Source organism: Sus scrofa, chromosome 1 (assembly GCF_054392235.1).
Source record: "Sus scrofa isolate SSC_HxYL_T2T_F1_AM1 chromosome 1, Sscrofa_HxYL_maternal_Yorkshire_Landrace_v2.0, whole genome shotgun sequence".
Classification (NCBI taxonomy): Eukaryota; Metazoa; Chordata; class Mammalia; order Artiodactyla; family Suidae; genus Sus; species Sus scrofa.
In genome coordinates this window covers 218,389,084-218,622,810 of record NC_139383.1, presented here as the reverse complement: position 1 = coordinate 218,622,810, position 233,727 = coordinate 218,389,084, and the positions used below count along the sequence as shown (strand labels likewise).

The 233,727-nt window shown below is 38.6% G+C and overlaps 2 protein-coding genes across 26 annotated transcripts; both read right to left on the bottom strand.

The window, feature by feature from the left end:
* Window positions 1–13,855: 13,855 nt before the first annotated feature.
* On the bottom strand, window positions 13,856–17,567 carry CER1 (cerberus 1, DAN family BMP antagonist). The gene is made up of 2 exons (XM_021063603.2): window positions 16,901–17,567; window positions 13,856–15,168 (listed from the first exon to the last, which is right to left on the bottom strand). The coding sequence occupies exons 1-2, from the start codon at window positions 17,405–17,407 to the stop codon at window positions 14,854–14,856; spliced, it is 822 nt and encodes a 273-aa protein (XP_020919262.1). The 5' UTR covers window positions 17,408–17,567; the 3' UTR covers window positions 13,856–14,853.
* Window positions 17,568–31,146: 13,579 nt separating this feature from the next.
* Window positions 31,147–216,326, bottom strand: FREM1 (FRAS1 related extracellular matrix 1). Of its 25 annotated transcripts, XM_084985018.1 has the most exons (39): window positions 216,078–216,326; window positions 215,835–215,931; window positions 201,850–202,003; window positions 194,154–194,661; window positions 188,127–188,221; window positions 185,100–185,401; window positions 183,556–183,752; window positions 179,113–179,436; window positions 175,785–175,893; window positions 158,716–158,847; window positions 156,619–156,963; window positions 149,195–149,337; window positions 142,295–142,491; window positions 140,966–141,056; window positions 139,229–139,396; window positions 135,889–136,097; window positions 131,589–131,682; window positions 127,505–127,757; window positions 122,648–122,842; window positions 121,119–121,304; window positions 114,984–115,180; window positions 110,892–111,114; window positions 104,496–104,640; window positions 99,534–99,675; window positions 96,642–96,837; window positions 92,642–92,906; window positions 84,109–84,523; window positions 77,432–77,633; window positions 76,607–76,751; window positions 59,089–59,218; window positions 55,803–55,875; window positions 49,529–49,678; window positions 47,821–48,059; window positions 46,504–46,551; window positions 46,068–46,232; window positions 45,767–45,895; window positions 45,218–45,333; window positions 36,041–36,126; window positions 31,147–34,001 (listed from the first exon to the last, which is right to left on the bottom strand). In XM_084985018.1, exons 4-39 carry the CDS (start codon window positions 194,391–194,393, stop codon window positions 33,802–33,804), a joined length of 6,546 nt encoding a protein of 2,181 aa, XP_084841144.1. In that variant the 5' UTR covers window positions 194,394–194,661; window positions 201,850–202,003; window positions 215,835–215,931; window positions 216,078–216,326; the 3' UTR covers window positions 31,147–33,801. The 25 variants fall into 25 exon arrangements, 14 of the variants coding, with proteins under 14 accessions (XP_084841144.1, XP_020919176.2, XP_084841169.1 ...); XM_021063517.2 differs by lacking the exon at window positions 201,850–202,003; XM_084985043.1 differs by lacking the exon at window positions 201,850–202,003 and having other exon boundaries at window positions 179,113–179,432.
* Between the last annotated feature and the right edge of the window lie 17,401 nt (window positions 216,327–233,727).

The following is a 233,727-nucleotide window of genomic DNA, read 5'->3' as shown; positions in this document are numbered from 1 at the left end:
AGAGATATATTAAAACCTTCCCTCTTCCCCCTCACCTCAGCGTACTTTGAGGTTAAAATGTTTACAGTACTATGGAGCTAGATCTTTGTGCCTGCATGCCATAGGAGGAATGATATGTGGATGGGAGAAAGATCACCTGCTGCATAAAACCTGAACTCGTTATGGAAAGGCATTGAAAGCTCTTAAACTAACTTTATGCTTCTACCCATCCTAGAATGCCTTCCGTTTTCCTCTCTGATGATCTTTACTCGGACTTGAGAGTCAGCTCAAATCCTACCAGCCCAAGAGTTTTCTCTCACCACTGGACTTATATCACACACGCTGTAGCTTATTTGGACCCTTGTGCGTCTCAGCATTTTGAAACGTGTTATGCCCTAACTTCCGAATTAATTACAAGCACCTTGCAACCTCAAAGTCCTACATCAGTGGTTTTCAAGATGTTCCCACACCAGAATCATCAGAATCACCTAGAAACTTGTGAGAAATCCATATTCTCCAGCTCCCCTCAGATATACTGGAGTAGAAACTTTGGAGTGAAGTCCGGCAATCTGTGTTTTAAGAAGGCTTTTAGATGATACTGTGCATGGTCAAGTTTTAAAATTACTGACTTAGAATATTATCTGTGAATCCCAAAGGAACTCAGTGCTGGGGATTGATTTGACTATATGCAAGTTTTAATGCTTTTCAGATTGAGAACCAAGTTCTTTCACAAATAGCCAAGTTTGAAGGGTGTCACACTTGCTTTTGGAAGAATTGCCATTGACTTTCATAATGATTTTGACATAGTAGGATTTTTATAACCGGGTTTGTTTGAAAGAAAAAAATGATAGAGATAACCAGTCATTTTGGCCGAAAAGGAAATGTGTGTTTTACCTTCTAAACCAAGGTACCTGAATTGCACATTACTTTGCTCTCTCTTATCATATCCTTGTGAGAGAGAATAATTTGTGGCAAGTGATCTCAACAAATGCCAAAATGAGAATTAGTTGATGGCCATGTGAATGCACATGACAATTGGAAGAGTACATATTTTTCATGCCTTTTTTTTCCCCCTTTTTTTTTAGGGCCGCACTTGTGGCATATGGAGGTTCCCAGACTAGGGGCCCAATGAGAGCTACAGCTGCCGCCCTGTGCCACAGTCACAGCAACGTGGGATATGAGCCGCGTCTGTGATCTACACCACAGCTCACGGCAATGCTGGATCCTTAACCCACTGAGCAAGGCCAGGGATCGAACCCGCAACCTCACTGTCCCTAGTTGGATTCGTTTCTGCTGTGCCATGACAGGAACACCTCATGCCTTTTTTTAAAATGAGGTAAGCTGCCTCTTATTAGTGAAATCAATTCCATGGAGAATTTTCTAAGAAAAATGTGGAAGGAAAGAAATGTCAGGAAAACATTCTCAAAATAATGAGTCTTTTCTCATTATTAGAAGTATAATCAAGGGCCAATCTATTGCTTACACTGAAGGTCACAGTTCTGTCATTCATGCTAAATATTGTCTGTGTTGTGTTGCAACTCATATACCTGATGTGTGTTATAGTGAGAGAATGGGAAGGTAAGACATTATGTAATCTTTCTGATGGGCCTTTCTATTACTCTAAGAACAGAGAGAAGATTGTGTCATGCACTTTTTTTTTCCCTCCAGAATGTCAGTCTTCATGATGCCTGTGACTGAGTGAAACATGATTATTAATCAAACTAATATTTATCTGGGAATAGAAAAAGTAGACAAGGACAAGTAGCATTGCTGCCACTGCCAATTTGGCTTCTCAACAAAGGCACAGTCAGGGCATTTATGTGGATAAACTCAGCCAACTACTGTGCTTCTGTACCGTGACTGGGGAGGACAGGATTTTACTGAAATTTCCTAAAGTCAGTGCAAGTGCAGTCCAGAGTTTAATCAGTACTGGCTAATAGCCCTTGGCAGCTTTGGGTGGATAGCGTTCTCCACCTGCGCAGCTGGGTACCATGCCCTAAGCACCCACATTTGATGCACATTCATGATTTCCTGGTTGCTTATAGTCATCTCCCCCATCTGTTTGAGTGGCAGAGTGCCCATTCCACAACAGTATAATATTCTAATAGCTGTTCTTAAGCTCTTTGGGGCTACACATCTCGTTGAGCATCTGATGAAAACTGTGGACCCACTTCCCAACAAATTACACATAAACATATACACAATTATATAAACATGTACATATATATTTATATAAATTTTCACAAGATGTTTCACCTTCCCACACCGCCAGAGAACCATACTGAAGTTATGAACTGCAGGTTAAGGACTTCCCCTAGAACATAGAGAGTAGGTAAAATAAACATTTCCCCCACCACTAAATATTAAGGATAACCCCCCAAACACTGCATTCTTAGGAGACAGAAGAAAAGCAATGCTAACCAGAGATACAAACAAAGTGCTATGGAAGTGCTAAAAAAGCAGCTAGTCAAATCGACAGGATGATCCAGGAGCGGCTTCATGGTCTTGCATCAGACAAGTGACAATAAGATTTGGATTGGGACAGAGGATCCCTTCAGGATGAGGGGAAGTGTGAGCAAAGGCATGGAGATGTGGAAGTCCCAGGGTCCATCTGGTGTGGCTCAAATGTAAAACTCATGGAAAGATGGAGAGGAGAATGGAAAGGTGGAAGAGAGCTGAATCATGGTGATTTTCAGATACAATGAGATTTATGATGAGGAGCCATTAAGCTTTCAGAGTGGGGTAATAGACCCACTCTAACCTGGAAAGACTACTTATGAGGGTGTTGGCATCATCAAAGGCAGAGTGGAGGGGCATATAACAAAGTTCTAAATATCCTAAATTGAAACCTATGAGTGAAGCCACATACCTTTGCCTCAACTTTGTACAGTGGCTTGATGCATGCTCTAGAGGGTTCTTTTTAGTTAGATCAAGATGAACCAGAATTCTTACAATTGGTTAGGTGGGAATATGTATCCTAGTGAATGATCAGATGATTTGAGAATCTGTGATGGTGAAAGAGTTAAAAGCTATTTGAAATTAAAAGAATGGAAATCAACTTGGACTGAAAAGAGGAGAAAAAGCTCTGCCACTAATCAGGCTGGGAGAACAGACACAGATGAAGGCAGCTGCAAAGCTAATAGAAAACACTGTTTCTGCCAAGGTCATGCAGCAGTTAGAAATTACCATGGTGACCCTCTCTGTGAGTGATTACTAACCAGTGATGCCCCGGACCACTTGATGTTTTCATTTCTTACTAGGGATACCCAATTGCTCTGCCATCTTGACAACTTCACTTCATGGCAACACCCAATTCCTAGTTAATTCGCTCTTTTTCGAATCACACCGCAAGACAACAATCAATGCAAAATGAATCCCTTCTTCCTTTAGACCATATTCAAAGTCTTTCACAAAAGATGCCTACCTCCTCTTACTTGTCTATTGGCACTCCTCCAAAATGCCCTCCCTCCTTCCAAAGCAATAAATATGGTTTTGTCATGCTACAAACTTGTTCCTGGTAGTCTTTGACTGATTAACTTTTAACAACCCATTTGATAACAAAAATTGCCAAACCTATTGTCAGGACTCAAATGCAGATTTTTTAAGAGAGAACTCTCCCTTTCTTTGTCAAAGGCACAGCAATGTAGCTGCCATTCCTAGCAATGAAACTCACAGTTTCATACATGGACTCTTACAACACAGGAGGAAGTGATGCTTTGGGCAGATCCCCCTGATTCCCTATCCTTTGGTGAAATGTGGATTGAGGTAGAAGGCAGAAGGGGAAGATGATTTTTGAAATGATGTTTATGAGTGGTGGTTTTAGAAAACAGCTTAAGTCCGTGGAATTAATAGAATTCCAATAAAATAAAATGGATCTAGAAAGGTGATGGGAAGTTTTGCCCTGATTCAATGCAAAGAACCTATTAAATATGGGCATTTTTAAAGATGCCAACCTCTTTGCATGATGGAGAAAGACTGAGATTTTCATTGAGAGATTGCATTATAAAGAAAATAGCAGGAAGAAAGAGGCAAAACCTGGGTTTAGCTCCAAGAGAAGACCATAAAAATAGAGAAGAGGATGACAAAGTAGAACTCGGAGCTCAAGTAAAGTGTGAAGCGGGAGCATCAGTAGAATCAAGAGTCCAAATAAGAGGCTTATATTTGCTAAAGAAGAAGCTCAGTTCTCAAAGTGGGAGATTTTGAAGGAGAGAGAAGGGAAGATAAGAGTTAAAATTCAATGTCTTCCATCTTTGTGTAGACAGAAGAACAGGAGGTACTGGGCTCTCTGAAAGAGAGAGAAAAATTGGGGAACGTTCAGCACCAGGAAAAGAGATGAAGAGGCTGGATGAGACAGTCACTGTGGCTGATGTGAAGAAAATATTGACTAGGAGAGTAAAATAATTTGAGATCTTCAAGGAAAACCCAAGTGCCAGAGGTAATAAAAATAGTACTTTCTATTACTTTTTATGGCTCTAAAACACTTTGGAGAATTCATATGGGGGGGTTCCAAATATATTAATTCAACAGACCTGCCTTATATTCATGAATCCATACCTAATAGGTGAAAAACTTTCGACCAACTGACATTTCCTTTTTTTTTTTTTTGGTCTTTTGAGGGTCACACCTGTGGCATATGGAGGTTCCCAGGATAGGGGTCCAATTGGAGCTGCAGCTGCTGGCCTACACCCTAGCCACAGCAGGATCAGAGCCAAGTCTGCTACCTACACCAGAGCTCATGGCAACACCAGATCCTTAACCCACTGAGTGAGGCCAGGGATCGAACCTACATCCTTATGGATCCTCGTCAGGTTTGTTACCACTGAGCCATGACAGGAACTTCCATGTCACCTTTTGACACTCTGCAGTGCTACAGCCAGCAGCCACAGCCTTCCATAGCAAGGCATGCTCAGGGTGTCACAGTGGGGAAGAGCATGAGGCAAGCAATGCATAACTGAGGAATTTAGTGCAAGCAATGGTGAAAGATTGATGAACTACTTAGAATGCACTGACCACATCTTAGTTTTATTAAATTGCTTGGGCTGCTTTGGAGAGTGACATCTCCCAAACTCACTGACATGCACACCACACACACACACACACACACACACACACGCTTCTATTGATATCTTTGTTCCCTGCTCTCTTAGTCAAGGAGTAACTTTCTTTGTAACTGCATGACAAAAACAAAAAGTCCGTCCCAGCTCATACCTGTAGTAGCAAGCCACCCCCTTATTCACTCCACCTTTTCCTAGTCTACTTTGGCTGTTTGGGGAGAACCTGGAGATATGATCCTACAGAACTATGTAGGCAAAAATGAAATGGGGTCAACCTTAGGTTTAGAAAATCCTACACCCAGGAATCATCCTCAGGTCTGGATTTATGAATTCCAGCATTCTGAGAGACTCTTTACTGAAGCCATCTGATCACGGGTTGGGCTGTCATTTATTAACTGCCACGGAAATTATCAACTGTCATCACTGAAGTCTTTTACAGGCATGCTGTAAATATTAAAAGAGCATGTTAAAATTATACTGTGTGCAGGAGCAGCTGATGCTGTTTTATGAAGATGATAGCAGAGAGGGCGTCAAAATATCACACCACACCTCCCATCAATCCTTGTTCCTTACAGCCCTCCTGCAGCGTGATGCTGGGCCATAATTTTAACTCTTTAATCACAGCAGAGAATCTTGCAACTGATCATTTTCACTGAAGCAAATCTTATCCCTGAAATGAGGTGTGTAGTTAATGACTGTAGATGCCTTTTTGTACACTCACCAGTCAACTTTCTATTGTAAACTTGAGGGCAGGAGGATTTTCTTTGAAGTTTCCCAGGGTGAGAAAGAACATCTCACCTTTCTTAGAGTTCAAGCCACTATGTGGGAGTGCATCCTAGGAGTAGTAGGACCTGTCTCATTTCTCTTGGGCTTTGTATCAAGTAGAATGGGCCTTCTGGTTAGATGGGAGATTGGTCTGTCCTGACCTGTGAAATCTACTCAGAGCTAATTCAAGAATTATTTGGGTTGTCTTATAAGTCCTTCTTGCTCTGCTAAGATCTCTTGCATTGGCTCACCATCATGTCTGAAATTTCCACCTCTGTACTTGGGAAGAGGAGACCTAGATCCAGAAGGTGTCTGTTAAAATGAAAACATCTCCATGACCTTTTAGAAATATTGCTAATTTTCTTAGGGATATCGTGATCCTTATCATGTAGGAAAATATCCTCACTTTTTAGGAGATGGATGCTGGAATATTAAGGATGAAATGTCATATCTGCAACTTACTTTTAAGTGGTTCCACGGTATAAAAATATACAGTGAATACACATACATACATTCATACAAACTGAGAGATAAAGGAAATATAGCAAAATGTTAACAATTACTGAATTAAGGTGGAGGCTATGGAGGCTTTTTTGGATCTATTTTTTTCAACTTTTTTTGTGTGTTTGAAAGTCTTTATAATGAAAAAGTGGGAAAAAAATGCAGATTCCTGAACTTATCTCAAACCCAGTGAATCAAATTCCCTGGGTATGGAACCAAAAATCATGACTTGTGAGCACTAGAAGTAAGTTTTAGGTACAGTAAAATATAAGAGCTACTGTATTATAGCACTAAGTACTAATGGAGGAATAAGTGCAATGGGTATATGAAAAAAAGAAGACATTATTCTGGGGAGAAAAATCAACTCAACTAAATACCTCTATTTCCTACAGGCGGGAAAAAAAAGTGTGCAACTTAGTTAATTGGGTAAGAGTAATGTTACTCAGAAATAGCATGAAAAAGAAATTTGGGGAACTTAGAGTTTCATTAGAAAACAACAGGAGGATCAAGAAGGACTAGGAGAACAGCATTCTCTTCTTGTTCTAGAAGAAATCTGAGCTAGTGTTCAGAATTCCTGTGGCCAGAATTCTTGAGTGCCTCCCACCGTCTCTTCACTGGCCTGGTGCAAATCATCTATGGAGCTTTAAAAATACATTGACTATTGCCTGCTGTCCCCAACCCCTACCTCCCACTATTAGAACAGAATTTCTGTATTTTAAATGCTCATGGATAATGCTGACACACAGCCAAGTTTAAGAAGTAGTAACCTGGACCATGCAACACAAACTCTCTAGTCAATAATGCCATGTCCTCTAGACCAGGAAGCTATCACAGCCATCTTGGTACTCCGGTGTTTCAGCTCTGTGCCTCACAATTAATCCATTCGAAATAGATGTTAACTGGATGAATAGATGTTAACACTGATGAGCTCGATGATGAAGGGACATGAATTAGGAGCCCTGTGCAACTGGAGATAATTTGAATATCCTGAAATCAAGGTGAGAGAGGGAAGAGAGCTTAAGGGTGAGATTTTAGGCAGAAAGGAGGAAACATAGGCACCAAAGAAAATCCCATCTGCTTTTCAACTTTCCTTAGAGCTATGCCAGGATGCATGATCTCCTTTGGGGACAAGTAGGAAGATGGGGGCATAAAGCCTCCTTTTTCAGTATCTGAACATGGGGAGCCCCTTCAAGAATAATTTCACACTGTGTTCTTATAATCTTGAAAAGCTGCAGCTCCAGGGCTTTTGTTTTGTTTTGTTTTGTTTTGTTTTTGGAGGTTCCCAGGTTAGGGGTCTGTCTAGTCAGAGCTACAGCTGCCGGCCACAGCCACAGCCACAGCCACACCAGATATGAGCTGTGTCTGTGACCTATGCCACAGCTCATGGCAATGCTAGATCCTTAACCCAGTGAGCGAGGCCAGGGATGGAACCGGCGACCTCATGGTTTCTAGTTAGATTTGTTTCCCCTGCACCATGACGGGAACTCCAGGTTTTTTTTTTTTTTTTTTTTTTTTTTAAATATTCAAAGACTACTCAATCCCATGAATCCCAGTAAGACATGAAATCTGTGTATACATTTAAAAATTTCCCTCTTTCTTGCCTGAGGTTTGGGTGGGATGCAGGTTTCCTTTAGTAATGGAATTATGACTTATAAAGCAGTGTGGACTGGAAACTCTTGTTCTTTGGTTCCTGGGCATAAATAGGTGTGTTTCTTTTAGCTGGTAGACAAGAGGAAGTTGTGATAATTTCCCTGAGAAACATTAACCCAGTCCCCACCCAGAGATGGGTCACTGCTGATTGTTTCTTTTGAAGGAAAGGAGAAGGGCCAAAACAAAATAGGAAGGAGGAAGGCAATAAAATGAAAATCTGAGCTCTCTCCCAGAGATGTGGGTGGATACGTAGGGCCTGACTTTGGAAAACTAGTATGACAGGAAAGTCCATTCCTTCACCCAAGGTATTATTAGTCACCCATTTCATCACTGCCAACTCTTGACTGTGAACATTAGATTAAATAAAGTGAAGAGGACCCACTGGTGGACATTTAAAACTCGTCCTCTGTTCCTGAAATGGAAACCTGACTTTCTTGGGTTTCAGCGAAAAGAGTTTTGTGCCCATGATTTCTGAACTTTCTTCCTGCTCTTCTGGCCTCCATGTTTTCTCTCCATTCCAACTGACCAGCCCCCACTCTGAGTTTTTGGCTCATGGAAATCTTTGAGAAGCTCATCAGAACATTCTCCCCAGAAATATACCCATACCCACAACATGTGTACACACTTCAGAAAGTGTCATGAGACCCTCTGAAACTACTGTTATAAACCCATACCATCCAATCTGCTCAAAAATTTTTAAAAACTCCCCATGGTCTCCAAATACAGTTTTAAGATCTGTTGACTGCTATTCAAAGGTCTTCATACCATGCACACTACCTATCCTTTCAAGAGCAACTCCCCAAATTCATTCATTTAACCTTACAGGTATTAAGCATTTATTCCTCACAAAATATTAAAATTATACATTTTAGGCATATGTGTATGTTCATGTATATATGGAAATATATAAATCTCAAAATATATAAACACATATTCTAGTATATAAAGAGATATTTTATGTATTTAATAATATATTAAAATAATATAATACATTAAACATATTAGAATAACAAAGATGCATAAGATTTGCTGTTAAGGAGTTTACACTCTAGAATGAAAGACAAGCTAGGTAAATAAAAAGCAACATAAATTAAAAAAGGGCAATCTCTGTGTCAGACATTGTTGCTTGCCTACTCAACAGCCATTTTCTCTTTCCTTCTTGCTGTCAGAGCAAAGATTTTTGTTCTATTATTTAATTATCCTCAACTGATTTTATACAGCTCCATAAAAGGAACACAAGAGGGAAAGAATCCCTTTTTTCTACTCTGGGCATTGGTATGCAAATGGTGAAACAAAATATCTGGAACAGCAGCAGCCATGTTGAGGCTGAAGGGAGTTTTAGCTATGGACACACTGACAGTGACAGAGCAAAAAGGTGGAAGGAACCCAAATCCTTGATAAAATGATAGAACTTCTGACGTGACCAACCAGGGAACTAGCTGCCTTCCAGACTTGTTAGTGAAATAGCAATTGTTAAATCCCCTTATAATTTAATATATTCTCAGTTGTGTTTTCTGGAACTTGAATTGAAAGCATCCGGACATAAAGACCTTAAGAGCTGCATGGTTAATGGGTTCTGGGAACCAGAGAAGGAATAGAGTAGTGAATGAATCGGGGTCTAACTCTGATTATGATATGTATATGTTTGTATATATTTATAAATAAACTTTATGTATATACATTTACATGTCGCATATGCGATCTTGAGGCAATGTGGCACAGGGAGAAAGATCTGGGAGGAGTCATTAAGCTTCTGCTACTTCCTAGCAGTGATACTTTGAAAAGGTTATTTTATTTATATGAGCCTCAGCATCCTCAACTATAAAGTAATACAGTAATTCCTACCTCATAGGGCTCTGTGAGAGTTAAATGATGTATGTAATGTGCTTGGCACAGTGCCTGACACATGATATGGTTTCAACATATGATATCTATTGGTATTCTTTCTTTCAGGATGACCAAATATTATTGAGTGTCTACCATATTCTGGACATATTCCTAGGCATTGATTATAATAGAGAAGATACGGACCCCTGTTGTCATGGAGCCAAGAATTTGACTAATGATGCTACAAGTAAAGGGATAATAATTAAATGAGATAAGTGCTATGAAACGAAGTATACAGAGCCATGAAATCATGTAAGAAGTGAACCTGATCTTGCCTGGTGGTCACTGGAAAAGTGACATTTGAGTGTGGAATTGGGGGCAGAATGGAGGAAATCATAATTCCAGCTTTACAGAAGCAAATATATTTAGTTAACTGCTCCTGGACTGTAAGCATTGCTAAACTGAGAATTATATGCAGATAATCATATATTCATTCATTTGTATACTCTGTATCCAGCATAGTGACCAAGCCCATCACAGACACTCATAAATATTTGTGGACTGAATAAATGAACCCCATGACTCTCTTTATCAAAAATAGGATAAAAGTCTACTTTTAGGAGATAAGGAATGTAGCACTTGAACACATAGTAAGGGCTCAATAATTAATAGCTCATATTATTATTGCTTCATAATTTGCATATGTTATATCTTATACTATATTATAAGCTCCAAGGTGGGGGAAAATATGTTTTACCTATCTTTGGTTATCCAAGGTTTCTCAGAACAGTATCTTCCATAGAATACATTATCAGTAAAAATTCAGAGAATACATGTCATTTTTTTAAATTTTAAGTTATTTTTATTTTTTCCATTATAGCCAGTTTATAGTGTTCTGTCATTTTTCTACTGTTCAGCAAAGTGACCCAGTCACATAATACATATATACATTCTTTTTCTCACATTACCCTCCATCATGCTCTACCGTAAGTGATTAGATATAGATCCCACTGCTGTACAGTAGGATCTCATTGCTTAGGGATTAAATTAATAGGTTAAGGAGACTGTGTACACTGAAAAACTAATCCAAGCTAAGTTAATCACTCTCTGTAAAGAATACTTAATGGCAACTCCTGAGAATACAGATGAAATATACTGGAAAAAAAAAGACCCTCTAAAAACTGTCATAAAAATAAGCCAGAATACTGTGTGGACAAAAAAGTAAGCAGAGTGCAATTTATATAAAACATGCTTATTATTAAAACCTCACAGCTTTATTGTCATCCTTTCAGGGATGACACAATCTAAGGTAACTAATCTCGAGCATACTCCTCTACTTTAATTCTTTGCACGTCACTTATAACCAGCTGATATGTTTCCTTTTCAGCTGATTGATTGATGGATTGATTTTCACATTGCTTGTCTCATCCCACCAGAATGCAAGCTCTGTAGGACCAGGGACCTTGTCTGACTTGTTTCCATGCTACAGATACAGCTGTACACCTAGAGCTATATCTTCACATAGCTGGTGGACAAATAAATACCTACTGAGTAAAGAAATACATACACAAAAGTAATACTATGTATTATTTGTGGATTGTGTGTACATTTGCAAAAATATAAAAGGGTGTTGGTAGCATAAAGAAGTATCTTTGGGGTGGGGCAAATATTGAGGGGTCAGGGTCTTGGGGGGATAGTTAGAGGATACCTAACTTCTATGTGAAATGGTTTATTTCTTTAAAAAATAGACAAGAGTTCTTGTATGGCATAGCTGGTTAAGGATCAGGTGCTGTCACTGCAATGGTACAGATTCAATCCCTGGCATGTGAACTTCCATATGCTCCATGCCACAAGAAAAAGTACAAGATGACAAAACATTAAATATTCTGGTGGTGAGAATCTGAGTGTCTGTTACATTGCTTTTTATACTTTTCTATGCCTTTTAAATTTCTCATAACAATTTTTTTTTTTAAAGTCTGAATGGAGGGAGTTCCCTTCGTGGCTCAGCAGTTAATGAACCCAACTAGGATCATGAGGATGTGGGTTCAATCCCTGGACTTGCTCAGTGGGTTAAGGATCCAGCATTGTCATGAACTGTGGTGTAGGTCGCAGATGCGACTAGGAGCCTGCCTTGCTGTCACTGTGGCTTAGGCCGGCAGTTGTAGCTCCAATTCAACCCTTAGCCTGGAACTTCCATATGCCGCAAGTGTGGCCTTAAAAAGCCAAAAAAAAAAAAAAAAAAAAAAGAAAAAGAAAAAAAAAGTCTGAATGGGAAAGAGTAAATTTATCCCCTGTATCTTTATAGAAGCTAAAGCTCTCTAATGTACTGTTACCTACACTTGATCAGCACAGTAATTTTGAAGTAATTATTACCAGTCTTATTTTAGGAGGAAAATGAGACCAAGATTGATGAGGGGCTTTCCATGACCACCCCTCTAGTCAAGCTGCTACGTGGCTGAGAACCTGACCCAAGGGTGATTCCTCCTTCAAGAGATAATAACATCAATGTCTTTCAAACATCATGGCTAGACCATGGGTGAAAAGAAATTAGCTTTGAGGCCTAAAGGCAAGAGACCTAGAAGACTTAAATCTAAATTGACCAACAAGAGGGCAAATGTTTTAATACAAATAGAAAATACGCTTCACATGACCTTAGGCAAATTGCTTAAAATTTTAAGGCGTATTTTCCTCTCCTATAAACTAGGGTATTTACTCACCTCATCTGATTCTTGTGGACACTGTATAATTTATGTATTACTCAAATTATGGAATTTATATAAAAGACCCAGCACAGTATCTGGCACTGAATAGATAATCCAGTATTTGTGCGTTTCCTCTCAATTTCTTCCGCTGCCATGTATTATGTGGAACCATTGGAAATTGCCTTTTTTGTAAGTGAAAATCATTGAATATGGGCAATTTCATGAGGTTCATGTTGTCACTTTATGAGTGTGACCTCTAATACCAGAATCATCTATCTCATCTTGAATTCACATGTGAGGGAAGGGCAGAGCCGAGTTTGAAGAACATGAATAACACTGATGACTGTATGGGGCTTGGGCTGAGGAGTCTATTTGCAAGGATAGATAAAAGAGATTTGCAAGGATATAAGGAGGAGAAGCATAGTCCAATTGGCAGAGATAGGTTTACATAATCAGGGTTAGGCAACTGCAAACCAGACAGCTGCTCAATAGCTTTTGGCACCAAAATATATTGACCAGCTGGGATATCATTAATGCTTAACAGTTTTATCCTTATGACCATATCTTGGCCAATTAGTTTGTCTTTTACCATCAAAGGGTATAAAATATTCTGATGTAAATGCCACATGTATATCTGTGTAGCACATATTCTATTAAGCTGATGTGTAGAATATACTAAATATAAATGCATTTGCTTCTTGAGGACACCAAATAAATGGTGTGATTACAGAGGAATAGAATTTAAATAGGCATTAATTTATTTAAAAATTATTATTCTGGGAAATAGTTTTTGTGTATACTGAAATGAAAAGAATTCAAATAATCAAAATGATTTTTAAGATGAATTTCTTTTTTTTTTTTTTTTTGCTTTTTAGGGCCACACCTACAGCATATGGAAATTCCCAGGCTAGAAGTCGAATCAGGAGCTGTAGCTGCTGGCCTACGCCATAGCCACAAGCAATGTCAGATCTGAGCCACCACAACTCACGGAAATCTGTATCCTCAACCCACTGAGAAAGGCCAGGGATCAAACCTGAGTCCTCATGGATACTAATTGAGCCACAATGGGAACTCCTAAGATGAATTTTTAAAGGAAGATTTTAGGAAAAGAAATATGGCTAAGGAAAGCCATTTCTGCAATTTTTTTTCATACAAATAAATACAAACAGGAGAAATGTAATGACTAAAAGACAGTTATTGAAGGGCCTTAACAGAAAGCTAGTTACAATGCTACTTTGACCAGTGTCAACAGCCTAGGAGACCATTTCAGAAATGTTTTTGCTAGATAATCTCCCCATAGTGCCTTTAAATTATGGGACAGACAAAGCAAATAAGGACAGAATGTAAGACAACTGAATGCCGCAACACTTCCCAAAATGCTTTATACACTGAAATTTAATATGCTGATATTCAGAATATTTTCTGAATTTGCAATTTAAAATAAAATTTGTAATACGAAGCTTTTATACAATAGCAAAACCACAGTCATTCAAACAAAGAACCCTTACCAAACTACCTAATGCCAAACACACGGGGATAAAGCGTTTTACCTGTAAATTGGTTTTTTAAATCATTTTTAATTAGTTGCAGTTCATTTAATTTGACTTCTACTAGAATTCCTTGGTCACTTGCATTAGCATCTCTGGGTTAAACTTTAAACCTGGTACTGGCCATATATTTTTCCTTCCCCATAACATAGGTACTAGTTTAGCTAACGAAGATTGCTCCTCATCCATATGTAAACCACTAAATGTAACATCACCACTCCTTCTTCAAAGCTAGAGACCTGACATTAAGGGTTTTATATGGGGAGTTTCAAAAATAAGGAGGCAACCAAACAAGTTGTTTCTTATCTATGGAACTACTTAATCATCTGACAGAAGTCAAATAAAACACAGCCTAAGATGCAAAAGCAGCTAAAAGTATGAGGAATCCTTTCTATAAATACCATATATGTATGCATATATATAAAAATTTTTTTGCTAATGCTTTGACAAGCTGTTAATGAAATCCATTCTTATGGTCTAGTTTATTTCTTTTACTCCTTCAGATGAGGGCTTTTACTAAAACTTGCAGACAACAGATCATATAATATTAGTAATGGAAAGGACCTTAGCAATCATCTAGTTCAAATCCGTCACTCGCAGATGAAAAACTTAAGGTGGAGAAAGCTTCCACAACTTATTAATATCCTTCAGCCAGTTTGCGGCAGAGCCAAGACTAGATCCCAAATGTGTACCAATAACAAGATGAATACCATAACTTCTAAATCGTTCTTACTTTGCAAACCACCTTTCCCTTAATATATTCTGTACCCACTTAACATTTCAGGCTGAATGATTAGCAACGTTGCTGATGATAATGGGATAGCTTTTTTAAGTTGAAAGTCCTGGGATGAAGGGATCCTGGACATGAAATTCTGCTGGGAAGCCACTCTGTTGGGGGTGTCCATGCTGGTGCTCTGTCTTCACCTGGCACTGACACTCCTCCACCAGCATCACCACCTTGACCACGGGGGACAGTCCAGTGCAATTCAGCTGCAAGTGCATAGTGGTGAACTTGGCAGGCAAGCAGTGGGAGCAGAAGGTGTGGGGGTGCTGCGGAGTTCCAGGAAAATGAACAGACCCACATTTTCCGAAGCAAAGATTGTTCTGTATAACTGCTTTCTCGCAATCTTCGTGGGTAATTGTCTAAAAGGCAAACACATCTCTGCTATATTATCTTGAGTCATTTCTTTAACACATTTAATGCAGAAGCTATAGACTGTAAATCTGAGGATAACTTAGACTAAAATGTTTAAATCTTTCCAATTTTGAATACATTTTGCAATAGCCAAGTGTTATAGCTTAAAAGCATGGAGCTACCTCAGCTCAATTTCTTTTATTGGGTAAATTAATAAATTAGCCTTTAGGAAATCCCTAAGGTGATATGAAAATATTTTACTCTGCACTTCAATACCAAACTTTAAAAAATTTTGTCTCATTGGATATGTCTGAAAAATTCTAATGGTTAGCTTCTTATAAATAGCGTGCCTTACATTTTCTACTCCTCATAGTGCATTGTGTGCAATAGCTTCTCAATACAAGTTTGTTTAATTGCTTGGAGAATAGATCACAACATCACAAATTTAATTTTGTCCTATTTGGCAGGCTTATAGTACATTGACTGCTATTAAGTTGCGTGGAGCAAAATTGCAACACATATGCCTCCAAATCATCATGCATGATGTCATATTTGCCACTCCCGTAACCCCATACACCTAGCTTCATGTGCCCTTCAAAATGTATAAGAGCCAAACACCTTACTTTTAATTTAATGAGCAATAGAATTCAAAATAAAAGTTCAAAGGAAATTTGATTTTCTGGTCCTTAGGAGCAATTTTCTAATTATACATGGACCAACAAAGCAGTCATTATTATTTTCTAATTGACTTGTTGCTACATATCCCTGCCTTTTCAGAATACTTAACTGCCCTGCACAGTCAATTACCTTATAATACTGCCTGTTTAATTGCGTAGCATTACTGGACTGTAAAATTTTACTCTCCCTTGCACTGCTTTTGGTTCAATATCTTCGCATTTAAGGACCTAATACAATTTCTCAATTTTAATTTAACATTTGGAGTGTGGGCTTTGCCAGGACTGCCTGGAGGAAGTAGATAGTAGAAGATTCCTTTGTCTTAAAAGTGTGGAATCCATCAATAATAACCACAAATCAGTCAACACATAGTGAACTGGGAGACAGTGTTTTTAAGGGGGAGAGGGGGAATGTCATTTCACAACCAGATTATTTTTTGAAAGCCGATGAGAAAACAAGTTAAATTAAATCATTGTGCTATAGTTATAATGGCAATAATATAGCAGCTTCTGCCTGATGACCTCAGCATGTACTATAGACCCATGAAGTAGCTACATGTGAAACAAAGGGATTAAAACCATTTGTTGTGCATGTTTGGGGAGGAGTCCAATGTATCCTCTCTCATCTACAGATGGAACCAACCCGCTTATTCATATTCTTCATCCATATCCTAATAGAGTTTAGAGATTTAGCTATAGAGACATTCTGGTGTTTGCTCTAAATTCCCACTTTCCAAAATGAAGGGAAAATCTTAATTATCTCTCCAGAAAGACCACTCCCCATGTAAAAAGAAAATCCTGTAAAACAAAGCTCTCTGCCCTCAAGAGGCATGATTACTAATACAGGCAGTTCCATTATCCCATTTTTGCAGCATTTTCAGAATGCCTAGAAACAAGAGAAAGGCTAGAAGGAAGTTTAGGGAGTGTGATCATACTTTGTCACACCCCCCAGGGAAGGCCGGAAGGACCAAATCTGGGAGTGAGGTGAGACGCAGGCTCCTGGCATGCTCCAGCTGCCCACCCCCTCCTGCAAACTCTGATCCCTTCCCCCACCCAGAGCAAATACCTGGCTGAAGGGCACTGTTCTACAGGTCTCCCGATGTACTTCATGGCTTTTGATGGGCAGGATGATCCCCTGAGAGGCTGGGCTCATTCTGAACATGAAGTGGTGCCAGAATTTCTTGGCTTCTTCCCGAAGAGGAGATTTCTCCCCTGGCATCCCATCCTTCAGCCGAGTGAGGCCCTGGGTCTTGGGTAGGACTTGCTCCCTGACTGAGCCCTGGGGTGGGTTCAGCTCTCTCTCAGGCTTCTTCCAGAATCTGCCAAACCTGGACAGCATCTTTTCTCGCTGCCTCTGGACTTCCTCTGCAGTGCTGGCACCTATCAGGTGTGGCACTGCCACAAACAGATCTGGCCTCTCCTCAGTTTCCTCGTGGTTGCCTACAGTGAGCTCTCTGCGCTGCCTTTCTAGGAGCACAAGAGAAAAAGGACTCAGACTTTGGTGGCCATCCCGGTGCCGGGAGGCCTTCCCTAGAGGCAGGAGCAGCAGGAGCTGAAGGAAGAGGAGATGCATGTTGTTGGGGTGGGGGGCGCCCAAGCTTCTTTCAGATTCACAGATGGTGAGGCCCAAAGAGAGGTGCACTCTCTGCAGGACTGTGAACAGGGAAATGCTATATATAGATACCTGCCTTGTGGGACGGGAAGGCAGGTGGTCAGTAGCCAGCAGAGTAAACACATTTATTGTTTGCTTGAATTATGTAGTGCTAATGGTGTCCTGCCTTCATTTGGGTTTTGTGTATTTTAGAAGGCCCCAGTGAAAGCCTGGGAACCCAGGGGGTAATTAACTGACACTTGATCGTCTGAGATTTAAAGAGCAGTATTAGTGAAAACAACACATTCTTTGCTGGGATTTCTCATCACTGGTATTCGAAGAGAGAGAGTCAGCTAACGTTTGCGGCGCATCTGCTTTGTGCTGGGATAGAATAGTGTTTTTAAGAGAGAAGTATATCAGGTAAAAAATTAACGCATATACTTCACCAAAAGTCAGGCCATTGGGCACATCACATGCACGCACACACACATGAGCAGCTAAAGAAGTATATAAAAGTTGTAAGAAGGATGTGAATTTTGTGAGCAGAGGACTTTCCCTGTTTACTTAGATGTGGTTGGGGTTGGGGAGTTTCGCATGGTAACAGTTAAGGCAACATATTGTTCTTTTTTACACAGGGAAACTCACAGGTCCCCAGTAATCCCCTCACTTTAAGAATCAAATACTCAGTGCTAAATTTCACAACGGGTCAATCATCAGGTAAACTTTTCCAATTGTTCACAAATTTCTCAACAGGATCCTAAGTAATAGACTGTCAGCTCATTAGCCCTCAGAGAGGATGGGGAAGTGACTTTCCTTCTAGCCACCCTACTGACTTTTTTTCTTTCTCTAAACAAAGAGCCAGACTTGAGAAAGTGGATTCTAAAAACCTGGTTTGATAGCTCTGGGCATGAAGCTGGCTGGTCTATCCTTTATTTTATAGAATCCACGCCATCTTCCTTATTTTATAGTAATTGACAACCAGGTTAAATAAAGGTGGAGGCAAACAAGAGTCTTCAGGGATCAAAGGAATATTTGTTAGATGACTATCATTCAAAAATGTCTTAAATCAGGAGTTCCCGTCGTGGAGCAGTGGTTAACGAATCCGACTAGGAACCATGAGGTTGCGCGTTCGATCCCTGCCCTTGCTCAGTGGGTTAACAATCCGGCGTTGCCGTGAGCTGTGGTGTAGGTTGCAGACGTGGCTCGGATCCCGAGTTGCTGTGGCTCTGGCATAGGCTGGCGGCTACAGCTCCGATTAGACCCCTAGCCTGGGAACCTCCATATGCCGCGGGAGCGGCCCAAGAAATAGCAAAAAGACAAAAAAAAAAAAAAAAAAAGTCTTAAATCAGTCAAGGGAATGAGAAAGAAATATATCCACAAAACTAAAACCCCAGAATTGAGTCCAACTGATATATATGCCCTCCTTTTTTTCAGTGCTGATTAATTTTTCTTTCCAAAAAATAAGGCATTGAAATCTTTTTTTCCAGATCTTGTGTTCTTCTTAATAGTCGTGCCTGATTTCTGCTAGACCAAAACCTCAAGGAAGTCATTATTAACTTACAATAATGAATTACTATTTTTTTTTACATTTTTAAAATAGTTATTTCCCCAATACATTTTTTTTTCTACTGTACAGCATGGTGACCCAGTGCCACATTCAGGTACACATTCTATTTTTGCACATTATCATGCTCCATCATAAATGACTAGACATAGTTCCCAGGGCTACACAGCAGGATCTCATTGCTAATGTGAATTACTTTTAATTAAACTACTTTTAAACTGTCATTTTCCAGAAATCTATCTGAAGAGATATATTTTACTTGTACCAAATACCCATAGAACCTGTGCTAGTATTAAGGTACAGGTTATCCGTACTAAATGAACATTAGCACTTGCCATTTCTTTTAAAGTATTTTTTAAAAATTGCCTAATGTTTGAATTTCTTAATTTCCCTCAGCAATAGGCCTTCCAGAGCCGGCCACTCTAATGATAAATTATAATTATGTAATTATCTAATTTATACAAATATATATAATTTATATCACCTAATTATAAGTATGGTACAGAAGCTAACTATGATAGGTTTGCTGATTCCTTTTCAACTCCTCAGTGCCTGAAGTTCACCTGCTCTCAATCACAGTTTCCAGCATTTTCCCAGCCTGAAGACCGTTCCAGAAATCTCACTCAGGGTCTCAGGTTACTCGTCTCTGAACACAGGATACAATTCAAATAATTTCTTTTAAATTAAAATTGGTAGAAGACTCACTTTGTGGGCCAAGCAGCATATCAGATACTAGAAGATGAGAGAAAATGATGAAAACTTTGTTCCTATCCGCCCACAAGCAGTCTTGTGGAGTTTCACATTTTCTAACTTTATTTTAATAGCTGCAGGGTTGTCAGTTATCCATACTTGACCTTTCTTTAGCCCTAAACCTGTCTTCTTCTGATACCAATTTTGGTGTTTATAAATATCATTTAAAAATTCCTCATGGAGAATTTCCTTTTGCTGTTCTGCCATTCCTGTGGAAAAAATGGGCAGATATCTTGAAGGGTGAAGCTAGACAAATAAAGCCTTCTGTGATGAGTATGGTGGTCTGTAAGTCAGCCTTCATGCCCTGACTTTTTTCTACAGCTCAGGGCAGAAGACATCCACCTCTCACCATTGTGTCCTTTCACCATTTCAAAAGCTGTGTATGTAATATGTCATAGTTTCACTCTTCAAAACATTTTGGGAGTTCCTGTTGTAGAGTAGCAGAAATGAATCTGACTAGTATTCATGAGGATGTGCGTTTGACCCCTGGCCTCACTCAGTGGGTTAAGAATCCAGCATTGCTGTGAGCTGTGTTGTAGGTCACAGATGAGGCTCGGATCTGGAGTTGCTGTGGCTGTGGCGTAGGCTGGCAGCTGCAGCTCCAATTCGACCCCTAGCTGGAAAATTTCCATATGCCATGGGTGAGGCTCTATAAAGCAAAAACAAACAAACAAACAAACAAACAAAAACCGAAAAAGCCCACACATTTTGAAGCTTTTAACAAAGATACGCTGCCTCTGGTGGGCTTCAGTGATAACAAGCATAGAGTTGATCCCCAGTTTGGAAGGAGCCAAATGGGAGGGGGCCTCCAGACACAGCAGGGAGTTACTGGGTGAAGAGGGCACCACAAATTGCTGGTGTCCTTTGTACCAAATGCCACATCAGAAGGTAGGCCTGAGTCTTCATGACCCCAAGCCTGCCTCAGGCCTGCGTGAAAGCTGCAGAGTCCAAGCTCATCATTCATTCTTTCCGATTTACAACACACGCTCAGCATGATCTGAACTCTCTGAGGTCACCTTGACCTGGTTCCCTGGGCACTAGGACGTCTGCAGAATTGGGATGAGCTCACAGCATTCCCGAGAGAGGACAGTGACAGCCACATTTTCTGTCCTTTTCACACAGTCTCAGAAAGGAACTAAATAGCCATCTAAGTGCCCTCTGAGGGGGAAGGGAAAGATTACATTCTTACCTAAAAAAAACCCCAGACCTAAATTAAAAAAAGGTGAGAGGCAGCCTTGTAGTAGGAGGTAGGCATTTGAGTTAAATTGAGAGAAAGGGGAACTTGGGTGGATGGATTTGTGGAAGAAATCTGTTTAGGGAAATGCCATTGCCTCATAAGTGCTGCTCTCCTCAAGCTACAGAATAGCAATGGGGCAGTTTCGATTATTTAAAAGGGACCCAAAATAAGGCAGAATCTTTCTCTTCTTTCCCAAAGGACAGAGGAAGACATCAAATTAGGGTAATTGCTTTCTCTTTATCATGATTTAGTTTCGTAAGTTATTTAAAACATACCACTCTTTCCCTTGCACCGCCCCCTCCTGGCCACTTTCTCAGGAAAGAACCCTCCATTCCCAAGGCCATTTCATTTATCAGGCTCACATTCACTCAGCATTTATCTGAAAGTCAATGTTATGTTAGGTCCTGGGGATAAAATGGTGAGGGTGTCCTTGTCCAGGCCTAGAGAAGGTTGTAATCAAGGGAGAGTCTTGTTTATTCAAAATATGACTTACACATGGAGGTCTCTGGTGGCTCAGCAGGTTAAAGATCCAGCTCTGTCATTGCTATGGGTTCAATCCCTGGCCTGGGAACTTCCACATACTGTGAGCATGCCAAAAAAAACCCAAAAACCAAAAAACAAAAAAACAAAACAAAACAGAGTTACACAAGGAAAATATAGGCAGATACCTCTCCTGTAGTAATCAGGGACTTTCAGGTAGATCCAAATGCCAAAGGCACAGTGGACTGTCACACAGGGTTTCTGCTAATTTTTATTTAATAAATATTTATTGAGCACAGGATGTGCAGTAGATGTCATGAAAATTTTTTCTTTTCTTTTTGATTAGGTTATAAATGAGTGCAGTAAAAAAAATTGAGATTATACCAAAAAATTGTATGCTAAAATCTGAGACCTTCCCCAGGCTTTCTGTCCTGCCATGAAGTCAATCACTACTATCAACTTATTTATATTTAATCTTTCAAAATGGTTACCTGGTATGGGTTAAATTATGTCCCCCCTCAAATGCGTATTTTGAAGGTTGTAACTCCCAGTACCTCTGAGTGTGACCCTATTTGAAGATAGGGCCTTTAAAGAGGTAATTAAATTAAAATGAGGCTGGTATAGTGGTCTCTAATCCACAAGACCGGTATCCTCATTAAAAAAAAAAAAAAAAAAAAAAAAAAAAAAAAAGAGAGAGAGATTGAGATAAAGACACACGTGGAGGAAAGACCACATGGAGACATAAGGATTATTGTTTGCTGTTTCAGTGACCTTATTGCTCTCTGTCCAAAACACTCCCAACCCTAAAGAAGCATCTTATTTTTTTGCAATTAGGGCTGTATCATTACGGTTCACAAGTCATGGGCAATATCTAAATATGACTAATCGATGACTTACCAAGATTGCAGAGAATTAGGGAGAATTCTCTACAAATCTGAGAATTAGGCCAAGGCAGTTGAGGCAACTTCACCCTATGCCCCACCATCCACATCCATCCATCCATCTACCCACCTGGACAGCCTCTATTTATAGTCAGCAGGATGCCTCTGTTTTGCTTCTTCTTTATTATTCTTCAAATTTGCCTTTATCGATTTTCAGAAAGCTGCTCTCAGAGACAGTAATGTAAATGGGAGTAACTCTGGCCATGAAACTGAAAAAATTTTTATCTGATTCTTGGCTCTGCCTTATAGTTTATAAGCTACATAATCTCAGGTACTTAACTTCATGTCCCCAAATCCTGCCAGAAATAACACTACCTGCCCTGCCTTCCTCATCTGGATCATTATCTTTCTTTTCACCCCAAATTCATTACCCTGAGTAACTTTGGGGTCCATAGGGATGGGTCTAACCTATAACACGCTATCAGAATTACATGATGTCCTTTTCAATACCCTGGTTTAAATCTAAAGACTTCTACTCCAATAGGTTTCCCATCCCTTTTACATTCTAACCTCTGTTATTCCCAAGAATTATTCCACCTCTTAACTGTGAATTTCATTCCACTCTCACAACAACCTTCTGTTGTTTCTGTTCTCTCAGTTGTTTCCACAGCATCTGTTTTCTGCTTTATCCTTATTATAGTGCTACCACAAATGCAGTTAAATAATTAATTGTGTGAACATTTGTTTAACATTTGTCTCCACTTTAGATTTTTAAAGTCCATGAAAGTAGGAGCTCTGCCTGTCTTAGTCACCATGTCAGGCTCTAAAACAATTCTTTCTGGGTAGTAGATACTCAAAAATGTTGGTTTAAAATTAATGAATGAATGCATGAACAAGTGAATATCTCTAAATTCTCTGGTCTTCCTTCTTCATCCAGCTTAGATTTGTGGCCCATCACTTCAAATGACTCTGATATATCCAACTTCCTCGCCCATTTTTCTTTCTCTTGCACTGGTCCAGTAAAATTCCAACCCTGGACACACCCAGCTGTCCATCTTCCATGAGCCACTCTTAGGGTGTGAAATCTGGCATAGAGAGTGACAAAATGACAGAAACTGATTCTATACAAATTAACTAGCTCTCATCTTAAGAGAACTTTCAATTCTGCCCAGCCATCTTTCATATTACTCTAGTCCATACTCTCTTCATTTTCCACATAGATTATTTTAAAATCTTCCCTAATTATCTCAAACTTTGACTGCTCTGCCTCTTTCAACATTTTCAGCAAATCACCTCACACCTTCTTCCACAGATAAAGATAGAAACCATCAGATGGGAGACTGTCCTGACCATTAAGTCACAATTCATTTCTCCTTTCCACTCTGGTCTTAGAATTCCACCCTTTCCAACCTTCTTTATTCATAGTCCCCTCCTCCAATATCATTAAACTACCTTCACTCCACTGGTTATCTCCCATCCACATATGTAAAATGCTTGCTTGTTTTGAAGCTTTTAAAACTGTCTCTTTGAGCACATAAATATTTTCAGGTCTGTTCTTCAGTGTTGGCGTCTGCCTTCCCAGGTAAATTTTGGAAAGAACTGTCCAAACTCAGTCTCCACTTTCTCATCTCCACTAACGTAACAACCTACTGAAGTCTATCCTTTTGCTCCAGCACACCTTTAAATCTTTCTTCCCAGGATCACCTTGCCTCTGTGTAGTTACTAGAACTCTGCCATATTTAACTCATTCCTCATGAATTTGGTCCTAATAAATAGAAAAAGAAAGACAGGTAGTATGGGCAAATGAGCCATGAAAAACCTAAAGTTTTAGCCTAGACGAACAGACCTGCCATCCAGCCAGCTCCCTGGGTAGCAAAGGATTTACAGGGAGTCATCTCACCAATAACATGGGGATTTATTTGGGGCTCTGGAAACCAGTTACCGCCTTTACCCTGCCATTTAGTGATTCCTCAATGTTGGCTTAATTTGGATGCACGTGTGTCTTCCTATTTAGGGAGAGATGATTCCTCAGCGGCAAGGTCTGTATTTGCTGGAGACTGCAATATCAGCAACTTTGAGAACGGGGATTTTACTTAATGCATTTTTCTGTTTCTTTCCCATTCCTGGCTCCTCTCTCTACACTTAATGAATGTTTGCTTTTACATCCCAAATCCAATAAAAATTCCGTACAGAAACTTCTGACATGGGTCCTTGTTGGGCTTTACTTTCGAAGAGGTATCTCTTTGTCCTGGAGAACTTATCCTTAATTCTCTGGGTTTAGATCCCATCTTAAAACCACATTTCCACTAAATCTGGGAAGATTCAGAATAAAACTTTTATTTCCCAGCCTGGCCACCATCTCAGAGTAGGCCTTTGAACTTTGTCGTACCAGCCACGGTTCCCAGACCAATCTCTCCTGAAGGATAATTACAGTCCTAGGAAAAGCAACTCAGGCCAGTGGACTCTGTGTTAGGTAATTTTATGCAGCTTGTAAATTGTTTTCCTCCAGTTGGAAGATGGGGGTGGTGTATCACCAACAGAAATGATTGTAGGGGGCATCTGTCTGAAAACTGTTCCCCCAGTGGCCATCTTGCCAATTTCTGCTTATACAATGCAGGCAGATTGGGGGGACCATATTGTTCCTATAATCTCATAACACATGGACACATGATTAAAAACACATGGAAAACAGCTCCACAGCTAAGCGAAAATTCAGATGGGAATGGAAAATCAACTTGCAAAGCTTTCAACTGTCTCGGGGCCAAGTACAGGACAGAATGCAAGGAAAAGTTGCCAAAGAGAGGGAAGTTGGGGAAAAAAGCGAAAGGTTTTAGGATAGGAAACCTAAAACAATGACACCTTGTACTGACAACACTTCTCTAAACCCCTCCAAGACTAGGTACCAAAATCAACTCTGGAAATATTAAGACCTTCATTTCATGAAAGACTTTAGACAGATTTATATTCTCTACCCTCTATAAATAAAGGCTGGGTTTGCTATCTTGGCAACACCTATGGAGAAACATAATGTTAAGTATCTGAAACATAAATATTAAAATATTAAACATTTTTCCCTCCACGGTGTGGGAATTAAGTAACAAGGTGGCATGAGACAAACTGAAAAATCAGGACAATAAAATGCAAAAGCAAAGCAGAACTTTCCAGTAATGCTTGCCTTCTGTTGTGTACCTGACCCTGAGCCCAAGTTTGCTATACATAGTTGTGCAGGACTTAGTCACATAAGAAAAAGTTCTCCTTTTGATTTAAGTCTGAAACTCTTGGAAGCCTGTTATTTGCGGCTAGTCTCTAAAATAACCCCAGGCTTCGGCTGGGTGGGAAATCTGTAGGCAAGAAGGTAATTTACTGGGAGCCCATCTCAGGTGGCTTCTGTCCTGCAGCTTCTAACGTGAATCTATACTGATTCTCACACTCCCCAAACCAACTTTTTCACCATTTGGCATATTTACATGTTCATTCAGGGGCCTGATGAATCCTCAAGACCTGCAGCAAGTGTGTTACTTACTGAATGTAAAAGGAAATGTTGAAAATATGGCTCCACTGAGGAGCCATTCTTAGAAAATAACTACCACTCAAGTCCTTAGCAACAAACAGTACTTTAGCAAAACAAACAATCTTTTCAGTCAGGGGAAAAATTATCCCCTAACTTGTCTCTATAATGAGATTTGTGTATCCTAGATCAGTTCTGAAAGGAGGAAAGAAATCAGTCTTCTGGATATTTCCCAAAACTGGAAACATAATCTATGTTTAACAAATTCGCTAAAACACGAGCAAATTCTCACTGGTAATATGGAACTTTAAACCCCAGCTGCACCCTCCCCCAACTCCTCCTTCCCTGCTTACTGGTGGGGACAATGCTGTCTGAAGTTGTCACCCTTTTCCAAGTACTGTGCACGTATCTTTCATTGAATGCCTACTACGTCCCAGGCACATTCTTCCTAGTTTCACATTTAAGTCACACAAAAACTTTTTCTAGGAAGCTGTTATTATCTTCATTTTCTAGATGAGAAACCCGAGTTTAATTTACATAGCTAGCAAGTGGTGAGATTGAGATAACTCATGCTTCTCTCCCTTGTTAGTTTGCCTATTGCAATGCAGTTATTAAGCTTGCACATATGTTATTTTAAATTAATATTATGGGATAGAATTATTATTTTAATGGAGGTAATATTCCATTAAGCAGTCTTCTGTCATTGGATATTTGAATCATATAATTTTGCTCCAACTGTTTATTGCCCCAAAAGAAAGATATCTTCATGCATATAGCTTTCATTTTCTTTTGAAAATATTCCACTATGTTGCAGAGATTATGTCAATGTTTCTTTAAACAGCTTTGAAGTATAAATGACATACAACAAACAAGATGTATTTAAAGTGTACAATTGAATAGATTTAGACATGTATATGCATATATGTATATACGGGCATACCTGTGAAACTATCAAAATATCACAATAGTGAAAATACCCATCCCTCCCAAAATCTTCCCTGTGTCCTTTTGCAATTCCTTCTTCTGCCCTTTCTGTCCTTCTCTTCCATTCCCAGGTAACACCTGATTTGCTTTTTGTCAACATAGATTAGTTGGCACATTCTCAAATCTTCTGTAAATGGAGTACATATACACTACATATTCTCTTTTAGTCAGTCTTCTTTCATTCAGTGTATTTTAAAATCTTCCATGTCGTTATAGAAATATCTCATTTGTTTTTATTCCTGAATCATTGTAGCAATATGCTACAATTTATCTATTCATTCATATAATGGTATTTGGTTGTTGACAGTTTGGGCTGTTATAAATAAAGCTGCTATGAACATTTATGTACAAGTCTTTGAATGGAGATATGCATTCTTTTCTCTTGGGTAAATACCTAGGAGTGGAATGGCTCGATCATATGTCATATGCTTAACTTTTTAAGAAACCACCACATTGTTTTCCAAAGTGGATGGGCTATTTTCTATTTCTACCAGCAGTATATAAGAGCCCCGATTCCTTCACATCTTCACTAACGTTTACTACAGTCAGTTTTAATTTTAGCTATTCTCGTAATACTCTCATTGTGGCTTTAGTTTACTATTCCCTAATGACCGATGAATAAGACAGCATATTTTCATGTATTTATTTTCCATCCATATATCCTCTTTGGTGAAGTATCTCTTCAAGTCTTCTGCCCACTAAAAAAATTATTAATGATTTCTTAGGAATATAATAATATTTCTATATGCTTATATATTGGGGTTTTTGGCCACACCCATGGCATAACAGAAGTTCCCACTGCCACAGCAGTGGTCCAAGCTGCTACAGTGACAATGCCAGATCCTTAACCTGCTGCACCACAAGAGAACTCCTATTGGGGTTTTTTAAAGATACAATTTGGACACAAGTCTTTTATCATATATACGCATAATATTTTCTCCCAGTCTATAGCTTGTAATTCTCTTAATAGTGTCTTGGTCAAGATGTATTATCCTTTTGTATCGATTGTTGGATTTTAATTGGTAAAATTTTGTTCAGAATTTTTCCATCTATATCATGAGAGATATTGGTCTATAGTTTTCTCATTTTTATATGGTTTGCTATCAGAGTAATACTGACCTTAGGAAATAAGAAAGTATCTCTTTCTCTGTGATGAAAAGATTTGGTACTATTTCTTTCTTAAATATTTGTAGAATTCAACAGTGAAGCTCTCTGAGACTGGAATATTCTTTGTAAGAAAAATGTATACTACAAATTCAACTTCTGTAATATTTTTAGGTTTTTTCAGATTACCTTTTTTCTTTACTGGTAGTTTGTCTCTTTTAAGGAATCTGATCATTGAAGATACCTACTGATACAAGTTGTTTATGATATTCACTTATTTTCCTTTGGTAGTTGGAGAATATACAGTGCTGTCACCCGATGTCACTTCTCATTTCTGATATTAGCGATCCGTGTCTTTCTTATCTTTTCCTGATGAGTCTGGTTAGAGATTTACCAATTTTATTGATACTCTCAAAGAACTAGATTTTGGTTTCATTGATTTTCCTTATTAATTTTCTGTGTTCTATTTTTTGGCATCTATTCTGATATTTTTAATTTCCCTGTGTCTTCTTTTTCTATTTTCTTAAGGTAGAAACTGAGGGTACTGCCTTTTTTTCTTTCTAACATAAGAACTCAGTGCTATAAAATTCCCCGTAACAACTGCTCTAATGGTATCCTATAAACTTTGATATGTTTCATTTTTATTCTGTCCCCCATACTTTTAAATTTCCCCTTTGATTTCTTCTTTAATACATGTGTTAAAGAAATCTACAATTTAGTTTCCAAACACCTAAGGATTTTCCAGAGACATTTCTGTGACTGATTTCTAATTCACTTCCATTGTGGTCAGTGGACCTATTTTGTATGACTTGAATTTTTTTATATTTATTGAGACATTTTTTATCCCAGAATATCATCTGCCTGCTAAACATTCTGTGTACACTTAAAAAGACTGTACATTCTGGTGTTCCCTTATGGCTCAGTGGGTTAAAGATCTGGTATTGTCACTGCTGTGGCGCTAGTTATAGCTGTAGATCCCTGGCCTGGGTAACTTCTGCATGCCGTGGGTGCAGCTTTAAAAAGAAAGAATATATATTCTGCTGTTTGGGGGTGTTATGCTCTATAAATGTCTATTAGGTTAATTTGGCTGACAGTGTCCATACTTCTATATCCTTACTTATTTTCTGTCAACTTGTTCTATCAATCATTGAGAGGGAGGTATGAACATTATTGACTGTAGTTAAAGATTTGTCTATTTTTCCTCGCAGTTCTATCAGTTTTTGATTCACGCATTTTTAAACTTTGTTATTAGACACATAAATATATAGGATTATTATGTCTTCTTGATGTATTAACTTCTTTAAATTATAAAACAGCCTTCTTTATCCTTGGTAATATTCACCACTCTAAAAATTTACTCTGATACCCACATAGCCACTCCAGCTTTCTTTTGACTAGCTTTAGGATGGTGTAGTTTTTTCCATTTTTCTTCAGTAGGGTAAGTTGGAATTGATTGCCTTTGGGAAGCAAAAATACAGATGGAGATAGAAGTGAAAGGTAAACTCATACTTCATTGCTTGGAAAAAGTTTTGCAGGTTACCTTAAGGCCTTTAATGGAAGTGTCGGTTGATTTTTGTTCCTTTCTGTCTTAAGATAAACTAAATTTTATTGCCTAGCAGAATATAAGACCTATAAAAACTGTTCAAAATGAACAGTTATATGTGTAAGTTATGAGGATACTATATTCATTTCCTGCATGATCCTGTTCTAAAGACTTATAAAATTAATTTTAAGAAAATCATGGCATCTGGGTATTACAGACATCCAGACACACTCCACCATTGGTAAGAGTTCTCCCATGATTAATGGGGGGAAAGAGAAGGAAGATCAATAAAGCAGTACTGTAAATTTAAAAATGCCTCGAATCAGCATTTTCATTCCCTCAACCAACTATATTAGCAAATAAACAAAAACCAGAGAGAGACTTGGAGCAAAGATTGGAAAAAGTATCTTGGATGAACCACATAAATACACAGCTAATACATCAATCCATTTATAGCTTTCTAAAATACATTTTTATGTGGTGATTTTTAATAGAATTTTTATTGAGATATACTTCCTACTACATACAATTCACCATTTAAAGCATGCACTTCAGTGGTCTTTAGTATATTCACTGTGTTGTGCAACCATCACCAGTGTCTAAGTCCAAAACATTTCCCTTCCCTGGAACCCTGTACCTACAAGCAATTAGTTCCAATTGCCCTTCCACCGACCCCCAGCAACCACTAATCTACTTTCTAACTTCATCTTTATAGATTTGCCTAATCTGGGCATTTCATATAAATGGAATCACTCAATATGTAGCCTTTTGTGTCCATTTTCTTTCACTTAAAATAATGTTTTCAAGTATATGGTGAACTTCATCATACTCATCACTGAAAGATATTTTACCTGAAGATAATAAAAACCATTTGCTCTGAGTGGTAATAAGTACATGGAATAATTAGAAGAGATCCAGCCTCCAATCTGGAAGACCCTTGGTCCATGGCTGACTTCTTCCTGCTGTAACTTCTGAGGACTTCAGTTCCCTCGGCTCTACAACAGGGATGTTAGATGAGATGACATCAAAGCTCTCTCCTTTATTCCTGTTACTCTTGGAAACTCAAAGACACAGAGACACACACTGCTTATCTTTTTGAGTAAAATAACTGTTACAAAATTACTTATCTAGATTTGAATATTTTAGCTCCTTATATGACCTGGATATAGGAGATTTGAGAGAGCCGCTATACATACCACCTTGACCTGATTATAAATTCAGGAAGTTAGCACCAATTGAGAAAAAAAAAAAAAGGCAGTATGAGCTATTTGCATCAGCGTGGGTTTCCTCCAATTTTGAAAATGGACAATGTAATCAATTATGCCCATTGTGACTTCCTCCCTGATATTAAAAAAGAAGCTCCATGCCTCAAAAAAAAATTTTTTTTAGGAAGTTGTATATACGCACTCTGCTTTTATACTTTTATTTGTCCATCTCATTCACCACATATCTCCAGTATCTAGAACAATACCAGGTGCTGGGTTGGCACTTCATATTCAATATTTGTTGAATGGATGGCAGATGGATGGATGGGTAGATAAATGGAAGCTGTATAATTAAAGGCTGATCTAAACAGTAAAGATGAAAAAAATACATGTTGGGTTTTCTTTTCCATTTCTTCCTACAATGGACAGAATGAATATAAATTTTAAACACTAAAGGAACGGTGATCCAGAACTAGAAATATGTTTATTTTATTAATTTGTATACAGCAATAGATACAGTACATTTAATATGCTGCTTTGTTACAGAAATTATTCAGCAGCAGTTTATGGCTTAAATTACATAAACCATAGTGTCAATGCAAATAAATGTCACCTGGCTCATTTTTACTACTCATTGGAGGGAGATGAAATAATTCTATGTTTTTTAAGTTTACATTGAGCAAATATATGCTATGGACCTATGTTTTTGTTAAAGACCAACAGTCACAAGATTCAGAAAAGCTACATGCTGTGGAGCTGGGTTAATGCCCTTGGATTAAGTGGGACTTTTCCTGAGTTGGTATTCAAGTCTAGGGAGAAGAGTTCAGGGGCATTCAGGTCCTTCTTTCTGATTTTCCCTTTCTTAGCCACCAATCAATCCCCATCTCTTCCTACTCAACCCTTCTCTCCACTCTCCCCTATATTCTCCTTTCCCATAATCTCCCCATTCCCATTCTATCATTACCCCATTTCCTTCCTCGTGTTCCCACTAGAACCTAAAGGATGATGGTAACCAATCAAGGTAGAGAGAACCATGACAATCACTTACTTCTACTCCCCCATCAGTCAAAGACCAATCAGGAAAAGGAGATGAAAGTCATGGTGAATACTGTTCAGCACCCCAATGTGCCTGAATTTTTATTTGTTACCTTCTTTTAATTACTTGGATCTTTACAACTTCATTAATATTTTCACAATCAGGAATATTTTAAACACTCTTCTAGTATCTCTAGATGCTATGAAAATCAAAGCATTCTCTCTTTGGCTAACATTTGCAATTGCATTTACATATCCTTGTCATTGCAGAAAAGTACAATAAAATCTACCATGGTGACCAGGTTCTACATAGTTGTTATGGTTCTGGATTTCCAGTTTTAAATAGTAAATTTAAATTCTAGGAATTCTGTATTCCTTGAACTTTTACTTTCCCTTGGAGGATTTATCCCTTTAGGTGAACAACTCTGCATTTCTTTATCCAGCAGGCATTCACATTACAGAAGCCAGTGTATCAGAAGGGATTTGAACTGATATAGAGAATGGGTTTTACATCTTTTGGTTAAACACCACCAACTGCTGTGTCATTCAGAAGACCTGTATCTTATAGCTTAATAGTAATATACCCAAGGTAAGTAGCCTCCTTACTTCACAATGATGCTGGAATTTAACAAAAGGTAGAACATCTCAATCTCATTCCAACCCCTTTTTGTAAATATTTCCATTAGCCAAAATCTTGATAAATGTGCACAGATAAAAGGAGCTTGTCATGTTTTTCATCTAGAAACAGGACTGAGTTTCTTCAGTCCTTTTCAGTTTCATCAAGGTATTATTATAATAAAACCTACACCAAAACTTTGGTCTACTTGGTAACTACGTTTTAATTCTGAAGATACACTGGTGCTCACATGGCAACTAACATTTGGCACAACCATCTTTTTCAGTGATTATGAAAAAAAGGACAATTTTGAATAAATGTTTCAGAATAAATTTCTCATTTTCTGTAATTAAATCTTGATTTCTGAAGGGAGTTCTTGCAAGGCTGTGGCATGCTTCACTGTTAGAAAAGTGGTTCACTCAGCTGCCATTATAAATTAATAAGGTACCTTTACATTAGAGAATCAGGTTAACATGTCATTTCTACAAATATTAAATATTTAAGGGCTCAAAATTTTATCCAAATCCGTTCTGAGAATATAGCTTTCAAGGGCTCTGTTTTCAGTATTATTTTTCCTTGTTCATCAGCATAGTTCACTCAGATACACTGGAGGAAGCCATATTTTTCTTCCATATGTTAACCATAATTCATATATCCTCTTTATTCCAAATGTCCTTGAGAAATGCTAGTCAGGACAATAAACAGGAATGAAGATAGAGGCTCATGTTACTTCAAATTTCTCATGACTCTGTAAAGCCAGGGAAACCCAATCATTCACTTTGGAATGGCACCATGCCAACATTCTCATTGGAAAAGGAGATCTGTCTCATGAGTGGTGATGTGTAGACCTGAAGGACAGGTAGCCCCCTGAAGTCTTACCTGAACTAGAGTTCTGCAGATGAACTTCCATCTGCAAGATTCTTCCATCTAGAGCCTTCCTTTTTTACCACAGAGAATTCTCATTTTTATCCACAGCCTTTTACCACAGCCTCCACATTTAAAAGGGTTCCAAAGGGACAAAGCAACCCTTTGCAGTTCAACCTTGATTTAAGGTTGGGCATGGGGCATTTCACTCAGACTGAAGTGGTAGAAGCACCTGTAATATAGATTTCAGAATGAACTCATTTGAGACACTGGGACCAAAAAACCCAAGGATCATGAAATTTGTGTTGATTGAAATATAAAGTGAGGTCTCCAGAATAATAAAATTGTGTACCACATAATATTTCAGGGATTTATACTGAAATGCAAAAACTTTACCTCTTCCTATAAGAAATATTCATTTGTCAATCTTCCTGGAACTATTTATGTGCGTGTCTTTTTTACTAGATAGAACCACTCATACACTATGATTTTTAAAAATATACCAAATCAGCCATGACACCTTGTTTTCTATTGAACAATATGCATAAATCCCGGAAATAAACAGGTGAGAAATCATAAGTGGGCACCGGCAGGGCCAGTTGCATTCAGAGTTTCTTGGAGCATACATAATTGTGAGATTTGCCCTTCCTACAGCCCTTTGTTTGCCATTTTCCTTGTCTCTGAACCAAAACACAGTTCTTGTCAGCCTTTGAATGTTTAGGGGGACTTCTCCTCCAGTTGGTGAAGGTCACAGGTTCACCACCAATCCACTCCCAGTGGCCAGCACGCACTCGGTCATTCAAACCTAATGTGAACCAAAAAATTATGCCAAATGATTTTATTACATTTATAATTGGATATCATATCAGCCTATTGTTCTAAGCTCAGTAATCATATGCAAATATGGGCATATGTTCTAAAACATAGAATAGGACCTGGGAATCCTGTAAGACACATTCGAGAACATAAAGCAATTCAGAATCCAAATCCTAGCTCCACCACTTGGTTGAACATCTTTGGGCAGGTTATTTAACATCTGTGAGTTCTCTGAGTTTTAGTCTTTCCATACAATAAGAAATGTATATCTAGGCTTGTTTTGAGGATTAAAGATGATGCATATAAAGCTCATGACATGTAAGTGTTTAATAAATCATAATTATTATTCATATTATCCTACAGTTAGAGCTCCTATCACAGGGAAACAGATACACTCTTATCTATTGTTCTTCTTCATGGTTTAAATGTCTTGGGGAGTTCCCACTGATTCACAGAGGGTTAAGAATCTGACTGCAGCAGCTTGGGTTGCTGTGGAGGTGTGGGTTTGATCCCTGGCCCAGTGCAGTGGGTTAAAGGATCTGGCATTGCCACAGCTGTGATGTAGGTGGCAGCTGTGGTTCAGATTCAATCTCCTGCCTGAGAACTTCCATATGCTACAGGTGTGACCATAAAAAAATAAAAATAAATGTCTTGGGTTTCCTATTGGAAAGTAGTTTACTATTTTTAGTCTGGTTCTTAAGGTTTTTTTTTCAATCTACTACAATTTCAACAAAAAGCAGATTTTTCTCAACTCGCTTCACTACTCCTACTGGCAATTTTGGAAAATTATACTTCAATATTGTAAAGCTCTGATAATTTTTCCTAAAGAAGTATTCCTCATCCTTACTCTCTTCCATAAAAGAAATAAAAATAATAGAATTATAAAAGAATCCCCTGCAACAGAATGGCCTGCCTCACCCAACACAAATCTGATGGTGAAAACAGACTTAGTTACACAGTATGTAACCTTTTCTCCATCAGTTCTCAGTTGATACTTTAGGGTAGAATAAAATAAAGTACTTTTAGTTGGGAATAACTTGTCTCCTTCAGGATTGTTTCCTTGAATTATTATTTATCAGGTGATGTTATGCCTTAGTACTTTATGGGGATAGAGCCTTGACACCAGTTGTTGTGGACGTAGAAAGAACTTGTCTTCCAGCCTTAGTTAAATCTTTCGGAAGACTCAGAATTAAAGACTCACTGAGTATTACAGAGATTTTTGAGAAGCCAAGAGTGGGTTTATTATAATTCCTTGAAATACAACACCTATAAGAAGAGATAAGAACACTGACTTTAGTGTACCCTAGAATTCTATTTCTAAAGTGGCTTGAAAAGATTTGTATTATTGTTAAAATTGTAGAAAATATTAAAACTTCAGAAAACAAAGGATAAAATTAAGATCATCTATAATTCTCAACCAAGTATAAAAACATTTCTTACTCTTTGGCATATTCTTTTTATGTATAAACATAAATGTTTATATTATATGTGTACATATATCACATGTATATACATATATGATATATATTATATGATATTTCCTCATTCTAAATTATTTCATGCTTCATATGACTGCAGACTGTATTTTTTTACTCAGCGCTTCACCACAAATGCAATACATTACATATTTTATATAACATGCACCCAACATTGAATGAATTCATAAACATAAGGCATTTTGTCGTGTCTTTAATATTTAATGCCTTACGGAGGCCTTAAGTATTAAAGATTCTTTCATATGGCCTTACTATAATTTATGTAACCACCCCCTATCTACTGTTTCTATTTTTTTTTACTTTTAGAAATGACATTTTAAAAATTACTTATAAATGGGACCACATTCCAAATTCTTTGAGAGAGATGTATAAAAAGGAAGATATTATGTCATCGAGATGAGTTTTAAAAGATAGACTCTCCAACTGTCTAATCATTGCTTATTCTTGCAAACCACAGTTCTTCAGCCCCTGGAAGAGGGATGTTCTCTTCGTGTGTTTTTGCTTTTCTCCTCAGGGCAGCTCAGATACTTGCCTATCCAAAAGGGCTTTCTTCCACTGAGGTCCCAAAGCCACTGCATATGCTGCCTGGAGAGCACACTTACAAGGCTGCCCAGATGCCTATGTGCAAACAAACAAAAGTGAGAGCGTCAGTGACAAAGAGTTCAACATTTCTGCTGATACGAAATGCACAATGGAAATCAAGGTTAGTTTAAAATAGAGAAAAAGTAAATATGTAGAAAGAACTGTCCAAGATTGTAATACTCTATGCTTTTGAATTAATGAGTATTTGCAGGGTGGATAAGTGACAGCACAGAAAGTGATGATTTTTTTTTTAATTTTTTTGTCTTTTGTCTTTTTAGGGCTGTACTTGCGGCATATGGAAGTTCCCAGGATAGGGATTGAATCAGAGCTGCAGCTGCTGCCCCACACCTCAGCCACAGCAACATGATCCGAGCCACATCTGTGAACTACACCACAGCTCACGGCAACACCATATCCCGAACCCACTGAACAAGGCCTGGGATTGAACCTGTGTCCTCATGAATGCTAGTCAGAGTCACTTTTGCTGAGCCACAATGGGAACTCCAGTGATAGTTTATTTTAATACCTGGGCTTTAAAGCGCAAATTCAATGGGTTTTAAACACCTTTTTAGAAGATCAGCTGCTGCTTCCTTATATAGATTAATTACTTAAGCCAAAAAAGTATTCCTCTTTTGGGAAGTTTATCTCTAAATGTCATAAATTTGGCTATTATCCAGTTAATTTGATCACTAAGGTCACCCAAACTATTCAGATAAAATTCTTTGAGGCCTACATTTTGAGCTTGGTGTGTTTAGTCAAGTGATTCAGTAACTGTGACTCTTCCATCATCAGGGAAATGAGCTTGGCCTTACTGTCAAACCTTCATATGTTGTATAGAAGTAAATGCACCTTGCATAAATATATGCAAATATTTTCCCCAAACTATAATGCCATTTTTTAAAGTTTAAGATATACAGCATACTGCCCTGACTTATATATATTGTGAAATTTGATTACCACAATAAGTTTAGTTAACAACAGTCATTTCAAGTAACAAAAAAAAAAGAAAAAAGGAAACATCTTTTTTTTTCCTTATAATGAGAACTCTTAGGATTTACTCTAACAACTTTAATTTTTTGTTTGTTCATTTTTAATGCCATACCTGCAGCATACGGAGGTTCCCAGGCCAGTGGTCTTATCAGAGCTGTAGCCGCTGGCCTACACCACAGCCACAGCAACACAGGATCCAAGCCTTGTTTGTGACCCACATCACAGCTCATGGCAATGCCAGATACTTAACCCACTGAGCAAGGCCAGGGACTGAACCTGCATCCTCATGGATACTAGTCAGATTTGTTTCTGCTGAGCCACATTGGGAACTCCCTAGTTTTTTTTTTTTTTTTTTTTGACAACTTTCAAATCTACCACACAGCAGTGTTAACTATAGTCACCATGTTAGACATTATACCCCCAGTAATTATTTATCTTATCACTGGAAGTTTGTTTTTTGACTACCTTCATCCAACTCCCTCACCCCCACATTCCTCACCTCTGTTAATAAATCTGATCTCTTTTTCTATAAATAAGCTTGGTTTTGTTTTTAGATTCCACATATAATTGAGATCATATAGTATTTGTCTTTCTCTGACTTATTTCACTTGGCATAATGCCTTCAAGGTCCACTCATGTTGTCCCAAAAGGCAGGAGGTCCTTCTTCTTATGGCTGAATTATCCCAGTGTGCGTGTGTGTGTGTGCGTGTGTGTGTGTATGTGTGTGGGTGCGTGCTTGTGTGTGTGTGTACACTACAACTTCTTTGGTCATTTGTTGATAAACTTGTTGTTTCCATGTCTTAGGTATTGTAAAAAATTGCTGTTATAAACATGGGGGTGCAGATACCTCTTTGACATAGTATTTTTATTTCCTTTAGAAATGGAATATTCCCAGAAATGGAATTGCTAGATCATATAGTAGTTGTAATTTTTGAAGGTTCTCAATACTGTTTTTCATAATGGCTGTCCAATTTTACAATCCTACCAACAGTGCACAGGGGTTTCCTTTTCTCTACATCCTTGCCTGCAGATACTCTAATGGGCATGAGAATTTCTTATGATATACTTTAATTAAAATTTTAAAAAACAATTCTTTATTATTTTTGTAGCTAGCTGAATTATTCCTATAAGCAATATTTGATTGTATTTAATTCCCCAGCAATGTTCATTAAAAGCTCTTTAGAAGGCTTTAAGAAAAACGCCAGAAGGTAATTATTTTTTTCTTTTCTTCCTTTTCTAATACAGAAAGTTTCAAAAAAAAAGAAACAAGGTCACCATGATCTTCTTGCCTGGTTAATGTCTACTGATATTTTTAAAAGCAGGAAATATGACTAGTAATACATATTTGGATATGTTCAGACAACTGTTGAATTTTTTTCATATATCTTTCCACACTTTAGATTAATTTCTCTACTTTTCCAGATCACATATGGTGAGCATAAGTTAATCTGCCTCATAAAGATTTTTTCCCCTACTAATCAAGTACTTTAGTGTTGTATAATGCAGTGGTGACTTCTAGGCTTTCTGACATACTAGGTCTGAATGCTCTCAGGCTGCTGGATTTGGGTTGTGTGACTTATTTCTGGTATTATTATTTACTGTCAGCTCCTGTCTGACAGTTATAGCAGATAGGACAGTGAGTCTTCTCTCCTCCCCCTTCCATTCAACATGGTAATTCTGATGTGCTGAGGGTTTAGAATACAGGGTATTAAATATATGTAATCAGGGTATTAAATATACGTCAAGGGACAGCTTGAGGGGCTGCTTCAGTCAATGTGGCAGTTAGAGTGTGAGAGACCTGGGTTCCACTTCCTGCTCTGCTCCCAATTTCCTTGTGGATGTAATTGCAGTCTCAATGTCTGCATCAGGAAGGAATGGGTTTTCTTCAGGGATATTTAAGATCTCCTCCTGCTTTAAGATCCTTGAAACTATCTTTAAAACAGACTTTGTAAAATCCATTTTAGTTGGTCAAGTACAAGTTTGATTTCCTTTTTGACTCTCCCAGAGGCAAAAAGTCCCATAAGAGCAAAAGGGGAAAATAGCTATGTTTAGAATAGGTAGAATGTTAGACCACTCATTTCAGATATATATATATATATATAAATATATATACACACACACATGCATTTGTATTTTTATTATTTTATAAAAATACCCTTCCTTTACTCTTATGCCCATACACAAATAAAATACAGAGAACATTATCTATTTAGCTATGTGTAGACTATAAACAAAGAAAAGTAAAATATAGTGACACACACAAAAATATTTTGACAACTTTGAAATCTGAAGGCATTCAAAGTGGAGTATTAAAAACAGAAACCTAAATTTTTCTAGTTACAGAAATAAACTTCTACTTCTTTGAAACTTTTTGATTAAATATAGATATATTTCAGAGTAACTCTTTAAGGATAGGTCAGCAGGGGTTCCAGACACTGCTGTGGGAAAACAAAATGGCTTTATAGATAATGATCTATAATAATAGAATTACCAAATGTACAATGACTGCCTAAGGAAATGAGCAGATGAGATTACAATATGTAAATTTAAGAAATACCTAATCTAGGAGTCTGTCTCCTCTGGGCTCGAAAAATAATAAAACACCAACAGGGAGGAAAGGAGCCTGGAGATAAAGATTGTGTTGAGTTAGCGATTTGATTAGGGACAAAGGATAAAGTAAAATTTGCTGTTCCTGAAATGGGGGTGCTGTAAATGACCATCTGTAAAGGACCTTCAGGTAGCCAGGAAGCCTGAGGAAACAGTACCTGGAACTGAAAAATGGTCCCTGAGACCAAACACAAACATACTAGATGCACCTTAATTTCAATTATAGAAGCTAAAACCATCTCCTAAAAATGTTCATGAGAAGGTAAACAGCCAGGCTGTAAAGTGTTGAAACTACGAATCTACATCACGGAAAGAATCAATAATTCCCAGAGGAATATTCATTTTTCAAGGCAGAGTGGATAGAGTAAAAGAGGAGTAAATGAACCTGAAAAGCAATGGATGAAGGGGAGCAGAGAGGCTCAGAGAATGAATGAAAACATGCTGAATGGAGGGGAGGTCTTAGGATTCAGAGGAAAATTAAACCAAGGCCTTGGTTTCACCATCCCACAATGTTCCTCTTAGAATAACTGATGCAAAGGAATGTGGAGATCTTTGATTTTTCTTTTAGTTTGCCGTTAATTTGCTAGGCATTTTCTGGAAAGCCTCTAACCAACATTAACTCTTCTTGGGGTAATCACTCTTGTCCATTTAAGATAAAATGCATATTGAAGTATCACACAAATGTCATCAGGTCAAATATTCATACTCATTCTTCAATTTAAATTTTAAAATTGGAAGCTTTTATGGTATTTTAAAAATCTCACACCAAATACATTTTCTTTACCTTGTATACACCCTGATATATCATCAGAAATGGTATTTAACAGATGCTTTAATGTTGGACCAATATGTAAATAGATAACATGTAATTTGAAATAGCGTATATTACTGAGAGATATATCAGTCATTTTCTTAATGGAAAACCTCCAATTGCCCCCTAAAAACTTTCTCTTGTTCTGAAAGTTTTCTCAGTTTTACATCAAAAAAGAAAAAAAAAAAGGTAACATTTCTAGAGCTTAAAACAGTCCCCTGAAACCAGAGTTTATGAAATTAACTTCACAATGATATGAGCAAATTAGTTCTGAAACTGCGTATACCATCATGTTTGATGTGCTAGGTATGGTCACTAATCCCCTTGAATTAATAAGGAAGGTGGAAAATTTCTGTCACTTTTATAGTAATTTACCTCAGGACAAAGTATTTATTTATGCTATTTCTGAATACCATTATTCTGAGATTATGATCTTATATATTTTTAGTGTCAAAATCATTTCTTATGAAATAACAGCAATTTAAGGTAATGTTTTTGATGTCTTTATCCTTATAACCCTACATGAGCCCCTCAACATTTTTAACTTTTATTGATCCATCTAATTGCCCAAATATGCTATATTTCTATACACTAAGAACAAAATAGCAGAAAGAGAAATTACGGACACAATCCCATTTACAATTTTATCAAAAAGAATAAAATACCTAAGAATAAACCTCCCTAATGATGCAAAAAGAACTGTACTCTGAAAATTATAAGATGCTAATAAAAGAAATTGAAAATGACATAAACATATGGAAATATATACCATGCTCTTGGATTGGAAGAATTAATATTGCTAAAATGACCATACTACCCAAGTTAATCTACAAATTCAATGTAATCTCTAACAAATTACCAATGGCATTTTTCATAGAACTAGAACAGACACTTTAAAAATTTGTATGGAAACACAAAAGATACTGATTAGCCAAAACAATCTTGAAAAGGAAGAAGAGAGTTAGAGGAATCACATTCCCTGGCTTCAGACTATACTATAAAGCTACAATAATCAAAACAGCATGGTACTGGTACAAAAACAAACATACAGATCAATGGAACAGGAGAGAAGTCCAAGAAATAAGCCCATGAGCTTATTTATTAATCTATGACAAAGGAGGCAAGAATATACAATGGAGAAAAGATTGTCTCTTCAATAAATGGTGCTGGGAAAACTGGACAGCTACACATAAAAGAATGAACTTAGAGGATTCTTTAATACTACAAACAAAAATAAACTCAAAACGGATAAAAGGTCTCAATGAAAGATCAGATACTATAAAACTCCTAAAGAAAAATATAGGCAGAAAATTCTTTGACTTAAATTGTAGCAATATTTTATTATCCATCTTCTAGAGTAATGGAAAAAAAGCAAAAATAAACAAATGGTACCCAATTAAACTTAAAAGCTTTTGCACAACAAAAGAAACCATAAATAAAATGAAAATACCACCTAAAGAATGGGAGAAAATACTTGCAATCAGTGTGACCAACAAGAGATTAATTCCCGAAATATATAAACAGTTTATATAGCTCAGTATCAAAAAAACAAACAACCCAAACAAAAAAACAAAAAATGGACAGAGGACCTAAACAGACATTTGTCCAATGAAACCACAGAGATGGCCCACAGGCACATTCAACATTGCTAACTATAAGAGAAATGCAAATCAAAACTGCAATGAGGTACCACCTCCCATTGGTCAGAATGGCTATCATTAATAGGTCTATGAATAATAAATGCTGGAGAGGGTGTGGAGAAAAGGGAACCCTCCTATACCATTATTGTGAATGTAAGTTGGCACAGTCACTATGGAGAACAATGTGGAGTTTCCTTAAGAAATCAAGAGTAGGGAGTTCCCGTCGTGGCGCAGTGGTTAACGAATCCAACTAGAAACCATGAGGTTGCGGGTTCGGTCCCTGCCCTTGCTCAGCGGGTTAACGATCCGGCGTTGCCGTGAGCTGTGGTGTAGGTTGCAGACGCAGCTCGGATCCCGCGTTGCTGTGGCTCTGGCGTAGGCCGGTGGCTCCAGCTCCGATTCGACCCCTAGCCTGGGAACCTCCACATGCCGCGGGAGCGGCCCAAGAAATAGCAACAACAACAACAACAACAAAAAGACAAAAGACAAAAAAAAAAAAAAAAAAAAAGAAATCAAGAGTAGAGTTACCATTATGACCCAGTGATCCCACTCCTGGGCATATAGCTGGAAAAGATGAAAATTTTAATTCAAAAGATACATGAACCCCCATGTTCATAGCCACACTATTTGTAATAGCTAGGACATGGACACAACCTAAATGTCCATCAACAAATGAATGAATAAAGAAGATGTGGTCTAAATGTACATGGAATATTATTTAGTCATAAAAATTAAATAATGCCATGTGCAGCATCATGGATGACCCTAGAGACTAAGTGTAATTAGACAAAGACAAATATCATATGATATGCCTTATATGTGGAATCAAAAAAATGATACAAATGAACTTATTTATAAAACGGATTCACAGACATAGAAAACAAACTTATGATTACCAAAAGGAAAAGGGGGGAGTTATAAATTAGGAATTTGGGACAAACAGATATGCACTATTGCATATAATATAGATAACTAACAAGGAACCCACTGTATAGCACAGGAAACTATATTCAATGTCTTGTAATAACCTATAATGGAAAAGAATCTGAAAAAGAATACATTATTTTTCAGATTCTTTTTGCTGTATACCTGAAACATTGTAATCAACTATACCTCATTGAATAAAAATAATATTTCTCCAAAAAATTAATTTATCAAAAGAAAATTTCTCTATTCCCTTTTAGATGGAGAAAATATGAACTCCTATAAACAAGAAGATAAACGACTTAAACTACTGTTATTAAAAAGTTGATAAAGAAATTCTTTTGAATGTCTTTTTTCAACATATAGTTTTACTTCTCTTTGGTAAATACCCAGGAGTAGAATTGTTAAGTCATGGGGTAGATGCATGTAACTTTATAAGAAACTCCCAGACAGTTCTACAAAGTGGCCATACCGCTTTACAGATTCCACCAACAATAAATGGGATTTCCATTTGCTCTACAACATCTGTAGTCTTTATGATCCCAACTGTTCTAGTGAGTGTGAACTGGTATTTCATAGCAGTTTTAATTTGCATTTCTCTAATGTCCAATGGGGGGGGCACATTTTCATATACTTACTGACAAACTGTATATCCTGTAAAGACAACTGCTATTTCTTTAATCTAGCTAGTATTTTTGTTATTTATTTGTAACAATTGTTTGTATTTTCTGGATTTGAGACTTTTATCAGATACATAGTTTGAGATGAGTTTTTCTCAAACATGGTTTGCCCTTTCATTTTCTTAATAGTCTTTGGATGAACTTAACTTTTTGAATTTGATGAAGTTGAGATCTGACTGATATCCATCAGGGATTTATCTAGTCTCAATTTCTAACTATGGAGCATATTAGTCTAATTGCATTGTTTTGGGTAATATTCAGGTAGACAAAAATGAGGGCCAGGGAGAGTTACATGTGCATTTTTAAAATCCATCTGGATAAGATAAATTTTGTTGTCATTATTTGACCACAAGTCATTCTTCACTGAGTGTCCTATTATCCAATAACCCTTTGTCCAACTTGTCTGGTTACATAATCATCAATGCCTTACATTTCCTTAGGTCTGATGTTATAAGAACTTTCATTGCTATATATTTTCAAATCAGTGGGTAAGAATTCCTATTCAGTAAATAAAGGATAGAGCAATGGTGCTGACCTAGGGAAGCTCCTTCTGACTTTTTCCAAAAGTTTCAGATAGAGATGCTAAAAAATAGAACTATGGTAATGTTACAATTTTATCATAAAAGAGATAAATCAAAATACATTATTAAGGTCATCTCAAATCCATTCTGAACCATAGAACTCCCTCCAAGCTCTTAAAACAAAGCCAGGTAGCAATCCTACTCCTGGTCATATACCTGAAGAAAACTATAATTCAAAAAGACACATGCACCCTGGTATTCATTGCAGCCTTATTTACAACAGCTAAGACAAGGAATCAAACTCAATGTCCATAAACAGATGAATGGATAAAGAAGACATGGTACATATATACAATGGAATATTACTTGGCCGTAAAGAAGAATGAAATAATGTCATTTGTAGCAAGATGAACGCTACTAGAGATTCTCATACTAAATAAAGTCAGAAAGAGAAAGACAAACACTGCATAATATCACTTATATGTAGAATCTAAAATATGACAGAAATGAACTTATCTACAAAATAGAAATAGATGCACAGACATAGAGAACAGACTGTGGTTACCAATGGGGAGGGGAGGTAGGTGAGGGAGGGACTGGAATTTTGGGATTAGCAGATGCAAATCATTATATACAGAATGGATAAAAAACCAGGTCCTATATTACAGCATCGGGAACTATATTCAATATCTTGTGATAAACCATAATGGAAAAGAATATGAAAAAGAATACAAGAATATATATATCTGAGTCACTTTGCTGTGTAGTAGAAATTAACACAACAGTGTAAATCAACTATAATTCAATAAAATAAATTAAAAAAACAAATAAGCAAAGCCAGGTAGATATTAGACACTCAAGACTTGAATGAATGAAGCAACTCTACAGTTCTATAAGAAAACAGAGAAATGCTAGAAAAGAAACATCAATCAAATGTGGTACAGAGTTCCTTACTGTTCTCTGCAAACTCGGGCTGCTGTGCTCCAGGTATGCTTGTGCTCTGTGATCAAGGAGTGGCAGTAGCCTGAGTGATGGTGCCACCCAGCTGGGCAGGATTTATCTTCGACCTCCTGAAAAATAGTTAGCCATGTGTTCACATCATAATAGTCTCTACAATCTCGAGTCTGTTCTCAGCTTTCAGAGTTCCATGAGTCCCCTAACAGAAATGGTATTGTCACCAGAAAGGAGGTCAGCCCTGATTCCAATTCTCCACTTTAAGAAATGCAATGGCTTCCTACAGGAAACACTGCCCAAGGCAGCAATGTTTTAATTTGACACCTTTGACAGCATGATAATTCAGTAAATAAACATCTTCTTAAATTATATTGCTTAACTAATGTGTTGTGTGATTTTTAAAACACCACCTGGCCATCTCTTCCTCTTCACCTTCAAAGTGTAACAGGGTAAGTGGAGGCAGCCTGGGTGGGCAGAGCATCCTCTCCATGAGCCTGTCATAGGCCCTGATGCAAGTTAGGGCTCCTGGCTGCTTGGCCTGTGTCTCACCTTGGTGTGTGGGCTCCAAGATTTCCAAGCAATTCCATTGCACTTATACAGCTTTTGAAGACCTTCTTCAAAGTGGAAGAGTCCCTTTAATTCCAGTGTGCAGTTTTTTGGAAATGAAGGTAATTGGTCCTATGGGAAGGAAGACAATTTAGGTTTGACTTAATGTAAGTTCATCAACACTCTTTTTTAGGTCATTGTTTTTTGGGGTAGCATTTGTGTTGAATAAACTATAAGGCTTGAAGGCTGTTTTATGGCCCAGAACACAGCTTGTTGTAAGGTTAATAGGAAGTGATTTTCATACCTGTCTGGGGAAGTGTGAGCTGGTTGTGGATTCCACCTTATCTGCTTGAGGCAGTTCTGCAGCTTTGGTTGTCTTTTGGGGCTGACTAATAACGGATACTTGGGCCTTCCTTTTGCGAGTTAGGGAACTGTCATCCTCCAGTTTCAGGGAAACCATCCCATGATACTTGAGGAAATCAACAAACAACAATAAAGAAAATACAAATACCAAGAGAGCAAACAAAAACATTTGTTGTACAAATGAGCAATCGAAAAATTGGATCCATGTAAAAAGATAAAAGCTCTTTTTTTTCCCTGACCATTCAAGCCTCTAAAACAAATTACAAAACAGGTTTTTGAGAGAAATACATAAATATAAAAGTTATGAAAGTAGTTTTGCTAAATATTTTGTATCCATAAATATAAGAAATTTAGTAATTTTCTTAGACTATGCTTACATTATAGATGATGTCTGTTCCATTTCTATAAACAGAGGATGGATGAACCTGAAATCAACAGAGAACAAAATATGAACAAAATTGGCTTGAATAATAATTAGTAGTAGGGTAAAACTCTTCCGGTAAGATCTTTTTAATGTCTGAAAATTTTTTTTTTTTTTTTTTTGCCTTTTTTGCTATTTCTTTGGGCCGCTCCCGCGGCATATGGAGCTTCCCAGGCTAGGGGTCTAATCGGAGCTGTAGCCACCAGCCTACGCCAGAGCCACAGCAACGCGGGATCTGAGCCACGTCTGCAACCTACACCACAGCTCACGGCAACGCCGGATCGTTAACCCACTGAGCAAGGGCAGGGACCGAACCTGCAACCTCATGGTTCCTAGTCGGATTCGTTAACCACTGCGCCACGACGGGAACTCCTGTCTGAAAATTTTTAAAATGTGTATTTAAAAAAATATTTCATGCCCAAATCACCAGAATTTAAAAGATCACTCGTCCTGGAGTTCCCATTGTGGTGCAGTGGAAATGAATCCAGCTAGGAACCATGAGGTTGTGGGTTTGATCCCTGGCCCTGCTCAGTGGGTTAAGGATCCGGTGTTGCCATGAGCTGTGGTGTAGGTCGCAGACATGGCTCAGATCTGGCATGGCTGTGGTTATGGCTGGCAGCTGTAGCTCCAATTAGATGCCTAGCCTTGGAACCTCCATATGCAGTGGGTGCGGCCTAAAAAGACAGAAAGTCCAAAAACAAAAAAACAAAAAACAAACAAACAAACAAACAAACAAACAAAAAACCTCCAAAAAAAAAAATCACTGGACCTAATTACAACTTAGGGATGTTGATTCATCTGTTCTTAGTCCCAGTTAGGGAGAAATGACATCCGTATTTTTTTGGCCCATCTATCTTACACAGAGGTCCAAGGAAACACACACATATTCCTGAGTGTGTGTCTGGTTAGAATGCTATGCTAATAATGTCAAAGCCATGGTTTCCACACCCAAGCAGATCACTTAACTTTCTTCTATTTCAGGGTCCCTGGTCATGCCCTGTCTTGAAAACAAAAGGAACCAAAGCACACATGGCATGAATGAGTCCGAATATCTATTACCTCAGTTAGTACAATTAATGAAGTAGGGCAGCATTATGACATACGTACACAAACAGGGCTGCATGAGGGTGCAAGGAACCATGAGAATCACTATGTCTCCACTTACTGGGAGAACCAAAACAGCTTCCTCAGTGTTTAAGAATATTTATTAAGATCTTCTGATTCTTTTAATATATACTCCATGCATCAAATCCCAGGAAGTCCCCATCCTTACTGTTTTGCCATTGCCTCTGGTCCTAAGCTTCATTCGAGAAAGATCTTCAGAATCATAGTCCCGCAGGGTGTCTCCCCTGGCGACTGCTAGCCGCGTGGAAGATGGAAGGGGTCTTCTTTCCAGATGAAAGGAGCCAGAAGTGGTGGGTAAGGAAGCCCCTGGGGAGAGCCGGCGCCAAATGCCCTTCTCCCTTGCATGGGGTGTGTTTGGGTTGAAGGCATACGAAGGATGGCACTGTCCTAGAGGCACGCAAAATGGCAGGTCAGTTCATTTCACACACACAGATAAGCAGGCACATCGACAAAGCCCCTGGAGCAGCTTGTCATTAAACTCAGATGGATGATTTTCCCACCAGATGTTGCCTTTCTGCCATTTGCCAGAAACTCCTTTCCTCTTCATCAGTTTCCATCCAGGAAAGCTGTGCCCTTCTGCACATCTACAGGGTGATTATAAGTCATGAAATTGAATTTCACAAACCACAGATGAAAACCATTGTTGTGATTTTATAATCATTCCACATACTTGGGAAACAGCCTCACTTTCATACCATAGAATCCTCCATATGATCAGGTTTATTCACTGCTCAACTGTCATTCCACAAACACTTTAAATGTTCATCCTTTCCCCAGTATCCTAGAGGTGGAAACTGGAATTGTTTTGAAGATGTCAGTGAAATCAAGTCACAGTTATCAAAAATGTGCATTCAACGGTTACAGGACAAAGATCCAGTAATCTTAATGGAGCAACTCCAATTAGAAATATCTCCGGTCATATGAAAAAAAGTCTACACCAGAAGCCTCAAGTAGATCCTTTATACCTCAAGTATTTATGTACTTAATGTGACCAGAAAATTCTCCTGAAAAATAAATTAATTTGGTGAGGAAAGTGATGAGGAGCAATATTACAGAAACAGGAGTGTAGAAAAGGAAAGAAGATAGTGTCTATTTTTACTATAAGAAGGGAAAGAGAAGAAGAGATGATAAAGTTCAGGTAAGAAAAACATAAGGCCAATAAGTCATGACAGGTGTAAAAATAGGAGTGTAAGACCGAGCATGGTAACTGGACACTTGTCTAATGCTAAAGAGATGAATAAGTAGAAGGAATTTGGCAGAAAAAAAATCAGAGCCCCAAAGACTTTGGCTGGTCTTTATTTTATTTAGTTCACAGGTTGTTCTTTAGCATAAACTATTCAGGACCTATTTGGCTCTGCAACCCCAGGTTTTCATTAATATTCTCCAGCTGTTCCTGAAGCCCCAAGCCAGCTGCATCTTCCACATCTATTTTTCTCCAATTCCTTCCCCTCTTAGAATTTTCCAGGTCACACTACAGTAGGGGCTCAGATTTTCAGCATAAAGAGCTCTCTTTAACAGAGGAAGATAATTATAGCCCTACAAACTCTGGGGGAAAATAATTGTCGATAGATTCTCACCAACATTGTTTCCCCCTTGGTGAGAACAACAAACGGGTAGGGGAAAAAAAACAACTAGGCACTGACTTGTTGCTTTTCTCAAACGATCGTTCTTAGCGGGAGGAAAACCACATGAAGCAGCAACCAGAATAAAGAGCCTACATGAAGACTGAGGTTGCTTTCTTGACAAGAAATTAAGCATTTTGATTTGAAGGCGTTATCAAGCACACTGGCTGTTGAAAGCAAGTGGCTACAGTGCCAGGACTGCTCCTGATTTCAAGATGAGGATCAAAAGAATACCTCCTTTTGAGTCCAAAATTTTCACTGCAGCTTTTGTCTTTGTGCCAAGAACTGCATTCACCGGGGAGTTCAGAATTACTTCAAAGACCTCATCATCTTCCTCTAATCCGTCATAGGTAATTGCTATATTCCACATCTTAGTTGACATTCCTACAAGAAGTAAACATTTTAATTACTCTTTAATTGCTATTTCAATCACCTAGGTGTCAGAGAAATATATTAATTAACGTGTCGACAGCGAGACTGCAGTAGCCTGGGTGAGCTATTGTACTGCTAGCAACTCACTGAAGTCGTGCTGTTCTCCCAAACAATATTAAAAGACCACATTTGTTCCTGGACAATGATGATTCCCGTTAAATGCAAACACTGTAACCAAAAAGTAAGCCACATCGGGCAAGGGATGAACAAGAATGGGCTAGTGCTTGAGATCCAAGACTGAATATTTGCCTGACCTGCCCCTTCTCCTCTTAGGAACAAACAAGTACTGCCATCTTTAAATCTTAATCGTTTCAAAATTCTGAAGATGTTGATTCACAGAGTCAGAAGTGATTACTAGAGGGTACTTCATGCTATTCAAGGAACCCTTGAAATGATTGATTTCTAATGACAGCTGCTTCCATTGGCTGTGCGGCTTCCTGAGATCCTTCGAACTCTCAAATGCTTATTCTGATGATGCCATCGTCAGTAGTTTGATATCCTCCCACAGAGACTTTATGGGCTGGGGAGTGGGGGGTGGGTGGGAGAGGTGCGGAGGTAATAGAAAGAGACTGAGCCAGTTTTTTGCTTTTTTTTTTTTCCTCTTTCTATCTGCCTCTGTTCATGGAGTTACCATCAAGCTTGGTTCACAGTAATTTTGTGAACGTAATACAAAAGAGTGTGGATATTACAAACGTATCCCCAGCCATCCTGTCACCCCTCGAGATGGGAAAGAGCAACCCCAGAAACACAAGATATTAAAGCTGGAAGAAACTTCTGAGACTGTCAAATCCTGACCAGTTTCCATGACAGGCATTACAGGACATCCCCCCAGGCATTTACTGAGAAGAAAAAGAGTTGGCAGGAAGAAAAGTACTGTTTAGTGGAGAAAGAAGGCTCAATTTTAAGGGGAAAAAATAAACTTACGGTTTAACCTTCTAGGACTAAGTTTTGAAAACATCGCTCTGTCATTTACTCATTGGCTATTTGTGTGTTTTTATTCCCATAAACCCCTCTATATAAGCCATTAGACTTTTTTTTCCTAGGCGTCTCTTCTGAATCTGGAATCTTTTCTCCTGGCAGGTTGTGTTCTACAGATGCATGGCTCTCATTTGTGCCATCTAGATGACGGCCTTCTTCTTGAAGGTATGTTGCCTATAGATCCCATGATGGAAGCAAACTCATCTGTCCCCAGCAGAATCCAGTGGAATGAGAAAATGGTTCACCTAACCTATTCTTGGCTGCATTGAGAAAAATTAAGTGTCTTTAGAAGAATTTTATTTTAAAAAGTGGGCTGACAGCTAATTTGTTAAGATTTCAGAACCAACCAATAACTTTCATAGTCTTGGCAAAGATAAGATTTGAAGTATTTAATATAAACTATCTAATTCCCACTTCATGGATGGATGAATCAGCCCATCAAAATATATATTTTGTATCCATTATGTACTTGCCTTTGGTGGATGCCACAGAGAATTCCAGAGGCATAACAGAAGCAAGCCCTGGCATAAAGGAACTGAAAAACCTTCTTGAAGAGACAAGCTGGAAAAGTCAAGCATTCAAGGTTAGGTATAACGGCTGCCAAAAGATACAGGATAGGTGGTAAATATTACAAGTTTATGGGCTCCAGAGTTGGAAGGATCTGGATGTAGGAAATGGGACAACAACATAAGCAAAGTCAGGAAGATGGTGAAGGAAGACTGAGCAGATGAGGTGGCTGGAGTAGGAGGTCATGGAAGGGGTGGGGTGAGAGGGCTACTGTGGCAGTCTGTAGCCAGAATGCAGAGGGCCCTGGACGCTAGGTCAGCAGATTTAGACTCCAAACCACAGGCAACAGAGGAGGGTCTTGAAAATGGATATCTTAGAAATAGGAACCTGAAAAGTGTCATGTGGGAAGATTTAGGGACCCAAGCAAAGAAGCAGAGAGGTTAGAAGTTGGGAGACCACGTAGGCAGCTGTGTAATAAACTGGCTTGAAGTGTGAAGAGGCCAGACAAAGAAGAAAGTACATGAGTATTAAGGTTTTTAATATTCAGAGAATTGTTTGGACTCTCAAAGCCCATAAAGTTAAGCATTACTCAAATGAAAAGCCAATACAAAAATATTTTCAAGCCCCAACCACTTGCCTTCTTAAGAATTGTTTTTTAAAATTATAGCACCCCTTCCCCACCCCCCAAAAATCTTTCAAGTTTTTGTAAAACCTTATGGAATAGAACCAGATGGTTAGAGAAAACCTATTCCAAGTGTAAGTACTTCTGATTTGTTTGCCTGCATTTCACCTTTGTTTCCATGTCTACCAGGTGTGCACATAGGATCCACTTTCTTAGGTTAATGAGATTAGAAATAACGACTTTCTTAGTTTTTCTTTTTCCTTCCTCTCCCACCCTCAAGGTGCAAAGTATTTGTGAAACCACTGAGATTATAAACAATTTCGGAAGGCTTGAACTGGCCCCCTGTTCCCATAAAACAAAAGGTGCTGAAGGGGAGAGAGAGGTGTCATGTTATGCAGACATAACTCACTTTACAGAGTGAGTTATTTCCTGGATATTTTCCTGCAAAACAGATTTCACCACTGAAAGACATCTTCCCAAGGTTTTTTAGCAAATGCCACATCAGAGAGCTGTTCCTTTGGAAAACATTTTGACTCTCAGGCACTGTGAAGTCTCGATTAGGAATGCCTCAAACCTTTCAAGAGCACATATTTTAAAGGAAAACAGTCATTTTCTTAAGAATGATCGCAGTTCCACTCAAGATGAATCACGGTGGCTGAATGCAAAGTAGTCAGGGTTAGCTTTGGGTTTGTACAAAGCCTCAAGGCAAGTTTACTTGAGTACAGCTCACTAGACAGGAAAGCTGCTTGGTTTCTTTTCAGCTCCCTCCAGGAGCTCAAATCTTATACTATTCTGTGGTCTTTGATCTTTTTACTCTGTTTCTCTGCCAGTCATGTTTCTAAAGAAATGAACAGATCGCTTTGGGTAAAAGGACTAGGAATGGGGATGAGGACACCAAATCTGAAAGAGACAAGGACAGCCAGTATGGGAATCAATAAGTATTTATAGGATCTGAGGACAGGGGGAGTTTTCACATTCTCTAAAAAAAGACGTCAGTTTATGAAACAGATCCTGGCACCTAAGTTTCAAAACAATGAACAGCTGAGTGTTACTCCTTTTTCATTGATAAGCTGTATTTTTTTATTTTCTTAAATGTCTAAATAATCTCCAAAATTATAACTACTTAGAGCCCCCAGATGTCTTTAGTACCTACTTGAAACAGCATGGAAACTCTTCTTGACAAATGGGTGTTTCTCTCATCCAGGGAAACCTCCCAGAGGTGGCTTTCAGAGACTCCCCCTGGTATGATAGGCTTTAGTTCCTATCAATGCAAACAGAGCACCTGGCTGGTGGCTCAAAATCTATGGAAAGCCCAAATCACCCCCGATCTTGTAACAAACAGACCTCAAATAATAAAGACAACATATGACAAAGATCTTACTTCTCAAAAAGTGGAAAGCCTGGGGAAAAAAAAAACAACAACACTAATTTAAACCATGGACTTCAGCGATAATATGTCACTGCAGGTTAATCACTTGTAACAAATGTATTGCGTGGGTGGGAGATGTTAAGAGCTGGGATGGTTGTACATATGAAGAGGCAGGGGATATAAGGGAAATCAATTTTACTGTGGTGAGTTACCATTGTGGTTCAGCATGTAACAAACATGGCTAGTAACCATGAGGATGCGGGCTCAATCCATGGCCTCACTCAGTGGGTTAAGTATCCAGTATTGCTGTGTGCTGTGAAGGTTGCAGATGTGGCTGGGATCCTGCTTTGCTGTGGCTGTGGTATAGGCCGGCAGCTATAGCTCCGATTTGACCCCTCGCCTGTGAACTTCTGTGTGCCACATGCGCGGCCCTTAAAAAAAAAAAAAAAAAAAAAATTGCTCTGAACCCAGACACTAAAAAAATAGTCTTTTTTTTTTTTTTTTTTTTTTAATGGAAGGAAAAAAGTAGAAAGGTTGGAACTGTCTTAAAGTGAAGTATAGAGGAGTTCCCGTCATGGCGCAGTGGTTAATGAACCCGACTAAGAACCATGAGGCTGCAGGTTCGATCCATGCCCTTACTCAGTGGGTTAACGATCCGGCATTGCCGTGAGCTGTGGTGTAGGTCGCAGACGTGGCTCGGATCTGGAATTGCTGTGGCTCTGGCATAGGACGGTGGCTACAGCTCCGATTCAACCCTAGCCTGGGAACCTCCATATGCCATGGGAGTGGCCCAAGAAATGGCAAAAAGACAAAAAAAAAAATTTTTTAAAATTTTAAAAAAGTGAAGTACAGAAAGGGCACAGTTCAAGTGAGCCACCTGCTTTCGTCTTAGGGTTGACCCAAACAAGAGCCTGCAGCAACTCAAAGGTAAACCTCATGTACCCAATGGGAAGAGTTCTTCTCACCAAGGGTGGTCAGTCTGAGGAACAAACTGATGCCAGTCAGGAACTTAACTATCACAGCAAGGAGGCCAATTCTACTAGGGTTGTTGCATGTTGAATGTAAGGCTCTTTGTTATGGGTTGAACAGTGTCACTCAAAAATCCTAACTCTCACTACCTCAGAATGTGAGCTTATTTGGAAATAAGGTCATTACATGTGGAATTAAGATGAAGTCACACTAGAGCAAAGTGGGCCCCAAGGCTTTTCTGACTAGTGTCTTTATAAAAAAGGGAAAGTTGGACACAGATGGGGATGAAGCAGTGATTCAGTGGTGCAGCAGAAGCCCAGGAAGGCCAGAGATTTCAGCAAAGCAGCGGAGCATGGATGAGAGGTCTGCAACAGATTCCTTCACATAGCCCTCAGGAGGAATCAACCCCACAGACACTTGATCTTGAACTTCTAGCCTCCAGAACTGGAGAAAAGAAATTTCTGTTTTCAGCTACCCAGTCTGTGATACTTTGTTAGGGCAGCCCCAAGAAACTAATACGGTCATCAAACTTCACACAACTTGTGGTGAACTGCAGAAAGGCATTTCTCTCCCACATTTAATATGAAGGTTGTCAACTTTGCAGTGGGGATGGTATTTAGGCCATTTTGTTTTGCCTTTGCCCAAAACATCATGTGCTAGTGCAGACAACAGCAAAATTTTGACGTGGTGGTGATGTTCTCAGAGTAGAGAACACCTCCTCTGCAGGAGAGCTCAAAGCCACAAGCCCTGGCTGCTTCTCAAAGCCTTTTGCATTTGCCTCCAAGTAGCTGATTGAGGTCCATCCCGCAACAGCGGGAAAGAGAGAACCTTGCAATGCCATAAGGGAGAGCCATCTGCCCCATCCACAGAAACTAGGGAAAGAGGGCATGTTTCCCATCTTGGTGCTTTAGGTACTATTAGGAAAAGTACACCTGTCCTTCAGTCCAAGTCCCCTTCTTCTGCTGCCTGCTTAGAATACCATCTCCTCTAGGAAGTCTTCCAGGATTTTCCTTACCCAGAATAATGGCGCAGCCTTGGGATTTCCAATGTACTCTATCAGTGAGTTGTTTGCATGTCTGTATTACCCACAGGGTAGAACTTCCATGCGAGCAGGCCCCTTGCTTCTGTGTTCCCTTTTGCACTTAGTAAAAATTTTCCAAAGGCTTAAAACAAAATAGGTGCTATCTAATTAAATAATAATTTCCCCTAGAATTTGCTTGTATCAACCTATTCCAAGAGATAATCCAGAAATGTCCTTTAGAAATCCATATGACTATAACATTCTGAAAATTTCCAACAAAGTGTGAGGAAATTCTATTATTTCAGCTTTGTATCTGACCTTAATAATTTTTTAAAGACTTTTTTTTTCCTGGATTTTTGGATGTTTGCTTTAATATTTTATATATTTTATTTGTTATGATTTTTCTTCTTATTTTAAATAAATCTCACTGGTAATAAAATCAAATATGAGGGGCAGAACCTCAAATCCAAACTGATCTCTCTTGGAATGGAGCAATACTGTTCCCTGAGGAGTTTCTAGTTGGCTGAAGTTGCATAAAATCCTGTCTTTTCCACTATCTCCTGACTTTCTTACAAAAACATGAAACAAAGTATAGACGCAAAACATGTACCTGGGTCAAATTGAATCAGTTTAGACGGAGTCATGGTGAAATCCTTTCCAACTGTAGCTGACACTTGGTTGACCTTAAGAGGGGAAAAAAAAATGTCATTTTTTTAAATAAAAATAAATATTCTGTAATAAACATCTAGTCTAATCTCATAATAAACTCATGCTCTTAAATCTGTTTTGAACATAAAATTTTTTTATTAAAATAATTTCTGATCCATCTTCCTTAAAAACTAACTTTTTTCCTAGACTGATATCAGTCAAAGTAAAAGCAACCTTTTTATTTTTATTGTTATGCTTCTTTATAAATGAGTCAGTTATCAGAGAAAGTAACATGAATTTTAGATGTTATTTTTCTTTTTTTTTTACAAATACCATTTTATTTCATTGCCTTCCCTCTACCCCAATCTGGTCCTAAAATAGTGCTTTGCTAATAGTACAAAGGATCTGCTATTTATCCTACTTATTAACAATCATAAATAAGCAAGCCTTTAACAGCCACTAGTCTCTCAGGGAGCTATCACTAAATCAAAGACCTTCAAACTTTTTCAGTCACAGTAATGTCATTTTGAAAAATTATGTAACACTTCACACATTTTAAAGTTGATATCTAAAAGTGTTCATCTCAATTTAAATAATTGCAAACAAGGTAACTTTTATATGATTATTTTAGGTGGATCCAAATAAATAAAAATATCCTGATTTGAAAAGTAAAATAAGATAGTGCCTTGGAAGAAAGGGAAGAGGGCAGTGAAGAGACGGAAAGGCAGATATTTCCAACGAGGGGGTGCTAATCTGTCAGCCAGCTTGGAGGTATCCTGCGAGCTCAGGGCACTGAAAGCCTTTAGACCAAATGAACTAACAGAAGTCTGATCCATTCTCCTGTCTGGATGGGTGAAACCATTCCTCTGGAGGATGACAGACCCGGGGAACAGCCACTCAAAGGGCACCCACACCCAGAACCCAGGGCTTTGGAATCTCCTTCAAGGAGTTCCCACTGTTGTGCAGTGGGTTAAGGACCCTCTGTTGCAGCAGCTGTGGTGTAGGTCACATATATGGCTCAGTTTCAATCCCTAGCCAAGAAACTTCCAAATGCTGTGGGTGTGTCAGAAAAAGAAGGAAAAAAAAAAAAACTCCTTCAAGTAAGTTGTTAAAAAAAAACAATCGTTCTAGTCTACTGAGACTATTGACTGATCCCCTGTTCCCCACCTCCAGCCACACCTTAGCCCCCATGATTTAAGGGCTCTAAAGTCTAAAGTCATGCCCTTAACCTCTCCCAAAGGGGCCTAAATATGTGTGAAGAGTGAAGAGTAGTATCCTTGGCTGGTCTGAAAAAGAGGCCATGGAATGAGATGTTTGGGGAAACTGGGTTATTCTATTTCTTCACTTTCTTACAAAGTCATGAAGTGAACACACAATTAAAAACTTACAAATTCCTATTTCTATGACCTTAGACATTATCTCCATTTCTAATCAAAGGCCCTAACATCTGCCAGGAGTCTGCAGTAGAAACATCCTGCTCAAGAAGGGTACTGCCTCCTAAGCTCCCATTTGCCCCTTGCTCACGATGCCAAGGCTCCCCCCAGACAACTTTCCACTGTAGAAAGGCAGCCCATCGCACACCTGCCCTCACCATATGCCGGGAGTGACATTTCCCCATATGGTTCCTGCATGTGCAATTACCTAGTATTTACCACCACTGAGTTTACAGAAACCTCCGTGGGAAAAGAAACCATCTGAGGCAAGGTGGCAGCTGAAGTTGGACCAGTGAAGGTGCATGATTCCAAGCAGGGCAAACAGCATGGGGTCAAAGTGTTTTCTTCTCCTCCTTCCCAGCTGAGTAGCCAACGAGCTCCAGTCTAAGGTGACAGGCAGGCTATGCTGCAGGCAGAGAGGTCCCTGAAGGACTTGGGCTGATTGAGGAAGGCTTGCACACCCACTTGGCAGCTTTACTGTGGGCCCTCAGCTTAAGCAGACAAAAGGACCCCTGTCATACCACGTCTGTCCTTTCTACCTGGCAAGGTGAATGGTTCTGTGGCCCAAAACTTCAGGCTAGAGCATGTGGTGTTTTCTGTGAGGATCAGAAGATGATTAGAAATCCATCCAGGCAGATTCTTTCTTTTCCCATAAGCAATCTGCTGGGAAATTATAGGGGTTACCAAGTTATCTGATGCTTTAAAAGCAACAAAGCCCTCACAGATCCAGGAAAAAGAGCCTGTGCCCCCAGGAAAGATAAATCCCTAGTCTGGATGTGGTAGAATTTATGTGCACAAGATTCTGAAGGTGATTTGAATTTATTTTTGTAATTGAGACTTAACTGAGACACCATTTCTTTTCCATAAGCTTTTTCCCATCAGTGCTTTTTTTCATTAGACTGGGGAGAGGTGTCTTTAAGGCTCACTCTCCAGCATTAGCGTACAGCGACTTTTCATGCTCTCATTCTCTTAAAGTACAATTTTATAGTGACTCCTAAAAATCCTTCAATTCTAGAAGCCACAGGCTATGCTCCATGGTCCATTATAATGGAAAGAAATAGCAAGATATTTAGTCCCAAAGTGATCACTGGAAATTGCCTTTATTAATATATGGTCTCTTGATTTTGAATGACTTGGGTGACTCTTAGATAGGTATGTTCCCTGATTTTTCTCATCCATTGAGACTGCAGGAAATAAACCTGGTACATACTAAGAGAAAACCATTTAAGGACTGAAATTTGCATGCAGCTTTCCAATAGCAGAGTTTAGCTCAAGTTCACTAAGTTGGATATATCTTTCTGTGAAATCAAACTTTAAGAGTTAAAGACCAGGGAGTTCCTGTCATGGCTCAGTGGTGATGAACCCAACTATTACCCATGAAGACGCAGGTTCCATCCCTGGCCTTGCTCAGGGCATTAAGGATCTGGCATTGCCGTGAGCTGTGGTGTAGGCTGCAGAGACAGCTTTGGATCTAGTGTTCCTGTGGCTGTGGCACAGTTCAGCAGCTGCAGCTCCAATTCAACCCCTAGCCTGGGAACATCCATATGCCACACATGCGGCTCTAAAAGGCAAAAAAAAGAAAAAAACAGATTTAAACACTAAAAATGGGTTAGAAGTATCATAGCTAGAAGCTAACAAGCCTAGATAAAAGATGGAGGAACAAGGAGATTTTGTACTCAGAATCTCCAGAGCAGGATCACATTCCTGTCATTTGAAATTTCCTTTGTTAACTCTGAATTTTTCCAAGGAAATCTTCAAAGGCACCCACTGGCAACTTAAGTTTTGGCCTAAAAGCTGATAGGTTAGAGTTGTTACCTTTACACTCACAAAGGCTGAGTCCATGGAATATCCCCTTCTGGTAATTTCCAAGGGTAACACGCCCACATTCTCACAGACCTCATATTCAGTCCGTGACCACTCAACATGAGACCACTTCAGTTCCAAACTATACACAGAAGGAAAAGAAAAAAGAAAACCATGAGAAATGCATAATGGAGGTCCCTGATGATCCTCTGCTGTGAGGAGGATGAGCCACTGGTCCAAGCTGAGGGACAAAGGCAAGGGTGGTTCATCAACCTACACCAATGCTACAAGCTCCTTACACGTGTTTGGTACATTTTGGTTCACAAGGAACTTTCACTAACATTCTTTCTTTCTCTCTCCTTCCTTCCCTCCCTCCCTCCTTCCTTCCTTCCTTTGTCTTTTTGCCATTTTAGGGCCGCACCCACAGAGATTCCCAGGCTAGGGGTGGAATCGGAGCTATAGCTGCCAGCCTACACCAGAGCCACAGCAACACAAGATCTGAGTCGCGTCTGCGACCTACACCACAGCTCACGGCAACGCCAGATCTTTAATCCACTGAGCAAGGCCAGGGATCGAACCCAAGTCCTCATGGATACTAGTCGGATTCATCAACCATTGAGCCACCACGATGGGAACTCCACAAACATTAGTTCATCTGATGCACTCAACAATCCTGAGCAGTATTAGAATTTCATTGTACGAATGCAGAAATAAAGTTGGAAATCCATCAGAGGTCCCACAGTTACAAATGACAGAAAAGGGACTCATGGAAGAGAAAGGAGCAGGTGTTAAGTTCAAGGAGATGTTCATCTTTCAAAAGGGCACTGATAGGAAACTTCCTCTCCTATCTTTTGGCCGCCTTCATCAGTACAAAAAGATCATTTCCAGGCACAGATCTTCCCTGAACTTGGGTTCAGTTTAATAACAATATATCTTTGAGGATGTGCCTGGGAATTAAAATGTGTGCATGGAGTTCCCATCATGGCTCAGCAGAAAGGAATCTGACTAGGATTTATGAGGAGACAGTTTCAATTCCTGGCCTCACTGAGTGGTTCAGGATCCAGTGTTGCCATGAACTCTGGTGTAGGTCACAGGCACAGCTCAGATCTGCTGTTGCGATGGCTGTGGCATAGGCCAGAGTTTACAGCTCCTATTCAACCCCTAGTCCGGGAATTTCGACATGCCAAGGGGCAGCCCTAAAAATACAAAAAAAAAAAAATGTACATGGGTTTTATAACTGTTATCTGTCCTTTCCTCTTTGCATAGAAAAGGCTATACTAATATATAGCTTAGGTGCAGCTGCACAACTGAATAAAGAGATTGTGGCCTTTTTTTCTCACGCTATATTTAATGAGCCCAACATTTGATGGAAACTGACTTCTTTAATCCTCATCATAAAGAGAATTTTTTTCCTTTTACTTTTTTTCAGAAAAGAACACTGTGCTTGGACAGATTGAATAACTAGCCCCCAAACAAAAAGTTAAGACAAGGCTAAGAGCAGAGATGGAATTCTAGCATAAATCTAAAACCAAATGCTCTATTCCTTCTCTACCATTCTTCTTCCCAACTCAAGTTCTTCACAACTCTTGTCTGAATTCAAGCAGAGGACTACAATTTTATTTTCACCATGAAGTAGTTCCCTTTTTGAGGTGAGAAAACTTGAAATGTTTCACCTGAACATTTCAACTATTTTCTTACCTTTTCTGCCTTTTTAGGGCCGCACCTGCGGCACATGGAAGTTCCCTTGCTAGGGGTAGAATCAGAGCAGCAGCTGCCAGCCTAGCCACAGCCACACGGGATCCAAGTTGCATATGTGACCTATGCTGCAGCTTGCAGCAGCACTGGATCCTTAACCCACTGAATGAGGCCAGGGATCGAACCTGCATCCTCATGGATACTAGCTGGGTTCTCAACCAGGTGAGCCACAACAGGAACTCCCTATTCTTACATATTTTTATCTCCTGTAACCTTAATATAAAAGGCATGAGCCATCTCCTCTCTGATCATTTAACACACTCCTGTTGCTTTTGCTTTATTTGTTTCCCTTTCATTCTACATTTACAAAACCCTCAGTGGTTACTTTATTCTCAAACTTCTTTTTTAAAAATTTAATTTTATTGGATATAGTTGACTTACACTGTTATATTAGTTTCAGGTGTACAGTAAAGTGAGTCAGTAATACATATCCATATATCCATTTTTTCCCACATAGGTTATTACAATCTATTGAGTAGATTTCCTGTGCTATATAGGAGGTTCTCATTAATCATCTGTTTCATACAGTAGTGTGTATTGAATTCAAGGCCTTCCCTCTAGACTTTTAAATTACTTTTTACATTTTTTTTTCCTTGCAGAACCAGAAATTCTGGGTGCTGCTATGGAGAGCATGGAGTTCACAAATCTCATAGGGTTCTCCAGACCTTCCTGGAGATCATTCATATTACAAAGTAAGTTTATCCTCTAATAATCACTTTATGCCCTTGCACCAGTCACGTGTCATGGTCACATCCTTCAGTTTAAGTTCACAAGCAAAACAAACTCAGCAGCACTGCCACCAACCAGGGTCCAGTGGAGTGTGGGAATATGGAATTTCAGGAATCCATGTGAACATACACGTTCATTCAATCAATAGATATAAAATTTACTGTTATTGGCATGCTGGGCTTCATCAGATTTTGACATGAAAACAAGATCCTGATACTAAGTGATATTGGGACCCTTATGGATCTTTGATGCAATTGATTTCAAATCTGGCATGAGACAGATCAAGAAATAACGAAAAAATGACTTTGCTTAAAAAAATCACATGATAACAAGCAACTGGGATATTATAAATGCCAACAGAAATAACATCTTGTAAAGAATTCCTAAAGGACCCAGCTAGATGAGAAAGAAAAAAAAATCAGCAAGAGGGGTTGGAGGAAAAGAAAGATAGAAGAAAAAGGGAGCAGTGGGAAGGAGTGAAAGAGATAAACATGAATGGATTTCAGGTAAGTCTTAGCAAGGTTCAAATACATTTCAATGTTCAATTTTCTAAGAATTCATTCATAGCTCATGCTAACCATGACCAGCAAAAATCCATCAGTGTCACTCTGCAGGTCCAGGTGACCTTGAGGCCTAAGGTGAAATTGATTGGATTGCTATTTAGATCCATAAGGGGTCCATGTGGAGTACTGTTCAGCTTCAGAGCATTAAGGGTCTTGGTTGGGAAAGTGCATGCCTATCTCTGATGCACCATTAGAATGCTGCATAGTGCTTAGAGGTTAAGGATGTCATTACCCAACATTCTGTTTTATTTTCTGAACATGACTTCCTACAAATAATAAAGATGTACTGAAAAGCCATGAAGTTTAAGATAGGCTATATATTTTCTAGAAAAATATTTAAATTGTGAAGCACTTGTGTGTCCCCTATAGAATACATGCAATGCGTGTTTTGAATGTGTTTTCTGTTTTTGCAGCATCGTATTTGAGAAGATCTTTCTACACTGGATTGAGATGGCTTAAACTCTACACAAACACCTGCAAGGAAAGTATGAATGGAGTCCATCCTGTAGGACTTCTCTCTGCAAGAAGCCACCCAGCTCCATCCTGTAGGCTTTCTCTTTGCAAGAAGCCACTCAGCTATATGCTGGGTATTATCAGGTAACCAGATGCCACAGCCCCTGAGAGAAAGGTGTAAAGCTTTGGATGGGAAAGTGTCATGCAGATTGGTTCAAATCTTCATATTATAATGATCCCTCCCTTCTATTCTCATGAAGTAAAACTCATTCTAAAATCAGAAATGACATACTTTCTGTGAAATCCACATGTCAATCATTTCAAGTCACTTAACAGGAGCTGAGACTTCCTTAAGCTCCAAAGTCAGGGTTTCTCGCCTTGACATTATTGACACTTGGAACCAGGTCCTTCTTTGTGGTGGGAAGCTGTCTTGTGTATTGTAAGATGCTGAGCAGCATCCCTGGCCTCTGCTAAGGAGATCCACCAGATGCAGCTAGACCACTCTCCTCCAGTTACAACATGCAAAACCCTTTCCAGGCACTTCTAAAAGTCCCTCCTGGGGAAATTCATCCCCAATTGAGAAACTTAGTGATTGTGGGCACTCATCACAGTAGAAAATTTTATGTCGTGGATAAACCAAATGTTGATTCTCAACAACTACCATGAATGAAAGGCAGAGAATGGAGTAGTAGAAAGTAAATGGGGGTGGCTGGCAAGATGGTGGAAGAATAAGCGGACATGCTCATCCTCTCCCACAAACACATCAAAAAACACATCTACACATAAAATGATTTGCACAGAACAGCAACTGAATGCTGGTAGAAGAACTTAAACCTCCAAAAAGGGCAAAAAATTCTTGACAGAATTGTGTAGAATAAAAGAAAAAATAGAGAGAGAGAGAGAAAAGGAATCAGGATGGGTCTAACACTCCCATGAGGGAGTTGTGAAGGAGAAAGGGAACCTACATCGTGGGAAGCCACCTAAAGAATGGAAAGATCAGCTGAGTTGGAGGGAACTCCAAGAAGCTGAGAAAAGCATAGCAGCAGGTCTGAGATCCAAAAAGCAGAGTGAGAGACGCACAGACCATCTGAACCACTGGCAGAGACACCACAGACTGAGATACTCGGTGGGGGCTGGGAGCTGAGACTTAGGCTCCGGAGGTCAGTCTGGGGAGTGGGCTGGGGTTGGTGGTATGGAGACAGCTTAAGGGACTAGGGAGCAGTGTGCTGTTGGCAGAGGGAGTGGTACACTAAGGGCTGGGGAATGGAAAGCCACAGCAGAGGGAACCCTGGGAGAAGGTCTGGACCCACAGGAGAGGCAAGGCACCACTGTTGGGAAGGGGACAGGAGGAGGAGCAGGCTGCCATAAAAAACTCCTTGGGCCCCAGTGTGCATGCTTGCCAACTGGATTGCAGAGAGCTGAGCACCCCTTCCTGGCATCTGTGCCCCACCCAGGTGGATCTGGCCCTGCAGCACCCTTGCCCACTCCTGGCACCCATGCCCAGCCCACACGGATCCGGCCCTGCTAGCACCCTTGCTCACTCCCGGCACCCATGCCCATCCTGCATGGATCCCATCCGCCGGCACTTTCATGCACTCCCAGCGCCCACACCCTGCCTTCATGTAGCCAGCCTGGCCAGACCACCCCAGACTGAGCCAAACTATTATTTGGCTTCCCCAGATTCACAGAAAAAGAAAGACACAAGCACAATGAAGAAGCTCAGAAACCATTCCTAGTTAAAGCAACAGGAGATTTTACCTAAGGCAGTCAACAATGAAACAGACCTCCGCAGTCTGACAGACATTGAGTTCAAAAGGGAGATAGTGCAAATACTGAAGGAATTAAGAGAGAATATAAACAGTAATGCAGATTCCCTCAGAAAGGAGCTAGAAAATATAAGAAGGAGACAAGATAAACTAGAAAATTCATTTGCAGAGATAACAAACTAAGCTAAAGGCAATAAAGACCAGAATGCATAATGCAGAGGAATGAATTAGTGACGTGGAAGATAGAATAATGGAAATCACTCAAACAGGACAGCAGACACAAAACCAAATGAAAAAACATGAAAGCAATATAAGAGACCTATAAGATAATATAAAGCAGGCCAATCTACACATAATAGGAATTCCAGAAGGAGAAGAAAAATAAAGGGGATTGAAAATATATTTGAAGAAATTATGGCTGAAAACTTTCCAGATCTAAAGGATACTGATTTCAAGATACAGGAAGCACAGAAGGCCCCAAACAAGTTGAACCCAAACAGGCCCACACCAAGAAATATTATAATAAAAATGGTAAAAGTTAAAGATAAAGAAAGGATTCTATAGGCAGCAAGACAAAGGCAAAGTGTTAATTATAAGGGAAACCCCATAAGACTATAAGCTGATTTCTCTACAGAAACACTATAGGCCAGAAGGGAGTGGAAAGATACATTTAAAGTGCTGAAAGGAAAAAACATGAACCTAGAATACTCTATCCAGCAAGAATATCATTTAAAATAGAAGGGGAAATAAAGAATTTCTCCAACAAACTAAAGCTAAAAGAGTACAGCAAGATAAAATCCATTCTAAAAGAAATACTGAAAGGGTTTCTCAAATTAAAAAAAAAAAAAAGGAAGAACTAGGATGGAGGAAACCATAATTGGAAAGCAGTCACTTAAATAAGCTAGCATACCAATCCAAACATGAAGATATTAATAATAATAATAATAAAAAGACATAAAAATCATTCAATGTGGGTAAGGGAAGTAAGAAAAAATAGATTCTTTGTTTTATCCTAATGATGTGTTTGAGCCTATTATGACTATCAGGGTAAAGTAAGCAGATATAGGAAGGTGTTAACATACTTAAAAAACAGGGCAACCACAAATCAAAGCCAAACATTACATTCACAAAAACTGAAAAGAAAAATACTCAAGTATGAAATAAATGGAAACCATCCAACCAAAAAAAGAAAAGAAGAAAAGAGAAACATAGAGTCAGCTGGAAAACAAGGCTTAAAATGGCAATAAATAAATATCTATCAATAATCACCTTAAATGTCAATGGACTGAATGCTCCAATCAAAAGACACAGAGTGGTGGATTGGATAAAAAAGCAAAAACCTTCAATATGCTGCCTACAAGAAACTCACCTTAGAGCAAAGGATACATATAGATTGAAAGTGAGGGGATGGGAAAAGATATTTCATGACAAGACAGGAAATCAGGAGTAGCAACACTTATATCAGACAAAATAGACCTTAAAACAAAGGCCATAAAGAAAGACAAAGAACGTCACTATTTAATGGTTAAAGGATCCATTCAAGAAGAGGATATTACAATCACCAATATATATGCCCCTAATATAGGAGCACCCAGATACATACAAGTATTAACAGACATAAAAGGAGAAATTGACGGGAATATAATCATAGTAGGAGATTTTAACACCCCACTCACATCAATGGACAGATCCTCAGACAGAAAACCAATAAAGCAACAGAGATCCTAAAGGAAACAATAGAAAAGTTAGACTTAATTGACATTTTCAGGACATTACATCCAAAAAAATCAGAATACACATTCTTCTATAGTGCACAAGGAACATTCTCAAGAATTGATCACATATTAGGGCACAAAGCTAACCTCAACAAATTTAAGAGTATAGAAATTATTTCAAGTATATTCTCTGACTATAATGGCATGAAACTAGAAATCAACCTCAGGGAAAGAAATGAGAAAAAACCTACTACATGGAGACTAAAAGACAGGCTAGTAAAAAATCAATGGGTCAATGAGGAAATCAAGAAGGAAATTAAAAAAATACCTCGAGACAAATGATAGTGAAGACACAACCACTCAAAATCTATGGGACACTGCAAAAGCAGTGCTCAGAGGGAAGTTCATAGCAATACAGGCCTTCCTAAAGAGAAGAAAAATCTCAAATCCACAACTTAACCCACCACCTAAATGAATTAGAAAAAGAACAAAAAAACCCTAAAATCAGCAGAAGGAAGGAAATTATAAAGATCAAAGAGGAAATCAATAAAATAGAGATTCAAAAAACAATAGACAAAATCAATAAAACCAAGAGCTGGTTCTTTGAAAAGGTAAACAAAATTGACACACCTATGGCCAGACTCACCAAGAAGAGGATAGAAAAACCCAAATAAAATAAGAAATGTAAAAGGAGAAATCACAACGGATACTACAGAAATACAAAAAAAACATATGAGAATACTATAAACAATTATATGCCAACAAATTTGACAACCTAGAAGAAATGGACAACTTTCTAGAGACTTACAGCCTGCCAAAACTGAATCAAGAAGAAATAGATCAACTGAACAGACCAATCACTAGAAATGAAATTGAATATGTCATAAAAACACTCCCAACAAATAAAAGTCCAGGACCAGATGGCTTCACAGACAAATTCTACCAAACATCCAAAGAGGAATTTATACCCATCCTCCTTAAACTTTTTCAAAAGGTTGAAGAAGAAGGAACACTCCCAAAGACATCACCATAATTCCAAAATCAGATAAATATACTACCAAAAAAGAAAACTATCGGCCAATATCTTTGATGAATATAGATGCAAAAATTCTCAACAAAATTTTAGCTAACTGAATCCAACAATATATCAAAAAGATCATACACCACGACCAGGTGGGATTCATCCCAGGTTCACAATGATGGTTCAACATAGGCAAGCCAATCAATGTCATACACCACATTAACAAAAGAAAAATCAAAAACCACATGATCACCTCAACAGATTCAGAAAAAGCATATGACAAAGTCCAACATCCCTTCATGATAAAAACTCTTGCCAAAGTGGGTATAGAGGGAACATTCCTTAACATAATTAAAGCCACTTATGACAAACCTACAGCAAATACAATACTCAATGGAGAAAAATTAAAAGCCTTCCCACTAAAATCTGGAGTAAGACAGGGATTCCCCGTTATCACCACTGTTATTCAACATAGTATTGGAAGTCCTAGCCACAGCCATCAGACAAACAAAAGAAATAAAAAGCATCCAAATAGGAAGAGAAAAGAGAAAACTGTCACTGTATGCAGATGACATGATACTATATATAGAAAACCCTAAGGAATCAACCCAAAAACTACTTGCACTGATCCGCAAATTCAGCAAAGTAGCAGGATATAAGATTAACATTCAGAAATCAGTTGCATTTCTGTATACTAACAATGAAATATTAGAAAAGGAATACAAAAATACAATACTTTTTATAATTGCACCCTAAAAAATTCAAATACCTTGGAATAAACCTGAACAAGGAGGTAAAAGACTTATATGCCGAGAACTATAAAACATTAATCAAGGAAATTAAAGAAGATATAAAGGAATGGAAAGATATTCAATGCTCCTGGGTTGGAAAAATTAATGTTGTAAAATGGCCATACTACCCAAAACAATTACAGATTCAATGCAATCCCTATCAAATTACCCTGGACATTTTTCACAGAACTAGAAAAAATGATCCAAAAATTTATAAGGAACCACAAAAGACCCAGAATTGCCAAAGAAGTTCTGAGAAACAAAAACCAAGCAGGAAGTTCCCATCATGACTCAGTGGTTAACGAACCCGACTAGGAACCATGAGGTTGTGGGTTCGATCCCTGGCCGCACTCAGTGGGTTAAGGATCTGGCATTGCTGTGAGCTGTGGTGTAGGTCACAGACACGGCTTGGATCCTATGTTGCTGTGGCTCTGGCATAGGCCAGCAGCTACAGCTCCAATTTGACCCCTAGCCTGGGAACCTCCATATGCCGTGGGAGCAGCCCAAGAAATGGCAAAAAGACAAAAAAAAAAAAACCCAAAAAACAAGCAGGAGACATAACTCTCCCAGACTTCAGGCAATATTACAAAGCCACGGTCACCAAGACAGTGTGGTACTGGTACCAAAACAGACAGACAGACCAATGGAACAGAATAGAGAACCCAGAAATAAACCCTGACACCTATGGTCAATTAAATTTTGACAAAGGAGGCAAGAACATAAAACGGGAAAAAGACTTTTCAGCAAGTATTGCTGGGAAACCTAGACACCTGCATGCGAATCAATGAAACTAGAACACACCCTCACACCATGCACAAAAATAAACTCAAAATGGCTGAAAGTTGTAAATATAAGACAAGACACCATCAAACTCCTAGAAGAGAACAGAGGCAAAACACTCTCTGACATCAACATCATGAATATTTTCTCAGGTCAGTCTCCCAAAGCAACAGAAATAAGAGCAAAAATAAACCCATGGGACCTCATCAAACTGAAAAGCTTTTGCACAGCAAAGGAAACCCAAAAGAACACAAAAAAACAACTTACAGAATGGGAGAAAATAGTTTCAAACGATGCAAGGGACAGGGGCTTAATCTCTAGAATATACAAGCAGCTTATACAACTCAACAGCAAAAAAGCCAACCACCCAATGGAAAAATGGGCAAAAGACTGAATAGACATTTTTACAAGGAAGATGTACAGATGGCCAACAAGCACATGAAAAAACGCTCAATATCACTGATTATTAGAGAAATGCAAATCAAAACTACCACAAGATACCACCTCATACCACTCAGAATGGCCATTATTAATAAGCCCACAAATAACAAATGCTGGAGAGAGTGTGGAGAAAAGGGAACCCTCCTGCACTGTTGGTGGGAACGTAAACTGGTACAACCACCATGGAGAACGGTATGGAGGTACCTTAGAAAACTATACATAGAACTACCATATGTCCCAGCAATCCCACTCTTGGGCATCTATCTGGACAAAACTCTACTTAAAAGAGACACATGCACCCGCATGTTCATTGCAGAACTATTCACAATAGCCAAGACATGGAAACAACCCAAATGTCCATGACAGATGATTGGATTCGGAAGATGTGGTATATATACACAATGGAATACTACTCAGCCATAAAAAGGAACGACATAATGCCATTTGCAGCAACATGGATGGAACTAGAGACTCTCATCCTGAGTGAAGTAAGTCAGAAAGAGAAAGACAAATACCATATGATATCACTTATATCTACAATCTAATATAGGACACAAATGAACCTTTCCACAGAAAAGAAAATCATTCACTTGGAAAATAGACTTGTGGTTGCCAAGGGGGAGGGGGTGGGAGTGGGGTGGATTGGGAGTTTGGGGTTAATAGATGCAGACTATTGCCTTTGGAATGGATTAGTAATGAGAGCCTGCTATGTAGCACTGGGAACTATATCTAATCACTTATGATGGAGCATGATAATGAGAGAAAATAGAATGTGTACATGTATATGTAACTGGGTTACCATGCTGTACAGTACAAAAAAATTGTATTGGGGAAATAATTTTTAAAAAATAAAATAAATTTTTAAAAAGGAAAGTAAATGGGATGAGACTTGTGAACAGGGGTTTTGGGTTCACTGATGTATTACTTAGTCCCTCGTAGAGTGACTAGGATGCAGTAAATGTTCAAGAAATATTTGTTAAAGTAACGAATGAACCTTGCTTAGCCCATAGTTAGCAAAGAAAAGTTGACTACTGAAACTGTCTTTCTCCCAGTCTCTATTAATATATTTCACATAATTTGAAAAAAACAAAACACAAAGCTCAATGATACAGGTTTTTGTTTGTTTTGTTTTGTTTTTCTTTATAGCCCTGACTTAACCTAGATTCTTTAGCTTTTAGGGACTGTATTAGCTAGAAGAAAGATGGCACCAGAGTTCTTGTCATGGCTCAGTGGTTAGCAAATCTGACTAGCATTCATGAGGATGTGGGTTCAATCCCTTGCCTTGCTCAGTGGTTTAAGGATCCAGCATTGCTGTGATCTGTGGCATAGGTCACAGACATGGCTCAGATCCCACATTGCTGTAGCTCTGGCATAGGCAGCAGCTATAGTTCTGATTGGACCCCAGCCTGGAAACCTCCATATGCTGCTGGTGTGGCCCTAAGAAGACAAAAAGACCAAAAAAAAAATGTGTGTGTGTGTGTGTGTGTGTGTATGGCATTGATGAAGAGCATTCTATCATAAAGCATGATTTCTTAATACATATATATATACACACACACACACACACACACATATATATATATACTATTTTCTAAGGCATGTGTATGCTTCTCAACATTTGGCTACGTCTAGAGACACTCTGATTGTCACAACTGGGAGGCAGGTGACACTGGCATTTAATGGGTAGAGGCCAGGGGTTCTGCTAAACATCCAGCAATGTACAGGATCCCGACTCACCCTCTACCCCTACCCCACAACAAAGAATTGTCTGGACAAAACAGTCAATAGTGTTGAAGCAGAGTAAAAAATACATACCTTCTGATATTTTGTTTTATGGCTAACCAGTTCATTTATATGAAGCAACAAAGAACCGAAAGGGACATTTGGGATTAAGACTCTATTTGGGGATTTAGGACATTAATCTAGGTTAACGAGAATGTGTGTAAAAGGCACTGCTGCTCTGTGCCTCCATTTCCTCACTTCCTCAAGCATAATAATAATGAAGCTGTACTTCGAAGGGGTTAAATGAACCTCAATGAATACACATCAAGTACTTGGAGCTTCTCACTAAAAGGTTTTATAGAAGCTAAAATTGTGATTAATTTATTGTTATAACTAGGTCCTCACTTGTAATCAAGTAGCATATGACTTTAGAAAATCAAAATGTTAAAAAATATTTTTTCCAAGTATTCAATCTAAGACATCAATTCAAAGAGGATGTGAGTAAGCTCCAAAGCTTAATGCTATGGACACCTGTGTTTTCATTTCTGTCTTTCTCTCATGATAATGAGGAGAGTGTTTAGCCAGGAAGCAGCATAGTGAAGGCCCAAAGCAAGTGCTTTGCAGTCAGATACATCTCGCAACCATTTATTGTCTTGCGAGATTATGGTTAGTTACTCAGTCTCCTCGGACCTCCATTTCCATTATCTTTAAAATGAGGAGAATCATAATCACGCCAAATGATGAAAATTAAAATTTGTTACTATGTATAAAGCACTTGTACACAGTGGGTGCTTAATAAGGGTGATTTCCCTTCCTCTCCTCTGTGGTTTCTTAGGTCAGGTCTGAAGAAAAACACTTTATAAATTCTGGCTTGCAGGTAACATGAAAGCTTGACTTCACCAATAGTTTCAACCTCTTCCCCTACAATGTGTTTCATAAAAGTTTCTAAAGCGTTGCCAAGTTCACCTGCTAGAAATTCTTTTAAGTCTTCTCTTTTAAGGCTAAGGGAATAACAGAACAGCTAGAACAAGGGACACCAAAGGGAGGAGAAGAAGCAAAGCTTGGAATCATGCAGCAGCTGGAGAAGCAGTCACTGAGTTATGAACAGCTTTAGATGGGTCAACTTTTCTTTTGAAGTTCACCTTTTCCTTCAGTGGGCACAAGAAAGAGGTCAGCATAGAAGGGCCGTTAAGAAACTGCCTTGCTTAGAAGTCAGCTACATTCTGTGGTCTGCAAGGTGCTTTTGATGAATGCTGTGGGTCCTCTGTAACTGAGTTTGGGTCAGACCATCTTGAGATTCACACTGGACTTGAGGACAGACGTGGGCATGTGAGCGAGTCACGCCAATAAGACGAGTGCTCAACAGGGCCCTGCTGTATAGCACAGGGAACTCTACTCAACATTCTGCGATAATCTATGTGGGGAAAAAACTGAAAAAGAATGTTTTGTGTATATGTATAACTGAGTCACTTTGTTGCACAGCAGAAATGATTACATTGTAAATCAACTCTACTTTCAGCAAAACTTTTTTTTTTAATTGATATGAATGAATTTATTTACAAACTAGAAACAGACTCACAGACTTAGGAAACAAACTGAGGGTTAGCAAAGGGAACGGTGAGGGGGAGGGATGGACTGGGAATTTGGGAGTGGCATATGAACACTCTTGTATATGGAATGGATGGTTAACAGGAATCTGCTATATAGCACAGGGAACTCTACTCCATAATCTGTGAAAATCTATATGGGGAAAAAATCTGGAAAAGAATAGATGTGTGCATATGTATAACTGAATCACTTGGTTGTATAGCAGAAATTGTCACAACATTGTAAATCAACTATATACCTCAATAAAACTTAAAAAAAAAAAAGATGAGCGCTTACGTTGAGGTCAGGAGGTCAGGGTGCATTTTGGGCTCCACCACTCATTCACTTAGTGACTTCTGGTCACTTACTTAAATGCTTTGAGCCTGATTTCCTTATTGTTCTCAGAGGATTGTGTTTTGAGACTAAATTAGACAATACATGTAAAAACACCTAGCACAGTGCCTGAAATTTAGGCACTTAGCCAAATGGAAATCTTTATGCAAATTTCCATGGATTTCAGTGTTATAACAATTTCTCTTTACAATAAAATGTCTCCCAAATATATCCCATGAAAAACTGGTTCCACAAGCTATTCTGAGGCTGGGTGGTCATGGTTCTATAGTCAAACTATCTCTCTCTCTCTCAAAGATTCCCAGTGCATAAAAGCATCCTCATGATTCTGGCACCTGAAGCATTAAGCAGCATACAAGCTAACTAGCAATACATCATTACATCAAGATTTCCTAACATCATTTCTAACGGATTATCTATTGACCCTTTGGGACTTATGTTCAACAGAAATGCTGCCATAGCAAAAATGTGCTAGCAACCAAGATTCTGGGACAATTCCTGCTGAACATGGGTCCTTCTTATTCTTTAAAGAGCCTCTTTTTTGATTGCACCCACCACTCCCTTGAGATTTATTACAGAAGCTTTTACCCTTTCAAATATGCAAACTATTAATCTATTAAATGTATCAAAGGCAAACAAGGACATCAAGTTCCACAGCATTTATCTTATTGATCAATAAGCATATTTTTGGCTGCCCCTGAGGCATATAGAAGTTCCCAGGCTAAGGATCGAACCCGCACTACAGCAGTGACCTGGGCCACAATAGTGACAATGCCAGATCCTTTAACAACTAGGCCACTAGGGAACTCCTCAATAAGCAGGAATCAGCCCAGAGTCAATTTCTAGTTAGAGAGGGGCTTGAGCTGGCCACCAAATGTCTGTGGAATACTTCCTTCAGCCTATTGTTGTCCCCACATGAATGAACAATAATAATCATCCCCACAGGTTACATTTGTTAAGGACTTTAAATACATAAGATGCTTTCCTATGTTTTACCTAATTTGTTCCTCTAAACAAACTGTGGTATTATCCCCATTGTACTGATGACATAACTAAGGCAACTAAGGCTTGACCCAAGTCAGTGGCAGAGCCAGAGCTCAAACCTTTTACCGTGTATTACCTATCCCATAATCCCCAGTGCATTAAATGTGGAGTACACACTAATATTGATACCTGTAATTTATGTTTAAAGTCCTTGAGGAGTAAGCACTTCTCCCATCTTGCTGCCTTGGTGGCCAAAGCCTGGAGAGCAACTGCTCCAGTCTTTAGAGCTGCTGCTGCTCCGTTCCCTTTAGGCTGTTTTAAGCACACTCATTAAAAGTGGGCAAGAACTGGAGTTCCTGTTGTGGCTCAGCGGTAACAAACCCTACTAGTATCCATGAGGATGCAGGTTTGATCCCTGGCCTCATTCAGTGGGTCAGCAATTCGATGTCACCGTGAGCTGTGGTGTAGGTCGCAGACCTGGCTCGGATCTGATGAGACTGTGGCTGTGGCATAGGCTGGCATCTGCAATTCCAATTTGATCCCTAGACTGGGAACATCCATATGCCCCATGTGCAGCCCTAAAAAAGACTAAATAAATAAATAAAAGTGGGTGAGAGGTCCCTTAGTGCCGTGTGGAAAACCATGCACTTGAGAGCCATGCTTTCTGGGCCTAAATCCTAGACCCTTCACTAATGAGCTGTATGAGCCTGGAAAAGTCACTTTCCATCTCCCTGTCTCAGTCTCCTCAGCTGCGAATTCTGGATTACGGTAGCACTTAACTTCTAGGTGGCTGTGCCGATTAAATGAAGAGCAATGAAATAAAACAAAAAAAAAACTATATTGTAAATGTCTGTGGTTTATACTATAGGTGGAACTAGGGTCTGGCTGGTTGTTGTATGTGAAGACAGACCACTACTGGTAACACCGTTTCCTTCTAGGAAAGAAAGTGCTTCTTGTTCCAAAAAACATCTACTTACAAATGTGGTCAGGGACAACTATACCCTTCAAAACTTGTACAGATAAGAGTTGAGTAATTTCTAGCCCCCTCTAGAGAAAACAATATAGGTCAGAATCAAATCAATGTTATTTTGGAATTAAACATCGGTAGGCATATTTTGGCTTTCAGTCTTTACAAGCTGAATGAGAAACATCTTGAGCACAGGTACCTGAAAATAGGTATCTAATGCAAGCAGGAGCCTATTTTAAAAGCCTCAAGTAAGGTTATGAATTCTATGATTCTCCAATAAATTTGAGGGTTATTTAAAGTTATAAATCATCTTCAAAAGCAATGTCCGTGGTAATGACAAGGAATGAAAAGGGTATGTAGGCCAACTATATCAATCTAGTTCTATCTCAGGGGAAAAAAATCGCTGGTATCTGTGTTGCATTCACATGTGGAAGACTAGCAGTCAGCATTAGATCAGTAGCAAGTCTGATCAATGTTCTTATGTCTTTTAGTTGAACTATTGAAAAGCAAGTAAAATCAATTTATTAATATTTTTAGGGCAGGATTTAAAAAAAAAAAACATTCCCTTGAGAATTGGAAGACATTCATCTGAAATTGCAAGTAGGTAATATATTTTCTATAAAAACTTTAATCCAAAGGAATCAGAAAAACTTCGGCAAGAACATTTTAATGGGAAGTCGGCATCCATTATACTTCTATAGTGTTATGATTGTATTTTAATGTCAGGGGACAGGTCTTCCTTGCTCACATCTATTTCCCAGCCTCTTGTGCCTGGCATAGAGTAGCCACTCAAGAAAAATCTATGGTGGTTATAAATCTCTGGGGAACTAGGTACTACAAGCAATAGAGGTGGAACCCTGGGAACATGTTTTGTTAAGGATGCATTTTTCTAACAATGACTACAGAGACCTCTGCTGGCAGATATTGGGACTACAATTCAGGGTCAGAAAGAAAAAGCAAGGAAGAAAGCAGAGGCAGATTTCTCAATTTTCTTTTCTTCCTTTGTCCTTTTTATTCTGTCATAAAAGCCCCATAAAGGAGAAGTCCTCATGGTATGTAGTTTGTCTAGGATAGGGTGAATACTAAAACTAGGATAAATGAACACCTTTTCTTTGAGGTGACTGGGAAGAGTATCAAACTTAAAAGAGAAAGAAAAAAACCAGCACACAAAGAACTGGACAATGATGAATCTTTTAGTGATCCACTGATAGCTGGCAAATTATTCAAGGTGCACCGTCAAAAAAAGTCTAGAATAGGGTCTTGGTGAGTGAAATCACTACAGTCTGTCAATACTGTTAATGTTGAAGATTTGTTGCTCTAACTCCTAAGTATCACTTAATACTTCCCCAAGTCTATTTTCCTCTTTTACACTATTCCTCACCTTCCTTATGGTAAGTTTCTTAACTTACAAAAGCAGTTGCTAGTAATCGCTTGGGTTTTTGAGGTTGTTTGGAAGTGAAGATATTTTGCTAAGGCTTCCAGACTTTCTCATTGTTTCCAACTCCAGCTATTTTAGGAGACTGTGGTTACTAACATGGTCCTAGAGTGACCTCTTGCTGCATGATTTGTACATGAACCTGCAAGCTCAGTCCTGGATGTCAGTGAGTTATCAAGGCAGAAATCTCTGTGTGTGTGACAGTGTATGCATTTGCATGCATAAAATGAATGACCCAGCCCTATATAGGCCCTTAACTATGTATTGTTTTCACATTCTGTAAAGCTACTGGCTTTCCCATTACCAAGCAGTAATAGGAGTTTCCCTCTCCAAAATAAATTCTATGAGCTTGTGAAATGGTTTATCAATTTGTCCTCTTAGATTCTGTTTGAAAAATAACATTTCACTTTCCTCATCAGATACATTCTGGACACTGTATACAGGACTATTGAATAAACAAAATAATTTACATTTGAGGAGTGGCAGAGTTCCCTGTGGGGTCCATGATTTGGAATTCCATGGTATCTGAATTTACTTCCAAAGATGGATTTATCACGTAGAGAATGGTCTTACTGTTCAAGTCCTTTTGGCTAAATTCCTCATTGATAAATTCACCTACAAGAAAAAGGAAATAATTGATTTCCATGGGTAATCAAACAAAACACGAGCTGATAAAATTTTATGGCTATTTTAACCTCATCTTTAAAAAGGGCAAAAGTATATTTTTAAAGAAATTAATATAATGTAAGTATTATAAAACTCAAATTCAATGAACTTAAATTAGGCTTTAGAATTATTTTGCCTCAGAAATACCATACCTTAAATATAAAAATAGAGGGAAGATACAGTAATAAAATCTCTAATTCTGTGCCATTCTGTTTAGTGACATTGTGATCACTGTCTTCAAAAAGCAGAAATAATATACAATCCAGAGAAAACATTACACCAAAAATTGTGACTTCAGAATTTATGATAGAAAAACAGTGAGTCACCAATGTGAATTTGCTCCTGACAATCTGTGTTCCTGTGAAGACATTACAATCTGGCTGTTGAGGGAAAAAGTTGTAAACAATAAACAGTTGCGCATCAGTATTTATTTCTCCCACTCGGGATGAATTTAGGAAAACTCGGCTTCAAACTCTCTTTAGCACCAGTCTTGATTTATAAACTGCGTCTATCAGTAAGCCCTGGGGAGTGTTTACCAAATGGGCCTGCGCTTAATTAAATTACTCTCTAGCATTGCCATCACTGGGTACTTTAAAATGAGCAATTACCAGGATTAAGGAAGGCGGTACCTGTGGTTGTGTTCTCCAGATGTCCGTGTTTGGGGCGTTGTAAAATCTTAAAGATGATCTGATTGTCATCGGTGTCAGGGTCTGATGCCTTCAACATGTGGGAAGTGATGTAAATCCCGTAACAGCCATTTTTCAGGAGCCCCACTTGCGATGGGGAATGTAAGAGGGTGATGCTGGGGGCTGCTTTGTCAAGTGGGTCCACCTGAATTGCCAATAAGCACACACAGTGTTACACAAAGGCTTCCCTCGTCTCCCATGCAACACAGGGCTTTTTAATGGTTCAGCAATGATAAACTCTCCTGAATTTCAGATTCCTTATTCTCTTCATTTATTCATTTCTACCAAAGACTGTATCATTCACAACATTCTCATATCATAGTGTCCAGGACAGAGGCCAACTTTCTATTGTAAACTTTGATCCAGCTTTATTTATTGCTCCACTGTCTGACTCCCCAACTAGGATATAAGCTCCCTGAGGGTAGACACATTTTTTTTCCCCCTAACTGTTCCCTTCACCTAGCACAGTGCCAGACCACAACAGAAGCTCAAGAAATACTCGTTGAATGGATATATTAAAACGGACCCAAGAATGTATTGCAAACTTACTATTAGTTCCACAGAAGGATTTCCCCTTTTCCCAGTGTTCAATGACTTACACGAACAAAATTGTAAGGGCTTACAAATGCATTGAACATTGTTGTCCTGACTTTAACTAGCAAAAATGTTGACTAAAAATAAAATACCTCACTAAAAAAAAGTGAAAGGGGCTTATCTATTGGTATTTGCATATGTTTTATCGACAGTGAGAACCAGGCTGAATTTGTGAAGATTGTAACGGGTAATTACTAAAGAGTGAAAGGGGTACATAGGTCCAAACACTACAAAGGGCCTCATTCAAGGATGATAAGGAGATCAGTTCATCTTACCAATGACTCTTGTAGGTTAGGGACGGAGCATTTTTGCATGGATTAGCACAATTCATCACTGATACCAGAAAATAGGTGTAAGAACACTACCTTTCTTCCTCTCACTCCTAACCATTCACATTTTAACCTTAATTACCTTAAAATGATACTGCTGTGAATCTAGCAAAGATTATGTGTCAATGATAAGACCATATATATTTTTAATATAACATAATAAACTGCTAATCAGCTATTAAAAAGAGAAAGAAGTAGGATAAGCTGGTAATGAAAAATTTCCACAACTCAGTGTTAACTGGTAGGAAAAAATTTCCAAAACTAAAAAACAGCAAGTTGCAGAATAGGAAACTACACTCTAATTTTTGTCCAAAACAAATATATACATATGTTCATATAGACACACAGCAAAATTCTGGGAGCATTTGCACAAATCTGTTCATTGGTCTTGGGATGGGAAAAAATTACCACTTAGCCTTTGAGTATTTCTACATGGAATTCTGTTAACAACCGAATTTTTTTTTTCTTTTTAGTTGGCAAGTTGCTTTTTTATTTTTTATTTTTTTAAAGAAAGTAACCCTACCTCATGTTGGTAAATGTTTGGAGAAACAGACATTTTTATTTTTTGCTGATAGGAATGCAAATTAGTGAAAATTTTCTGGAAATAAATTTGACATACATATATAAAAGTGTACATACACTGTAATCCAAAACTTTTACTTTTTTGTGTGTATCCTAAAGAAATATATATATATATACACACATTTATATGTGTGTGTGAGTATATATATACACACACACATATATATGGTTTACTAACACATACCTTGTAATGCAATTAACGAAAAATTCCATAAAACATACACCATCTCTCCTGAGACTCAATGCCATGCAGTCTTTAAAAACTGTTTTCAAGGAAGATTTAATGACAAGAGGAAATTTTTATAAGAGTAGAAATAAGCAATATGCATAACAGTACATACAATTTTTTTGATTGCATAGAATCGAAGAATGGAAGGAAGTCACCAATGACAATGGGATGATGAAGGACTATTTTCTTGTGCTTTTCTGTAGTTTACGAATGCTTCACAACACACAATCATTTTATACACTGAAATAGCAACAAACACTTTCCAAAGTCACAGTCCTTCTCTTCTCCTGAAAATTGTAGATGGCACCTCAGAGACACAAGATGGGTGGGAGGTGGGGAGTCACATAGTCCTCATGGCCTTTTGGGGGAGAAGTTCCAGGGTGGCCAATAGGAAGGATGCTCAATGGCAAGAAAGGAAAAATAATAATACTTCAAGCCATTTGCTTTATCCTCATAATTGGTAAATACTTGAAGGTAGGGTTTCATTTTTTAAATGTTGTATTTTCCTTAAAAATAAAAGCATTATCCGAGTTCCTATGGTGATGCAGTGGGTTAGGAATCTGACTCCAGTGGCTCAGGTCACAGCAGAGGTGTAGTTTTAATCCCTGGCCCAGCATAGTGGGTTAAGGATCTAGCATTGCTGCAGCTGTAGTGTAGGTTGTAGCTGTGGCTAAGATTTAATCCCTGTTCCAAGAACCTCCATATGCCACGGTTAAGGTAAAAAAAAAAAAAAAAAAAAAAAAAAAAAAAAAAAATTATTACCAAAAGCAAATGAATGCCTGCTGTGATAATTTATTTTTTAAAAAATGTTAATATCAAGTTCCCATCAGGGCTCAGTGGTTAACGAACCCGACTAGCATTCATGAGGATGTGAGTTCAATCCCTGGCCTCGCTCAGTGGGTTAAGGTTTCAGAGTTGCTGTGGTATAGGCTGCAGACACGGCTTAGATCCCACGTTGCTGTGGCTGTGGTGTGGGCCAGCAGCTACAGCTCCAATTTGATCCCTAGCATGGGAACCACCATATGCTGTGGGTGCAGCCCTAAAAAGACAAAAAAAAAAAAAAAAAAAGAAAAAAAGTCAATATCTATACTCTGGTTACATGGCCCCCATGTTCTATCTTTGGTAATACTTATGTTAAAATCAAGCCTACTCTAGCTAAATTTCTAATTTCTTCCAAGCCAGGTCTTTTGGCTCAGTATATCAGAAGAGCATTTTAAAATACTGGAGTACAAGACATTTTTTGTTAAAAGCCAGATTCCTATGATCACTTGTGTTGGATTTACTAAAAATCATCTCATGCATGCCTAAAAACCATAGACAGCAGTGACTCTGGTCCTTTCTCCCACACTCCAGTCCTGTCCCATTTTTAAGAAAGATTACAAGGGAGTTTCTGCTGTGGTTCAGCGGTAACGAATCTGACAAGTATCCACGAGGACAAGAGTTTTATCCCTGGCCTCGCTCAGTGGGTTAAGGATCCAGTGTTACTCTGAGCTGTGATGTAGGTTGCAGACATGGCTCGGATCCTGCCTTACTGTGTCAGTGGCATAGGCTGGCAGCTACAGCTCTCATTTGATCCCTAGCCTGGGAATTTCCATATGCCACAGGTGTGGCCCTAAAAAGATTAAAAAAAAAAAAAAGAATAAAGATTAGAGGAATCATTGAAGCAAGATTACAGAATCTTGATCAGATAGACATGATTTCCTACAAAATGAATGTCAGACTAGTGCCCGCTGTTATCAGTAACATACACCTGGGTTTTGTACTGAAGTCCAGCAACTTTGCCCTCCATGACCCAGTTGGGGCCACTGGAGTAGTGCACCCTGCTTAGGAGACTTACATGGACCAATTCATCACTCAGTGGTGGTGGACATCAAATTGTCTCGCCATAAAAAGCTCCTGAAAGCAAGAGACTGAGGAGGTCACCTCTCTTGCACTGCTAGAGGGTTTAGTCATTTCCTAAATGCTTCCAGAGCCACCAGGACGTTTGGGAAAATTACAGGAGAAAGTTTGAGGCTTTCTTTGATGGGTTTACACATAAGGAAAGGTACACCTTGTATTTTTAATGAAAAATCCTTTAGAGCACACATTCAACATTTTCCTACCAGTAAATTCTACAATTTCCTAGAGATAACTATCTTAGGATAAGATAATTTTGGTGTTGGGAGAAACCTGATTTAATTCTGGTACTTTCTGTAAATTCTACCCCCTTTTCTCTCTCTGATCTGGAGTGTAGGAAGGAACTTTTAGGGATGCACTCAGAATTAATAATGCCTACGTATTTGCAACCTAGTAGAACAGAATGTTGTTCCAGATGGGGCAGGACAGTGACATTTCTCTACAAAGCACGGTGAGTCGGAAGTCAAGAAAAAGATATTAAATACATGGAATGGATGAATAACAAGGACCTACTGTAGACCATAGGGAAATCTACTCAATACTCTGTAGTGACCTATATGGGAAGAGAATCTAAAAAGGAATGGATATATGTATATGTATAACTGATTCACCTTGCTATACACCTGAAACTAACACAACATTGTAAATCAACTATATTCCAAGAAAATTTAATTTAAAAAAGAGATTATCAATAGACCAAAGAGTGGGATGGAACTCGCAACAATTAAAATATGTAATTAGAAAAAGAAACACAGTAATTGTACGATGTGCAAAGGACTTCCCACATACTGTACCAACCATACCAATACCTTCTTTCTTCTCCTAGTGCGTCATAATTTCACTGCATTTTCCAGACTTCCTTCATGCCAAAGATTCATCTTTGCCCAATCTATGTTATCATAACTCACCAGCTTTCTACTCAGATCCATCTTTGATAGAGACTGTGAAGATTAATTTTATATGTCAACTTTGGGTTATGATGTATAGTTGTTTGCTTAAACACCAGCTAGATATTTCTGTGAAGGAATTTTTTTTTTCCAGACGTAACTAATATTTACAACAATAGACTTTGTTTTTTCTTTTTAGGTCCACACCTATGGCATATGGAGGTTATAAGGCTCAGGGTCGAATCAGAGCTACAGCTTCCAGCCTACACCATAGCCACAGCAATGCAGGATCTGAGCCGCGTCTGCAACCTGCACCATGGCTCACGGCAACGCAGGATCCTTAACCCATTGAGTGAGGCCAGGGATCGAACTTGTGTCTTCATGGATCCTAGTCCAGTTTGTTTACTGCTGAGCCACAACAGGAAATCCCAACAATAGACTCTGAATAAAGCAGATCACCTTCCGTAATAACGGGTGGGCCACATCCAGTCATTTAAAGATCTTAAAAGAAATGATGGAAGTCTCTTGAGGAGGAGGAATTCTGCCTCCAGACTGCCTTTGGACTTAAGACTATAATATCAACTCCTGCTGGAGTTTTCAGGCTGCTGGCCTGCTCTGCAGATTTTGGATGATCAGCCCCCATAATTGCATGAGTCACTTCCTGAATATACATCAACCTCTCTCTCTCTTTCTCTCTAATAATTTATATATGAATAAATTATATATATTCTATTGGTTCTGCTTATCTGGAGAACCCTAAGACAGAGACTAAAGAGCAAGGGAAAAATATTATTATTTTACATAATCAGAATATATCCTGGAGTTCCCTAGTGGCTCATTAGGTCAAGGATTTGTCATTGTCACTGCTGTGGCATAGCTTCGATGCCTGGCCGTAGGTATGGTCAAAAGAAAGAAAAAAGAAAAGAATGAAGAATGTAATAAAAGTCATTTAAAAAAAAAAGAATGTATCCTGATCTAAGAAACAGATTTACATCTTTTTTGCTGTTGTTGGAAATGGGTAGAAGAGGGTGAACTATATCCAAGGAGAGTGGATTCAAGGCTTTGGGAGCCAGAACATACTTGATGTGTTTTGACTAAAAAAAGAAAAACACACGATGCCCTCCAAGAATTATCCTAACAGTCAACACAAGGGTGGCAGCATAGTGCCACAGAAAGGACACAGCATCGAGGATCAGAAAGACTTAAGACTTTTATGTGTGTTGAAAAAATAATTTAACGTTTGAACTTCTGAACATCTGTGAAATGGAGATAATGAAACTCAGTTCATGGGATTCTTATGAAAATTAAATGAGATTTATGTAACACGGGTCCAACCTCCAGTTAATACTCCAAACACTGCAGCTACTATAATTATTTTCTTCACCATTAATACATGTGAAGTATCGATACCACATAGTTAAGTTTTCATGTGTTTAATTGAAAACCATTAAGATGCCAGTAGATAAGACAGACTCATAAGCGTCAATGTAATAGTGTAGTTAGATATTATAATGTAGTTATAGGAGACTCAATATCTAATGTGCTTCAGGCAACATGCTAGTGCCTTGGATACATAATCTTATTTAATTTTCACCACAGTGCTGTAAGGCATTTTTAAAAATTATTTTTTGGCTGCAACCAAAGTATGCAGAAGTTCCTAGGCCAGGGACTGAACCTGCACCACAACAGCAACCCGAACCACTGCAGTGATAATGCCAGATCCTTAACCTGCTGTGCCACAAGAGAACGCCAAGGCAAGTTTTCCAAAGAAGGAAAAGTAGGATCCGAAGAGGCAAGGAACTCTTTTAAAGTCACTCTACTCTTAAAATATTTAAAGCAGAAATTCCAACCTAGGTGTGTCTGACCCCAAAGCCTGTATTTTTTGGCCCTTTTCTGTACCACCACTGACTCCAAAGGTCAGCCCTTAGCCCGCACACAGGGAGAACATTTGTTTGCTCATATTTAGATGCCCAGTGCCTTGCTTAGTGCCTGGCTTGCTGCAAACACCCACTACAGATCTGAATGAAAGAAGTAAATAAGGAAACAGTTCTCAAAGTTACTTTTTCCACATCTCTGGTCATAACCCACGTTTGTCAAACTTGCCTGGATGGTGAATGAAACAGGTTCTTGGAACACTCTCCCATCCACAAGAAAGCCTTGGTTTGTCCCATCCGTGGCCACAAAAGTAAAGTGGTCCGTCTGCGAGTCCCCTCCTGAGTGCCTGTAGGCCACACGCCCGCTGTCCACGTCCAGCTGAGTGAAGTTGTGTTGGAGCAGCACCATCCCCGAGAGGTAGAGCTGGCCATGTCGTGGGAGCTGGGCCACAAGGAACGTGAGGTTCTCTGCTGGAGTGTCAGGGTCGGTCAGCTGAAGGAGGTCAGGGGACAGCAGGCCCGTGGCCCCTTCGGCCAGTCTCAGCCCCTTGTTCCTGGTCACCACAGGTAAGGCTCTGTCCACAGTCTCCAGGGTGATCTCAAACACCCCCTGCTTGGTCTGCAGTCCATTGCTGATGATGAATCTGGCAAAGAGAGGCAAGGCAGCCTTCAACATAGATGCTTGTGTCACCATCTACTGGAATGAAATGATAACAATACACACCTTTACTAAAGACCACGCTATGTTGGGACTCAAATGAAAACTCAGATCTCTCAGAAGGATGCCATTCTAGCCATTAAACAAACCAGTCTCACTAAGTAATGCAGGAACAGACTGTTCTAACCCCCAAAGTATTTCCTCATCAACTCTGATGGGAGACTCACATGATGGGACAGACTAAGTCAATGATATTTCTCAGGCTTGTCAGCACTTAGTATAATTCCTTGCCCCAAATAAGAACTTCCCATCCCACTAGACTCATTGCATGAGTCTTTAGAGTATACTCATCTTTTGCAATTGTATTTTCTTCTTGAGAGGTTAATAGGCCAAACTCTTAAGGTTGATCATTGGAAGCCCATCCAATAAAGTGCTGAGTAGACTGGACTTGACCCATTCACTAAATTCACTTATTTTTCTTTGTGCTTCTATATTTGCACCTGATTAGATATAAGGGGTTTATGTTGGACCAAGACTACTCCCTCTTTGAAAAAAAAAAAAGAAGAAGAAAGAAAATTAGAGCAGAAAGGTTTAGAAATGTGGAGGGAGGTCATAAGGCAGATAGGAGACAGAGCTGGAACCAGAACCCAGGCCTTCTGACCCCACACATTCTGCTCTTGAAGAGTTTTTAATAAACACTGGTGCAGGAGGTCCCATTGTGGCACAGCAGAAACTATCCCACTAGGAACCCTGAGGTTGCAGGTTCAATCCCTGGACTAGTTCAGTCGGTTGAGGATCCAGTGTTGCCATGAACTATGATGTAGGTCACAGATGTGTCTTGGATCCTGTGTTGCTATGGCTGTGGAACAGGCCAGCAGCTATAGCTCCGATTGGACCCCTAGCCTGGGAACCTCCATATGCCATGGGTGCAGCCATGAAAAGACAAAAGACAAAAAAAAAAAAAAAAAAAAAAAAAAAGTGCTGGTGCAGCAATCCACTAAGAAAGAGTCATGGTGCCTGAGTACCCCGTAGACCTATAAAGAGAAAACTGAAGTGATACAAAACCAAGGCAAGCCACGTCTTTTCGATAAGCATAGGTTTGTGATATTATAACGTGCTCCTGATGGTATGGGTCACTGTCAGTCTCAAAATTAAGCTCATCGAAATGATCTTTAGAACATTCCAATGTATCATCTCTATTTGAAGGACAGTGGAGACTATTGTTTCATTAAGCCAGCAAAAGGCAATATTAAAAATCCAACAACCTAGGAAATCACTACTCTCCCATGGGCTTGACCCAGTTATCGTAGGCCAAAGAAACATACTTCAAAATAATCACACGGTTGTGTCTATTTGTTCTTTCCACTTACCAGTTGCTTGAAGTGTTTCTGGAGGACAGAGACACTCATATTCCATGGACATAAAGTCATAGTGATAACATTAAACTGTCCTTGCAGGGGCTTCATTTTTTTTTTTTTTTTTTTTTTTTTTTTTTTTTTTTTGTAGCACTGCACCTGCTGCTAGGGGTCAAATCAGAGCTGTAGCTGCTGGCCTACACCACAGCCACACAATCCTGGATCAGAGTCACATCTGTGACCTACACCACAGCTCACAGCAATGCTAGATCTTAACCCAATGGGTGAGGCCAGGGATGGAACCTGCATCTTCATGGGTAATTGTTGGGTTCATAACCCACTGAGCCACAATGGGAATTCTCATTTGCGGGTTCTTTTTAAAAACTAAAGATAGGGAGTTTATATTTATTTTACTCAAATGGAAAAATGTGGCTACTAACTTTTTATTCTTCGTGAAATGCAAAAGCCCTTATCCTTCAGGGGTTGGAGGGCTGAGGCTTTTCTCTTGATCATGAAGGAACATTAAACCAGGTTGTGTGCACAAGATGAGTCAGCCAGGCTGCCGGAGGCCAAGGGCTCAGGGAGAGGAGCAGCTGGACAGAAAGTAAAGGGGAGATAAGTTTGGCTGATACAGGTTTTGCTTTGAAGGCGAGGCTAAAATGTCTGAGCTTTCTAATTATCTAGCTGGTAAGAATGCCTACAAGGAAAATAGGATGTGAGGCATAGAAAAAGAAATCCCTGTACCAAAACTTAAAACTGCTAAGTAAAGGGCTACAAGGAAAGCATGTTTTTGACATGTGACTTGTAAAGAAGGTAACCTGGGATTTTTGTTTTTTGGTTTTTTTTCCACAACATTATTTTTGTAGTTTGAGTAAGAACACTGACTTTACTTTAGAATTATAGATTGAGCAAAATCACATCATTTCCTTAAAACAAAATGATGCATTTTGATAAATAGATTCTAAGCCAAAAGGGCAATTTCATTGCTGGATCATGATGTGTTTGCAAAATTCATTGTTTTTTAAAAAGGAAAAAAAAAAGCACACCTAGAAAAATATCTGTGTATGTCCTTCAAAATTTTATTTATTAGCCCCCTTGACAGTTTCCAAGGTCAAATGATATACATTTTTAGGGACAAAAATCACAGTCTCAGGAGGTTTTTCATGGAATTATGCCTTTATGCTGCTGGTTTCCTGTTCACTTTTCTTGTTTCCCCCTTGGAGTTTATCATCTGACTAGAAGTAAAATAAGGAAACTAGGGGTTCCCTCAGGGCCTCCAATTTCCTTTTCCACCTAACTCCTCCAGAAACACCATTCATTCTTCCAATTTTGCCCTCCTTTACAGTGAAGTGGCTGTCTATTCCCTACTAGGTCCCTACGTGTGGTGAGTTTTAAACTAGCTATTTATAGTTGAGCACAAGTTGAAGCCAGAGTATAAGTTTTTTGGTATCAGCACGAATTGTGGAATTAACGTCTTGGTGCACCATAAAAGCATGTCAAATACTGGCAGAGAAGAAAGAAGCAGGAGGCGGAAAGGTCGGGGAGAGACAGCCCTCAGGAGCAAGGAGGTTAAGTGGTAGCCCAGGGGCCACCAGGGGCTCATCAGACGTGGCCATTTTGAATATGTGATTCTGACTTTCCCCTCTGGAGTCTGAATTCCAAAAATGTCCAAGTGGGTCCTCGAAGCTCAGCCTCGGGGTGGCCACATTTATCCATGAGTGTGTGACCTGTGTGAGGGCACCGAAGTTTTCTTATGATCCAGACAGTCCATCTCAAACCCCTCCTTGCCTATGATGGGCACCTGACCACATCAGAAATCGGCAGCCTGCCATCAGGCAGATGGGAATGAGGGCAAACAGGCCAGGGACCATGAGAGGGTAAAAAATATGTTTACGGAGGCCCGTGTGCCCAGCTGGGACACCAAGGCAGCTGTCTGCATTGACCGAAAGCTAATAAGCCAGGAGTGAAAAGGATGCAGTGTCTAAACATGTCTGGATTAAACACATCACCCCACTTTCACAAATAACAATATAAACTCCTCACAGGCAGAGACATTATGGGAGAGAGAGAGGGTGAATGGTCATGGTTGGCTTCCCGGTCAAAATAAGCCTAGCGGAACCAGCACAACAAGGTCAGTGTGCTTTACGTATGCGAAGGTTGACCAGATGCTCCTACTAATGCTCCACCACCCCCCTTAACTGAAAGCTTCCAAATACACATTCAAGTTTGAAAACAGTAGTGCCATTGCTGTTATGGCATCCATTCCACAGTTAAGAAGCTGGTGGTATCGAGGTAGCTTCCATGAGCGCATTTTATTTCATGTCCTTCATTACACTCCCCTGAGAAGAGACACAGCCAAGATGACCACTGTCTCATGAAATTTGGGGAATGACTCTTAGATTTGTCTGGGGTGCCTGCCTGGTCTGATTTCACCATTACCATGGTGCTTTCAAGCTTTCTGCATTTCCTGGCAATAGAGTTGGCTGAAGAATCTGCCATCTGTCATGGCATTTAAAAGATAAAAATGGAATCATAAATAGAGCCAGTTCTTCGGGGAAAAAAAAAAAAAAAAAAAAAAAAAGTCCAGCCGGCATGTCAAAATGGAGGACATTAGCATGTTCTTTTAGTACCCGGCTGCCAGCCGCTGAAGTCAGCTTGCTAATCACTTGATGTCATCTGTCCCAGAATGTGCTGCCAAATCTTTCTTCCAGGCCAGCAGCACCAAACAATACAGGAGAAATTTATGATTCACAAAATATTTTTGCAGAAGGTAAAATCTGACCATTAAACTCCCCCATGTAATTAATGCTGCCATAGCTTACATTAAAAAGAGAAGGGGGGAAATTCTCTGCCACAGAATTTATCTCTTCTACCCAGCCAAATTCCTTGCCAGATTTAACAGCAAGCAACATAAATTTAGGTGATTAGATTGGTTGCATATATTTAATTTTTAAAAAGCACCATGATCACACTTTCATTAAAACAGGCTTTCAGATTTGGTTTAGCGCCACTTGACAAACAACACAGTGGTCCATGATTGGGTGAGTGAAACGACCAGATTAAAATGAAGGTCTTGGGCAGATGCTGGGCTCTTCCATTATAAATATGCAAAACTGCTGGCCAAACATCAGAATGACACATGGAGAAGGTTCCTTCCCACAAGTACAAATTCTCCACACATTTTTGGTGCAATCAAGTGTAATGGAAAGAACTCTCCCAAATGAAATCTCAGCCCAAACTCAGCTTTGATACTCAGTTATGTCAATTTAGGTGACTTTCTTTGCCTATTGGAAACTCAGTTATGTCAATTTAGGTGACTTTCTTTGCCTCTTAGAAACTCAGTTTTCTCATCCATAAAAGGGGAACAAGCTATCTTTCTCAAGGTGGGGGTATAAGGCTTAAAGAAAATGATATACACAAAAAATGGTCTAGTATACTGCTAGATGCATTACAGGTGTTCATGCAGTACTAGCTTTCCTATACAGAGATGAAGAGATTGGATTAAATTCCATGCCTTTCAACCTCCGCTGTATATTTTCTCTCTAAAGACCTATTTCCTAATCTTGAGACATTCCAACACCATCCTTACCATTTTTGCCATTTTCTAGAATGATGTCAATTCTTACTACTTACTATTTTGCTTTTTTAACTCATTTTACTGCTTAAATAAGTACTTGAAAAGAAATCTTTTAACTACTAAAAGCTGAAAGTTTTAAATCACAAAAGCTTAATCACCATAAATACTACAAAAATAAATACTGGAAAACAAACTGTTATTCATCTTAGCTAGATATTATTGGCCAATGGCTTGGAGCCTGAGACCTGTATTCTTCTTTGCTAAAAAGGGAAAACAGTTAATATTGAAGAACTGTTAAGGACATATGAGCACCAGCCTGAGACTTTCTTCTTGAAACAGAAAGACTGAGAGATCTAAAAGGAAGTCGTCTCTCACTCTTGAATCCTTATTATTTATTGCCTCCTTCCTGGACCAGCCCACATCATTTGCATCTTTGTATCTTTGGTGATACTAATCCCTCACTTTAGGAAACAGATCCACAGGCTTTATGCTAAAAGAATACCTTGCGCAGAAGCCCCATATTCAAAACAAATTAAAAATCAAACCACCAAAGACAAACAAAGTTCTCTCAGGTCATTGAGATCCAAGCTTCAGAGCCCCCCAGGTCGGCTCCTTCATTTTCTTTCTCTGGGAGGGCCCCAGAAGGCTCCTATAAATCCTCAACCTTCTCATAACATACCTGGAAAAATGGACTGGACCAGACCAGAGACGGCTAGTCCCAAAAGCATCAGAACCCCCGGGATGGGGAGCTTTTAAAAAATACAGATTCCTGGGCCCCAAACTGAACTTACCAAAACCACCTCTCTGTGGTGAGGCCCAAGAATATGTACCTTTGTAAATCTCTCAGGTAATTCTCCCGAGGATCCAGAAATGTAGACACTTCTGGGATGAATGATTTCTAAAATGCCGTCTATTCTGACTCTGTGGATTTGAATTAGGAAATCATTCTGGTAGCACCAATCCTTACATCAGAGATCCTGTTTCCCAGTCTCAGCTCATTACTTCCATCTGATTAATACCTAATCAGTATTTCTCACCATCTTTACACATCTGTTCTTTGGCTTCCCCAGTAGGATCTCTGGATTCTCCCATTCGGTCACTACTGTCTTCAGCAGACTCTCCCGCAGGCACTGAGGGGGTAAAGCAGGAGTGGACAGGACCAAGATGTTCCAGAAATGGGTGTAAAATTAAAAGCCCTGAATCTGATATATGTGGGTTAAGCCAAAAAGCATCCACCCTCCATTAACAGGACAAAAAGAATCACCATTGCTCTGGATAATTTCTCTCCTCCTTCAAGATTAATCTTAGTGTTGGAAAGACTAGAGGGAAAAAGGGGCACAGAAGCAAGACTATAATAAACAATGATAACAAGAAAAACAACAACAAGTGTAAGAGTAGTAATAGAAATCAGTACTAATCTTGTTCTTCCAGTGTACCATATATTGTTTGAAGAACTTTACATACATAAGCTCATTTAAACTTCTCAACAGCTCTGTGAGGCAGTTACTAAGAGCATCACATAAAAGCATTACTGGGAGCACAGGAGAATGTGCGACTTGAGGAAAACCAGAGATGTGAGTAATGGAGGCAGTAATCCATCTCAAGCCTGTGCCTCAACAACTGCTCTATACCACTTTGCAAGCCAAAGAACTGGTATGAAAAGTAATCCCCATCTCTCATGTTTTAGTTAATACCTAGCAACCCTCAAGCACTGAATTGGTTATTAAGATAGTGACCAACCAAATGATTAGCATTTTTTTTTTTTTGGTCTTTTTAGTGCGGCACCAGCGGACTGGTGGGCTGGGGGGTCCAATCGGAGCTATGCCGCCAGCTTACACCATAGCCACAGCAATGCAGGATCCGAGCCATATCTGCAACCTACACCACAGCTCATAGCAATGCCGGATCTTAATCCACTGAGCAAGTCCAGGAATCGAGCCTGCATCCTCATGGATACTAGTCAGATTCATTTGCACTGAGCCATGACAGGAACTCCCCAAATGATTATCAAAAGAACGTTTGCATGTTAAGAACATTTGTCTTAAGGAAAAAGATATTAGTTCAAACTGATCTGGACTTCTTGTTTAACAGTTTAACTATCCAAATCATCATTCCCAAAGCCAAAAGGGCAAGTAAAATCATCTTTACTGATATTTAAACAGTGTTTATCATGGAAGACATATTGAATTGAGATAGATAACACATATGATAGAGGAAAATGGTATTTGAACATGGGGTACCTCAGTGTACCTGATAATTTATGATATCCCATCAAATGACATCAGGGGTAGACCACATTTACATTATTTGATAGCATTATTTTGAAGGTTGTATTCTGACATGCTAAAAATTATACTGGAGGTCAGAAGCCCTGCATGTATCAAAGATCAATCTCAGGGCCTCCTTCTTAGTAAAACTGGTAGTAAAACTCGGGATGAAGTATATACCACAGTCCCCCCAAAGGCTAGTCTAAGGTTTCTGGGTTCTCGTCCCAGCCCTGGGCATCTGTATTTCCATCAAGGACCTTGTGTTCAGGCAGCTTTGAGAAGCACTAAATGATAGGCCCTCTAGAGTTTTTCTTCCTTTATGTGAGTAGAAACAGACCTCAGTATTTTAAATGAATGTAGACTTTCATTGATGTTATATCTTTGCCTTTTCAACAGATTGTTATTCCTTTCAGTGATTTATTTGATACAGAATCCTTGAACAGGTGCACAGCCCCCAATTATAACATTGTTTCTGTGGGGAAATATGATCCACTTTATGACAACATGATTTATGATATTGTTACCGGAACAGAGTGTGTCAAAAGGCACTGTCTGCTTATGCCAAATGTTTACTAGCAAACTCCTTTTCCTCAGATAGAAACACACACTCAAAAAAGAGGTAAATTGCTTTTCCACATCTCTCATTAGCTGGGATCCTCAGGTCTTCACATTTCTCATCATGGAACAGCTTGCATTTAGATCTGCTTCGGTGTTTATTTTTAGACAACAAGCCCTAATTTCTTGCCTGGCTGCTGTCATTTTAATTGTGTACCTTTCCCTTGCAGCCATCTAGGGAGTGGAAGAAGAGCGTATTTATACCCAAGCTGGAAGAGGATACATTTTTTCCACTCCTTTGTCTTTCTAAGCATTAATCCAAAGAAGGGAAAGCTTTCCTCGGGGCTCACCTGAATGTGTCTCTGTGGACAGCTGCTGGGCTCTTATGTACATAGCAGACTGTCTGTCCTGCTATGTCCATTTGGCTGAAGCTAGTAATGGGGACTCCAGGATGGCGGACATATTCAACCTGGCCATATTGTGGTGGGGAGGTGATAACGTAGAGCAGTTCCTCAGGCTTGTCTGTTCCATCCATGGCAAGGAGGGTGCTGGTTGTCAGGAAACCTCTGTCCCCTTTAGACACCACAAGTGGTTCTGCCAGGATGACAATATCACCTGCATGACAGATGATGGTGCGGTCAGGAACCAAATTTGAAAAAAAAAAAAAATGGCCACAGGGAAGGTAAAAAACAAAGACCAAACTGTGCAGAAATCCAAACTAATATGACATAGCAAGATTTCTATAAAGAGAATTAGTAAGAAGAATTATGCAAAAGACATGAACAGATTACACAGAGAAAGGAAAATACATGTAGCCAATGAAGAGACAAAAAGACACCCAATTCCACTAATAATCATGGAAATAGACATCAAGATCTCAATATCTCACCATCTCAAAACCCTTTAATTGGTAAAGATGCAGAAGTCTGATGATACATAGTGTTAAAGAGGATGTCAAATCTTGCATACGATTCTGGTAGGAGCAAAAACTGGTACACAATTGGAATTATTTTGTACAGAGTTGAACACTTACAGAGGCCTTGACCCTGTGATTGCACTCCAGCTGTGTGCTGGAGAGAAACACATGCACTTGTGCCCAGGAGATCTGTGCTAGAAGGGCCATGGCAGTTTGTAACTGAAAACATTGGAGACAACCCAAATGCCTTTTCAAAAGGTGACTGGAAAAACAAATTGAGGTCTATTCATACCACTGAATTTTGTACAGTAGCAAAATCAGCTAGAGGAATATGCAGCCGCACAGATGTAGCTTAATAACATTTGTTAGTTAGATGAGCAAGTCCCAGAAAATTGTAATCAGAAGTAAGAAAATTAGCACAAAATTCAGGATGGTGGTTCTCTCTGGGGGATGGAAAGAGCACAAGGGTAGATTCTCTTTAAAAAGAAAAAAAATTTTTTTCTTATATAGGTAGATTTCTGATGCTGTTAATATACCAGTCCTTGTGTGTATGGTGGCTGCATAGGTGCTGTTATGTGTGTTTAAAAGAAGGTATGAATGGGTGTCTGAATGAGCAACAGAAAAGAGGATCACACATAGACTAAGGATACAGGGTGTCACAAACTAGGGATTATAATCCAGTTTTGCTCACCTGAGGTTCATTTAAAAAGTGATCATAACTAAGACATTGTTTCTACTTTGTGCCAGGTACAGGGTTAAGGGCTCTTACAACTTCACACCAATACTGTGAGGTAGGCTATTGTCCTATTTCTCAGGCTATAAATGAGGAAACTAAGGTGTAGAAGTGTTAACCAACTTGCTCATGATTATATAACTATGAAAATTGGGGCTAGGACTAGTACTAAAGCCATGTGATCCAGGAACACAAACTCATATCTTTTATATTGCTTCCTCTCTTTAATATACAAGGAGTTCTTACAAATCAAGACTACAGGATAACTATCCAAAAGGAAATATGTGAAAAATAAATGTTAAGTCATTACTAAATTAAAAGTATAAATAGTCAATAAAAATTTGAAAAGATATTTAGTCCTATAAGGAAACACACAATTTGGAATTAAAATTGTATAAAACTTAAAATGTTATTTGGAAAATGAAATATTAAGAAGGTATAATTTTACTTGTGATTCTTACTGAAGAACAATTTTGCTGACCCCCACCCCCTCAGGGCATGTTTAGCAATGTCTGGAGACATTTTAGTTGTCCTAATGGGGTAACAGGGGTGGGGGAGCGGTAGCTACTGGTTTCTATCGGGTAGAGGCCAGAGATACTGCTTAAAATCCTGTAATGGGGAACTCCCATTGTGACTCAGTAGTAATGAACCCAACTATTATCTATGAGGTCGTGGGTTTAATCCCTGGCCCCTCTCAGTGGGTTATGAATCCAGCATTGCCGTGAGCTGCAGTGTAGGTTGCAGACGTGGCTTGGATCCTGTGTTACTGTGGTTGTGGCATAGGCCAGAGGCTACAGCTCCAGTTCAACCCCTAGCCTGGAAACTTCCATGTGTCACAGGTGCAGTCCTAAAAAGAAAAAGAAAAAAACCTATAATGCATAACAAAGACGTATCCATCTCAAAATGTCAATATTGCCAAGACTGGGAAACCCTGTTTCCAGACGAAATTGGTCTTTTACCTATACTGTGCTTTTAACTCAAAATACTCCCTTAATGTGACACATGACTATCTTTCAGCCACCAGGATGTGGAGAAGACAAGTAACCAGACCTCCACACCTAACCCATGGAATCCTCTCATTTTCCTCCACATCTTACTCCCAGAGTGCCTCCAAGGCCTCCAGAAGACAAAGAATTCTGGCTGGAAAGAATCCCCAGGTGACTGCGTGGAAGAGAACTCTCCTTCACTCCCTGAATAATGCATTGTGCAAAGGCAATGAGAAGATAGTCTGCTTCATGCATGAGTAGTCTGCTCTGACATTTTATTTGTATTATGTTCTGCCTGGACAAATACTTGTGATGAATGTAGTCTTACTTTTGCAGAGAGAAATAAATGTGTACAGTACCATGTAGCTTATCTGAGAGACACTTATTACACATCTTCCAGGAATGAAGCAAATAAAATATATTATGCAGCCCAAGATAAAAATCTCAGAGTCAATCAATTTGGCTTAAATTTGTTTTAAAAAATTCAAGACAACCACAATTTTATGACACACATGATGTATGACTTTCACTGCACTTAAACATTCAATTTAATTTAACTCTGAGCTTCCTGGAAGCCCAGGCAAAAAAAGGAGTGCATTCTGTCAATCAAGTATATATTGAAGAGTTAAGACTATGTATGCTTTGTCCTCCTGAGAATATATAAATCCTTTACTATATGGATGAAGATATGATCTTTACCCTCCTCACATAAGTTCTAAGCAAAAGTATAGGGTAGTAACATTTGAGAATCAAGGGCATACACTCTTTCTTGCTGAGCTTCCTTTCCACTATTTTTTTTTACTCTCTTCCTTCTACCATTTATCTGCCACTGAGTCCTATCATGCAAATGGTCTGCTTAATTAATTCAATTAATACCTTTGTTGCTAAAGAGTAAGTGTTAGGACTCCAAAGTGCATAGACTAACAACTTCCAACCTTTTCAACAATAAAATTCCTTTTTATTATTTCTTTTATTTTAAAATGCATTTATTTGTATTTTCTTTGTTGTTATTACATTAGAAATGTTTTTCCTTTCAAACTCCATTTTCAAGTAATGATTCAATTCTGAAGATAAAACTAGAGTTATAACATTGATTTGGTAAAATTTTACTTAAAGCATAAAGCTCTGACAGTCAAAGTAGCCTGTGTAGCCATTATGGTACACAAGGTTAGATTTCTGATAGGCCTTTTGAAATACTGAGAATAAGGAATGTACTGGCTGCTCTCATAAACCTCACAGATCTCAGGCAAAGCAAGTGAGGTGCCCTATGATCAAATCATAAGTGATAGAATTTCAAATATAAAGGATGGGAGTTCCCTTCATGGCTCAGTGGTTAATGAACCTGACTAGGATCCATGAGGATGTGGGTTCAATCCCTGGCCTCGCTCAGTGGGTTAGGATCTGGCATTGCCATGAGGTGTGCTGTAGGTTGCAGTTGCAGCTTGGATCCAGCATTGCTGTAGCTGTGGCGTAGGCCAGTGGCAGTAACTCCGATTTGACTCCTGGCCTGGGAACTTCCATACACCATGGGTGTGGCCCTAAAAAGCAGAAGAAGAAAAAAGAGAGAGAGAAAACAAATAAAAAGGATGGAAGAAAGAAAGGAAAGGAAGGAAGGAGGGAAGGGGAGAGGAAGGGGTCATCTTCTGAGTGCTTACATCATCTCACTTCCGGTTGTAAAAGTTGGGTCCCAATAAACCCTGATAGAAATGCTTTACCTTTTCGCATATCCTTGATGGTGATGTGACACTCAAATGCAGGCGATCTATTGTCACCATCCCAGAGGTAGAAGGTGAAGCTGTCTCGGTTCTGGGAATCCAGTGCCCCTGTGTGTGTGTATCTCAGCAAGTTCAGATCCACTTCCTCCTGAGTGCATTTCATGCCAGGGTACAGAGGGACCCAGTCCCTCCCTGTCTGAAAGGTGCCAGAATTAGTCAGCTGCCCATGGTTTTTTTCCACCCTCAAGCTGCGTTAGTGGACATTTTCCATATCCTCTGAAAAACTTCCAATATAAATGATATTTCAGGAAAACTCCAGATTTAATTTTTTTGTCATTCTATTTTATATTTTCCATTGAAAGGAGTATATTAAAACAATTTTAGACCTTGAGGAAAAATGAGCTTTGACCAAAAGATTTTTGACAAAGTCATGTGGCATTTCAACAGCAGTGCTACTTTCGAAGTATTTATCATAAGCAGTCATGTCTGATTAAATATTCCAATCAATGAGAGCAGGTGCGTCATCAAGGTGTTGGAATTGACCCTTTAAAAATTGAATGTTTTTCATTTGGGGTTTCTTTTTTTAGTTCTTATGATTGTACAACTAATAAAACCTATTTTTTCAAACTGGTTTGTCACTGGGCTTACCTGAATAGATTGGGTATACTTACTCCCCATACATTTTTCAGGCTTACTAAAGTCCCCTGCAAATTATCAAAATCCCTATCATTCCCTATATTAATACCCTAAGTCAAAACAAAAGTAACCACAAATATTATGTATTATTTATCTTACTCTTCTAAAAATAAGCAGGCATTAATAAAGCACATAGTCTGTACAGAACTGTGTAGAAATTGCGGCATTTTGCATTAAAAGAGGTCCTCTAATACAACTGAGAGTATTAGAAAATAGTTATAATAAATCTGTATCTAATTAGTAATTCTATTGTTGTTCTCCTAAGATGCATAGCTTTTCTTAAGAAGGTCTTGTAAAAGTCCTTTGACGTAATTCGAGAAAAACATCCTCTCAAAAATTTACTATATGGTAAATTTACTATATGGTATTATCTTGAGCTTTGCCTGTCTGGCTTGAGAGATGAATACAGAAATTTAGACCATTTGTCTTTTTATTTCCCTTGATCTGTTACTCCACAGATCCCCAGTTTCTAGAGAAAAGGCTTTGCTCTCCTCTCTACTCACTGTTACCACTCCTCATTATGACTTATTTGATAAAGCTCCCTCCTCTTTAATGTTTGTGTCTATTCAATGTCTGCACACAGTTGTGTTCTGCCACAGTGATCACTGGGTGAAAGTTAATTACATTGTAATAATTGTACTCACTGTTTATTTTCATCCTAAGATCTATTTGTAAATTTCATCTTTTAAAACAGATTCTCTTCCAAAAATTTTAAACCAGACAGCTGGCAACTCCACTTAATATTTTTCTTTATCATCTTTTCCCAGAAAGTAAATACAGAAAAAGATATTTTTTGCTCTCCCTCATCTCCATCTCATTCCCCACTTGCCCTCCCAAGTGCAAGCTTTGACTTGACAAAGTTATTGGCAAGTCCCAACAGGGGAAGAAAATAAGAGTCAGGTTGAAAATGGGAAAAACGCAGGAAAGCCAACTAGAAAACAAGGACACTTGAGGAAGTCCAGGAGGTCTGGTTGCTGTGCTTGGAGATACATGGAGAACCCCTAGGGAGCTGGGACAGAGCTCTCTGGAGCCATCCTGGGAATCTGGACCCATCTGGATTTTCACAAAATCCAAACACTCCAGTTCCCATGCCACTCACATGTGTGTGAGCTCTCACTGCATTTCTGCATCATTACTCTTTGAAATGAAATAAGGACACAGCTGCACCTCAATTTAAATCAGTGATGGTTCTTCACATTGATTCTCTTTGGTGCCCACAATGGCAGACCATCAATCTTTATGTCCACCAGATATTTATTTTTGAAAAAACAGACTTCTAGAGCAGTTTTTGTGGGTATCAACAAATACACAGAATGCATTCTTGTTTTTCTCAGGCTTATCTACATGACATTAAAAGTTAAGTATGCAATCAAGTAATCACACTGGAGATGGTTGGTGGTTATTGATACTAGCTGTAATCTACCATTCAAATAGTTTGATGGATTACTCAAGTGACCTTCTCAAGTGACTGGGCCATAATTTGCATTGGGCTGATCCTTGGGCATCACACACAAAGTCTGAATCAGACCTGTGAGCACCATTTGTTAAAAGACCATCTTTTCTCCACTGTATTACCTCTGCTGCTTTGTCAAAAATCAGTTACTAAACTTCTGTGGGTCTATTTCTGGGCACTCTGTTCTGTTCCACTGATCTCTTTATTTATTCTTTTACCAAACTCACATTTTCGGACTTAATGTAGTTGTATGGTAAGTCTTGAAGACAAGTAGTGTCGGTCTTTCAGTTTCATTCTTTCATATTATCTTGGTTATTCTAGGTATTTTTCCTCTCCAGATAAACCTTAGAATAAGTTTGTTTATATCCACAACAACTGCTCTAAAAATAAAGTCTATTTTTTTCCAAAATAAATATCTGGTGGAAATAGAGCTATCTCAAAGAATAGCTGATTCTCATCAGAAACTAGATAACCTTCTTTACCCTAGTAACTCCCTGCCCTCCAATGCAGAGACAATGCCAAGGGGAAGGAGCAATGAAGAATTTTGACTTTGTCTGGATTTACCCTGAATTGAGTAAGTAAATTTAGAATAGTGTGAGTTCACCCCAAACTAGGAAAATTAAAATTTCCACTTCTTGGCAAAATATGGCTATTATACAATAAATTAGTTATAGAAATCTGCATTGAGAAAATTTACACCTGTTACTTCCATTTTGAAAAATAAAAGTAAAAAGGCCACTCACCTTAAGCTGAAGTTGTCCATTTTGGGGAAGCCTTTCAAATACATAGTAAATCTTCTCTCTGGGTGAGTCTTCATCTATGGCTGAAAGAATAGCACTCGAAATAATACGAGTTTCGCCCATATTCATTGTAATTTCAGCCTTCCTGTACAAAGGAAGATGTCTGGGTTAATACAAAAAAAAAAAAACCCAGAAAATACCACTTTAGCAGGGGACACATAAAATGACTATTATAGCACTCAACCTTCAAAAATCCAAATCCAATACAATATCCAAAGTACAGAAAATGATGGAATCCCCCGGTAACCCAGTAGTTAAGGATTCAGCCTTGCCACTTCTGCGGTTCAGGTTTGATTGCTACTTCTGAGAACTTCCACGTGACTCGGGTGGACCAAAAAAAAAAAAAAAAATTACTGAAAACGATGAGGCAGACTCATGAAATAAGCTCTCACCTCACCTTATACGTCAAGGTCCTAAAGACAATTAGTCAGCAACAATGATATGATATGAGGTAATTACATACTTCTCTTTACTGGTATAGAACTTTACAATTTTATGTTAAAATTTACTTTATAAACTGATTTTATTTCCAATATTTTACTTGATATAACAACAGCCCCATGAAATGGGGCAGGTATGACTATTCTAGCTTTATAGACAGAAAAGATGAAATGACTTATTTACAGGCATTCTGTTACCTGTTATGATGGACCATTAAGATTTTGGTGATCCTTGGTGAGCTGCATCTTCTCTACATTACCCTTCTCCTCTTCAGTAATATTCTGGGTAACTAGCATTCTCTGCACAGCAATTCATCTTTTCCAAGTGCTACAGCTGCCAGGTGAGCTCCTGGCATCTTGAGGAGAAGTCTGGGACAGCAAGCAGCTGCTGCTTCTACCCTAGATGCTACTGTGGGTTTCCTGTGTCCCATAAAGTGCTGCTGCTTTCACAGCCAAGATGGCCGCCTTCCCTGGTCTCACCAAAGTGAGGAAGGGATTTCTCTCTACCTGTGTTTCTAGCTCTTGGTTTGGGTCATCACACATGGCCTAACTCTGTCCAACTTGACAATTTGTTTCTGAGGAAAACTGGGAAGTTTCCTTGGGATTTGGATCAAGGACCTTTGAGTAGCATCAAGTGGCCTTCTCAACAGCCTTCCACTCCTCTGCTGAGAAGCCAAAGCCCAAACACATCAGTTCTAACCTTTTTTACTAGATTTTTCTTGCCTACTCACAACAGGCATTTTCCCTGGCAGAAAGAGGTGACTTTTTCCTACCTTATTACCAGAGAATACTAATCCCATCATTCAAGAAGGCTAATGAATCCATTGGTTTGGGCTTACAGAGATTAGCAGTGCTTTTAATAGAAAGAGGTGAATTGAAACAGGAAGCCAATGTAATGAAGATGCTAAGGAGTCTGGTAGAAAGAAAGTGCCAAAATTAAATGTCAGCAGAGAGAAGAAAGTATGTTAGAGTCTGAGTTACCCTGAAGGGGACCCTGGGACCAAGACTTTGGTGCAGGTAATTTATTTGGGAAGTGATCTCAGGCATAAGCGAGAGGGAATGAGGAGTGAGGGAAGGAAGAAGGAAAAGGCAACAAAGGGTGTCTTTATTACTATGGGCTCAATCCTGCTGGGAGTTCTCTGAAGAGCCATGTAGAATATGCCTTGAATTGTACTTCTGAAGAATGGGAGGCTGGGACACTAGCCAGCTGGGACACTTATCTACTAGCTCTCATAAGCAGAGGGCTGCTCTCAGAGTGTTTTCTGCTGTGCCAAGATGTGGGCAGAATGAGCCACTAGTGCTTCACAAAAAGCCCAGAGACAGAAAAGCAGAGCATTAGAGGGACTTAAGTAGGACAGTAACCATGTGCAGGGTACATTTGTCACCTCTATAGCTGGAATCAGAGGTAGACTAAGGGCGCTGTAACCCCAAGAGCTAAGAGCATCTGTTGCAGCCTCTAAAAGGAACATCAAAGTAATGCTGTCACGGAGTTCTCGTCGTGGCTCAGTGGTTGAAGAATCTGACTAGGAACCATGAGGTTGTGGGTTCGATCCCTGGCCTTGCTCAGTGGGTTAAGGATCCAGCATTGCTGTGAGCTGTGGTGTAGGTTGCAGACGTGGCTCGGATCCTGTGTTGCTGTGGCTCTGGCATAGGCCAGCAACTACAGCTCCAATTCAACCCCTAGCCTGGGAACCTCCATATGCCACAGGAGTGGCCCAAGAAATGGCAACAACAACAAAAAAAGTAATGCCGTCATAGGCTCTAATAAGCTCCAACAGGATGAGAAGACATTAGATTTTGTTGGAAAGTCAAGGGTAACTTCTAAGGGACGTTGGAGACAGCAGCCAGGAGGAAGCAATCACAAGCTCTTCTTCCCAATAGTTTGGCACTGAAATGAATGAGGGACAGGGTCATTGCTGTAGTTTTAGAATAAGGATAACGGCTTACAATAATGATACTAACACGTATAAGAACTTATATACTCGCCAGTCTTCCAAGTCCTTTTACATATTTTAATTCATTTAATCCTTTCAACAACCACACGAAAAGGATACTGCAATTCTCTCCATTTACAAAGAGGTTGACAAAGAATTAGAGAGAGGTTAAGTAACATGTTCAAGGTCATGCCACTGGTAAGTGTTTGAACCAAAGCAGTCTGGTCCAGAATTTGTTCCCTTCACCACTAACTATAGCCCTGTGTCTTGTTAGCAGAAGGAATGAAAAGAGAGTTTGGAGACACGGTACAGAAAAAATAATGGAGCATGTTCTGGGGAGAAGGCAGGAGGGGATATATCCAAGGCCATGTACTGAAGGGAAAAGCAGAGAAGGAAAAAAGAAAAGAAAGAAGAAGGAGGGATTTTAAAGCAGGGATTAAGAGGACTTGGTGACTCTGCAGATGAAGTTATTCTGGGAAGTTTAATAGCAGGAACATAACAGGAAATATTAACTCAGATAGGGCTGAATGAGTGCCTTGTTATTTTAGCTTTCTGCTCTCAGGTTTCTCGGTGAGGATAATAATACCTACTTCACAATTTTGGTGAGGGTTTAAGAAACAAACATATGTGAAAGGATCCACTATAGTGTCTGTTACATAGTAAGCATAAAACACTGGTTTTCACCTCTCTCACTCTTAGATGAAGTGAGGTCATCAGCAAGGAGAGGTTTTTGTTTTTTTTGTTGTTGGTGTTTTTTTGCTTTTTAGGGCCACACTTGCGGCATATGGAAGTTTTCAGGCTGGGGTCAAATCAGAGCTACAGCTGCTGGCCTATGCCATAGCCACAGCAACGCCAGATTCGAGCCATGTCTGTGACCTACACCATAGCTCACAGCAATGTCAGATTCCCAACCCACTGAGCAAGGACAAGGATCAAACCCACATCCTCATGGATACTAGTTAGATTTGTTTCTGCTGCACCACAATGGGAACTCCCAAAGAGGCTTTATAATACCACAATATCCTTCATGTTCTCATTTTTATAACCAAGATCATGCCAATCCAACACTGCAGCTAGAGAATCAGGAAATAGACATTTCTCTTGAACACTCTTAGGCAAAGTGATGACTGAGATGCAACCCTCCAAAAAACTATCTCCAGTATTTCCCCAAAATGATTTCTAAGGGCCTGACTGGTGGCCCATAAGGGAACAGCAGGAGAATTTGCAGGATTAGGAAGGGACTTGTTTAAGGTTCTCTTTTCTGCAAAGTGGAGGCTTTGGAAGTATACAACTTACAGGAAGTAGTTCATTTCCTGATAAAAACTTGGACTCTCTGCTCAATGCCTCTCACTGCTGCACCATGGAAGAACTCAAAGAGGGATCAAGAAGCAAACACTTCCCTCCACCCAACACCTGAGAAGGGTTGGGCTTCTTAAAGGTCTAACCTTGAACAATTCTGTAGAGTCTCTAATTATAAGAGAAAAGGCTAGAACTATAGATACATAATTGATGATGACTCTGTGCCCTATGATCAAACTCTGATCAGCTGCATAGAGAGACACTGAGAAAGTCTACAATTAATAAAATCAGTGCAAAAGTTTTAGAAAGTGATCATTTGACATTGGGTTCTGTGGGTGTTAATCCATACAGAACATAGTCGAGGACTGGAAGACAGTGAAATACTAAGATGATGAAAGAAGTGGCACTCTTAGTTCAAAGTTTGAGTAAACCCACAGTGAAGACTGTCTGCAGTTAATATTATCACACTATAATTGAATCTGTATATTAATGACATTGTGGGGGTGTGTGCAAATGGTTAAAATTTTTTTTCATTTATACTGATTTTTATTTTTTCCATTATAGCTGGTTTACAGTATTCTGTCAATTTTCTACTGTACAGCAAGGTGACCCAGCTATACATACATGTATATGTTCTTTTTTCTCACATTATCATGCATTAATTGTTATTTCCCCAATACAATTATTTCTACTGTACAGCATGGTGTACACATACATATATGCATTCTTTTTTCTCACATTATCATGCTCCATCATAAGTGGCTAGACATAGTTCCCAGTGCTATACAGCAGAATCTCATTGTTAATTCATTCCAAAGGCAATAGTTTGCATCTATTAACCCCAAGCTCCCAATCCACCCCATTCCCACCCCCTCCCCCTTGGCAACCACAAATCTTTTCTTCATGTCCATGATTTTCTTTTCTGTGGAAAGGTTCATTTGTGCCATATATTAGATTCCAGATATAAGTGTTTAAATATTGAATACCCTGTTTGCTCCAGCCTGTCTGTTCAGTCATTTTAAATTATGTACAAATAAGTAGAACTTTTAGAGGAAAATCAAATAATTAAAAGGGTAATTTGAGAACTGTCAAGGATAGGTTCCATTTTTTAACATTTGCAGGAGCCATCAATGACATGTTTCTCTGTAGAGGACACACATTCCATGTGCACCGTCTTCTAGACCTCGGAAGTCTATAGAGAATCAGAAACAGACTATTTTCAAATAACTTACTTGCTCAGTACTGGTTTCTCATCATTAACTGGAGTGACCACTATAGAAATGGTTTTAAATATCTTATGTTTCCCATCTGACAACTGGATTGTAAAGTTATCAGCAAGGCTCTCTGAATCATCATGTACATACATCAGCCTCATTCCTGAAAGAAGGGAAAAAAAGAGAGAAAGTAAATCTTTTTTATGATTGAACTATTACAAAGCATGTCACAGCTAATTTGTTTTCATTTCCAAGGCACTGTTGTTAGCAAGAGCTCATTAATCAGTACAAGAAGTTGAAATTAAGCTGCTTTATGAAGAATACACTTTTAGTTCATTAAAATTCCTAATCTAATCATCTGTTGGATGATGTGGTAGGAAGATGTGGTATATACACGCAATGGAATACTACTCAGCCATAGAAAAGAACAAAATAATGCCATTCACAGCAACATGGATGGAACTAGAGACTCTCACACTGAGAAAGTCAGAAAGAGAAGGACAAATACCATATGATACCACTTATATCTGGAATCTAATATATGGCACAATGAACCTTTCCACAGAAAAGAAAATCATGGACTTGGAGAAGAGACTTGTGGTTGCCAAGGGTCAGGGAAAGGGATGGATTTGGGTTAATAGATGCCAATTCTTGCTTTTGGAATGGATTAGCAAAGAGATCCTGTTGTGTAGCACTGGGAACTATGTCTAGTCACTTATGATGGAGCATGATAATGTGAGAAAAAAGAATGTATACATGTATGTGTAACTGGGTCACCTTGCTGTACAGTAGAAGACTGACAGAACACTGTAAACCAGCTATAATGGAAAAAAATCATTATATAAAATAATAAATTAAAAAATAATACAAAAAATCCTATTTGTTGTATTTGATAAGGGTCTCATTTAATATCACTGAGAAAAGGATATATTATTTAATAAATTGCCAAGAACAATGGTGTTGGGATGTTTAAACAAAGATTAGTTCACTACTTAGGGAAAATTATAATTAGATCCTTACCTCAAGCCAATAACCAAAATAGATTCTAGACTAATCAAAATTTAAATACAATCTATTTTTAAAACCTGTATAACATTCATATGGAAATGCAAGAGACCCAGAATAGCTAAGAGAGTCTTGAAAAAGATGAACAAAGTTAGAGGACTCACAGTCCCCATTTTCAAAGTGTACCACAAAGCTACAGTAATCAAGACAATATAGTACTGGTGTAGAATAGACATAGATTAATCTAATAGTAGAAAGTCCAGAAATACATTCAACCATTTATGATCAACTGATTTTCATCAAGGACCCCAAGGCCATTCAATGGGGAATGAGTGGTCTTTCAATAAACAGTGCTGGGACAACTGGATGCCCAAAGGCAAAAGAAAAAAAATGGTGTTGGATCACTACCTCACATTATATATAAAAGTTAATTCAAAATAGGATCATAGACCTAAATACCAAGAGCTAAACTAGAAAAACCATTGAAAGAAAACATTTGTGTCTTCGGTTTAGGCAAAAGTTTCTTAGATAATACACCAAAAGCGCAAGTGACCAGAAGAACAACAAAACAAAAAATAGAAAATTTGGGCCCTAAATGATACCATCGAGTTAGCAAAATGACAACTGGAGAGAATATTTAGAAATCATATGCTTGAAAAGGAAGAGTCTAGGATCCAGAACATATTAAGAACTCTAGCAACTCAATAATAGAAGACAAATAACCCAATTACAAAATGGGATAAGGGTTTGAATAGATATTTTTTCCAAAGAAGATATACAGGGAGTTCCCACTGTGGCTCAGTGAAAACGAATCTGACAAATATCCATGAGGATGTAGGTTTCATCCATGGCCTCACTCAGTGGGTTGGGGATCTGCATTACTGTGAGCTATGGTGTAGGTAGCAGATGTGGCTCAGATCCCGTATTGCTATGGCTGTGGCATAGGCTAATCGCCTAATCTGGGAACTTCCATATGCCACAAGTGTGGCCTTAAAAAGCACACACACACACACAAAAGGAGTTCCCGTTGTGGCTCAGTGGAAAGGAATCTGACTAGAAACCATGAGGTTGCGGGTTCGATCCCTGGCCTCACTCAGTGGGGTAAGTATCCGGTGTTGCCGTGAGCTGTGGTGTAGGTCACAGACATGGTTCAGATCTGGCATTGCTGTGGCTCTGGCGTAGGCTGACATCTGGAGCTCCAACTCAACCCCAGCCTGGGAACCTCCACATGGCATGGGTGTGGCCCTAAAAAGCAAAAAAAAAAAAAAAAAAAAAAGATACACAAATAGCCAATAATTCTATGATATGCAAATAACCAACAAACCTATGAAAAGTTGCTCAATACCACTAGATATTAGGGAAACCAAAATCAAAACCACAACGAAGTAGTACTTCACAATAGGATGGTTATAGTAAAAAAGATGGACAGTAACAAATGTTGGTGAGGATGTAGAGAAATTGGAACTCATATGCTATTGATAGGAATATCAAATGATTCAGCTACTTTGGAAAATAAACAGTTCAAGCAATTCCAATCCTAGATGTATACCCAAGAGAAATGAAAATGTATACCCACGCAAAAACTTCGAATATTCATAACAGTATTATTCATAATAGTTAAAAAGTAGAGGGAGGTCCCATTATGGCTCAGTGGTAGAGGGAGTATCCATGAGAATATGGGTTCAATCCCTGGCCTCCCTTAGTGGGTTAAGGATCCAGTGTCACCGTGAGCTGCAGTGTATGTCACAGATGTGGCTCAGATCCTGAGTTGCTGTGGCTGTGGTATAGGCCAGCAGCTATAGCTCTGATTCAACCCCTAGCCTGGGAACTTCCATATACCACACCTGCGGCCCCAAAAGAAAAAAAGTGAAAAGTGGGAGTTCCCATGTGGCACAGTGGGTTAAGTATCTGGCATTGTCACTGCAGCTGCTCAGGTTGCTGCTGTGGCATGGGTTCAACCCCAGGAACTTCCATATGCTGCAAGTAATGCCAAAAAAAAAAAAAAAGGAGAAGTGACCCAAATGTTTATCAAGTGGTGAATGGACAAATAAATTGTGACATGTCCATACAAGAGAATATTATTTGTCAATAAAAAGTAATGGAGTATTGACTCATGCTATACCGCAGATGAATCTTGAAAGCATTATGCTAAATAAAAGAAGCCAGTTACAAAAGATCACATATTCCATTTATATGTTTTCACTTATATAAACTGTTCAGAACAGACAAATCTATAGAAATAGAAAGTAGGTTAGCTGTTGCTAGGTTTTCAGGGAGGGAGGGATAAGAGTGACTGTTAACAGGTATGGGGTTACTTTGGGGGGAAGTAATGAAAATGTTCTAAAATTGATTATAATGAATACACTAAAAGCCACTGAACTGTGCACTTTAAATTGGTGAATACTATGACATGTGAGCTTTATCTCAATAAACATGTTTTAAAGGATTTGGAAGAAAACATAAATAAATATCTTAGTCCTGGCTGTGGAAGGTCTTCCTAATACAAAAACAAAAGTGCATGAAGAAAAATAACAATAAATTTTACTACTTACAATTTTTATTTCTCTATATAAAAAAACATTGAAAAACTTATTTGTAACATGACAAAAATATAAAAAAATATTTAATGATCCTTTATTAATCAGTATTAACTGACAGAAAAACAGGCAACAGACATTATTCACATGATCGATGACATGAAAATATGTTCAATCCTACTCATAATCTAAGAATTTCAAATCAAGGTAACAAAAGACCCCTCACTGACAAATTTGCAAAGGTTTTTAAAAATGATATCCAAAAACAAAAAAAGGAATTCCCATGTCATGGCTCAGTAGTTAATGAATCCAACTAGTATCCATGAGGACATGGGTTCAATCCCTGGCCTTGCTCCATGGGTTAAGGATCCAGCATTGCCGTGAGCTGTGGTGTAGGTCACGGACAGGGCTCAGATCCCACATTGCTGTGGATGTGGTGTAGGCTGGCGACTGCAGTTTGGATTCAACCCCTAGCCTGGGAACCTTCATATGCCACCGGGGCAGCCCTAAAAATGACAAAAAGACAAAAAAAAATGATATCAGTTCTTGATTAGGAAAATAGGCATACCCATGCACGTGGTGGCAATGACAAATTTTTCCCCAAAAGTGTTGTAAGTGCTGCTCTTTTTATATCGAGTCATCTCACTATAAAAATTTATGCAGAAGAAATATTGAGATAGATGCCAAGATTTATGTCACATAAATATATGTAAAATATTTATTGTTATGTAACTTACAATATCAAAATATGAAAATCTGCATATTTAAAAGGAGACAGTTGTAATAAAATTATAGTCTATATAATGAAACACTGTAATTATCACAATCATATTTTCAATTTAACATTTTAAAAGTAAAAAGATTCTTATAATAGTTGATAAGAAAAAAACAGACTACATAATATGGTAGCAGTTTCTAAGTTCTGTTTGTTTGGTGGGGGCAGAGGTGAGAATATACTAAAGTTTACCAAAAAAAGGAAGACGTAAATGAATCAAACTAAAATAGAGGTGAAAAATCTAATCTCTAAGAATGTCACTGAAATATTAATTTAGATGAAAATTTAAAATTTTTTCTTCAAAATGATTGTGTAATGCAAACAAAACTACATGCATATAATATTCATTTAATCTAATAATAATCACTGAGTGTTAGTTTTTAAAAACTGTCTTTCTCGAGAATAAAATTTGAATTACTATTTCTTTTGCCTTGGTCTTAAATTTCCAAAAATATTGTAACAGTATATTGTATTATTCACCACACACAGTTATTTGTCTGGTAATACCATTTCAGCTCTACAACCGATTTCTTTGCATATGATAAAACATGTTTGCATTTGAGAAACGTGTGAATTAGCTTTTCCAATTCAGATGATATGGTGCAACTCCTGAAACATAAACTTTGGAGCAGAGAGCTTACACTCTAGTTGGGGAAAGAAAAAAATTAAAAGACAATGGAGATAAGCATAGGGAACTATATCCAATCTTTTGACAAAGAAAATGATGGAAGATAATATGAGTAAAAGAAACATATATATGTATGACTTAGTCACTTTGCTATACAGCAGAAATTGGCACAATATTGTAAATCAACTATACTTTAATTTTTTTTTAGACAGTAGGAGTTCCTGCCATGGTGCCATGATCCCCTTGATCAGTGGCATCTCCGCAGCGGGAGGATGCAGGTTTGATCTCAGGCAGGCAGAGTGGATTTAGGATACATTGTTGCTGCAGCTGCAGCATAGGTCACGACTTTAGTATGGACATGATCCCTGGCCCGGGAATTGCATATGGCATGGGATGGACAAAAAAGAGAATAATAATAATAATAATAATAATAATAATAAAAAGACAGTAGGAAATGTCGAACAAGTGCTGGATGAAACAAATGGAGAGAAAGAAGTGTTTGGAAGGTGGGGTGAGCTCCACGGAGAGGTCCATAGTGGACTGATTCTGAAGGCTGGTGTTGTCTGGCACAGTGAAGGAGGGAAAGGACCACTCAGGAGGGGTAAACAGAATACCGGGAGGAAGGGCAGGAAGGAGAGTGAGAGTAGACGGTGATTCTAGAACCAGCACACTTTTCTCAAACATTTTAAAGCATGCATATATATGTTAAATGAGAAAAGATTAATTTTTCAAAAAGAATAATGAAAAAATAATTTGGGAGTTCCCCTCGTGGCTCAGTGGTTAATGAATCTGACTAGGAACCATGAGGTTGCAGGTTTGATCCCTGGCTCACTCAATGGGTTAAGGATCTGGCATTGCTATGAGCTGTGGTGTAGGTTGCAGATGCAGCTCTGTGGTTTAGGCCAGCAGCTAAAGCTCTGATTCGACCCCTAGTCTGGGAACCTCCATATGCCACAGGTGCGGCCCCAGAAAAGATAAATAAATAAGCAGATAAATAAATAAATAAATAAAAATAATTCAGGCTGTTATCCCAGTGGGTCATTTCCTTAAAGAACAAATTATCTCTTCAGATATTATGAGTTATTACATGTCGCTCTATATTTGCTACAAATGTGGAAGTTTTGGTAGAGAAGACTCAAATTTACGTCCATGATCTCAATAGTTTTAAAAAAGAATTTTTTACTAAGACATTAAAAGCTTGAGGTAATACCCCAAATCACAAATATCATTGTTATAGATGCTCTAAAAGTGAAAGAAAACATGTTATTTCCTGTTCAATTACCCACTCTCTCTCTCTGGGGCTTTTCACCCTGCATTAATCCAGAGCCTAGAGAAAAACCCTGGAGGGATAAATGAATAAAGTAGATGAATGTCATTTATTCACATCCTGTTTCTGTGATTTATTATTGTCTTTTCTGGGTTAAATTATTATAATCGACATCAACAAAGTGAAATGAAACATGGCATACCATTCTTGAGAAGTTCCATGGAAAAATTGTAAACAAGTTCGTGCTTCTGGTTAGGGCTGGCAGGCTGCTTGTATTGAGAAAAGTCTTTGATAAACACTTTGTTGATGAGGAAGCCATGACGTGGTTGGTGAGTGATGGTGAAGAGCAAAGCGTCCTTAGGAATGTCAAGGTCAGCAGCATTGATGATGGAAGAATCCAGCTCTCTCATCTGACCCTCACACACCTAAAGCAAAACAAGTCAGAAAAGTCAGCTACAGATGAAGTAAAACCTTTCTTTCGGCAAACTGCTCAAAATAAATAATTTTAAGATATCCTAGAATAATTTTAAGATATCCTTGCAAACTTTCCATGAGATTTATATGTAATATGGTCCTAAAAAGAAGTTTCTCATTTAACATGACCTTAGAAGACAAAACCAAATCCATTAATATTTCTCACATTTTTTTTTCTGAATATTTCAAAGCACTTCATTTCAAAGTCCTCCATGAAGGACCAAGGAGAATTACACATAATCTCATATCCATATAATGCATAATTTAAAGGTAGGGGGAAAAGCAACCAAAAGGATGCTTGCTTTCTGGAAGTCACAGAGTTCAGTTGTAAAACCGAGTGCAGACCCTGTCTTCAGATCCTAGCTTGTTATTTTAACCTTCTGGACCATGTTGCTTTCACAATTCTTGCGTTTCTGTTTTAGAAATGGCACAAATATCTGCTATTCGCATTGAATGTTTTTAATTTCTATCACTGTAGTAAAAATGTCTGTATTTCAATTACAGTCAGTAACAATGGAGAGGATGCTTCTGGATGCACAATGGTGTGTATTTTAATTCTGGGTACCTTATTTCTGCCTAATCATAACACCTTTAATTTTCCCGAATGACTTCACACTTCATAATCCTTCCAGCACAAAGAAAACTAAATGCATTTCAGCTCCTACAGGTTATTTAGAACCATGAGTACAATTGACATGGTACTTAGTCATCCTTTGTCTTCTTTTTCTCATAGCGACGAAATATTCCTGTTTCGTATTCTGAAATATAGCAAAAAGATCTAAATAATGTGAGTATAGAAGTTTAACGTGCTTATTGGGCACCTGCAGTGTCACTGTACATTGTGGAAATGTGCATATCCAAAGGAATCAAAGTCAGATGAGACTGGGAGGGCCTATCCATCAAGAATTATAATGCAAGGAAAATATCTAGTGCTACTAAATATGACTAAACAAGAAATGCAAGGTGTGAAGGAGCCGAGGAATGTCTTCCCATCTGAGTAGACATTTTAGCTGTGAAGGAGACATACTTGTAAAAATGAACTTTCTCTTCAATATCTCTTAATAACTTTGACAAGAGCCTTCCGACAGCTACTCTTCCCTGAATGTGTATAAAGAAGAATCATAACATCTGATATTTGAGCTAAAATTATGCTGGCTTTTTTTATCCACCCTACTTGTTAATAACTAAGATGGTATCATAATTTAATGCACAAGGATAGAATTATGAAATCAGGAAGCTCCCCTGTGGTGCAATGGGTTAAGGATCTGGCATTGCTGCAGCTGTGGTGCAAGCTGCAACTGTAGCATGGGTTTGATCCCTGCCCTCCCAAAAAGAATTATGAAATTATCTTTGATGGAAACTTGTCTTTTTCTCCAAAAACTTAAATAAATAAAGTAGCCTGAAAAGATGTTCTAATTATCTTTCTTTATAAAGCTTGGGGTTCTTGGACTCACTGTATGACAACCATTCTCATTTACAAAATGATAAATTCATTCGCAAGATGGCTAGGAAACTTGATTGAAAAAACTGTGGGATTCTTTTTTGCACATTCAATTGTTGACTGAGGTTATACATAGATGGTTTAGCTCAATATACACATAATGCAGAAACTCACTAGTAGACAGCTTTGAAATGGATTATAATAAACTAAGACCTCAATTTATTTATTTATTTATTTTTTTGCAAGTTGCAGCACAACTTGATGGGAGCCCAGCTAGCTAAAAAATAAATACCCTTTTTTTCACAAGAGAGCAAAATAAATATGCCCATTAAAAAAATCGCTTTAAGCTTAAAGCCAGCTCTTTCAGGAACACATGGGGCTCCATAGTTGTTGCTTTTCAACAGCTTCTCCAAGGAATGCACTGAGGGGAAAAAAGTATGATTACTTTCAGAGAAGAGCAAGAGACAAATTCCCAGTGGCCTAATTATTTCAGAAATCCCAACCCTAGATACATACAAGACAAGAGAGGTAGGGATAGAAGGAATCATTTGTGATTTTTTTTTTCTTTCTCATAATTACTGAAGTGCTCTCCAGAGAAGTCCATGTGCCAACAGAAGAGGAGAGGCAGGAGCTGGCTCTTAAATCTCATCCTGAGGTGGCTCTCCTATACCATTAAGACTCAGTAGAAAATTAAAATCAAATAAAGACTTCAGCATTTAGAATCTGATGATTCTTACTGGAAAATAAGACAAAATAATGGTTTCAAAATAGATAATGTGCTTTGGTTAATGTCCAAAAAAAAAAAAAAATGACAAACTTAATGACAAACAATAATATGAATGTACCTGTTTATTAAGGGTTTTCTATGTGCCTGACCATTCTGATCATTGTGGCTACCCCCAAAGAAAGATTTGATACACTCTTTGCAGATGAGGAAACAGAAACAAGGAGAAATAACTAACCCAGGACCTTACAGCTAGCACACAGCCCCTTTTATTCCAAAGCCCACGCTTATTCATTTAATCGTGATTTGCTATCCAAAAATACTTTTTATATTATACAAAAATAATTACACAAACATAATTATAATTTTTAAATAATTATACAAAATTAGGATTGCTTAAAAAGGATTATATGCTGATATGAGAAGATTTACGTATACAAAATTAAGTTTTTAAGTGTTTTTTAAGTAGATAGTAGGGTATGATTTTTCATTTATAGGTAAAAAAATACAGAAAAATCACATATACACATACATATCACTGGCATGTGCACAAATTATTTCTGTGGGAATTAATCACTAAAAACTCAACTGACGGAGAGTGACTATGGGTAGGGTCTGTTGAGGAAGGAGAATTTCATATTTCACTGTGTATGCTTCTCAATATTCTAACTTCTTTAGCCCAGAGTATCTATTATTATTCTTAAAAAGAAAACAGCTTTTGTCTTAGCAGTTCTCTCCTGGGCCATTTTAACTACATATCTGAATTTTTAAATAAAACCGACAAATATTGTTATGTACTATAAAAACCATTTTACCTGGGCTGTGGGATGGAAATCCTGTGAAATCAGATTGTTATGATCATTATACAACTACAGATGTGATAAATTCATTTGAGTAATTAAAAAAATGAAAAAAAAAACATTTTAAACTGCATAAAAATAATAGTCCAAATTTTATCTTTTTATTTACTGTATCTTTATAAACAGCCTATAATTTGTGATTTAGGAGCCTCTTCTACCATCACACTGGCTAAGAGGATGTGCAGTTGAAAATAAGACCACTTGGGTGCAAAACCCCCTATATGCCACTTACCTCCAAGCTGTGATCTTAGGCCACTAACTTAATCTCTCTTTTTTTTTTTAATCTTTTTTTTGGGGGGGGGGCGTGCCCACAGCTTGTGGAAGTTCTTGAACCAGGGAGCAAACCTGTGCACAGCACCGAGCTGCTGCGGTGACAATGCTGGACTCTTAACCCACTACACCACAAGGGAACTCCATTAACTTAACCTCTAATTCTTATTTTTGCAGTTATTAAATGGCAATAATATCATCACTCTAAAACCCTATCATGAGTATTCAATATGAATACATGTAAAGGGTGTGGAGTATACCTACAACCTAGTATATACTCCATCCTATAGATATGCAACTCTAATAACAACCATGCAACTGCTGTATGTTAGCAATTATTATCATTACCATCATCCTTAAGAAAAATATTTTTCAAGTGACTGCATTAAATAACATAGATTACTGCCCTCCTTACTCTTCATCAACTTAAATGCAAGTGCACTGAGACTAATGTAAACTGGCTAGGTGAAAATGAAAATTAGAAAATGATAGAAGAGAAAGGGAATGTTCTGATATCATTCTTACAGTAAAATTCTGCACTACAAAGTCAGGAGCTTCATCATTTGTGGGGTTGATGATAATGTAAAATGGTATCTCCGAGGAGCGTTGCTTCCCATCTGTTACATATACCATGAACTGGTCGGCCGTTGGTTCCATCCTCAGATGCCTGGACTGCACATAGTTAATGTGCAAAGCCTTCATGTCTTTCCACTGAAATGAAGCTAGAGCACACCAAGATGGAGTAGGTAAGTAAGAAAAAGATTTATTTTCCAAGCTACCGGTCCTCAATCCTTAACCCAATAGTCTGTTTCTCAGGAAAGCCATAAGCAATTACAGCAGTTGACCTAAGAATGAGCTATTAGGGGCTGCTATAACGGCTATCAACCATCGACATAAAAACAAATATCCATAAATTATAAGGAAGAGTTAAAATTTGCATGGAGAACAGAAGGGCAATAACTGCTAATCAGGATGTGTAGGGATTTTGTAAACATTCTTTATGGATTTGGAATGAATGTCAGAGAGACCTTCCTTTGATTAAAACCAGTGCTGCTGTGTGAGCAGTTCTTGTCATGCTTGAATAAGAAAAGGACCATCTCTTTCATATCAAGGCAAAATAAGAGTAAATCAATCATCTGCCTGCTTGACACACATACTAAGCAACAGACAGGATTGAGTGGAATTAACTGACCTGGTATTTTGGTGATACTGCCTTAAGTCATAAGAGAAAAATGCTCTTTGTTGTATATTAAGTTACAGGAGAAAATGCATAAACTGTAAAACAATTCATCTTTCTCCCAACTTTACAGAGATAAATTCACATAAGATTGTGCAAATTTAAGGTGAACAACATAATGATTTGATACATGCATATATCACAAAGTATTTATCAAAAGAAGGTTAGTTAACATATCATTAAACCTCACATAATTACCACTTTGCTATTAGTGTTATGATGAGAACATCAAAGCTCTACCCTTGAAGCAACTTTGAGGTAGGTAATACAATACCGTTAACTATAGTGATCTTACCATACTTTAGACCCCCAGAAATTACTCGTTTTATAACCAAAAGTTTATAGCCTTCAAACACTATCTCCCCTGTGGAACCCCATCTCTGCCATTGCCATGCTTCAGCCTCTGGTAACCACTATTCTAGTTTCTGTCTCTATGAGTTCATTATTTTTAGATTCCACCTGAGACCATACAGTATTGGTCTTTCTCTGTCTGATGAACTTCACTTAAAATAATGCTCTCAAGGTCCACCCAATATTGTTGCAAATGGCAGCATTACTTTCTTTCTCATGGCTGAATAATATTCTACTGTCTATATATACCACATTTTTTTGTCCATTCATCCATCAGTAGACACTTAAGATTATTTCCATATGTTAGCTACTGTGAATAATGCTGTAACGAGCATGGAAGTGTAAATATCTCTTCAATATCCTGTTTCCATTTCCTTTGGTCAGAAGTGGAATTGCTGGATCATATGGAAGATCTACCTTTAATTTTTTGAGGTGCCTCCATAGTGACTGTACCAATTTATATTCCCAACTAACAGTGTACCAGGGTACCCTTTTCTCTACATCCTCACAGCATTTGTTATCTCTTGTCATTTTAGTAAGAACCATTCTAACAGGTGGGACGTGATGTATCATTGTGGTTTCAATTGTCATTTCCCTGATGATTAGTGATGCTGAGGACTTTTTCATGTACCTGTTCCACCATCGGCATGACTTCTCTGGAGAAATGTCTGTTCAAGTCCTCTGATCATTTTTTAATCAGATTGTTTGAGCTTGTTGTATTGAGTTATATAAGTAATTTATATATTTTAGACATTAATTTTTATCTGAGGTATGGCTTGAAAATATTTTCTCCCATTCTATATTTGCCTTTCCATTTAGTTGACTGTTCCTTTTCCATAAAGAAGAAAATTTAGTTTAATGTAGTCCCACTTAATGATTTTTGCTTTTTTGCCTTTGCTTTTGGGATCAAATTTTAAAAAAAGTTATCACCAAGACCCACATGAAGGAGCTTACTGCCTATATTTTCTTCTAGGAGTTTTGTGATTTCAAATCTTATATTAAAGTCTTCAATCTGTTTTGAGTTAATTTTTGCTATATGCTTTGAGATAGTGATCCAGTTTCATTCTTTTGCTTTGCATGTGGCTGTCCATTTTTAACAGCACCATTTCTTGAATATATTTTGCTTTTTAGGGCTGCATCCACAGCATATGCACGTTCCCAGGCTAGGGGTCAAATTGGACCTACATGTGCTGGCCTACACCATGGTCACAGCAACATGGGATCCAAGCAGCATCAGCAAACTACACCATAGCTCCCAGCAATGCCAGATCCTTAATCCACTGAGTGAGGTCAGGAATCAAACATGCATCCTCATGGATCCTACTCAGGTTCGTTACTGCTGAGCCACAACAGGAACTCCCAGCCCATTGCATATTTTTGACTCCTTGTTAAAAATTAATTGACTATATATACATGGCTTTATTTCTGGGCTCTCTATTCTGTTCTATTGATGTATGTGTTTATATTCATGCTAATATGATACTGTTTTGATTACTATAGCTTTGTAATAAAAGCATGAAATCAGGAGGTGTGATGGCTCCAGTTTTGTTCCTCTTTCTGAAGACTGCTTTGGCTATCTGAGGTCTTTTGTGGTTCCATACATATTTTAGTATTGATTGTTCTATTTCTGTAAAAAATGCCATTGGGATTTTAATAGAGATTGCACTGAATGTATAGATAGCTTTGGGTAGTATGGACATTTTAACAATATTAACCCTTTCAATCCATGAATATAGGATATTTTTCAGTTTGTTTGTGTCTTCCTCAATTTCTTTCATCAAGATATCAATTCTGGAGTTCTCGTTGTGACTCAGCCAGTTAAGAACCCAACAAAGTGTTCGTTAGGATGCAGGTTTGATCCCTAGCCTTGCTCAGTGGGTTAAGGATCCAGCATTACCAAACACAGACAAGGCTTGGATCCGGTGTCGCTGTGGCTATGGCATAGCCTTGCTGCTGCAGTTTCCATTCAACCCCTAGCTGGGGAACTTTCATATGCTGTGGGTGCGGCCATAAAAAAAAATCAATTCTACATCTTACAGCTTTTTGTATATAAATCTTCTACTTCATTTAATTTATTCCTAAGTATCTTATGGTTTTTGATGCTAACATAAATGAGACTGATTTCTCTATTTCTTTTTCAGATAATTTATTGTCTGAAAGAAAACTGATTTTTGTAAGTTGGTTATGTGCCCTGAAACTTTACTGAATCTCTTGATTGGTTCTAACAGTTTCTGGTGAAGTCTTTAGAAATTTCTATGTATGATACCATGTCATCTGCAAACAAAAACATTTTATTTCTTCTCTACTGATTTGGAGGCCTTTTATTCTTGCTTGCTTAATTGCTCTGGCTATGACTTTCAGTACTATGTTGAAAAGGAGTGATGAGAGTGGGCACCCTTGTTTTGTTTGTGATCTTGAAGGGAAAGCTTTCAAGCTTTCACTGTTGAGTATGATGCCAGCTGTGGGTTCATCATACACAGCCTTTATTATGTTGAGGTATGTTCCTTCTATACTCAACTTGTCAAGAGTTTTTATCATAAAAGTATGCTGAATTTTGTCAAATGCTTTTCTGTACCTACAGAGATGATCATAGGATTTTTGTCTTTCATTCTATCAATGTGTATCATATTTATTGAATTGTCTAAGTTGAACTATCCTTGCACCACATGTATAAATACCACTTGATCATGGTGTATGGCTTTTTGATATGCTATTGATTGCTTTGCTATGTTAACATTTTGTGGAGAATTTTTGCATCTATATTCATCAAATGTTTTGGTCTGCAGTTTTCTTTTCTTGTAGTATCCTCATCTGGCTTTGGTATCAGAGTAAGACCAACCTTGTAAAATGAGTTTGTAAGTATTCCTTCTTCCTCTTGCATTTTTGGGAAAGAGTTTGAGGAAAAATAGTGCTAATTCTTCTTTATATGTTTTGTAGAAATCACCCGTGAAGCCATCAGCTCCTGGGAGTTCCTTTGTTGGGAGATTTTAGATTACTGATTAAATCTTTTGTTATTGATCTGTTCAGATTTTTTATTTCTTCAGAATTCAGGTTTGGTAAGTATTATGTCCCTATGTTGTCCAATTTGTTGGTGTATAATTGTCCTTAGCAGTCTCTTAACGAACTTTCATATTTCTGTATCAGTTGTAACGTTACCTTTGTCATTTCAGATTTTATTTATTTGAGTTCTTTCTTTTTCTTGATAAGTCTAAAGATTTGTCAATTTCACTTATCTTTTTTAAAAAATTAACTCAGTTTTGTTGATCTCTTCTATTGTTTTTTTCTATTTTATTTGTTTCCACTTTAATCTTTGTTATCTCTTTCCTTCTGTTAAGTTTGGACTTTATATATTTGGACTTTATATATTACTGTTTTTCTAAGTACCTTGAGGCATAAGGTTAGGTTGATTAATTTTTTGATGCAGCTTTTGCTGCATTTCATGTTTTAGAGTGCTGTGTTTCCATTTTCATTTTCAGATTTTTTAATTTCTTTTTTATTTCATCTTTGACCCCATTGATTGTTCAGAAGTGTGTTGTTTAATTTTCATATATTAATGAATATTCTAGTTACCTCCTGTTATTGGTTTTAATTTCATACCCTTATGGTCAAAAAAGATACTTGGTATGATTTCAGTCTTTTTAAATTTGCTGAGACTTGTTTTGTGACTCACCATATGATTTATCAACAATGTTTCACGTGCACTTGAGAGGAATGTGTATTCCTCTTTTGTTGGACGGAATGTATATATATGTCTTTTTGGCTCATTTGGTCTAACACATCATTCAAGTCTAATGTTTCCTTATTGATTTTCCATCTGAAAGATCTATTGTTGAAAATGGGGTACTAAAGTCCCTACTATTATTGTATTTTTGTGTATTACTCTCTTCAGATTTGTTAGTATTTGGTTAATATATTTAGGTGCTCCAATGTTGTGTGCATGTACATTTACAACTATTATGTCCTCTTGATGAATTAACTCCTTTAACATTATATAATGACCTTCTTTGTCTCTTTTTACAGTTTTGGCTTAAAGTCTATTTTGTGTATAATAAGCATATTGCTCTCCTTTGGTTTCCATTTGCATGGAATATTTTTTTTCCATCTCTTTCTAATGAGCCTGTGTGTGTCCTTAAAGTTGAAGTGAGTTTCTTATAGGCAGCATATAGCTGGCTCTTGTTTTTTGTACACATTCAGTTACTCCATTAATAAGTAATCTTAAATCCATATTTCTCTGATATTTAAGACAGGTATGCCCTGGGCATGCTTAAAGAACAATTACTTCATTTATTTCTAAAGTGTTGTCCTTGGACAATTTTGTTTTTGGTGTCTGTTTTCGTTTTGGTTGTTTTGTTTTTGCCTGAAACACTAGAGCTGTTTAAGTATCTGAGATAGTTTTTTTTGGGGGAGGGGTCTTTTTAGGACTGTACCCGTGGAATATGGAGGTTCCTAGGCTAGGGGTCAAATCAGAGCTATAGCTGCTGGCCTACACCACAGCCACAGCAAACCATACCCGAGCTGAATATGTGACCTACACCACAGCTCACGGCAATGCGAGATCCTTAATCCACTGAGTGAGGCCAGGGATCAAAACTGCGTCCTCATGGATACTAGTCAGATTTGTTTCTGCTGAGCCATGGCGGGAACTCCCTGAGACACATTTTGGTTTCAAAATCAATGTCATTATCTTCAATACTTCCATAGTATATTTACTAATCTTTTCTGCCAATATTTTTTAAAAGTGCTAAAAAACTGAGAATGAGACTAGTGAGTGCCACCAGATTTATTCTATCACAGTATTCTTTCAGAGCCTTTTAAAATATTATTTCTTCAGTACTTATTCTTATATTTTGCACAAGTGAAATTCCACTTATTGCAGAGTAAACTTCCATACATGGGGAAATTAAAATTAAAAACAATAATATTCAGAAGTATCAGCAATAATAATAAATCCTTTGAATGTATATAGTGTTTTGAACATTTCTGAAGTCCTAACCCAGTTATTAAACATGATCTAACCTATCAAAGTCATAAACATAGGTGAAATTACTGCTGGACATGAAAGCATGACTTACCTATGCTGATGCCCATATTGCTTTTTTCAAAACCTTCAGAAGGGAGTATGTTTTCAAGGTAGCCGAACTGGGGAGGAGAAACCAAAACAAATTCCAAGTCATCTGCTGCAGTGTCAGGGTCAGTGGCAGATAAATGGTTAATGGTAAGGGCTGCTGAGAAACCCTCATCTACAATGAACATGGTACCTGCATACAAATAATAATACAATTATGACTTATTGTGAAATCCTCTAGTTAGAATAGTGAGGACAAAAGGGAGTGATTTAAATTCCAATTCAGGGACGCCTCCTACATGCAAATACACTTCCGTGGAAGATGTTCATTTCCTTTGACATAATTCTCCTTACAGTGAAAATATTCAGGGGTAATGGGTGGAATTTAATTTGACTTATGGAATTATATTTTTTCCTTGTATAAGTAAGCCAGACAATAATGGAAAGACAGCAGAAATACTAAATGCTCCAGTATAGCCCTTTAGTCATTCTCAAGGAACTCTGATTTCCCTTGTGTCCCTATAGAAGTGACAAATGAAAATAAGAATTGCCAAACTGTTTTAATGATAAGCCACTAAATGTGGTTTATGTGCTTTTCAAGATCAGTTGTTACCTCTGTTTGTCAGAGCGTTAATTGCCTGAGAACTATTATGAATTGCTCATAACGAACATTTTTTTTCATGCCTTGGTGCTTAATTATTCTGCAGGGATAATGCTTCCTTTCCAGAACATTGCTTGGGAGATAGTTTGCAAATTACAATAACATTCATACATATGCTTGCATTTTTTTTCTGAGAGGCAGAACATATACATAACGCCTATGAAGTGATGACTTTCTAAAAAGCAAATAAGGTTAAATATATATAAATGGTCTCTCTGGTAAACTCATTCTGTTCTAATAGAAATTATTATGGATAAAATAAATTACTCTGTCTCCAGCAGGCAAATGATGTTTTCCCATGTGAAATAAAAACAGAATATTTGAGGATTACAATGTTGTCCTCATTCCAAAACACACATACACACACACATTGTTTCTTAATATGGAATTATCTAAGTTTTTAAACAAGTAAATTCTTTTGCTCTGTAATATTTTATAGATTTTGGAATTTCCGCAAATTTGTATTGAGGTAATTATCCAAGGCAATTCTGTATGGTGGCTTTCCCTTTTTTTTTTTTTTTTTTTTTTTTTGTTAATCTTTTTAAGGCTGCACCTGCAGCTCATGGAGGTTCCCAGGCTAGGGGTCAAATTGGAGCCACAGCTGCCAGACTATGCCACAGTCACAGCAACGCAGGATCCATGCCATGTTTGTGATCTACACCACAGCTCATTGCAACGCCAGATCCTCAACCCACTGAGCAAGGCCAGGGATCGAACCCTCATCCCCATGAATGCCAGGTTCGCTAATCACTAAGCCACGACAAGAACTCCGGGTTTTCCATTTTCACTGTAAGTCTAGTGCATCATTATTTCACTGGACCACAGGTATGACTCTAGGTGAAGTAAATGACCTTTAAGAAAAAAAACATTGTCACCTATTGCAATTGAAGGTGAGTAGTTGTCCACTGGATATACTGTGATGTTGAGATCATACACCGGAAAGGACTCATGAATAGGGACAGCTGCATGAGGTCCACTGTAGCAACAGCCATTAACAAAAGGGCCAGCTTCTCTGTCTGAAACCACCAACGTAATGGTGTCAAAGCAAGGCACCAGGCCAATCTCGCCACCTAGAAGACACAACTTTAGCTGAAAACTGACTTTTAAAAAATTTAGAATAGCTAGAGAAAATCTAGTCACACTTCTTCTACAAGCATAGAATGGCAAGGGAAGGAACTTATGTGGCTAAAACATAAAACTCAGTTTTGTCACTATGAACTTAGGGTCATGAAAAGAAATGCATGCCCATCTGTTGCCTCTGGTGAAATCTCTGCAAGCCATCTATCACCATACAGAGGGCCAAAACAGGGCTAACAAGAGTCTGACAGTTCACAAAAGAACAAGGGAGAGAAACAAAGCTTGACTCATTATAGTTTTACTCTTCCTTCATGATTGTTAGTGTTAAGACCAACCTGAGGGAGAGCAGAAGTCACTCTTGTCCCTCTGGTAATTGTCTTCCCATTTGCATTAACCACCTTATATAAACAAACATCAACTAAGAAAAAGCTGGATAGGTGAAACACAAAGATAATCCACATCTTTGTCATTTGTTTCAATATTTTCCTTGACTATATAATAGTCAAGATGTTAACAAAACAGCAGCAGTGCCTGGAAAAGAAGTGGCATTTATTTTCATTTTCTTTTACTCTTTAGAGCTTACATCTATGGGATTCAAAATGGCCCCAACTTAGGCAGTGAGAGGAAGAAGAAAGAAAATGTTAGGACTAGATAATCAGTAAATAGGACAATGTTCTTTTTGGAAGATTGTCCTATTTGCTAACTAACAGCACAGAGGTAGGAATGCTTGCTATCCTGTGGACAGAACAGTCCTGCAGATGTGCTTCTGGTTATTCTCATGCATCACTCTGAAAATCCCAAGAGGAAAGCAATTATGTTTGAAGCTTTGATGAGACTAGGGCACGAAAGATCAGGGACATCATTTCTTTTCACAAGACAAATTGGTCAAATCTACAGAGAATTTTGCTTGGTATTATTCTACCTGTTTAAAAAAAGAGCAAGGGAAAACCAGAGATGATACTGCTGAGCAACCAAGTAATCAATGGATGAGAAAACTAGACTTATTTTAAAAACAGAGTTGAAGGTGAATTAGAATTAAACAACCAACCTTCAAGTTTGGAAAAAGTAAAAAAAAAAAAAAAAAAAAAAAAGACATCTCTCATCCAATCACATTTTATAGAAAAAGATATTGACATAAAGCTTGTTTATTCATCACTCACTCAATAAATATATTTCTAATGCCTATTATGTGACAATTTATGTTCTGGGTGTTCTAGCAGAGAAAAAGGCAGACGTGTTGAAAATGTCAAAAGACTGTTCAAAACTATGTCAAATGTCCAAAGACCTACTACATGTCAGAAGTTGACACAATCTAATGGTAGAGAAAGAAATGCAATTTGGTTAGATTACCACAGAGTGTGTATGTATTAAGTGGAACCACATGAAATTGCTACTATTAAGCCATTTTTTACCTATTAAATGGAAAATTCATCCATCTCAGCCTGATTATGTACTAGGTGCTAGAGGTGAAGGAGGATGAGAGTATTGGCTAACAATGGCATTGGGGGCAGGGCACTCATGCTAGAGAAGTCTTTTCAGATGGTCTTGCTGGCTTTGTACTGACTGAGCATTAAATGATCAGTAGCTTACAAGGCTGATAAGGCAGAGAACTGGGGGTTGGAAGAGGACATGTAGAGAGAGGGAGTTGAGAAGAGAAATGGAAAAATCTTTCTAGGAAAAGAAGTCAGCTTTAAAAAAAAAAAAAAGCAAACATGGAACATTCAGTAAATGTAATTTCAATATAATGGAAACCTAGGACACATCTACAGAAAGAGCTGAAAAAGTTGGCTGAGCGTTAAGCCACAAAAAAGGTTACAAATATGGGTAAAAGAATTCTTTACCTTGAAATGAAATAGAGTCCAAAGATATGATTTATATTTAAAATGGTTAACTGTACTGCTATTTGAAAGGAAATTTTTAAACAACCTCATGTTTAATGTTTGTAGAATAACAAATTAATAATGTAATTTTATATCATAAACTATTATTCCATTATTAAAACATGTTTACAACAATTTTGTGACATTTAATAAATATTTTAACAAACATTTTTAGGTGATAATCTAAATAAAAAGTAATCCACAAAACTACACATACAATATGATGGCAACTATGTTAAAAATTACAGTTAGAAAATACTGCAACGTTAGGAGTGATTATCTTTGAGAGACAAATAAGATGATTTTTTTCAAAACTTCACAATACTCTTTCAAGTTTTCCGCAATAAGGATGTATTATTTTCATAATCATAGAAATAAAACAGAATTTTAAAAAAATGATGACATAACTGTTCTCTGGTGATCTTTAGAACCAATGCATGAAAGAACAGGGCCACTGAAACTACAGTACCTACAGTACTACGGTTCTCTTTAGTTAACCTAGCACAGTGCTAAATAACAACCAACTGAGTAACTGAGTGACTATTACAAGAAAATATAACATTCAAATATAACATTCAAATAACAAGACTTCATTTGAATACAGAATTACTGCTAATTTTTCAATGTAATCAAAAATGTCTACCCAAAATAATTTGTCCCAATTACTCCTACGTCTTATGGGAAAAAAAAATGTTAACACTCCCTTACATGGCCATCACACCGAAAGAGAGCTATACCTGTGTACACCTGTTGCTTTGCACCTTGGACAAGGCCCAGGAAGAGAAGATAGATTCATCTCACTCCCAATTTATCTATGCTGCATAAGCCTACCAAAAATGTTAAAATTATGTATCAAACAACAATCATTGATGTCTGGATTGCTTTTCTGCTAGTCTGTTTGAGATCGACCTGGGAAATCAAAAAGAAGCATCTAGCTGTGAGCTCTTGAGGGGCATTTAAAGATATCGAGCAAGTGGATCACACTCCTCAGAAAAGGAAAGGGTCAACCAACCTATCCTAAGATTTAACATAGAGAAAAAGATGAGGAAATACCATTTAAAGAAAAAAGATGTCTGGCGGAGTGACTAAAATGTGCCATGCTAACTGGCCATGTGACCACTGATATTCTAATAAATCATTGTTTTGCAAAGTACATATAAAATATTTCAAAATGTTTCCTCCCATGTCCAAATTAATCCTTAACTATCTCAGCCCCCCTCCTGGAATTCCACACCCGCCCCCAATCTCACTGCTTGTATTCTGTCTCTTCAAATAAGAAAACAATTTGAATTCCGATAACTCTGGACCACTCACCTGGCCTCACACACACCCTCACAGAATTTACAGGTTAGAGAGGCATGTGGATGAGTACACATGAAACTTCATGGGAGTGGGATAAAAGTTAGCTAGAGGAGTATATAGTATTATGACTGAGAAAGTGCCCCCAACTTGGAAATCAGATGGGTGATGACGTGATGATCGGCAGATAGTCACACTGTCATATTTACATGTGACTGGGTTTGTCGACTACTTGAAATCAAAAATCCTTCATATTAGGGTCTGTATATACTCCTCTCCTCTGTAGCCCATAGTGCTCAGTACTATGCCTTGCAGACATCAGATTTTGAATTAACCTTTTTTTTTTTTTTTTGCTTTTTAGGGCCATACTCGTGGCATATGGGAGTTCCCTGGCTAGGGTTCAAATAGGAGCTGCAGCTGTTGGCCCATGCCACAGCCACAGCAATGCCAGATCCAAGTCATGTGTGACCTACACTGCAGCTTGCAGACATGTTGGATCCTTAACCCACTGAGCAGGCCAGGGATTGAACCCGCATCCCCATGGACACTAATTGGGGTTGGTTACTGCTGAGCCACAACAGGAACTCCTGAATTAACCATTTCTTTATGTGAACATCTTACATAAGGAACAAATGCCACCTGGATAACCACATAATACAGTGCTATACATGTAACTACAATGCTAATAAACAAGCATTTACTGTATTTCTAATCTATGTCCACCACTGTCACATGCTGAGGGTGAGTTACACAAAAGTGTAAGACATCATTTGTGCTTTTCAAGAACTCAAAGGGAAGAGCAGTTACTTTTTAGGAGGTACCCGGTAATCAGAAAACTTTTCAAATTAATAATGTAATTATCTTAGGGAGCCTACTTCAGGCATTTCAGTTATGATTTATGGATCCAGAAGCTATGATGGCCAGTCTTACTCAAAATGACTGAAACAGGTATGAGGACAATCCAGGGTATATCGAAGTCTATGAGGAAGCATCAGAAACAGAGTGGCAATAATTCTTGCCTTTCTCCACTCAGTGAAATTCATTATATTACTGAGATCAAGAAATACTTCTGAGGAGTTCCCACTGTGCAGCAGTGGGTTAAGAATCTGACTGAGGGGCTTGGGTAGCTACAGAGGTGTGGGTTCAATCCCTGGTCCTGTGCAGTGGGTTAAAGGAACTGGCATTGCTGCGGCTGTGGCTTAGGTCATAGGTGTGGCTCAGATTCAGCCCCTGGCCCAGGAACTTCCACATGCCTTAGGAGCGGCCATCCAAAAAAAAAGAAAAAAAAAAGAAAGAAATACTTCTAAATATAGTGATCACACTTGAAAAATGGGACCCAGGCTGCTGCTGCTACTTGATTAATGGAAGCAAACATTATGACAGTTAGCTTATCGGAGCCCATAGCAAGGAGTGAGCTAAAACTCTGTCACATTGCCACATCCCCGCACTAAGTCTAGTCATAACACTGTCACTTACCTGTGTGTTTGTATGTCACAGCCCCTGCCATAACATCTCCCTGAGAAAACTGATGCACCGTCACTCCAGCTTTCCTCACTGCCCCATGCTGAGGTTCTCGAACAATCACAAACATCAGTTGCAGATCATCACTGTCCACATCGGTGGCAAAGATGTGTTCAGAGGTGATAACCACCTCTTCACCCTCTGAGCAGGGCACCATGGGGATGAGGTCCGCCTTTAAGACTGGCGGCTCGTCATTTATAGGAAGCACCTAAGCAGAGAAAAAAGGCTTGTTTTTAAGAAAAAGAAAGCAATGGCAAGTTGCTCGACTGGTAACCCATAGCTCATAACTGTAATGACAGGCATTTTCCATCTTCCAGCCACGTGAAACAATAGCCATGGAATGTGGCCAAGCAGGCTGAATCTTTTAACTTTCCCCATATGGACCATCTTTCCAGACATGACCCACAAGAGAGCCATTTTAGGTAGGAATGGGAGAGTATAGTTATGGTTTTCCCATTTCTCAAAGCGCTCGTTTGTTTCTAGGCAGACAAAATGTAAATGTAATATAAAGCCTCCTTCACCAAAGCCCTTCTCCTCCTCAGTTAAATCTACACATATTCTAGAAGAAATCTAGTCCTTGTTGTCAGATGCATTTACATTTACCACATCAACATTATTTATATTTCAAATTACTTGATGATTACAAAACTTTCCTCCGCCCTCAACTTCCTGCCACCCAGGAAGTTTCTTTGGATTCATAATAAGCAGCAGCTGCACTTCAAACATTTTGAGTTAAATCTGAAACTCCATAACCATTAAATCAATGCCAGTTTTCAACTTGATAAAACATTTTTCTCTCACTGTCGTGAAAATAAAACTCCAAGTAGAAAGGAAAGCAACAAGGGATCACATTGGCTCTCTGAATTTAAAAAGATTTTTATAAAAACAGACTCGCAGACATAGACAGCAGACTGGTGGTTGCCAAGGAGGAGAGGGGAGGGAGGGGACGGACTGAGAGTTTGGGGTTAGGAGATGCAAACTATTACATTTAGAATGGACAGGCAATGAGGTCCTACTGTACAGCACAGGGAACAATATCCAGTCTCTTGGGATAGAACATGGTGGAAGAGAGTATAAGAAAAAGAATGTGTATATATATATATATGTGTGTGTGATTGGGTCACTGTGCTATACACGGAAGTTGGCACATTGTAAATCAACTACACTTTAATAAAAATAAAAAAAAATTTTAAATATTGTAGCCATTTGAAGAGGTCTGTCTTCTAAACAAGAATGAAGAACACTGCTCCTCTGAGTTGAAAACTACAACTTGGTATGTGGTGCATGTTTCTTTATCAGATCTGCCCTGTGAGTACTCTCATCCCTACGTTTCCTTTCCCCATGATTCAGCCAATGAGATCTTTTTAAAATGAGACTTTCATCAAATCACCACCCTGTGGGAACTTTCAGTGGCTTTCCAGTGTTTCTCATAGGGTATCTTTGGCCTCATCTCATGCAGTGCAGTGCCTCTGCCACTCCACTCCATTTTTACCCCAAGACAGTGTGCTCTTCATATGTCAGGTCTTTGTACCACCTGTGCTTCCTTTCTCTGCCTCTTGCCTGGTGTACACTCCCCTAACTCTTTGTTTGGTAACCTCCTCCCCTTCAGGCTACATGGGGATTCCTCCAGGAAAAGTTCCTTACAGCTCAGACTCACTCGGAAACTTCTATTGTTTACTCTCTTTTACTACTGTGTTTACTTGTAGATCACATCCATATTTTAACTATTATTTCAGTGATAATGTATTTAAAACATGCCTTCTTCTCGTGCCCATAAACTCTAAGAGAAAAGGAATTTTAAGTCTTGTTCATCACCATCATACCTCAAGCAGTTAACATAGGACCTGGCATATAGAAGGCACTTGTTATTTATGGAATAAATGAATGAATGAATATAACTACATATACATGCCTGGTTATCCTGTGATTTCAACAGGCTAAGAACTCTACCGCAAATATACATGGAATTATGTTGACAACTTCCTTTAACCGGTAGAGGGATGGGGTGATGTACCCAGGCTTACTTATTTAATTAAAAGTATAAAAAGTATGCAATACTCTATTCAATTTTCTATTGGCTTATTAAGAAACAATATCTTTGTTCAAGTCTTCTGAGTAGATTCATCGAAGACCCTCTTTATTGTTCTTGACTCTATCAGATTAATCTCACCACTACATTCATGATCATTATCTTGCAGCAGTTCACAAAATAGCCTCAGCTTTCAAATGCATAATAAAGTTCAAAGCAACAAAATTAAAAACATTCCTCCTGGATTAAAAAAAAAAATCACAGGATTTCCATCCCATAACCCAAATCCTGTGAAATTGGATTGTCATGATCATTATACAACTACAGATGTGATAAATTCATTTGAGTAATAAAAAAATTAAATTAAAATTAAAAGGAATCACATAAAATTGTTCAAAAATTGCCTCTATCTCTGCTTGATTTTTCAAAGGCCATGACCTTTTATCTAAAAAGTAACAATAAATAGACTCTTTTCCCCAATGCACTGTTTACTGTCATTAATAAGAAGATGGGGTTGGAATTTTCACCTAAAATTTGCTTTGCAGGAAAAAAAAAAAAAAAGTCCTTCATAGAAATCTTCTCTACATGTAAAAGTCTACAAATAAAGAAAACTCTCCTTTTTGAAGCTGAAATAATATAGCTTTTCATCTAGATACAGGACCATCACAAGGACTAAGTGGGGAAATGGAAGGAAGGGGCTCTGCATTGTGACTGTCATGGACAAGCATGCCGCAAATGTTAGCAAGGGTGATAATTATAATCACCTGGTAATGTCGATTTGTGGCAGTTGTGAAGAATAAAGAACGCTGACTTAGGTACCAGAGTGGAGATGCCAGCCCTGGTCTACAAGGTCAAGTTAATGGCTTTGGACAAGTCACTGAACCTTCTCAGACCTTTGCTAGAAAATGGGAATAATTTCTTTCCTGCATACATCTTAAAACACTAGATAGATGTCATCATTCTTAATTATTAACTGCAAAATATCTTCCAAACATGTTATTATTGCCATTAATAATCACTTTGCATCACAAAGATCGGACAAAATTCAAACAGGAGTATCATTTGGCACAGGAAGAATCATTACTAGGTCTTCAGGAAGTGTGATAAGTCTTATGCAGAGCATCCTTTATCACTAACCATAAACACTGCAAATCCTCTGAGTTGCACTTGTGGACGTAGGTGATCACACAACAGAGAAACTCAGGGGTTCCCATCAGGTCTTTTAGTATGTACGCAACTGTTATGTGCAGATTTTCCTTCCTTTGTCAAAAGAGGAAAAATAATCCCCTCAAACAGACCATGGGTATATAGAACCGGAATTCACAAAGGGTCACAACACACACAACAGGGAAAACCCTAGTGATGCTAGCCTAACCTGCCCAACTGCTAAATAAATATCCCTGAGTGTGATGGTTCAAAATATCAGAACTAATTTATATATGGAACTGACTCACTTTTAAAATTAAGTCTCCGGGTTTGAGGTCAGAGTAGTTCTACCTTTGAATGGAGGGGAGTGAGAAAACAGTACAACCATTTCACCAAAGTAATTTAGCTTTCTATTGCCTATCCTGACACATTCAAAGATATAGGCAGACAGCTTCCTGCTTTGGAGTCCACGTGTGTCCATTTCTATCAGAGACCCTAAGAGTCTTCCAAACTGTAAGCTTTCTTTCTTTTTTAAAAATTTTTTATTTCTTTGCTTTTTTAGGGCCACACCCATGGTATACGGATGTTCCCAGGCTAGCAGTTGAATCAGAGCTGCAGCTGCTGGCCTACACTACAGCCTCAGCAATACAGGATCGAAGCCGCATCTGTGACCTACACCACAGCTCACGGCAACACTGGATCCCCGATCCACTGAGTGAGGCTAGGGATTGAACCTGAATCCTCATGGATACTAGTCAGATTCATTTCTGCTGTGCCACAAAGGGAAATCCCAGAAGCTTTATCTCTGTAGGAACCAGGGAGATATTTCTATACTCTTTATTTCCATGTGAACTTACTACATACCTCAACATATAGAACAGAGTCTGCTGAATTTGTGCCATCTGTGACCTCCAGTAGTATGTCATCATGAAGTACCTCAGATCCATCATGCTGATACCTGTGGGAATGACAGTTGTCACTCGTCTATCAAGGTCACTGTGAGAGTACACTAAGGTTTCCGACACAGAGATTTTCCGTGGTGTTGGTCATATGTTCAGTAAACAAATGAATAACAAAAAACACAGCATAATCATGAAGTCATTACTCAAATATTTCTGAACGGAAAATTACTCCATCTTGGAAAAATATGTTACATGCAATTATAACTTGTCCCCAGATGAAAAAGTTGCCTTTCAAGTTTGTCCCTGTGACAATGGGATCCAGCGAGTATAGCTCTGTCTGCTTTCAGAAGATGCTGCCCAGGGCCAGTAAGGCTGTGCAGTAGACAGGTAAGGTGGGACATGATCCTTCCATCTCTGCCCTGGATTTATTCGGCTCTGAACTAGAATTTTACCTACGGATTATTCATTACCTCTTTCTTGCCACTGCTCCTTCCCCATTTACTAGCTCTTTTCCTCTCAACTTCTAATTTTTTTTCCTTTTTCTTTTTATGGCTGCTGCACCTGCTACATATGGAAGTTCCTGGGCTAGGGGTTGAATTCAAGCTGTAGCTGCCAGCTTGCACCACCATCCACAGCAACATGGGATCCCAGCTGCATCTGCAACCTACACCACAGCTTGCAGCAATGCCAGATCCTCAACTCACTGAGCGAACCTGCATCATCACAGATACCATGTCAGGTTCTTAACCTGCTGAGTCACAAGAGGAACTCCCCAAGATTCTTGAATTTCTCCCAGACTTAGTATTTTTTCTTGGTTTAGACTTGGCCCTATTTTCTTTTAACCCTCAGTCAAGATTCTTAAAGGAATTCCCTAAGTCTAGACTTTTCAGGTACTCTCCAGCCTACTCCAGTGATACACAGTAAGTCCTAAATAGATGTTGAATTGAGCCAAATCTTTTAGCTTATCAACGATCTGTTTAAGAGACTCAGTTATGGAAACTAGTTCTAGGAAGTGAAATAAAATTGCATTAAAATAGTATAATATATTGACATGTAATCTTCACATAGGAAAAGATTGCTGAGATAAAAGGCATTTTACTCAGGACTAGTCTCACCCATACACTGGCTACAGATTAAAGTCTGTATTCAGTTCTAATGGTGGAGAAAGCCCACCTGCTATGCCTGGTTTCCCTCCCAATGCTGCCTCCTATACTTTATTTTGTCATGATCTCCAATATTTCCATCAAAAATAGATTGGTATGTGACAATGTGCTAATTATGTTTTCCCACACTAATACCCCTAAAAGGTCCAAATAGGCATAGAAGTACACCTCTAAAGGCACGGTTATGGAAACAAACAGACTCCTTTCAAAACCACACTCTTCCATACACTAGCTAAGTGACCTTAACCTCTTTGGTGACTTTTGGTTAATTCAACTATAATATGAGAATAGAACCATTTACTTTGTCAGGCTTGGTTGCTGTGAAGTCTAAATGAAAAAAAAACATAATTGCAAGTCTCTAGAAGAATTCTTGAACTACATGTGCTGGCAAATACTTGTAATTTTTTTTTCTATGCCTCAGTCATTCCCTAATAAGAAAGATCTCTTTCTAACATGTAGGCAAAAGCTGAGATCTTTGGGGAGAAAAGGAAATTTTAATGAAGATAAGAGTAGTGAAAAGAGGTTAAGTTATTGGAGACTGTAAGTAAAGCAATATAAACAACAGTGTAAACTGTTGGATGAAAATGATCTTCCTGAACACAAATCCTTCTTCCAGTCAACTTCCAAATGTGGAAGGAAGCATTTGATGCCTAATACCTTCTACTATATTTTATCAAAAAGGCCAAATTCCATTTATAATTTGAACTTGTGTGTGAGACATTAACCAGTATGTCTGTCTACCTGACATTGCTTTTCAGTATCTTGCATTGTTTTACAGAGAAGGTGTTTTTTTAGATTTTATAGAAAAGTTTCTCACATAACTGCATTAGGTAGAAGAAATGAAAGTCCTCAAGGTGAGGAGAACTACTGTAGGACCATGAGGCAGGGATCACTCCATCCCCAACTGTAAGAGACCCAAGTACTATCCATTTCCTTCCTTCCCAACCTATCCTATTGACTGCCTGCAGATTCCCTTCCCAGTAGAACGGCTTAAATTTTTATACTAAAGACACTAATCAACAGAACTCTATCCTGGAGTTTCCAGGGTTATGAAATTGGCTTTTCTTAGGATATCCTTCTACACATTGGTGGGGATGTAAACTGGTACAACCACTATGGAAAACAGCATGGAGGTACCTTAGAAAACTAAATACAAAACTATACATATGACCCAGCAATCCCACTCTTAGGCATATATCTGGACAAAACTCTCCTTGAAAAGAAACATGCACCCATATGTTCATTACAGCACTATTCACAATAGCCAAGACATGGAAACACCCTAAATGTCCATCAACAGATGAATGGGTTAAGATGATGTGGTATATATATACACAATGGAATACTACTCAGTCATGAAAAGGAACAAAATAATGCCATTTGCAGCAACATGGATTGAGGTAGAGACTCTCAGATACTTAGTGAAGTAAGTCAGAAAGAGAAAGACAAATACCATATCATATCATGTATATCTGGAATCTAATATCCAGCACAAATGAACATCTCCTCAGAAAAGAAACACATGGACTTGGAGAACAGACTTGTGGTTGCCAAGGGGGAGAGGGAGGGAGTGGGATGGACTGGGAGTCTGGAGTTAATAGATGCAAACTATTGCATTTGGAGTGGATAGGCAATGAGATCCTGCTGTATAGCACAGGCAACTACATCTAATCACTTGTAATGGAATATGATGGAAGATAATGTGAGAAAAAGAATGTATATATTTATGTGTGTGACTGGGTCACTTTGCTGTACAGTAGAAAATTGACAAGAACACTGTAAGCTAACTACAACGGAAAAAATAAAAATCATTTAAAAAAAGAAATTGGCTTTTCCTAAAACCAAATTTAATTATGCAGATTTGCCTTATAGATTATTTTGGACTATATTCATCTAGTTTGTTACCTCTCATGATAGGTGCAATTTCAGCAAATTTAATCATCATGGTCATTAAATTTTTGTTGTTTAAATATTCACAAAGTCATGCTCAATGGTATAGCAAGCCAGAGGGAAAGAAAATATCTCAAGGGAAAATTTAAAGTTTGTCATTTCCATTTCTCCAAAGAAGATATACAGATGGCCAGCAAACACATGGAAAAATGCTCAACATAACGGATTATAGGAGAAATGCAAATCAAAACTACCATGAGATACCACCTCACACCAGTCAGAATGGCCATCATTAATAAGTCCACAAATAACAAGTGCTGGAGGGCCTGTGGAGAAAAGGGAACCCTCCTGCACTGTTGGGGGGAATGTAAACTGGTACAGCCACTATGGAGAACGGTTTGTAGATACCTTAGAAATCTATCCATAGAACTTCCATATGACCCTGCAATCCCACTCTTGGGCATCTATCCGGACAAAACTCTACTTAAAAGAGACACATGCACCCGCATGTTCATTGCAGCACTATTCACAATAGCCAGGACATGGAAACAATCCAAATGTCCATCGACAGATGATTGGATTCGGAAGAGGTGGTATATATACACAATGGAATACTACTCAGCCATAAAAAAGAATGACATAATGCCATTTGCAGCAACATGGATGGAACTAGAGACTCTCATACTGAGTGAAATGAGCCAGAAAGACAAAGACAAATACCATATGATATCACTTATCACTGGAATCTAATATATAGCACAAATGAACATCTCCTCAGAAAAGAAAATCATGGACTTGGAGAAAAGACTTGTGGCTGCCTGATGGGAGGGGGAGGGAGTGGGAGGGATCGGGAGCTTGGGCTTATCAGACACAACTTAGAATAGATTTACAAGGAGATCCTGCTGAGTAGCAATGAGAACTTTGTCTAGATACTCATGTTGCAACAGAACAAAGGGTGGGGGAAAAATGTAATTATAATGTATACATGTAAGGATAACTTGATCCCCTTGCTGTACAGTGGGAAAATAAAAAATATATATATATATAAAGTTCGTCATTTCTAATTTTCAACTGACCTTTGAAATTATTCAGTGGCATGTTGGTGCCCCTGAGAGGATGGGACAGACTTTTTTATCTTACTTTGCCTCACAGTCGATTTCAGATGGAAGCCAAAGCACATAAAACAAAGAAGCCAGGAAATGGTCTAACCTAACTTTTAAGGCACAGAGTTCTCCCCAGGAAAATGTGGCCCCTGTGTTCAGAGCAAATCCATCCATCTCCACCCTTCCATGCTGAGGCCCTCTCTGCAGGGAGAGACGGATATTGTCCAGATTGGTGTCCACGTCAGAAACCAGGACGTGCTCTGGGCTGATGACACACTGACCTCCTTCAGCCACTCTCAGAGGGTTGGTAAATATCTAGAAAGAAGGAAGGAGATAGTTAAAGTCTTGTTCCATGAGATAGACCTGAAGACAGAGCTCATCAAATCAACAGAAAACTTCGGGTACCATTTTTCCATGTCCATCAGTTTTTCAAGGATGTGATAATGCGATAAAGCGGACAAGTTGATACTTCAACGTCTTGGTTGAAAAATATTTTTACTAGATGCCTCCAGTTCTAAGCTCTGATGGATATGAAGGAATAAGGGAGATCTAGAAACCTGAAAGTATCTACATTTCATTGATATTAGACTCCATATAGTAGAAGCAGCAAGTAAATTTACCATTAGTGGTGCTAAATTGAGAAAATAATAACATTCTCCCTACAGCCACTCATCATCATCCTTCCCAAATGCCTTATAATCATTTTGCTGAAACTACATTTTCACTGTTGGTAGGAGAAAGAAATAAATGAAGCTCTTATTTAAAGAGGATTATTATTATTATTAAAACACAGTCTAAGTCTGCCAGCCTCCTTTTGTCCTAAACTGCATCAATTAATATCCCACGATGCTAAGATTCAAGGAATAAACTTCGCCTTATTAAATGATTTTTAAACATTTATGTATTTTAGGACAACTTGCAAAAACTAAAAGCATAAGGTTATTTGCCTCCACTCATTTTTTCTTTTCTTTTTTTTTTTTTTTTTTTTTTTGGTCTTTTTAGGGCCACACCTGGGGCATATGGAAGTTCCAAGGCTAGGGGCTGAGTTGAAGCTTCAGCTGCCAACCTACATATGCCACAGCCACAACAACGCCAGATCTGAATTGCATCTACAACCTACACCACAGCTCATGGCAACACTGGATCCTTAACCCACTGAGCGAGGCCAGGGATTGAACCTGCATCCTCATGGATACTAGTCGGGTTCTTAACCCAATGATCCACAAAGGGAACTCATCATTCAATTTCCAGTCCCTGCCAGAACCCAGTGCTAAGGTTTCTAGAACTTAAGGTTAGCATGTTGTCAAGATCCTCCAGTGGTTACCACTTAGCCCAGCTATCTGTGGGTTATTTCACACCAGGGAACCACTCCTGTGACTGATTTCTCTGAAGCAACTCATTAAATTTTATTTCTACCATTCTCAGTTTTCTAAGGTTCTGTTTCATTTGTTCCATACACAAGACAAAAAAAAAAAAAAAAAAAAAAAAAAAAAAAGCCACTATGCCACTTGAGCTCAAATCCTATAACTATTGCATCTACCTTCAAATGATGGGGGTTAAGTATTTACTTCACCCTTTGTGGTCTTTTCCACAAATCTTCTTTCTCTGGCAAGAAGCTTAGATAGCTTTGCTTCAAAAACTGTTTTTCTCTGATTGTTCTAGAAAAGACATCAGCTTCTTTGGATGCTGTGCTATTTCAGGGCATGTATCTCATACATGGAAAAGGATGGTATGAATAAAATCTAATCAAAATAACACATTCTGAACTATTTTTTCTTTTGCTTTTTAAAATCATATTAGAATAGAGTTGACTTAAAAATTGTGTTAGTTTCAGGTGTATAGCAAAGTGAATCAGTTATGCATAAATCCATCTCTTTTCAGATTCTTTCCCCATATAGGTTATTATACAGTTCTGAGTAAATTTCCCTGTGCTATACAGTAGGTCCTTGCTGCTTATCTATTTTACATAGAGTCATGTGTATCTGTTAATCCCAATCTCCTAATTTATCCCTCTCCCCATCATTTCCCCTTTGGTAACCTTAAACCTGATTTTGAAATTCTTGAGTTTGTTTCTGTTTTGTGAATAAGTTTTTTTGGTATCATTTTTATTAGATTCCACATAGTAGTGATCTCAAATGATGATATTTGTCTTTCTCTGTCTGACTGACTCCACTTAATATGATAACTTCTAGGTCTGTCCATGTTGCTGCAAATGGCAAACTATTTTTTCAACAGGGAATATGATCTGGTCCCATAAAGAGAAGGAGGCAAAGAATATAGTTTAGATTGTTCTGTGTGAGCTCTTGGGTACATCTTCCACCCAAAACAGCAAGCTCAGAGGCCTGAGGGATCAGGCTAGCAATGTAAATAAATGTCCTGATTGGGTGGGGACTTTGGTGATGGGGAATGTGCCCTGTTCAACCGCTGCAGGGGGGTAAGCAGGTTCGGTGTTGCCAGAAATTCTAAATTCTAAAGTTTCAAGAGAAGCCAGAAATCCAGACTTGACACGAAACCTCCTGATATTTATGGGTTGGCAACTCATTATTTTAAAATATTATTTAGACTCATCAGAACAGTTCTGTGGGTTGGATAAACCCCTTGGTCCTCAGAGTGAGACCTCAGCCCTACAGCTTTAGGCAGGTGTAGAGACAGTGTGGAGTGGGCAGGAAAGGGAGCATCTGGGCTTTCCTGGCTACATTCCAGGCGGATGTTTGGGAAGGTGGCCGCTTTCCTTAGGGATAAGATATGCATAAGTTCTGGTCCCCTCTGGTTCCTAATGAACAGGTAATCACACTTTGTCTTTCCATTTTTGAGGGGAAAAACAAGCCTAGGGACAGCTGCACTAATTAACACTAGCACTAATAGGGAGGGAGCAGGTACAGAACAAATTCTCATTATGAATCCCAGCCGCGCAGGTAAGATGAACAAGGTAGTGTTGCCTTTGTAGTTTGGTTTTAATGAGAGACCCAAGTGCTTGAAAGCTTATGCAAACATTGGGGAGTAGAACAGGATAGGAGGCGAGGGCCTACCTTAATTCATTTTGGAAAATTAAAGAGCTTATTTAGATGACAGAGCAGCAGAGCTAGCCTGCAGGGAGAGCAAATAAGCCCATCTGGTTGCTAAGAGACTCTTATTTTAATCCCCTTCCCCTGATCAACACGTGAAACTCAGCAGAAAGGAAAGGAAATGAAAGGGATTTTGATAAAGCTTTGAAAAGAATGCCAGATTCAGCAAGTGGAAAATCTCACTTTTTAGATTGAAAATCCCATGGGAGGTGAAGGACACCCCTCCCCCCTGCTTTTTTTTCTACACTGTAGCTGGAAAATTAAAAAGTTCTTTGAATTAGCTTCATGAAAATTTAGCATTTCCTATAAGTCTTAAAAAAAAATCTTTCTTTCCTTGGGTCTTCCCTCCTGTTCATCCTTCATGTCAAATGTTACACCTACCTTAGGAACTTGATTGTCCACTGGAAGAATCGTGATGTTAAAACAGATCCCATACAAAGTGCCACCATGCTGGTTACTGATGGAAAATGCGAACTGGACATGTTGTGGATGGGGGCCTATATCTTGCATGGGTGGCATGTAGGCCACTTTCATATAGTTCACAGCATGCTGCAAAGAAAATCAAGATGGGCACATGGGTGCCAGTTTGTTAGGATCAGAGAGATTTCTAGACCTAGGTCTGGGAGACCTGACATGTGAATTGATATGGAACACTGTAATGCCATCATCATCAACTTGAGGATTCTAAAAAGCTCTACCTTACAGATCACATTTTCCAAAAGCAAGAGGGAAAGAACAAAGAAATTAATTAGCTATATCAAGTACTTGAAGCCAACCAACTCTGTAAAAGACAAGAGACATGTATTTCAACCCAGTTCCACCCAGAAGTAACTATGTGATATTGGTCGAGCTACCTAAACTTGTGAGGCCTCTTTCCTTACCTATAAAATGAATAAAATATTACTTAGCACATGGGTTGACATACTCATTTACAACCTCTAACTATAGTGAGATTCAACATGATGAACCCTAAACATCAGGGTTAACTGCTACTAAGCATTCATCACCATTACTCTGACCCCAGTCGGGTCTTCAGAGTAGAGTCTACAGGAGAAACGAGAGGGTTAATGAAAGATTTTAGAAGGCAATTATGGGTTGAATTATATCTGCCACATAAAAAGATATGTTGACTAGAGTTCCCATTGCAGCTTGGTGGTAACAAACCCAACTAGTACCCATGAGGATGCAGGTTTGATCCCTGGCTTCACTCAGTGGATTAAGGATCCAGCATTGCTGTGACCTGTGGTGTAGGTAGCAGATACGGCTCAATCATGTGTTGCAGTGGCTGTGGCACAGGCCAGCAGTTGCAGCTCAGATTCGACCCCTAGCCTGGGAACTTCCATATGTTGCACATGCATGCCCACCTCAAAAAAAGATACGTTGAAGTCCTAACCCTTAATTTAAGCATGTGACCTTATTTAGAAATAAAGCTGTTGCAGATATAATTAGCTAAGGTAAGGCCATACTGGCACAGAGTGGGTCCTTAATCCAATATAACTTGTTCCTTTAAAAAAAAAAAGGAGGGGATACAGGGAGAACACAGCCATGGGTTGGCAAAGGTAGAGTGGAAGGCTGATCTACCAGTCAAGGAACGTCAGATTGCCAGCAGACCACTAGAGGCTGGAAAGAGGTAAGGTAAGATCCCTTCCACAAGGTTTCAGAGGATGGTAGCCCTGGTGACACCTTGATTTTGGACGTTGAGCCTCCAGAACTGTGAGACAATAAATCTCTATTCTTCCAGGCCTCCTAGTTTATGGTACTTTGCTGTAGCAGTCATAGGAAACTAACATGGTAAGATATTGGGTGAACTGAATTTGATGGAATAAAAGCATATGCACCAGGTCCCTAAATCAGAGCCCTAAACCAGGTCCCTAAATCAATGCAAAAGGCTGTGGTGAATTACGGCAAGATTTTGCAATCATATCCAGCTGGATCAAGCATTTTCAAATAGATGTCACTCACTTACTGGAAATGCACAAGCAGAAAGAATACAGACATCAAGGATTTGTTGCTTGTGACAGATGTCAAAGGCCAGTATTCTCAAGTGCAACATTAGGAACACCATCACTTCTCTGAAGTCACTTGCATGTTTGTCAACATTTGCACATAGCATCATACCTGTGTGAATGACTTTAACCCTGGAGTTGCAGGATTTTTGATTAGCTTTGGTATACTGTCCACCATGAATAATTTCCCAGCATCCAAATGTCTAAAGAAAAACACAAGGGAACGCATCAGCTAATTTTTCAGGTAAGAAAAATTAAATCAAATAATCCAAACCAAATTTTTAAAGCTAAAAACTCTCCTTGAAGGAAATCAAATGTTTCACCTTTGTATTTTCTCTATATATTAAGGGGGATGGGAGGGAAGGGTTTTAACTTTAAGTTTAGTATCATCAATGCCATTCTCATTATGACTATAAAAAGCATGGGGAGATCCCATCATGACACAGCAAAAACAAATCTGACTAGCATTCATGAGGCAGGTTCAACCCCTGGCCTCGCTCAGTGGGTTAAGGATCCGGTATTGCCATGAGCTATGGTGTAGGTCACAGACACAGCTTGGATCTAGCTGTGGATGTGGCATAGGCCATTGGCTACAGCTCTGATTTGACTCCTAGCCTGGGAATCCCCATATGTCGTGTGTGCATCCCTAAAAAGACAAAAGGTAAATAAATAAATTAAATAAAACAAAATAATGTTTGAAATAGCACTTTTAATAGATAAAATATAAAATATAAAATATTTATCTTATCTATTAGGTAAAACAGAATTTCTGCTCCGACATCATGAAAGAGAATCTAACTACAGTGAAACATACTTAGACACTCATCCTAAAAATATTTTCCCACTATCATGTAGTTCGTGATACAAGCTTAAGGTATACTCATGCCATTTTCTGGATTGGAATCATAGAAAATGACCAGTGTGTGGCCTGCAATATCTAAAAACAGTGTTTATGAAGACTCAATAAATTTTACTAAAAAGAAAACAGTGCTCTCTTTAGAAAAGGGAATTAAAGATTGTTTTAAACCTTCCTAAGCTGAAGACACTACAAGCTACAGGTCACTTACCAATTAATACAGCTTTTTTTTAAATAACTTTTATTTTTTGCATTACAGTTGGTTTACAGTGTTCCGTCAATTTTCTACTGTACTGCAAAGTGACCCAGTCACACATACACATATACATTCTTTTTCTCACATTATTCTCCATCACACTCCACTGTAAGTGGCTTGATATAGCTCCCAGTGCTATACAGCAGGATCTTAGCTTTGAAGGGAGGTCTGAGGTAAGTTTGCGATTAGAAGAAATGCTGAATTGAATATAAGTTCATGTCTGACCAGCAAAGCAACTAAACCACAGTATTATACGTTGACACTTTCAACTCCACACTAGAACAGAACCCTCAACTAATAGGCCAGGTGATAACTTTTTAAAGAGATACCTGTGGCTGAAGGAGAAAAATGGAGGAGTTGTTATCGTGTAGAGCAGCTCCCTGTCATGTGACTCTACATCTAGAAAATGTAGATGTTTCTTAGTGATGTAGGCCACCTCCGTTTCCTTGACAACCAAATGCCGAGCAACCCCAGGAGCCTCTTTTGGAAGCTGATCATCCACTGGAGTGATATGGATTGTCACCACCTGGAAAGAAATTATCTGTGCCATTACTTTGAAATACCAAAAAGACATCCTCCAAAAAAAAATCCCGCCCCATTACCATCCAGTAACAATTAAGATGATTTTCAAAAACTGCCATTTATAATATACTTCTATTGAAATAACTCAGGAGCTATTAAGAACATGAGCTAAAATGAAAACATTTTCTAGCCATTTTCATCCCATTTTAAGACTATAAATATCACAATTATAGTTAATGCAGTCATGAGTGCCATAGAAGGGGCATATAATTCGCAAAATATGTTACTGGTTTTATTTCTACATGTCCTTTCTACCAACAACCTGAGTTTTCTCTACCTCCCTCTACTTAGTCACAAATTCCCCAAATCTCATTTCTCTTTCTCTACCTACTTATAATGCATCACCAAGTCCCAGAGTTTGTACTTAAAAAATGTTCTAAATAGTGACCACTCCCCACTCCACCCCAGCTGTCATTCCCACTGTTACTGACCTTGCTCCAGTTCTATTCATTTCTTCCTTACATTATTGCAACACCTGTTTGTCAGCCCTAGCTCTCAACTACTAATTTTTTTTTCTTTTTAGGGCCACAGCCATGGCATATGGAAGTTCCCAGGCTAGAGGTTAAATCAGAACTGCCAGCCTACATCACAGCCACAGCAACAAGGGATCCAAGCCGTATTTTCGCATCTATACCACAGGTCAGGGCAACACTGGATCCCTAACCCAATGAGTAAGGCCAGGGTTCGAACACGAGTCCTTATGGATACCAGTCAGATTCTTTTCCACTGAGCCACAACAGGAACTCACCCAGCAGCTAATCTTGATTTGTATCTTTGGTGTTATCTTTTGAAAAATACAAGTCAAATCAGGTTTTTCACTTCAAAAATCTTAACCCACTGGGAAGGATAGAATTATTCAAGCTCCTTAGCAGGGTATTCAAGACACTTCACAGTTCAGACATATTCTATTTTTCAACGTTATCTTTTACTATCTTTCAACTTTAACCCAGCACCCTGGTTGCACTCAGTGGACCCCGCCGCTGTCCTCAAACATGCCTCTGTGCTCTGGATCATGTTGTTTCTTCAGTCTGGAACACTTTTCTCCTGCTTTCTCCAGCATCCGGAGCCTTTCTTATGCTTAAAGGCTCTTTTTGGAATGTTCCTCCATTTCTCAGTTAGAACTGATTGCTCCTGAATTGTGCTCATCCCTTGACCAACATCATGATCTCGTTGTCTTGTATTATTAGTGGTTTACATGTTAGCTTCGCCTAACTTAAGAAGAGGATCATAGTAGGGCACAAACCACATGGGATTTGGCAGTGAGCAGATAGCTGAAGTCCTGAGTGTGCTGCTTAGCATTCACTGATCTTGAACAAGTCACCCAACTTTTTGAGTCTCAATTTTTTATATGTAAATTAACTATAATATCAATAACCTCACAGAATTTTATAAGGATCATATATCACTATGTAAGCACAGGGAACTATATTCAATATCCTGTGATAAACCATAATGAAAAAGAATGTGTGTGTGTATATATATAGAGAGAGAGAAAGAGAGAGAGTATTGAAACACTTTGCTGTATAGTTGTATAGTAGAAATTAACACAACACTGTAAATCAACTATATATCAATTTAAAAATGTTTATAATATCACTAAGGTAAACTGTCCATCACACAATATGTGCTCAATAAATACTTTGTTCATTTCTGTAGCTCTCCGACATCTGACACAGTATTTTTTTTTATTACTCCAATGAATTTATCACATCTGTAGTTGTATAATGATCATAACAATCTGATTTCACAGGATTTCCATCCCATAACCCAAGCACATCCCGCCACCCCCCAAACTGTCTCCTCCAGAGACCATAAGTTTTTCAATGTCTGTGAGTCAGTATCCGTTCTGCAAAGAAGTTCAGTCTGTCCTCTTTTCAGATTCCACATGTCAGTGAAAGCATTTGATGTTGGTGTCTCATTGCATGGCTGACTTCACTTAGCATGATAATTTCTAGGTCCATCCATGTTGCTAAAAATGCTGGTATCTCGTTCCTTTTAATGGCTGAGTAATATTCCATTGTGTATATGTACCACAGCTTCTTGATCCACTCCTCTGTCGATGGACATTTAGGTTGTTTTCATGTCTTGGCTATTGAAAATAGTGCTGCAATGAACATTGGAGTACAATGCGTCTTTGCGAGTCATGGTTTTCTCTGGATAGATGCCCAGGAGTGGGATTGCTGGATCAAATGGTAGTTCTATTTTTAGTTTTCTGAGGAATCTCCACAGTGCTTTCCACAGTGGTTGCACCAATTTACAATCCCACCCACGGTGTACTAGCGTTCCTTTTTCTCCACAACCTCTCCAGCACTTACTGTTTGTAGACTTTTGGATGATGGCCATTCTGGCTGGTGTAAGGTGCTACCTCATCATGGTTTTGATTTGCATTTCTCTAATAATGAGTGATGTTGAACATCTTTTCATGTGTTTTTTGGCCATCTATATGTCTTCTTTGGAGAACTGTCTGTTTAGATCTTCTGCCCATTTTTTGATGGGGTTGTTTGTTTTTTTGATATGGAGCTGCAGAAGATGTTTATAAATGTTGGAGATTAATCCCTTGTCAGTTGATTCACTTGCAAAGATTTTCTCCCATTCTGTGGGTTGTCTTTTCGTTTTGTTTAGGGTTTCCTTTGCTGTGCAGAAACTTTGAAGTTTGATTAGGTCCCATTTGTTTATTTTTGTTTTTACTGTCATTACTCTAAGAGGTGAATCTGAGATGATGTTGCTGTCATTTATGTCAGAGAGTGTTTGGCCTATGTTTTCCTTTAAGAGTTTTATAGTATCTGGTCTTATATCTAGGTCTTTAATCCATTTGGAGTTTATTTTTGTGTATGGTGTTAGGGAGTGTTCTCATTTCATTCTTTTCCATGTGGCTATTCAGTTTTCCCAGCACCACTTATTGAACAAGCTGTCTTTTCTCCATTATATATTCTCGCCTCCTTTGTCATAGATTAGTTGGCTGTAGGTGCGTGGGTTTAGTTCTGGGTTTTCAATCCTGTTCCACTGATCTATATTTCTGTCTTTGTGCCAGTACCATACAGTTTTGATGATTGTTGCTTTGTATATAGTCTGAAGTCAGGGAGCCTGGTGCCTCCAGTTCCATTTTTTCAGAATGTCTTTGGCTATTCTGGGTCTTTTATGCTTCCAAACAAACTTTAAAATATTTCGTTCAAGTTCTGTGAAAAATGTCCTTGGTAATTTGATAGGGATTGCATTGAATCTGTAGATTGCCTTAGGTAGTATAGTCATTTTGATAATATTGATTCTTCCAATCCATGAGCATGTTATATCTTTCCATCTATTTGTGTCATCTTTGATTTCTTTCATCAGTGTCTTATAGTTTTCAGAGTACAGGTCTTTTGTCTCTTTAGGTAGGTTTACTCCTAGGTATTTTATTCTTTTGGATGTGATGGTAAATGGGATTTCTTCCCTAATTTCTCTTTCTGCTCTTTCATTCTTAGTGTATAGAAATGCCATTGATTTCTGTGTATTAATTTGGTATCCTGAGACTTTGCCAAATTCATGGATGAGCTCTAACAGTTTTCTGGTAGTCTTTAGGATTCTCTAGGTATAGTATCATGTCATCTGCAAATAGGGATAGTTTTACTTCTTCCTTTCCAATTTGGATTCCTTTTATTTCTTTTACTTCTCTGATTGCCATGGCTAGGACTACCAAAACTATGTTGAAGAGTAGTGGTGAGAGCAGACATCCTTGTCTTGTTCCTGATCTCAGCAGGAATTCTTTCAGGTTTTCACCATTGAGAATGACGTTCACTATGGGTTTGGCCTTAATAAATACAGCCTTTATTATGTTGAGGTAGGTTCCTGCTATGCCCACTTTCTGAAGGGTTTTTATCAGAAATGGGTGTTGGATTTTGTCAAAGGCTTTTTCCGCATCTATTGAGAAGATCACATGGTTTTTATTCTTCAATTTGTTAATGTGGTATATCACACTGATGGATTTGTGGATATCAAAGAACCCTTGCATCCCTGGGATAAATACCACTTGATCATGATGTACAATCCTTTTAATGTATTGTTGGATGTGGTTTGCTAGTATTTTATTGAGGATTTTTGCATTGATGTTCATCAGTGAAATTGGCCTGTAGTTTTCTTTTTTTGTGGTATCTTTGTCTGGTTTTGGTATCAGGATGATGGTGGCCTCAGAATGAGTTTGGGAGTACCCCTTCCTCTGCAAGTTTTTGTAATAGTTTCAGAAGGATAGGTGTTAGCTCTTCTCTAAATGTTTGATAGAATTCACCTGTGAAGCCATCTGGTCCTGGACTTTTGTTTGTTGGAAGTTTTTAATCACAGTTTCAATTTCAGTTCTTGTGATGGGTCCATTCATCTTTTCTATTTCATCTTGGTTTAGTCTTGGAAGATTGTACTTTTCTAAGAATTTGTCCATTTCTTCTAGGTTTTCCATTTTATTGGCATATAGTTGCATATAGTAGTCTCTTATGATCCTTTGTATTTCTGTGACACAGTATTTTGTAGGTAGGAGGCACTTCATCAGTGTTGGCTCACTCAGTGATCTGAATCTTGCAAGAGGGCAAGGAGGCTTTGCCAGATAGCTTTTATCATCATATATATATATATTTTTTACAATAATCCACAGCTGGTTACGAGAAAGTAATTACTCTCTCTTGAAATGGTATATTTGTTTGGCATGATCTTTGCACAGCCTGACACAAGAAAGTATTAGCCTGATTTTGACTTATTTTAATGTCACAGAAGCGCAGATCATCAATGCCAATTTTTTCTATGATAATGCTGTTCACCATATCCATCCTGAAAATGAAGAGACTTTCTTTTCTAAATTAACATACACAGCAAAAACTAAAACATGGTTAAGCTTTGGTATGGTACAGAAAAACTGAGGCAACAACTTAGCCACCTGCAAGATTTACTGCCTGGTGCAAATCATTTATCTCCTTTGAGGCTCAGATTTTCTTTCTGTATGTTGGGAATAACAACAATGGCTATTATCGTGAAGTGTTATCAGGATCAAGTGAGAGAGCAGATAGCACAATGAGACCTGGTAGTAGGTGCTCAATAAATTAATTCCCTTTCTCCATTACTTTTACTAAAGCATATAGCATATTTATCACTCCATTATGAAGCATTTCAATACTTAAAATGAAACCCAATGATCAAAATAAAGGAACACAATGACAGTCATTTCTCCAGTCTCCTGGAATCTGTGTCATGATTTTTTTTTCCAATTATAGCATTTTTTTTTGCTAATCTACAAAGTTCAGGAATTCTCTATGGGCTTCCCAGCCATGGTGTGGATCAGTGTGAGACTCTACTTAATTGAAAAACTGGATTTAATAAGGAAACAATAGTTATTGTGCCTTCAAAGAGACCATTTTCTATGCTAATTTGTTCTCCAATGTGTTCTTTGTGTAAAAGAATGTACAAGCATGCTTTTTTATATCCCAGTAGTGATTTTGGGTGGGCACATTTTTCAACATCTTTATGACCACCTAAGTTGATGTGTCTTTACATATTTATGCATGTTCAAATAATTACTGTGTGTGTGTTCTGTGGATGAGAAAAAAAAATCCCATTTTAACAAACTCCATGGAGAAATCAAGTGTTCTCATTTTACTGAAATTTGGTTGTTAAAAAAAAACTAATTAAATACCTATTCTCAGACAATGGAAAACTTGTGCCCACACCAGTCACTGGGCTCTTGCTTGCTGACTTCTCCCTGTTTGCCTCGTGGCCACGAAGCACCCAGAGATGGATTTGTAGGGAAGCTGAACATAAAGTAATGAATCGGTATATAAAATGACAATAGCTAACCTTGGCACTCAGGACCCGGCTCACAATATGATACCCCACTGGCTAGTATCTCCCTTTCTGGCAGATCAGGGTGATCTGGCAGATCCTTCTCTGCCCCGAGGTTTGATTCCTGCCTGATTCTTCTTTTGAATCATCCTTTGAAATTATCCAGTGCTATTTCTCACCCCCAGGAATTACTCTCTGTGCTAGTTATGCCCACTTCACTTTCTGGTCTGACTTCTGATAAATACCCACCCCAGTATGTCTATTCTATATATTTAAATTGCATCCTTGAGTGTTAGTAATGCTCTTAGTTCTTCAGAACCACAAAACATAATAGCTAATATATTTATTGGGTTTTTACCATATGCTAACAAGTCCTTAATACTTTGTACATATTATGTTACTCACCCTAATAATCACCCTATAAGGAAGATATTTTAACTGTTTTACATATAAGGGAATTGAGGCACTAGTCAGTTAGTGTCATGGATAGGAGAAAAATAAAGACAGTCTAACAACAGAGCCTACATTTTAACCACTACACATTAAAAAAAGCCAGTGGGGTTTTTGTGTGTGTGTGTTATAAAGCAAGCAAATTTTGTGAGGTATTCTGTATAAAAGGATTATATGGTTCAATAATCTTGGAAACACTGCACACATGGAAATTGTCATAACTCTTTGGAAAAGTAAATTTTGGAGCAGTTATGTTGCAAAGAAACTTGACATAATTTTTCTTAATACATAGCTTCTCAAATTTTGAAACTTGAGATTAGTATTCATATAGTTTCTAACAACATTTTCCAGAATTGGCTGTGGAGAAAACTTTGGGGAAATATTCAGAAATAGACTCTTACCTGTGGCACTGAGAGATTTGGAGGTTCATGGCTGTCCCACAGGACAAATTCGAAAGAATCTTCAAAGAGTTCTCCACCAAAGTGACGATAGTAAATGATGCCATTGAATAGATCCTTCTGAAGGAAGCCAGGGACAGGATAGCCTATTGGGTCCATAAAATACCACATACTTTTGTAACAGTGTGACAGATGTTGGGGTATACCAATATTGGGTTTAATCCCTAAAAGTTTTATCTGCCTAGTATGTTGCAGATACCCAAGGCATCTGTTTTTTAATTGAAATATATTCGATTTATAAATATTGTGTTAGTTTCAGGTGTACAGCAAAGTGATATATTTTATTTTTTCCTTTATAGGTTATTATAAAAGTATAATAACTTATAGTTATTATAGGAGTATAGTTCCCTGTGTTATAAGTAGGTCATTGTTGCTTACCTATTTTATGTATAGCTTATACAAGGAACCTTTATGAAATGCTTGCATCAAAGCTTACAAATAATGAAAAAAATCTGTCTTAATATATAGAAAAGTTAGCATTAGAAAAATATTTTCAAGAAATAACCTTAAGATTAGCCAAGATGCTAATTAAGTAGAAAAACACTGAGCTCACCTCCTCTCATGGGCATGTCAAAAATACAACTATCTGCAGAACAACCATCAGTGAACAAGACCAGAACCTACCAGAAAAGATCTTCTACAGCTAAAGACATAAAGAAGGAACCAAAATGAGACAGGTAGGAGGCATGAAGTTGAGATATAGTCAAGTCCCATACCCCTGGCTTGGCAATCCACAAATGGGAGAATAATTACAACTGTAGATGTTCTCCCAAAGGAGTATGAAGTCCAAGTCCCACATTGGGCTCCCCAGCCCAGGAACCTGTACAAGGCATTCGGCTTTGAAGGCCAGCAGGCTTACTTTAGGGAGTCCTAGAGAGATGGGGGAAATAGAGACTTCATTCTTAAAGGGTACACACAAAATCTCATATACTCCAGAACCCAGGCAGAAGCAGTAATTTGATAGAAGCCTGGGTTAGACCTACCAGCTGATCTTAGGGTCTTCTGGGTAGACAGAAGGCAAATGCACCTCACTTTGAAGACATAGACACTTGTGGCGGTCATTTTGGGGAGCTTATTATACCATGTGGATGCTGGCTCTGGCAAGCTCCATTATCAAATCCTCCCTCTACCGCATCATGGCCAAGACCCATCCCTACTCCAGCCAAAAGGCCTAGAGGCTGAGATGCCTCAGGCCAAGAAATTAACCAGATAGGGATGCTAGACCTACCCACAAACAGACAAGCTGCCTTAAGATCTCCTGAGCACACAGTCCCTTCTGGACATAGTCCCACCCACCAGAGAGCCTAGGTTCCAGCTCTGTCCACCACTGAACAGTACCAGTCCCAGGACCTCCCTTGCCCTAACCTTGCTCTCCAGGGAGCACGTAATAGCCTCCAGACCAATCTCACCCACCAGGGGACAGACACCAACCACAAGAAAACTACAGTTCCATAGTCTGCTGATCCAATCTGCCCACCAATAGGCCACACCCTGAACTGAGACCATCTGGGCCATAGCTCCATTACTGAGAGACCAACACAAGCTTCTGGACACCCTAGATCCTGAACCCAACTTTGTCAGGAACCAGCTCCTTGCCCCAATGATCCAACACCAGATCTGGGATCCCTGGGTCCTGAAACCAGACTCCAGGACCCACCTTTGTGTGTCACTAGGTCAGCACTAACTCTAGGATCTGGCTTCATCCACCAGAGGTAGAAAACAGCCCTAGAGTCTCCTGGACCCTGATACCACCCACCAGTGAGCCAAAATTAGCCCCAGGGACCCCAAAGCTCTGAAGTAAGTCATCTCATGACCTAGTACCACCACCTAGCAGCTGGAAACCTCCACACAAGACAGGACTTGGCAACCAAATGGACCAGGGGCCAAACAAGCCTCCTAGACCACCCATGTAGTCAGCCCACAACCATAGTAAGACCCAGAGAGGCATTATAAAGGAAGTCTCTAGAGCATATAGGTCAGATGAGGAGAGGGGAGACACATAGGGCATCTCCTACAAAAGGACACATCTCCAAGGTTGGGAAACAAGACCAAACTATTAGATATATAAAAATAAAAATAGCAACCTATGCAAAATATCCCAAATGAACAATAAGATAAAACCCTAGAATAAGACCTAAGTGAATTGGAGATAGTCAATATACCTGAGAAAGAATTCAGGGTAGAGATAGTAAAGATGATCAAAGAAATTGAGGGATAAAAGGATGCACAGAGTGAGAAGTTAGAAGGTTTTAACAAAGAGAAAATATAAGGAAAAACCAAACAGAGAAGAAAAATGCAATAACTGAAATGAAAAATAAACTGGAAGGAATCAACAATAGACAAAATGACAGAGGAATGGAATAGCAAGCAGGAAGACAGAGGAGTAGAAATCACTGAAACTGAACAGACAAAAAGGAAAAGACATGAAAATAAATGAAGAGAATTTAGGAGACCTTTGGGACAACATCAAATGCATTAATAATGGCATTACAGGGGTCCCAGAAGGAGAAGAGGCTGAGAGCATTTATTTGAAGACATAATAACTGAAAACTCCCCTAACTCAAAAAAAGAAACAGACAACCAAGTCTAGGAAGCACAGAGTCACATTCAGGATTATCCCAAAGAGAAACACATCAAGACACATTGTACTAAAAATTAAAGATAAACAGAGAATGTTAAAAGCAGCAAGGGAAAAACAGTAAGTTACATGCAAGGGAACTCCCACAGGGTTATTAACTGATATTCAGCAGAAACTCTGAAGGCCAGAAAGAAGTGGCATAAGATTTTTAAAGTGATGAAAGAGGAAAATCTACAAATAAGGATATTCTACATAGCAGCTCTCATTCAGATTTGATGGAGAGATCAAAAACTTTACAGATAAGCAAACGGTAAAAGAGTTCAGCACCACCATACCTGCTTTACAACAAATGTTAAAAGAATTTCTCTAGGCAAATAAGAAAAGGCCAGAACTAGATAAAAGAAAATTACAAAATGAAAAAGCTCACTGGTAAAGGCAAACATACAGTAAAATTAGGAAATCACACACAAACCTAGTAAGGAGGTTAAAAGACAAAAGTAGCAAAATCACCTATATCCACAATAAGCAGTTAAGAGATATGAAACAATTAGATATAAAATATATGATAAACAGTAGTCATGAGGGGAGGAGAGTACAAATGCAAGGTCTTAAAAATGTACTTGAAATTAAGAGATCAGCAACTTAAAATGATCATACACACACGTACACACAGAGAATCTGCTATATAAAAATTCATAGTGGAATATTACTCAGCCATTAAAGGAAAGAAATAATGGCACTTGCAGCAACATGGATGGACCTAAAAATTATGCTAAGTGAAGTCAGTCAGACAGTGAGACACCAACATCATATGCTATCATTTACATGTGGAATCTTAAAAAAGGACACAATGAACTTCTTTGCAGAACAGATACTGACTCACAGACTTTGACAAACATAGTTTCCAAAAGAGACAGGGTGGGGGCTGGGGTATGTGCTGGGGTTTTGTGATGGAAATGCTATAATTTCATTGTGAAGATTGTTGTATACCATAAATGTAATAAAATTCACTGAGTAATAAAAAAAATTCAATTAGCCACAAACCAAACCAAATCTATAACAGATATATACACAAAAAAGAAAAAGGAATCGAAACATAACACTAAAGATAGGCATCAAACACAAGAGAATAAAAGATGACAAAAAGGAAGGGGAGGCCTAAAAACAAACCCAAAACAATTAACAAAATGGCAATAAGTACATATAAATAATTACCTTAAATTTAAATGAACTGAATGTCCCAACCAAAAGACACAGAGTGGCTGAATGTATATAAAAACAAGACTTGTACACATGTTGTATACAAGAGACTCACTTCAGATGTAAAGACATACACAGACTGAAAGTGAGGAGATGGAAAAGACATTCCCTGCAAATGGAAATTAAAAAAAAGCTAAGGTAGTAACACTAATATTAGACTAAGTAGACTTTTAAAGAAATACTGTTATAAGAGACAAAGAAGAACATTACATAATAATCAGGGGGCTGGAGTACCCATGTGGCTCAGCAGAAATGAGTCTGCCTAGCATCCATGAGGATATGGGTTCAATCTCTGGCCTCACTCAGTGGGTTAAGGATCAGGTGTTGCCATGAGCTGTGGCATAGGTCACAGAAGCAGCTCACATCTGGCATTGCTGTGGCTGAGGTGTAGGCTGGCAGCTACAGCTCTGGTTCGACCCCTAGCCTGGGAACCTCCATATGCCATGAATGTGACCCTAAAAAGACAAACAAAATAAAATAAACCAGGGGATAAATCCAAGAAGAAGATATACAACTGTACCAATGCATCTAACCTAGGAGCACCTAACTACACAAAGCAAATATTAACAGCTCTAAAGGGAGAAACTGAATGTTAACACAACAATAGTAAGGGGCTTTAACATACCACTTACATCAATGGACAGATTAAACAGATAGAAAATCAGTAAGGAAGCACTGACCTTAAATGATACATTAGATCAGATGGGTTTACTATATACAGAACATTCCATCCAAAAGCAGGAGAATAAACATGATTTTTAAAAGCATATAGAACATTCTCCAGGACAGATCACATGCTATGCCACAAAACAAGCCTCTGTAAACTTAACTGAAATCATAAAAAGCATCTTTTCTGACCACAGCAACATGAGACTAGAAATCAAATGCAAGAAAAAAATTTCAAAAAAATACAAACAGGTGGAGGCTAAACAATATGCTACTAAATGACCACTGAATCACTGAAGAAATCAAAAGCATTCCTGGAGACAAATGAAAATAAAAACACAATGATACAAAATCTATGGGATGCAGCAAAAGCTGTGCTAAGAGGGAAGTTTATAGAGATAATAAGCTCACTTCAGGAAGCAAGAAAAATCTCAAATAAATAACCTATCCTTATACCTAAAAGAACTATAAATAGAAGAACAAACAAAATGCAAAGTTTGAGAAAGAAATCACAAGGAAAGAAATATACAATCTTCTAAGACTGAACCAGGAATAAACAAAAAGTGTGAACAGACTAATTACCAGTAGTGAAATTGAATCAGTAATAATAATAAAATACACTGCCAACAAATAAACGTGCAGGAGCAGGGAATTCCCATCATGGCTCAGTGGTTAATGGACCCAACTAGTATGCATGAGGACATGGGTTTGATCCCTGGCCTCGTTCAGTGGGTTAAAGTCTCCAGTGTTGCCATGAGCTGTGGCATAGGTCACAGATGCAGCTCAGATCTGGCATTGCTGTGGCTATGGCATAGGCCAGTGTCTACAGCTCTGATTTGATCCCTAGTCTGGGAACTTCCATGTGCTATGGGTGTGGCCATAAAAAGACAAAACAAACAAACAAACAAACAAACAGTACAGGACCAGATGGCTTCACAGGTGAATTCTACCAAACATTTAGAGAAGAATTAATACCTATCCTCCTCAAACTACTCCCCCCCACCAAAAAAAATTCAGAGGAAGGATTACTTCTGAACTCATTTTAAAAAGCAGCATTACCCTGACACCAAAACCAGAGAGATATAAGAAAAAAAGAATATTATAGGCCAATATCACTAATGAACATGGATGCACAAATCAACAAAATACCAGCAAGTTGAATCCAATAATACATTAAACAAATAATACACCATGCTCAAATGAGATTTATCCCAGGGAGATAAAGATGAATTCAAGTTTGCAAGTCAATCAATGTGATACATCATATTAACAAAAGGAAGGATAAAAATCATATGATCACCTCAAAAGATGCAGAAAAATCTATCTGATAAAATTCAATATCCATTTATGATAAAAACTCTCCAGAAAGTGGGCAAAAACTGAGCATACCTCAACATAATAAAGGTTACATATGACAAACTAAAAGCTAAATCATACTCAATGGTGAAGAGCTGAAAGTATTTCGTCTAAGATCAGGAACAAAACAAGAATGTCCACTCTCTCCACTTTAATTTGACATAGGATGAGAAGTCTTAGCCATGGCAATCAGACAAGAAAAAAGAAATAAAAGGAATACAAGTTGAAAAAAGAAGTAAAAATGTCACCATTTGCAGACTATACATACATAATCCTAAAGATGCCATGAGAAAACTTCCAAAGCTCATCAATGAATTTGATAAAGTTACAGGATACAAAATTAATATACAGAAATCTATTGCATTCCCACACACTAACAACGACCTACTAGAAAGACAAATTAAGGAAACAATCCCATTTATAATTACATCAAAAAGGATAAAATACCTAGGAATAAACCTACCTAAAGAGGTAAAAGATGCATACTTAGAAAGCTATAAGACACTGATGAGAGAAGCTGAAGACGACACAAACAGATGGAAAGATATACCATGTTCACAGACTGGAAGAATTAATATTGTTAAAATAATCATACTACACAAGGCAGTTTAAAGACTCAGTGAAATCCCTATCAAAATACCAATGGCATTTTTCACAGAACTAGAATAATTTTGCCATTTGCAACATCAGTGGACTTAGAGGGTAATACACTAAGTGGAATAAGTCAGGCAGAGAAAGACAAATATTGTATATCATTTATTTGTAGAATCTAAAAAATACAACAAAATAGTGAATTTAACCAAAAAGAGAAAGACTCACATACATTGAATACAAACTGGTGGCTACCACTGGGAAAGGGAAATGAGGTACAGGATTGGGGTGGGGGGGATGAAGAGGTAAAAACTACCATGTATAAAATAAATAAGCTACAAAGTATATTACACAACACAAGGAATATAGCTAACACTTCATAATAAATATAAATGGAGTATAACCTATAAAAATTGTGAATCACTATATTGTACACCTGGAACTCCTATAATATTGTACAACTAGACCTCAGTCTAAAAATGAATATATAAATTAAAAATAAAATACATTAAAAAAGAAAAAGAAATACACTTAAGTAACACTACCTACTTAGTATCTATTTTATCAAACTCCTACTTTTAAAAAGCAGTTATGAAATCATTTTTAAAAATTATAAATAGTATTCTTAAAATTTCTTTAAAAATCAATAATCTAGAGTAGGTCAAACATATCTCCTAAACCTTATTTGTTCTATCATTCCACTTGGGAGATTTAATATTTCATATTAAATATTGGGCTACTTTGAGGCCCAACACTGAAACTTCCTAAATACCACATAGAGACATCAACTTAGCTTCACTAAGTTTCAGGTTTCCCATCTATGAAATGGGATTAATAATAGAATATTGCTTCATAAACTTGATATCCACCTTAGCACAAACTCTGACACAAATGATCTTAACTGCCTGGAACTCACCTATCAGTCCTGGTGCTGGCTTCTTCACAATCTCTCCAGCCTGTGGGGGTTTTGTGATATTAAAGAAGATGTAGTCATCACTGGAGTCCATGTCTGAAGCTCTCAGCATGGAACCCTGGATTGGTACAGTCTGTCCCTCCTCCAGTTCAATCACAACATTGGTAATGAGGAACGGAGGACTATCATCTTTGGGCAAGATGTTAATGGGAAACTTGTGTCGGATGCTATGCTGGCCATCAAATATCCTGAAGACCACAAAGTCTTTGGTGGAGTCACTGTCGTCATGATGATATCGAACAACTCCAGCCTGAAGGTCAGCCACAGTGAAGAGAAACCCCTTCCCTCCTGATGGAAAGAACAAAAGTGAAGCTAAATGTAAAGGATTGTGGAGGCAGCAGTTTAGTGAGGGCTGCACTACGGGAGATGGTGTTAAGGAGATGGTGTTACTTCCCTCACCTGGAAAAAATACAGATTGTTCAGTGGGCTCTGGGGTTCCCCAGACCTGGTTTCAAATACTGGCTGTAACACCAGCTGGGTAAACTTGGGCAAGGTACTTAATTTATTTGAGACTCATCTATAAAATTAAATGGAGACAGTATTAACCTCCTAACATTACCTTGTAAGGATGAGAACTCAAACAACAGTGTACCTACAGTAAGTATTAATTATTCTTCACCTCACTATTATCGTAGTACATGACAGCACTTCTAAGAGGAGTGGTCTTGAACCAACAGCATCAGCACCATCAGGGAAGTTGTTATGAATATAAGTTCTCAGTACCGCAGACCTACTGAATCAGAAATTCAGGTGGTGGGGCCCAGTAATCTGTGTTTTATCAAGCCCTTAAGGGATCTAATGCACATTAAAGTTTGAGAATCACTGGCTTAATGATCAAAAGTTAAAGCTATAGTAGCAAATGATCTGAGTTCAAATCCCAGCTCTGCCACTTTCTAGACCTTAGACAAGTCAACTTTTTAAGTTTCAGGTTTCCATTTGCAAAGTGAGAATAACAATAATAATAGTATCTTGCTGCATAAAGTTGATATGAGATGAAGTATGTAGAATGCTCTGTACAATATATGGCACAAAGTAAATGCTTAATATATGTTTGCACTAGTTTCTATATCTTCTGAGACAGAATATCATTACATTATGGGCCCCAACCCTTAACTTAATTCCTATAGTATTGATAAACATTGCTTCACTCTGCACAAACTATTACAATTATTGCTGGCCAGTGTCCCATTACTCTCCCCACATAATAGCTTTATGGATTAAACATGAACCTGATGGACACTGTGAGTTACTTGCCCAACAGCCACTTTCTGCTTCTTCCTCACTACCAGAGTCCTCGTTTGATTTGGAACAGCAATATGACCATTTAAAAATACTCAGGTTCCTGGACTCTGTTGCATGTAGGAGATAGTATGCAATTTGGTAAGAGATATAATTGGACTGCATTGTATCAGGATCCTGGGAAAAGTTGTTAAATAGAACACACTTAGACGGCATTAACATTTTTCTTATCATTCCTCCTCTTTCTTCCTTCCTCTGATACTAATTAGAAGCCTGGAGGTATAGGCACCATCCCATGATCACTGGCAATGTAGAAAAAAGCCACTGGCATCATGGATACAGAATACCTACCTCTGGGTAACTTGCGACAAGGAGAAAATAACTGATGAATTTTTAAGCTGCTGTAGTGGGTTTTCCTTTCATACAGCTGAACACCACCCTAAATGAGACGTTCAGTTTAAGCTAAGCTCCCATTCTTCCAGGATCAAGCAAGAGACTGTATCATTTTATTTATGATTTTATTTTTCAGAGTTCCATAATCACAAATCATGATAAATAAGAGCTCTTTTTTTGCTTTATAGTTAGGCAAACTAACAGGATAATTGAGTTAGATCCTCTGAGCTCATTACAAGGAATTGACTATATTATCATTAAGTATGGATATTTTTATTTGGGTCATTACCTTGTTGACTAAAACCCTTCGAATTGTAATTATAAAGTTATTTGCTTTATAATTACAAATGATTGCTTTTAAAGAAAATACTTTGGTTCTTTTCTAAGTTACAAAGCTTGCTCATTTACCTCTTAGAGAGAGCTGTCCATGCTGCAGCCCATCCACAGTGACCAGCTGGACAGCATGAATGTCATCATTGTCAACAACTTGAAACTGTTCCCAAGTGATGGCCCGAGACTGTCCCTCCAGGAGATTAAGACCTACAAGAGGGAAAAAAAAAAAGTGTGCTGGGAAGTTCTATGACATGTCAACATGCCTACTTTAAGACAAGATAAGTGAATTTTCATTCACAAAACTAGCTAAAAAGTTTATCCTCAAAATCTTCTCAACAAACTGGAATTTAGCTTTTGAGTAGTATTTTTACTATTTGTACTATTAACTCCAACCTGACAACTGGTTCCTTATAATGTATCCTTTAGAGGCAAGATGGTGCCAAAAATAAATACCGGAAGGAAATAATAGATGTTATGTTCACAGTGGTCTCTAGTTCAAAAACGTCCACAAGGAATTTTCCAAAGTCTGCATTCACATATTTAAAGTGGGCAAAAAAGTAACAAGTGCTTTTACAAATAAACCTTAAGAGTATATATATCCCACAGGATAGAGAATTAAGGTGGTTAAATATACAAAGACAGAGCTACTGTGCTAGGGGAGTGTTTAATGGTGTTAAATAGGAAGGCCCGACACTCTGTAATGAGGGCTGTATTTTGGTCTAGACACTAAAAAGAATGGAACTTTTGTAAAGAAAGAAATTTAAAAATACAGCCTTCTCCTTGGACCCAGCATGCTGGAGGGAATCTGGGTAGAGAGTGAGTGCTGCTCAGAGCAAGAATATAGATTCTAGACTGAACACTGTGGTTAGAGACAGGGAGCTGTAGCATCATTAATCATTCCCATTAACCAGCAGACCTGCAGGCCAACAGATTGCCTAGAATCTTGAAAGGGAACAAATATTTTTAAAGAAACAAGTTAATGAAATTTAAAGACAGTTCACTGGTGGTCCAGCTAATGTTTCTCCTCAAATTTGCCCAGCTTCCCCTGCTTCCTAATGTTGACCGTATGCCTGCTTTTAGCTGTGGCAGCGAGGTTCCCACAGTCCCACAACTGGAAAGCCCTGGCTGCCACCACTGCCTCATCTTCCAATGCTGCCCTCAACTGCCTGCTGGGGTGAAGACCAAGTTTTGGCATGACCTTCTTTGTAACCACGGTCAAGTCCTACACAAGGGGACTCAAGGAGTTTGTACAGTGGCTGCCAAGTGGAGCCAGGACATGTGGGAAGTTAATATCCAGTGAGGCAAACTGACCAAGGCGAGACAGGAGATGGAAGGAGATAACATATGGTTTTTCACCCTTTCCCCACACAGCCCCTGCCTCTTACCACACAGAGTGGTTCCATCTCCTCCTGGAGACACTAGCATTACCAAACAATCAGCTTTATTTTCTTTTAAATCTATGACAAGCTCAGTTACATCACCTTTTCATTTGCCACCTTCTCTACACCCCCAAACTCCCTGACCCCTACTCTAATTTTCAATAAAGTGTTAGTACATATAATCTGCCCAAGAGGCTACTTGCTAGGAAATCTGAGCTAAGACATATAGTATATTGAAAGAGAGAGAGGAAGGAAGGAAGGGAAAGTAGAAGGGGGGGAGGGAGGAATGTGGAAAGGAGGTAAGAAAGGAATGAGGGAGAAGGAGAGGAAGGTAGGAAAAAAGGAAGGAAGGAGGAGGAAGGGAGGGAGGAAGGAAGGAAGGAAGAAGGGGAGAGAGTGAGAGAGAAAGTGCAGATGGGTAGAAGAAAGGGAGGAAGGGAAGGAAGGAGGACAAGTGCATATAAAGACTCTCTATGGTTTTTGAAGGCAAGAGTACACAATACAGCACAGGACAAGGCATGATAGGATGCAATGGAAAGGCAAGAAAGAACACTAGGAATTTATATAGCAAGATATTAATGTAATTATGTCTTCATTCATCCATTATAATTTCAATCATTTATTCATTATTATTAACTCACTGCTCTTCATTCTATTTATTGTGCTTTCCAAGTTTTCAATGATGAACTTATATTAAGTTCATAGTAAATAGTTTTATTTTAAAAAAAATTCTGATGACCAAAGTGGCCAAAACCATATTTGGAGCTCTTAACAAGCCTCAGTTTCACAGATCACACATACACAGGCAGATCATTAAGTCTCTATGCTCAAGTAATAATCTAATTAATATGTGATTATTACTAAATTTTAGTTTACCAGTTCCTTCTTTTCTATCATTATCCCTCAAATAGAGGTAGAATAGGAAAGAGAGCCAGACTATAAGTCAAAGACACTCAATCAATGTTGTCCATCTGTACTGAAACTCACATACATACAAAACAAATACATGTGATGTTACCCATGTGCAAGCACACATGCATATATACACACAAGCACAAAATGTAAGCCATTTATGTTGCCACCTGAGGATTTAAATCAGAGATATTTTCTGTGTTAACTGAACCTAACACTTCTTATGTTCTGAATGCTACTGATGGTATTAGTGGAAAAGAGAAAAAAATCCTCATTTACATTCCACATTTACATCTGATTTAAATATATACATTGCATTATAAGTCTACTCAGAAATTAGAGGCAGTGCAAAGCCATCTTTTAAAAAACATAACAGGAGGAGATACAAGATGGCAGAGTAGGAGGACACAGAGCTCACCTCCCCTCCTCCCCCGCCCCCATGAACACATCAAAAATACATCTATATGTGGAGCAATTCTCACTGGAAATGGACTGGAGACTAACAGAAAGACCCTTATGCAACCAAGGCTATAAGAAAGAACCACATGGAGTTGGGTAAGAAAGTAAAAGAAGCAGTCAAGTTGGGACCTGCATCTCTAGGAGGGGACACAGAAAAGGAGGGGAATTACAAGGGAAGATTTTCCTAGGAAGTGAGTGGTTTAAACCACATATTGGGTGCCTCAACCTGGGCCCAACAATGGGAGGGAAAGTTCCCTTAGCTGGTTTGAAAACCAATGGAACTGAAAGCAGAGCTATAGGAAATCTAGCCTCTACTCTTGAAGAGCACACACATTTTTTTTTTTTACTCCCAAACAAGACAGAGAAAGCAGACTGAAACTGCCCAGGACTATGACCAGTTTCCCACAACTGCCTCAGTGCATGCCCCAGCCAGAGCAAAGCACTCCTTTAGCCCCTTGTACCCTGCAGGAGAGCTCCATGCTAGGGCAAAGGCTGCTGCAGTCTAGGAGAAAGTTGTAGGAGACAGAGCAGGCTCAGACCTTGCATGGCATCCATACAGGACAAGAGAAGCCATTACTAGCATTCACAGAGGCAGCACATCAGGAGCAGTTTGGAGCTCTAACTTGTGGTAGGATCAGCCCAGCACATGCCCAATCCCATGCTGAGAACCCTTTCCAGTCCTGCTTGGAGTTCAGTTCTTTACCAGAACAAAGTTCTGAAGTACAGTTCTTCACCAGAACAAAGGCTGTGACAGCAGAGGAGAGTGCTCAGTTGTGGGGGATGGAGCAGGCTTGGGTTTGACTCTGAGGGCTTCTGCTTCAACACCTTCGATACACCCCTGCCCCTGACAGGCCACTGAGAAGAGGATAAGCCCATCACCTGGCTTGGGCTTCAGCTCCTCCATCTCTAGCCTTAGACCCTATGAAATTGATAGTATCTAGCACACTCTGGGGAAATACATGACTTGTGTTCCCATCAGATTCAGTTCTCCCACTAAATCTATTGCAAACATACAGACTATAAGGTGCTCCCACACAAGGACACACATTCAAGACCAGGATAGATAACTCTCACCAAATTTCATAGAGAGAAAGAAAGAAACAAAAGTAGAACACAGAGGATTATATTTCAAACAAAAGAGAAAAAAAAACCCTAAAAAAATAACTAGTGAAATAGAGATGAATTATTTACCAGATAAAGAATTAAAGCATTAATAGTAAGACTGCTAATTGAACTAGGGAAAAGAGTAGATGAACTTGAAAATATTTTTTAAAAAACCCAATCAGAATTGAAATATACAGTAACTAAAATGAAAAACGCACTAGAAATAATTAACCACAGACTAAGTTATATAAAGGAACACATAAGTGATCAGGAAGATAGAATAAGGAAAATGCCAAATCAGAACAACAAAAAGAAAAACAAATTTTAAAAATTAGAACAGTTTAAGGGCCATCTTGAATAACATCAAGCATACCTAGATTACACAATACAGGGGTCCTAGGAGGAGAAGAGAAAAAGAAAGGGGTCAAAAATATATTTGATGAAATTATGGCTGAAAAACCTCCCAAACATGAAGAAGGAAATGGATATCCAAGTACAGAAAACACAGAGGGTCCCAAACAAGATCAACCCAAAGAGAACTTCACCAAGATATATCATAATTAAAATGGCAAAAATTAAAGAAACAGAATTCTAAAGGCAACAGAAGAAAAACAAAGAATCACAGAAGGGAACCTTCGTAGGTCTATCAATGGATTTTTTTGCAGAAAAATTGCAGGCCAAAGGGAGTGGCATGATATAATTTAAAGTGCTAAAACATAAAAATCTATAATCTAGTATGGTCTATACAACAAGATTATCATTCAGAATTGAAGGAGAGATAAAGAACTTCTCAGGTAAGCAAAAACTAAAAGAGTACATCAATATTAAACCAATCCTAAAAGAAATGTTAAAAGGTCTTCTCTAAGTGGAAAAGCATAGGCAACAATAAGATGTAAGAATCCACAGTAAAGAAAAAGTCCCACTAGTCAAAGCAAATATACAGTAAAGGCTGTGGATCAATAAATCAGCTAGTACAAAGAATAAAAAATTAAAAAATATAAAATTAACTATAACTACAATAAACAGTTAAGAGATAGAAGTGAAGATATAAATTATGACACCAAAAACACAAAACATTGGGGAAGGGAGAAAAACTGTAGATTTTTTTAGAATGTATTTTAACTTAAGACTGAGGGAGACAAGATGGCGGAAGAGTAGGGGGACATGCTCACCCTCTCCCACAAACACACACACACACACACACACAAAACACATCTACAGGTGAAACGACTCGCACAGAACAGCAATATTCGCTGGCAGAAGAACCTTAACTCCAATAACGTCAAGACATAACTGGGTAAAACAAGAGAAAAGAGGAGAGTGAGAGAAGGGGAATCGGGGCTGGACAGGCACCCCCGAAAGGGAACTGTGGAGGAGAAAGGGATCCCACACCCTGGAAAGTCACCTACTCGATGGAAAGATCAACCAAATCAGAGGGATCTCCAGATGCAGAGAAGAGTGCAGCAATAAGTCTGAGATCTGAAAAGCAGAATGAGAACCGAACAGTTTATCCGAACTACTGACACAGTCACCAAAAACAGAGACGCTTGGGTGGGGGCTGGGCACCGAGACCTTGGCTCCGAAGGTTAGTCCCCAGGAACGGGCTGGGGTGGGCAGTGCGGAGACTGCTTGGGGAACTAGAAACCGGTCAGTTGGGTTCGCAGGGAAGAGACTGCCCTGGGGGGGGGGGGGGTCTAGGAAGCGGTCTGTCTGATTGGCGGGGCAGAGACTGCCTGGGAGACCAGAAAGCCGAGCATAGCGGGTGGAGGGAGCAATACACTAAGGGCTGAGGAGCAGAAAGCCACATCAGAGGGAACCTGGCAGAAGAGCTGGATCTGCAGGAGAGACAAGGCACCAGTGTTGGGTGAAGGAGAAGAGGTGGGCCGCCATAGAATACCCCCACACCACAGCGAGCCCACTTGCCCACAGCTATCAGAAAGCTGTGCTTCCCAGTGCATCCCCCCTCCCCCACACTTGTGTGCCTGACCTGAAACTGCCTGCCATCCCGGAGGGCTGGCCTCGCCATTTGCGGGAAGCCGACCAACGCAGGGGCTTTCCCTGCCCTGGCCTGCCTGCCCTCTGGAGGGGCTACACCCCCGCAGAGCAGTACCCAGCACCACCAGCCCCCTGGAAAAGGATCACAGCCCAGAAAAGCTAGAACAAGCTCAGCCTGGCCGTGCAACATCTGCCTCCATCCCAAGGCGGTCCTCCCAATTCAGCTGCCCTGGGGAAGAGCCCTTTGGGTTCTCATTGGCCCAGCTAGCTTCTCCCACCCTAGGGGGGTTGCTGCACTCCTGTGGAACAGCTGCCCAGCACCATCAGACGCCTGGAAGAGCCCCACAGCCCAAAAACACCAGAGTAAGCTCTGCCTGGCGTGTGAAATCTGCTTCCATCTCGGTGCAGACCTCCCAGTCCTGTCTGCCCTCAGGAACTCCTCCTTTGCTTCTGAGAGACCCTGTCAGCCCCACCCACCCTCATAAAAAGCAACGCTACCTCGAAGAAGACTGACCAACAATGCCAGCCCTCCAGAAACATTCCATGGTAGTGACAAGGCAAACACTGCCCAGCCACAGAGTACAACTCCACCAGGAAAAAGAAAATAACAAGCAAGATGAAGAAGCTGAGAAACCACCCACAGTTAAACCAACAAGAGGACACACCTAAAGCATTCAACAATGAAACAGACCTCCACAGTCTGACAGGCTTGGAGTTCAAAAGGGAAATAGTGAAAATACTGAAGGAATTAAGAGATGATATGAACAGTAATGCAGACACCCTCAGAAAGGAACTAGAAAATATAAGGAGGAGCCAAGAAAAATTAGAAAATTCATTGACAGAGATACAAACTGAACTAAGGGCAGTAAAAACCAAAATGAATAATGCAGAAGAACAAATTAGTGATGTGGAAGATGGATAATGGAAATCACACAATCAGGACAGCAGACAGAAAACCAAATGAAAAAAACATGAAAGCAATATAAGAGACCTATGGGATAATATAAAATGGGCCAATCTATGCATAATAGGAATTCCAGAAAGAGTAGAAAAAGATAAGGGGATGGAAAACATATTTGAAGAAACTGTCACTGGAAACTTCCCAAAACTAAAGGATACTGATTTCAAGATACAGGAAGCACAGAGGGCCCCAAACAAGTTGAACCCAAATAGACCCACACCAAGACACATTATAATAAAAATGGCAAAAGATACCCTAGATACCCAAGAGAAAAGCAGAATGTTACCTATAAGGGAACCCCCATAAGGTTATCAGCTGATTTCTCTACAGAAACTCAACAGGCCAGGAGGGAATGGCAAGAGATACTTAAAAGTGCAAAAAGGAAAAAATATGCAACCTAGAATACTCTATCCAGAAAGAATATCATTTAAAATAGAAGGAGAAACAAAAAATTTTTCCAACAAACAAAAGCTAAAAGAATACAGCAATACAAAACCCAGGCTAAAGAAATATTGAAAGGGCTTCTCTAAACCAAAAAGAAAGGATGATTGAGGAAACCACAATCAGAGAGCAGTAACTCAAATAAACCAGCATACAGATTTAACCATGAACATGTTTAAATCAAAATAAAATTAAAAAGAAAAAAAAAGTCATCAAAATCATAAAATGTGGGCAAGGGAAGTAAGGAAATTAATAGACTCTGTTAAAAAAAATTTTTTGTTTGTTTGTTTCTCTTTTTAATTTTAGTATAGTAATGAGAACCTACAGGACCATCAGGCTAAAACACATAATTATAGGAAGGGGTTAGCATACTTAAAAAACAGGGCACCCACAAGCCAAAACCAAAATTGCATTCGCAAAAAATGAAAAAACAAAACAAAACAAAACACTCAAGCAGAAAATAATCGGAGATCATCCAACCAAAAAAAGAAAGGAAGAATGGAGAACCATAGAATCAACTGGAACACAAGGTTTAAAATGGCAATAAATAATCATCTATCAATTATCAATGTCAATGGACTGAATGCTCCAATCAAAAGACACAGAGTGGCAGATTGGATAAAAAAGCAAAAACCTTCAATATGCTGCCTACAAGAAACTCACCTCAGGGCAAATGACACATATAGATTGAAAGTGAAGGGGTGGGAAAAAATATTTCATGTCAATAGACATGAGAGGAAAGCAGGAGTTACAATACTTATATCAGACAAAATAGACTTTAAAACAAAAGATGTAAAGAAAGACAGAGAAGGACACTATTTAATGATTAAAGGATCCATCCGAGAAGAGGATATTACTATTGTCAGCATATATGCCCCAAATACAGGAGCACCCATATACATACAACAAATATTAACAGATGTAAAGGGAGAAATTGATGGGAATATAATCATAGCAGGAGACTTTAATACCCCACTTGCACCAATGGACCAATCCTCTAGACAGAAAACCCATAAAGCAACAGAGATCCTAAAGGAAACAATAGAAAAGTTAGACTTAATTGACATTTTCAGGACACTACATCCAAAAAAATCAGAATACACATTCTTCTCAAGTGCGCATAGAACATTCTCAAGAATCAACCACATATTGGGACACAAAGGTAACCTCAACAAATTTAAAAGTATAGAAATTATTTCAAGTATCTTCTCTGACCACAATGGCATGAAACTAGAAATCAACCACAAGGAAAGAAATGAGAAAAAACCTACTACATGGAGACTAAACAACATGCTACTAAAAAAACCAGTGGGTCAATGAGGAAATCAAGAAGGAAATTAAAAAAAACCTTGAGACAAACAATAACAAAGACACAACCTCTCAAAATCTATGGGAGGCCACAAAAGCAGTGCTCAGACGGAAATTCATAGCAATACAGGCATTTCCAAAAAAAGAAGAAAGATCCCAAATTGAGAACTTAACCCTCCACCTAAACGAATTAGAAAAAGAAGAACAAAAAAGACCTAAAGTCAGCAGAAGGAAGGAAATTATAAAGATCAAAGAGGAAATCAATAAAATAGAGACTCAAAAAACAATAGAGAAAATTAATAAAACTAAGAGCTGGTTCTTTGAAAAGGTAAACAAAATTGACAAACCCCTGGCTAGACTCAGTAAGAAGAGGAGAAAAAGAACCCAAATAAACAAAATTAGAAATGAAAAAGGAGAAATCACAACGGATACAGCAGAAATACAAAAAAACATAAGAGAATACTATGAACAACTATATGCCACCAAATTTGACAATCTAGAAGAAATGGACAACTTTCTAGAGACTTACAGCCTGCCAAAACTGAATCAAGAAGAAACAGACCAACTGAACAGACTGATCCCTAGAAATGAAATTGAAAATGTCATAAAAATACTCCCTACAAATAAAAGTCCAGCACCAGATAGCTTCACAGGCGAATTCTACCAAATATATAAAGAGGATTTGGTGCCCATCTTCCATAAACTTTTTTAAAAGGTTGAAGAAGAAGGAACACTCCCAAAGACATTCTATGATGCCACCATCACCCTCATTCCAAAACCAGACAGAGATACCACCAAAAAAGAAAACTATTGGCCAATATCATTGATGAATATAGACATAAAAACTCTCAACAAAATCTTAGCCAACCAAATCTAACAACATATCAAAAAGATCATACACCATGACCAGGTAGGGTTCATCCCAGGTTCACAAGGATGGTTCAACATATGCAAATCAATCAACATCAACATCACATTAACAAAAGAAAAGTCAAAAACCATATGATCATCTCAATAGATGTAGAAAAAGCATTTGACACAGTCCAACATTCATTCATGATCAAAACTCTTGCCAAAGTGGGTATAGAGGGAATATTCCTTAACATAATCAAAGCCATTTATGACAAACCCACAGCAAATATAATACTCAATGGAGGAAAAACTGAAAGCCTTCTCACTCAAATCTGGAACAAGACAGGGATGCCCACTCTCACCACTGCTATTCAAAATAGTTTTAGAAGTCCTAGCCACAGCAATTAGACAAACAAAAGAAATAAAAGGCATCCAAATAGGAAGAGAAGAGATAAAACTGTCACTGTACGCAGATGACATGATATTATACATAGAAAATCCTAAGGACTCAATCCCAAAACTACTTGAACTGATTAATAAATTCATCAAAGTAGCAGGATATAAGATTAACATTCAGAAATCAATTGCATTTCTGTATACTAACAATGAAATATTAGAAATGGAATACAAAAATACAATACCTTTTAAAATTGCACCTCAAAAAATCAAATGCCTCGGAATACACCTGACCAAAGAGGTAAAGGACCTATATGCTGAGAACTATACAACTTTAATCAAAGAAATTAAAGAAGATGTAAAAAAATGGAAAGATATTCCATGTTCCTGGATTGGAAAAATCAATATTGTAAAAATGGCCATACTACCCAAAGCAATCTACAGATTCAATGCAATCCCTATCAAATTACCCAGGACATTTTTCACAGAACTAGAACAAACACTCCAAAAATTTATATGGAACAACAAAAGACCCAGAATCACCAAAGCAATCCTGAGAAACAAAAACCAAACAGGGGGTGTAATGTTCCCACACTTCAAGAAATATTACAAAGCCACAGTCATCAAAACAGTGTGGTACTGGTACCAAAACAGACAGACAGACCAATGGAATAGAATAGAGAACCCAGAAATAAACCCTGACACCTATGGTCAGTTAATCTTTGACAAGGGAGGCTAGAACATAAAATGGGAAAAAGAAAGTCTATTCAGCAAGCATTGCTGGGAAACCTAGACACCTGCATGCAAAGCAATGAAATTAGAACACACCCTCACACCATGCACAAAAATAAACTCAAAATGGCTGAAAGTTGTAAATATAAGACAAGACACCATCAAACTCCTAGAAGAGAACAGAGGCAAAACACTCTCTGACATCAACATCACGAATATTTTCTCAGGTCAGTCTCCCAAAGCAACAGAAATAAGAGCAAAAATAAACCCATGGGACCTCATCAAACTGAAAAGCTTTTGCACAGCAAAGGAAACCAAAAAGAAAACAAAAAGACAACTTACAGAATGGGAGAAAATAGTTTCAAACGATGCAAGGGACAGGGGCTTAATCTCTAGAATATACAAGCAGCTTATACAACTCAACAGCAGAAAAGCCAACCACCCAATGGAAAAATGGGCAAAAGACTGAATAGACATTTTTACAAGGAAGATGTACAGATGGCCAACAAGCACATGAAAAAACGCTCAATATCACTGATTATTAGAGAAATGCAAATCAAAACTACCACAAGATACCACCTCATACCACTCAGAATGGCCATTATTAATAAGCCCACAAATAACAAATGCTGGAGAGAGTGTGGAGAAAAGGGAACCCTCCTGCACTGTTGGTGGGAACGTAAACTGGTACAATCACCATGGAGAACGGTATGGAGGTACCTTAGAAAACTATACATAGAACTATCATATGTCCCAGCAATCCCACTCTTGGACATCTATCTGGACAAAACTCTACTTAAAAGAGACACATGCAGCCGCATGTTCATTGCAGCACTATTCACAATAGCCAGGACATGGAAACAACCCAAATGTCCATCGACAGATGATTGGATTTGGAAGAGGTGGTATATATACACAATGGAATACTACTCAGCCATAAAAAGGAACGACATAATGCCATTTGCAGCAACATGGATGGAACTAGAGACTCTCATACTGAGTGAAATGAGTCAGAAAGACAAAGACAAATACCATATGATATCACTTATAACTGGAATCTAATATATAGCACAAACGAACCTTTCCACAGAAAAGAAAATCATTGACTTGGAGAATAGACCTGTGGCTGCCTGGGGGGAAAGGGAGGAAGTGGGAGGGATCAGGAGCTTGGGGTTATTGGATACAACTTGAAATGGATTTATGAGGAGATCCTTCTGAGTAGCATTGAGAACTATGTCTTGATACTTATATTGCAACAGAACAAATGGTGGGGAAAAAAATGTATACATGTAAGAGGAACTTGGTCCCCATGCTGTACAGTGGAAAAATATTAAATAATAAAACAAGAAAAATAAATAAATAAGTAAAATATAAAATGCTAAAAAAATTAAAAAATAAGTGACTACCAGTTAAAAACAAGTAGAAATATTTACAGGTCAGCATGGACGCTAGAGTTCCCATTGTGGCTCAATGGTAACAAACCCAACTAATATACATGAGGATGCAAGTTTGATTCCTTTCCTCACTCAGTGGGTTAAGGATCAGCTGTTGCCATAAGTTGTGGTGTATATTGCAGATGTGGCTCAGATCTGGCATTTCTGTGGCTGCAGTATGGTAGTTGCAGCTCCAATTTGACTCCTAGCCTGGAGAATTTCCATATGCCAAGGGTGTGGCCCTAAAAAGACAAAACAAACAAACAAACATGAACCCCAAGGTAACCACAAATCAACCACCTACAATAGACATATAAGAACTAGAGAGAGAGGAATATAAGCATATCACTAAAGAAAATCATCAAACACAGGGAGGAAACTAGAAGAAGAAAAGAATAGAGAGGAGCAACAAAAACGAACAAACAAAAACAACAAAATGTCAATAAGTATATATCAATCGCAGGATGAAAAATGGGAAAAACACCAACACATGGAGATCAAACATGCTATTTAAAAAGAAATGGATCAATGAAGAAATCAAAGAGGAAATCAGAAAACACTTTGAGAAAAATGAAAATAAAAACACAACTCTCCAAAATCTGTAGAACACACGAAAAGCAGTTCTAAGGGGAAATTTGTAATAATACAGGCTTATCTCAAGAAATTAAAAAAAAATTTATCCTACTGCCTAAAGACATTAGAAAAAGAATCAGCAAAGCCCAAATTCAGCAGAAGAAAGAAAATGATATAGATTAGAGAGGAAATAAATAGAGGGGAAAAAATAGAAAAGATCAATGAAACCGAGAGTTGGTTTTTTAAAGGATTAAATAAAAATGCTAAGTCTTTATTCAGGCTAATCAGGAAAAATAGAGAAGATTCAAATAAACGAAATAAGAAATAAAAGAGGAGATGTAAGAACTGATATCACAGGGAAGTTAGTCAAATAGAGGAAGACAAATATCATATGATATCCCTTATATGTGGAATCTAAATAAAAAGGATACAGAGAGTTCTCTTGTGGTGCAGTGGGTTAAGGATCTGGCATTGTCACTGCAGCAGCTCAGGTCACTTCTATGGCATGGGTTTGATCCCTGACCCAGGAACTTCCACATGCCACAGGAGTGCCCCCCGTTTTTTATTAAAAAAATGATACAAATGAACTTCTTTATGAAAAACAAACAGAATCACAGACTTCAAAAACAAACCTATGGTTACCAAAGTGAAAATGTGAAGGACAGGAGGAATTATTTATTTTTAATAAATTAGGAATTTGGGGGTAACATATACATACTAATATATATAAAATGGATCATCAACAAGGACCTACTACATAACACAGGGAACTCTACTCCATATTCTATAACAACCTATATGTGAAAAGAATCTGAAAAAGAATGGATATATGTATACATATAGCTGACTCACTTTGCTGTACTGCTAAAGCTGGCACAACATTGTAAATAAACTATACTCCAATATGAAATAAAATTAAATTTAAAAAGAACTGATATCACAGATATTTTTAAAAAATCATATAGAGTACAATGCACAGTTATCAACAAATTGGATAAACTATAAGGCAGGTATAAATTTCTAAAAGCATACACTCTTCTAGGACTGGATCAGGAAGGAAAAGACAGTCTAAACAGATTGATCACAAGTAGTGAAGTTGAAGTCCAAAAAAAAAAAAAAAAAAAAAAACTATTCAGGATTGATGGCTTCACTGGAGAATTCTACCAACCATGTTAAGAAAGAAAAGAAAAAAAAAAAAAAAAACAGCTAATACCTTCTCAAACTATTTTCAAAAAAAATTGAAAAAGAGGTAATACTCCTAATTTTATGAGGCCACAATTATCATGATACCAAAACCAAGCAAAGACACTACAAAAAAATAAAATTTCATGCCACTATCTCTGATGAATGTAGAGGCAAAAATCCTTAACAAAATATTAACAAATGTAATTCAACATACATCAAAAGGATCATACACCATTATCAAGTGGGATTTACTACAAGGATGCAAGGATGGTTTAATATCCATAAATAAATCAATATGATATACCACATTAACAAAATGAAGTATAAAAATCACATTTTCCCCTCAATAAATGCAGGAAAAAAGCATCTGATAAAATTAAACATGCATTCATGATGAAAACTCTTACCAAAGTTTGTACAGAGGGAAAATGTGTCAACATAATAAAGGTCATTATAACAAACTCATAGCTAATATCATACTAAATAGTGAAAAGCTGAAAGCCTTCTTGTTAAATTCAAGAAAAAGACAAGTACGCATGCTCTCACCACTCACCACTTTTATTTAACACAGTAATGAAAGTCCTAGCCACAGAAATCAGACTAAAAAGAAAAAAAGAAAAAAAAAAAGAAATCCAAAAATGCGAGAGAAGTAACTGTCACTATTTGCAGACGACATGATACTCTATATAGAAAACTCTAAAGTCTCCACAAAAATACTATTAGAACTAATAAATGAACTCAGTAAAGTTGCAGGATACAAGATTAATATACATAAACCAGTTGCTTGTCTATAAACTAGTGATTAACTATCATAAAAAGAAAATAAGAAAAAAATCCTGTTTAAAATCACATCAAAAGAATAAGATACCTAGGAATAAACTTAACCAAAAAGGTAAAGGATATGTACTCTGAAAACTATAGAAAGATAAGAAAATTGAAGATGATAGAAATGGAGAGATATCCATGTTCATAGATTGGAAGAATTAATATTGTTAAAATGTCCATATGACTCAAACTATAGATTTAATGCAATCCCTTTCAAAATACCCATGACATTTTTCACAGAACTTAAAAAAAAAAAATCCTAGAATTTATGTAAAACTACTAATGACTCTGAATTGCTAAAGCAATCTTTGAGAAAAAAGAACAAAATTGGGGGTATCCTGTTCTCTGACATCAGACTATACTACAGAGTTATAGTAATCAAAACAGTATTGTACTAGCACAAAAAAAAAAACATAGATCAATGGTACAGAATAGCGAGCCCAGAAATAAACCTATACACTTAACGGTCAATTAATTCATGACAAAGGAATCAAGAATATACAATGGAGAAAAGACAGCCCTTTCAATTAAGTCATGCTGGGAAAACGGGACAGATATATGTAAGAGAATGAAATTAGAACATTTTCTCACATCCTATACAAAAATAAACTCAAAATAGGTTAAAGACCTTAATATAAGACTGCAAACCATAAAGCTCCTAGAAGGAAACATAGCAGAACACCCTTTGACATAAATCATAGCAATATTTTTTTTTTTTGCATCTGTCCCCTAGGGGAAAAGAAACAAAAGCAAAAATAAAGAAATAGGATCTAATAAAACTTAAATGCTTTTGCACAGCAAAGGCTTTTACTTTTTACCATTTAGTATGATGTTACAGGAAACCATTAACTAAATGAAAATGAAAAGACAACTTACCCAATATCCAAATATATTCACAGTTCAGACAACAGCAAAAAAAAAAAAAAAAAAAAAAAAACAAAAAGAAAGAAAGAAAAAGAAAAGAAAAAAAAATCCAATTTTAAAATGGTCAGAAGACCTGGAAAAAAAACACATTTTTCCAAAGAATGCTTGGAGTTCCCCTCATGGTGTAGGGGAAATGAATCGACTAAGAACCATGAGGTTGTGGGTTCGATCCCTGGCCTCACTCAGTTTGTTAAGGATCCAGCATTGCCATGAGCTGTGGTGTAGGTCGCAGACATGGCTCGGATCTGGCGTTGCTGTGGCTGTGGTGTAGGCCGGCAGTCACAGCTCCAATTAGTCCCCTAGCCTGGGAACCTCTGTATGCCACAGGTGCAACCCTAAAAAGACCAAAAAAAAAAAAAAAAAAAAGCATGCTCAACATAACTAGTTATCAGAGAAATACAAATTAAAACCACAATTAGCTATCACTTCACACCTGTTAGAATGACTATTATCATCAAAAAGAACAAACACAACAAATATTAGTGGGGATGTGGAGAAAAGAGAACACTTATACACTACTGCTGGGAATGTAAATTGGTGAAGCCACTCTGGAAAAGAATACAGAAGTTTCTCAAAAGAATATAAATATGACTTACATATGACCAAGCAATTACACTTGTATGTATATACGCCCCCCAAAACAAAACACTAATTCAAAAAGATACATGCACCCCACTGTTCACAGCAGCATTATTTACAATAGCCATGACATGAAAACAACCCAAATGTCCATTAATAGATGAATGGATAAAGAAAATGTTTATATATACGATGGAATATTAGTGATAAAAAGAATGAAATTCTGCCATTTGCAACAACATGGATGGATTTAGAGTGTATTGTACCGAGTAAAGTAAGTTAGACAGAGAGAGACAAACACTCTGTTATCACTTACATGTGGAGTCTGAAAAATAAAACAAATGACTCAATATTTTTTAAAAAAGAGCAGAAACAGACAGATATAGGGAACAAACTGGTCATTACCAGTCAGGAGAGGGAAGGAAGGAAAGCATAGGGTAGGGGATTTTGAAAATCCTATACAAGGATATATTGCACAGCACAGGGAAATATACAAGTGTACATATGCATAAAATCCTGTACAAGGATGTACAGCACAGGAAATATAAAAAAATGAATCACTATGTTATACACTTGAAACTAATATAAAATTCCAAGTCAGTATACTTCAACAAAAAATAAAAATTTAAAAATGAAGCAGTTTAAATTCATTTGTGCATTTAATTTTCCATACAACCCAATGCAAAAATAAAACAATGGTTTACTGACTACATCTTCCTTTGATCCCTCTATACAATTCTGAGTTGGAGATTTTTTCTTTCTGAGTCCAACTATGCTCAGTATCACAAATAGTCACTTTTTTGCCTCAACTGGTAAAAAGGGGTCTTTTGGCTTTTCTCCTGTGGAAGAAGGAACTTGGTTTCAGGATACAAGAATCCTGGATTTAAATTTCTCACTCTGACAGTAAGAAACAGAAAACAAAACAAAAACAAAAATTAAAAAACAACTACACGATATCCTTAAACTATCCGGGTTTCAGTTGCCTCATGTGCAAAATGGGAATAAACCTTCTTTTTTCTCCTGACCCATATACTTTCTTATCTTCCTTTCAGGGCTATGTTGTTTGACTTCTATATTGGGCTTCACCTGTGTTCCAGGACACTCGTGGAGCATTTGTATCTGCTGTTCTAATGGAGATGTGGACTGTAATAGGAGCGCTCTTTTCAAAGAAGAAGTCATACACCTCCACTTCCACCTGTAAACAAACAGTTGCATATGAACCACACATCGACAAGTTATAAAATGCCATTATTTCCGGGGGAAACACCACAGATGGAGGCACAATGGATTCAGATTTCTGCTGTTGCCTGATCTTATTTTTGATAACCTAACCTCACTTTTTCAGGCTCTAGGTTCTGTTCCTTTGTTTATCAGTGATTTTAAGGTTGTATCAGTGTTTTTAAAGTTTCCTCTCCATGAAAAGAATTTCTTTGCATGAAACAAGTAACTATGCTGGGATGTGTCACTACATTTTCTCTGGAGACTATGTCAATTCAGCATCAGACCACTCAAGCTTCTTTCAAAGGCATAGGGTTTAGAGCAGTGTTTTTCCACTGGGGGTGATCTCATCTGCCTGGGAGCCATTTAGAAATATCTGGAAACATTTTTGTTTTCAAAAATGGGGTACGTGGAGTTCCCGTTGTGGCGCAGTGGTTAATGAATCTGACTAGGAACCATGAGGTTGAGGGTTCGATCCCTGGCCTTGCTCAGTGGGTTAAGGATCTGACGTTGCCATGAGCTGTGGTGTAGGTAGCAAACGCAGCTCGGATCCCCATGTTGCTGTGGCTCTGGCATAGGCCGGCGGCTGCAGCTCCAATTCAACCCCTAGCCTGGGAACCTCCATATGCCATGGGAGCGGCCCAAGAAATGGCAAAAAGACCAAAAAAAATGGGGGTACGTGTATGGGGGCGGGGGAGAGGGGGAGACTGGCATCCAGCAGACAGAGACCCGGGATGCTATTAATATCCTACCATGCATGACAAGGACAGCGCCCACAACAAAAAAATAATCCACTTCAGGGGGAGTTGCTTTTAGGAGATCCTAATCTAGATGCATCTGTCCCATTAGACATATTATTAAATATCTAGATTTTATTTGCTCCCATGAAATCCATAGCTAATAAGTGCAGTTATATACTCATTACATGCTGTGTATGTGCTACACCAGGTGCTGACAGAGAAGGATAAGTTACAACATAGAAATGGAAAGCATGCTACCTATTTTTGAAAAAAATGTGTGGTCCATTTGGGAGGATAAGAGAAATAACAAGATAGCATCATATCAGCAAACAGTACATAACAAAAACAGATTCAAGGGTGCCAAAGAAATGGACTGAAAATGAAACTATACTGAAGTGGGTATTATCATTTTGGAGGTAAAATATAAATATGTATTAGGTTGAGCCATATGAAATTGTATGTTATGTTCTCACTAAGCAACTTTCTTCTAAAATAAATGGAGGACTTAATAAAGTGAATTTGAAATTTCATGCTTAAACGAACAGACTGCCTTGGTGTGACAGCCAAGGGAAATATCAGCTAGCTTCAGGAACAATGGCCATTACTCTGCTCTCAGAAATCCCACCCCAGGCAGCTTCTACATAATCTGAAAAGCACAGAATCTCCACTGAGAAAATTGAAAGTTACCTTCTAAAACACAAACAAGAATCACACATTTCAACAGGTTCTGCTTTAAGATGACACTGCGCAAGGCCAGAAAATACACACATGAAGCAGCCAGAGGAGTGGCGTTGTATTTGTGAGCTTGAGGTAAAACTGGATGTCTAATAAGAAATTTCTTTGTCATATGGAAGGAATGGAAGGCAAAGCAGGAAAGAAAAAAGCAATTACCACTTACTATTATGAAGTGAAGGAAATAAAAGCCAAGGGCAAAGCATGACATTTATTGTCTACAGTCTTTTTTGTCTGCCCTTGAGGCTAAATGCTGAAAACCCTTAAACTAGATGGAGAGCAATTTGATAACCCCAGGGACACTCATTTTCCTCCATAAACCTGAACCAAGTCTGTATCAATCTGCTTATTTAAATTTTCCATCCTGTTTCAATCAACGTGCTGGTATGTGTATATGTTTGTGAAGGGTTATTATGCACAAGTCTGTAACCAGCTGTTCTCTACTCCCACTGAATACAAATCAAGAGGAGAGAGAGTCTGAAATAGCAGCAGAAGGGATTTAGATTAGATAGAAAAAGGACTTTCCTGATGGAAAGTGTTTGATAGTGAAATTAGGAGAGAATCTCATTTGATGACATTACAGCCCCTCTTATCCTAAATTAGCATTATTCATGAAAATTAGGATGCCAGTTTAAAAAAAAATAAAAAACAAAAAAACAGAAAACAACATAAATAATAACTTCCATGCTCTATGTAATGGAGGAAGGCTGTCAAGGGCACCAGGGTTTTCCAACTGTGAACCTGAGGCCAAATGTGGCCCTCAGAAATATTTTGCAGCTGACCCAGTATGTTTTAAGTTTTTAATATGTTTTCTCTATTTGAAAATTGAAATTTTGGAGTTCCCCTCATGGTGCAGCAGCAACAAATCCTAATAGGAACCATGATGTTGCTGGTTCAATCCCTGGCCTCGCTCAGTGGGTTAAGGATCTGGCATTTCCATGAGCTGTGGTGTAAGTCACAGATGTGGCTGGGATTCTGCACATTGCTATGGCTGTGGCTTAGGCCAGTGGCTACAGCTCCAATTCAACCCCTAGCCTAGGAACTTGCATATGCTGCAAGTACGGCCCTAAAAAACAAAAACAAAACAAAACAAAATTGAAATTTTACTGAGTTATAGTTGATTTACTATATTAGTTTCAGGTATACAGCACAGTGATTCATTATTTTAGCAGGTTATACTCCAAGTTATTACAAGATAGTGGCTATGTTTCTCTGTGCTATACAGTATATCTTTGTTGCTTATCTACTTTATACACAGCAGTTTGTATCTATTAATCCCACACCCCTAATTTGTCCTTCGCCCCTTCATTCTCCCCTTTAGCCACAAATTTATTTTCCAGATTGTGAGTCTGTTTCTGTTTTGCACAAACATTCATTTGTATTTAAAAAATGGAAACATTCTTATAAAAAAAAATTATAGATTTCCAACTTCTCTTGACAAAGGAAAGCTACAGCAACACTGGGTGCATCTGTATTCTCACATGCAATGGTCAACTGGAGCTGAGTTGCAGCTGCTTCCTAAATTGCCAGCTCTTTCTTCAATTCCCTACAGCCTCCCTCCAGGCGGCCTTGCTCATTTGCATCACCTGCCCGGTCTGCATCCTGATTGACAGTGATGGATTCTCTTCTGAGGCCATGAGCACACAAGCTAACCTGCAGGCCAAGGGAGGTGGGTCTTTAACTCTGAATACCAAATAGGCTGGCAGCTTTGTCTCTCATCTTACCTCATAATGTCTCCTCTCAGAATGGCTGTTGTTTGGTGGCTGATATGCGATCTGCATGTCATTTAGATCTTTCCAGGTGAAGGAGGACACGGGTCTGGTGTGATCCCACAAGTGAGTCACATAGCCCTGGAGCGGGGCTTTAGTGATGTTGAACACCAGCAAGGGTTTGGGGGTCTCATCCTCTTCACAGTCCAGAACTGATGTAGTCAAAGAGGTCAAGATGAACTGATCCACTTCCAGAATAAACATGGCCATGAATGCAGCCCGTGGGATCTGATTAGGAATGCCACCTCTGATATAGACGGGCAACCACGCACTCTCTGACTTTTGAAGGAGGAAGAAAAGATGAAGGGGGAAATAATATAAATGAAGCTGTAACAGAAGGGTTAATGGTATAATCTATAACACAAAGCCACAGTCCAGAAGGTGTAGCCAGCTGTGATCTGAATCATTTGGAGAGTTTTCATCACATACTGATGTCCAAGCTCCATTTTTAGAAGTTCTAATTTAATTTTCCCAAGGAGGAGACCAAAAAAGTGGTATTTTTCTTTTCTTCTTTTTTTTTTTTTTTTCCTTTTTATGGCCACACCCACGACATACAGAAGTTCCTGGGCCAGGGATTAACTTCACCACAGTTGCAGCAATGCCAGATCTTTTAACCCCCTGCACTGCGCCAGGGATTGAACCCATGCCTCCATAGTGACCCGAGCCACTGCAGTTGGATTCTTAACCCACTGAGGCGCAGTGGAACCCCACGCCCCCAGAAGTGGTATTTTTAAAGCTCTTTGATGACTAATGTATAGCCAGGGTTGAGGAGGGGAACCAATTTTGGCACTAGAAGGTACTATGCTTTTGATTCTATATCCAGCCCTTGTGACTGATGTGACTTTAGACAAGTTATTTAACTTCTAAATCCTGATTTCGCCTACCTGTAAAACGCAAGCACTCGATCCCCCAAGTATTAAGTGAGGACTAAATGAAATAATCAAAGTAAAAGACTAGTAGTGTCTGACACACACTACCAATCTCCTCTAGCTGCCCCATACACTTCTTGTCATGTGGTTTCAAAGGTGGCAATGGCAGGATGAAGGAAAATGTCTTCATAATTTGGTACTTATGCAACTGAAGGATGGTTGCTCGGTTGTCTAGTTAGTTAAGATGCTGGGTCTCCAAGTGAGGAATGTAAAATTAAAATTGCAAGTGACTACTCAGGCTAGAAATGCATCCTCTGCAAATGAGAGAGCTATGTGGGGAAAGGCCCTCATTGGAAGACCTCCGGAGAAGACAACAGCTTGCATCATGGGATCTGAGGTCTCAACAAATGCTATGGGTGGGATGTATCCTCATAGCAGAAGATACTGCGTTATCACAGAATGTGATGTTCCCTACAATTGAGAGAACCAGAGTTAATGATCAGTCATGTTAGGGCAGTACTGCGGAACATTGGATACTGAAATAGGAGTTGTCGTCTGTATACAAAAAGAATGTTAAAAATGGAATTCTTGGCTCAGTCTCATGGACGTTCCAACAAGAGATGATAGATTTCAAAGTAAATGCAACACAGGCACTATAGGCCAAATTTACAAGCGAATTGCCTAGAACCAATTCCATACTCCAAAACCCTGTCACCCACTATAAGAATCTAAAAGGGCTGAAAGAGGTAAAAGGTAGAGATTTATCTGCAGAGAGAAGTACTGTGTTGTGCTGAGTCACCCCCTTAACCCCCAACACCAATTCCTCCATGAAGAGGAAGAGTGAGACAAAGCTACATTCCCTGTCTCAGGTATCAGGAGAGGAGTTTCCTTCATACCAGGCTTAAAATGTGTCTTTTACTGGCAGAGCACACAGAGGACTGGTGCTAGGCTCATACTTTAGGAAATTAAGTGGCCTGAGGCAGAAGAATAATGGTATTTGTGCTGGGATCAGTCTCTAGTCCCCATTTGCGGCAGGAAGGAGTATATGCATGCTCTCAGATCTAGCGCAAGTAGGACAGAGGGTTGATAGAGGGTCATTCTGGACACTAACCTCTAGAGTACATCTCCGAGAAACCAAAATCCAAACAGGACCTTTGAGAGGAACTGCAGTTGGCCAATCAGACTAGAAATGCATTCCCTCAAGACAGGAGGCCTCCATGATGGGGGACTATGAAATTGCCCCAGAGACTAAGAAGCAGCTTGAAATGCTGCCAGACTCAGAGAACACAAAGTCATATTCCATCAATGCCTGGTCAAATAAGACCTTGCTCTCCAACACTCCTCAAAGCCATCTCCCACTCCCTCCCCTAGCCTGGGAGTTCAGAATGTAGCCAGCAATGCTCAGAGAAAGAGAGAAATGCAAGAAACAGAAGACGACAAGCCCTTCCCCTTCTAAGTGCATGGTTTCTAAAGACAAATGTGTGAAATGCTGAGACAGCCAAAGTTTAGACTATCTTGCCTTCTACTGCCATTGAAGAACATTTGAAGATTTATCACTTAAAAATTCAAGAATGGGGAAATCACAGTATAAAAGGACTAGTGCTAAACAATAAGACCAATTAAACCTAGCACTAAGACTATATAAATATTATTTTTAACATACTAACATAATGGATACAAATGTTAAAAGACCTTAATTGAAGTAAAAGATGATGCACTATAACAGAAAAAAATCATTAAAAAAATTAACAATAAAAATTTTAAATAAAAAGATAATGTAAGCAATAACAATATTTGTTATTGTTAATAAATATTATTGTTATAATGATAAGAATAACAATATAACATTTTATATTATCATTTTAAAGGGGAAACTCCTAATAAACTGATCTGAAAATATAAACAAACAAGCCCTAAATCAATGTAGAGAGGAAAAAGAAGAAAAATAAATTAGGAAGAAAAATAGTACAGGTATATATATATATATATATATATATATATATATTTGGAGATAAGAAAGCATTGAAAGTGAAGGGAGTTTCATGTCAAAGCATACAGAAGACATGTACTAGTCGTTAGGAAACCGAGAGTTTAGTCTTGACTCAGCCATGGATAGGTCAAGGTATGTGACTTTTCTGGCCACCACTATTAAAGTAAGGGGTCTGGGGTACACGGATTATTTACAAACCTGGCTGATGACCAGTTTTTTACTGAGTGGCTTAAGTAGCAAAATACATACCAAACTTCATGCCAAGTGTTTTATAAGCATTATCTCATTTAATCCTTTTGATTACTCTTTTTTTAAATTTCATTTTATTACTCAAATGATTTTATCACATCCATAGTTGTATAATGATCATAACAATCCAATTTCACAGGTAAATTACTCTTAAGAAGTAGGTATTATCATAGCCATTTTAAGCTTTTTTTAAATGAGGCATGAAGTCCAAATCACACAGCAAGTTAACTTTTGAACCCAGGCAACCCCAGCCCAATGTCATCCTCTTTAAGTCTTCACATTAGACTCAATGTATCCTTTCAAAGCTGCCCAGGTGATTTACCTGATCAATTTGACCAGACTACCTCATAACCTTTCCAAATTTCAATTATAAAATTCTATGATCCTATTTCATCATTACCTCAGCATTTCTTGTTTTATTCATCCCTGTGGTAACAGTTCAACATTGGATTGGGAGAAATCCTAAGAAGACTCTTAGGAGAAATCCTAGTGAGAAGTCAACCTTTGAAAGATGGAGGTCTTTCACAAATGTCATTTTGGATCTTCTTAAATCTGCACAAAATCTGAGTGGTATCAGTGGGTTCACAGTCACCCCAGCTCCCAAATAAACACATTATAGAGGATGTGATTTAGTAAAGCAGAATGTCAAATCTTTCATTGCACCGATTTCACTTTCTGCCATCATTTCAATGTGAAGAGATCAAGAGGAAGAAAGGGCAGAATTTGAGAGATTGGAAGATGATGGGGGAATCTGTGGGTGCTGCCTCCTTGACAACACAGTCCTCCAAGTCCAAGTCTGGAAGAATGAAACTGATATACTTTGCTATAACCATAAAAGAGGCTGAGGTCTCCCTTTCTCCCAGTTGCTGTGGCCTTACTCAGTTGGCTGTGATTCCTGTAAAGTTGAAAAGAAGTTAAAGAAGCATCAAACATGTTACAAAAGCAGAAATGAGAAGCTGAAGAATACTGAGGGGAAGGAGAGAAGGTTAGCACATGACCTGATTCTAGTCCTTTCTAAATTGCTTTAGTGATGGTAGAGCTAGAAGAGAGCCAGAGAAATGAAATTATATCTGGTATTATGTGCAAAAGCTACTGTTTTAAGCACTTATTGGCAGATCAAGCCTGCAATTCCAATGAGTCACTGAGCTGTTTTACCCACAACCAAAAGGAACACTCCCTGGCATAGAGCCAGCATGAGAACTTCCCCCCACCCACCAACACCTGCCATGGAACTGGTTCTCTTGTTGAGAATCAGCTAAGGACACAGACACATAACTCCACAGACGCTACCTTGTACGTGATCTTACTCCTGCTGTCTGTGAGGTCCAGTCGGATGGAGATGTAATCAATGTTGGGAGAGGGGGGATTCAGATGCTGATATCGAAGCCCCAGCAGCAGGAACTCCTCACAGCTCACTTTGAGACTTCCTACTTTCTTCAGTCCCATGGTACACCTGCCTCCTGGACACTTCAGTTCTGTTCCCAGCTCTAAAATGTACAGCACTGAATTAAGAGAGTCACTTGTACATAATTGTAAAATTTAAAAACCCATCTTTCCTCCTATGGATACTTATTTCTTCCCACTGCCCCTAGAATATTCAAGTGTCCCCTCTAATCATTCACAGATTGGGTTGTCTTTATTCTGAAAACCTGTCATTTCCTCTACTGAAGAGTTGACCACTTGTCCCATCAGGTCCTTACCCAACAAAAGTTACTGAGATAAAAAAATATATAAAATGTGCTTTCTGGTGCTGGAACATCTCTGAGCAATAGAATCACTGTGGGCCTTCCATAATCTAGCTCGTCTTCCGTTATAGCATCTGTGTCTATGGTGCCATCATGCAAGCTCTGCTAGACTCCTTTACTCACTGAAATTCACTTCCATAGTGCTTGTCACACACTTGAATGCTACATACTTTTCCAGGCCCACTTAGTCTTTTTACTAAACCTTTCTTCAAATATCCATTGACCACCCAAACCAACCTGCTCTCTCCCACAGAAAACCATAACCATCTCTCTGATACATATCTTCCAGTCTCTGGCCCATTTCATTTTTCTCTCTAGCACAGTATATGATACTTAGAGGTCACCTATTTTTTTTAGTGGCCTTTTGCACATTTCCCTGATGTGCAAAACAGCCTTCATACCCAGAAGGCTATGAAGACTAAATGAGATGACTCATGTGCAAGTGTACTTTAGCTACAAATTTCTGTCCATTTTCAAGGTAATACTATGACTGCTATTTCCTTCTTGTACTTCTTGGTCTTTTCACAGCGCCTAAAACAATATTATGCATATAGGAGGTGCCAAAAGTATAGCGATTAAATGAATAACAGAGGGAGTATGATCTATCAACTCTTCCTGATTTAAAACATGGCTGCTGCCCACCAGCTCCTCAACCCTTCTCATAGTCTAATACTACTTAATACATCCACCAACTGCTCTGTTACCACTGCCATTGCTAACCTACGATTAATGACAGCTGATAGTTATTGAGCACATGCTACAAGCTGGACGCTGTGTACACACTTTGTGTGCATCAGATCTCATCCACTCCCATTCTTACCCAACCCGATGGAACAGCCACCATCCTTGCCCATTTTACAGAGGCTCAGACAATTTAAGTAACTCGCCCAAAATCACACAGGAAACAAACAGCAGAGGCAGTTTTCAAGCGCAAGGTTTCCTGATTCCAAAGACTGCACTCTTAACCACTAGCTTACATTTTTCATCCATCTACAGATTATAAGTAAAACTCTTTGTCATGGTGGAAGATGACCATTTATAGATTTCTGTTTTAGTAACATCCAGGTTAAGTATTAAGACATATCATACGAGACTTAGGGAAAAAACTGTGCGGCTGATCTCCACGAGGCTCTTCCAATTGGGGCTCCACCAATACCATCTGGCCATGGGCTGGCAGTCGAGTTTCCACAGGATCCAGCCTGATGGTACATTCCAGGCTAGCCATCCTGTGGTAATCAAATCTGAGCAGGTTCTTATCAATGGCTCGGGACAGGCCATAGAATTCAGACACCTCCAATACATTGTCACTCATAAGGATGATGTTACAGTCCGGTTCTAGGAGATAGACGCGCAGGATAAAAGTTTCCATGAAGGTGTCTGTCTCAGTCAATCTGTGCACAGAACAGAGCAAAGGCAATATTATTGGTGCTCAAATTCTTCTGACACTCGTGCTCTTGGCTCAAAGCTTAAAGATTGGCTTTTATGAAATCTGTCCATCAGGTAGAGTTTGGATTGTATTTTATACTTGACTTTCAACCTCTCTGTGCATTTCCCCCTCTTCTCTTTATCTTGGAGGCAACTCCTTTTGCTGTCACTTCCCTCTCCAATGACCCCTCTTTCAACACCTGCTATCAAAGCCATCTTCGATGCTTTGATGCTGGTATTCAGTGACTGTCTCACCTTGAACACAAGTGCAATATAAGAGTATCCAGCATGTATAATTTATGAACTGACTTTTAGTTCAGGAGTGAAGGGTTCCTTAAGCATCAAGGCCTTGTTAAACTTCAGAAGTGCCACTGCATGGGTGGTCATTTACAGTCTAGTTGGGGGCTGAGCTCAGTGCATGACATGTAAAAAGTATGTGATGATTTTCCTTCTTTTCCCTTAGTGACTCTGTTCTTAGAATATCTGCAGAGACTAGTAGAGATGGGCTGTCACTCTTTATTAAAGGGAAAAAATTATTGAGTGATGAGTGTGCATCAATAATGCAGCTTTTAGTTAATATGTTTTCATTATGTCCCAGGCATATGCTAAACTCTTTACAAAGTGTATCATGTAATCTTCACAGCAATCTATGATAGGCATTGTTATCTCATTTTATAGATGAGGAAACTGACCCAGAGAGAGGTCAAGTAGCTTGCCAAGAGCCCTGAAGATGAGGTAAGAGGGGAGTAAAACTTCTCCCTGATTTTCTGCCTCCAACTCCTCTGACTATTCTATTTTTGACCTTCAAGACCAAGAAAATTGACAGGTCCTATAACTCAGCACTTCATGTGTGTTTCTCTACCCTTCCCACCCCCTAGAAACTCAAGAAGACATGGAAATGGCCAGAATGTACCAGCTTATCCTGTCCTTCCAGGTAAGCTCTCTGAAGCTAATTTGTTTTTTAACTTTAAAATCTTAGGAAGAGCAAATAGCCCTGGATGCTGATCACATAGCTTCCCAAGGAATCCATAGTGCCATTTTACTTTCTGAGCCAGCACTGTGTTCATGCCACTTTTTCGGCACTTGCGGTTCTGCATCACTATTATCTCCCCATTTATTGCAGCAGACTATGAGCATCAAGCATCCATGTATCCTCATCTTTGTGTTTTCTGTGCCAAGCAGGAGCCTGACCTATAGTAGGTGATCTTAAGTGTTCATAGGATGATTCAGTGTCTGATATAAAACTCTAGACTAGTATTAGTCTAGTGCTTAAGGGAAATTCATGCGGAGGTATTTTAGCCAAATACTCATAAAAGCAACAAAAATCAAGTTAAAAAAAAAAAAACCTATATAAGGTCTATGCCACTTACAGCAAACTCTTAGTTGCTTCTAGGAAAAGAGCAATACCAAAACCAGCAGCTTAATTTTTTTTTCTTTTTTTCAGCCACACCTGTGGCATATGGAAGTTCCTGGACTACAAGTCAGGAACTGCAGTGCTGGATCTGAGCTGCATCTATGACCTACACCACAGCTTGCAGCAATGCTGGATCCTTAACCCACTGAGCAAGGCCAGGGATTGAACCCTCATCCTCTCAGGTACTATGTCAGGATCTTAACCCACTAAGCCACAACAGTAACTCCCAGTAGCTTAATTTTTAAATGAACATTTTATTTAGATATAATTCACATACCCTAAAAGTTACATTTTTCAAGTTTATAGCTCAGTGGTTTCCAGTATATTCACAAGGTTATGCAACCATTATGACTCTAATTTCAGAATACTTTCATCAGCACCCCCTCCAAAAAAAAATCTCCATACCTATTATCAGTCACTCCCCATTCACACCCTCCCACAACTACTGGCAACTGCTAATCAACTTTCTGTCTTTATGGATTTGCCTTTTTTGGACACCTCATATAAGTGAAATTATGCAATATAGGACCTTTTGTGTCTCTCTTATCTCACTTAGCATAACGTTTTCAAGGCTCATCCATGTTGTTGCATGTATCAGTACTTCATTCCTTTTTATTACTAAATAACATTTCCTTGTATGGATATACTATGTCTTGCTTATGCATTCATCAATTAGATTGTTTCAACTTTTTGGCACTTATGAAAAATATTGCAGTGAACATCTGTATACAAATATTTGTGTAAACACATGTTTTGATTTATCTTGTGTATACATCTAGGAGTAGAACTAACTGCTGGGTCAGGTGGTCACTGTGTTCACCTCTATAGTTGACTTTTTAAATCTTTTTTAAATTTAATATGTCTAAAAATAGAAGATATTACTCTTCTTATAACCAAGCAGTTGATAATCAAAAAGATGAAGTCCATTCACTTTTGGAATCAAAATTTTCCTAAGTCTCATTAAAATTTTTTAGCTTTTAATCTCCATTTTTTTGTATCATAAGTGGCGAGTTGGATCAACAGAGATACCTATACAAGAGCTCTAAAGGGAGACAGGATAGAGGTGATAATTTGCCATAAAAAAGACCCAAGGAAAACAGTAACTGAAAAGTTGCTACAATTCTTGCCTCACCCACTCAAGTCTCAAGTTCCTACTCCTAAATTACTTATTTGTGTGAAATCTAGTAACTCCCATTGTGATGATACCTATCCAAAGAAAAAGAAGTACACAGAATGGATATCTGGCAAAGAACAAACAGTGCTCCTATGCTGCTTACCTGTAAAGTCTAAGCTTCACTGCATCTTCATCGAGAATTGGGCAGCCATTGTGAGTGTACTTTACTTCATTGGGAAGGAAATGGCAGTCAAAGACCTAGTTCACATGAAGAAATAGATAAATATCTGTGAGAAAATTGGGGCACTTGTTAATTTTTCCACCAATTAAGTATTGTGTGGAGAAATCATAGTCCGTTAGCAGTGTGTGCGTGTGTGTGTGTTTTAAACACCACCTCTACCCACCTCATGGCCATCACCATCCTGCTTAGCTGTGTCTTGTTTTAAGAAAATATACATTACAAAAATCCAAGCAGATCAAACAGATAATCAAGCAGTGATTATCTCTAAACAATTATCTTTTTTACAGTGTATAAATTACAGTGCATAAATTAAAATTATGGTTCCATTTTTAAAGATATTATTTACCCACATCCTTCAGGGGTTCACGGCAATTGAGTTACAGAGGTCTGCCTGAGTGTTTGCAGGGAAAGGCATGCACTGCCCCAACATACACACATGCTGTATCAGCTGTGTATTTTTTTTTCTTCTTTTATTGCTTTCTTTTCCAAAGAGTATTTTTTTTTTAACTTTTTAGGGCCTCACCCATGGCATATGGAGGTTCCCAGGCTAGCGATCAAATTGGAGCTGTAGCTGATGGCCTACACAACTCACAGCAACACTGGATCCTTAACCCATGAGCAAGGCCAGGGATCGAATATGCGTTCTCAAGGACACTAATTAGATTAGTTTCTGCTGAGCTGTGACAGGAACTCCTCAAATAGTATTTTTTTATATTTAAAAATAAAGCCACTCACTACAGACACTATGTACCACTATGGTAGAGCAGAACCAAATATGACCCACAGTGATGTCTTATTACTTGCAAAAGACTGCTTTTCTTAGTTATGTATCAGCAGAAAAGACAATGAAACAAATGGCAATCTTGAGGCAATTTTCTCTATTCAAACAAAATTACAATTAACTGTCACCTCACATAGAACTATTAAGAAAACTGCCAGAGTTCCTGTCAGAACTCAGTGGTTAAACGAACCCGACTAGTATCCATGGGGACATGGGTTTGTTCCCTGGCCTCACTCAGTGGGTTAAGGATCCTATGTTGCCGTGAACTGGGTGTAGGTTGCAGACGAAGCTTGGATCTGACATTGCTGTGGCTGTGACTTAGGTCAGCAGCTATAGCTCTGATTCCACCCCTAGCCTGGGAACCTCCATATGCCACAGGTGTGGCCCTGAAATGACAAAGGCAAAAAAAGAAAAAGAAAAGAAAACTGCCAACTGTTATATTCTGGGAGCCATGGTTTTTAAAAGAATTTCCTCTTCTCACAGTCATGACCCTCACTCTGCCCAATCTGACTTGGTAGAGCTCTAAGAAATACCCTTGAGGTATTCACATACCATCACTCTTGAGCTCATGGTATTTAGCCTGTACCTTGTTACAGCCTCAAATATTTACAGACAACATAATTCTCTCCAAGAAGACCTTTTCACTAATACAAGTGATCTTTTCCCACAGACATCTTGGGCTCCTCTTTTTAATTGACAACAAGGCAGGAGATAAAGGAAAGACCTTCCCCATATCATTGACAAATAGTCACAGTAATAAAGAGACAATCTGCTTTGTTAAAAGAAACATCTGTTTTATGTTTCGTAATATGTTTTCCTTTTATAAAAGGCGACAACCATAATAGTCCATAAATTTACTAACTAAAACAAAGGAGAGCTAAATCCTCTTCTAATTACTGTCTAGCTTTGCTTTTTCCACTTCAACTGCTTTTCAATTACAATTTATAATTAAATTGTCACACATTCCTAAGTCATTACTCACTTTAATGACAGTAAACTGGTGTTCAAACTCAAGGTATGTTCTTACTGCTATACTTCTTATTCAAAAGAGCAAGCTCGGTGCTAAACGAGGGTGCTTTTCCACCCAGGAAATGTCTTGCTTTGGGACAGGTGCGAGAAGCGCTGTGTGTGGGAAGTCTTGTCCTAAAACACGAGGAAAACATATTGCCATCGACCTTATCTAATTGACTATATCGAGAGGGTTATCTAGACAGAAGGTACTGGTGTGCGCCAAGAGAAATCCCTTTCCAAATATCCAATAGGAAAATGAACCTGTTGGTCCTAAGACAAACTTCGGTAATGAAATGAAAACACTAATTGAACAGATGTTAAACAAAACATTTTCTGTGCAAATCACATGAAACTGTTCATTACGCAGCAGGGTGTTGTTAATACAGTCATCTCACTAGGAATGGGCCCTCATAAGCCTGTCTTCAACTTACTCGTAAGCTCTATTAAAGAGTATTGGTAGGCCATGTGTGTGTTTTTGTGGCTGTTCGTCTGTGCATGTGCTTAATTTCCAAAAATCCATAAGAAATAGATTCCTGAGAAAGACTCCATCAGCCCAGTTAAAAACAGGCATATGTTCCAAAAAAGCAGTTTCTACTTAGCAATCTTGCTTTTGTTAAAATTATCACAGTAAAAAAAAAAATAAGGGAGCTACATCCAATCTCTCAGGATAGCACGTGATGGAAGAAAATATGAGAAAAATAATGTATATGTATGTATGACTGGGTCACTCTGCTGTATAGCAGAAATTGGCACAACATTGCAAATCAACTATTTGAATTTTTAAAATTCAAAAAAAAATAGGAAGATCACCTGGTGACTTGAAAAATAAAGTTCTCTGGATATACAGATTTCTTTATGGTACAAAGTTGTAATATTTGACAAAAAGGTGATGAAATTCCACATTTTAATTTATAATTCCGCAGAATAAGTTTTAGAAGACCTAACTCACATATTTACTTTAGATGATATAAATCTGTCTGAGGTGTCAGATTTAATTCTGGTTAGACCTGCACCAAACACTGTCTTTTAATGAGCCACAGAACCTTGGGGGAGCTTTGGGGGCTATGCGGAGCCTTGCCCTTTTCCTTTGCAATGCAGACTTTCCTAAATCAGACAGGTTTGTTGTTTCTGTTTGACATTTTTTTCCAGTTGCGGAGTTTTTGCCCTAAAATCAGAGAAAGTTTGAAAGGAAGACGACTTAGAGATCTATTACAACCCTTGACCCTTGTGACCAAATAGGAGTTTTTCTTACTTCTAGTCACGTTGACCCTTTTTTGCTCTCTGATGCCTCAGAGCTGGACAAATGGTGAGGACCATTAATATACCACTCAAAATGATGACATTTTATTACTTTCATAGAAGGTGCTATTATATGTTTTTAGAAGTCATAGGCTATTCGGGATGGGGTGAGGATTGCTCTCAGAGGCTGACTTAAGTAACAGTAGATTCTCCCCAAAATGCCTTCTAAGGACAGAGAATCCGGTGAATAACATGGCTCTGGTTTTGCACCCTTGGGGCCAAAGCATAAGCTGGACCACAGGTTATCCCAGTGTGCTACCAGGAGGAATTTTCCTATTTTCCTCCCTCACAAATATGCAGCCTAACTTCTAAATAAATGTTAAACAATTAAAAGATATATTGATTAGAAGGGTTATCAAATTATCACCATGTTGGTATTTATAAGGTACCCACATATATCAGAAAGCCCTGGGTGCCTGCTTTATCAGGGACCCCAATCATCTATGATTAGGGTTCTATTTTGCTGCTCCCCAAATCTCCAAGAGTTTGCTTTTGGCCCCAGTCCCCGCAGTTAGGTCTCCACGGCCTGCTGCTGAGTTTATTCACATCACTTACTCATCACATTTAGTGAATCTGGGCTCCAGATATGAGCTACCCCAGGGCTTTCCTTTCTCCTTAGCTAAGTCATAGGTGCCAATCAAACACACTTTCCACTACAAGTTATAGTGGGAGAAAATGGGGAGATGTTGCAATTACCACACACTTAGGAATATAAATGTGCCCTGGGGCCATTAGCACACACGGATATTTTTAGATGTCCATCAGCAGTATATTGATTGACAAAAGAAAATCTCATGGGAAACTGAAGGGGGACGTTTAGACACAATCACATGAGGAATATTTCCGACTTCCAACATGAGAGCCATCCGCCCCCCAGCCATAGAATTCTGATGTATTTCAGAATTGGACTCTAACTGTAAGGGAGGTAAATGGAAGGTCTAGAGATGTCAATTTGAGTTAGTATCTATCTAAATCTCTTTAGTATGTCTTTATGACATCTAGTACCACTTTTGAATAAGATGATGAAATATATTTCTTTAGCCAAATAGAAAAGAACATTAATGCTCACAGTTCAGCAAATGGAAATAATGTATTTTGCCAGAAGCACAGCCTCATCCAGCCTTGAATATTCTCATAAACGTTTGCATCAAGAGGAAAATTAAATCACAGCAGGAACAAGTAGTAAGACCAGAAGCAATTTTCTACTGTATAGAGAAACTCCTACTTTGAGCAAATATATGATAATACAAACTTTTAAAAAACTCAGCAGAGGGAGTTCCCATAGTGGCTCAGTGGTTAACGAATCCGACTAGGAACCATGAGGTTGAGGGTTCTATCCCTGGCCTCACTCAGTGGGTTAAGGATCTGGCGTTGCCGTGAGCTGTGGTGTAGGTTGAAGACATGGCTCGGATGCTGCGTTGCTGTGGCTCTGGCGTAGGCCGGCAGCTGCAGCTCCAATTGGACTGGGAACCTCCATATGCCGCAGGAGCGGCTCAAGAAATGGCAAAAAGACAAAAAAAAAGAAAAAACAGATTAGAGGGTAACTCTTCATTCTGCCCAAGAATTGAGTACGGAATACCCTTAAATGACAAGGTTTTGATTAAAAGAAGAAAAAATATGTGCAGACATTTTTGAAGAACAGTGAAAATTTAAAGTATCTTCATATCTCTTTTCCATCCCTCCTCCCTTACTCAAGGGAATGTTCAAGGGATAGTAACAGATAAAAATGTTTTCATGTTTTACCTCTGCTATTCTGCAGTCACAAGTATGCCCTAAGAATGTCCCAAAACACAGACATCTCATCCAAAAGCAATCTGACTGGCCCCAGGTGAGAAAATTTGGGACAGGAATAGTCTCATAAAGACTGATCAGGCATTCCCATCGTGGCTCAGCAGAAACGAATCGGACTAGCATCCATGAGGACTCAGGTTCGAACCCTGGCCTTGCTCAATGGGTTAAGGATCCAATGTTGCCCTGAGCTACGGTGTAGGTCACAGACACAGCTCAGATCCCGCAGTGCTGTGGTTGTGGTGTAGGCCAGCAGCCACAGCTCCAATTGGACCCCTAGCCTGGGAACCTCCATATGCCACAGGTGTGGCCCTAGAAAAGACAAAAAAAAAAAAAGACTGATCATACCACACAGGAGACTCACCACTCCAACCTTTGGAAGCTGGCCCTGTTTGCATTCTCAATCTCTCCCTTTCTCCTCACTCCCCTTCTCTCCCTCACTGTTTCTCAAAGTGTGGCGATGTTCCTAAAATGAGACGTGAAATTTCCCTATCTTATGCCTTTCCTTGGATGGTTAGCTGCTCTGTAAGTTCAAGTAGCTGGTAAGATTTACCCAAGTTCTCCTCAGTAACAGAGGATAAATTGAAAAGACTTGTCAATTGATTCATTATTAATTTTAAAAAATGCGTATATCCACGTTAGTTTGAACTGGCCTTCCTTCACAGGTATTTACATAAATAGGAGTCACTCCTGTTGGTTTCAAGGTCATAATCCACAGTCAGCCAAGACATTTGACCAATACCAAATCATTACCTTGTACACCTGAAACTGAGGTTCTATGACAATTATACATCAATAAAAAAATTTTAAACAAGTTTCAGTTTACACAGAAAAACTGTGATATTACACACGCCAATTGCAACTGCAACTGCAACATTTCAAAACGGAACATCTGACAACATCCACCTCTGGTAGGTTGAAGAAAAACCTTCTCCCTCTCTCTCCTCTCTCTTTCTCTCCCTTTCTCCTTCTCTCTCTCCTTCTCTTTCCCTCTTTCCCTCTGTCACTCCCTCACATTCTCACACACTCACATACACACCACTAAACTGAAAATTTTGCCTATGACCCACCTGTGGAGTGAGTTTCCCAACCCTCTGGGTGATTGGCTCATTCATCACAACTTCCACTTTGCAGGTATCTTTCTCTTCGGGGATGGCAAACTTCAGGTCATCTTGAGACAGGAAGGCGGAGCTGCCTTTCATCACCTGGACCCCACGGTTAACACTGACGAGGGAGGGGCTGGCCCCGTCTGGGAGCAGCAGCAGCAGCAGCAGCAGGGCACGGAGCCCACCCTGGCTGAGGGAGCTCATGCCGAAAGAGGCCAACTCCTTTCCATCCACCAGTGAAACCTCTGCAACAAAGGAGGGCTTCTGTGCTTCCTCTGAGGATGTCAGTTCATAGTCCAAGGGGCAGGGCAAGGGGTCCTGACAATGTGCCCCCAGATCTTAACACGTCCCTTTCGTTTCAAACTCAGACAAGGAGGCCTTTCAGGGAGTCCCGGAGCTTTTAATAAAACTCGCTGATCACTCCTGACATCGCCAGCAAGATTAATGTGCCTCCCAAGTGCTTTTTTCAATCCTGCAAATGGGACAAGGGATTGGAGGAAAGGGAGAGAGAAACCAAAAGATTTATGTGGCTCTTTCAACAGACCCCCGCTGACAAAGGAATCTTTCAACCAGCCTATAATTTCAGCTAAATTAAAAACAAATAAATGAACTTGACCTCCAGGCCCATCTGAAAGGCAAAGCAACCATTTCATTCTCCTGCGGGAACTCCTGCTTCAGGACTCAACGGGGTTATGTCAGTTGTGTGGTCCTCCAGGCGCCCGCCTCGCCACCACATGCAGAGTTTGCTCCTCTGCTTTCTGAAAGAGTTGAACTCTCTGCTAGTTTCCTCACTTGATAAATGATGACTATAACCAAATCTGTGTAAGAGAACTGATAGGATTATCTGCCCACTGTTTGAAAATATGATTAATTCTAAACCCATGCTACCCACAGGAAAAACAGGCTTAATAATTTCTCACAGGGGCATAATGCTGACTTTTCAAAGAAATGAAGAGACCTAAGAAACATTTGAATGGAAACTGGAGAAAAGATATATACTTTTTTGGCTGTATGTATGGCATGCAGAAGTTCCCAGGCCAGGGATCAAACCCAAGCCACAGCAGTGGCAATACTAAGCCCTTAACTGCTATGCCACCAGGGAACTCCCTTAGGCTTTTGTTTAGATGTAGCAATCGAGTAATGTAGCTTCAATATATACAGCTAATGACACAGCTAAGGTACATACATGGGTACATTATCTATAATGCTGATTACATAGAAAGTGCTGAATTTGCAGAGTTTTTTTCTTTTATCTCAACCACTTAGAATTTCCTGAATACTTCCCTGCATCCTGTAAGAACACAAATTATTTTATCCAAATTAAAAGGTAATGCAAAAAAAAAACAACACCCCCACAAAGTATTGCAATTTATCTTTAATTCCAAGGTATGATTAGATGAACCAATGGTGGTTAATTGTGCCCATAGAAAGGTCTTGCTTTTTAATGATTTTAATGATTTCTGTACATGGATAGTGAAATAAATCTGTCAGAAGTGGAGACAAAAAGGTCTCCACTGTCCACCACCAATACATTAATGGAGGGCTCACTCTCTTGTCACTGTTTGAAACCTTCCACTTTTGAGGTAGTGGGTGATATATGTCACCTGACACCTGAGGGGGGAGCTGCATGCTTCACAGAGCAGCCTACTTTTACGGTGTTGGCCCCCAAATAAAACAGTCACACCCTCCCAGGGACTGTGTTGCTCATTCTCTGGCTGAATTAGATTGGCTTGTTTGGGAAAGGATGCAAATATGGTTGTTGACCTTTCATGACTTGTTTGCATTTATATCTGGCATCTAAAACCATTCAAAACAGCAGTGTATTCAGAGAGAAGAGAGGCCCCAGGGTGGAGAGGTGTCTCACAAAACCCAGAGGTAAGAGAAGAAACTTAGTATGATGGGGGTGACTTGTAGAAATTGACACAATATTGTCAATCAACTATACTTTAAAAAAGAAAGAAAGAAAGAAACTTGGCTTTCTGAGATTTAAGTGAATGAAACCCATCTGTAAAAGGTACAAGGCCCCTACACACTCATTCTTCTGAACTCCCTTCTTTTTTGCTGCTTCTTCCTAGAATCCTGCCCTTTTCTTATTGGGGAACACAGAGTCCTATCCTGGGAGCTGTGTTTTGCCCACCCTCACTCCATAGCAACCTCGTCTACCCTCACTCACATGCTAAGTCCCACATTTATACCTTTAACCTCCTCCATCAACTCTAGATCACATATGCAGCTGTTTATCTGACATCCCCCTGTGGGTTGTAACGGGCAGCTCACACTTTATGAGCCAAAATCGAGCACTTGGTCTCCCTTCCTTGGGTCTTCCTTATCTCAGCTAATGCAACTCCAGCTTTGCTTTTGTTCGCTTTTTGGTTTTACACGCTCCATCTTTTTTCTTTTTATGGCCACACCAATAGCCTAGGGAAGTTCCCAGGCTAGGGGTCAAATCAGAGCTGCAGCTGCCAGCCTACACCACCGTCATGGCAACACCGGATCTGAGCCCCTTCTGCAAACTACGCCACAACTTGAGGCAACACCATATCATTAACCCACTGGCAAAGCCAGGGATGGAACCTGCATCCTCACAAAGACAATGTCAGGTCCTTAAACCCCTGAGTCACAGTGAGAACTCCTCAGGCTCTACATTTAAACAAACAAACAAAAATCCCGATTGTTCACTGTGGTAGACAATAATTCCAGCCTCCTGGTATCCAGAAGTTTCTTCCCCTTGAGTGACAGCGGAACTTAGGACAGGTCCAACCAACAAAATAAAACAAAGATGATGGAATGTCATTCTTGTGACTATGCTACATTATATAGAAGATTCTCTTGGCCAACTGGGACTAGAGGCTCTAGTACTGAACTTGAAGAAGCAAGCTTCCATGAGTTCTACTGTCACAAGGAAATGAATTCTGCCACCAGCCTAAGTGAGCTCAAGAGAGGATTCCTCCTAACTCAAGCCTCCAAATATGTCTGGTGACTTATCATGGAGCATAATAACATGAGAAAAAGGAATGAATACATGTATGTGTAACTGGGTCACAATGCTGTACAGTAGAAAATTGACAGAACACTGTAAACCAGCTATAATGGAAAAAAACTAAAAATCATTATATATGTTAAAAAAAAAAAGTATGAACCCGCATGGACACCATGATTACAGTCTGATGACAATTTGAGGCAGAAAACCCAGGTAAGTCACACCTGGACTCTGACCAGTGAAAGCTGGGAGACAATAAATTTGTGTTAGTTTAAACCACTAAGTTTGTAGTAATTTGTTTGTGCACAATATAAATTTAATGCTTGTTTTCAAAACCTGTACCAAATCCACATGCTAATAAGTCCCACATTTATACCTTTAACCTTTAGCATTATTTCCACTGCTGTCACCCTGGTCCAAGCCACCACCAACTCTACTGTGTGACTACAGAAGCATCCTACTTGACCTCCCTGCTTCTCCTCTTGCCTCTGCTTTAGGCATTTCTCAGCACGGCAGCCAAGGCTCCTACTAAATGTTATTTATATCATATCACTTCTGTGCCCCTAACCTCCAATGGCTTCTCATTTCAGAGTAAAAACTGAGCTTTCATGATGGTCTATAAGGCGCTATGGAATCAGCTTCCCGTTCCCTCTCTCATCTCATCTCCTGTTTGTCTTTCCTTTGCTCACTCTGCTCCAGCCATCTTTACATTTTTTTTTCCCCAAACAAATCAAGATCAACCATCCCTTCTCACCCCTACCCCAAACCTTCCCATTTGCTGTTCCCTCTGGCACAAACACTCTTCCCCTAGAGATCCCTCTTTCCAGCTCACCCCTTCCAAGTTTTCCATCCATTATAACCTTCGCCCTGTGGCCACACCTACCACTGCATTGAAATTATGACACTCTTCCCCCCAGCACCATTTTCCTGAGCACTTATACCCACCTGAAATAATACATTACTTACTTACACTTCATTGTCATCTCCCTCATGAAGGTGAGAATTTCTTTTTTATTCATGGGTTTATCTTTATGCTTCTCCCCATCTTGCTGCCCAGACTGAGGATGCCATGTTGTACATAAGACACAAAACTACACCATGGGCTACCACAGCCGTGAGCTAGGAGCCTGGGTACCTGTAAGTTACCACGCAGAGTATGTAAACTTCTTTCCTGATTAACCCACTGTTATTTGGGGTTTATTTTGCTACTCATGACTGGACTTTACACTGTTAATAACCACTTCATTCTTTAAGCTTGCCTATTAATTTCATTTGGTCACTAATCAGCTAAATATTGTAACCTCTTACCTAATGGTATATGTGGCAATGGCTGTTCTCATAGTAAGTCCTTAATCAGGAAATAAGGTCAAAGACCAAGATTCTAATGTTCATCTCCCAGGAAGAGACAAGACAGAAAGAAAAGGAAATCTATTTCTCTAGCTTCCTGTGCCACAATGGTGTGAGAAGTGAGGACCTGAATCTCAGGGTCTAGGTTATAACCTTGATTTTCATGAACATCCATCCATTTCCTTTTTCAAAAATGGGGCTCTTCATTCTGAGTCTTCCAGTTTCCCCATCAGACCAAATGAAAGAATCCATGTGGAAATATTTTCTAAATGAAAAAGTGCTATATAAAGGTAATGTTAAGATTACAAAATATATAAAAGGAATAAGAGAGTAAAGCCTGTCTCAAGAAAAACAGATTAGCAGGACTTTGTCCTGGGTAAAATCAACAGAATTAGATTCAGTAAAAGCCAAATAAAGTATGTTTTATTGATACTTGAATTTTCTCTTTTTCTTCCTTATAGTCCTAATACAGGCAGTAGTAGTAAAAGACTGAATTCTAATATTTCAGAAACAACCTGAAGCAACACTGATGGGAGGCGAAGAGCACAGAGGAACAATTTCCAGGAGTTCTTGCTATGGCACAATGGGTTAAGAATCCAAATGCAGCAGCTTGGGTCACTGCAGAGGCACAGGTTGGGTCCCTGGCCTGAGAATTTCCACATGCCATGGGCATAGCCAAAAAAGAAAGAAACAAAAAAAGAGTATTCTGGTATTAGCAGATGCAACTATTCTATACAGAATGGAGAAACAACAAGGTACTACTGCATAGTACAGGGAACTATGTTCAATATCCTGTAATAAACTATAATGGAAAAGAATATGAAAACAAATATTATATAATGTAAGTATACATATATATATACACATATATGATTGAATCACTTTGCTGTACAGCAGAAACTAACACATTATAAATCAATTATATTTCACTGTCACTGTATGCAGATGACATGATACTACACATAGAAAACCCTAAGAACTCCACACAGAACTACTTGAACTAATCAACAAATTCAGAAAGGTAGCATGATATAAGATTAACACTCAGAAATCAGTCACATTTCTATATACTAACAATGAAATATTAGAAAAGGAATACAAAAATGCAATACCTTTCAAAATTGCACCCCCAAAAATCAAATACCTGGGAATACACCTGACCAAGGAGGTGAAAGACTTATATGCTGAGATCTATAAAACCTTAATCAAGGAAATTAAAGAGGATTCAAACAAATGGAAAGATATTCCATGCTCCTGGGTTGGAAAAATTAATATTGTGAATATGGACATACAAAGTAATCTACAGACTCAATGCAATCCCTATCAAATTACCCAGGACATTTTTCACAGAACTAGAACAAACAATCCAAAAATTTACATGGAACCACAAAAGATGCAGAATTACCAAAGCAATCCTGAGGAACAAAAACCAAGCAGGAGGCATAACTCTCCCAGACTTCAGGCAATATTACAGAGCCACAGTCATCAAGACAGTGTGGTACTGGTACCAAAACAGACAGATAGACCAATGGAGCAGAATAGAGAACCAGAAATAAACCCAGACACCTACAGTCAATTAATCTTCAACAAAGGAGGCAAGAATATAAAATGAGGAAAAGACAGTCTTTTCAGCAAGTGATGCTGGGAAAACTGGAAAGCCACACATAAATCAATGAAACTGGAACACACCCTCACACCATGCACAAAAATAAACTCAAAATGGCTTAAAGACCTAAATATAAGACAAGTACACCATCAAACTCCTGGAAGAGAACACAGGCAAAACATTCTCTGACATCAACCTTACAAATGTTTCCTAGGTCAGTCTCCCAAAGCAACAGAAATAAAAGCAAAAATAAACCAATGGGACCTAATCAAACTGACAAGCTTTTGCACAGCAAAGGAAACCATAAAAAAAAAAAAAAAGACAACTTACAGAATGGGAGAAAATAGTTTCAAATGATGCAACTGACAGGGGTTTAATCTCTAAAATATACAAACAACTTACAGAACTCAACAGCAAAAAAGCCAACAGTTCAATGGAAAAATGGGCAAAAGACCTAAATAGACATTTATCCAAAGAAGATAGACAGATGGCCAACAAGCACAGGAAAAAATGCTCAATATCCCTGATTGTTAGAGAAATGCAAATCAAAACTACTAGGAGGTAGCACCCCACACAAGTCACAATGGCCATCATTAATAAGCCCACAAATAACAAATGCTGGAGAGGGTGTGGAGAAAAGAGAACCTTCCTGCACTGTTGGTGGGAATGTAAATATGGAAAACAGTATGGAGGTACCTTAGAAAACTATATATAGAACTACCATATGACCCAGCAATCCCACTCTTGGGCATATATCCAGCCAAAACTTTCCTTAAAAAAGACTCATGTACCCGCATGTTCATTGCAGCTCTATTCACAATAGCCAAGACATGGAAACAACCTAAATGTCTACTGACAGATGAATGGATTAAGAACACGTGGTATATATACACAATGGAATACTACTCAGCCATAAAAAGAACTACATAATGCCATTTGCAGCAACGTGGATGGAACTAGAGACTCTCATACTAAGTGAAGTAAGTCAGAAAGAGAAAGACAAATACCATATGATTTCATTTATATCTGGCATCTGATATAAGGCACAAATGAACCTTTCCACAGAAAAGAAAATTATGGACATGGAGAACAGACTTGTGGTTGCCAAGAGGGAGGGGTAGGGACTGGGAGGGACTGGGAATTTAGGGTTAATAGATGCAAACTATTGCCTTCGTAATGGATAAGCAATGGGACCCTGCTGTATAGCACTGGGAACTATGTCTGGTCACATGTGATGGAGCACAGTAATGTGAGAAAAAAGAATGTATACATGTATGTGTGACCATGTCACTTTGCTGTTCAGTAGAAAATTGATAGAACACAGTAAATCAGCTATAGGAAAAAATTATAAAAATAAAAATATAAATATAAATCAATTATTTCAATAAAATTATTTTTTAAAGAGTGTAATTTGTGTTTTATTTACATTCTAATTTTGCTCTTGCATTTTCTTCTCTTGGTGTCAGGAAACATCAAGTATGTAGACATTCCATGGAAAATATTACTCTGATTTTTGACTTAAAGAAGGTGGAGGGGAGGGAAAAGAGAAAAGGATACAGATGAACAGAGATGGAAAAGACAAATAAATAAATAAATAAATAAAACAAAAGAAACAAAACCTACACAGAACAATAGTAAAGAAAATCAGGATTCTGAATCAAACATGACTTCATAAATAATAATGGGTCTTTTACCTCCACCAAATAAAATGATAGTAATTGTCTCACCTGTGTTATAAAATTTCAGTCCAGAGGCAACCAACATTTTCTTGACAACACCCTAAGGGAAACCTAATACATCTTGAGAACTCCATTTTCTTGATCCCAAAGTAGGGCCAAGTCAGATCCTCAGAATCCTTTGGTCCACAGCTTGCTCTGATCACTGATATGGGCATACACAGAGTCAGCAGAACCAGGAGGAGGATTTGGAAAGAGAAGTAGAAAGTTAGCCAGGTTCTACAAGGGAGCTTGTAAGCTAACTGACTTTTAGCCACATGGGACTTAATTTGATTCTGCAGTGGAAACAAAGCCTGTCTGTGCCTGCTTGTGTGATTCAGCTGCTTCTCAGCATTTCACAACCCTCATGTCACCGTGCAAATCAGTTATGCTCTAACAGACCATTTCCCATCCTTGCCTTTTTTCTTCATGTGGAAACCATGTATTCTCAGGATATCTGTACAAGCCAACAAAACTGTGAAAAGACATTTTGGAAAGTGGAAATCCACCCTGCTTTGAGTTCTTCCTTATCAAAATTCAAAAGGGTTTCTTTACCCAGACGCTCTTTCTTAGTAAATTTCTTGAACAGAAGAAAAAGATTTAGTAACATTTCATTTGGTTGAGGAGAAATGTGAGCTGGTATTTCTTTCACAATTACACATTCAGTTTAACTAAAGGAGGATGTATTCTCCATGTTGATATAAACACGATACGCCTGCCACTTATCTGACATAATCTGAGCACAACAAAGAAAAAATGGATCCCAGCTGTCCTTCCAGGCTTTCTCTGCAATGGAATCTCTTGATGGTCAATGTTAATGATGAGCCCTGAAGAGAATCATGTTTTACTATTGCTCTTCTGTGGAATTTTGCCATGGTAGCTTCATCACACAGGGGAAGCACCTTCTCCTTCCCATGCCCAACACAGATATCAAGATATCAATAATCAGAATTCCCATCATGGCTCAGCAGTAATGAACCCAACTAGTATCCATGAGGACGTGGGTTCAGTCCCTGGCCTCGCTCAGTGGGTCGGGGATCCGGCATCGCCATAAACTATGGTGTAGTTGGCAGCTACAGATCCAATTTGACCCCTGGCTTGGGAACTTCCACAAGGCCCTAAAAGGATCAAAAAAAAAAAAGAGAGATATCAATAATCTAGCATAGCCTTGTGTTGGCTGGCTTTGCTGTTTGCAGGACTTCTATTGGCAGGATAAACTTCTCCTCAGTAGAAATTATTACCAATCAACTAAAGATGATGTAAACAACTAAAACTTTTTATCTTCCCTGTGCTTGGAGCTATTACTTCATTACTCACAGCTTTAGCCCCTACTAGTACCCTGGAGTCTTCAAGAAAGAAAATAAACTAATAGAGAAGTGGCATAGTGGGTAAAAAATAGCCAACTCAGGATCAATCCATTCCCAGCCACTCAAACACTGTGAGATTTTTATATCTTTGACTAGAATGATGAGAAAGCCAGTGAAGAATTTCTGATCTTGTACTCCATGTTAAAACCTTTTTTTTTTTTTTTTTTTTTGTAATTTTTACAGCCACATCTGCAGCATATGGAAGTTTCCAGGCTAGGGGCTGAATCAGAGCTGCAGCTGAGGCCACAGCCACAGCCACAGCCATGCCAGATCTGAGCCACATCTGTGACCTACACCACAGCTTGCAGCAACGTTGGATTGTTAACCCGCTGAGCCAGGCCAGGGATTGAATCCACATCCACAGAGATAACATCAAGTCCTTAACCCACTGAGCCACAAAGAGAACCCCTATATTAAAGTCTTGAAAATGCCAGTCAGAAGGAACATAGAAGCCATCATGGAATTCCTTATAATAAATTTTTTAAATCATGATTTTCACTCAGACTAATTTCCAAAGTAATTCATATAAATCAAAATGTAAACATTTCAAGCATAAATTCATAGCTGAGTGTAATTATCCATAAAACAACAAATGACTCCAAATCAAATGTGACATAAATTGATTCACATAGGGGCAATGACCTGGAAATCAGGAGAAATGTACCCCAAGGGAAGAACTAACTGACTAAATTCAGAGAAAGTGATGGCTCCCTCTCCCCTCCCAATCCCCATCCTCCTTCTTCTCTTTCTTTTCAATGTTTGTTTTTGTTTTGGCCACGCCCGGGGCATACAGAAGTTCCTAGGCCAGGGATCAAACTGGAGCCATAGCAGCAACCTGAGCTGCAGTAGTGACAATGCAGGACCCTTTCCCCACTGAGCCACCAGGGAACTCTGAGGATCTCTTCTTTGTGTTGTACTTAATGAAATTGCAACTTAGAATTTACCAAGAACTTTAGGTCCACCACCTCCTGTGACCTTCCTTCCCTGAGAGAAAAGTCTAATCACTCCTTGCCATAAGCAATGAAGAGTCTTAGACTGGTAGAGGGCAGAGCCGGAGGCAGCAGAGTCTGGGAGAAGCAGACCTCTGGCATCCTGGGGAAGTGCTCTGTCCCCCTCTAGCCTGACCATCACATTCTATTTCCATTTCGAACCACACTACAAAAGCAGCCCTGGGAAGACAGGGACACAAGCAGGGTTCAAGAAGCCTATAACCTCTTAGGCAGTTTTAGTTGTGCAATAACCCCACAAGGTTGGAGAATCCCTGGTGATCTTTACACACAGTGAATTTGCTTAGATAGGGAGAATAGAATTGTAAAGAACTTGTGACTTCTAAGATTTTTTTCTTAATAATTTTTAGAGCAGTCATCTCTCTGTATCCAGGGGTTGGTTCCAAGATCACTTCCAACCCTGAACCATCACCCTCAGGACACCAAACTCCAGGATGATACACAAGTCCTTTATATAAAGTGGCATAGTACTGAGGCAGAATAATAACTCAGGTAGTCAGTGTAGGAGCAGGGCTTCGATGGATTCTTTGATATGGCTGTTAATTAACATTTGTGGTTTAAGGGCTCCAGGGAGTAACATCCCCACAGGCCTTGTTTACTATAGGAAGTGTACCTATGCCCACATGGACCTTATTCTCTAACCCACTCCTCAACTGATAGAAAAGGAATGAGAGAAATGGTGACTCAGTCTACAGGAAGAGAAAGGCAAAGAAACCATAAAACTTATGGGACATGTCCACCTCTAAGATCCCTATTGGACAAGGACTGATATAGGTAACTGGGCAAGGCCAATGGGAGAAAACCACATCTTTCTGGACCCCACGTTGGTACCCCCCCATCCCATCTTTAAGGGATAAAACCCCCTATAGGACAATAGAGAGAGGGCCTCTTCTCCCCACTCCCAGCTGTCCTGGCAGCTATTTGCTTTCCTGTAATAAACACTGCTTGCTTGCTGCCTGTGTGTTCTCAAAGTTCATTCTTCAGCTGCGTGAACAAGAGCCCAGATTCTGGTACATCTTTCATCTTTTAACCTATGCACATCCTCCCATATACTTTAAATCATCTCTAGATTACTACAATGCCTAATACAATGTAAACGCTATGTAAAAGGTTGTAAGTACAATGTAAATACTGTGTAAATAGCTGCCAGTACCCACAAATTCAAGTTTTGCTCCTCAAAATTTTCTAGAATTTTTTTTCAATATTTTGGATCCGTAGTTGGCTGACTCCATGTATGTGGAATGCACAGATATGGAAAGCTGACTGTATCTTCCTTTCCTCATTTTTTGACTATAAGTATTTTTACTTACTACATACAAGCCCTGGACTATATTCTTCACGTTTGTTTTCATTTATTTCTCACAACAAACCTACAGTTTCTACTATTATTCTGATTTTACAGCTAAAGAAACAGTGACTTAAGGAATTGACATCACAAACACAATTAAACCTAACATTTACTAAGTACTTACTGTGGATTAGGAATTGTTCAAATACATATTGCAGACATTATCTTGCTTAATTCCTATTATGGTTTTACTAGGTAGATAGTGACTTTATGGATTTGGAAAAGAGGTTAAATTACTTGCCTAAGATTTTTAGCTTGACTCTGGAATCTGGGTCCTTGGGATTGTAACCCATTTATGCCCCGACCTGTGCCCTTAACTGCTTTATTATACTGTTTTACATTATAACAAAACCTTAGACTCTGAAATTGCTTCTCTCTAGGGTCTTTTTCCTAAAATATGCAAACCCTTAACTTCCTTTGTGGCCCTAACAGCAAATGATGGCTGTTGTAGAAGTTAAAGTTTCACTGAAGGCAATGTTCTCTTAAGTAGCTGTTACTTTAAGAGCATGTAATTAAGGAAGTTACCCTGTCTACCAAAACCCTAGTGTTCAAACTCCTTACACCACAAGCACAGTTTAAAGGCCTCAAGGCAAACAGTCCACCACTTCAGAATTCCAGGCTATTAAATCAATAAAATATGTGTTGATTTTGTTTATAACATTCTGCTTCCTTCATTCTGCAATTTTTCCTAAAATGTAATCTAAATCATAGATGTGTGGTTTAGGAGAAAACTTAGAAATCAACTAATCCATAGCATTCATTTTATTTATCAATTTATTTGCTTTTTCTGAAAATCACTTCTTTTTATGTGTATAAAATAAATGCATGCTCATTAACTAAAAGATAAACATATAAAAGCACAAAGAAAAGGAAAATACTTTCCCAACACACAAAGAAAATGCCCTAAGGTTTTCCTAAGTATATATATGTACATACGGTATGTAAACTATTTTTTTTTTTTTCGTCTTTTGTCTTTTTAGGGCCCCACCCAGGGCATATAGTCCTTATGGATGCCAGTCAGATTGTTTCCTCTGAGCCACAACTGGAACTCTGACTTTTTATTATTTTTAATGACTGTTAATTATTTGCATTTTCTCTTCTAGAAGCCCCTTTATTTTATAGCAGAAAGGAAGTCCCATGGCAGTTGAGTGACTGCACCAATGTTGAAATACCTCCCAAGGCCCAAGATGGAGCTGCTCCTTCTCAGGTTGCCATATGAGCAAAGCAAAACCTACATAACTTCCATGTCCCTGCAAATGCTCTGCTTAACCAGAAGCACAGTATATTTAACCAGCCAGTCCCCAAACACCAAGCCAATTCTGGGCCTTCTCACCCCAAATAAGGTTGACTTTGGCAACCCAACCCCAGCCAATCGGATATTTTCTACTTGATTGACCTTTGTACTTTATTTTATAACAGCTTCTTGCCTTCTGCCCTATTTTGCTGTTTTTTGAAAGTAGACTATCCACTCCATGAAAAGTTTGTATCACCTAAACTGTGGTCTTTAATCACTTTTTTAACACCAAGATTATGTTTACAGTAACCTGGAAACCGAGCCTGGCCTATAACCATAGTTCTCCTGAGATCCAAACCAGTGCAGTTTCCACTGTCCCATTCAGCTTATTTAAACCACAGATGCTCACTTCAGAAATAGCCTTTGAAGTATTTCCTTTCAGGTCTCATGAAGCACTGACTGACAGAGTCATAGAGTTATGGAGAGAAAGCCTCCCTCAGGCTGTACCATAAGCCCAAGGTTGCAAAGATGGATCTTTGACTACCACAACACTCATTATGTTTCCCTTCTTAGATTTTTCAACACTTCCATGTCTATCTTGCTGATAAAGACCACATTTTGCAAACTGTGTTTTTTAAAACGCACATTTTGGAGATATTAGAAGTTTTCCACAAAAGTCTTCTGTGTTCAAATCAAATATATGCGAAGCACAGGATTGCCAAAATCTCCTTTCAAAGATTTACAATGAGCTTATTAAAGGCTCTCAGAAGTCATACAGAAAGAAAACCTTTAAGCCCAAAGTTTGCAAATTTATAGGAAATCTTTTTTAAAAATTTAAAAAACCCAGGTTCTTTGAGAAATCATTCAAGAGACACTAGGTCACAGAATTAAAATGATTGATATATAAAATGGCCACATGGTATCTACAAAATTTCTGGTCATACCTGATAAATCCATACTTTATGAATCTATGCCAGAAGTCCAAATTCCAGGCTACTCTTTGGAAACCAGACATCCGGCCTTTCTCTGTTATGATCTTCTACTAAAACTACCTTCAAAGGTAGGGGAAAAAAAAAAAAAAAACTGGTTGCAGAGGGCAAAGATATTGTACTTGATATATAGTTCTGTTTTAAATGAGTGTTAAAGCTTTTTAAGTTATCAAAGGTATTTCCTTGAAGATTAGAAAGTGGCCATAATTTATGTTTATTTTCATTTTAGCCAGAGGGGTCTATATCATACAAATTTTGACAACAGCTTGCTTTAATTGAATAACTTAGAATGAAAACCACTCTCTCAGGGAGTTCCCATTGTGGCTCAAGGGGTTACAAACCCAACTAGTATCCATGAGGATGCAGGTTTGATCCCTGGCCTCCCTCAGTGGGTTAAGGATCTGGTGTTGTTGTGAGCTGTGGTGTAGGTTCACAGATGTGGCTCAGATCGCACATTGCTATGGCTGTGGCATAGACCAGCAGCTGCTGCTCTAATTCATCCCCTACCCTGGGAACCTCCATGTGCCACAGGTGTAGCCCTAAAAAGCAACAAAAAAAAAAATAGAGAAAAGAAAACCACTCGCTCATTCAATAAAGATAATTATACCTGTTCTTCATTTGGGACTTACCATGGATATGTACCCTAACTAATATCTAGGACCTTCCCAACTAGAAGATTCACAGGAAGGGAAAAGTTAGAATGTGATAGAAACTAGTGGTAGCACAAAATTTTACTGGTTAAAATTTGTGTTAATATCCTTTATTTTCAATTTTATTGCCTTTCTAACAATTTTGCTAAATCAAGAAGCCACTGCCTTGTGTCTGTACATCTGACAAAAATGCACTTCCCAGGAATGGCCCTCCCAGCTAGGCTGTCAGGAAGGTTCCTTCCTTGACTCTCTGTCTGGAGCCATTCATCCCGTCTCCCTCTCCTCTTCCCCATCCCTCTCCCAGTCACCTCCAACTGGGTCTTGCTTTCAAACTCTGCCTGGTGCTAGTCGTGTAGTGAATCTTCAAAGACAAGGTACATATATAGTAGCAACAAATTTTTTTACTCGTAGGACTAATATTTTGCCATGCTATTTTTTCCACAGTATGATATTTTAAGATGTAACAGAAATGAACCTTTGGATTTAGGCAGGAAGTAATACAGCTCTCAAAAATCTTTACTTGCAAAGCCATTACTGATCAGATTAGAAAGAAATTTGAGGTTACCTGCTTGACCATCTCCTGCAAAGTAGAAATATTCAAACCTTCTGGTCTCTAATTAAAAAAACTCTCCTATCACTTCAAAGTCCAATTGTCCTTTGTGTTCCTAATGGAACAATTATTTCCTATCAATTCTGTAATGAAACAATGGCCATTATCTCACCCCTCTTATTAACATGGTCTTGAACCTTCTTGATCTTGTCCATCGGAGCCCATCTCACTTTCTCCGGTCTTCCTCTCGAAATAAACAATTTGGTTTTATCACTTATTGTGGCTTTTTTTACTCAGTAACAAAAAAAAGATCAATTTTTTTTGGGGGGGGGGGAGAGTCAACTCTTTTTTAAGTAAAATTTTTTCTCTTTTTATATAAAGAGAAAGCTGGACAAAATCGCATGACATTTATGGTATACTCCTCAGTCACACATCCCTTTGGAGGCAGACCTCAATTAAGCCCTTGAACTAAGGATAAACACTCTGTCTAAGCTATTCACTTTTCAAAGACTTGAGTGTTTAGAAAGAATATCAGTCTGGAATATAAATGTGTTACTTAAACTTTCTCCGCCTTGCTCTCATCATCTTATGGGGGGATTCATAATACTGACTTCACAAGATTGCTGTAAAGATAGTTTTTGTCGTTGATTTTAATGAATAGAGAAGGGTAACTGCCCTCACATAGGCACATATGCTCCTTACTGTGTGTCATTATCTTAAAGTCTTAAGTCTCAGTCTTAAAAAGTCTGAAAAGTCTTGGCCTTGAAAGGCTAAAGTCTTAAGACTTAGGCCTTAAATTCCTAATTTCAGAACACTTTGGGCATCAAGCAAGCAGTTCAGATGGGATGCCTATAAATACAGGGCTGTCCATGGCAGCAAGTTACTGGGCACTGCCGTATGATAGAGGACCCCAACAGCTCACACAGTTGAGGCAAATCTACAGTGGGAAGGGACACACAAGGATCCCAAAGTCCTCCTACCAATGCATCCCATAGCATGCAGTTTCCACGCACTATAAGGCCTTCACATCAAAGTAACTTACAACACCACAGACCAGAAATGTCACTTTATGGGGAGTAAATAAAGACTCACAGTTCCCAGTAAAGCAATCAGCAATGATCAATGAGTGGAAGCCACATTGCGTACAAATGGTACACAAGGCACACTGCTCCCTCCCAACCCAAAGAGTCAGATCAGCACCTCGTGGGCTTTATGGTCAAATAAGAAAGACAAAATGAGTTCTACCTGGAGTTTTTGAAAGTACAAAGGTAGTCCTGCTTCAAGAAGTTTCCCTGTCAGTCCATCCTGAGGGCAAACTCTAAATCTAGCATAGGATATATTAACTTTTAAATGTGGGTGTATGCGGCTACATGTTCTATTCTATTTTCTTAGGATGCCATAATGTCTAAAGAATTTGGAACATCAGCTGTTTGTGCCAGGATTTGGTGGCATGGTGTTACAGGCTGAATTTTGTTCCTTTAAAGACATAGGAGGGTACAGAGGGAAGACCAAGTGAAGACACAAACAACCCATCTGCCATGAATGCCTTTCCCCCACTCCCACCCACCACCCCATCTGGATAAATTCTACCCATCTTTCAAGTCCCCACCTTCTAGACCAGGGTAATCTGCTTGCATATTTACTTGCACTGCATCCTGCAGTCCCACCTTCTAAGCAATGCACATCTACAGACATTTAACTGTTTATTTGTAATCATTTGAAACATCTGCACAGAGGACTCTTAAATGCATATTACTGAAGAGCCAATCTGAAGATGCTACACACAGTATAATTACTACATGACATTCTGAAACAGGCAAAACTATGGAGACAGTGAAATAACGTCAGGGGAGGAGCAGGAGAATAACAGGTGGAGCACAGAGGATTTGAGGGGGAGTTAAAACACTCTGTATGATACTGTAAAGACAGACACATGTCAGTATACATTTGTCCAAACCTACAGAATGTACAATACCAAGAGAGAACTGTAATGTAAACTGTGGACTTGAGGCAATGTCAATGTGTCAACGAAGGTTCATCAATCATAACAAATGTTCTACTCTCAATGGGGGATGTTGCTAACAGGGAGGCTATGCATGTGTGGGGGCAGGAGATACATGGGAAATCTCTGGACCTTCCCTTCAATTTTGCTGTGAACCTAAAACTGCTCTTAAAAAATACTTTTTAAAAATTCTAAAAGATCAAAGTGAAAAAGATAAAACTGTATTAATAGAAAACAGGTCAGAAAAAAAAATTTTTTTAAATAAAACACATCTGCCTTCTACCTTAGCCTGCAAGCTTCTTGAAGATAACAACCATGATTGTTCTGTTCACTCAAGTATCTCCAGTCCTGATCATTCTTGGCTCAGAGAAGTTCAATGAATATCAATTGAGAGACTGATTTACCCCATGTAAAACATTGCACTTATAAGAAAAACTCACAGAAGAGTTAGAAAGACAGAGATAGAGATGTAGATGGAGAAGAAGAGGGAGGGAATGGGAAAGAGAGGGAGAGAGAGGGAGGGAGAAGGAGGGAGAGCATACCTTATGTTTGAATAGCTCTGTCTTTCCATTTAGTGACAGCTCACAGGCTGACCAGGGGGCAGTTTCAGAGTTTCAAAATCTCCAACAAACACCTCCCCCTGAGGGTAGCCTGCTTGCTACAGCGCAGCAAAATCCCAAGAGAAACAAAATGATTTCTCTCCTCATGTATTTATTTCAAATGACTATAAAAGCCTTCCATTCTGAAGGGCCAAGAAGAAAAGGACATAATGATTTTCACAACACCTGTGCTGTCTCCCCAGAAATCACTTTGGGAGTCTATGAGCTCACAGGTCTGCTTCATCTTTCTACTTAATCTGGAAGAAGGAATCAAGGGAGAACCAGGCAGATGCCCAGAGTTAAAGGCGAAGGAAGTGGTGGATTGAGATCCACTCTGCCCAATCCATGAGGCCTGGAACAAAGCTCTACTTCTCATTTCCCTTGTCTTTTCACCTACACATGGAGTGGCTGGCCACATGTTTGATTCTTTCCACGCTTTGCACCTGTTCACCCTCTCCTAAAGAAGAAATATGTATTGAGAACTTATGATATGTACCATCCTGGGGGCTTTTTCCAAATCTGTTTTAACCCTTCCAAACACCTGGTAAGGTAAGTATCCATATATTTGTTTTACTCCTGAGGAAACTGGCTAAGTCAATTTCAACATCAGGGAACCAAAGAACATCGTTGCTTAGAATGGAATCCAACTGAAATTTATTCAAAGGCCATTGTCATTTTCTACGATACCACTTTGATTGACTATTTGGGCTCCCTATCAAAAGTATGTTTTGGTTTCAAAACAGTCATTAATGCTTATTTGATAAACTATTTCATCCTACCATGTTATAACAAAAGGGGAGATTTATATAAAACAGAATCAAAGTACTGCTTTTATGTTGTTGCTGTGTTGTTCCAAGGAGGAGAATCATTTTTACAGGAAAAAACAAAATCTGGGCATGAAAGGGGTTTGAGAGGAAATAATCCAACAACTTTTAAACATTTGGATAAATCCTCAGGGAAGATTTTGATCCTTTCTGAAATCTTCCTAACCACTCAATGATTTGGGATGATAATTTACAAAATGAAGAATTTTTTTGTGCTAACAAGAAATGCAGAATTTGAATGGAAATACCATGACAGTGAATGTGACCTCATGAGAGAAAATAATCCTGGTGTATTCATTTTAAGAGTAGAATTCAAGGAGCATCTGTAAGTACCAAGCAGCTGATAACGCCTGATAGGATACAGATATGGGATCCCAGGGAGGCGGTCCACCAATGGAGGGATGAGGAGCATTGTAAGTCCTGGAATGTAATCTGCCTCCATCTCTGAGGAAGCCAGAGAGGAAGGTTTCAAGGATAAAGCTGAGAGTGAAGAGTGACATATCATCTCAGCAGCCTTTGATGATGCACCAAAGGAGTATTTTGACATCTTATCAACAACTCCATAAATAGGGAAGGATCAAAGTGACACCAGAGTCTATTTTGCCATCTCCATTAAACTTACCAATGAGAGGCCAAGAACATTTGTCAAAAATATCCTAACTTTGCAAGATCCCTGTATTCTACCTTCCAGTGAATAACTTCCCACCCAAACACAGTATCTTCAGATAGCTAGAGGTGAAGTTTGTCAGAAAAACACAAGATTACCGCTGTATTCTGATTTTCTTATCTTGATGGCCGATAGAACCCTTTGAAACGTTGCACCAGACACTGCAGTATGAGAAACTACAGTACAGACAAAATGCAAGATTTCATTAGGGAGTTGTTTTGTCTTTTTTTTCCTCCAGCCCCTCAAAGGTCTCTGTTTGAGCCTCTCAGCTAGTAGCACAAAAGCTATTAAATCACTTGAATGAAAGGGTCAGAGAGCAAGCTGTGCAAGTATGGAAGCCAGCAAGCTCTGTTGAGACCACCCAGCACTCCAAAGAGGGAGCAACACCAGATTCAGACAAGATAAGAGGCTGTCATCCTAGGTAACCTGGCCCAGGGAAACAGCCTCTCTAGAAAGTTACAGGACTCCATTGTGAGAAATGCCTGTGTGCTCTGAAAAGGTGGCATTTGTCCACCTCACAGGACCCGTGGTCTAGGTTCTTCGTGAGAGAAAAAAAATTTTAAAGATACTTTGAATGACTGTAAGAAGAACAGTAAGCTAAATCTTTAGGCCTGTTGTCCAAGCAAACACTAAAAAGCTCTCATTCTCCCATATCTATGTTTAGAAGACAGAGCCATATCCATCAATGTCAGAATATCAGAGCTAAAAAGATACCCAAACTCATTTAGTTCCACCCTTTTGTTTTACTGATGGAGGAAGTAAAGTTTAGAGAGACCATGTGGTTCATCCAAGCTTGGTTAGTGACAGCCACAATATGAAACACCATGAAGAATATTTCTCTATCCATATGACACACACTGATCTTTCTGCATCCCTGGCACAGCAGGGAGCCTGGCATGTAGCAGGTACCTAGAAATATTTGGAACAAGCCGAGGGGAAAAAAGGAAGAGAGGCTGATGCCCACATCTTATTTTCTCTTCCCTGTAAAATGCAATGCCATTGCATTCTTACTTTTATATACTGTCAAATGAGGACCTCACCATGATGGAGGAATCATTTCCTATTTCTCCCAACTCCTGGGGGTGGATCCAATCAAAACAAAGTTTCTAGGAATTATACTGCTCTTGAAGAGTCCCAAGAAATAATCCAGCTCCGTTCAACCCAATTCAGCCTAACCTGTCCCCAGAAGAACGTCCCCAGGAGGTGGATAAAGAATTAAGAACAGCCTTGGCTTTAAAGTTTCCAAGATACACATAGCTTGGCCATGCAGAGCAGGTCAGACTGCAGAGCCCAACACATGGAATCAGGGGACATGGCACTCAGGTATATTTCCCAGACTCCCTTTCCCACTCTTGGGAATGGAAAGCCAGGATGGAAAAGGGAGGAAAAAAAAAAAAAAAAATGAGTTTGTTAGGAGAGCTGGTTAAAAGTCCTGGCTTGTCAGCCAAGCATGTAAAACCATGCTGCATGTCACTTGTGTTCAACATCAGTTCAAACCCAAGTTTTTCATTTAGATATGAGGTTTAACATTAACCAAGGACATGACAAGAATGTAGTTGCCAAGGACAATGTAAGGCAGTGCTTATCCAAGTGTGATCTCATCTGCATCAGAATCACCAGGGTAAATGCCCAGCCTCACTCCAAGTCTAAAATCCTTTTGGGGGAGTGGCCTAGGTACCTGCCTTACACCAAGCAGTCAGATAGTTCTTATGCACATGGAGTTTTGAGAATCCCTGAAGGAAAGACCAAAGATAGTTAGCATTATCCTAGACTTATGCTGAAGGCAATTTTCTCAAATGAAGTCAAGGGACTAAGAAGCAAAGCTTCAAGGTTTAACCAGAGCTGGATGTGGTGGTTATCAGTTTTCCAGAGCAGAAACATGGAAAGCATCTACATCTCTACTGCTGGTCTGTGAAGCAGTCCTGAAGAGGTTAATCTCTCCAGTAAGATTCCCAAGTCATAAACTTCAACCAACCTCCGGAAATGCTCTGTTTAAGCTTTGTAATTCACACCACACAGTAAGACTGAGCACAATAGTTTTGTTTTGTTTTTTGGGTTTTTGCTTTTGTTTTTGTTTTAAGTAGAACCAAAAGTGAAATGCCTTGAAAATTATTTCTGGGATCCAGATGACAACCAAAAGGAACTATTTACTGCCACACCAAAATCACTGGACCAAATATGGGTATTGAGAAGAAAGAGCTTGAAAATCAGTTTAAAACTTCAGAACAATATGGGGTTTTTTTTGCCCCTCCAACACTAGCTCTCATCCTCATAAAAACAAAAGCCCTGCTTTTAAAAAATATATCCAAATATAACTAAAGTAAAGAGAAAGAATTCCCAGATCACCCTGTCTAAAGTTCTTTAATGTTATACCATAAGGATATTACCTATTTTGCTAATTTTTGCATCTTTTCTCTTTCCCATTACATTTAGCTGAAAAAACACATTCTGATTTGGGGGGAGGAAATTACAGAACGTAAAAATGTTTATTTCATTGGTGAATGCAATTGGGGGTGGATTCAGAACAGAGTTAGAAATTTGTGTTACTTAATAAAGAGCCTCCCATTTGGGGTAAATGACTTTTTAACAATGCAAGTTGCCACCTTCTGAGTTCACAGAGAATTAAAGTTTTGCAAGCAGACACTATATACCTTCTGCATCATTTCTTGGAGTTAATGTTACCACACAAACAACCTCTGGGGCATTCTGACAGAACATTCACAGTAAAGAGGAGAGGAAATACATAAAGCAGATACTTACAGGTAGTGGTTTTCCTTGCCAAGCCAAAAAGCTAGAAACCCTTGGCCAGCGGGCGGGAGAAGAGTCACTGACCCGGTAATCTCTGGTTTAAAGGGCTCTGAGAGGAAGGGGGAGGAAAAACAGCCCAGGGAGGGAAAGAGAGCTGAAATTCCAGTCTTTCAGGTCAGCTGAGTTTTAGCTTTCTTTGTACTAAAAATCCATTAACCCACCCAACAAGAAAATACAGCACTGAAGTTCACATACACACTCCACTGTCTTTGCTGGTCTTCTCCAAGGCTCCAGCTGCTACGGCTTTGAAAACTTCCCGATTGCCAAGGATTAGGACTCCCTGGGAGAAGGGCATGCTAAAGGATGCCTGCAACTGTTTGCAGGGAGCCCGACCTCCCTGGCAGCAAGCCACTGCTCTCCAGTCCCTTCTGATGGCTGGGTCCACAGGGACAAAATCGAGCTTTTGTTAATAAGGCTGGTTGCGTCTCCTCCTGGTCTCTCCCCAGCTTTGCTTCCCACTATTAGTTATGTTCTAACTGCTCCACCACTGGCTGAGCTGATGCTGCCTCTCCCGCCCACAGCGCACAGGCACACGTGCTCACCCAGGCACACACATGGCACACACACACACATACATGCAATCACCCAGACACACCACATAGAGGCATCCACATGCGTGCATGCACACATACCCACACACAGACAAATACATCCACAGGCATACACACACATTCACACATTCTCACACCCATGAGTGTGCAAATACACCCCCCCACCCCACCCCACCCCCACACACAAGTGCACACACACACATGCTCACACCCACCCACAGACATACACAACTTTTTTCCTTCAAACTCTTCAAACACACACCCTCCCCCAATACTTTCTTAGAACAAATTCCCATCCTGAAGGGTTTTTATTCAAATTCCAACAAGATGCCCAGCATTCAGAGGGGAAGAGGAAGGGGGCCTGGCCCCTTTGAACTTTGGTCACCGCCTTTAAAGGAAAAGTAGAGCTTCTTGGGGGCTGTTTTTAAGTGCTACCTAATTTTTTTTCAGGTTATAAGATTTTTCATGTGTTTGGTTCTTTTAAAAAAATCTACACAAATTCCACTGATCTCATTTTATTTGCGTATAGTTTATGACCCCACTAATTCAACTTGATCACAGGTCAAGAAATGTCCTCTCAACAGATATTCATTTAGTTCAACTGGTCAGGATTTAATGGGTGGGTGAAAATCTGGTTACTTAACAAATGCAAAATAAAATACTTTGCTGTATTTTGGCATTCCCATCATGGCTCAGGGGTTAACGAACCTGACTAGTATCCATGAGGACTCGGGTTTGATCCCTTGCCTCACTCAGTGGGTTAAGGATCTGGCATTGCTGTGCCTGTGGTGTAGGCCACCAGATACAACTCTGATTGGACCCCTAACCTGGGAACCTCCATGTGCCGTGGATGCAGCCCTAAAAAGACAAAAAGATAAAAAATAAGATAAAATAGGATAAAATAAATAAAATAAAATACTTTGCTGTATTTCATCTCCACTGGAAAAGAATAATAATGGCATAGTATCTGGGCTAAGTTTTAAATTGACATCAAAGAGAAGTTGGAGTATTATCTCACTTTGGCAGAAATATTTATATTGAGACACGACTGGTTATTCTAAACCTAAGCCAAAAGTACCAGGTACCATAAATCCAATTCACCCTCGACTGTCATTTCCCTTCATAAGGTCACTACATATTACCCTCTCTTTTGGAAGCAATGAGGGGAAGAAAGGGGCAGAAACTTATGTGAAGAAGGAATAAAGAAAAGAAAGCAATAAAAAAGGAATTTTTAAAAGAGAGTAAAACAATTATTTTATTTTAAAACATGCTTTATGGATACTTTAGCAATGAAAGGCACATATACACTTATTCCAAGTCAGCAGAAATTTGAAGTCTTCAAGAATCTCTTGATTCACTCCATTTGCTCTGAGAATAAATAGGTGAAACTTCTCCAAGAACCACTAAGCTCTTTATAGGTAAACAAATACCATTTACTAAACACAATTATTAGTAAACAAAATATAGTGAGACAATGTAAGATTCATAAACTAATCTTGAAAAAGAAAGCCTTAATGATAACAATTAGGAAATACAGGATAACAGATAATTTTGTTCTCAGACTAAATTGAAAAACTTCCTAGTGTGTGAATATCTCACATGCAAAGAAATAAAGATAATTCTAGAAGCTATTTGTTGAGATTTGAAACTCATTTGATAAAGGAATGATAGTAGGTAGTTGCACTGATGTGCTTCTGCTAACATCTGAGCTAAATAAAGTTTTTCTATAAACAGAAAAAAATGCTTTATACCACTGCTATGGGAAAAAAATACCTTATGCATTCTAAGCAAAAAAATATCAAAAACAGAGATTGCAACATATTTCAAAATATCTGCAGGAAATGTAATTTTTATTAAGTTAATTATATACATGATGCTTGGCCTAACTTTGTGCTAAACATATGCTAGAATAAACGGAGTTAGATTAGCCAAAGTATCTGGAAATCTGAAGTACCTGCTGTTACAAATAAGTCAGTCTTTTATATCTTCCACAAATGGATAAGGGCTATTGAAATAACATTGTTATCATCTCTAATATACTACTCTCTGAACAAGCTGAAATGCAACACCAGAATGTCTTAAAGAAGTTAGCTTAAGAAACAACAAAGAATTCTCCCCCTAAAAACTTGGGCTGTTGAAAAACATGCTAAAATAAAACATGTTTTAAATAAATAACTCTATTTCTAACCATAGGGTAGGGGCAATAAGAAAAATATAAAATGTCATGTGTTGGGGATTACCATACCTTTTCATATAATAAACATATAGGATTTTTGTTGAATTGTCATGGAATATAGCATTCCCTAAGAAGCACAGCCAATACCTTCACCAAAAACCCATATAAAACAACAATCTGGGGAGTTCCTGTTATGGTTCAGTGGGTTAAGAACCCAACTAGTATCTATGAGGATGTGGGTCCGATCCCTGGCCTCACTCAGTGGATTAAAGTATCCAGTGTTGCCGCAAACTATGGTGTAGGTCACAGATGTGGCTCGGATCTAGCTGTGGCCAGCAGCTGCAGCTCAGATTCCACCCTTAGCCTGGGAACTTCCATATGCTGCGGGTGCAACCCGAAAAAGAAAAAAGAAAAAAAAAAACAATTAGGAGGGTGCCTATTAAGTGGTGCTGATGGCACTAAGTACAGAGGTGTTATCCACTGCACTGTGAAGATGGTTTTCCACTGAATCTACAAAACCCAATGGCTATGGGAAGCAATGCTGCAACAACAACAACAAAGAAATCTTGTAAATGAGGATGCTGGAAGACTGTGCCCTGAAAGGAGAGTCACTGCAGGGGAGCCTTTTCCAAACACAATGTACACACCCAGCAATATAGCTAGTAATGACAAGGAAATCTTTTTCCCAGCACTTTATGTCTGAGGCCAGTGGTACAGCTGGAGAGCTGAAAGAATGAAAGATTCAGGTCCTTTCATTTTATGAGGGCTGATATTCAAATCATGTTCTTCCCTGAATCTGTTTGAGAAAATATTGTCCATTCTCCACATTCAAGGCTATTGCTTGTAGAAAAGGAAACTTTAAGACTCAAAGTTCTACTCGTCACATTATCAATTCTACATCTGTCCACTAAATTCAGGTGGGAAATTAGAATAAACTGACTCATTCCATTTTTCTCATTAATAATTAACTTGAACACAGCTTCAAATGCTAGCATTAAAGAAAACAGACATTAGGATTTCTGCACACACATTAAAAACATGAAACAATAATCAGGAATCTCCATCTTTTACAGAAAAGGGAGAAAATGCACCAAAGGCAGCATAAACAATTTAATTTAAAATTGTTTACATTTCAACTATCTTTGTGAGGTTTAGGAGTGATTTGGTCTTTCAAAGCTTAGCACCAAGAAAAATTTTATCTTTCTAAATAAAATACAAGGAGTTGGGAGTCTTTGCTTATTGATTCTGGCAAAACCTAACTCCAACTCTCTCAAAAAACAATGCATTTTGCATCATTAAAAATCAAAATGAAAGCAATTTTTACATTAAAAAATATGGCAACTTAGTCCAAGCAGAATACGCTGAAAGTAACAAAACATACCCATAGGCAAAAGATGCTTTTCTCATTTTAGGAGTAAATGGCACAAATCTACTAACAAGCCCAGACTTGTTTAGAAAGATGAGGCTGAAATCGTACACTGAATGTGTCTGGCAGAAACCATAACATGCTGATCTATTAAATTCTTTTCAACAAGGGTTACTGAACCCTAGTACAAACTAGACTGTGCTAATCACGGGAGAAACTGAGATGAGTGGGACCAAATGTCTGCTCTTAAAAATCCTGCAATGCAATTGGAGAAGATAAGAATATTGAGATATTTAAAAAAAAAAAAAAAAAGGAGTTCTCATCATGGTGCAGCAGAAACGAATCCAACCAGGAACCATGTGGTTGCGGGTTCAATCCCTGGCCTTGCTCACTGGGTTAAGGTTCTGGTGTTGTCGTGAGCTGTGGTGTAGGTCACAGACATGGCTTGGATCCTGCGTTGCTGTGGCTGTGGTATAGGCCAGCAGCTATAGCTCTGATTCAACCCCTAGCCTGGGAACCTCCATATGCCATGGGTATAGCCCTAAAAAGCAAAAAAAAAAACAAAAAAACTCAGAGATATTTTATACAGAGATGTGATTTAAGGGTAGCTAACAATTACTGTACATGTATAGCCCCTAATGAACATTTTTACTTACATGTATCCATTAACTCATTTAATTCTACAACTTGAATGGATCAAGGGATTCCAAGCATAGCTTTAGTTCTCTCTCCTTCCACTGACAAAATCTCTCTACTTTGCATGTTAACCTTATTTTTTTTCTGGTACATACAACCATTTTTGTGATAAAGAAAACCACCCAAAATCTAGGCCTACCTTCCTATGGCTTACAATTCAGAAGGAAGAGATCGTCTTTCATATTAGTTTTAGCAGAAAAACCTTAGGGCAACTGAGGAAGGAGTGGGAGCTACGGATGTTGACACCAAAGGACAACATAGAGTAGGGAAAGATTTTTCAAATGGGAACAGGGAAGAGGAATGGGAAAGTCATTAGGCAGAACAGTAAGGCACCATGAGAGATGTCTTTTCAACCTCTGAGGCAATAAGGACCTTTTACTATCAAACTATATTTGATATATAACACAGTGTAAAATTAAGACAAACTGTGTTAATTTGATATGATACATTTATATATTGTAATATGACTGCCATTGTCATCTGTTGATGGACATTTAGGTTGTTTCCATATCTTGGCTATTATTATTATTATATAAATAAGCAAATGTACAATGAGGTACCATCAGAATGGCCACCTGTCAGAATGGCCATCATTAATAAGTCTACAAATAACAAATGCTGGAGAGGGTGTGGAGAAAAGGGAACCCTCCTACTCTGTTAGTAGAATGTAAATTGGTAAAAACACTATGGAAAACAGTATGGAGGTTCTTCAGAAAACTAAATACAGAACTGCCATATGATCCAGCAATCCCACTCCTGGGCATGTATGGCACCCTTATGTTCATTGTAGTACTATTCCCAATAGCCATGATTATTCAATAAGTTATTTCTCTATTTCTCTTATTTGGATTGTGTCCAGGTTGGGAATGCTGTGAATAAAGTTGCTACAAAATTCTTGTACCTATCTTTAGGTAAATCTCTGCACTAATTTCTCTTGCGTATGTTTCAGGTCTGAAATTGTTATGTCATAATATAGTACCATACATTTTAGCTACAGCATCTTTAAGCAGGATTTTAAATAATAACATTAACTTCCAAGTCTAGTAAAACCTAACCTACTCTAACTGTGTAGATTCTTCACAATGCCATTCATGCAATAATTATTTGTTCAGCATCTGCTACATGTCAGGAACGCAGCAATGAATGAGGTGGATGTGAACCCTGTCTTCATGAAGCTTCACCCCCTCTGGTGGGTGGCAAACAGTGAACTAGAAATTAGAATGTGATAAGTATTATAAAGGGTAAGTGCAGGACATTATAAGAGAATACAACAGGGGGTCTGACTGGTCTGAAGGTGGGAGTGTTTCTTTGTCCAAAAAGTTAAGTGTTACAACCAAGTTAAGAACGAGCTATACATTTTTATGGCTGAGTAGTATTCCATTGTATATATGTAACACATCTTCTTAACCCATTTATCTTGTCAGTGGACATTTAGGTTGTTTCCATGTCTTGTCCACTGTAAATAGTGCTGCAATGAACATATGGGTGCATCTATCTTTTTGAATGAAAGTTTTGCCCAGATATATACCCAGGAGTAGGATTGCTGGATCATATGGTGGTTCCATATTTAATTTTCTGAGGGATCCCCATACTGTTTTCCAACTATAATATAATAAAAAAAATGAGTTGTACAATCGAGTTAAGAATGAATAAAGAGCGGCAAATTCCTCACCTTTCTGAGTCTCAATCACAAAACAAGATCGTTTTACATTTGTGTCAAAGTAAATTGTTCCTCTTAAGTAGTTTGAAGAAGTAAGTTTGTAATCTAGTCATCAATTATATGAAAAGCCAGTAGAGAAATAAGTCAGAAAATACTACTGATACTTTACTGAATAAAAAAGATATTTTTAATCCTTTCCGGAGTTCCTGTCGTGGCTCAGTGGTTAACAAATCTGACTAGGAACCATGAGGTTGCCAGTTCCATCCCTGGCCTCGCTCAGTGGGTTAAGGATCCCAAGTTGCCATGAGCTGTGGTGTAGGTTGCAGACGCAGCTTGGATCCCGAGTTGCTTGGCTCTGGTGTAGGCCGGTGGCTACAGCTCCAATTAGATCCCTAGCCTGGGAACCTCCATATGCCACGGAAGGGGCCCTAGAAAAGGCAAAAAGACATTTAAAAAAAAAAAAAAAAAACAACCTTTGTATACAAGTGAAGTACAGAAAACTCAGTTCCCTGATTTAGTATGTTTAGCTATGAGAATAATTTTCAAGGGTTAGCTAACATCTCGGCAATAATCACCTCACAAAATATACGTGTAGCAAATCAACACTCTGGACAAAAATTTACCCAGTGTTATGTCTCGTTACCCCTCAATTTTATGAAAGAATAATTGTTCATAGAGGATTATCATTAACAGGTCTTTAAATAGTAGCCTAGAAAATTGCTTTTGATTGCTAAAATAGATTTAGACATCATTGTAATCAGCTTTCCCCTCATCAAAACACAGCATGCAATGTATGTTTTTAAGTATCTTCTAAGCCAGAAGTCCTCAAAGTAGCCAGGAATATCTGGGGTTCTCAAGGACCATTTCAGGGGTCTCCATGAGGTCAAAACTATTTTTATAATATTAAAATACTCTCTTCCTTGTTCATTCACATTCTCTCATGAGTACAGAACACGGCTTTCCAGAGGCTATGTGATGTATTATATTGCAAGAGATTAAATGCAGAAGCAGATGTGAAAATCCAGCTGTTTTCCACTGTCAGACATTAAAGAGATTTGCAAAAATGTCAAACAAGACCACTTTTTCAGGGATTTTCCTGCTTTCAAAATTATAGTTATTTTCCAAGGAAATATGTATTTATGTTAACATATAAATTTATTGTTGTTCCTTTGAAATTAATAAATATTTCTCAGTTTTAATTTTTAATATACTATATAGAGAGATAAATAAATGAAAGTAATTTTTGAGGGAGTAAAGTAATGCTGAGACCAAAAAGTTTGAGAACCACCAATTAAGCCTATGTCTTACAAACATTCCCAGTTTCCTTATGTATCAAGTACTGGATCAACAGCCTGGCTTTTGCCATGATTATATTAACCAAGATTGAATCAAAGAAAATAGGGCTTTTGGAAAGCAAGGAATAAGCTAAAGAATATAGAGCTTATACTTTCTCCTCAAAGAACATATTTTTCCTACCTCCACAAACAGTGTTACGGTTTATGATTCCATATTTACATTTGTGATTTTATTTAATTCTCACAATTTAGAGATAAACAGAAAATGCATTACCCTTCTAATTTTACTGATGAGGAAAACTAACCCTAGAGAAATTCATGATGGACCTCTTGCCACAGCCAACTGGCTGGACCAGGATTGAAACCTATGTTTGTGACTCTGTATCCACTGTGCTTTCCGTGCAGCAGAAGGAAGGAATTGTATCTAAATATTCTCTGAACAACTTTGAATCTGAATATTTTATAGCTTTATGGTTCTTCATCAAGGCTACTTTCCAGACATGTTTATCCTTCCAAAAAGCCAAGATCATCTTTTCTTTAAAACCTACTTTCACCAAACCTGAAAGTTTTAGCTTAAAAGAAGTTAATTATCTACAAGTATCTTTATCCTTCAAGGATAAAACAAGTCAGATGCCTATTTTGTCACTGTATTCACTAAAAGTAAATGTGGTATAATCGGGGTTAGAAGCAAATATGTATTCTCTTAGAATTAAATGTTAAGCTTATATATTGGATGAATAGAATAGAAGCTGTCTTTGTAACAACAACAACAAAAAAAATGTAACAGTTAAGTACCTTATGTGAACCAAGTGTGTGTTTTTGTTTTTTCGTTTTTTGGTTTTGTCTTTTTGCTATTTCTTTGGGCTGCTCCCGCGGCATATGGAGTTTCCCAGGCTAGAGGTCGAATTGGAGCTGTAGCTGCCAGCCTACGCCAGAGCCACAGCAACGCTGGATCCGAGCCATGTCTGCAACCTACACCACAGCTCACGGCAACGCCGGATCGTTAACCCACTGAGCAAGGGCAGGGATCAAACCCGCAACCTCATGGTTCCTAGTCGGATTCGTTAACCACTACGCCACGACGGGAACTCTGCAAGTGTGTTTTTTCGGTTTGGTTTGGGTTGGGTTTTTTTGTTTGTTTTGTCTTTTTAGGGCCACACCCGAGGCATATGGAGGTTCCCAGGCTACGGGTCTAATCAGAGCTGCAGCTGCCAGCCTATGCCAGAACCACAGCAATGCTAGATCTGAGCCAAGTCTGCGACCTATACCACAGCTCACAGCAATGCCAGATTGTCAACTCACTGAGCGAGGCCAGGGATCGAACCTGTAACCTCATGTTCCTAGTCAGATTCATTTCCACTGCGCCAGGACAGGATCTCCTCCAAGTGCATTTTTAAATTAAAAAAAAAAAAAAGACAGACTTTTACAGTCATTTCCTAAGATCAAATGTTGGTTGTTTTGTGATTTATCAATAATTTTTACTGTTTTTCTCTAACGCTCTGTTTAGTTTGATGGATTTCCCCCTACAGTTTGATTAATTTACTAAATAGATGATAAAGTGATACCTAACATTTTTATTTCTGCTTGAGATTAATGACATGCCAACTTTAATTTAAGGAATCAATTAAAAATAGCATAAAAATACAAAACTTTAATTCTCTGCTGACTAAGGTGGTCTGGCTTTAAGCAGACAAGGACCTTAGTTTCAATTTGGGGTTAGCTAAATAACTTCAAATCATGAATTCAAGTTCTATTCTTTCTATATTCACAGGAATACTAATAAATTAAAGATACTGAGCCAGATAATTAGAGCCGGGAGAATCTTCAACATAGGTAAACAACATGGTTGTTAGAAAAGCTTCAAGTATTTCTAAATATAAAAGAACTTTAATATTAATTCATGAATAATCAAACACTTTAAGAATATGTCAATGACTTGGACTAACAGAGTTTTTTGACTTCTCCAATAAGTATCAAACATTTTAAATGTAAATTTACAACTTTTATATTTGAAAAAATTCAGATGGTATTACTCGATTTGTCATTATAACTAACACTATAGAATTAGAGACAAGGAGTGGGACTTGAGGGCTGGAATGGAGAATGAGCTAAGAAATTTTCTTTTGAAACTACCATATTTTTTTTCTCTTTTTATAGCCATACCTGTAGCATATGGATGTTCCCGGGCTAGGGGGTGAATCAGAGTTGCAGCTGCCAGCCTACACCACAGCCACAGCAACACCAGATCCAAGCTGCATCTGTGACCTACACCTCAGCTTTAGCAACACTGGATGCTTTAAGCCACTGATCAAACCCACATCCTCACAGACGCTATGTCAGGTTCTTAACCCAGTGAGCTACAATAGAAATTGTTTTCTTTTCTCTTTCTCTCTCTTTTTTTTTTTTTGGTCTTTTTAGGGCTGCACCCATGGCATATGAAAGTTCCCAGACTATGGGGCTGAACTGGAGCTGTAGCTCCTGGCCTACAGCACAGTCACAGCATTGTGGGATCTGAGTGGCATCTGCGACCTACACCACAGTTCACGGCAATGCTGGATCCTTTAACCCACTGAGCCAGGCCAGGGATCAAACCTTCGTCCTCATGGACACTAGTCAGATTCATCACCTCTGAGCCGCAACAGCAACTCCCCACAACAGAAATTCTTGAATCTACCTTCTTAAATTTGCCTAGTGTAATTCCAAACTATCCCGATTATGATTAAAAAGGAAGATCACAAATTTGCTCAATTTTGGCACTTTGGAGCTGGTTTTTATAACAGAATGACAGAACACTGTACTTGCCAAAAACAAAACAAGAGAGTGGAAAGGGAGAAATCCTTCAGTCTCTTAAGGAGGTGCCCTTAGAATGCAAGGGAACAGCAGATCCACACCAAGCTGTACACTCTCCCAAGCAAGTTACAACATTTCAGCAATAATTTGGTGTTGGCTGAAATAATCCTAAATTCCCTTCTTTAAAAGGCCAACGATTGCAGTTAGAGGTTGGGCCATTTGATCATTGGAGAATTTAAAGATAAAGTAAGCTTTGGAAACGTGACTTACACTGCTTTTGCACATTCCATAAACTACCGACACAACGAAGCACTTCTGGACAGTTAACGGAGGCAATTCGCCAGAGAAGCTGATGAAATTTCTCATCACCTTCCAGAGGCTCCCATAAAGACCCTTCACCTTGGTATTTTCAGACATCATTGGGTTTATATGGATATTTTTTAAAAGTTATCATCAATGTCGATTAATGGCACCCTATTCCACAGATTTAAAATAAAATTTTTATAAGAGGCTCTATCCAGGAGTTCTCATGGCTCAGCGGTAACAAATCTGACTAGCATCCATGAGGTCGCAGTTCTGATGCCTGGCCTCACTCAGCGGGTTAAGGCTCTGGTGTTGCCATAGCTGTGATGTAGGGCAAAGACACAGCTCGGATCCCAAGTTGCTGCGGCTATGGTGTAGGCCGGCTGCTACAGTTCCAATTCGACCCCTAGCCTGGGAACTCCCATATGCTGTGGGCACAGCCCTAATTAAAAAAAAAAAAAATGCCTCTATCCAAAGAAGGATGGAATGTCTTCTTCAAATCAAGCTCCATTTGTATGCCTCTGCATCAATGCATATTTTTGGCACAGTGTATTACCACTCTATCCTAGAAATTTGTAGCATATGTTTTTAAATTATTCACTTACTATGCATATATATTAATCAAATGGATTATTTAAGAGTAGACTAATTTCAATGCATAACATAAATCTTGGCCAAGTAAATATTTTCAGATATTTGTGGCAGATTCTGCCTCATAGGCTAAGGCTTTGTGGGCATATAGTAGCATCTGCTAACTATCAAGAAGCAAGGGAATGCATTTTATGATGACTCCTGAAAAGATAAATAAAACAATTTTTCAACATCCATTCCCTTTAAACTTTAAATTAACAAACTTTTACAATGAATAATCTAGTTTTTACAATGATAACCTAGAGGTAGGGGAAATATATTTTCATTCCAGACACTTAAAAGTAGTTGCCCTGTTAAAAGGTCTTTTGGTGGTGGAATATATTACACATTTTTTTTTCAATCTAGCCCGAAGGTAAAATTGATTTAAAGAAACTTGAAATGGCCACATCTTTCCAAACATGTCTTATTCCTAAGCAACCTAGATACCATTTTACAGCCTTTTTAGAGACAAATAAAACTTCTGGTTTCATTACTTTCAGAATCAAAGCAAATGAATAAAGTTTCTTCTACCTAAAAGTCTTAGCTCAGCATCAAATTAGCAAGAAGTTTTTCTTTGGTGGTCTCTCTCCTGGTCAAGTGTAGGAATGTAATCTGGCCTTTAGAGATGTGTTTATCCAGCCTGCAGACTTTTGGTTCAGTGCATTATTAACTACAGTCACTGGAGTTCTAGGACAACTTTTAACCTCCCAGATAATTCACTTTCTTTGAGTACCCTTTGCAATCTTCTCCCCCTGGCTTAGATGAAGGTACACTGCATATAAGCTTAGAGCTTCTGTTATTTATTATAAGACTAGCTGAAAACATTGTCAATTGCATGATAAATTTTCTAAACTAGTATTTATAAAGCAGTTTGTAAGTTAACCAAGCATTTTACCCAATTATTTCATTTAAACCACCCAAAACACCATGAGGAAGGTGGTTCTATTCTTATTTTGCCAATAAAAACAATGCTTAGAAAAGTCTAAGAACTTGCCCAAAGTTAGAAGCTAGTAGATGAAAGCACCAAGATTTGAACCAATCTGATGCCAAAGACTAGTTGTCTTCATGGGGAATCTATCATAGAGGTCTAGTTACCTGTGAAACATTTTTCTAGGTGGCAGCATGATGTTCCTTACACATACAGAGACCATACCATCTACATCGGTTCCCTTATTACTTTGGCCAACTAAATTCATCTTACTTTTTTTAAAGAAGTATTTCATTGTTTTTCTTTGTAATTCTTAGGAAAATATCAAGCAATAAGCTAAAGTACAAAAGGGAAAGCTTTAAAAGCTTTAACAAAATTCTACCACTCAGAAACAGTTTAATTCCTAAAAATCAGCCCCTTCTAAAGAGTAAGATAATTGATAACAGGCAATGTTAGTGAGGAAAGGTAAAAACAGACACATTTCTATCCTGCTCATCAGGAGAAAAGGGGGGAAATCTTTTTGGAAACCACTGGCAGCTTCACCCAAAGGGTTTTTAAAATATCTGTCCCTTTGACTTTGCAAATTACACCCTGTCCTATACAGTCAGGAAAAAGGAGAGAAATTTATACTTTTTATAGATTATTTTACAAATTTATACACAAGATGTTATTTAGAAAAGAAGTAAACAAGAAAACTGGGAACATAAACATTCAAAATTAGAAAAGAAGGAGCTCCCTTTGTGGCTCAGCAGAAACGACTCTGACTGGTATCCATGAGGATGCAGATTTGACCCCTGGCCTCATTCAGTGGGTTGGGAATCAGGTATTGCCATGAGCTGTGGTATAGATCACAGACACGGCTTGGATCAGCGTTGCTGTGGCTGTGGCTGTGGCCAGTGGCTGTAACTCCAATGTAACCCCTAGCCTGGGAACTTCCATATGCCATGGGTGTGGCCCTGAAAAGAAAAAGAAAAAAATTTTTTCATTGTGAAATATGCAATAAATATTTATTAAATAAGTATCACAGCATTAACAATCAAATTACTCATGATATAATTTAAGTGAAAAAGCATAATTATCTAACATTATTTTAATAAAATTACTTACTGCAACAATAAATATTAGCATATTGATATTAGCAGTAGTAAATATTAATGTATCAGTGCTATTATCAATATAAATATACATTTATCAAATATCAACACACTATTGATATCAAATATTTTGATGTATATATTGATATTAATATAGTGGGAGTAATTATCAATTGCTATATTAATCAAATATTCATTAAAATGAGATTATATTTATTTTAGTTTAATAATATCTAGCAATAGATTGAATTTTCTCCTCTATGCTAGGCCCTGTGTTAAAATTTTTTTAATGGATTATTCAAATTAGTCCTCATAGGAGTTCCCGCTGTGGCGCAGTGGTTAACAAATCCGACTAGGAACCATGAGGTTGCGGGTTTGATCCCTGCCCTTGCTCAGTGGGTTAACGATCCAGCGTTGCCGTGAACTGTGGTGTAGGTTGCAGACGCGGCTCAGATCCTGCGTTGCTGTGGCTCTGGCGTAGGCCAGTGGCTACAGCTCCGATTCCACCCCTGGCCTAGGAAGCTCCATATGCCGTGGGAGCGGCCCTAGAAAAGGCAAAAAGACAAAAAAAAAAAAAAAATTAGTCCTCATAACAATACTGCAAGCACTCTTATTGTATCCTTATTTTAAATTTAAAAACTATTTTAAAATAACTTCCTTAAAGAAAACTGACAACAATACTACAAAGAATACTTCTATAGCCTCCACTTGGATTTACCAATTAACATTTGCCATGTTTGCTTTGCCTGTCTTTCTTTTTTCTCTTTGTCTCACTCTATATACACATTTTCTGAACAGCTTGAGTAAGTTGCATACATCATGGCCTCTTACTCCTACATGCTTCACTGTGTGTTTCCTTAGGACAGGCATTTTGTTTCATACCCACAGCATAATGATCAAGTCAGGAAATTTCACCCTTGGAGTTCCCCTCATGGTACAGCAGAACGAATATGACTAGGAACCATGAGGTTGTGGGTTTGATCCCTGGCCTTGCTCAGTGGGCTGAGCATCCAGTGTTCCCGTGAGCTGTGGTGTAGGTCGCAGACACGGCTGGGATCTGGCGTTGCTGTGGCTCTGGCATAGTCTGGTGGTTACAGCTCCAATCAGACCCCTAGCCTGGAAACCTCCACATGCCGTGGATGCAGCCCTAAAAAGACAAAAAGACCAAAAAAAAAGAAATTTCACCCTCATATTGAGACAGCTCATATGAGAAAGAGTCCCATCTAGGACATGGGACTCTATAGCAGTGCTTGCACCTGAACAGATATCTCCTCAAGCAACAAAATACAAAGTAAATACAAGCGATTAAAAATAACTGTGTGCATGCACAGTTGGGGCAAGTTATAAACAAGAAGATAGGAAAAGACCAAAATAAGAAATAAAATAAATGCAATGCCACTTCTGAAGAGCCGGGAGTAAAGGCAGGGTACTGGGCATGATCCCTGTGTACAACACCACCAAAGGGACAGGCAAACCACCAAGCCACCCCTCCAGCCCAAACTCTGGACCCACCCCTACATCATCCCATGTAAGGAACCAGCTTGCCTCTCCTCGGGGAGTGAGCAAAGGAACCTGTTACCTGTTTTCACTTCCTTCTGCTGTAGCAGTGGCCTTGATTAAAGCCTTGCTTGAATTTCTTACCTGGCCTGTTATAAATTTCTATTGATTAAAGGCGGCCAAGATCCCTGGTAGATAATACTATTATATCCTATATTATCCCCATAACATACTGAATAGTAATTTTTTTTCAGGTCTAGGACCCAATTCAGGATCACTTTCTGCATTCAGATATTGTGTCTCTTTAATATCCTTTAATCTGAAACAGTTCCTCTGCTTTTGTTTTTTATAACATTGACCAGTTTTAAGTGCATAGGCCATGTATTTTGTAGATTTCCCCACAATTTGTTTTGCCTTTATGTTTGCCAAAAATGCTATTTATGTGATATTGTGTCCTCAGTGCATCACATCAAGAGGGACACGATGTGGGTTTAATCACATTACTGGAGATGTTAAATAAGGCTAAAGACATTGGGTAGCATCAGCCAGGTGTCTCCACTGTAGTGACCTCTTTTTTTTTTTTAATTCTTTGAGAGTATGTACATATGCATTACCTCAACAAACTTTCACCTACTATTGATTTCTTATTTCAGAAAGAGATGTCCTTTTACTTTTCCTTTTTCTTTCAATTACTTGTTTTTAAAATTTATTATCTCTATGGACTCACGATGTATTTTTTATTCATTAAGTTATAATCCTTTGCCATCATTGTTTATTTTCTTTTTTTCAGAGGTCTTATGATGGTTAATTTTGCATGTCAACTTGACTTGGCCACAGAGTGCCCACATATTAGGTTAAATGTTATTGTAGGTATTTCTGGGAGGATGTTTTTGGATGTGATTTACATTTAAGTCAGTAGACTGAGTAAAGCAGATTACCCTCTATAATGTGGGTGGGCCACATCCAATCAGTTGAAGGCCTGAATAGGACAAAAATGCTGACCTCTTCCCAAGTAGGGAGAATTATTCCTACCTGGTGGTCTTCAAACTGAGATATCAGCTTTGTCCTCTCTTAGGATTTGAACATTGAACACTGCAACACTGTCTCTTCCTAAGTCTCAAGCCTGCCAGTCACTGGACTGGAACTACACCATCAGTTTCCATGGATCTCCAGCTTGCTGGCTCACTCTGCAGATCCTGGGACTTGCTAGCCTCCATAATCATATGAGCCGATTCCTATGAAGAATATATTCTTAAATTCCTTATAACAAATGCACAAAACTTTCTAGTATATAAATACATAAATCCTATTGGCTCTGTTTCTCTGGGGAACCCTGACTAATACAATTTCCCATTGTTTCTTAAGCATATCTTTACCTTTTAGACAAAAAATGTTCAGGCTTATCTTGGTTTTTCTCTTCTCTGGCCCTGGATTAGCCATTAATTCAAGCAGCACTAGCTATTTTTAATATGGTATGATATTTAAAAATCAAAATTTGTTCAGGGGCTGGGTTTTTTTGTCCTCTTGGTGGGAAGTGGTTGCATCCAAGCCTTTTTAGTGGGTAGTTAAGAAATGTTTGTATGAGAGAAAAAAAAATGTTTTCGTGTATGTATGCTTCCATATATGTGTATTTACATATGTATAGGCATACACTATATATGTATGTGTGTGTGTATGTATAAATAGTGCAAGTATATATAAACACCTGAGAATATATATATACACTTATATATGTATATATGAATACATATATTTGTATTCCCTCCAGAATTCTTATGTTGAAACCTAATGCCTAAAGTGATGGTATTAGGAGACAGGACATTTGAGAGGCACTTAGATCATGAGGGTGGGGTCCTCATGAATGGAATTAGTACTTTTATAAAAAGAGGCTCTACAGAGCTCCCTAGTCCATTCTGCCAAGTGAGGTTACAGTCAGAAGATAGAGATCTAGGAGGAAGCAGTCTTCATCAGACACTGAATCTGCTGATGCTTTGATCTTGGACTTCCCAGCCCCCAGAACTGTGAGAAATTTCTAATGTCTACAAGCCACCCGGTCTATGGTAATTTTTTATAGCAGCCTCCAGATTTAAACAACACATACGTGTATGTATAGATATATATGTATATTCCTACCGAGAGTACCAATTGCAAGCCAACACCAAACACCACAGTGTTCTTCTCACCCTTCCCTTGTTTCATACTTGTATCTCTCTTCCCCACTGTGAGAAATCTGGCCATCAGCATAATCAATGTATTTACTCCTCTACTTAGCCCTACCACACACAGAAAGTAATTTCAGAATTGCTAAAGCCATACAGAGAAAAAAAAAAAAACTAACCTAATAAATATAGTTCAAAATTCTCTTTTGTCTAACAATAGCCAAAATACTCTGTTCAAAGTTACTTAGCTCTTTTTCACAACTCTGAATGGGTTATATTACTCTATTTGAAATTTGGGTTCATCTTCTGTTTGTATTTCATTTTAAGGCTTTTCCCCCCACATCCATATGATTCAAATTTTTTGAGAGTGAAATAGCATTAGCATGATTCCCAAAGTCAAAACTACATAAGATAATATATTCAGAAAAGTGTCACTTACTCTCTTACACTTCCCACCTTGTTCTCATCCACCCCTGTAGGTAATCAATTTTATTAGTTTCTAATTTACTTTTTGCAACATATATTTTCTTATTACCAGTGTAATAAGATATTAGCATATTAATATGTAATAATCTTATTATTATGTAATAAGGAATCAGCTTATTAATATGTAATAAGCTTATTAACATCAGCTTATTAATGTAATATCAGGAATGTAGTATCGGCTATACAAAAGCAGTATACATATACACAGTACTTC

Coding starts and splice junctions, on each gene's coding strand:
- CER1 (XM_021063603.2), bottom strand. CDS start 17,407: ATGCATCTCCTCTTCCTTCAGCTCCTGCTGCTCCTGCCTCTAGGGAAG. Junction 15,169..16,900: donor GAACAGTGCCCTTCAGCCAG/GTATTTGCTCTG, acceptor TTTGCCTTTTAG/ACAATTACCCACGAAGATTG.
- FREM1 (XM_084985018.1), bottom strand. CDS start 194,393: ATGAGCTCCCTCAGCCAGGGTGGGCTCCGTGCCCTGCTGCTGCTGCTG. Junction 156,964..158,715: donor TGGACAGCTCTCTCTAAGAG/GTAAATGAGCAA, acceptor TCTTTCCATCAG/GAGGGAAGGGGTTTCTCTTC. Junction 48,060..49,528: donor AATTTTGGACTCAAAAGGAG/GTATTCTTTTGA, acceptor GCGTGCCTCTAG/GACAGTGCCATCCTTCGTAT.